We start from the raw sequence: 288,358 nt of genomic DNA on the forward strand, positions 1-288,358 counted from the left end.
GCAGAACAACTATGTTGGGCTTAACGCTATTTCCGAGCGCCCGAGCTGCCTGTCACAGAGTTATTGATCTGCAGACTTCAGGCTGGCCGCACATCATTTGCCCATTGAAAAAATCCAGCACGCTATCGGTACTCACCGTGTGCAGTCCTGGCTGCCAGCAGCGTTGACAGTGATGGAGCGGACGCCCCTGCTTAGTACAAAGCAGAGTCAACCCTAAATCAACGTCAGGACCAGCACCACGGGTAAACCCAGGTTCATGTTTACCATGGGTACACTCCCAGTCACTTTCCTTGCTTGACAAGAGATGAAACACTTAACGACGCCCACAAGTCATTGACTTCTGCATCACTCATCCACACCCCCCCCATGTAAATACCTGGTATCAAACACTGGCACCCAGACCGCAGCACGGGACTTCTTGAACTCCAGGTTACCCATCTGTGGAAAAATAATTCTGATTAAAAACCTAAACCGGAGCATTTCTCAGTTTTTGCTAGCATTGAGCCTGCTGTCCATCATGGGTCAGCACAGCGCCAGACCGCAGGCTGGGCTCCTTCATTCCCATGCAGTAATAAATACTGCGGATAAAACACAGCCCCGCAGCTCCCAGTTTAGAGGGCCAGGGCTGCGTGTGTTTAGTCCCCCGTGAGGGTCCGGCTCCCACCTTCCAGGGCGACACTCACAAGTTCAAACCACCGCGGGCTCTCGACAGTGAGTGCCAGCGCCGCTGTCCCCATCCCCGCTGCCGGGGCTCCCGCCGCCACAGGTGACATTCCCACGCGGCAGGAAAGGGCACAGGTAAAGGAAGGGGCAGTTTCTGCGTTTTTGGTGCATATTTTCCCGAGGCTCGAGGAGGAGAGCTTTACTTAAGCCATATTTACCCTTTTTAATTGGCTCATTTCTGACTGACTGCGCTTCTGCACTTCTGAAAAACGCACTGTCACCAAAGGCCGGTTTGCAGTTTTAAACCGCAGAATCGTTTGACAACGATGTTGTTTTTCATATGCGCTTCAGTCACTAAGGGCTCTTCAAAGCAGCGAAGGATTAACAGCAAAGTCAGGCGACAGAGCACCGTCCCCTCGTCCCTCTGCAAGGAGGCCCGCGCTGGAACGGCCTCCTCCGGAGAAAGGGCAGCAGAAACCCAGGGACTTCCCCAGCTCCCGCTGCTGCTCTTACCTTTACAGACACCGCTTTGCTGCTGACACACGAGGTACTTCAACACCAGCAGATTTCTCCAGCCCGTTACCGGCTGGCGGCATCGTTTAATTCAGCTCTGGCCGTGGCGCGCGTTCCCTGCAACGGCACGGAGGTGACGGTGAAATAACGGCTTCACCCCGCGCGCCGCTTCTGCACGTCCTCGGGTATTTGTTTGTTCTTGATGTCAAACATGTTGTGGGAAAACAAAACCAAACCATACGGCCTTGTTTAGAAGTCTCATCTCTAATTACATTTAATTACTACAGCTGTAAAATCGAGGGTGACTTCTATTAAATTTAATTGCTTCCCCCTGCAGATGGCAAAGGCGGACGGCCGCACCGCGTCTCCCGGGCACGGCGGCTGCTCGGCGAGGGACACTGAGTCACGGCGCCGGCGCGGGGCCTCTCGGCCAGCCGTGCTCAGAGGCAGGGCGCACGGCCACTGCCCCGCGGGGCGAGGGGAGGACCGGGCTGCGGGTCACAAACCCTTGCAGAGGGCACAAGAGCCTGCCCGGTGCCGCTGCCCGGCACGAAGCCGCAGAAACAAGGTGAGTTTTCAGCGTCCCGCCGTGCGACGAGTGGGAAACAGCACAGATGGAACAACCTGCACAGCACCCGCGGGGTGCCAGGGGCATCTAACGATGGGGTGCTGCTGCTCCCCAAAACCATCGCTCACAGGAGCGGCCCAGGCAGCCAGCGCTGGGACGGGCGCCCGCACGGCACCTCCCGGGCTCGGCTCGGGGTGAAGGCACCTGTGGGCCCCGGTCCTGCTGAATCCTCCCCGCACTGCCCCGCTGGTAGCCCAGCACGAGGCCTTCCTCTCCATCAGCTTCACTGCTGATACAGCAAATAAAATGAGAGAAAGCAAAGGAGGCATCGCATATCAGCCGTGCGTTCCCAAAAATATGATACACTGAGGTGGAGACAAGGTGCACTCGGTCTTGGGCGAGCAGGTCACAAAGGTCTCCACCCGCCTCCGATATCCCAACGCTCCAAACGCTCTTACCGACCCCAGGGCTCCTGCATGGCGGCATTGCTCGACACAAGCCGCGTTTGCTAATAAATGAGTTGGAATTTATAATAAACTTGATGGTGCCTAACTGATACGCCTAAAAAAAAAGCCAATTATCCGACACTCTCGGCTGTGATCCGAAAACAGATGTTTGAGTACATAAAACGATGTTGTGAGGTTTGGAATTGCAGATACAATTACAACCTTCATCTTTATTACTGCTCATAAGTGTTCAATGCGTCTCCATCCACATTTGAAACGCAGTTATTGCCGTTTTCCTCCGTCTCTCCCCAGCCAGGACTGACTCGCAGCGCTGTCACACTGGTGATTACTCTCCTCTGCTGATAAATACAAACAGAAATGTTTGTGGAACCTATTTAACATTCATCTTGCACAAATAACTTGTTTCTTCCCGTGTTTGCAGGAGTGTTGGCTCACCCAGAAACACAAAATTCTTTGGGGCAACGTCCCAGGGAAGGACGTCTCACTTCTAGGCTGCGAGGGAAGCAGAAAGCCGGCGCCAGGCCAGCAGCCCAGCAACGCCGAGAGACGAGGGTTAAATAAATGTGGGTCTTCATTTCCTTCTCTCTCTCTCTCTTTTTTTTTTTTTTCCAAATACTTTTTACAGTTTGCATTTTCAAGGTTTTCTTCACAGCAACACGAGCTGCTTCACGTCCTCAAAACAACCCATCATCACTTCATGTCATCACGTGCCTCCAGGCACCTGGATCTTCAGGAAAGCTAAGAATACTGCCAGTTCTGGGACAAGCCGCAAGAACTGATGCCACAGCCTTAGAGCACACGGTGAAAATATCACGAGCTCGAAGTGCTCCTCCTGGATCGAGGTCAGATGAGGAGAAATGCTTTTTCTCCAGCCCCAAAAGTGCAGGAATTTGACACAGAAGGAGCGGTGCAGGGAGAGCCGGGTGCTCAAACGCGGCATTACTGCCGTCTAACGAGCAGCTACGAGTTCTTCCCAGTAAAATCTGACTGCTCCTTGCTTTCCAGCAGAAAATTAGAAAATACATGGGTTGGATGCCCCCGGTGCATGAACCTCAAGTTTAGTTCAGCGGCTGCCTGCTGCACTGGAGCCTTGGAGCAGAACGAATGCGAAGCTCTGTTACGGCCAGCAGCTGCCCACCACTCCGGCAGCCGCACATCCCACCCAAGGGCTCGGAACCGGAAAGGCGGGGATGGGGAGAGACGCGGTGCGGTGCGTGCTGGGCCCTCATCCCGCAGCAGGGGAAGGAGACCTCCCCAGAGGCTCCGAAGACCCCGGGCTGCGGTTCCCAGGAGCCACTCTGGCTCCAATGCTGGCTTTGCGCAGCCGCTTCCGCTGCCGAGTGTGAGATGCGATTCTCAAACTGAAACCTGTTGCAACAAGGGGTTTGTCACCCGCAGCCCAGGTTTTGGAAATCCTCACTGTCCTGGTGCGGGGGTGAAAGCAGGACAGAACCAAACCTGGGCAGGGCTGAAAACGCGTCGGGGTGAGGGTGCCTGCTTCGCCCTGTTCAAAGGAATTTTAGATAAACAGCAGCAAACTGGGCTGTGCCAAACAGCTCTTAAAGTCAATAAAAGGAAAAAAAAAAAAAAAGAAAAGTAGAAGAAAAGCCTGAAATCAAAATAACCCATTAAGCAGGAATGCTCGCTGATTAAACTGCTGCTTCTTAATTTGATTTTGCAGAGTTAATCGCTCGCTGCGGTACGGCCAGGACAACACGACGCTTTCCAGTGAAACCCGCCTGCTGCCTCCACGGGTGTCCCCCCAGTTTGCCAATTGCACGGAACCGTGCCGACGGCCCGGACATGGACAGGGACGAGCGGAGAAAAGGGCGCGGGATAAATATTATGGCCGGAAAATGATCATCCGGACGGTTGAGGAGGAAATCTGGAAGACGTACCGGACGGCCTTGGAAAGCCCCGAATGGAAGGTGACCTGCTGAGGCCCCGCATCCGCCCGCACCGTGTGGCTTCAGGACCCGCATGGTCCCCACGCCACCCCCAGGGTCCCGGGGCAGCCCACGGGCGAGGAGCGATGGGCAAACCCGAAACGTCCCCGCTGTCACCCCGAGGGTGCTGGGCGAGCATCGCAGGCAGCAACCTGCGCCGCGAAGGCAGCGATCAAAACGCAGGCAATGCTGACCTCTTGTGGCAGCTCCTGCTCCTTGCCTTTTTTTTTTTTTTTTTTTCCTTCCTTTTTCCCCTCGTTCCTCCTTTTTCCTTTTTTTCCCTCCCCTCTTCCCCGCCTTTTTTCCCCTCTCCTCCTTCCTGGCTTTGCTTGCCAGTCCATACACCTCAGAGAATTTCCATGCTTCCTAAAAATAATTTAAAAAAAAAATTATTTATCCATAAGGCTCCCATGTAGCTTACCTTTTGGCTGATCAGTAAATAAACAGAGGGAAAATGAAGTCACGAGCTGGCCCTGCCAGCCAAGGTGCTCCCGACACAGCTCCTGCTCCCCTCGTCTTTTCCACCCGCAGCACCATCCCAGTGTGCAAAAATGAGGAATAAATAAATAAATAAATAATATTTTTTTATAAAAGAGTATTTTCAGCTGTGGTTCCGCCCTCCCTCCCCGCACACATCTTTACTGGTATTTCACAGGCACAGCAGCCCAAGGCCGGTGGCCTTTCTGCATCCGGCTTGGGCTCGCTCTGGTTCTCCTGGGTTCAACACGGGGCAACGGCGCTGGGGCCACAGCGCCGGGGGCAAAGCGGGGAGACCTGAGGCCCTGTCCCTGCGAGCAGAGCCTCCCTGCAGGTCCACATGGCCCTCGGTGACCCCGAGATGACTCCCCACATCGCATCCCAGTGAGGGCTCCAGGACCGAGCTGGGAAGGACGGAGGTGCAGATGAGGGGACACGGCAGACTCGGGATGGAGGGCAGGGTGGCAAGGGGCTGCAACAAGCAGCTACACAGGCGGGGAGGCTGAGGAGGGAGATGGACGAGCTGCTCGGGGATGTGGGACAGGGAGGAAGGATGCCGGGCCTGCTCTGACACTGGTTTTGGACAGGGAGCCACCACCGTGCCCACCACCTCCTCCCCACACAGCTGCGGGCTCTGACGCTACCGGGGCGCACGCACACCCAGGAGGGGCCAACGCTCACCACGAGGACAAAAATAATCACTGGGCGCCTGCTCCTCGCCGAGCCCAGGGTGAGCAACGCTCCCGCCGGCCTCTCCCCGGCCCCGCACCAACTGGGCTCTCGTCCGCCGCCGGCTGCCAGAAAAGATCTGCTCAAAACAATTAATATATGTAGATTGTTTATTGATTCCAACATATTAATAGATTGGATAATAAACAGTACTTTTAAACATTCTCTTAACCAAAAATATAACAAATATTTACAATCACTCAGTAAAAATACAAAAAGCATACAGAGGCACTGTCTTTCTAAAAGACATAAGTGTAAGAGGTATCAAAAAATAGGAGACAAACATTGCTTGTTACAGAATACTTTACAATCACTGACTTGTGCAGTACAATTGCTATTGGAATATCGTTACATCTGTGCAGTTTTGCCAATATGCTCACATATTTAGAATTTCATTAATACCAAGCTTAACTGCATTCCAGGTATATCAAAAATAAAGATAAAACAATGAGAAGCACAACAGAAGCGAAAGCTGGGTTGGGAATTCAAGGTAGATTGCCCTCTTTACAGCGGTCTAGAATATAATGTGTAAAGCCTTTCTAAAGAGAGCGTATCCCTTTTTTCTTCTGTTTTTGTGAAGGCAGTGGCAAGTTTAACCTTTAAAAAAAAAACCTAATTCTAATATTTTACGGAAACTTAAACGGCAGCTTCATATTCCCACTGTTGCCTGCGATGCAGTGACTCGGGAGGTGACGACAGAGAGGTTTTGTGAGACCCCTGATGCCACACAGGCTCCTTCTCAAGCGGCCTCGCGGGCAGCGCTGGGTGCTCTGCGGGCTCCGACCACCTCCCAGTGAAGCGTCGCTCACCTCAAACTCCTGATGCGAGTGAAGGCAAACCAAAGGGGCCAGGAAAGCGGCAGGCTGCCCGTTAGCAAACATCCCCCCGTTCCTGCACGCACACATCGCAAAACCGTGTACTGCAAACATCCGCGGACACGGCCTTTCCGTTATTCCGTGTATTTGGGAGATGAAACCAGTACGCAGAGGCTCAGTGACCTCATTTTTCCCTTTTTGCAGCACAAGAGGCCAATTAAAAGTTTACAAAACCACATTGCTTTGCCAGGAATTGCCCAGAAGGCTTGAGATTCAGAAAGCACAATGAAATACCGTATGGCTAAATCACAAATAGCTGAAACACATCACCACAGCAGAGCAAGCAATCCGAGGCCTGGCAGCGGAAGAACGTGACGTGAGGCATTTCGGTTGTTCGTTGAATCGGAGCCCGCGCCAGAGGAACACGGCGGAGGTACCGAGCCAGAGACCCGCGACCCAGAAGCCACCACTTCAATACAGCAGCGTACAACAGCACTAACCACCATCTTACTCCCGTTCGAATTACGGAAAAAAAGGGATAACGTCTCTTCAAATCCACACCAGACACACTACATTTGGCTATCGGCCCCGATCAATGTGATCGGTTGAAATAAAAAACAAATAAACAAAAACCCCAGCCAGGACGAGCGGAGGCAAGCCACACGGCACGAGGCAGGAGAAGCAGGAGTAGCTCATTCGTCCGTAGTTTCTGCAGAAATTATTTACACCGGCTGTGTTGGGTATGAGGAAAACGTGATCTGCAAGACTTTCTCCCACTCTGAGAAGCGGTCGGTGCCCTGCAGAACTGACGCTGTCCACGCGCAAACACCACGCTGCGACGGGTGATTTATTCAACTGCTCTTTCTGGCTGCCAGAGGAGAGCCCGGCCCCGCTCCCCAGACAGCATGATTGGGTTTTTGGGGAAAAAGGAAGTCACTTTCCTAACAGCCCCTCATCCCTTCTGCTTTTGTTCACCAGGCTGAAGTGAACCGCAGCTCAGCGCCCGAGGCCACGGGAACCGTACGAGTTCATTTACCTGGCACAACGCCGATGGTGTGATGGAACGCGAAGCCTGCTGCGCACTCCGCGCAGATGCTAACGAGCAACTACAGCTGACAGTGGGATTGCTGGGACTTGGCTTTACACCCCACAGAAGTTTAACAGTTCTATCACCAACATGACACGTGCTGAAAAGCATCACTCTGCCCTGCATTGCTCTGACGCTTACTTTAACCAGGACTCGTTAAGGCCTGTGCAGGTTCATTAGATTCATTAAGGCCTCGAAAAAGCAAAAAGCATTTTTTATTATATACCTCAACTGATTTTTTAATTTTTTTTTTCCAACCATTTGCTCCTCAGACACTTGAGCCAAAAATTAACACAGCCAACCAATGAATTATGAATTGGGCATCCCTTCCTCAGCATCGCTGCTCATTTACGCCTTCCCAATTCCAGCGGAATTCCAAAAATACCGAACCTGGCACCTCTACGAACGCCGGCACCGGCTGGCGCACACGCATTCACCCAGTAGCGCCAGTCCCAAGCTGCTGTGGGGAAAGCACACCAAAGGCCCTGGGTTGTTTTTGGTACTTGTGTCGTTTTCAGAAAATGCTGCGTTCACCTTGCACCCCCTGCACTCACACAGAAGAAAAAAACCAAAGCTCTTCACAACTATGGATATAGAAATCATTTCTGAGGCACTGTAAAAATGACAAACATCTTTTTTCTAGCTTAGGCTGTAAACATCACAACAAAGATTTACAAGTCAATGTTTAAATACATATTCACACATTCATGTCCAATTGGAACACGAGGATGGGGCACCGTGTGCTAGAAGAAAAAGAAACTGCAAGTATTTCCAGTTGTATCCCTCTGCACTCTGGCTGGCTACGCACAATCAAACGCGCCGTTTATTTGACCGTAGTCAAAGTAGAGGATCACGTGTTAATACTAGCTGGCTGTAGGTCAAAACTGTCCTTGACATCAACACCACCAGGATTTTTATCCAGGATTTAAAACAAAGCATTGAGATCATCTGTGTTTTCCAGGTGAACACAACAGGGTTTTTAACCCACCATAAAATGCATTTTGCTCTTACAGATAAGCATTGTGTCATTTAACAGTCAGTTTCACAAATTTGACTGTGAAATTAAGGTGATTTAGAATTTTTTTTATTTTTTTTTTTAACGATAACCTTTGCACCCAAATCCTGTGCAACCCTGGGAAAAGGCCAGAACGCATGGGATGATCTTAAAACCCACAACACAGGGTTTGGTTTTGGTTTCCAGCAACGCGTTTTGCATGCTGAACTCTGCAGGGCAAAACCTGGTTCAAGCTCCTTTGGAAAAGCTTCCAGCTCCCCTCAGAGCTCCGGCTTCCACACTTCAAACGCTTACGTAGGAGGGCAGGAGAGCCCCGACTATTGCCTTAGTTGGCTGGCAGCTAAAAAAATTTCCAGAAAGACTTCAAGGGCGGAGGGGTTTTGCAGCGTTCGGGTAGGAGGGGAGCGGCAGACGCGGGGCTGCCTGCCCGGCGCACGCCGCTCTGCAGGGCTTTGTGCTCTATTTCTGTTTAAGCTAAAACCACTCTAAAATCCATGTATTTCTGCACCTGATATGTCCCGGTTCTAGTTTTCTGTGTTTGTTCTGAGAGCCCGATAGTTTACGTGTAGCTAATTGACTATCACATTGACTAAACATTTCCATTAGCCAACCAGAGCACTCCCAACACAAATAAAGGAAATTACCATTAAAAAAAATTAAATTAATAAATTATTTTCAGATACTTCAGCAGTGTCCTTCGCTTTTGCTGACATTTTGATATATTTTTTTCTTTTAAAGTTCATAAAATAACACTCTTAGACTTATAATAGTCGTGTAGAAAATAACGGCAATGGAAAACTACCAAAGGATTACACGGTATCGTACAGAAGAACGCTTCCAAGATTCAAGTGGTGGTGACTACTGGTCCTCCCAAATTCCTGAAGCCTGGTCCATCTGCGGATACCAGTGTCGGCACCCGGGGAGTCAGTACGCTCCTTGAAAACTGGTTCCTATTTCGCGGGCAGAAATAGCTTTTAGGCGGTGGTAGAGTGAAGTAAGGTAGAGACGCGACCCAACCCGTTCTGTCTCGTCCGTGACGGAGGCAAACGAGCGGCTGAGGTTAGCAGCAGCAGGGTGTTAGCGATCGCTAACGGAATCGTGCGGTCCTTCTCCCACATCCCTTGCGTTGTGAAGTGGTTCACACACATAGCCCAATGGTTAGACTGCTGATACTTGCTCATCTTCTGCAAAACAAGGGAAAAAAAAAAGGTAATTATTCCACCAGTCCCCAGCCTGGGACACAGGGGTACAGAACAGCACCCAGTTATCTGGTTACAGAGCTTCTGTGAAGGCTTCACTACTTCATCATCATGTTTTCACTGGCTTCATTATTGACCACAACGTGTTCAGCATCATCGTTTAACAAACTGCCAAGTAGTCTGAGGTATTATAATACCATAAAGACATACTGCAAAACAGAAAACCCCAGATCCTCCAAAAATTATATTAGCATGCAGCTCCCAATATCCCAAAAGCTCCTGATTTGGGAGAAAAGCCAGGAAATTACTTTCCAGCATGCAGTGAGCATTGTATCCCAAATAAAATTAACCAGGCACTTTAAAAATAGTAAAACAGGTATATCTAAAGCTGCGTGGTTAAATTTAGTTCAGAAAAATTCAGATTAAAATGTTTGAAGCAATTACTTCCTTATTTTTACATCAAAACCATTTAATATCACAGCTGAATTAATGCTGGGCAACTTTACATTTTACCTTAAGTTTGAATTGCAATACTAATATATATGTTAAATACTGTTTACATATTTTAACGGGCCAAGACAGGATCATTTTGCACCAGAATTTGTTTTAATCTAAATCCATGTTCATTTTAAGCCAGGCTGAAATTGAAGGGAACGACCACAGCGTTCTAATAAAAACCATGAGTTCACAGCAAAGGGTGCAGAGAGATCACACCGGTGCACGGGCACTGAAAGCAAATCAGCAGAGAAACAATTCAGCAGAAATTCCCCTAACGTGAAGTTAGTTTTCACAAAATACGAGAGCAGTCTTTTTCAGAAAAGTCTCTTGCGTTTTGGTCACCTGAAACACACCACGCCCTGCAGCACTGGCTGTTGCTTCAAACACGGTCGTGAAGAATTTAACTGAGGAGACACTGTCAGGCCAAGGCGGGCTGGGAAGGCAGGTTTTGCTAAACGCACTTTTCAGAAGGACAGAAATTCACCGTTTTGTTCAACGGTTTCAAACCCAATCTCTGGTGAGCAATAAGGCAGCTTAATGCCAGCACATGAGAACACTCACGTGCAAATCCCAATGCCAAATGCTTGACCCAAGCCAGCATCCCAAAGCCATCCTAAACCAGCGGGACACCAGCTCACCAGCCCAGAGGCGCTGGCGCTTTGCTGGGTGTAATTTATAGCCTGACAATGTCCCTTAAAGTAATTGCCACTGAGAGAGAATAGATTTTAAACGAAAAAAAAATAGTATCTACATGCTTGTAAGTGCTCAGTTGTGCTTTGGGAGATCTCATATGTATATTTTTTAAAACATACATATTTATTAATATATATAGTAAAGCCTGTTTGGTGCCAACATGCTTTTTCTAGAGGGAAGGCATTCCTTTTTTTTTTTAAGTGTATATACGTGCATACATATATGCACGTGTATACAGCCATACAAACACATTTGTGTATTTCGAGATTAACCAAGCTGCAATCTCCAAGAATGACCAAGAGAAAGCCCAGACCATCGGAGTGAAGGAAACACCGCACAGACCAGATTCACACAGCAGTTCACTTCACATCTCCCGAGCCAGGTGTTGCACATACCATCCTCTTCACTATCTGCGTCAGTCATATCTGCTAGCTTGGGGCTGGACGGCTGCCGACTATGCCACTGAGGCATCTTCGATGAAATACAGGCCAGCGGTTCGCTACCGAGAGAAGCTGATGAAAGTCTAGAGAGGTCACCGTGCAGCATCTTTGACCTCTGCACTGCCACGCTATAGTCGGGAGGTTTGAGGTGCGGGTGGTGGGGCGATCCTTCCTTTATGTCGGCTAAAGAAATCCCCAGGTATCCCGGAGGGGTGGGCGGTGGCTCCCTATACCTATCGTCCTTCTTAGGTGAGGTGACACAGTACACTGGCACAGGAAACGAGCGATGGAAATGTTAAAGAAGAAAACAAAGGAAACAAAACGTTAAAAAATCATGAAATGTTACAATGGCAAAACAGAAACTGATAACAAAACGCAAATGCAGAAACACCGGTTATAACGACAGCAGTAGGTATTTATGCTTTCATTTATGTTTTCTATTTATTTTAAGAAGTCAGAGCAGCAAGAGAACCTGTGAACTCATTAGGCAAGAGGCCAACTGAGCGGAAGCAGGACTATACCCATCTCCACGTTCAGCCTGTAATCGCAGCGCTCATCAGCTCCTTACTCCCACGGCCCCGCTCCGCCGCGGGGTGCCAAGGAGCCCTGCGGCACGGACAGAGCCAGCACGGCACTGCTGCCGGCCGGCTCCGCTCCAGCTCTGTTACGGGCTGGGAAACCAAGACAAAAGAAACGAAGGCAACTAGCCCAGAGTTATTTTGCACAGCGTGCTAGCAATCGATAGCAAGAATTGTTGGTTGACTTCCAACGAATTTCACTTCATCACCCAAAAGAGAGGTCAGTGGCTTAGCAGAAATTCATGATAATAAAATATCACTGTACCAACTGATGTGATAAGATATTAAACCATCCTACCACCTAGGCTACAGGAAGAAAAACACTAAACTACTCCTACAAGGCAAACTGTATTCACTATTTCACTTTTCCGAATAGTAAATAACGGCTTGTCACACCCATACTTTTAATTTCTTTCTAGTTTTTGCTTTTGGGGTTTTTTTGGGGGGAGAGAGTGCATCTTTTTTTCTTTTAAACCTGTACTTTAAACTATGTTCTCTGTTTACAGTCAGAAATAACCAGGAACAGTCACGGAACCCAATGCCTTTGGAAACGCTGCATGGCACCTTCTGCAGTCACGGAGAGACTGCAATCAATAATATTTATTTGCAATGTCCGTGCCACGTAATTCACCTTCTACCTTCCTTCCCCCTTCATCGACAGTTCAGGTCACACAGGCTCTCAAACCAAACCCGAACATTTTTAAGCTCCCTCCCCTCCACCCACCCCCCGGTCTGGGGCTGATGCACATGTTAAAGTGGGCTTTTGCCATGTATGTGTTGCAACAGGAGAGTTTCAAAGCCAGGATAATTTTTAAAATCTATTACTTGAGTGAATTTGCATTCTTCCTGTGGATACATTTTAAACAGTGCATGTTCATTACAGTTTCACGTACTTCAGCAACTGTAATACTTTCTTATCTTACAGGAATGTGAAAGGATGAAAGTAAAGGAGTATTTCTTATCGTGCTGCGGACTCGTGAGACTCTGGGTGCTGGTATCAGGAACCAGAGCTGGTTCATACCCGATGGCTTTGGCTCATGCTCAGGCTTACAGGGAAATAAAGAAAACCGAATTCACATAGTCAGGGTTTTAGCAGATACACGGGGGTACAGGCAGAGATTTATACACTGATTTACAGGAATTATTTTCATTCCATTAGCATTTAACTTGGTCCCTATGAGAAAGCAGGGGAAGCAAAGGAGGCTTTCTTCTCTGTGAAGGGGTGGGGAAGGGCTGGGTCCTCTGAGCAAAGCCCTCCACCTTCGGTCTTTGGTGGTTTGCAGGAGGACGGACGAGCAGGGGTACATTCTCCTTTACAGGAGAAAGCTCCAGGCTTCCTAGAGCTCCTGTAATTACCGAAGTAGGAACAACGTGCCCTTTTGTAAAGTTCCAATTCGTAATCTTTTACAAATTCTATAAAAATAAAACATTCTAAGAGCATTTAATGTTCACGGCACTAAGCGTCCGTAATTTCTGTCACCCACCCACAGCCTCAGGAGCTCACCAAACCCTCCCACAAGGAACCCTCCTTCCCAAGCAGCCGGTGCGGCAAATTCTCGCTTTGTGAAGAAAACAGGGAAATTCCACACAGCGGTTAAGGGAAACGTAACTAAAGGGCAGCAATATAAATTTCAATGCCTACTACAGGTTAATTTAAAGGAAAAGCTTTTCCCTTTGGATGCACAGCAATGGCACGCCCCCGTTCCACACCCGCTCTGCTGGGGAAGCAAAGGTCGCAGCAAGAAGCGGTCGCTGTTGCAGAGGGTAGAGATGCGCGTTGAAGTTACGAAGCCATCGCATTTACGGATTCTGCCAAGGCCACATTCCGCCACTGGTATGCGGGCAGTGCCTTTCCAGCTCCACTTTTAAAGGTTTCAGGCAGGAAAGCTTGTGCCAATCCTTTCGGAGGACTACTCAACACCAGCGCTCATTAAGCAAACGAGCTTGAAAGGCTACAAGGGCAGGAGCGAGCTGTGAGCAAGCTTTCTGCAAGGCTCCACCATGCTGCCTTTCTTCTACAAAGCCGAGGAGAAGGAAGGCAATCCAAGACCTCCACCCTACATGCAGTGTTTATTCAGGCAATTACCTTTGATAACATAAATGCCTCTAGCAATTTAGGCAGTAATTAAACTGCATTTCAGCTGCACCCTTCACTTACAGCCTCAAAAGCTTTGCACTCTGTGTTTTATCCTGTTCCTCACCCAGTTCCTTTAGCTTTGGCTTCTAAACTCACTAGGACAGGGCAAGAACATCTTGCTTGGAAAAAACATGCATCTTTGAAAAGACATTTCAGAAGTTATTCTCCTTTCATACGTAGCCAAACTGCAGCTGTATAACCAAATAAATGGCAGTTTAACACAGCAAAGATAGGAAGGGAATTTGCTTTGCCCTTGAGCTTCCAGAGACTAAAGGCCTGTGGACGAAAGGAGCCCCAGCTCCAGAGAGGCGGAAGAGCCCTGTACCACTCCGCAGCCATGCTCTTCCCTCTCGGGTTCACAGAAAGTCTGTACTACATGGACTTCAAGAAGTCACAGTCATTGCTCCTGGCCAGAGGAACGTCTGCTGGTGAGTGTTTCCAAAATCTTCAAAAAAAAAAATAAAAAGGTCATAATACCGGCAGGAACTGCCTGACATTTCACGAAGACAGCTCTCCTGCAGACCCATACAGTGACTGGGAAGTGTGCTGGTTTATTAGTTCCATTTTCCTAATGGAAAAGAAGGTGGCTTGAAAACACACAGTCTGTGTAGCGTTCTGATTAAAACCACATGTAAAGCTGGATTTAACATGCCATCCAGCCCCCAGACCTGCTGATGTCATTTCTTAACAACTTAATATCAAAATGAAAAACAGATGTAGAAGTTTCCATAAGCTGTTGGCTTGGCTTACCTATCAGGCCTTTTTCCGTACTCGAAGTGACAGTTTTGTAAGTCGTATCAGCGCCCGGTTTAGAGTCCAAACCCTCCGTCTGCTCTGCCGTAGAGTTCTCCAGCCCCCTCCGCTTAATCGTCCCATAGTTTGTTTCGTAGGTGTCCGACAGCGAGCTGGAGGAGGCCCAGCTCTGCCGAGACTGATCGAGCTCCACGTTGGCTTTCGACTGCCTGTTGGTTTTGGAAAAGGCTTCAGAATACAAATAAGCCTCCTCAGAGTAACAGTTTGTGGGATCAACTTCAGCTATAGGTCCGTCCAGCTGGGTGTGGCGGTAAGAATTGAGGAGGTCCCAGCTCTTCTGGTTTGGGATGTTCTGGAAGTTGTCATGAGAACTACTTGAGCACGAAGTCCAGCTTCCCCGGCCGCTATCTGCTGCCTCCACCATGATGTGGTCATGGGAGATCTCCTCGCTGCTCATGGAGGACGTGAATGCCATGCCTCTGATGAGAGCAGGCCTCGTGATCGACCAGCTGTATTTGAAAACAACAAAAAGCAGGAAAAAAAGAGAAAGAAAAAAAAAAAGAAAGAAAAAACCAACAAACCTCATCAGCTTTTAAATTAAGAAGCCTTCCTCTATTGGCTACAGCAAGATAGTGCCTGATAGAAAGCAGAGGAGTAATTACCTCTCAGTTTCAGGCTACTGCTACCTTTTTCTTTGTGTTTATAAAACAACAATTTTAAATATTTAGAATAAAAACCCAACATCTTCAGTGGCAGCAACAAAGTTGTTTAGACAGAGTGGACGTAGTTGTATTTCAGTAACATTTGGAAATACTGTGGATAAACAACATTTGTGGAAATAATCTGGAATGACAAATTCCAAAAACTCCAGTACAAAATGCCTTTGTTTAAAGAAATGGCTGCTAAAGGCTCTAATCGCTGTCAAGACATAATTAAGGTGAAAAAAAAAAATAAAGCCAGGTTTGCATGGATTTAGAATACACAAAGTTGGGATTGGTAGAGATTATCCAAGTCTCTTCACTATTTCTGGTTATGTTAACAAACACACGGGCAGCACAACATCAACATTCACCACTGTCCCTCAGCAGTTCACTGACACGCTGTGAAATCGAGGAACATTCCTTAGATATGCACAAATGACTTCTTTTTCCTTGCTTTTCTGTCTTTTAAGTTCTAGTATTAAAGCTGCTTTCTTCCCTCCAAAATCCCCTGAAAATAAGGCATCAAGCCACAAGCCATGACCCACCTGCTTTGAACTTGCAAAGAGAGTAGCAAGTGGAGAGAGCAGCAGTGTCCTTGGTGCAACTCACTGTGCTTCAGCCACCTCTGAAGGTGGCTTTTCACAGCCCGTGCCACAGGAACGTGGTCGGACCGGGCATTTCCCTCAGTACACTGAGCCAGTTCTGGCTAAACATGTTCTCAGCATGTCTTATGCCTTTTAGAAAAGGGGATTGTTTTCCTTTATGAAGCGCATCTTTAAATTCCCATTTTAGCACAAGGAACTAAACCAAATCACTAATTTCTTAAGAGCTCCCATCTCTTTAGCAAAGCAGACACTACTAAGCTTTTTTACAGAGGAGAGAGCACCACAAGATACTGTTGTATGATAATCCGTTATAGAGTTCAATCATAAAAACCTTATACTGCTTTACAGATGAGCTGTAAAAGTTTGAAATGTAAGGAGCATCTCTCCTTGACTTGACTCCACATCTGAGGACAGAACATGCTACCTCAATTAGATTCCCACATATTAAGTCTGATGGATCAAGGCTTAACATCTGGTAAGACAAAGCAAAACATTCCAGTTCACTGTCTCATCTCAGGACAAGTTCTCACTGTGCTAAAGTAACAAGACCTCTTGTGTGGCAACTCTCAGGAAGACAGCTGCAGAAAGCTTCCAGTGCACCTAAGCAACAAATGAAAATAGTAAAAATCCTTTAAAAATCACATGACAGTATGTTAAGTGCTGACTCTGAGAGAACTGACAATATCCTGTTCTTGTTCTGCTGCCTCTCACTACTGCACTAACTTGTCAAGTGTCACCCTAGCTGTTAAGACATCGCAGTCCAGCCAAGAGATGTCCATCTGAACCCCACCGACGGGAATCAGCTGTTGGCTACTCAAGTCATACTTGGGAAAACAGGCTCTTCCCATACAGAGCAGCCAGTACTCCAGCTTCCAGCAACACCTTAATAACCACAGTAGAGCTCCTGTGTCCTGACCAAAGCTTCATCACCCCTTCTGCCACCAGGACACCAAGCCAAACCAAAACCAGTTGCGCCTTACCCGGGGCACGGCTGGCCGTAATCAGCCAGCGGCTGAGGATGCTCTTTTCTCTCTGCCCCCGCCGAATCCACCACAATGAGAGACTGGGACAAACTCCTCTCGTCCTGCAGCGCTGCCGACATCGAGTCCACTGAGCAGTTGCTGACGATGCTAGACCGGGATGAAATCTCGCTGTGACTGGAGTCCGAGAAGTTATCGGATTTAGTGGAAGGAATGAGGGCGTAGCCTAAAGGAGAGGAGAAGAGAATGTCTTGGTCAAAGAGCAATTCAAGTTTACGAGGTATGACAATGAAGCATTGACACACGCACTTCAGCAAGGACATTTGAAGGAAAACCCAATCAAACCTGGTTTGCATACAGTCACTCCACTGAAGTTTTTGGTGTACTAAACCTTTCAGCTTCTATCAGCATCCAGCACCACAGTTCATTAACGCAAGTCTCGTGACAGCAACAACCTACCTGCAACTCCACTACTCTCCAGACCAGAAGGTTAAACCTACATGAACAGGGTCACCAGCTGCAGCACAAATAGTGTGTGGACAGACCAGGTCTCTCCAATTTTGCAAGTGCTGAGTCCTCTCGTGCAAACGCAGTGCGTTTCCCACTATCCCTCTGCCCTGCTGCCGTGTGGGACTCAGAAAAGATTTTGGCAGTGGATGAGGAGATGCTGACTAAGGTAGGAGCCAGCTATTAGCACTCAGGGATTAGCCATATGGTCCATTTCAGTTTTATTATCTGTTCCAAGATTAACAGAGAAGGAAGCAAAAGTGGAAAATAAGTTTGGCAGGAGCTGGACCGGACACCAGCGTTGCTCCCGCAGAAGGGAAACAGCTGAAGACCTCACCAGTTTCAGAGCAAAATATATAATATGTTTGTTTATTTTTTTTCTGCTTGGCTTACTCTTACCCTCAAATAACTTATTTCAGACATAAATAATGTATATAGCCCCATATATCCGACACCTCCTCTCCCTAGTACCTGGAGCGTACATCAAAGAGACTGCTATACGGGGGACTTCCGTGGGCTCCGGCTGCACACAGCCTGTAGACACCTCTGCTGGTGTAGCTGAAGTGATTCCAGATGGGATACCTGTCCCCACACTGCATCAGAAAAAGGCCTTAGTGCAGACAATTTGCCTGAATAATTTATTTTTTTGACCTTAGAGAATGAGAGAAAGAACCGAAATAAACGGAACGTGGCAAAGTGCACCTGGGCTGGTCTGAGGGAAACTACACTGAGGTCCTTCAGGTTTAGTGACTGGTCTCCCTCCACACATGGCAACCCAGAAGCTGAACCACACATCTAACAGCATCATCTGAATGGTTCTTGAGCACTGACAGGCTTGGGGCCATGACCGCTTCCTTGGGGAGCTTGTTCCAGGGCTCGACCAGACCCTCAGCAACAGATTTTTTTTTTTTCCCTACTATCCCATCTGAACTTCCAGCTTTAGCCATTCCCAGGCCTATCACCGCACACTGTCCCGGGTGCAGAACCCAACACTTGTTCTTGTTGTATTTCACAGCTGGTGACTGCTCAGCACTCTCATCTTCCAAGATCTCTCTGTAAGGCCTCACGACCCTGGAAGGAATCAGCAGCTCCTCCTAATGTAGCACTGTCGGCAATCTTACTTGTGCACGCTCAACTCCCTGTGCCTAGGTCATCACAGAAACACCGAAGAGCACTGGCCTTAAAATTGAGGCCTGGGGAGCATCACTAGTGATCGGCCGCCAGCCCAATGGTACCCCACTGACTGCAGCTCCTTGGGACCGACCCTCAAGCCAACTGTCCGCCCATGGTATTGCGTACGTGCTGGACATCCTGTCCTGAAGGATACTGTGAAAAACTGCATCAAAAGCTTTGCTAAAATCCCCAAAACCCATATCTGCTGCCTTCCCTTGGCCTTTGAGGTGGGTAATCTTGGCTTCAAAGGATATTAAGTTAGTAAGGCATAACCTTCCCTTCATAGTTAGTAAGGCATGACCTTCCCTTCATGAACCCACGTTGGCTTTGATTCGTGACCGCATTTTCTGTCACATGTTTTTCAGTAACTCCCAGAATAACTTCTCCATCATTTTACCTGGCACTGAAGTGAGACTGATAGGCTTATAATCACCTAGATCTTCTTTCTTGCCTTCCTGGAAAACCAGAATAACGTTTGCTAGCTTCCAGGTGACTGGGACCTCCTCCAGAGTCCCAAGATCGTTGATAAATAACAGAGAGGCCTAGCAATAGCATCAGCTGACTCTTTCAGTGCCCTGGGATGAATCCCACCAGGCCCCCCAGACCTATGCACCTTCAGTTGCAGCAGTAAATTTAGGATGTTCAGATTCCGAGCTCTCTGAAGCATTCCTCTCTTTAGATAAGTCCATGCACCACCTTATGGGCAGACCAAGGTTCGTTCTCTTGTGCCGTCAGGCATCAGCAGGCATCTGTTAAATTGGTTTGGTTTCTTTTAAATAAAAAAATCCCAAAACATTTTGCCTCAAACAACTCTTTGGCCCACAGCTGTTGTTTGTTCCCCTAATCCGAGGGCAAAAGGTCTCTGATTAACGACTGTGGTGTTGTCTTGGATTTTTTAATTCTTTTTTTTTTTTTTCCTTTAAGTTTCCAGTGGGTTTCTCTATAGCAAATCCACTGCAGGTCAGGAAATACATCCCTCCCTTCACTAGAAGAAAACAGTCTACAATATGCCTTACATTATGTGCGTAAAATTACAAAACTAGAATCTTTATTTGAAAACACTGGAGCATCAACTGCTTCATGTATAGGTAAATGAGCATCTGTAAATTTGTCAAAATATGGTCTTTCTTTACAGGAGACTGTATTAATACACTGTTGACATAGTCCTCAGATAAACGGGTTTTTTTCCCAAATTCCTGCCAACCACTCAAATTCCTCGCCAGGAATTTACACCAGTGAGGTGAAAATGTGAAACGGCCAGGCAGTGTAAAAGCCATGCCAGCGATACACACGACTTGGAGAAGACTGATGCCAGTAAGTCTATAAACACACAGAGGTTACACTGGCATCTGGAGCCACTGGTATAGATGCCACTGAGCATACAGCTCACAATCCGAGAGATTTCACAGCTTAAGCTTGATTACTGCTGTAAGGTTTTAAGAGTAAATATGTGCATTAAATATCAATATTATCAAACTAAAGAACTGAACCTTCTGAATGAAAAAAAAAGTATTTAAGACCAGCATTTTTAAGATGAAATTTCAGTTCCTTTTCCTTTGACAATAATTAATACATCATATTCTTTACTTTGTCTAATGCACTCCTTAAAACGAATACAACTGTACTGCAGTAAGACGTGTTCTCACAGTGTATCTCAAGACTCAGACACTCTTCTTCAAGAGCTTCAAAGATCTGGAGAACAAAAGCCTCTTCATTAAAGAGACTAACGTTGTCCGAAAGCTGAGTCATTAAATAACAGCACATGTATACAAACAGGCTAAACGCAAGTCAAGAAGAGGCGACCAATGCAAATATACACCAACACTGGAAGTGAGCATTTGATTTACATCATATGAGGGACTATCTAGAGTCTAATTAAGACAATGAGGCAGAATTTACTGTTTCATTGGCATTTGCGAAACGCTAAGTAACAGAACTGCCACTGTACCTGCTCCTTGATTTTCTACACTTCACATTATTGTCTTCACTGCACTGTAATTGTGGTTAGCTATAAATAACTGACACAAATATCTGGAAGGGAAGCATATTAAACAGCTTAAACATGTAAACGAATAATGCTAAAATAACTTTGATAGAAATCAGTGTATCTGACACAAAGTGGGCATCAGAGTCTTTTTTTCTAAAAATACATCACACAGTCTTCCTTCTCTTTCTAGGCTTCATGCACAGGCAGTAAGATGACCACGGACTGCTGTTGCTATAGATACTTGCTGTACTCAGAGAATCACTGTCTGTCTCCTTTTGGTTTTCACTCCATTCTGAGGGTTCAATGTCCTCTGCTTTCCTCTTTACAGGAAAAGCTGCTCTTTCCCTGGAGAAGCTTCTTTCCCTAAGTCTCCTAAAGCGGGGTCCCTTCGTTTTCCTGTGCTCGTGCTCAGCTTCTGCTTTTTCACTCTCATCCTCTCTTTCTCCTTTTTCACTTATATCAGAACTGTCTCTTGCTTTGAAAATCATCCGAATTTTCTTTTGTAAATAAGCCCCACCTATTCCGTAGCTGCGCTGTCCACTGTTCTTGTTGCTGGCTTCACTGGCGAGTGACGAGGAAGAGCCAGAGAGATTCAGCTGACCGCAGTTATCCGACCTTTGGATGTTACCAACTACAACAAAGAAGACAGAGGCAGATCTTGAGAACTGACGAGATAAAACAGCAAAAATAATGTCCTGATTTTAAAACATTTTTTCTCCAATCCTATTTGCATATCACTTGGGTATAGCTCAAAAGAAGACGACATCTAAGATTAAGTGGAATGTGTTCGTGCCTAAAATTATGTCTTTCTGCTGTCTGTGAAGCATCTAATTTTAGTTCAATGAGCTGTCAGCGCTACACAAACAACAAGGTATGGACCACCTCCATCAAATCAGATCAGTGCTAAAAATATGCTGAAAGCAAGTTGAAATAATCCTGAAGAAACAAAATATTGTTTTCAAAGAACCAGATGAAAGTTAACAGAAATAACATGTTTATAAGCGATGCTCAAAAATCCCAGTGGAGCTAGGTTTGGCAACCAAAGTAATCAAGCTTCTTACACATATGCTGTGTTTAAGTAAAGTAAGTGGCATTCTCCTACAGGAAACAGTATCTCGTGAAGGCAGAAGTGGGCGGCCCAGCACGATCTCCCACTGAACAGGGTGAGAAGATGCAGTAAGTCACCATGCCATGCCATGCTAACCCAGTGGCTTCGGGCTGTCAGTGAGGCAAAAGCAGCACAGAAGGGAGGGAGGAACGCCTTACACCGTTCGACACTGACCACACTGGCTGACTACAGGGTGGTGTAAAGAGATTTCAAATGAATTCCCATCCAAGGTTGACTAATGATGAAGTGATGCAGGTCTTTTAAGACGAAGACATCAAAAATAAAGGGATTCTCAGGGCATCATGATAGACAGGGATGTATACAAAGCCCTGTGCACAAGAACAAAAAATACGAATAGCAATCTGATGATTTAGATGGATGCACTACTTTAGCAGCTATCAAAACCATCTGTTCTGGAGAACTATGACAGCACTTTATCTCCAGCTCCATCTAATCACCTGATATTCCAGCTACCTTAGGTAAAAACACAAGATGTCTCAACAGCCACAGTTTTTGTGCAACGCTGTAGTCTTAAAGAAATCCCCAGGTTTGCAAATCCCGCTCATATAATCGGCCACCTAAATCTGAACCGATACATTGGCGGGTGTCAGCAGTTAAGATCTATTGGGAATTCTGTCAGGAGCACTTCAGCAGTTTTAAAAAAAAAAATTCTCCCCCTTTTTAAACAGTAGGTGACTTTTACAGCCAAACCATACAAATACATTGAAAAACTATGTCTACTCATGGAAAGACATGATTCCTTCTTGACATGAACATTTTGAACTACTGCTTCTCTTACATGTCATTACCAATAAATCTTCCTGCCGCTGCCCATCCTGGTTTTAGTACAACACAGGGATAAGCTCCTGAGACAGATGCTGACACACACACTGAACATTCACGTACCTTTGCGTGGAGAGCCCTGAGGAGAAGCAGGTGGGCTGGAGTGCAAAGAAGATGCCATGGACATAGTGTCATCTGTTTGTTTCTTACTACTTCCTTCCTCAGTCAAGCTTAATGACTTCTGCGGGGAGCCTGTACCTACAAAAACAACAGAATCATTCACTGCATGTCATTCTTCTTTCAAGCTCGTGATACCTATTTAAACTACAAATACGCCCCATGTTGAACAACCACTGAAGCATTCAGCAAAGAGAGGAGCAGATGCAGATGAATTCTGCACCTGGAGGCAGTCTCCATTTCAAACTGAGATCAGATCAGCAGCGGCCACTGCTACTGCTGGTTGCTCCTCTGCAGTGTGTTGAAACACCCAGGTCGTTACTGGAACCAACACAACGGATACACTAGCGGTGGTTTTGGCAAAGGACTAAAAACTGTGTGATGTATAAAGCTCGGAGGGAACTCTTGCCCATGATGCTATGGGGACAGTGTCAAAAACTATTTGCATCATAGCCAACAAGTCAGGTCAAGATCTTCACAATCAGGAGTTCTCAGACCAGCGCTCAACGGCCACTACACACAACGTAGCAAGTTTAACAAAACCAGCGCACCGCTGTGCTTCGCAAACTGATGGGTTGGTATTTCTTGTTCGCTTGACCACCTTGCAGAGGACAGTGTGGAGGAGTTAATTTAGGTTCTTAATAGCTTATTAGATAAACACCAAACACTTTACACAGGGAAATTAAGAAACATCTCTCAGCAAAGCTTCTGGAACATAGCAAGTTGCATAGACTTTTAAGAGGAGACTCGCAATAAATGCTAACTGCAAACGCTATTTTACGATCTGCAATATACTGCTTTCTGAAGCCATTTTAATGGGTACTGATGCTCGATGCATCATTTCCTATCGCTCAGTAACTGCAACTAGTTTTATTTAATAACCCACAATTCTAGCGTTCAAATGATACAACAGTTAGGCAAACAGGTCAAAAGCATTTTAATACATAATACTGCTTTGCAACTAGCAAATTTAGAATCAGTTAAAATTGATGCTCGCTAGGAGCAACTAGTAACATAGATTGCTCCATTTGACAATTATGTTATCATAATGATGCTCCAGAGGTTAAAATATTAAATGTCTGATTCGTTTCAGTGATTTCACCTAAATATATTATACTTCATTTTGAAAAAAAAAAAAAACAAAAAAACCCCAAGCAATGTTGTTCTACTCCGTTTGTGCCATATCCCTTTAGAACGCAGAAATACACAGTAAAAGACTCAACACTGTACCTCTGATCTGTTCAAGAGCGGGATACTAAGATGACTTTAGTTAGAAGGTGTTCTTTAGTTCAAGAAGGAAAGATGTCTGTACACTTTTGAGCTACGCAGAAAATAAGCACTGTCACAGAAAGTGCTAAGTTACAAGTAATCAAACTAAAGCAAGAGCATATTTGGAGTCAGCACCTTACGACCAGCTGTTTTAGGAAGAGTTATTAAAAATTGTGCAAATGACTAAGTAAACGGCACACCCTCTTAAAATACAGTGATATGCTTCAGCTATTTCCAAGTGAATGAAGTAAACGAAGCATAACGGTATCTCATATAATGCACCCAGCTACAAACGGCTCCTCCTTCTCATTTACTTCACTTATAAAACTCTGCAGACAGGTGAACTGAAGATACTCACTGAATGTGACGTGGTCCTTTGTCAGCCCCTTTTTCCTACTGGGGTATAAATTCACCGTTGGAACCTGCAGAACTTGACTCATCCTGTTTTGTTGGTGCTGATGGGCTTTAGCGGTTTGGCCAATTGATCTCATGGGTACCGGAGACATTTCTGAGGATTTCGCTCCTCTTCTCTCACTTAAATTCTTTGTCACTGTTACGGAAAAACTACATATAAACATACTGCACTTTGAATCGCAGGATTATTACAGTCATTCTGAGTACAACCATCCAGACAAAGCAGCCATATACGAAGCAGATAAAACGTATTTGAAACCATTTCCATTCCAAACACACCGATTTCGTTACACTGAAGCGGCTGTTGTGTGAAACAGCATTACAAAACCCAAACTCTTTCAAGTGTCACAGAGGTACTTTATCAAAAGATAAAAAACATTATTTCTGCCAAGTCTGTATTTTAGATGTTTGTACCTAAGGTGCACAAGCATAACAGCATCTCCTTTAAGATCATGTAATGCCACCAAAGGAGAAGAAATGGTTTGCAGTTGGCACCAAACCTTTCACTAGGTGGCACAACTGATTAGGTATTAATAATACGCCACTCCATTGTGTATTTATTTGTATATCCACTTCACCTTCATTTTCCTTTTTTGAAGTTTAAGAAAAAAAAAAAATCTATGTGATTTATCTAGCTACATGGAGTAAAACAGTCAGTATATTTTACTTATTTTTAAAATATCTATGGCTGGCAGTGCATAAACAAGATTTACATGATTTATTTAGAACAACTGAAAAACAACCTCATAACAGTTATGTTTGTCTCCTGGGCATAGCGCGACCACCTGTTATGTTGTACATAGATCATCTACTGAGACTTCATCCTGACATGCTGTAATTTATTGTTCCAGGGGGTGTAGAGCACAAAAACCACAACGGCGCTGCCTCTAAGTAGCAGCATTCGGTGCTGTTACGCATCTGGCCGAACACAGCACAGGCAGAACAGCTCTACTAGCAACGTACGATGCTGGGAATATTTCTGCTCAGAGCTACCTGCGATTTCTGGCAACCTCAGGCACAAGGCCAGTGTGAATTTAACATTTTTAAAAACAAGAGTCAACTATGGTCACTTCCAAGATTCCTACATCAGTGCTATTTAAAAAGAAATGTTAAAAAGACTGCTAGGTTGCTAGCAAAGTTGCTACTCTTTTATTTCGAAACAAGCCTACCTTTCAAAAAAGTGAACACTTCTAAGGATCAAAATAAAATGCAATTATAATTTCTTGTTTATAAGTAAGAATTTGCTGAACTGTGTAAGGCAGCAGGCCAGATAACAGTTTGTTTAGTCAGACAGTTGTAAAGGATTTAAAATTACAAAAACTGTCCTGCTGCAGCCCTCAATTTTTGACTGTCAAGCCATGTCAGTCCCATCGGTCAATACTGACCTAACTTCTCCTTCTCAACAATCTTTGTTTATTCTAGGCTGTAATCCATTGCAGTTTCTATATTGATTTTGTCTCTCTTCATTTTCTTGCTGTTCATATGGTAAACGTTACTTTTATCCTTCCTAATTCGGTACAAGGACAGCAGGGCAAGAACAGAGCTAATGTGCTATTGAATTTCCATCGAGACTGATGAAATGACACACAGTTTAAGAACTAAAGGTCAAAACAGAAAATATCACTGAAGTTTTCTGAGCTCAACCAAGATCAGAAGATAAATGCTGGCTTGCTGAAACTGTCGGTACATGAATTGACAAACAAGCACTTACTGGAGTATTTTTCTTGAAGGGAGAAGAGAAAGACCTTAAATGAGTGTTTCTAGGGAAGGAACAAGATTTTTATAACTTTTAGAGATCACACCACTGTTCTAGATGACTGTACTTACGAGTGCTATATGCAGGCTCACACTGAAGTGACAATATTTGGATCTTTTCCTCGTCTGTCTCCACATTCAGGTTGGACAAGTACTGCTTCACCTTCCTCGCCATCTGGGCATCCTCATACAGCTTCTTGGCATTCAGAAGCGAGCTGCGTCGGGCACGTTTTTTGTGCGCTCCTCCCTGTACATCCAGCATGTTCGAGTTTGTGCTGCCCTGGCTCAGAGACCTATTAAAAAAAATTAAAAAAAAAAAAAAAGAGAGAGAGAGAAAAGCAGTAAACTGTTAGTTCTCAGCAGAAATGAGCAGCTACAGCAGCACAGGGCAAAGCAGATTAAATACCAATAATCTTCAGTTAGGGCTAGTGCATGCCGATGCAAATGAGTTAAAAAGATGAACAGCATTAAAACAACACTTGTCTTAAAATATTCCGGTAAATTGATAGCAGTAATTTGAGTCTAGGAAAGGATTGCACATGAAAGTGTGGAACTAGCAAGAATTGAGCCGCAATGCTGCATAAAGCACCCCTATAGCTCTGCTAATGAATCACAACAGTCTTCTGCAAAACCCACGCTATTTCAGCTGTAGATTTTAAGAGCGGACAAACTCGGTAACTTTGTTGGCTTAAGGAATTTGGTACCCACTGTATGCATCAGGCTTACAACAGAAACTTCTTGCAATGCAGGTAAGTACAAAAGTGGAAAACTGAGCTTCTGACAGTGCTTAAATAAGGGAAAAATTGTGTATAATGTGCAAAGTACATTTTATTATGGACTTCTTTCTCCAATTGAGTAAAAACATTCAAAGAAGACCAGGTCATTAAAAAAAAAAAAAAAGTATCCCAATAAAGGTCAGGAAGGCACTGACAATATACATATGTCCAGACTTGTACAGGAAAGACCACGCTTCTCAGTGCTCCTAATTTTGAGCTGCAAATTCTATCAGCAACTGAAGCAAAAATAAATAATCCCCAGAGCCTCAACATACATCAGCTACTCTCCCTGACAGCCACTGCTATTCACACTGAATCGGTGGCCAAACAACTGATCCTGGTCCAGTTCAGACAGACACATCACCTGGCCACACCAGTCCTAATCCATTTTTTAATAAATGGAGATCACAGTTTATGTTACATGTGAATTCCAATGGAAAGTGTCAATAAAGTTGTTTAAAGTTGCTTGTGTTTTTTTTTCTAAACATCCAGAGGAATAACTTCAATTTAAAATCCTAAATCATTCTTAAAGATGTTTATGAAGATGTTGGGTGCATTTAGAGAATCACAAGTAATAGAACAAATCTCCAGCACAGGAGAGCCATAACAGCTAAAAGAGTCAGAATCAAATGTACTGTTTGAGGAAGGCTACGGAATCGAGCACACTGAGCTTAAAAAATAAGAAATGGTGGGAAACAGCTGACTGCGATATTTTCAAAGATGTTAAATAAATAAATCCAAGAGAAAATACGAGCTTAAAAAATGGCAGAAATTTAAAACTTAAATAAATAATGCTATTACAGGCAAAGAGCAGCAAAAGGCACGATGGACTGTTCACATCTACGCAAACCAAGGGGGCACTGCTGTCTCCGATGGGTAACAATAAAGCCAATATCCACTATATCATGGAACAGCTAACTACATTATGGGATTTTTAACGATATAAATATTTTATCGCTTACGTACACACTGTTTATCTTTTAAGCCTGGACTTGACTTTTTAAGGCAACTGAATTCAATTTCCTTTAAAAGTAACTTTTCCTTCTTCACTTGTGCTCACAGTAATCCCAAGGGTTCAAAATGACGGTGGCTCCAGCCGGGTCCTAGGCGTTTCCCCCCGCGCCGCCGGCCGAGCTCTCCCCCACGCTGCCGATCTCGCACCAGGGACCAGCAGCCACACCTGCTCTCTCCATTTTGTCTAGCACAGGTCCTGGCGCTGTCCCCATCGCTGCCAGGGGGGTAAATCTGTTCTCAGCACAGAAGGGCCTAGCTACTTTGCTGTCAAACCGCGCTGCCACACCAGGCCTCCTCTGCGACTTGCAAATGGCGAGCAAAGCACCGCGCGCGCTCCTGCCTCCGTCCTCTGCACAAAATGGCGGTGCACTAACGTGGAGCTGCTTTAAACCACATACCCACGCTATGGCATACGCAGAGTTTCAAAGTGCAAAGGCACACAGGCTCAGGTACACAGTTTATGGCAAAAACACACATAAGAGCATGGCTACAACGCCATCTTAAATTCACTGCCGTAAGAAAGTGTCAGCCAGGAATTTCACTAGCCAATCTTATTACTGTCATTCGTAGTCGTTTCAATACCCAGTCCTTGCACAATCACAACTTCCAGAGAAATCAATGAGGATTTTAGTGAATGAAATTTGACATACCTTTTAAATATACACCAAAAATAAAATCGGTGAAGCCTGAACTTCAGAGAGGAAATAACTGTATCAGTATCACAACTCCTTACGTTTTAAAATGACTTAAATTTTTCTGTTACATGTTAAAAAGCAAGTTATTTATTTCCCCAAATAGTTTGCTTTCCAATATAACTGCACAGCAGGTTTTTTTATGTATAAAGCCAAAACTCAAAACAACTTATCTAGTACACAAAAGCAACTCAGAGTTCTTATAGCTGCAGTATAACGTTGACTGTAACCCCTTACTCCTGTTTTCCAAAAAATATGTCTTGCAGGGTTAATAAAATGCATGCTGTATTGCAGATGCATGCACTAAAGAGGAGGATGCAGTATGTTAAAGAGTTGCATAATCTTTATTTATCTTAGTTGCATTCATCTCTACACTTACCCCAAACTTCTCCACCTCTTCTTCCTGTAAGCAAGAGCCATATACATTGAAGCATGTATTTGAACGGAAAAGCACAGGAAAAAAATAAAACAGTTGAGAGTCAGGAAGAAAGATGTAGACAGGAAAGAACAGAAAAGAAAAAATTTCTCTACAGCAAAATTCTTCTCAAACAATAACACAATGTTTAATGGAATGCAGGGGCAGGACTTGCTCAAATACTTTAATATGGAAGCATATCTATCAGTTTTTTATTTATTTTTAAGTTTAACCTATGAATTTAAAAACCAAACTCGCATTAAATTTTCTTGTTAAGTATTTCCCGTAAGTCAAATTTATTTTCGATGGAGTGAGCAAAAACTGTTTAACTTATTCATGCTGCAGAAAGTGTGATTAAATTAATTTATTCTTTGCATTAAAATTGCAGTAAGTGTATGAGAAATCAACATCAGTAGTCAAGTTTATGATGTTGTTTTCTCTTGATTACTTGCTGGAAAACAAGCCAGTTGCCAAATATAAGCTGAAAAACTCGATGCTCTATATTAATTGGTAATGAACTTGCTAGCAAGTCTCATGTTACCGCTAACAAACATCTTTTCTTGTTCATTTTTAATCTTCTTCAAAAGCATTTATTGGTGCTTCATAACACAAACTGATAGATCAAACACCAGAGGCAATGAAAATGAATATGAATGATATGAAAACATGGAATTATTTTCTTTTAATCTTTGGCACTATCTCTAATATTAGATGCCTAAGCATTTTATGTCAGCGTGCGTATTTTTAATTATGGTCATTAAAATGTGTTCTGTAATTCTGAAAAATATACTAAAGGTAACTATTTACTATTAAATTCACTTAATGATTAGACTTAATTAGGTCTTAGAAAGCGCACAGGGCATTAGGGAAGTTTACTTATAGACTGATTTCATCTGTGAATGCCAAAGTTTCTGAAAAGCAATCATAACTTATTGATAAATAGCTTTATAACTACGTTAAAAAGGAAATTTTGCTAATTCAAATCCAATAGTATGAAGGTGAATCACCTCTTTGAAACAAATCCATCTTTAAACAACATTAACAAGGGATCTGTTATTTTTGTCTCAAACTTCGATCGGACCAATTTTAAACAAAATGGATGTGTTTCCTGACTGTCTGCCTTTAGAAGAAAAACCAGACGGGATTCATGATCATCTGTGAATCCCGACCACTGGAAGACCACAGGGAACCAAATCTCTGCACTCTCATATACGCTATGTATCCTTGCATACGCTATTTCCTTCCACTGCACAGATGGAACCGAATTCATAAAGACAATTCCAACTGACCTATCAGCTGGGGTTTAGTCAGGGCTTGCACAAAGCACACTTCACCCAAGAAATTGTCCATCGAGCTTCCTCCACACGCTGCTCACCCTGCTGCTGGGGATCTATGCCTAACAGGCGGTGCGGAAGGCTACACCGTCAGTTTGTGAGGTAGAACCCATGTGGTGGTTCAGCACAGGACATTACCTTGCCACCAACTCCCCACCTGAACGGCATCCTGAGGGGATTTTGTCTGGCACATAGTCTGGTAGGCAAACTAACGCAAGGAAAGGGCAACAAAACCCTTCTCGCACGGATCTGCAGGCGTCAGGACCCTGCACGGACATATCGGCGTCACTGGTGCTTTTAGCTCAGCCAGTGGGAAGCGAACAGATGCTGGAAATTATTTAGTTCCACTAAATATAATCTAGAGCTAATCAGCACCAGATTAGAAAGCATGGTGCTTTTACTCTGCATGATATTATGCATGAGGAAAAAAAAAGCCCACCACACTACAAATAAAACAAGAGAACACCCTTCACCTGCCTACAGCCTGAACATATCAAACATTATGTGGGTGGAGCAAGCTGTGTTCAGAACAAATGAAAAAGTATTTTGTTTGTTTTTAATATATTACCAGTGGGGTTTTGTTTTGAAGCAACATTTCAGGTTTATACAGCAGTGATTTAGGTGCTTTTTGCATCTATGTATTATTTCCCTCTTTAATATTATACCTCTCCGCAAACTCTACTGACACTACCATTTTATTTAGCAAAAATATGAATTATTAAAATTAGAACCTATCCTTATTTGCTCTTTAAAGACAACAAACTGGTTTAGTAGCCATTAAAAGCAGGTCTGGGAAGCACCGATTGTATTGCCATGATTTGATAACGATTGGGGTTGTGATGGTAGATGTCAATGGTAAGTTACACAATGAAATATTAACATACTGATGCAGACACAAACCCAGATCCCTACCCACTCCGAGACACCTTCAATCCTACTGTCTTTCTAAATTGCACACCTTTGTCTGAACATCACCGCCGGATCCATGTTTGCCGAGGTCATTCTGACAACTTGGCGAATCTCTTTGGCAATCATCCTGAGTTTCTCAAAGTTTACCAGGCCATCCACTTTCGAATCATTTCCTGCATAATTAAAACACACACAAAAAAAAAGAGAATAAGAAATATTTTTTTCATGGTCAACGTGTTTCTAAGTCCCTCACATTAGCCCTCCTCCCTGCACCTCCATCAGCAAAACTGCTTTAATCAAAATAACAAGAAAACGGGAAACTGGCAAAAAAAAAATTACAATCAAGCCCACTCAAACTACTGAGTATTGCTCTCGTTAATCTATTTCTAAAGTAACAGGCATTAGAAAGAAAAAGGAGTAAGTGAACTATGCCCAAATTCATTGGCACAGATATTAAAATAATATAAATACAGAACTGACATTCTGAAATTCATTCAAACAGTTCTGAAACATCCCAACCAAGAACTGGGCGTGCTTGGAAATGCTTAACCTTAACCAACTGGGAACAAAACTTTGTGTAAAAGGAAGAAAAATGGAAGTGTCTGAACAAAAACCATTGAAAATGCTGAAAGCAAGAGTAGGAGGTGTTATACCATCGTAGCTGCCTGAAAGCCACAACACGGAATGAAAACCTAGAAACATCGCAGCAACTAGTTTTTGTAAGAGAAATATATTTGGAGCAGCATAACTACCAGTCAGCACAGCCACCTACTCTTCCACCCTAAACCTCAGGACAGCTGAGGAAGATGAGGCATTGCTTTTAAAATATTTTTTAAAATATGCATTTAATTTTTAATTTTTGTCTAGAGCCTGTCTCTTCCTTTATGCGTTCAGAGTTGTATTTTATTTTACTCCTACAAAGGACAGATCAAATGCATCCTCCTGGTGGCAGCTTCTTTCAGACAGCTGTGGAACCACGGAGCGCTGAAGAAAGGGCTAACGCATATCCAGCGCTTAGTTTATTGTTTCTCTACGTTCGACGTTACCTTCATGCAGAAACGTGATATCCTTCTTGACAACAGGAAAAAGCGGAATAATTGGAGGCTGCATGCTCTGGCTGCTCAGGATGTTGCGGTATTTTGCCATGTTTCGAGATGGATCAAAAAGATCTTGAAGGTCCCGGAGGTGTTTTTCGTACTTGCTGGGTAACTTCTCCCAGGTGCCTCTGAGACGCGCTACTGGAGCTAGGTTTAACCCGCTGTAAGGCAGACACACTTCGTTAGCAGCTGTTAGCAGAATCGTTCCCTTTCCTAAGGAAGCAAAAGGGTTGGGGGGTTTGTTTTAAGGGTTAAAAATAGCTTCCACAAGGTTAACTGTAAAGCTGGGTGAAGGCCAGGCTGTTCGTCACAATAAACCTCTGCTGTTCACTCTGGTGAGCAAGCGAAAGGAGAACTGTAAAACGCACCACTGCTTCCCACTCACCAGGCACGAGTTTCAAGTCAGCCTGCCAAAACCCTCTCTGTAACACAGCACTGATGCCCATTTAACTTAAGAACCACTTCTCCCCTGTAAAAAGGTATATACCACAACAGGGACAAAAAGGGTGGAAAACCAGTGAGGTGAATACACGGCTACCACAGCGAGCGACAACTGTGCACAGCTCACGCCGAGCAAAAGCGGCAGGATTTAAGAGAAGTACATTTGGAGCACTTGTAAACGGGTACCAGACTGCGAATTAGAAGGAGCAGAGATGCTAAAGCTTGTAATATATTGGGCCCTCAATCACATTAAGTAAAAATATATCCAGAATTAGTTGGATACAACAGGGAAAAAAAAATTAAATATATCCATCCTCCTTATAAAGATTTGTCACCAACTTTGCTCAAGAAGTTTTGCTATGATTGCAAAGTCCTTGTAGAACTGGAAAGTTATATTCTCCAGCGTTCGTTAGTAAATCCAGAATCACACCATCACTGAATTTGCTATCCCAAGATTTTTTTTTCCCTCTCATTTTGAAAGTTTCAAAAACTTCCCTTGTATTTGTTTGTTTTTTTTTTTTTATTTTGTTTTTTTTAATACAGATTTCTCTCCACATTATTGTCAAACCACAAAAAAAAAAAGCCTTCTCTCACGTGAAAAATCAAACAGGGGCCACCACATAGCTCCTCTTTTACATGCTACATTAGGATGATAGCTTCTATTTCAGGAAACATAGTGCATCATATTGATACACAATGCAAGGCAATGCTAACAAAAGCATTCCTCTGGAAATAAAGGTAAAACTAAAGCTAATTTATTTGGTTGTTTTTTTTTTTTTTTAACCAGAGACCACTTCAGTCATGGCCTGATTAGACTTAACTGAGAAGTAGGAAGAGTCATTTCTCCACCTACAATAAACCATGAGAAATTAGGAAGCAGAATGTAGAAATCAGATCCAGTATCCACACGTGTATTCACCACGTAACGAGTAGCCACAGCCCCAGTGGCTGCCCAGCATCCTTGAAGGAAATTCATGAAATTTTTTAATATCTGACTAAACAGAAGCCAATACTATTTGATAAACTGGCTAGACATGGGAGAAAATGCTTTAAAATGGTATTTTCAAAAACAGTGCTGGTGCTGGGATGCAGCATGAATCCAGATCTTTGACTGATGAATCACAGTACCTTTTTTTTTTTTATTTCTTGAAGTAAAACCTGGGTATACCGTAATTGCAAATAAGGGAAACGCTGCACTCAAGCTGTTAAAGTAGCAGCATCTAGTATAAATCAGAAGAGAAAGTCTAAATGTGCAAATAAAGGGGAAAAAAGAGAAGCAAGCAGATGACAGGAAAGAATGAAAAGGAAAATTAAACTAAAACAAGACTGATTTGAGGAAGTTCTTACAATGAAAGGAAGAAATAAAGTAATCTCATCATGACTCAGTGCACACCGAAAATGTAACAATGACTGAAAAAAGGAGGGAAATTGGGTGCCAAAACCACAGAAAACGACAGCAGTGTCCAGGCAGCTTTCTGAAGTCCATCCATCAAACAGAGCTTTTGTCCAAATCTTCTCTTTCCCTGCCAGGCACCAGTTAAAGAAGAGACAGTCACATCAACCACCGCAGTAAGACTGCGCTTCCGAGGCTGAGGAAGGAAAAGACTGCAGCCACAATACAGCTCTCTGTACAGTCTGGCTTCTGAAAAGCTTGGCAATTCCCTTAACCCCACCCGGCAGCACCGGTAAGCTCTTCAGGATATACCTGTTTCTTTGCTTTCCGTTTAGATTAACAGAACTGCCCCTGACAGCACAAATCAGCTCTGAGAAACGGGAAGTATTTTACCTTATAACTGCAAACATGGAATTGAAGTTCTTGCACTCTCGACAGTGGAGGGCAATTTTAATGAAATGCTTAATAATCTTCATTCTTTTGAGTTGGTTGGGCTCTGCTAAAATTTCCATGGCAACCCAGAAGGTCTCTTGATTTATGACATCCTCAAACTGTTTCAGGTGAGCGTTCCCTGTTTTGGAGTCCAGCTTATAAAGGTCATCGATGTATTCTGTAGGCTCGATATTGCGAAATAATTCAAAGTCTCTCATGGAAAGCTGAGTGGCAACCTCAATGGTGCTCAGCTGCAGGAGGGAAATCTGGCTCTCTCTCAGTAGCTCTTGAGCATCCTCATCTGAGCATAAGGTCTCTGTCTCCATATTGTTTTTTAGATAATACCTAAAGAATAATTGAGGTACAATAACGCATTAGAGATGCTCTTCAGAGGGTTTGTGAACACAAAGACATTGAACTATACCAATCAACGTCGACACCACTGACACTGCAGGGCTGTTTATGCGAAAGTATCTCCGTGTTACTGCTGACAGCCCAGCGTGAGAGGCAAAGACAGAGGCAAGAAGGGACAGCATAACCTTGTACGTTAGCTAGTATCAAATCTCACCATTACTGAAAAAGAAAACAACTCAAAAGCTGTTTTAAGCTACCTCTTTGCTAATATTTTCTGTACTGTATTCTGTAATATGCTGTAGCTTTCACCTTCAGAAAAAGGTCAGTTAATTTTCCATTTGTAAATTCAGCAGTGAAATAACGTTTTAAGTACACGTTAGTCCTGAGAAATCTCTTGTTAATGTATTTCTCCATTTCTGACACAGATTCAGTGCGGGTTCTTACATAAATTTAGTGTGGCATACCAATATTTACATGAAGCACGCAGTATTCAGGAAATGAAAGTGTATCTGGAAAATTAATTTCCATGTTCCCAAGCAGATCCCTTTCAGATATACAAAAGTTTATTCCTTATAAATTCCCTCTGTTGCCTAGTAAAGACGACTGAAGAATTTTTTACTTAAAAACTTTCTTCCAGTATGGATCAGGTCATCAGATAAAACTGAAGCACTTAACATTTCAGAAACATTCGTAATAGTTTACATAAAAATGGAAGAATTTATCTCAGGTTAGTATCAGTTCATTGCAACATGACATCACTGAGAAAGAAATTAATTGTATGCTTTAATCCTGATGTAGATGTGGAAAGCGTCAGAACAAATATAACTTTTTAAGCGTAAGCCACTACATATGTTATCCTGATCTGCTAAATTTAGTTGTCATCGAGCAAGCTTGCTGTAGATTTGGGGAGGGGTTTTTTGGGGTGCAGAAGAGAAAGGTGAAACAAGAGGAGAGAGAGGTGAAGTTACTGACATTTACCTGCTTGTTCTTCTATAGATACCTGTCTATTGTAACTAAAACATCCCTCCCCAATGTTTCGTTCAGCTGTTTCAATCTTAAAAGGCAAATAAATCCAAACTGAAATCACAACAAGGGCCCATTTACCGTCCGTTGAGTTGAATCCTGTCGGCCAGTTTGGAGAACTGATCTGGGAGCCTCCGCTGCTTGATGACTCCCTCGGGGCTGACAGACACCTCGCAGAGGGAGTAGGTCTCCGGGGCTCCCGTCAGGTTGAACTCGTGGACAGCGTGACTCACCACCTCTTTTGCTGTAGTGTCTTTGCTGATGATAATGTAACAGCTCTGCTGATCCGCTTTGAAAACTCGTATTACTTGATCCGGAATATCTAAAATAACAGAAAAACACCTTTAACGTATGAACTTACTTGTCCCCTGAAAAGACACAAGGTCACTGACTGCCTCATTTGATAGCCAGAAAACAAAAAGCATCTAGCAAGGAAAAAAGAGCCATGCTGGACTATTCATTAAAATATTGAGGCATTTCCTTCAACTTTGACAGGAAAAAAAGAACTCTTCTCCTCTCTGCATTTTCACAACTCAATTACTTCATCATCCCACGACCACAATCAAAGAACAAGACATCTAGATATATTACTGAGCTGTACGCTGTCCTTCCCGGCGTGCCTCAAAACCTTTGGCAGCATCGTTCCTTCTTTGGCTCCTTTGTCCTTCCGAGCCAGAATCAACACGCGATCGAGCGCGCGTTGATGGGCTGCGGGCAGGAGGACGTGAAGAGGAAAGGAGATTTGGTTGCTCCCGTAAGTAGCTGCAAACTTTTACACCCCCTCTCTCACCCTGAAGGAACTAAGCTGCTGCCAGCAGTTAATCCTTTGGCGAGCGTACTTATTTATAGCACATTTATGTATCATAAATGCATTGGAGAACAGCTTTATCTGAGGCAGCCTACAGCAGGAAATAAATATCTAAAGAAACACATGTTTAATCTACAGCTTGATGACTGGAAATAATTCGCTCCATTAGTTATTACAGAAGGCTTGATTTTCAAAATAAAACTGATTGGGAAAAAAAAAAAAACCACAAAACTCTCAAGAGTCAGAGTGCACACTACTTTAACACTCAGGAAAGCAGTTCTCCCCCTCCCTAAACTCTGAAGACTAAAACTTGACACGTTTTCTGCAGGCTTGAGAAGGTGGGAGCCTCTCGCTGAGCCCTCAGCTTACCCGAAAACCACTTCTGAGGCAGACATGCCATTAACTCCCACATCAGAGTCCCAGGGAGGGAAGCGAAGGGCTGTTACTACAGCCACAGCCTCCAGAACAGCCCTGGCTCCCCTCCCCGGGTCTGACCAGCCAGTAATAACCTCAGCCCTAGGCGCCAAATCCGCGGACTGAGGTACGCGACCTGCCGCCCAAGGACTTAATGGTGTTATGGGGGCAAGCAGCAGGAACGTCAAGGCAAAAAGTAAGCAGGAAATTTATGAACCAGCATCAAAAGTTTCCACACACTGGAAAAAAGAAAGCCTCAACATCAGCTGTAAATAAACTGGAAGATGGGAGGAAACGGGGTGTTAAAAAAATCTGATTGAAAACCAGTTCTAACAGTTTCAGTATTATGACTGTCACATTACCAGAACAGTTTCATTAACAGTTGGGGAGCAGCTGAATTTGAAAAGCTCCATGCATTCATAGATGGGAGCAACAACAGGCCAAAAATAAATACTTAACCTAACAGCTCCCTCAAAAAATAAATCCTGTGTACTTACTTCAGAGTGAAAGAGGTGAAAATGACACAGACAATAATTTGGGACATGTCTACACTCATAAAAGTCATAATAAATCAACAGAAGAGGCAAACGCCTATACCTTGGTATCAGCATATCTAAAAATCAGAACACACACAAGGTGTAAAACCAAAAACTGAAGTGTAATTGGGGGCAGGTGGAGGCACAGGGGAAATCACCAAGCAACTAAAACTCGGTGTAACTTGCAATGGGTGAGGGAAATTTGTATTACAAGCACACGTCTCACTTCATGGGCTTTGCTTTCAAGCAGGTGAACATTAATAGAAGTTATTTTCTTATGCATTATTTAGCTTGCGTTGACAATACAAAACTCATTTCAAGTTTGCATGCATGTAATTTTAGTTAGAGTCCCACAGAAGAACAAACTAAACCTCAAACTAGGTTATCACCTAAAACTTCGGTTTCTGTAGAAGGGAAGTCAGCAACTTCATTCCTTTCAAGCAAGGCCACAGGGAAGCGAAGTAACCTGCCAAAGACTACTCAGAGCGCCGGCGGCAGAAACGGGAATAAAACGCAGGTCGCAGCCGCAGCACAGCACTGTGCCCGCAGAGAGAATCCATGGGTTTGGTTTATTTAAGGGGAGCTTGCAGGGCACAGGGCTATTAAGGCCCTAACAGTAACAACTATGTCAGCGCAACGTCTGAAAGGGTTAAGTTGGAACAGGCAAGCCATGCAATATTAAGGTCTACAGGATGCCGTACATCAGTATACTTACAGTAAAACCCAACAGCTGCGGGCAGGAAAAAGAGAAAAAAAAACTGTGTCAACACCAACTCAAGACTTCGATGTTTACAGCACTTATCAAGTGTACGCAGTACGCTGTCAGAAAGACTTTGGTTTTCTCTGCCATTCAAAAATGACAGCATATTCGTTACAGTAAATGTAAAGTAAAGGTAAGAAGGACTAATTATCAACATTTCATATTGTGTAGTAACTTGTATAGTATTAAATTAAGATTCTTAGAGAACGCGTGTGCAGCTCTCTCACAGACAGCAAGAACCTGGATTTGCAGCAAAAAGGGAACTTATTTGCTATGGATGTTAATGCACTTGACAGGACATTTGTGTACTTCCCTTTTAACGGGGAAATCTCCAAGTTTACATGAATGTAAGTCACAGCCGCAAGGCACCGTACAGAACATGTAATCATGCACAGGACTTGCACTTCAAATAGGGACACAAGATTCTGCCTTGGTATGTTCACAGGCAGCTGCATGTAACAAATGCCTCCTGCAGCCACCCCATAAACTGCATTCCTGCACTAACAGCAACGACAGTACAGACTACACATCTCAAAACATCTTGCAGATTTTCAGACATGCAGTTGAATATATGCAATGTCTGCAAAACATTAAACATCAGTACCACTATGTTGGCACCACAGAAGTCCTACTGTAGCCACAATACTGCTTGAAACACAAATATTCAAAGCTGGTGGATGGACAAGCCAAATCACCAGGAGTTCTGGTACTGGGAGGAGATGACAAAAGAGAAAGGTCCAGACAAGGACAACCTGCTTCCACCAGAGCTCTGGTAAACTCCAGTAAACCAAAGACTCTTGGAGGTGGCAAAATGCATTTCTTTGTAAAAACCAGCTAAGTGTCACATTACGAAAAGCAGGCAAGAGAGGTTCAGGCAGTTTGGATTTTCAGCTAATCTCCACTTTGGACGTGTTAGGGCCACCAGACAAAGAGGTAACTGCACTCGGCACGCTTGATGTTGGCGAAAGATTTAATTTCCCTCCTGACCCAGCTGCCTTGTAATCATCCCATAACTCAAGCTAATGCTGCTGTTTACCTGAAGGATTAGAGAAATCCAGAATGCTGGTTGTAGGCTGCAACAGGTCAGGGCTACTGGATGAGAGCGTCCCTGGAATAGGCATGATGGCCAGGCTGTGTCTGCACTGCCGAGTCCCCACGATGCTGTCGTCCTGCGACTGGCTCACGCTACCATCACTGCAACACAAGCTTGTTTCAGTTACGTGCGTTAACCTCCTTCTATTCATCTTGGGATGAATCAAACTAAGAAAAATAATGGCACTCAGATGTTTTAGTTACACACTGTAGACAGGCTTTCAAACCAAGGACAGAGGAAAAGCATATTTGAAAGCATTCACTGGGAGAGAAGAGGTATTTTGGTCTTGTTCTGCACTTATCGTTCAGATTTCCTGCAATTTTTTAAAAACATAAGCAACAAGGACATAATGACTGACGATACTAAGCAACTAAAATACCACAACTGAGGAAGGAACAATTACTTTTTGACCAGAAGAGTCTGACAAACCTGAACAGTTTTGGGGGCAAGATGCTGAAGCGAGTCTTGTCTAAGATTTTCCTGATCCTGTTTCTCCCACCAGATACAGTGTTTGCTTTCATTTTCTTGTTTCCTTTTTCACGGGGAAACATCTGTTCCACATCTCCAGGCATATCTGGGATTGAATAACGGTTGTTTTTCTTCTCTGCAATTTTTGGAATATGTGGAATTCCATTCTTCTCTTGTCCTATCCTGCAGAGCAGCTCCTTAAACACTGTAAGAGAAGATACCATCACTGTGATTCACCTTTGCACCTTAAACCTTCACCGTGAATTCTTCTTTCCCCTCAAACCTTTTGCTTCCCATATCCCTAAAGAAAAAGTGAACCAAAGAGTTACAAACCAGGCAACACATTGCATTTTAATTCTGATTCCAAGGTCTTTTCCCATTTACATTTTGATTACCCTGGCAGAAAGAGTAACCCCTAAATAAAAATAATATTTTATTTTATTTTCAACAAAAATGATAAAACATTCTGCGTGGCGGAGTTCTCTCAGCTACTTTGGAAATTAGCACGTATTACAACAAATTTAATAGACCTAGTCAATCGTTACTGGTAGAGAATAAGGAAACATCACATTCCCAGCATCAGCTCTATGTATTTATCGACTTTTTGATAATGGAATGTAGATGCTTCCTCAAGAATAAATGCAAGATAGACTGATATTTTCCAAAACTGCCTTTGTTTGTTTTTTTAGTAATACTACTGATCAGAAGCTGCATCAAATTTCCTACTGCATTTATCGAACTAAGCCAGCCTATCACCAATACTGACATCCCCCAAGATATTATTCCATGGAAAAGATGGTGTTTATGTTCCTAGTGTTTCTTCCCACATAGAAAAGGTGAAAACAAATTGCTCAAATTGATTTATCAATACAAATTATTGTTTTAAAGATCTCTCAAAAAATCCTTTTAAATCACTCAAGTCAGAAATTCAGTATTTTCTCTCAAAAACATGGTGACAGTGGGAGAATGCAGAACTGAACAGAGCAGATTTCTCAGATTGTCCTTAGATGCAAGGCAACCAGGACGTGCTGTACAGAAAGTGCCAGCCAAATTGTGTATTTCTATTACGTAATAAAATTGGCTACAAGCCTTCACAGTACAGATTTAAAGGTAAGAATAGGAATTGCTCATTGTCAGCACCGGGCACTCAGCATTCAATTAAAAAGACAGGACAATAAGCGTCACTCTTGAAGAAAGCTTGAAGACATGAATTCATTAAAATGTACCAGGGACATCACCCTGAAATGACACCAGCTAGAAAAGGAGATCAGAATCCACTCGTAGATGTACATTGCTTACATTTCTAATACAAATGAGTAATCTATCCCTGTCTCAGTTACAGTTATGCTTTAATCTGGGTGATTTCACATTAGTCTGGACCACCGGGTACTACAGCTGGTTTATGCTTTTTTGGAATTATACTAGTAAGCAACTGCTAGGATCTTGAAACTTTTTATCTGCAGAGTGATAAACAAAAAACAGTAACTGAGAAGAAAATCAATAGTGAAGAAGGACAGCTAACTGGAGAAAGAAAATGAGAAAAGGAAACCATCAGAAGGTCTCAGATACAAGCGCAGAGGAAGGAGCTATCCTTGCAGCCTCGCTCTTTCTGTAGCTATGGTTATTCTGTTGCCTGAACAGGATTATGGGCAAAGAACAGATGGTTTGACTGAGATTTTAAAGAGGTATTTATGTGTTTATATTCACATTGACAATTAAAAGCCAACATTTATATGTCATACTGCTTTTTATATCCTCTTTTCAATTTTAGGTATAAACGTAATTTATCCTATCGTTCTTACAAGCCATTATAAAAAGTTTTATGAAAGCCCAGTTTTACATTTTTGCTGTTTCTTGGCAGAAATATTTTGGCTGAGATCCCCTGGCTGCATTTCAGCCATATCGCGTGAAGGGACACTAAAGCCACTTAAACAGCCATCTGAGGATTTCTCAGGGAGGAAAGAGCTGGCTCTGCTGGCTTTGCGCCACTCAATGCGCAGCCCTTGGCACACAAGAACTTATCCCAGCAAACAGAGGCACAACGAGGGGACTTCTGCACAACTTCTCACTCCTAGAGAAAGTCAGGAAAAGGGTGGAATCTTATAGCACTTCTAGAGCCAAGCCAGAAAGACTGGAGTTTTTCTCCACATACACAAACATACATCATACATAAAGTCTACTCACCAAAAATGTTTGTTTTTACAGTAATGGAGAGATGAGTGTTGTTCCTTAAGATTTCCAGAGCTTTTACAAAGGTAATGTTCTCAAAATTCTGTCCATTTACCTCCATTATCTTTAAGAAGAAATATAAATGGAACTATTAGGAGAACGACTGTTTACGACAGAGTTGCAAATACAAAGGTGATAACGCAGGCACAGTGAGAACTTCCCAGAGGTTATCACCTTCATAGGAGTTGTAGCACGAAAACATTCCTTGCAAAGTAACTATTCTGATCATGTCAGTGAAGTTGCCTCTTCTAAACAAGCCAGGACCTCCCACTTCTACCTGCCAAACACTTTAACCAAATTCATCTTCTGTGATAACATAAAATTCTAGCAATTAGGAATTGCACCTGAATCAAAAATGGTGGATGATGAACCTCAGAACTGATGTTATGACCAAAGGCCAGATCTTCATCTGGTGCAAACTGGCATTGCCCCACCAGCCTCAGAGAACTGGGATGATTTACACTTGGCAGCAATCAATCCAACAAAACAATCTGATGGCTTCAACTTAACCATATCTCCAATCAGAAAGTTTCCTAAAATAACCACAATTTCATTTCTTTTCCCATTCTGTTTTTGAAATATGTAAATATTTTGAAAAAATCTTTAATGGAAACCCATTTAACACATGTAAGCTGAAGCTGACCTGTGGCATTCACAATAGAAAATCAGCCAATTGTTTGCTTTTAGCTTTTAGCAAACAATACGTTCTTTGTGTTGGCAACACTACAGTTGGCTGAACCTGGATTTTTTTTTAGTAAGAGATGGATATTTTAAGTTAACTTTATTCTTTCTACCTGATCACCACGCTTGAGTCCAGCTTCTGCTGCTTTACTGCCCATTTCCACAGTCTCTACAAAAATACCAAAACCCTTGTCGCTTCCTCCAAGGAGGCTGAAAAACAGCGGCGAATCTCTAGAAGGTTTTTGCAGGGTAATCTGTCTCCATTTTGCTTTGGCAGCACAGGCAATATTCAGCAATCTGAGATGTCCTTTCATTTTCTGCAACGCAGAAGACACAAAATGGAGTGTAATGCTTCTTTTACTAGAAACAGAAAAACAGTTGTGAAAAAAAGCAAGTGCCAGAAAAAGGACTTACGATGCCATGTATCCAAATCTTACAAAATAAACCTTGTCCTCTTTTGCAGTAATGCAAGACCACAGACACATATATACTATTTTATATGGGATTTATATCTAAATATGTATTTAAGAACAAATATGTCCATGTTAAACACTATCTATTAACTATTAGAGACTACAATGCGCTCGTCACTGTTAAGGCACTGGAAAAAGAAAACGCGTAGTATCAGAAAGCCTGACAGTCATTCTGTTCTGCTCCTACCGTATCTTCCAAGTTCTTTTCAAATTCTTCCAGAAATCGAGTCATAGCAGGATCTCCTTCAAAGTCATTAAAATGATTGTTCACCCACAGTAAGACCACCCTGGTAACCTGCAAATTATAAAAAAAAAAAAACTTTATAAACAAGTACCTCTTATTCTTCTCCTATAGGCTTTACTCTGTAAGTAAAGAATATAAGGACATGGCAGAATAACATATAACAGATTAGTACATCTGTTAGTAAACTGAAGCAGAAGACTTTACATTTGAAATAATCTCATTTCCTTTATTTGTGGAAACAAACGAAAAATAAAAAAACAAACATTTCTGTACCTAATTGGCTACATCACTCCGTACTTGCTTGTGCACAAATCCATCTTCGGGGAACTCCTCCTTACGCTGTTTATAAAACTTATCTTTTTAAAGCATCCTAATAATCTCCTTATAGTAAAGTTCCTACAACTTTCCTTAACATTGTGGTAATAAAAGGTTTTCTTTTAAGAACTTTTAGTTAAATCTTCAGGTTGCTTTTGTACATGTTACTACCACTGAGGATGAAGTCAGTCTGACAACTATTTTATCCATCCATGTGTTAATCTATAGCAGTTTCTCTTCTAAAAATAAACAACTTCCCCTTATTTGCTGAGACAGTTTTCTTTTACCTTCCTGCTCTTAAAAAACAGTAGTTGCCAAAATGGAAATAGTAAGAAGAGAAGCAGTAACCACAGCAAAACACCCCAGACAACTTCCTACGCAAAAAAAAAAAAAAAATTACAGTGTTTTGATAGTCTGTTGGGTTTCCTTCAGCTCAAAGCCAGAAAACATTAAACCGCTGGCTAAGGATTTTACTGCCGTAATTCTCAACAAATTGGACGTGGATACAAGCTCCAGCCGATGAACATTTTTCATGTTTATGTGCATACAGTTACACAGAGCTGAACCTCGTCCTATTTATGGAAGCGTTTTTATCCACTGCACCTGTCTGAGCACAGTTTGGTTTAAGTCCAGAGTTTGTAACAAGCTGCTTAAACACAACGTGCGCAACACACGGAAAAGCTCTACAGTAGAGAATTAGGGAAGACAAGCACAACGCTGTTGTAAAATGAAAGATGGCATGTCCAAGAGATCACAAACACAACTCCCCTGCATTTCTGGTGAAAAAAGGATTTCAGAGACTGGTATTTACATCTTTAATTTAAATAGAAAACAGTATTTTATCATTCTACAGAATAGAAGCAGTATCATACCTCATTGATGATAGTACACTATACACATACAACACACTGGAGAACTCTTTCTTGATACGAGGGGAAAAATAGTTGGCTTTGAAATAATTCATATAAAATAGCTGGAGCATAATCCTAGTTTATCAGCAACATAAAAGTTAATCAATTCGGAGACATTTGCACCAGAAATACCAATCTCAAACTCAGACCAACCTTATCCCTGAGGCTGTCCACTGTGAACCATTCCAGGAGTTTATTTCCAACTTCCAAGGGGCTTGTTAGAAATGTTCTGTAGGTTAAAAGGAAATCTTCGATGTAGGTTGGATCCACAATAGAATGTTCTTCTATTAAGTGCATGATGAGTCGCTCAGGTGTTGCCTTTAAAAATTAAACAGAAAAATAACTTATAATCTCTCGTCAGTACGTCTCTCTAGAGAGTACCTGAACAGTACACTCGTGAACAGTACACTCCCTTTTCAAATTTCAGTTATGGCAAACTCAGGTGAAAATGCACTAATGTGTTTAAATGAAATCTTCATGTTTCTCTCAGTCCAAGTGTTTTGCATCAGTAATACCTGGCTAAGACAATTAGTAACTTCCCATAACTTTATTTTTAATAAGCAGTTTAAGTTCCTCTTCCAGATTACAAAAACCAGCTCAATATGTAAGCATGCACAAAGAGTGCTCCCAGTACAAAACTCAATATATGTGCTGAAGATTTAACTGTATTAAAAGGGAGATGGAAGTAAATCTGTAAAAAAGCATAAATTCCTTCCAATCAATTTTTTTGAGATGAGACAGACAGAACTGAGCATGCATTCTAGATTCAAACAGAAATTGTATTTATTTACTAATAATTAAATGTTTAATGGATTAACAGAAACCATAGCAAGAAGTTCACCTTGATAACTATGTGTCCTTTTCTGGTTCCACTGCGATCCAGCTCTCTGTGCTCCTTTACCATAACAATTTCTCCTTCTTCCTCCACTTTATGCGTGTTTTTTTCCACATGGTTCAGAATCCTCCAGTAGTCTTGCTGGGCTATACACACAAACTGCCCCCAAACAACACGGGATTGTTAATAAATATCCCAAACATGACTGTATCCCTGTCTCTGGGCTGCTTTGACAAAATCACAATAGCACAGCATTTGACATCAACCCCACTCTGTTCTGCCCAATTATACGAGAGAGAAAGTTAGAAACAGAAGACAAAGAGAAGTGGTCATCATCTTACATCCCCAAAAGGTCGTGCGAATGGCCTAAACGTACAGAGGACAAAGCCCGTAAGAAGTGGAAAAGGATATTTTCTATTTATCTGTTCTGTGGACTAAGCTTACATTTCAGCACAAAGCAGAAGTTCCTGTTTCTCACATAACAGCAGCGTGAAACAAATCTCAGCTACTAAAGAGTGTACAACTAACCCATCATCAGCAGAGCCCTTGACCCATAAAACACCAATCTCTTCTCTTCTCCTTCTGGAATAAAGATCATGCCTAAGATGAGAGTAGTCTGTTTTCTTTTATTAGATGCTTAAAAATACAAAGTAGTTGTACAGAATTTTAATCTTACCTGGCAATCGTCTACTTTGGTTCTGACCACTCCATTCATGTACTGTTTGTCCAGAGAGGGAGTAATCCCAAAACTATTTCCCATACAGAGACTCTCTGTCTTCCCATCAGGATAGCTGATTTCCACCGTGCCATTTAAAATAACATACCAAGAATCGAGCTAGAGGAAGTACAAAATAGATTTTAAAAGTGAAGCTAATTCAACAACTTTTATAAGCTGCTCCAATGCTCTTATTTCAGACAGGCTTATTCTTGCAGCCTCCGGTTTGTGGTCACCACAATTCTGCAACATTTAATTCACTCAAACGTGCACTGTAAGGCAAGTATTAAAGATAACTGAAACAAGAATGCTTTCCAGCATTTCTCCTTCATTTCAGAACTAATTCAATAGGGAGGAATGCTGATGAATAGATCGCTTTTTTAATCGGTGGGCTGATTACTACAAGGTATTGATACCATTTATTGAGAAGGAACGCTCTTCCCCTAGGCACCCACTTGGTCGCTACCAGACAAGAGTCTGCCCAGTCCTCCTGGAGGGAGGACCTCCTACGGCCATTCCAGATGTCCTGATCCAAGTGCGGAGAGAGATTTTGGGACAGTGATTCAGAGCACTTACGTTGGGAGCCTGACCACTAATCTGACCATCTGTCTTCTCCCACTGAATGTGCATGGAAACTGCTCCTCATTTTGACATTTCTGTTATAATACCTACACAGCTGTGCAAGGACACCCCTCCACGTTAGTATTTTTTAGAACTACATTACACGAGAGTTATTTTAGTAATAGAAAGCATGCGTTCTTCTACACCACAAAGTCCTCCAGATTTAACGCTTACCTGGTAACAACGTCTCTACTTGCCTACACTGAGGTCTTGCACAAGGCAGTCATACACAGGTAGAATCTCCTAGAGGGGTAGGCTAAGGTTTGGGGGTTTTGGATATGTGTCACAGTGAGAGAAGTCTCTCACTTTCAGGTGTGGGAGAGGTTTGGCAATTGGAAATGGATTTTCCAGCCCTCCAGCCCCAGATGCCCTTGCTGACCTACTGCCGAGAGCACTCAAACTGTCCCGTAAGCAGTACCTTACCTCTTGGCCGTCTTCAAGTATGATGGCTCCTGCTTGCTCTACTACTTCAAATATCATCACTGAGCAAAGTTCTCTTCTTACAGACATAGTCATGTTCGCAAAGGCAGGGAGCTGATGCATAAATTCCAATAATTGCTCTGTTAGACAAAGAAAACATCGGTATGAAGAGTGCAAGGCCCAGGGGTTCCTCAGATACCTCACCCTCCACAGGTCTACTAAATCTCAGTTAAATTCATGGAGAGATTGCTCAGTGGTGTTCCAATCCCCGTTACTGCCTGTGGCTTGATGAGCCCGGTAAGCATTTTCTCATCAACAACTGGAACTCGGCTCTGCAGCCTGATCGTGCTCTGAGTGACTCTTACGGCAGTGGCCTGGCTAGAGTGTAAAAGCACTTCAGCTTCAAACACTTAGAGAAACTAAAAATACCCTTACAGTACGGTAATTATAAGCTTGATAGGAGCACGGAACAATTTTCCAGTGTTTAGAGAAATAATCTGCAGTATGGCATAATGCAAATTTTGCTATTAAACTAATGCCAATTTCTAGTTGAACATTACAGTAAATTATCTTCATCTTAAATGGTTTCCAGTTTACAATCACATAAATCTATACTGCAGTAACAGCATATGTTCTCTTTGACATTTAATAACAAATTCAATAGTTTGCAGGCACTCAAAATTACCTTGCTACCTACCCCTCCCTTGTATCAACACAATGACTGTAATACTCAGCATCCTAAGCATCTCAAAGATTGGTTTGTAAAATACTTAGTTTCTCAGAACAAACACTCTCTCAGACAGTAAGATGAGAAATTAAGAGTCTCAGCAGAGCAAAGTGATCTCTGGAAGGCATCATTCATAGTTATGAGGATGTACATTTAACATTAATTCACTAAACAGTTTTGAGATATGCTTCTCTTACAGATGCTACATCCCATACGTTTACATAAAGGTCTTTCCCCTCCCCCCCTCACCAATATCATCATCAGTTTTATCTGCAGGCTCTTTCTCAAGGCACTCTCGTACGACATCTCGCCCTAGAAGCGGATCTGAAGTTCTGTCAATGTCTTCATCCTCCTCCTCCTCTTCATCCTCAGAATCTACAGGTGCTTCTGGAAGGCCTGTTAAGTCAACGTCTCCCATCTCACTTTCTGTAGCCTATAAAGAAAACGTCCATCAGACAAACAGTTCCATGTCTTCATAATGATCTACGATATTACCTTAGGTAGCGCATACAACAAAAGAAATTCTGTGACCAACAATCCAAACTAGAAATTGTTAACAGCTCCCTTTCTCACCACTGAAAATGCCACGTTACACTGAAATCTGCGGCTACAGGACAGTGCAAATGTGGGCACAAAGCAACACCATGCTACAGGAATTATGAGCACAAGCTCTGAAAACAAAATTAACGTACTGGGATATTCGCTCTCTGTCTTTACTTATCCCTCTCCACCCCCAGTGAACTACAGGCAATAAAAGCCATCGATATTAACGGTGTGACACAGGGAAAAACAAAGCAGATGGGTTAAAATGAAAGGGATTTGATCTCATTTTTAATTTTGATATTCTAACACGGATTTTAGTCCTGGCATAGAGCAGGTATGTCAGGTGGAGCATATAAATTCCAGGGGTGGAGATAAGGATGACTGTTCTTTCTCCTATTTGCTGATTCTCATTTTATAGCATTTACCCTTTCTTGCAAATTCATGTAAACTAAATATTTTTTCCCAATTGGGGAGTCTGTACTATTAACAAAATAATGCCATCACTCAGTAATGCCACTGGTCGCCCAGTGCCTGCAGACACATTCCCAGTGTCATCAATAGATGGCAACGCAGACACCACACGGAGCAGACACAGGCAGCAAAGGTGAAGAGAACGCAGTGCTGGCCACAAAACGCAGAATCACACAGGAATCATCTGCAATAATTCCTTTACTGTAAAGTTTAAATGATGTAACTGCATGAAAATAACTTTCCAAACAGACGGAAGGCAAAAAAAAAAAAATGTCGTTTCAAATTTTCAATTTCTACAGAGTAGTTGCTCAATTATTTTTTTAAGTCAGCATGCAAATCATTTTTCTGTTCAAATTTAAAAATTTGAACAAAAAGATGCATCACTAAGAAGTATAAGGCAACTATATAGAGACTTGCAGAAAATGCAGTTAAAATGAATTTTATTTTTTAAATTAACACATTTACAATATTCCCTTTCACTTTAAAATAAATCCTTGAAATTTTACAAAAACACTGATGACAAACTAACACAACAAATACTCTACACGTTTGCAAAACCTCCAAAGCAAAGGACGGGGTTCTGACCAAGCTGACTTTGAACATCTCCACAACTTCTCTGGGCAATCTGTTCCAGTGCCTCACCACCCTCATCACAAAATTCCTTCCTCATATCCAAGTGAAATCTGCCCTTTTTTGGTTTAACACCGTTGCCCCTTGTCCTGCCACTACGGGCCCTGGCAAATGTCTTTCTCCTAAGCCCCGGTCAAGCACTGGAAGGCTGCAGTAAGGTCTCCCCAGAGCCTTATTCCCTTTTCTCTGGTCACTGGGGACTTGACCTGACTGCCGTGACTTTTCAAGAAGACTGAGAGCGCCTTAGCAACTACATCCGCCAACTCTCTCGGGACCCTGGGACGCATCTCGTTGGGTCCCATAGATTTGTGCGTGTCCCAGTTCCTCAGGTGGTCTCAAACCTGATCTTCTCTTACCATAGGAAGGATTTTGTTCCCCCACTTCCTGTCTTGAGGTTCCCTGCCTTCTCCACGTCACTAGTTCTCTTCGTCACTAGCCCTTCTTGTTTCTCTTCACACCCCTTGCCAAACCCAGCTCCAGCTGTGCCTTACTTTTCCTGAGCCCAACCCTACACATCCGGGCAGCGTCCCTATATTCCTCCCAGGATACACAGCCCTGGCTCCTCAGGACGCATGTCCTTCTTAGGCTGTAGTTTGACCAGGAGGTCCTCACTCAGCCATGCTAGCCTCCTGCCCTCCTTGCCTCGTAAGAAACATCACTCATGGCAAGTGATTCAATCGCCGCAGACTGCGCTGCCGCCGTCTTCCTACGCGCTCCATGTTGGTCGGCTAACGCAAGCCCCAGCACTTTGACAGCTGAGCAGCATTTCCTCCTTTTGCAGACAGAAAAATGCTGGGTTTCAAATATAATCTTGGCCCCTAGAGCTTGTCCTCATTTAATAATCAGCCAGTGAACCCAAGAAATAAGGCTTAAATGATTTAACATAAAGATTTCTTTCAGAGGAGGGTAACACCACACACAGGGTTAAAACTGTTTTACATGACATCACTTTACTGGCTTATGTGGCTCACATTAACAGTTCTGGAATCAAGCCCAAGCGCAAATTGTGCTTGGAGAGTCTCAGCAGCACGTGATCAGTACAGTGTTTTATTCAAGGACTTTTCTAGCATTTCTTCATCTAAATAGTCACAATTTATATCAACTCTTCCAGGCCGAGTAGAACAGACCACAGCACTAACTCCCACTTCGATAACCTATTCCCGCTACGCTAACCTCAAGCTAAGACAACACAACTGAGGCCACAGGTTCTCCAGAAAAGTGATTCTTCAAAAATTTTCATGGTATAACCTAGATAGGACGATAAATGAATCTTCTCTTTTCTTGACAAGTAAGTTATAATTTAATCGAGCTACAAAATAAGAGATGGCCTTCAAATGCGTTTCAAAGATGACGTGCAGCTGGTTGACAAAACGCTGGCAGGTCAGGCCATGCTGGAAGGAGCAGGAAGGATTTTGCTCATAAAGCTGTCTGCAGAAGGAGCTGCTCTTCCCAAGCACGATGCCCCAGCTGCTTCCATTATTAGATATCAAAATCATTCTTAACGGAAATATTTACGAACTACTAATTTACAAAACTAAACCAGAAGCTGCAATCCTCAAATCTTACACAAAGAGATTTTCATGATTGGGTCTACAGGGCAAGAACATCTCCTGAGAAGGCAACAGGAACAGACCAAAATGGTGTGTGTCACACAGATCATCTGGAAGGTTAACACCAGTCCACTGTCAAAACATTTGTTTACTATTTTTAAATCATACTGTTATTACTCTCTATATAGCACTGCAAACTCTGCCGATTAACGTGTTCCAGCTATGTTTGCCAAACGTTGATCATGGAGATGTCCTGCACACTGGCCTACACTTTGGAAGCCAAAGATCTAAGAACCAACCCTTGGAAAGCCTTGGTGGTGGTGACACGTATTCCACTGCAACGGGTGTCAGAAACACATCCTGACCCAAAAAAAAAAGTATCAAAGATTTCCTGTGCCTTAATAACTTCATATGAAAACGTATTTTAGTGCTTGTGACTCCTGATGCGGCCTGCTATTAAGAGCAAGTTTTTTTCCCCCTTCCCTCACGTCAATTCTGTCAGGGAAAAAACGTCCAAGTCTTTTTTCAGAATTGATAGAAAAGCCTTCAGTAAGGCCTGCACCCTGACGCATATTTTACAGATAATCCATTTTAATACCAAAACCTTAACCACTACTGGAATTAACGCTGGGCAATAACGTTGCTGCCCACAAACTGTATATACTGGAATAAATTAAAGTTATTTTAAAAAAAGAAAGAGTAGGAGAAACCTGAAGCACATCATGGACAGAACTGAAGAGAGATGAAAAAACAGATGCAAGTTTGTTGGGCACTATGAGAACAGCATTGCAAACGACTGATGCAGGCAGTTAATTCCTGCCAGGAGAAGCGAGGTGCTACCGCCCAGATCCAGAGGCACGATCCGGATTACCTGTGCTCCTCTGGCTGAAAGCCTGTCCCGTGAAAGGGCAAAGAAAGATGTTTTCACTCTGCAACAGTTGTTGAATTTTCTTTCCCTGAGGATATCTGTTAGAGGTCAAAGTAGCTATATTCGCTATGCACAACCACAGCTTCCCCTGCTTCCCTCTAAACACCACACCTCCAGCTGAGCATCCTGTCAGAAATGGGTTGAATGACAGAATTAAAAATTAAAATATCAACTTCAAGCAAATTAAAGAAGTTGTTTTAAAACTGTAGGAATCACTTTTTCCACCCCCTATATTTAAAAAAAAAAGAAGTCTTAAAAAAAAAAAAAAAAGTTGGACTTTGCAAAACATACATTTGGACATTTTACCACACAGAGACCGAAAGCTCCAACAGAGAGCAGTAACAGTCCAGCAGAAGGGAGAAAAATCTCTTCATCCATTTGTTTTCCCAAGTTCCTGCAATTAACGGAGGGTTTAATACAACACGCTCACAGCAGTGCTTAAGGCAGGACCCCTTTCTGCTGATCTCACCTCAGGCTTTACGTTCACCATTTCCTGTTCAACATCCTGTGCCAAGAAGCAGCTGACCAAGTAAAACCTCATTTCAACACATCGGTGGATACAGTGGACACAGATGAACGGAAACCCCCTCCAAGTCTTCACAAAAAAATTGTTTCATTCTTTGGTTCTACTATTCTAATCATATTTTTCTATTCTGGAATTACGTTTGCACTACTTACTGTAAAAACGAATGTTAAGACACCGTTAATTCAAAAGGTCATTTCAAGGCTACATTAATCAAAATTATTCAGAAATGCTCTTCCTCTGCTGACACTAATGGTACTCCTAGAGAGTCTGGCATGTAATAGATATGAAGCTGGCTGCAAAAGCAAAGCATCACTTGCCAAACACTTTATGAAAAGCTGTATTTTAATGTACCAAACATGCTTTCAGCTACTGAGCCAGGACATTATACCAAAAACGGAGGGTTACTGCGTATCAGAGATGCTCTGCCTTCATAATATCATGAGGAGTACTAGGGGAAGCAATTTTATTTTTCTTATAACTGGCTGACAACATTAAGAGAGTTCTACAAAACTGATTGTTAGAGCTGCTGCAGCAAAGCTGCTGCAGCACCCAGCATCTTCCGACAGGTTACTATTTGCACGTTATGCATACGAGGACACAATAGGAAAAATTCACTAAAAAAATTAAGGGGAAAAAAAAAAAAAAAAAAAACAACAGTGAGTTGGTTTGGAGGTCTTTTTCCCCTCATGGCACGCCTGTTGCACATCTTTTCTTCACCCACAGTTTATCAAAGGCTCGATTCCCCGGTGCCATCTTTCAGGACTAAGGACCCTGAAGCTACGATCACACGCTGCTGGAATACGATCGTTGAGGATCTCACATGAGACTGCCAGTGGTAACCTGCCCCAGGCATCACCCCAGCTGGCTGGAAACTCTCAGCAAAGTTTACTGACATCCGTGCTCTCTCAGGATGCAACCAGATGAGCTAACTTAGGAGATTCCTACCAGAAAGGTCCTCAGTCCTCAAAATGAACAGAAAACTTGCATTCTCACATTAACAAATTAATAACTCCTTAGGGTACAAAAACACATTTCATCACTGTTTATTTACTACAGTGCATATAAATCTGCTACTCCATTATTTCTTTTATTTACATAACTCTTATTTGTTCAGCAATTATGCTCTTTTGGCATTTTCTGAAGAGTAGACGTCAGGCATTTCAAATATGATTAACCACGCACACATGACAGAGTGTTCACTCACTACTAGAAGGATTTTTTCTTTATCAATAATATATTTTAAGTGCTTTTCACTTAGAGCAACCTCTCCAGACTACTCAGGTAGACAGGCAGGCAGCAGACAATGGTCAGAACTGTCCATCTGCATCCTGATACATGAGATGTTAAGTACAACACACAGATTAGTTCTGGTGACTCTTACCAAATAAATTCTGTTAACTCAGAGAATTTTACAAAAAAAAAAAAAAAAATTAAAAATGAAGATCAGAACAACATCTTCCAGCATTGCCTCTCAGAAATCGGAGAATTCACAGAGGATTTTGAAAAGACTCTCAGGGACGTGAGCCACTCCCGACCTGGCTGGCAGCAAGCAAATCTAAAGAATTTGTGAAGTAACAGATTAAACAGGATAAAAATGCAGGGAGACACTTAGAGTTCTAAAGGGATTTTTGCTTTTAATGCCTTATTTTTAAAGTTACCTAGCAATACTTCGCTGTAAGTAGACCTATCACTAATCTGTTGCCAGAACAGAAATAGCACCCAGACACTGCCCAAGGAGAGGGAACAGGTGTCTAAAGTCCAGTTACTCCTACAGCGTGCTCAACAGTTGCTATTTAATCAGTATTGTAGTCAAATTTCAACTTGAAAGGGGAAAAGCTGTAAAATTACTGATCAAAACAAACCCAGGATGAGCATCCTCATCAACCAGAACAAAACAACCCAGGAAACAGGTAACTTGGTAAGTAAATTTTCTGCCAACAAACGAAAGCTATCTCTGGACTTCAGACAACTTCTATTTTCAGAAAGCAGCACTAGAATTTCCACAGCCAGTCAGTGCAGCGAGCACACTTATGCTTTTGTTTGCAGAACAGAACATCTGTTAACACCAATAAATACAAATAATCAAGGAAGGTATTTGAAACACAAGAACGATTTCACGACATTTATTCTGTTTCAGAAAAAAGGAAAATGATCCCATAAATCACCCAGTGTGACTTTTAAAAGCCACAGCACACTTCTTGTGCATAAATATGTGAAAAGCAACAAAAAGAGCTTTACAAGAAGTTTGTTCCATTTACTTGTGGCTGTGGAGGTGGCAGGTCACACGAGCAACACAGGGACACGCAGAGGGCAAGCCTAGGATACAGGGCCACTGGTTTTGTTTGTGGAATGTTTAATATCAAGGAAGGAAAAATAAGAAAACAAACGCAATTCTACCTGGTAAATATCAGACAGGCTGCTGCTCCCAGAATCGCTGGCGATGCTACATCCCGACTGGCTGGAGGGGACATGCGTCACCTGAGGATGAGGATTGTCGGTAAGGTGCATCTTGGTGAGATCAGCTGGGAGCTGGAAAGGCAGGAAAAAGAAAGGAAAACAAGACATGTAAGTCTGATTTGAAGACAAAGTTAACCATAAAACTTTTGTTACACATTCGAATAGCCACCTGTAATGAGGTCCATTTTGAGAAAAAGCTAATTCAGACTAAGCTTGCGCAATCACAGACTTCCTATGACTGACAGAAAATGACGCACAGGTCTATAAAACACAGGTCCAGCCTCCTTGCAGCTGACTGCTGTACCCCAACAGGATTAAGCACGCAGAGGACAACAAACAAGACGATGCTGGCCAAACAGCCCACAGTCTTAAAAATCAGCTTATGCTGCAACCCAACACGAAGCTGGATTCCCGTTTATAAATTCAATTCACATCCTAGTTCAAGAATAACCTTCAGAAAACATCAAGACAGAACAAAAAGTAGCGTAATCTAAGCACAAGCTTTGGTCCATAAAATGCTTTGAATTTTCTTTAAGAAAATGAGTACGCAGAAAGTATTGGTGTATGTATGGACTACAGAACTTCTATAAACCTATCTGTGAATGAACACACGTACATAGATACACAAATTTTAGTGCGTGACTGGAGGCCACAAACATGTTCTTTCTACTGAAAAAAGGAAGAAGTCAGTCGTACACTTCCGAAGAATGGAAGCCACACGGAATGCTATAAAATAAGCAGCCCTTTAATTCAGCCACGCATTTCTCCGTCACATGTATTTCTACTAATTCTTTAAATTTACACTCAACTATATGGAAAGAACAGTGTAACACAAAATCTCAGAATCAAATTCCGTGATAAAATGATAAAATCTATCTACTTTTACCATTTATAAATGATAAGATTACATACTGTTCATTGAAAAAAAGTTCTGACACAGAAAAAGTCCAAACTACCCTGACAGCATCAAGCATCACGATCCAAATGGAAAGGTTTCTTCTGTAAAACAAGAAATTCCACACCGTCATGCCAGCCACTAGATACTCAGCCCTCCAAATGAGCATTGTACAAATGTGCATCCAACATCAACTTTGTAAATACCGACTAAACGTATTGATTATCAAAACTTGTGAGGAACGTGGGGGATGTTGTGCCACCTGTGATTCCCAGTGACATTCTCATCGACAACTGCTACCCAAACCCAACCATCCTACGGGCTCTTAAAACCAGTTCAGACCATTATTTGCAAAATAACTCTGGGAAATGAAAGACTGCAAAACTACTTTTCACTGTCCTAATATTTACATTATTCTAGTTTTGTTTATATTTTACTTTAGTATAAAATATCGTCTGTAAATTAATATCGACGTTTGCATGTGTGCACAAAAGGAGAAAGTTTGAGAAGCAGAAGATTGCTAAATTCTCACAAACTCCCATTCAAAACCCCTCCAAGCAGTACGTATAAAATAGTGAACCTGATCCAAACACAAAGGAAACGCAATGCTTTGAAGCCTATGTTTAGCCACCAAAAAGTTTTAGAGGTTGGGGGGGAAAATCTATTTTCAGGATTTGAGAACAGCAAAAAGGTCAAAGCACTCGGCTGACAAAATTCAACGCGGTGGCCAAAAGGTACGCTGGCTGCCAGCACATGCGGCACGAGCTTAGAGCTGACCTACAGAGACGTGACCTCTTCAACAACAACAAAGGATAGAAGTGAAGCGGGAAAGCTGAGCTTTAATCCTGGCCTGGAGCACTACCTGGTTACTTTTACAGTCCAGGTGAATCCTCCTACCGCACACGTTTTTGTGCCGCGTACAGAAAAGCGCTCTCCACCCACTAACGGACAGGAGGCAGAAAGCGGCCCGTTATCTCCCCCAAAGCCGCAGCGGTTTGGGCGTTAGGCCGACGACATTTCAAGGCTGCCGCCCAGGGTGCTGACGGAGAACAGACGGATGGATGGACGGATTGATGGAGGGATGGATGTCCACCCCTCTGCTGGAGCCTTCCGTGGGGCGACACCGCTCCTCTGCTCCCCGGAGCCCTGCACCTCTGCCGGCTCCTCTGCCAACAGCCCGCGTCGCCGGCGTCCGGGCAGAACGACAGAGGCACACACGAGCAAGGTCAGTGCGTCATCTCGGGGCAGATGACAGCCAGCAGCAGCCCAGTACTTGCTGGCAAATTTACCAGGCAGGGCTGCCGGCAGCCACTGGCGCGCTGGAGGTCAGCGTAACCGAAAAATCCAGAGTTTTAGTAAATTACGGAACAAATCAACCCACATAATTCATTACCCCCAGCTCGACAAGAGCACAGTTTTGCTGCAAACTCCTCAGCCTGTCCCCATCTCTACATCCTCCCTGTTCCAACAACCAGCTCAATTAGCGTTCAGCGTCAATTAGATTTCTTCCCGTCCATGAGCAAGTCCCACGCTGACTGTGATAACACAGACACAAGGAAATCTAATTTAAGCTCCCTGCCATCCAGATTCATCATGATTTTCAAGTTTTCAAAAGGGCTGCAGGAAAAGGATGAGCAGGCCCAGGAGCAGAACCGATTCTGCGGGGTCTCCTGAGAGGACAAGGGCAGATGTCCATTCTCTACCCAAAACTGGTGCTTTTGAAGCCCATTCTGGCTCACAGACAGCGACATACACAGACACACAGTGCCACATACAGATTTTCTTCCCTAATTCAGTTTAAATGTTGAGACGCTAGTGATGAAGGCTGTTCTACATGCCTAGGTTGAGAAGTCCTGCTGGAGCAAGACGCGGCTCTCAAAAGCAGTTGCGTCAGTACTTCGCATTTTCACAAACACCCGTCAGAGACCGACTGGGAACACCACCAGCCTTCCCGTTAATCACTGACAGCTGATCTTCACCCCCCGCCAGCACTCCCATTCACTTCCACCACCTCTAAAGCACGCGGGCATGGACGATGCCGCCGCTGGACTCTGCCATATGTCCTTGTAAAAGACATTTAACGCAGGTTAGACGCAAGGAAACACTGCGATATCTCTTCAAATCTGAGAGCGAGATAAGGTTTATTTGAGACAAGTGACCTTTAAAGTGCTGCTTGCCACTCTACTCAATCTCCCAAAATAAATCACAGCTTCTGCCTTTTGTGTGTCGTTTTTATTGCCCAAACTGATTGTTCTTTCCTTCAGAGCTCACTAAGCAGCGACACACGGACAGGGTGTTTCTGTAACACAGCGGGCACAGGAAGGACTTGCCGGATGCGGCTGCGAAGTTCCTCAGAGTGCTGTAACATTGTCCTAACTGCAGGTGAATTATGTTCTCTCATTATTTGACTCTGATGGTTTTTTTTTTTTTTTTGTGGAAGAGATTTAGACTGGGAAAAAAAAAAAAACCTTGAAAAATTATGTCTTAGGAAAGAAGTTCAAAATAGCAATGTTCACCCACGTCCACGTTCGAGGCTTTCCAACGCAGACATCTATACCCGCATCACCTTCTGGCCAGCTGTGTGTCCCAGCAGCCACAGATAGGAAACCCCAACATCCGTGAAATTCTGACAAACACTCAACACCGAAACAGGCCACTTACTCGCGACTTTAACCCACAACAATTACATTTTTTCACAGGAAGGGATAATCTGGAACTCGAACGTGAGTGCGTCCCAGCAGGCACAGCCAGTCCCTGCATCGGCGCCAGCACATCCTCGCGCCTGACCTTTCCCAGGAAAGCGAAATTTAGCACCAAACCCCCCGATGTGTCGTACTATGGCTCAGAGCCGTAACTGAAAGGAAGTCAAGAAAACAGAAGTTAAGTTCTGCACAGCCACCTACAGCTCTGCCCGCCCCGGCCAGGAAAATACACCGAAGAGATTACACCGAAAAACCTAATCAACACGGGAATTTCGAAAGAGATGTGGCAAACAGCAACAGGAGAACAGGAAAGAAAAAGCACTAAAGCCTTCGGAAGCTCGTCCTAAAGGTAGTGTCAGTTTGTCGTGCCACACAAACCCAGAAGCGGTCTGCGCGACCCACCCATTTCTGAGGGCGGCACACAGGGTCCACCCATCCCGCTCACCGGGACGCAGCCGAGGCCGGCACGTGGGCTGGGGAGAGGGCAGAGGACGTGAGGGCGCACGAGCCGGGTCCCAGCAACAGCTGACAAAAAGCAGCATGCACAAAATACTGAGCTCTACCCACAGCGGCCCTGAACACACCCACGGGGTGAAGGCTCCACCAGCCGCTACCGATTCCACCCAGTACTTCTGCTGTGAAACCAAGGAAACCCCCAAAACTCCAAAGGCACAACTAAAACAGAGAAACTCTCAAAACCTCTACACCCCCCAAATCCGCCCTTTCTCCTATTACACAATACAATGCTGAAACTCTCACATTAAAAAAAAAAAACCACTCCAGCACACACAAAGAGCAGTATACATAGGTGCTTTTTGTCCTACCTGGACAGAATGAACGCTCAAGCCTTGCACGTGTTGTAAAAGACAAATTACATCGAGAGAGTGATTTACAGCTTCGAACGGAGCGGCAGAGCTGGAGCGACAGAGCAGGAGGAGATAAAAATGCAGCAATGGGACGCTGTAAAAGCAACAAAGCATGTAAGAGAAGAATCTCCGCTCATATTTGTCCTTAGGCATCCTTGAAAAAAGGATGGTCCTTGGGAAGAGCGCGGAGAAACCAGCGGATGTCAAGGTCATGGATGAAACCCAAGGAGGTTGTGTGGGGGAGACAGAATCTGAATGAGCTGGGAGGAACCAGAAGAGGACACAGACCCTACAGCACCCACCGCCGCCCAAAGGGGTCTGCATGGCACCAGGGGACACGGCTGGGGCCACACGGACCCTTGCGCTGAACCAAAATAAACACTCTCTGGTTTGCTACAATTACCAGCTAGAAGTGGCTAAAGATGAAAGAACCACCAAAGAAGGGGTGAGGAGCAAGTAGTACTGCAAAAAAAGCTATAAACCTCAGTCATGAGCAACTTCTACTCTAAAAGCCAGTGAAGTTGTCAAATAAAGAAAAACTGTACATCCAGTATTCCAAAATTATGATTTCCTAACTAACCATTCAAAACATGCAAAGCATTTCAATAAATTATTTATTGTGAACAGTCTGAATAAAGAATTATGGAACAGCGTGCGGTGAGCCGAGAGCAGTAACTCGGGATCACACCCGAACGCGGCAGCTTTGGTGGGCTGAACCCCTCGCCCCAGCCCAGCTCTATCTCCCCGCTTTCCACAAGGTACACTTGCAAAGAGTTGTTTGGTTTTATTTTTTTTTTTTAACAGGCAATCAGGAGATCTTGGTCTAATACAGAATTCCCAACTCTGAAACTAGTCTGACACCAAGGGGAGCAGGGGCTGCAGGGGCATTACTGGTAGAGACAGAGATGCGATCATCTCACTCAGAGCTGGTCAGGACACGCCTGGAGTACTGTGTCCTGTTCTGGTCCCTCCAACTCAAAAAGGAGGTGGACAGAAACTCAAAAAGGAGGTGGACAGATGGAAGAGGGTCCAAAGGAGGGCCCTGAAGATGGTCAGAGGGCTGGAGAACCTGTTCCACGAGGAAAGACCGAAGGAGTTAGGTCTCACATCACAGTATTCCAGTACTCAAAGGGCAGCTAGAAAGAGGACGGAGGTTCTTCTTCACAAGGAGCCACATGGAAAAGAGAAGAAGGAACAGGTACAAGTTTCACCAGGAGAGGTTTCATCTTAATGTAAGGAAGAATGTTTTACCATGAGAACAATCAGTCACTGGAACAACCTCCCCAGGGTCACAGTAGAGCCCCCATCACCAGAAGCTTTCAAGATATGTGTGGGCAAGGTGCTAGATAATCCCACCTGGGCTCCCTTCCCAAAAAGGGCCACGTTGGTGCCAACACTGACAACTGACACTGCTGCACAGTTACCAACATCTCATGGGTTATTTGGCATTTGCTGCGTCTGATGAGTACTGGAAGTGAACCAACCAGCCAACAGCCAGCTCCTTCCCTCAGATGAAGGCAACCTTCAGTTTTATTACTTCACTACACTTTCATCACCAAAACCACTCCAAATTTACAGCGGGGCAATACTTTTCCTCCATAGCCACAAAACACTTTGCAACGATCACGCTGAACTTTCACACATCATTTTCAAGCTAGCCAAGTGCAGCAGACCAAACCACATCTCACTTGATCCCATCTGTATGCATCTTACTTTTCAAGAGATTCAGTTCGAGGTGTCTGGTAACCACAGACGCAGGCAAGACAACAAAAATTGCCATGCTACAGGGACACGTGCGGCTGAACACAGATTTCCCAACTAAAACTAATTTTCCAAATTAATACTAAATTCAGCTTTGCAGTAGTATTTCTATCTACACCTATGGCAACACATGCTATACAAGAAACGATCCGCCAACATTCTCCAAGTCTTAGGTCTGTGATTTTGAAGTTAACCCCAGTATAAGTTCCGATACGTGGTGTATCTCACAACCAACAGACCATTTCTCCAGGCCCGAGGAGAGTGCGTCTGCAGTGACATTCACTTCCTACGCAAACACCATTTACTCCCAGCACTGAAGTCACACAGAATACTTGGGAATTAAATTAAAAGCTAATTCTGGTGGAACAGATTTTTAAGATTGCACACGCCCTGTACAACAGAGCAAATTACCTGATCTTTGACGAGATGACCACCAATTAACTCTTTCGAGAAGCACACTAAAGATGACTGTTAGCCTGAGGACAGCTTTCCTTTACGTGCTCCCCAGGAAGATTTTATTAAAAATTAAGGCTATAAGAAAGTCACTGCAGAGTTTCTATAGACAGAACGGCAACCACAGAAGTCGTAAGTGAAGTTATCTTGTAGGAGGGCTAAACTGAAACATTTGGCTTTTCATTTCTTGCTCTTCTCTGGGCAGGGAAGCAGAACCTCTCCAGCAAGGGGCCGCACCCTCCATGCTGTGTTTCCTGTGTGACCGACTCCTGGATTTGCTGGTCTTTCCCCTGTAGAAAAGCCACATCTGTGCCTCTGCACCACCAGTTTTGAAAATAAATATCAGTATTTCCTGGTACAGTTTGGATACCCAAAAAATACATGCTGAAAAGGTATAGACAGCGTGAATTTGCAAAATAAGTCTCGACAGATGGACACAAGATCACAAATTATCTTTTTCTACACGTAAAAGAAGCTTCACCATCATGTTTCAACCTGCAGTAAATGGCAGGTTTATTGCAAACACTCCAAGCATCCTGCAGTGAGGGTGCTGACCAAAGGACCCATCATCAGAAACCAAATTACTAAAGGAAGCACAGTCTGCCCAGTTCTCCCAGTGCACAGTGTCCATTACAAATTCAAATTAACGGAAAGAAAATTGGCAATAAGGAAGCAGAAGTTTCTCCTCGTTCTTTATTTGATACTCCTTGATAGCAGAGTTTTTCATCATTTTCCCTCGTCCCCGTACGGATGCTTACAAGCGATCGATCTAGTCTGGACGCAGCAGGAGCGTCCGCCTCCCAGGGAACAGTCTGTCCTCTCACCGGCTGCATAAGCAAGTCTTCCGTCCTTGGTTTTACAGATTGTCAGTAACCTTATACCTTATTTGCTTTTCTGAAGTTCCCTGAAATGTTGCCAGCAAGAGTAATACTCAGAAACAACACAGGGTTTATGTCCATGAAACACTGAGGACGAGCACGGCACAGCCCCGCGTCTGCCGTGTCACCGCACGAACCGCCACCCCAACCATCTCACCGCTAAATCCAGCTCTCCACCTCCAAGCTTAACGAGCCCAATTTTAAGGCCCATATATATTTATTATTTTGTTTATTGCTTGAGGTTTTCCATTAGGAGGTTGGGTTTCCTACCCACTCCAGAGGCAGCAAGCGCCCTGACACGTTATACGATCTGTGGCCCCGGCCCTTCGGAGCACGGCCAGCCCGCGCAGCACAGCGCCCGCCCCGCTTCCAGGCGCCCAGCCTTCCTCTGGCACGGCAGCTGTCACAAGCCATTCCCAATTACTGTAAACACTTCACGGTCAAAGACTCTACCATGTTAAAAAGGCTCCAAAATCAGGATTTAACTTCCCTCGATCCCTATCAACTGTGGAGGAGCAGCTGATCCAACTACGCTGGATTTCCATTCAGACCGGCGCGTCAGTGGGTTCTCTGCCAGACCCCTCGCTGACTTCACGGTCCATGCTGTCCCAACCTTGCCTCCAACCTGAGCAAACTCCACATTCCAGCGCCGTACCTGCCAGCTGTTCCGGTCGTCTCCCTGTGTGCCTGCAATTCCAGCCAGTTGTGATTTTCACAAGATAACCAGTTTCTTTAATTAGTTCTATTTTTTTCTTTCTGTGACCTACTGAAACAAGAGTGGCAATGCTTACTCCGCTGACGTGCCGTCAGTCTCTCACCAAGCAAGCCTTTCTGTATACCAATTTTTGCTCTCATCCACTGCATTCATTCCAACTGAAAAAAAAAAAAAAAACAAAAAAAAAAAACACCACCTAAACCCTCTCACAGATATTTTCTTCTTGGCATCAGTAAGTAAATTATTTTAATCATCTCATATATCCTGCCAGTAAAATGATGAGAAACCACCAAAAAAAATCCTGGAGTTCTCTGAAGTTATTTTGCAGAATCGTTATCAGCCTTTCTCCTGAGGATTCATATACATTAACTCTGGGTTACGTTTGTCTTTTACTTAGGAGCTACAATTCTGCTCCAGTTTAAAATGTTTCAAATACACTTAGAGCTGTGTTAATGGGAGAGGAGAACGTTGCTCCTCGGAGACACGGAAAGAGGCCACTTAGGTACCCGCAGCGAGGGGACGAGGAGCCCAGCCGAATTTCCTATGCTGACATCAGCCCGCCGCTCACTCAACGCAGGCAAAAACATTTCCTCCGTAAAGACCACAGACATTCCACGAGCGGCACAAAAGATTTCTTCAGATTTTATAAAAGCAGCAATGATGCCTTTGTGTTTTCATTTTTAAAGCCAGCTGATGGACCAAAGAGTTGCCAACAGGTTCAGATAAAGTCCTGTAACCTTCGACATCACGCAAAGAAAAGCGGTGCCTACCACGCTGTACAAACATCAGATCGTTTTCCTTTTTAAAACATACAAAAGATGGGCTTGCTGACAATATTTACTTGAAAACTTGTTTCAATTCATTAGCTGCAGCGCATACTCCAGTTATTACCAGTACTACAGACATGAATCTCAAAGACATGAAGATCAAGATGATACCATTCATGACAGCCTTGCAGAGCCCTGAAAACTATCCTCGTAGCCTTCCCAAAATAACCTCAGGCTTACCCAGAAAAAAAAAAAAAAAAAAAAAAAAAAAAACCACCAAACTCAACAAACAAAAGAAAGAAGGAAAGGAAAAAACCTCACAACAAAAAACATCTAAAAGAATTAAAAATCCCCAGAGGCTGTTCTATGCCCGTGGCAGCTAAGAGCTTCTTGGTCTTCACGGTTCCTAGAGTGTGTAAAAAATAAAATCCTCTTAAGTATTACATTTCCTTAGTTACAACAAGGTGACACGAGGACAGAATTTCAAACTAAATTCTGGTGTTGCCTTAAACCACACACGTAATGCAATTTTAATTTGGTTTTCATATCTCTAAATTATAGATCACTGCCTTGCCTTAACTCACGAACACGCTTAGTGTCTGACACACAAACATCTCAGCTTTGGGGAAGAAGTGGGGACTTCAGCTGGGAAAATTCACCTGGGAAAAACACACCAGTACTGATGAGAGCTCAATAACACTGGGAATATCCAAAACAACACGTAAACATAAGTTTCATTTTTACAACCATCAACTAATACAAATCACCTCTTCTCTGCTCCATTCACAGTGTAATATTTTAAATGTCAAGAATCGTGGCGTTTTTCTCAAGAAAATGTAACAGGACTGTTCAAAAAAGACTTATTGACAAAAAGAAAAGCTTTACTGCTTGATCTCGCCACCGAAAACCAATAGATTACAGGGCTAAAGAGAGCCTTGTCTAAATAATTACAGTAGAAAAACTGTGAGAGCAGCTCGTCATGCTCTGGTTCTGTACGGAGCTGAAGTTTCAGAAGTCATTAGAACTCCGGCAGCCCAGCGTTTGAGGAGCTCTCATCCTGAGACAACACTGCAGGGCACACGGAATTCCAAATCCACACCGAGTTTCATCTTGGCTGAATAATTTATAAACTTTGTACACAGCGACTGGTAAAATACCGCAGTGATGATGGTCCCTCTTCACACATCCTCGGGCTGCTACAACCTGCCCTCACTGTAACGGCACGCACGTGACAATGACCATCGGCTCCAGGGACGCAGCTCGCAGGGATACGAGGGCGCGCGGAGCACAGCGTCGGCACGTCGATGCCACAAGCGCCACACAGCCACATACCACCTCGCAGCTAAGAGCTGCGTAATGAGGCCCTCAGATCCTGCATGTGCAAAAAAAAAAAAAAACAAAGGAGCGCCAATCTTCCATCTACGTTTTCCTTCTGTATTCATAAAGAAATGCATTCGTGGAAGTGAGAGGGCCAAAACAGGGTGGTCCTGAACCAGGCTGTAGCTGTAAGCAGAGCTGTAACAAAGCAGCTCTAAAACAAAGAAAGTCTAGGAGGAAATAAATGAACATAGGTGTTTATTTGCATATTACGAGCCAATTTCCGATAAAAACAATACGTCAGGAAAAGGGTTTTTTCTGTTGAAAAGTAGTACAGTGTGTACTTGCATTTAACCCCAACACACTGTACACTGGAGTATTTTCAAAATCCAAGCTTTCTAGACTGATTGGCCACGTAGCTCACATTAAACCATGTTTATCTTAAGAAACTAACAAGCAAAAAGTGCATTTAAAAAGCTTTACAGAAAGCATCCTGCAAGTTGTTATAGAAAACAGAGTTAAATTTTTAACTAAGTGCAAGGAAAATCACATCTGTCGGCCCAAGGCCTCACTCTCCACACACTCAGGGACTATAGCACTGCACAACCAAGAGGCCATGCTCCTACAAATCAAATAAGATGGAGAAACAAGGCAATCCTTCTGCGCAGGGGATGGAGTGGGAAAAGATCCAAAAATATGGAAAAGCAGAGCCCATAAATACTCTTGAGGAGCTCAAGAGAGAGCTGAACCACGCAAATCAAAGTTCCCAAGAGGGAAGAGGACCATCAGGAACCAGGAGAGCGGACGCGCAGGGAATCACCCGCTGTCCGTGCCTGCACACCACCTCGCACACACAGGTGGCAAGCAGTCGCAGGCCCTGCTCCGAGCGACAATGGGGAGCTCCGTGCCGTGGAAAGCTGGGCTGGAAGCTACAGGCATGGACAAAACGGCTGGAGGGAAGGGTCAGGCCAAGAGGAAGTGAGAGGCTGTCAAAATTGACTGAAAAAAGAAAGTCAAGGATCAGCTAAATCTGTTTGCACTGAAAACATCTAAAATTCATACTACCAGGCCCACATTCCATATAAACGCATTAGCAAAGACAAGGATGATATCGAATCAAATCAAGGACAAACTATCCAAGCTCTGGTTTTCTTCTGAGGAGCTGAAAATAACCTTTAATTGCATGAAGGTTTCAACTCAAGATCGTAGAGATCAAATGGTTGCCCCTTGGAACCAGAAGACGGTGTTACACTGATTTTAGTTACCGATAACTAAAACTTGCACCACGTCCCCATGAGACAACGGCAGAAATAAGAAGGGGACTGAAAAATGACTCCCAGGTCTTCTGCTCTAACCCAAACACAAACTTTTACAGAGCAAATCTATCTTGTTATTATGCTTAGCATTATTAGATTGTCTCTAAACAATAGAAAGAGAAGAACACAGAAGCCTAGAGAAAATAAATTACTGTCTATTATCGTAAAACAAGCTTAACATTCACCTGGGATCTTAAATGAAACTGTTTTCCTTCAGGAACAAATATTTTAGAAGCTTAGACGTTAATTCAAAAACCCTTATTTTCTATAAAAAGCACATTATCTCAAAAAGCATCCCTTTTTAAATACCCTCTATAGATACATTATCCAGTCACTTCGTATTTTCCCCATCAGACTCCCCTGCTACACAAACAGGGTAACTGTGTACGCGTTCCAGGCTTGGGAAATTGTTAGGATGTGCATAAAATTTCTATTACAGAAGAATTGTCTACATCTAAATGGTTACGTTTAGAGCTCTCTTTCACAGTGACTTCATAACGCATCCATGTTTAAGAGTCTAATGCCACAAAGCGCATCACAGACAATTTAACAGACACTGAGAAAGCTATGATCAGAATTACAGAGACGATCAGAATCTTGCTGAGATGCATTTAAAATATTTAAATTTTTTTGCCTTAAAATGTTGCACTGGTATCAGAGGAATTTAGTTTAATATCAGCTGAATGCCTCTTGTCCTCGCAAACACAACCCGTCTGTGGAAGCAGATCTCCACAAGACGGATGCAAAGTGCTCCACCTTCCTTCATCTTCCTCCAGAGCGGCAGTGGCTTGACAGCTGGGGCTGCTTTGATCACTGTTCTCCACACTCCTGGCTGCTCAGCACATTCACCGTGTTTGCTTAAGGATGCCTGCATCTATTCATCTCCTCTCCTAGAGGCCGTCATTCCAGAAAGCGTACGGTCCCCAGGGCAGAGACCACTTCTTGTGATGTGCTTCTGACAGGGGATTCTGCCCCCGTACCGGTACCTCCAGACACAACTGACAGAGAACAACCATCACCTTCCTGCCAAGGAGACGGAGATTTCTCTGGGATGCGTTTCCAAGTATCAGCACAGTCTTGAGCAATTTTGCTGACCTCTACAAAGGCCTGCAAGGAAGGGCTGGAAGGCTCGTACAGCTCTTCAGGGGCACTGCAGAAAGTCACCACGCTGGGTTCTCTCTCGCTGTTCATTCTCCTTTTAGCAGCTCTTTACGCAGGAAAATAGATTGCACTGATTACTTCACAGATGTCTACTCCATCCCTTTTACTTCTGGAAGCCAAAAGCAACAGAGCCTCTGGGAGATGAGGGGTGCGTGCATCGCAACGGTGTGGACACCCCTTAGAACATCTTCCAGGAGGAAGGGAGCTCGGAAGCTGGCTGCTCCTGCGGGGCACCCCACAGCCACACAAACCCCCTCGGGTCCAGGTTAACCCACAGAAGGAGTCCCTTTTACATTACCTTCAGGAAAGCTTACCTTTCTGATGAGTCACATGAAATATGACTTCATTCTGCTCTGATTCAGTAGATGTATCATCACACTGGCACACTCTGAACAGCTATAATTGCAACTGAGTCAACAGCCCATTTTCAGACTACTGTCCCACACCAGTTTCAAAGCAACTAGTTAAAAGCCTTTCTGGGACAGGTATCTACATAAATCAAGAAATTCTAAATTTTATCACTGAGAAAGTAAATGAAAAATCAGATGTTCACTGCTTTATGGCAAGAAATGGTTCTAGTTTCAAAACAGTATCATAAAATACTTGGACATTTTCAAGTTAAAAGTTAAAAACTTACATATTTAAAATTCTGACATCAGTTACTTTGATATAATATGTATTCTTATAAAACACCAGTCATAGCAAGAGATTTGTGGCAGAAAACTCAGATAAAAACAAAATGGAACAAACTCAGCTATAACTCAGTGTGTTTAGTCCTATGCACATTTCTCCTCAGAGTTGTAGAACATCATGAACAGATCAGTTTTAAAGTTTGTAGGAGTTTGCAGGAGTTTTGGGGGCTTTGTGGGGTTTGGCAGATGGGGGCTGCAGGGGCTGCTTCTTTTGTGGTTTTACAGATAAAGAACTTTTAGCTGTGGACTGGAATGCAAAACCAGTTAAGTGGTTTTCATCAGCCATTGTGGGGAGGGGAAGAAAAAGGAAAAGAAAAAACAAACCTCCCCCTCCTCAACATTTTACACCATTTCATTTATGAGCAGTAAGAGTGAATAAATGGCTTGGATGGTACGGCAGCAATCCGCTGGGTATCATCCACAGAGCTGACACAGGGGGCCAAAAGCCTTTACAGTTCTTTTATATTTCTGGTTTTGCTCCATCAAACCCTTATTTGAGCACAGGGTGGCTTCTCACTTTGTGGTTTCTCACTTTGGCCCAAACTCTTCAGAACAAGCAGTCTCAGCTGAGCACCGACATGACTAAGCATTCCCAGTTTTTAAGCAACATTGCACGCTCAGACCTCCTCATAAGGGTGGCGCAGGTAAACCCATTCTTTCATATTTAATGTCTACAGAACAGGAAGGGAAGAAAGCGAAGGAGTCTGCATGCACAGGATGACGATCCTGTGCCAGGCCGGCGTTTGGCGGCAGGAACGCTGAGGCGAGGGCCCGCAATCACCTGGCGGAGCCCGCGGAGCCCACCTGCGCTTCACGGCCACGAGCACCCGCAGCTCCGCTTCACCTGATGGCCGGGCGGCCTCAGCACGGGTGAAACCTCCAAAATTCAGCCACATGTACACCCAGATAGCTACACGTGGATTTTGGCAACTGCATTCGGGAACCCTGAAGCCCAGCGCTTTCGCCCCGTGCACCGTGAGCTCCCACTGACATTCTACCAGACACAAACGCAAGCGGGGAAACCCACCCTGCGCAGGACGCCGCACACCCAGCTGCGTTCCTCCCTTGCGTCTCTCCACACCGTGATGTCACCTAGACTCTAAACTTTTTGGGACTAAAGTCAAGAGGAAATTTCCTGCTCCAAAGTCAGTGCCGTATCTCACGACGCCACGAGCACAAGGGTTTTGCCCACTGCCTTCAAACCCTGCCGGCTTTCACATGCAAGACAGCTGCACAGCCTTTATTCTAGCCTGCATGAGCTGCAACATAAATACAAAACTGTAACAAATAATAATGAATATATGCCCAGTCTCAAGTTTACAAGGCAATTCCCACATCTTAGGTGACTACTTCTTGGCAGTGGCATTAATAAAATGCCAGCAACTTGGCTAATTTTCTGACTGAGCATACCAAACAGTAAGAGTCTAGTAAACAGTTTATTTTTTAATTCCTTTAAAGGCTTTTATCTCAATAGGTGGGTTTGCTAGAATGTTCCAGATTTCATTACCTCCTTTAAAAGAAACACCTTTCCCTTCCCACTTTCACAAAAATACTGCGTCTTCAGACACACAAAATAATTTATGTCCTTTAAAGCTAATTGTAATTACACAGTTCAGCTAAATAATTAACCAGTTCCACTATGCTGCACAAAGGACACAACCAGTACGGCTTCATGTAGCCTGAAAATCAGAACATCGGCGGGTTTATATACCAATATTTCCAAGTTAGCAGTATATGCAAGCAGGCATAAAAACGCTGCACTTCACTAATACTTGCTTCATATATTAATAGGCTAAAAAGCAAGCTTTACATGTTTCATAAGAAAATGGCATTTTTTATACTTCCTGATAATTTACAAGCTATTTGTGTACAAAGCAAATTCCAAGATGCCAAGGTCCCCCCTTCCCATTTAGCAGTGGTTCCTCAGGAACGGTCCCCGCACAGCCAGGAGCCCAGCATCTCCCCGAGCAGCGCTCCGGGTGTGAGAAGTGAACACTCCAACAGCAGCACGGCTGTCGACACATGTCAGAGAAACACAGCACAGAAAATTTTACTTACTTTGGAGGCCCAGGGTTGCAGGCAGTTGGCGTAACATCGAACAAGAAAAGCCATTTCTTAGGCTGGGGAAAAAGTTTCCTTTCTCAAATAAAAGCCACCGAAGGAAAATACGGAGTAAAATCCCTTCTGGATTCTCTTTAAAAATCATAAACCAAAGCAGCAAACATATGTGTATGCAACTTCTCAAGCTTGCATTTCACACTGAATTCGATTACAGCTTCCACTCTAGCTGAGTAGTTTTCAGTATTGCAGTGAGTTAGCAGCAGCAGCAGCAATTCCTACAAAAATGTTCCAGTTTCAGCAAGCACATAAATTCAGATCAAAATGTTTCCTAGCTTTTCAGATACAAATATCCATACGTTCCCCCAGGCAAGAGGCATGTACCCAAAAAGTGCTGCTAAATTTGAATTAATTCTGAAATGGATTAGAACTGCAGGTTCAAGCAGCAATACACTAAAAGGTGAGATATGAATTCTTCAAATTCCTTTTTTCCTCTTCACTAAAATGCATTTATGAGTGGCTTATCTTCGGGTCCACTTTTCAGAAACTTCACATTCATATTGTAGATGAAATTTTGCAAAGGTTCTTCAGCATCTCAGGCGATTCAGCAATCCCACACCCTGGATGTTAAAGTTTCTTCTTTATGCTCTTGTCCATCATAACTGCAAAAATTGAATTAGTGTCCGGATTGTCGCTCCAGGATATATGCTCTAACAGGTTTGCACCGTGGAATGTATTAAAAGCCTCTGCAATACAAACCCTTTTCTCTTTTGCGCCCCCCCCCTTTCCTTTTTTAATGCAGTTTACAACTCTGCAGTGTTGCTTAGTATTCTAATGCATCAGCCAGAGAGCACGGTTAATCCACGCCTAGCTTTTCCAATTAAAACATTTCTGTAATGCACAACAAACCGGTATGTCCATGGCTACAGCAAGACTGCCTGCTGGAGTCCTAATTCCTACTATCTCCGCTTGCTTCTCAGCAGCTCCCTCAGGAGAAGCTCCCATCGATTGGATGCTCCGCAGCAAGATGAAATATCTAATAAGGAGGAAAGAGAGTGGGAGGGGAAGCGAGCTAAAAGGATGACATCACCTGTATAGAAAGCCTTTAGAAACTGCATTAGATCAATTGGCTACTGTATCTGCAGATGCAGCCAGAGCATCTTTATTGACCTCACATAAACACACATAGCGGCACAGCAGCTGCTCAGCAAAACACCCCTGCTCCCAGCACATTTTATATCCTTTTATCATCTCTTAATGCACATACTGCAACTCGGAATATATTTTTCTTTTTTTTTTTTTCATTTTTTAAAAAATGAATTTCATGTAGCTATTAACACTTTCAACAGCATTTAGGTGGATCAGTTCTCATCTATGCATCATAATTTCGAAATAAGTAAAATAAATATCTGCATTTACATGCGTGCACACAGAGATACACCCATAATCAGTTCACAATAAAACCATTTCTGGTTTTATGTATGTATGTATGTCACACGAGTCAAAACATTTTCATCTCATCCTATAGACTAATTAGCAGATTTCTGTCTAGAATGAGTCGTGAATTTCTTATTGAAAGGTGATGTTTATAATCCTCATAATGTTAATGGTTTTGAAACCATGTTAAAAGTTTGGGTGGGTGGTTTTTGTTCCCCTCCCCTCAATCAAGGCCAGTTCTCTTTCTAACCGAAATTGCCTTAATTCTGTTTAGTTTCATAATTCCTTTCTGCAACTAAAACCTGCAATATTTGCAAGCAGCTTCGCATCTTGGATGGCAGCCCAGCCTGCTGGAGAGCTGCGCCGAGGAAGCACCTCCGAGATCCCACACCTCTGTGCCGGGGCTGCCGCGCCGCTGCCGATTCCTAGAAGGCAAACGACTTCTGCTACCGGGCAAGAAGGGAGGAAAGCATGGAAGAGAAAGGGAGGGGGGCAGAGGGTGCTGTCTCTGTTAAAGCCATTATTTAGTGCTCTGCATCATTTACTTCATCTGCAAGAAGGGGCACTCGCTGTTTCTGTGTTCCTCTCTTGGGATGGAATTTTCATCGCCATGTATGTCATTATTGCCAGTTTGCATCAGACTGGAGGGTAATTCTCCAAAACCAAACCAGCCCTTGATGGCCAGGCCTCCTGTACAGAAGAGGAGCTTCCAAGAGTGGCCTGGTGGCAGTGAGGGCCAAATATATACATTTACGTTTGTTCGCTTATTCTTCAATACCAAATTGGGCGGCTTGAGGCAATCCACAGAACACTTTTTCACCGGCTGTGCCAAAGGACACGTGGAAGGAGATTCTTACATTTGCAAGCCAAGCTGCACCCACAGGACGCCCCACCCCATCCCAGACCACAGGCCCCTTCCTCCAAAAGTTGAGTTCTCCCCAGCGTATAACCCAAGTTATGATGGGAGTTGTGCCTTAACTAAGAAAACCCCTCCCATAGGACCTTCCAAAATTGTCTTAAAAAAAAAAAAAAAAGGTATTGATGTCTGAATTTACTTAAGCTCTACCAGACAATGAAAATAAAAATAGATGCAATCAGGCTTCATAAATATTACTGGGTTTAATTTGTATTTAAACATAAAAGAAAAACTGAACTTCATTCCCGCCCTTGCAAAATTTACAAACTCAAAGTCTGTTTGGTTTTTAAAACCTGAAGGAATCTTAGATCACTACTTCAGATTTTTAAAGTGCACTACACCAGCTATACGAACAGCTGGCTCCTCTACTGCTCCTTCAACACCAAACAATAGCCCAGATACGTCAGCCTCACCTCACGTATGCCTGCACCGCATCCTTTCCAACAATTCGCTAAATTGTTATCAGAAGCATCTCAAACATCAAATATAACGCCACCCAGCCGTGAACATCCAAACACCGCCGTGGGGGGTTACCCGCATCCCAGTTATCACCAGCACAATTTCTACCAAGGAGAAACGAAAACCCACCCAGCTCAAGGAACCTCTCCCTGCCTGCACGCGCCCGCAGCGCGCTCCGTCCCAGCTAAGCGGGCAGATGCTCATCGCCCAGCCGCGCTTTAACCCCACCGCACTGGGCACAAAATCCAACCCGCTACAGATTCTGGCGCGGGTGCTGTATTTTACGGCTACTGTAAACAGAGCTCAATAATGGGAACAAAATTCTATTTCCTTCTAGTTTTGCCTTTAAGTGAAGATGACATCATCCCTCTGCCCGTCCCGCCAATGAGCGCAGCGGCGGTGGTCCCGGGGGGCTGCAGCCAGCTCTGCGCAGCCCTGCCCGCCCGCGCAGCCCCGGGCGGGGGGAAACCTGACCTAGTTCCACAGCCCAGCTTTTGGGGCATCCCCCCACCGATTTGTGGGGGTTTGGTGGGGTTTTTCTTAAATGCATGGATTTCTGCAGCCCCAGCGCCCTGCAGCACAAGGCTGTAAGTGTTTATAAATTGTGTGTTTAATGACAGGTCTCAAAATTAAAGCAACTTGGAGATGAAAAAAAAAAGAAATCTGATACAAAGGATGCTCCGTAGTGATTGTAGTGATCACAATCAAAATACTTGTGAAAAACTGCAGCATCGTGCAGAATCACGCAGAGTAAATCACCAGTCTCATCTTAAGCCAGATTGCCAGTTTTCAGAGAATCTTAAGAAAACACACTTTGATCTACAATCTCTGAATTAAAGGTGGTCTTTGTTTCTTAACACTGATTTCTCTCTGCGCTTGAAGTACCACTCCATACATTTCTATGCATCGCTCCCCTTATCCTCCCACAATGCGACCGGAATCCTCCCGACTGTTAAACAAACCTGCACGTTCTCATTGTCCACCAAGGGTAGGTCACCGAAAAATGGGAGGTTTTTAAAAGGATAGTGAGGCCTTCCATAATTTAAACGCATGTTTAGTTAGGCAGGATGAGAATCTGCTCTGTTCTAAGGACACCACAAATTGAAGTTCTGCAAAAGCAGGGAGCACGCGCAGCTGACAGCAGCAGGTCCCCGCCAAGCAGAGCTACTTGTTCCCCGATTAATCCAAGAAAGAAAAGCCCATTGTGCGGCGGCGGCGAGGACGAGCGCCGGTCTCAGAGCCACCACGGCACTGGCTGAAAAGGCAGAAGCCGCTGGTGTGGCAGCGAGCCGCGGGGCCTGGGTTCGAGCTGGCCGACTTCTGTCCTTTTGTCCTGAAACCAGGCGACCGCTGGCACGCCGTCCCCTGCCGCGTCCCCTCCAGCAGCGCTCGGCCGTGAGCGGGTACCCCGATTCGCTCCCCCCATTTTGAGTGCAGCAGCTAAGGTAGCATCGCCGCTCCCAGCCCAGGGTGGGGGCTGGGGAAGGAGAGCAGCTGCTGGGAAAGCAATCTGTCATCACACACAGCCGGGCAAAGATGTTCCAGGCTGAAATAATTCATCTTAATACAGTTTTGTGAGTGGGAATTGCCAAACACAGCGGCGTAACGGAGAAATATTTCAGCATTTAGGGCACCTGCATCAAGAGGTTATTTCAATGTATTTGAGTACTTCAGATGTTTTGGGAAAGGCAGGCGGTGGGGAGCGCAGGGTGCAGGAGGCAGAGCCAGTGGCAGCGCGAGCTGGATGCAGCCCCTGCTGCGCCGGCACGGCTCGCTGGAGCCAGCGTCACCGGCAGGCTGCTCCGATTTCTCCCCGCCATTTAACTTCAGCATCTTAAAAGAATCATTGCACTTTCATGGCAAGGTTGGGCCCTCTTTAGGGCTTCTCAGGAATTCCTGTTTAAAGGAGAAAAAACGAAATAAAAAAAAAAAAAATATATATATACACACAACTCTCCACCCTGTTCCTGACCCTTTTAGGAAGCGGAGGAGGGAAAGCAGCACCGCAAGCTCCCGTTCCCTTCAGGGTGACATTAAGTGGTGCAATCGCGTCCTCACGTACATGGCTTTCCACAGTAGCACTTACTAACAGGCTGCAGAAAAATCCTCCTGAAAGATCTGTAGGGCTCATAAGTAGTATGAAAACATGATCCATCCTAAGGGAAGGAGCGAGGGGGAGCGGGAGGGAGCGGGAGAGGGAGGGCAGAGACTGTCATCATCCCCGAAGTGATGTAAGCTTCTAAATATAGCACCAGCAACACAGAAGGAACAATAAAAAGGCACCACGGATTCAATCCCTCCATCGCTTTCGCACTACCCCAACCATCTTTTTTCAGTTGTTGTGTTAAGCACAGAAAGGTCATCTCGTATTTGCAGCGATCCAGATTTATATGGTTTATAATGCTTTCTTAAATATGTTTATAAATTACAGCGCTCTCCTGCAGATCTCTGTCTTCGACGCACACTCTCTGCAGAGCCGGGCAGCGGCATGATCAGCATCGCAAACAGGGATAACGCCAGCACGGGGGGAAGGGGGAAGCCCCCTCTGATACAGACTCAAATAAAAAGTTCATTTCTACAGTTTGAAGCAAGATTATTCAGACCACGCTCCTCCCTTCCTTCCTGACACCTCATTTCAGCAAGGGGTGGGGAAGTTTGGGAAGGTACGCAACTCAGAAATCCCTGGTGATGAGGCAGAGCGGATACCAACCCCAGAAGGGCTGGTTTGTGGGACTGGATCCCCCCAGAGATACCGAGAGGACAAAATCTCTAATATCCCACAGTAAAATTTCCCAAACATGTTTAGCATTTTGCTCACCAAAATGTTACTTTGGTCCAGTCTCAAAATTGAAATCACAGCCCAAACCCAACAGGGACCTGGACATGATTTCCTCAGCTGCCACCTCCGTGGGAACCCAGTCAGAGTTTCAGTGTCGGAAACCGCAAAGGCCGCCGACGTATATATTCACTGTCATCCCCAAAAAGTTGATATGAAAGCCAATACAAATACCACTCTTTCCTCCCTCCTTTATAAAAATCTGTATCTCAGATGCAGACTATTTAGAACATCAGGTACCAGCACACCTCTCAGGAAGAAGGCCTCTGATTAAATGACCTTGAGAATGATACATTAACTCCACAGACGAGGTTAAAAATCATTATAAATGCCACTTCCAATATTTCCTCTGTCACGTTTCTTGAGCATTAACACCAAACTGAAAGCCTGAAAGCAGAAAGAGGGGAGGGATCTGACTCCCTCTACCAAATTCAAGAATTTCTCTCTAACAAGGGTGATTTTGAACACAGCTCTCATTTGTTAGCGGCCAGAGCATCCAGCTTGAAGACTGTACACGACACAAGTATCATCTCAGGCGTAACATCTCATGAACATTTTTTTTTTCCCCCAGAGCAGGCCTGTACCTAGAGGCACCATGCTGCTTTTCTATGCACAGAGCCTACACCGACAGACTTCCTGGGCTCAGGCGTAACTCCACGCGCAGGAATCTCAGCCGGCCCTGGACCCGGGCTGGGACCAGCCAGGCTCGGTAACAGCGTGAAGAGGGGAGAAAGGGGTGGGTAAAGCACTAGCAAACGTGCTCCCGAGGGGTTACTAGGGGAGCGACCACAGCACAACGCACAGAGCCCAAAACCTGCCGTGTTGGGGAAGCAGCACAGACCCCAGAGCAGCTCTGCAGCGCTTCACCTTCAGGTGAAGCGATTTCCGAACTTCCTCATTTTCTGGTGTGATCCAGCCCTTATTGCCTTTAAAAATGGAAAGCTGACTATGCTCTTGGAAATTCGTCCTCAGCATCATTTGGGGTCCCTCCCTCCACCGAGAGCAAAAGCCCAGTTTTTCTCACCCGATTTGACAAACCGATCTCAACAGGGAGAGCAGCAGACGGGCCAGACGCCATACCTACACACCAAGCTTACAAAACCACAACTGTTAGCCAAATGCTGAAGGAAATAAAACCAAAATCATAAAGACAACACAAGCATCTAGTTTATTGTGGCTATATTACCTCAAACTAAAACTTAACCATGTAAGAACAGAAAACTTTAATACTCAGCGACAGAAGGCAACTCTGACTTGCAAGAACAAAGTAAGTAGCCCCTAGGAATTAAGCTACAATGTCGGTCTCATTTAGCTACAGACTTCATTTAATCAACTATTTCAAGTATTTCATCTGTCAAATACATCCCCATTAAGGAAGTTTCCACATATGAAAAACAAAATTACAAATGCTGTTAAATGTCATTAGATAGCAATCAGTTCTATGCCAAAACCAAAGATATTCTTCTAGCTATTCTCTGGTACAGACAGTGGTTTTCATGCCAAGTTTTTCAAGGAAAACAGGGCATCCAAATGCTTGCATTACGCACTGACATTTTCTGATGGTGATTTTAACTGAAAATTGCTCAGGATATTCCCAGTCCCTAACTAGGTCCAGAAGGTTTCCTAAGAACATGACAGAGTTGATGTGGATTTCCATATTCTAAATTAGACAACCATTTTAACTTGAGTACAAAGTTGAAGACAACACCATCACAGTCCTTTCAAGTCGTCCTTCAGTGTTATGCGACATTCAGCCCAACAACTCAAACTTCCAGCTCTTCAGGCTGAAATACAAGATGACCCTTGGCACGAGTACTTCTCTCAAAGACATGATAATCCTAAAGCTCAGGGAAAGGCTGAGTTGGCTACAAATGAGAATACAAGCAGGCTGCTACGCTTCAGTACAGCATATTGAACAGAAAGAGCCCAGATGGAAGACAGGAAATAAAAAACAGATCCACACACGCTACCATCTCCCTGCACACAGGCAACCAGCTTGCTGGCTACTACCGTCGGTTTTCTACAAGAAGCCACTCAATATGTCATTTGAAAAGACTGAAACAATCATGTTAAAAAGAAAGACCTGACAAAGAACTGCAAGACATATACAACAGGTTTTTGAGTCCCCAAAGAGACTGAAACGCCTTTCTCAGGTGCAGAGCACTGCTTTTTACTGTTAGCCACCTAAGTGACGTGAAACAATACGAGCCGTGGGCACGACTCTTGCACATCATTCTCGATCGAGTTTGCATAAGAGGCTGCTTATAAAGAATTAATGACTTTGGAACTGCCACCCAACCCCTGAGGGTCCATCAAAACAGAGATTAATTCTCTGAACATGCTACATAAAATATTTTCTCAGGTTTTTTCCAAGGAACTGAGTTAATTTCTACTGTGGCGTAAATTTGTCTGTGCGGTGAAAGGATGAGGAAGAAAGAGATAACCGATTACTGTGTGAGAGCACATTAATAATGACTCGAATTTTTGTTTCTTGTGCGTGTTAATTTGCAAAGTGTCCAGAATTTTTGAAAGGTTCTTCTGCCACAAGCTGCCACGGAGCAACGACAGGCACAGCAGTACATCCCTCACACAGCACTGCCAGCATCGGCTTAGGTCGAGGTCTGTGCAAGTTTCCGGTTCAATCCCAGCTAAAGGAGCGGGGAGGTTTCCCTGCAAAGGACGGGCTGTGCTCAGGCTCCATTTCCAAACGGTTGCAGGCTTCCTGGTGAAAGTGCTCGGTTGTAGAAAACACCCATGTGTCTGGACTGCAAGTAGGAAACAAGTGTAAAAAATATCTGAAAGTTTTTCTTGAATTATCACACAGACAAGCGCAGTTCTGCTTTCTGCTGAGCGAGGGGAGGGCAACACAAATCTGCTGCAGGGACGATATCGGGGCCAGGGGGCCGATCATCACCCCAGCTCTCACCAACACCTGAGCTGCTGTACAACTCATCTTGCTTGAGACAGAGAAAGGTTTAAAAAAGTCTTTGAGGCAAGAGAAGAATAGAAGAGCAGAAAATTATGGTGTAACCACTAGTAGGGAAAGCTTCTTCAGCTGCGTAAAAGGTGAAAGAGGAAGCCCTGAAGAAAGATGAGTTAGCAACCTTACAGCGTAGCTTTCCCTAACGCCAACTCCGCATCTCGTTCCAGGACCGAAGCTGTCAGCAGGAAGCAGTTTGTCAGTCCTGCAGGAGAAGGACGCCTCACGCCAACAGGGTGCCATGGTCCATCGCTGCAGACTCTCCCTTGCGCAACGAGAAGGGCGGTACAGCACTGCCAGCAGCCAGACTTGAGTAAATACAGGTGCTCGCTTAAAATAAATCCGCTCCAGTTTCAGTCTGATGTAGCTTCATTTGTGCATCGCTCTTAAACGCTGCTGAACAGCTGCACATCACCTCCAAACTGAGGTGGTTTCCACAATTCACAGTTTATATATAACCTGCTTGTGAGATCTTCAGGGAAACTCCTGCATGTAAGTTTTGAATAATTACAACCGCTTTCATTATGGATAAATTTGGGGTTACATGTTGCATGTGTTATTTTTTAAAAAATAAAATCTTAATCTGAAAAATACAGGTTTTAACAGAAGGGCAGTATTTTCTTATTTTTTTGCATCCAAGTCATTACTCTTTGTAATCTGCAGACACTCATTAACTGGTTTGGGAAGTCTATGGAAATTCCCAGGAAGAATTTTAACGCATGCCACACTTGGAGGATTGGTGTTTTATTAACGACCATCATAACCAGCAGCAGGCTTTCAAGGAGACCTTGACAGTACCACTGCTGACAAAACGAGCAGTACTCAAATAAAATATGGGCGAAGGTGCCAGTTTTCCCCTTCCTTCCAAAAGCCCAGGGATGCACCCCAGGACAACGGCGCCGGAGACCCCACCAGCCCCGGGTGCCGAGCACAGGGCACGGTGCCGGATGCCAGCGGGACCCAGCCGGAGGATGCTCCCAGCTCCACCGGCACCTCTGACATCATTAGTTAACATGGCCGCTAACACCTACGTCATTCCCAACCTCCTCCCCACCCCCAAAGACCAGTCTGGCAGTAATTTTCATTTCCAGAAAGCCGGGGGGCTCCAGCCACGCGCACTCCCCTCCCCATCTCAGCTTTCCGCACTGGGTGCCACAGCTGGACCCATGCTCCCAGCTCCGAATGCCGGCTCGCTGTAGGTGCAGGGCCACAGCAAACCCGAAATCACCTGCTCAGGAAGCGAACGCACTGCAGCCGCAGCTTCTTTTTGATCACAGAAGCGAAGAAAAACACTTGAAACGGCAGGAGCTCAGCTGAGCTGCAAACAAGCGGCTGCGCGGGCAGCCTTTGCGTAGGCCCCATCCTGCCCAGCCAGCCCGGCTGATGGCGGGTCCTGCACCCATCGCGGCTCCTGAGCGCCTATGCCCCGCGAGCTGGGATCCGACCCACGCCACGCAAAGTTTAAGACGGAGATTAAGACGGAAAAAATCTTCACGTTGCAAAAACAATGTCAGGGAGGAGGAACTTGTGTTATCTCTTCGCATCGCACAACACCTCCAGAAAGCTACCAACAACAAAAATTTCTGCACCCACTAAGTTCACAGCAAGACTCAGGGATTTCATCAGGACCCACATTTTCTTCTGATTCTTTACTTAATAAAGTGAAAATTCTGTCAAGCATTTTGAAAATGTGTCAAAAAGAGGAAGCGTGGATGTAAAAAAACACACAAAAAAGCAATGAGCTGCAAAGAGAATCTTCCTCCAGCTCAACAATAAGTGATTTTAGCCACTCACAGATCAGCCACGGCCTCGTTAAAATTAACCGATATTCCAGATAAACAGCATTAACCGATATTCCAGATAAACAGCTGCCAGCTGATGCTGCACCCACATTTAGCAACAAGCAGCTGGAGCAACGCTGTAAGGCGGTCTTAGGTTTTTTTAGAGCAATAAAAGGTACCATTCCAGCAAATCAACCTGGTGGTTAAAAATAGATTATAAAAGTCCCACAGTGTTTCAAAAAGGGAAAGGATTAGTGATGGTAAAGAACCTAATGGGTTTGATCCAGGATATTGAAATGCGACTGAACTTCCTACAATTGTGAGACACCCTACACTCACTCCAGCCTCTGACAGGATTACATTAAGTAATGATCAAAGAACAAGAAACTTGCCACTCAAGCAGTCTTCAGCAACAGACTTCTCTGAAGATAAACGCTTCTACAAGGCTCCGGGAAATTTTTTTACGTGATGCAAGTATTAAGATACTGTCTGCAAAACTTAATATTGTAATAAATCTTTTAAACCTCATCATCCTCTTACAAGAGTTTAAGTAAATTTGCATCTCTGAGAAAGGGGATTACTGCTTAAAGTTTGGTACAGATCTCTTCATTCTGTTCTGCAGTGAACTAACAATTGAAAAAACGCAAAACGTTGTCACAACTCCATGGAAACACACATTACATCATACACGCACTACTTCCAGAAATAGTCTTCATTTAAAAAAAAAAAAAAAAAAAAAAAATCAGAAAAAGGAAAACTGTCAGGAAATCTAGGTAGGTAATAAATGAGAAAAATCAAATTCAAATTCAAAGAGACTGGTGTTTATAGGTTTGAGCGTCATGTAGAAATTTGTATCAAACCGTTAAACCCCGTTTGCTTTTGATCACTGCAAGAAACATAAGCGCAAAACTTACTATCTCAGGTTCTATTATTCAATGGTGACGACAAATACTTGAACCATTTACTTTTCAATTACTTGATCCAAATCAAAACAGCAATTTAACTTCTATAAAGCCCCAAAACTACTGTTTTTCCTAAAAGTGTTAACATTTAAGAAGTCATCTGTTGCTAGCGCGGCTGCAGCTTTGTAAGCCCCTGCCGTATGGTCACACAAGTTTGGGCCATAGTTGAACAAAGACAATGACTATTACTTTTTTTCTTTTGTAATTAAGAAACACAGTTGCATTACTTATTTAGTTGAGAACTAGAAACGACTAAGTATTTATCTCAGTTGTGATAATGCCCCACTGCACGACCCGGGTTCCTCTCTGGATTTTTATCTACATTACAGACAGCAATATGCACAGAGTGCGCGTCTCCAAAGAGATACGCAACCAGACTAACAAATAAGATTGTAGAGAAGAGCAAGCATAATTAATACCAATGGCATATTTCTTTCTAAACCATTAAGTTTGAGCAAGAGTTTCCTCCAAATGACTCCAGCCCCTTTTCCCTCAGTCAGGATGTCAGTGTAAGGGGTGACCAAAAAAAAAAACAAACAAAAAAAAACCCAAAAAAAACAAAAACCCACAACACCCACCACACAACACAAACAACCCAACAACAACAAAAAAAACCCAAACTTTTATGCAGGAAATCAGTTGATCTACTTTTAACACTATTTCATTGAAGAAAATGAGAAAAAAAAAACCAAAGACAGTCACAATAATTTGAATGTCAACTATCCCAAAGATACACAGAGCTCCAAAAATAGTAACAATCATTTAAAATATTAAAGTATGCACATACAAATCTTTATTTCATGGCCAGTCACAGGGATTTCGACAGAATGAGTTCCAGCAATAACAAGCAGGAATCTCCACGTGAGAAGTAGATGCAAGCTCATGTCACAACCTAATGGCAATGTTATATAAAAACAAAGATTAGCCTTAATCACAAACACTAATCATAGCATATTTAATACGCAGAGACTTATATTTTAAGGAGTTAATGGAGATTGCATAGGTAATTCCCCTTAAAAACAAACATAAGAAATCTTCTACTTAACCGTGAAAGGAAAAATTCTGAGCTGCGATAAAGCAACAACAAATTTCAACACCGATAGGATCTAAGTTGTCTTTAGAAAGTTGGAAACTACCTGTGTCTGAGAGATCAGGCATTTAAAGGCTTAAATAGCATCACATTGAGTACTAACAGCACTGGAGCGCGGCTGAAGTCCTTGCAGTGGGGCTGGAAAGCACAGAGCCCCCCCGCGCAAGCGGGGCTCGCCCAGGGTCCGTCGGGCTACCTCCAGCGTCTGCCAAAGGGCCTCGAGCAGCAGCCCGGAGAGCGACACACAGCGCTGCTCCTTCATCAGCATCGTGCCCGAGGGGAAATCCGCTGGGGAGTTTGTAAACTGTTATCCCACTCCAGCCGAAACGTTACTGCAAGTTCTCATCAAATGAAAATTCCATTCCAAACCCCTCCTCCTTACCCTGCCCATTCTCACATGGGCTGCCACAAAGGGTTACACTTAAAAGTGTGTTTTTCAAGACCATTGGGAACCAATGGCCATCTATCACACAGGTAAGAGTTAAACCTAGGCACAGAACAAACCATACTGCAGAAAAAGTCATTATTTTCCCACATTATAATGGAATGTAGAAAAATACAGGCACCCAATTTTTATTTACTTGTCAAACAGGCAGCTGGTTATCGTGTTTTGATTCCTTAGTCATCTGCTGAGTTACAAATTACTTTTTGCTACACCAAGTACTGTGAGTATGACACTCTCCAATTAGGAGCTCAGTCTACAGAGCAAGGATTGGGATTTCAATTCAGGCTGCTGAAAACCCAACAGCTTGCAGATTTTCTGTCGGAGAGGTCGTTGTTTACTCCTTGCCACTTAGCACTCACTCATCCAGGAAAACACCTAGCAGCGTTAACAAGACTCTCATATATTCCTAATTAACTGGCATAAAAGCAGATTTAGGAATGTGCTGTTGATTTATGAAGTTTATAGCGTTTCCCACCAAATGCTGATCAAAATGTATGCATTCATAAATCTGAGGAAGTCACCAGATTTGCATTATGAACCTACACGCGCATGTGCTCTGTGTGGTTGGTAACATAAAAAAATAAATCAATATGAAGAAAAATCCTAACGAGGACATCACTTGTTGACTAACCACAATCCTGCGAGTGTACCGCACCAACTCCTTGATCAATAACTGAAAACCTCTGAATCGTTCAAGCAGTCGTACAGCCTGGTCCTTCATAGACCAAAGATGCCGGAGTCCCTTCTCCTGCCCCGCTCCAAGCAAGCTGCACAGGTAGCATCAGCATTGGCTGTTCCCAGGATTCTCTCTCTCTTAGCACTGAAGTCTGAGAATTATTTTCCATATGCTTATTCATTGTCACAGAAACACCAAAGAGACAGATTTTGTCATACACAGATTGGAATTTAATTACCAAGAAAGCCTTATGCATGACTGCCCGGAGCACGAAGATGCAACATCTCATTTCGTCAACAACTAAATCAGAAGACTTACTAATGATAAAATCCAACTGACATGACAGCTCTTGAAATAAGATGGCAGAGGATGTTGAACCTCTAGAAGCACATTCTCTTCCTGTCACCGCAACGAGAGCTCTTCTGTGTACAAGACAAACGCTAAAGCAACCTCTACTCACAGACATGCTAACGCTATGGAGAGTCTAAAATCACCACCTGCATCCAACATGCAAGGAAAGCAGCAGTTTATTCTGAAAGAGAGGAAATCTTTTAAGTTTATGTCTAACCACACACATCAGATATTTTCAAGTGTATCAACTAAGAGAAGCTTCATACCTTCAGAGGAGATGAAAAGGAAGATGGGGAAAAAAAACTTCATTTGTTTTTTTCCTTTCCTGTGCATGAAGACTACTCGAGGTTCATGTACCTCAACATTAGTACTGGTTTTTTAACCTTTGATTTTCAAAGTATCCAGAACAATTATTTTCTGTGACATAATTTGTCTACCTCACACGTATATTCTGCTACAAAGCAGGAAGTTTGTATGTGAAAAATAATGATAAAGAGAAACCTTCATAAAAGCACCGTGGCCTTGAAACCACAGCTGTACGTGCCTTCACACAGTGCAGCTATATAGTCTGTGATGTTATTTAAAACTAGCACAAGTTGCCGTTACTCTTTTTGATGCTTGAATTACCATTACACTATTTTTAAGCAAGTAAACATGACCAAGTACAGTGTTAGTACTGTATCAAACTGCACTCATGTTTGACCCAAACCACAGTTCAGATTTATTAAGGAGGAAAAAAAAAAACAAAACAAAAAAACCAACAATTCCTGTGTCTTACCAAAAGAACTCCAGATAAAACCAATAAAAAACCATTTCTCTGTCCAGTCAACATGTTAAGATTTATTTTTAGCACTCAACTGAAAATATCTAAATCAAAATACCTTTTTTCTAGCAAGCGCCTGAATCTTCACTTCCACCTATGGTGTTCAAATCCAAAGCAGAAATCCAACAGGAAAAAAGCGTTCTCAATGACAAACAGTATTTCATCTCCCCAGCATTTCTCAGTAAAACAAAACGCCAGCCAGCCGCGCAGACGGCACGATGCCACAAGATCGACCGAGCGAGAGCAGACTCACCGACAGGTAACTGCTGGAATCCACGTTGTCAGTGATGGTCTGACGCTCGCCCCTCTGGTTGATCTTCCGAAACCTCCGACGGGACTGCCTGAGCAGGACTTCTCTTTGCAGGATGTTCTCCTCATGGTCTTTGGAGTTCTCCACCTGAAACACATGTTCAGGCTCCTGGTTAAACATCCAGTTCTTCCATATCACCGAAAGCCGATGGAGCCGTATGAAGCTCATGAGGAAGGAGCAAACATAAGCTCGAAGCAGTTAAACCCTTCTTGAGAAAAGGACTGCAGACGTTTCGGAGAGCCGCGGCTGCGTGTCTCAGAACTACGTTATTATAATGAGCTGGAGGCCACAGTTTCCTTCCAGGAAACTGTTGTTTTAAAAAAAAAAAAAGTAGTAAAGGCACACATATCCTCCAAACAATGTCACTCACCAGAAGAAACCCTTCTGCACCCACACGTATCAGACAGCACGAGTTAGAGATGCTGCTTGGTTCAAGTGTATCTTAACACAGAAGTTACCACTTCTTGGAGGATTTACAAACTGGTAAAGGCGTTGAATTATATCCGATTTTTATTACTGTAATTTTTAAAAGTCTAACTTATTTCTAGTACCAGTCACAGCTGAACAACTTTAAATATTCCAGCTTTTTATAAACAGCTACTTCACCTATGTCACACTGACTTCTAATCACTTCCAGCAGATTATAAAGAAATAACTGGAAGTTGATTCATTACCTTGATGTTAAGTGTTATTTGTGACTAAATATTAAAAATTAGGTAAATTTATCTTGTTAGTAAAAGTCAACACGAAACCTTCTTATCTCACTAGTTACAATTCCTTTTTTCTATAAAAAGCAGTCTCATCCTTTCCTGTTTCCTTCTGATGTTTTGGAAAAACATCTCCCAGCAGGAAGCGGAAAAGACATGCATGCGAACTGGCTGCAGGCAGGCAAGAAGCTCCTCGACAACACATTTACTGTCCAGGAGCTTCCAGTGTCCTCAACGATCCCCCTCCTCAAAAATGTCACTTGAAAATCTTCAACGTAAGACTTTTGCACTGGAACAGGAGAACCACCTCTCTGTGGTCTTATGGAGCCCTCACTTCACATACTTGGGTAAGTTATCACAAAATTAAAATCCAAAAGGTATGAAGGAATGAAAATGAGAAAGACAGGAACAAGAAGTAACGAAACAATCTAAACCATCACAAAAGGAAGACCACATTTAATTTTCACATCGCCTTTTCCAAACAGCTAACTCTGTCTGAGGTCAGAGGAAGGTGCAAGCAGCTGGGTTTGCCTTGTTAGTTATTTTTAATTCCACAGAGAAAAATAAACACTGACAACATGGATAGTCAAAAAAGAGTGAACTTCACACCACAGCATTATCAAAAAAGAAAGCAGAAGAGCAGAGTTCCCCTAGCAAGTGACAACCACACTTTTCTCTAGAATTTTACTGTCTGTCTGCAAAGGCACGAGCCAACGAGCAAAGCTATCCGGTAGCAGCATTGCTGTAAGCACAATGGTGTAAGGATGTAAAAAAAAAAAAAAAAAAAAAAAAAAAAAAAAAAAAAAAAAAAAAAACCAAAAAAAAACCACGAAACAAGGCATGCAGGCAGACAAAAAAAAAAAAAATTCTAAAATATCCTTTTAAACAGGCCATTTAATATCACAAAAAAAAAAAAAAAAAAGACCCAGCACAAAATACAGATTTTTGGTCAGCAATGCTGCTGCTGCTCTCAAGAAGGCTGAAGCCTCAGAATGCTTCTGAAGTAAAGAAGTTCAGTTCTGTACAGAGTTACTCCAATAAACAACTGAAATAGTGATTTCATTTTTTAATTTTTGTACGTGTGATACAGTACATGAGCTCCTTGAATAAATGCATTTCCTTTTTTTTTTTCCTCTGCATTCCATCCTACAGGATCACAGAAACAAAAGCAAGGGCTGAGCTCCTCCACCATGACGGACTCCAGTGTAACCTGGATGCCGAGCGCCCGCTGAAGCGCCCGGACAACGACTCTTCCAATACTGATGACCCTTATTATTAAGAAGTCCCAAAATGAATAGGTATTTTTAAGACTAAAAGTAAAACAAACACTCACTTTAAGATGAAATTCTCTTTCTTCTACAACTCTACCTGAAAGCTAAGAAGTGAGCATAAATACGTTATTTGTTTACACAAAGGCAAGGCAACCCAACCAACTGCCTGTGGAAACGCAGAAACTGAGACCACCTGCTTCCTTCGGTTAATGCCACTGCTGACAACAACAAAACATCAGAAACCCAGGCAAGGCCGCCAGATCACACAGCTTCCAGTTTAGCACCATCAGTGTTTTGAGTCCAGCTGACCAGATTGTTGATGTTTATGATGTACGACAACGTACGCAAACGGGTTTGGCACGCTGCGCATCAACAGGACAGGCAGGCCAGGGCGCTCTCGCACCGCTCGTCACTCAGCCGTGCTTTCACCTGGTTAAAACTAGAATTTTCTGTTGGCAGAGAGCGTATTCAACCTCCTCACGCTCCCCTGAGCAGACGAACACTCCTACAAGAGGAGTGCAGCATCTCTGCAGATGCCGTGAGCTCGGCCCCGGCACAGGAGCGGAGGGAGGACCGCTTCCCATCGTGGCAGCAGGGACAACGTCCCACCGGGCTGCCAGGTGAGACAGAGACTGCTGACCCACGGACAACTTCACTTTTTTTTTTTTTCCCCCCAATATGTAACAAGAAGCCCAGAATAGCGTACTAGACTGGCTGGTTTCTAATCAAGGCTGTTACTTCATTAACCTTGAATACTGGCAGCAGCAGAAGGCTTCCATGCAGCCAGCTTCACGTGAACCACTGCGCTTGCTGCCACATGAAAATCGTGAGGATCTTAAGACTCCTCAACTTCATTCTGCAGTCCACGCGCCAGCAATGGTATATTTTCCACCTCCAGTATCGTGCAGCTCTTCTGAAATCTTACGCCTAGATCTGAAGAAGAAAATGAAAGCACCAAGGACCAACAGAAAGGACACTTCAGTGTGCTGAGACACGCTGCAATTCTGGGCCATTTTCTTGAGTGATAAATGGACCTATTATTAATTCAATAGATTGTTCCGCCTCCAAAAATATGAGCTACAGTGCCATTCACACACTGTTATCCTCATTAACTTAAGTTGACCACATTTTACGGCCTTCAAAATGGGTCAGTTCCCAAAGGATTCCCGCTATAAAACTGATTTACATTCTACAAAGAAAGAGGAAGAGAAAAAACAAAAAAAAAAACCAACCCCAAGTATCAGTCAGCAGCAGAGAACAGTGGTGTTTCTTCACCAACATTGAAGTATAATTCTTTTGCTTGAAGATAAATATTCATTATGTATTAAGCATGTATTCATTAGTATGTTGTAAATTTAAGAAAATAAAGTAGGATAAACTAGTAAGAATTAATCCTGGAAATGAAGCTCAAGTACACCTGGTGCCAGTGCAGATCATTAGCAAGGTGCATGCCACCCCACTGATGCTTTTTTCTCACCCCATCTGAAGTCCTAACTGACAGTTAATAGTACCTTTAGCTACCTTTACCTGTAAAACACGAACAAAATAATAATAAAGATAACTGGTTTGCATTTTAAATTCTCTAATTTTCCTACAGAAAAATATACTGAAGTTCCAGAAAAGTTCTGAGATCTTTCAAGCGTCTCTGTACTCTCAAAGGCATTTAACCACAACTACAGAAAATCCAAGAGGTTTACAACACTGAGGACGGCTGTCCAGGCTGTGCGTTTGTCCACAGGAACACCCAGCAGCCTTTGATGTTGCTGACACGGCCAATGCTGGCTTCTCAAAAGACTGTGATCTCAAAAAAACCTCATCAGTTTAGCTACTCGAGCTACGCGCACACAAACCACTCCAGCTTCTACATCAAATATTTCAATAAGGCCCTTTTCTGACCGCTAGCACACACAGGAGCTATTCTTTTATTTGCACCTTCTTGTGGCTTTTTTGTGTTTTTTTTTTTTTTGTTGAGTTTTTTTGTTTCACGTTGTTTTTACAAGAATGGTGACCAGGCCCTACAAGGATGTTGGTATTGCCCAAGAACTTCATGTTATCACATATTTTGCCCATGGAACACGTCATCTAAGCTTGCAAACGTGATTGCAGCCGGTGAGTCACCAGCGAGCCCTCCAAGCAAAGCTGCACGCTTCCCACGGGCGCCTCGGACCGCTCCTGCTGCGGGCGGCAGCTGCATCACCCTCTCGGGTTTTTGTAGGAAGCGGCACATCCAGCCTTCGAAGGTAAGAGTTGTGTAACTGGTTTGTTAGGGAAATTGGTCGAGACAGAGCAAATTCTTCTCTCTGTTAAACAGCTTGAAGGGTTACAGAGGTAGAAAAGGTCTACATACAATCGGGTGAGTGAGCGTCTGTCACTCTGTGCTACAAGATGCCAGGAGCGTTGAGGTGCAAGGCTCAGCGCAGCCCAGGCAGCGGATGTCCGTGCGCTCAGCACACCCAGTCCTCAGCAGCAGCAGTTAACAGACAAAAATGCAAAGCAGCAGTGGCAAAGCAGAGTGCCGGGGGCATTCACATGACATGGCTGCGCATCTCCTCACCCAAGAGGTCCCGTGGCATCTCTCAAGGCACAAATCTCTCCCCTAAAACTCCAGCTTTGAGAAGAAACTGGATAACTGGGAATACACAAATTAACTACTTCACTCCAGAAGACAGAGAGGCTTCTTGCACTCTTACCTGTGCTTCCTTCACGACAGGGCAGACTGTAGCTTAAAACATGTGCTGCAGCAAAGAGCGTATCACTGATGCTACCAAAGCCCGTGAGCAGAACCAGACTGACGCCGCACAGAAAGAACGGCACAGAGGACAGCAAGTGTTCTCGGTGCGGGACATCTGATGTCCACGGCTGTTAGTGTTCCATGAGAACAAATTTCTCAGGGAAGCTGAACACTCACATGCTCAATGAGTAAGAGATATCATCAAATATTGGTTTTAATACTACAGTGTCTAGATATGAGGAAGCCAAATCAAGCACAATTTTCTAAGCCTGCTTAACAGACGTGTGGCTTCTCGGAACAACGCACATTTTTGTTCCGGCCCCATTAGCAGCATCTCGTAAGATCAAAGTGGAAAAAGATCTTCCTGAGTCCCCAGCCACACTACCAGGGCACATCATCGGTCTGTGCTACGGAAAAGCAATCCTAATATTCCAGCTGCTGACAGTATGTGTGCGTCAACCTGGGAAGGACTGAGTTACAACCTGCAAGTACACGTGAACATGGCAACGTCAGTGTTCTGAAGAAACAGAAGGAAAGCCAGACATGGAAATGGTCAATGACAACTAAGCTGAAAAGCTTATCCTTCAAGCTTGGTTAAGCACTCTTACGTTCCTTCTCCTCTTCCCCAAAAGCCTTCACACTAGAACTGCAGAGGCCAGGAGTAAGAGAGCTTTTCCTAACAGACCCAGCACGGCTGGCACGGCCAGGAAAAAGCAATGAAATAGCGGGAGGGATGTAAAGAAAATACTCAAGATAGCAGTCTATCGTTGCCTGACCCAGGAACACTTAACTCAGCCGTAACCGGTAGGCTTTTGAAACTCAAGTAAGCATAATTTCAGAAAGAATGACCTAATCATCATCATTTACCCATCCAGATTAAATTTACATAGCTATTGCTGTTATGATAGCAGCCATAGGTATAATTGAAATCAAGGCCATTTTGCTGCAATTTCATAGAATACTTTACAATAAGCTTTCTGCTACAAACCAGAAAGAATTTGCTGAATCCAGCAATAGATTTAAATACATTTGAAAATCTGTCTTACCACAATCATTTCTGAAGGCTCCAATATGATACATTCGCATCCTCGTTTCCCTCCAGACTGCTTGCCAAAACTAGAGGGGGATGGAAAAAAAAAAGCAAACAAAAAAGAATGAGATGGACAGCCTATTTTACCTTTTCAGTGATAAAAACAATTGAGAACAGCACATGTTACAATATCCTTAAAAACAAAAAAGGACAACGAAAAATTGATGAAAACTACTGTGTGAAAAATTCTAACCAGATAGTACCATTACCATTATTTTTAATTTACTCAGCACCTCTCACATAGCCTGCTATGTAAAGCCTAAATATAAAGAATGTTCTTTTATAAAATCATTATTGCTTGCAGATACGCAAAACCACTCACAATGCAATTCAGAGTTGACAGGAAAAATATCAGTAAATGTTAATTAAGCATTAAGCAGGCCTTGTAAAAACAAATAGACAGAAATTCTAAAACCTCAGAAGTCCTTCTTTGCACACAGCATTTTCAATGAGAGTTCCCTCAACTCCATGTCACCCCTTCATCCCCCCAGCAAACGGGAGGACAGAGAATCTCTTCCCTAAAACTGAACCTCAACTTGCGACCTCTGTCTTTATGTTGCTTCTTGTACCATCCCAAGGAGCCTATCAGCACCATGGGTTCTGTTTAAGAAATAAAAAAAAAAATAAAAAAAACCACAAACGCAACAAAACACAATGGGCAGTGTAACACAGCAACTAAGGAAAGAAGCTAAAAGCAAAGCTACGTGCTTCAGGTGATCGACTTTCAAAGGAGACCACCAAAGAACAGGGGGGACTTCAGGGGCCGGCTCTGGAGAAGGTACCATGGCAAGCAGATCCAAGGACGCTGGAACCACCAGCAAAACGAGCTCGGCTAGCTCCTCCTGGGGGGTGTGGGGTGTGTTACAGACCAATAACCTCTTAAATCACTTACTCTACAACTGTAGTGGCACCTGGCATTGAACATCTCTGGCTTCACTTACTCAGCCTGTCCTCACTACAGACCTGTGAGCTCGGGTTAGGTACGCTCCACCCATCCCACTCAACCGAGCTCAAGTGAAAGCCATCCCATACAGACATCAAATTAGAACAAAACCGACTTGACTACCAGCACGGTGCCTGGATTAGCAGTTCAGTAGTTGTAGCTGCTGTTACAAACCCAGGCTGTCAAGAGCAATGCCCCTTCACCACATACCAGGAGGTGAAACAGCTACGACTCTGTTAACTCCAAGCAGAGAGTAACGTGTGAATTCGAAGGAGGCTAAGACAAGTGTGGAGACAAATCCTAAAAAAGTGGGTCAGCTCCATCTGCTTCACTACGGTTACGTTGGGAAGTACATCTGAAACTTCAGCCACACAAAACATCTTACGCGCGCGGTCAGCTCCGCAGCAAACACGGGCTGAAGCACCACCACTTCGTGCAAAACGTTTAGAAGGCTTGCGCTTATAAACTCCATATTAGAGGAGCATACAAAAAAATTCTGTAGGATACGGGCGTTTTCAGGAAAGGAACTTAAGCACTAAACTGTGAGCTTATGGAAGTGAAGCTTCAGATTATTCCAACACAGAAACTACCAGCGTAATCTGGTAGCAAATAACAAGTTTTAATTTTGCTAATGGTCTATTAAAGAAAAAAAAAAAAAAAAAAAAAAAAAAGGGGGGGGGGAGGGGGGATTTTAAATTACATGATTGCCATGGAGTCATAAAGGACAACTGAAGTTTTCTCACCCCATGCTGTAGCTGTAGCAGGCCAGAGAAGCACGGGTTTCACATAGAAAACTGGCATTTTCACACATTTATAGTAAGCAACTCATAGCTACAATTTTCATGCCTTCTTTCGTGCTTTTTCCACACAGCATGTGATCCAGGCATGACAGTCTTGCGTATGTGCAGTTCATCAAAAAGAACGGCCAAACTGCTCTCACCATTACAACCGAGCTAATTTAGTTCAGAAAATACAGAAATGGAGTTTTTCTTGTAAGATAATGCAAGCTTTGAGGCAAACTGAAATTCCGTCTTATTTCTCCACAAACCAGAAACCAAAGTGAAACCAACTTTGCCATGGTATTATATGCAATTGCAAAAAAAAAAAAAAAAAAAAAATTAAACAGTTCTAATGTTATTGCACACAATAGAAAACTAAAGACAAAAGATTTTTTCTTTTTCTTCCAAAGAAAATTCTAAAGGATTTATGTGGAACTGGAAGATTCCGTTTTTGCAGCTTTGTAACACAGAAATAATCATTACTGGGTTTATCACAAACCAGATTGCTGCCACTGCTACATCCCCAGTCGTCAGGAAAAAGCCCCATCTCCTGCTGAAGGTTGTTCCAGCTCAGGATCTTCACCGTGCAACAACAGTTTATCCAGCTCCTGGAGGCTGAGGGAGGGCTGTTTCCTTCTTGTTTTGTTTTACCTAAACACATCCGTGATGTTCAGCTACTGTCAAGCTCCCTTCTGCTTACACTGCAACATTTGCTAATTAAGTAATGGCAGCAAGCAGTAGTGCTGGGAAAACCACTGCTGGTAGCAAAGGTCAGGCTCGTGGCACAGCCCTTCTGCTCCGTCAGGCACTTCACACAACCCAACGCTCGGAAACAGATTGCATTCCAAAGACAAAACCCGCCCCTCCAATCCTGAAGAACAAACTGCTCATATTTACAAGTCAATACGTGAAGTTTAATTATTTCCTGGTGCGCGTGACGGGATGTCTTATCCACTAGACCACAAGAGAGCTCCTTCAAGAGGAGGAGGCATCCCATGGTTTTTCCCCAGCCATAACCATCACCATGTTAAAACCTGGTATTTTTAAAACATTCTTCCTAATAAACAGACCTGTCTTTTAGAAACATGGATTTTAACTCTCTTAATTACTTATTCCATGTTTTTCCCTAGAATTCACACGTGTAGCTTCTCCATCACTTAAGAGGTTTGCCAACATCAGTACATTTCACTAATCTCCCTGTTTTAATCAACGCTTCAGAACAGTGCTCATTCCTAATTGTCTTGTAAAATTATACAATGAAATGTTTAGAATAAACAGAGATTCAGCCCTGAAACCACGCACCAGGGAAGATTCTTTCTCCGGCAGTAACATCCACGAACGTTAATAACCGGCCACATCATTAGCAGATACGTAAGCAAAGACGCACGCGTATTTGTCCAACTGACAGAAGGTGGCCATGCACTACACTTGTCACAATTTATTTTTTTTTAAACTAAAGACCATTAATCAACAGTAAAATTCAACTATTTGGTTTATTGTCATGGAATTAGAGTCTTAACTAGTTCAGGTGAATACCGTAGGAAAAATTAAAAACAGCCAGAAGCAGAGCACGCGCGCATCCAAGGGAAAGAGAGAGAGGCGGCACCAGGAAGAGCAAGCAGCAGCGTAAGAGTCCCAGAGCCATCTAAATCTGCTTCCAAGTGATGGTTAATGTCTTTGTGGGGACTTCAGGTAATTAGCAGTTACTCACTTGAAAAAAACATAAATCCTTTTAAGCATTAAATTAATTAATAACAAGCACTGTGACAGTAAAAGAAGAGAATAATTACGTTCTGGAGTCACCTAGTCATGTCTAGTGTTAAACCTGCCATCTTCTAGTCAATAAATATTTACATTTTAAAAAGTAACAGTACAGTACTTACAGAAGTGTGAAAACACTTAATAAAAGATTAATTGATTAATTAATTGGAAATGGGAAAGGTTAAGCTGAAGAAAGCTTTAGAAACGAAGGAGACAAAATCCTGCCTGGAAGGACAAGAGCCAGCTTTTGTGTGGAGCACTCTTCCAAAGGAGAAGGAACATTTCTGTGACAACAAATCACTCTGAGAAGTCTTTAGTCAGCCATCGAAGACCCACCCAAACCTAAAACATGCTGCTTCTCCAAGAGGAGAGCTCTGAGAAGTACATTTATTCTGGAAGAGGTAGGGCAATCTTTTCTTTTGGAACTAATCCATCCATCCTCCTCACCACCAAGAACACGTGGTGGTGCTTGCAGGAGCTGTCGTTCCTTAGTCTCACTGGTACCCAGCTCGGCGTTTCAACAGACCGTCCCGCAAGCCCATGACCACGGAAGTCACTTCACGGAGCCAGGAGTGCTCTCTGGGGAGGTCCGATCCGACAAGCACATTTCGGCTGGCCACCAGCACCGCTGCTTACAAACCACCGCAGCAGCTTCTCCAACCGCAAACACATCCCTCAACGCCAAGTCCTCTTGATGTGTGTGGCAAGATACGGAAGAAAAGCGGGATACCTCGTTAAGGTACAGCACGTTACGTGCACTTCAGTGCTTTCAAGCAGAGAGTGGGAAAATAATCCAATGAGGAATTTAAACTAAGACAGTGTGAGAAAACATGGAACTAATGTAAACTAAGCTCTAGTTAAAATACAGTAAACACTACGTCAAAGGATGTACTATCAAAGGCATAATCATTAAAGTGTCAAATGATCCAACAATTAAAATTTTGCTTGATCTGCATATTTAATCACACGTTTTAACAGGCTCTTAAACTTAAGATCATTATTCTATAGCTTCCCACTGTTGGAAGCCCAGAAAAGTCAGTACTATAAACTATATCATGTTTTTATTTATAATTTTATTGTATGCTCTGGTCACTTAATATTCATCTGCTACATCTGCACCATTAATTTTCAGACGCTCACTCACTGGCTCACAACACTGTCATGGGAAAAAAAAAGTCTTCACATACCAAAGGCAGCTTTGTTTGCCCTTGATTTATGGATGCCTCATTTGCAAGAAACCTTGTTTTCCTCCTGATTCACTGCTATTCATAATTAAAAATGCTTGTGCAATTGCATCATGTGAGAAAGGAACGCGAGTCAAACTGGCGTGGTATCATACACCAACCACTACTGGGTGCTCCGGCCACGGGACCAGGCTGCAGCTACCGAAACGAGAAAACCCACAACAGCACGTAACGCGGCTCAGCGTCAGCTGCTCCGCTCGGCTCCTCTGCCCCTTTCCCACTGCATCCCCTGCTCCTACAGAGAGAACTCTCCGTGCCTGCAGAGCCCAACTCCAGAATCGTAGAAGCGCAAGCACCTGAGAATCTGCGTGCTTCCACTCGCACGGAGGATGGATCCAAACTATTCACGGGAGGGAGCCGCTGGGATTTGAGAGTACGCCAGTTTTCAAACTCATGCCTGCTCCCCAGAACACTGAAAGGTGTTAAAACTTCATTAAGGAGCTGTTATAACAAACCTTTCTTTTACAAAACAAACCACTCTAGAAAAGCTCCCAACATAACAGATTTTGAACACAACAAAGCAGATCTTTAAATAGGATGTACACAAACACTTCGAGCTTTCTAAACAAAAAATGTCTGAAAATGCTCAACAGCCAGCTGGTAAGCGACCCCGGGGTTTGTAATTTTTTTGCAGGTATTTTGTTCTTATGAATACACTTGTCTTTCAAACTGCCTGTCTGCCTGTCAGGCTGCTTTGAGGATGTCGTAGTTCAGCCCTGATCAGGACCAGACTATGCAGTCTCTCTCCAGAACAGAGGAACATAAAGATGAAGACAAATTGTACTTTTTCCCGCTGCAGAGAGAACGCCGTGACCCCAGTACCGGAAACCTGGCTGGGTTTCTCCAGTGCAAAACCATTTTGCATGCAAGTGCACAGCTTGGCCTGGAAGAGACAAGTTGCATCAGAAATGGACATGTCCTTTGTTTGGTTTTTTAACAGAAGAAAATGTTTTACCCCTCATTCTCCCTCTCCAAAAGCATGTCCCTTGTGCAAAGCAAACGCCCGGGATGCCTGCTGCGGAGTAGCTGCTGCTCAGACCCGCGGGAAATCCACCCGGTTACCACGGACGGTACTGCACAAGTGTACCGTGAATGGCTTGGAACAAACATCAGTATGATTAAACCCCAAATCCAAATAATCTAAAAATGGAATTCTACACTTAAATTCTTTGTCATTGGCTGGGCAGTCAGAAAGAGGGGAAACCTGCACAGCCGCATAATGCGGCCGTGCTGCCTGCGGGGAGGCAGAATCTGCCCTTCTGACATTGCAGTCGTGGCGGATGAGTCTAACAGACACAAATCCCCATGGAATAACTTGTTTCCTGAGTATCTGCCTGGAGGTCTTAATTTCTCTAGATTTTTCTCAGATTGACCATCATCTGAAATACTGGGCTGCCGGGTGGTCCCTTGTCTCCTCTCTGGAGCGCACAGCGAGGGTCAGCTCGGTACCGTCAGGAGCCCCACCGCGCTGCGAACCGCTGAGCAGCCCCTAACGCGCTCCATTTGCAAACCCGAGCAAGGAGATGTGGAAAAAAGCAACATGAGCGCAGATCAAAAGTTCCAGCAAAGGCAGGTGGGCAGGGTTTCTGTGATACTATATGCTGTGCAAGTCCTGAGCATTTCCAAGTAACTTAATTATAAAAATACTAGAACACTTAACTCCATCAGAAAATGGTTTAAAGGAAACCTGAAACCGTAAGATACACGGCTAAATGCATAATACTGATTTCGATTAATGCTCAGTCATCAAAAACCATTTTTGCATTAGCTCTCAACAACAACAACATTTAGCAGGTTTATCTCTTAAGCTTGCTGAAGGTTTTAATTGGGAACGATTCTGGAGGCTCCCTAACATGCTACCTGATTTGCGGGCTGCCAGCTCAAGACGTCTGTACTAATTACTTTATACCCTGAACACGATGATGCTTCCAGGCAGCCTGCATCTCACCTACACCTTTTGTGCAGCTTTGCGGCTACTCCAGACCATGGGACTAGACAGTCCGAATAAAACTATGTTTCGGATATCAACAAACTGCACATTAGTCTTTGCTTCCAATTCCACATCTCTTGGACTTTTTTAGTGCAGCCACTAAAAAACTATTTCTGTGGGGCGATCAGCATCCCGTGCAGTCTGTAAAACCTCCATGGGGCAGCTGTTGTAAGAAACTATGAACAGAACAAACGGAAATTCCTGGGGGACTATGGACAAGATTACTTGGTCACTTAGCTGTGACAGGTCTGAATACAGTCTCTCTTCATTATGCACTTTTTTGGCTCTCTTAGACGACTGTTCCATGTCAAAAAAGATGCACCGCGTGCTCTTAGCTTGCGACGTTCCCAGCCCTTCGCAACGGCAGCAGCTCCTGTAGAAGGAACTGCGCCTCGGGAGACCAGGACACACGGCCTCTCACCAGTGCGCTGCCTCTTCTCATCCACATTCCTTTTCCTCAGAGTATTCCCATCACAGCACCAGCACTGCCAGAAGACTTTCAATATGAACAACCATATCTGAATTAATTAGTTTTACAAAATACATTTATTGGTAGCGTTCCCAAGTTGTTAGCTTACTTACCGGCTCTCGGGCAACGCTACACGTTACAGCCGCCACTTACAGAAATACCCAGGGAACAGAGCACCTCATCCAGAGCCACAAACGCACCGCGTAACCACTGCTGCTTATCCAGCGGCGAGTATAAAATCTATCTGGTCTTGATAAGCACAGGGATGTGAGCCTCAAGCCGTCTTTTTGAAAGCAGAAAATCTACAACAGTTAGTTGCAAAGAGCTTTCAAGTGTGAAGCACACACACATCCACAGAGTATCGTCCTAAAAGCTCTGCCATTTTTACAGTCACACAAACAGTAAAAGATTTAAATCTCTTTTTTTTTTTTTTTTTTTTACTGGCAGGAGCTGGGAACACAGGAGCTCTCAGCCACTCATTTACTTTTTCAGTGAATGGTACAAATTCACAGGAGTTTGCAGAAAACAGCACTACAGGTTTTACAAGTAAAACTGATCTGGTTTTGGACGATATGCTCAAGGTATAAATGTATTTGAAAACAAAGTTATGTGCATCAGAATTTAAAGATTTCCAAAATACAAGAAATTTAAGTTGTGCATATTGCAAGTCTTTAATGCCGCATTCTCATTTACCAACATTAACAGTCCTGTAAAAGCACAGAATTTTCTGTGCTTCTGGTACTTCACACAGAACAGACTGAAGCACTACTAACAGTCACAGTAAGTTTCAAAATATATTAAAATATTGTTATTCACAAATATTAACTTAATGCATAACAAGCTAAAATAATTTCAACCCAAGCTGCTGTTCATAATGCAAAATTGGAGTTCTTTTTTCATTATGACAATTTTCTTGATTCAAGCATTTGAGTCTTCTCCTTTTACCCAGGAAGAGAAAGAGAAATGACTTGGAGTCATGGACATGTCTACAACTCTCGTGAAGAGGTACCAGAACACAACCATTTTGGACAAAGTGAGTGTTTCAGCCCAGAAATGCACTACCTGAACAGGACAGCAATACCAGTCTTCTCCACTTCTGAGATTTCGGAAGGGCTGTTCCTGAATTTCTTAGAAGGGCTCGGAAAAGAGAAGTGTTTGTTTTTAACAAGACTACATCTTCAATGTTTCAAGACTTTGTATTTTTCCCTTCAAGGTTCAATTCTCACAGCTGTAGGAGGCTGTCATCCACATAATCGGCTTCAGAAGTTCCTCCAGGCCCTTGATGTATTTTTCCTATGGCTAATCTTGCTGTGAGTAATCTCCTTCAAACATCCAGTTCACATGAATTATCTTGATTAACAAGCAAGATTAACACAAGAACTCTTTAACTTGCTGACATGATTTTCCTTCCGCAAAATCCGTCAATCCTTTTCTTTTGTTCCAGCCATCGCTTTAATGTCAGAGGCAATGCTTTTCCTACTCTGCCAAACCTATTGACAAATCCATTCTCCGGGCAATAGGGTAATCAAGGCTACGCCATCTTTGTACCTGGTATTTCTGACTGATCTGCTTCCTACCTTAAAAATTCTATGGTGCTTTTCTCATCATGATCATCAGCGTCAGAGTACTGACTAGATTTATCGTACCTGGATACAAAGTTTTACTCCTCCAATTTGTAAGCTGGTTTCTGAATTGCATACAAATGTATCCAAGTCGAACAAAAAGCCCTTCTCAAGCACAGTGAGCCACAGCTGACACCATTACTCTTTCAAATACTTACCGGAAGTCAATAAAGCAGTGACTGCCCACCTTCTTACGCTTCTGTGGGGCTATGCCTCTTTCAGGTCTGAATCTACAGAATATTTTATTTCAAAAAGAGCTGAAGAAGAAAATGAAGGTTTCCTTGAAGCTCTGTTGACTCTGAAACTACCAAATGGTAGAGAGTGGATGAAACAAGGCATGCAAAAGAAGGAGACCTTAACCAACACCTTAACGAGGTTCAGTTCGCAGTTGTCTGCTGAAGTCTCCTTCTCTCTGTCAAGGTGAGCACGGGGCAGATGACAGGCAATGGACGAGCGTTGTGATGATGAACCAGGAAACAGCCAGTGAATCATCATCACGTCTCAGTCCTATTTACGGAGGCTGCAAGTATCTCACTAACAATCAGTTGGAACAGCAGTTTCTCATATAATTATTAAACAAAAGTTGCTACACAGTTAGTTTACCAATTTTTTGAAGAGTGTTTGCCAAATAAAACAGATTAAAAACAACAGCTTTATAAGAAAAGAGGGCCTTAAAACCCCTCATTGCCCAGGAAACCAGCTTCCTCTCACTGAAACACACTGATATGCTGCTTCTCACATGTTATAAAAAACTGCTTTAGTATTCCCAGCAGAAGAAGCCTAGAACATACAGAAGTTCTGTCCATGTGAAGTGTTTGTCAGATGTTCCAGAGGACAAACATAACATTGAAATTACCGTGTCAACATTGCAAAGGGATAACTGGGGACTGGGGGGTGTTATGAAGTATACACAAGGGCTGCGTTTCAAACGAGAATCCATTTGCTATCTATTATCTCTGTTCTACAAAATGCCTCTGCCTACCCAGTTCTTCCAGAATGACAATTATTCAAACCTGGCTCTTGGCCTTTTCAAAGCACTAGGTGGTCTCCAGATTAAAGCCTCAATTCTCATCCTCAGCAGTTATCACCTTCCTCACATTAAGGACTGTATTTTGGTCCTCATCCATCTTCCCCCAGGACATCTCAAAGCCATCATCAGCCTCCTGCATCGCCTTTGTGCGGATGACGCTTGTCTCTAACCTGGCTCACCTCTGCTCTGTGCTGACACATTCACACCATACTCAGCAAACCAAACAGATAAGCTTTATCTGATGCCAGTGTCCGAGCCCAAAACTCTAACTGGCTGGAAGGATGTCTCCATTCCCTGCAGCAAACACTCCAAGCATGGTTTTCTTTTGAATTCCCTACACTGGCCTACCACTTTCCTGTTGTGGAAATAAAAACCACAGATAAATCAGTATTCCAAACAACGTACTCTTCCATAAAGGTTATTTCACTAATATTATACAGGTACAGGATCACATGCTCATTAGGAATAAAGAGCATGGCATCAAGCTCTTTACTGAAGATGAATTTTTTGAAAGGATAAATGTCCTTCATGTCCTCTTTTAAACTCATACAATTTTTTTTTCCATGACAGCAAATAATACTTCCAAAGGTGGTCAGTCATTATTTTCTAAATATACCACCACGCGGGGGAACGCCTTTTATTTGCTAAGGGGCAGCAGCACTTTTATTAATCTCATCAAAAACTGTCCAAACTGCATACCTAGGCACGTCTAATTTTTTATTTACTTTTTTTTTTATAACCACTCCTGCTTAGCCTATAAGTGCAGCCTGACTACAAATAAGTAACATGTAGCTTCAAGATACAGTGAAGTGAAGTCTGAGTGACGTACGGGTCAGGCAGTGCCAGAGTGCAGCAAGGCCCAGCTCAAGTCAAACACTACGCTTCAGTGAAAGCGTGTCACAACGCTCACCGTGCTTCAGCCATGAGATGCAGTCAGGCTCCTGTCATATGCTCTCTGCACTCAATGCTGCCAGCCCCTATTTTCTTGCTTCACATAAAAATCACAAACACCGTTAAATACAGCCTCTGACCAAGTGGTAGAACGGTGGAAGCTGTGTGATCTACAGTGGTATTTTTTAAGACGGGGAACTCTATATAAACCAATTACACAACAGGAATTATTCAAGGAGCCCCCAAGTTTATAAGAGAATTTATAGTTAGCTTGTTAACTTAAAGAGACAAATGAGATTTAAAAATTACCTTGTGCAGTATTTCATACAGAAATTTCAAGATGCAGGAAAAGTGAAAGGGAATTTAAATGAAATCAGAAAAATATTTCTTCCACTACCAAACTTTAGAAAAACAAAATAAAGAAAAAACTATTTTAAAGTTGTGAAAAATTTAAAGTAACATCAACATATAAGAAAGCACATAGCCTTACCTTAAATAATAACAACTTCACATACCTGCAAGGTGGTAAAAACATGGAATCCTTCATGAGCACAGATCCAGAAAGCAGTATATACCAGCATCTTGCAATAGTTTCTGAGCTGTAAGAAAAGAAAACCATTCATATCTACTTTCTTCTTACAGCAACTCAAAAATACATCATCCAAAATGTTACTGCAGTAAAATAGTGATCTACCACCCTATGAATTTGATGTGTGGACAGGAAACTCAAGAATGGTACCAGGAATGAACTTCTTTTAAAATGTCTTCATCCAGAATGTACCTTATACCTTAGAATTTGATATTTAATTCAATTTTTAAATTTCTTTTATTAAAATGAAAATTATTAATTTTCAGTAAAAACATTTATGTGCACTTCCATTGAAATGAAAACTGCAAATAGAGGAAAGTTTTTATTCCGTGCCAACGTTGATCAGCACGTCAACACGGACGATAATATTACACGGAGCTGTGAAGCCTTACGGATAAAATACGAGACCCAGACGTCTGACTCCTGCTCTGCATTCCTGCACCTCTCCATCTAATACACGAAAAGCTAAAATACTCATTCTAGCCATTTAAAGTAAAAAAGCAGAGCCAGAGTTCGAGCCCGGTCCCTCCTGAGGATGCTCCCACCCAGCAGCCGGTTCCCGGCAGAGCGGCCGGTGCCAGCTCCAGGGGAAGAGTGCCACCTACTGAGCTGTCACCACCGCTGCCGTCACACTACCAGCTTTTTAATTTTGTACTTCACCTTGCGAGCGCACAGGCACACACCTGTGCTGTCTGGGGAACCCGTGCCGGTGAGCGATGGGCACCCCTCAAATGTCAGCACCACGGCCCAGCCGCCTCCCGGCACAGCCTTTAACCGGGCTGGCAGCGCTGCAGCGGGATGAGGTCTCCTACTCACAACTACTGAAAACGCAAGGGATGCGTTACAGCACGCAAAACAGCGGGTTTGTTCGCACTGCTGCTGAACAACTCCAACAAGCAACACATACTCACCAGAAGAGAACTTGGTTGCCCTTGTACCTCTCGTAGCGGGCACTTGATGACATTATTCTGAGGGAGGAGGAGAAGTTTAATTTCAATTTTAATCCCCAAAGATTATAAACCGTTAATCACCACATTTCAGCAGAATTGCTTTAAGGCTCTACGACCTCAAATCCAACTATTTTTTTTGTTCTAAACAAAGGATGTGCTTAACCATAAAATTCAAATTATTACAGTGTTCTTCATTATCCAAAGAGATAACATACAGCATGTTCTCCAAGTGTTTAAATCACTCCCACACATTGGAATTACCCATAGCAACAGAACTGAAGGAGCTAAAATACTTCCAACGCACTTTTTGTGCTTTGTTGGCCTTCCATTTCACGTATTCTGAGATAATCTGAATGTCTGAAGCATTAAAAGGCTTTGTGATCTGGAGTTAACACAGGGCACCGTCTACACAGTCCTTTGTAGGCAAACGGGAGTAAGCTCTGCCTTCATTATTAGCTAAGCTAATTAGTGTAGATTCCATGCCATGTTATCGCAATGACTTCACTCAGCAACGGACTTGGCCAACGTTCTGCCACCTCAAAGTGCAGGTAGACAAAAGCTTTGCTCATCTCCACAGAGATACAGTCACAGATAGCAGCTGTGCTAAGCAACGTACTTTACCTTAGCTGATGTTCCCTGAAATGCGAGAGTATGTCCAGTCCATGAAGGAAAGAATAGATAGTATTTAAGTCCTAAAAAATAAAAAAATAGAGGAAAAAAATAAAGACATGAGCAACTTCATGCACAGCATCTAACCACTTCAGCACTATCTTTGCAGATTCTGCAATACGGCACACAGGCTTACAAGACATGAATTCGAGAGACAAAGCCCAAATTACAGAATCACAGAATCACAGAATTATTATCAAGATTGGAAAAGACCTAAAAGATCATCCAGTCCAACCATCACCAGTACTTCTCAGCTAAATCATATCCCTCAACACAACATCCAAACATTTATTGAACACCCCCATGGTCGGTGACTCCACCACCTCCCTGGGCAGTGCATTCCAGTGCCTGACTACCCTTTCCGAGAAGTAATATTTCCTAATGTCCAGCCTGAATCTCCCCTGGCACAGCTTGAAACCATTGCCTCTAGTTCTATCACTGTCTACACGAGAGAAAAGGCCGACCCCTAGCTCACTGCAACCTCCCTTCAGGAAGTTATAGAGAGCTATAAGGTCTCCCCTGAGCCTCCTCTTCTCCAGACTGAACAATCCCAGCTCCCTCAGCCGCTCCTCATAAGGCCTGTGCTCCAGACCCCTCACCAGCTTCGTAGCCCTCCTCTGAACGCGTTCCAGGGCCTCAATGTCTTTCTTGCAGTGAGGGGCCCAAAACTGAACACAGTACTCGAGGTGCGGCCTCACCAGTGCCGAGTACAGGGGGACAATTACCTCCCTGTTCCTGCTAGTAACGCTGTTTTTGATGCAGGCCAGGATGCCGTTGGCCTTCTTGGCCACCCGGGCACACTGTCGGCTCATGCTCAGCCGAGCATCAATCAGTACCCCCAGGTCCGTTTCCTCCACGCAGTCCTCCAGCCACTCCGCCCCAAGCCTACAGCGCTGCCTGGGGTTGTTGTGGCCGAAGTGCAGGACTCGGCATTTGGTCTTGTTGAACCTCATCCCATTGGCTTCAGCCCAGCTCTCCAGCCTATCCAGATCCCTCTGTAGGGCCTCGCTACCCCCAGGCAGATCCACACTCCCAGCCAATTTGGTGTCATCTGCAAACTTACTGAGGGTGCACTCAATGCCCTCATCCAGATCATCAGTAAAGATATTGAAGAGGACAGGCCCCAGCACCGACCCCTGGGGAACACCACTTGTGACCGGTAGCCAGCTGGATTTAACTCCATTCACCACCACTCTCTGAGCCCGGCCCTCCAGCCAGCTCCTTACCCAGCCAAGAGTGTACCCATCCAAGCCATGGGCTGCCAGCTTCTGCAGGAGAATACCGTGGGAGACAGTGTCAAAGGCTTTGCTGAAGTCTAGGCAGACCACATCAACAGCCTTTCCCTCATCCAGCAGATGGGTCACTTGATCATAAAAGGAGATCAGGTTGGTCAAACAGGACCTGCCCTTCATGAACCCATGCTGGCTAGGCCTGATCCCCTGGCCATCCCGCACATGCCGCATGGTCTCCCTCAAGACTATCTGTTCCATAACCTTCCCTGTAACCGAGGTCAGGCTAACAGGCCTGTAGTTCCCCGCATCCTCCTTACAACCTTTCTTGTAAATGGAAGTCACGTTGGCAATCCTCCAGTCTTCCGGGACCTCACCAGTCAACAAGGAGCGCTGATAGATGATGGAAAGCGGCTCGGCTATCACCTCCGCCAGTTCCCTCAGCACTCTTGGGTGGATCTCATCCGGCCCCATGGACTTGTGGCAGTCCAGTTGGAGTAGTAAGTCTCTGACCGTTTCTTCCAGAATCACAGGGGGGTTAGCGTGCTCCCCAGCCGAGACTACCAGGTCAGAGAGAGGAGTACCCTGAGGATAACTGGTCTGACCTTTAAAGACAGACGTAAAGAAGGCATTCAGAACCTCCGCCTTTTCCTTATCCTCAGTGGTCACATTCCCAGCCTCATCCAGCAAAGAGTGGATATTCTCCTTTGTCCTCCTCTTACTGTTAATGTATTTATAAAAGAGTTTCTTATTCCTTTTCACCCCAGTGGCCAGGTTAAATTCAAGCTGGGCTTTTGCCTTTTTGATTTCACCTCTACACATCCTAACGACTTCCTTGTATTCATTCTCAGTTGCCCATCCCTCCTTCCACAGGCGGTAGATTCTCTTTTTCTCCCGGAGCCTCAAGAATAGCTCCCTATTCATCCATGCCGGTCTTCTTCCCCGCCGGCTCATTTTGCGGCTCAGGGGGACCGCCTGCTCCTGCGCCCTTAAGACTCCCTTCTTGAAGAGCAACCAGCTCTCTTGGACCCCTTTGTTCGCTAAGACTGAATGCCAGGGGACTCCCCCTACTAGTCTCTTGAACAATTCAAAGTCTGCCCTCCAGAAGTCCAAGGTAGCAGTTTTACTATTCCCCCTCCAAGCTCCACCATGAATTGAGAAATTTATCATTTCATGGTCACTCTGTCCAAGGCAGCCCCCAACCTCCACATCTCCCACCAGACCTTCCCTGTTTGCGAACAGCAGGTCTAGCGGGGCAGTTCCTCTTGTGGGCTCTCTGACCAACTGCATTAGGAAGGCATCCTCTATGCACTCCAAAAACCTCCTAGACTGCTTCTTCTGTGCTGTGCTGTACTCCCAGCATATGTCAGGGAAGTTGAAGTCCCCCATGAGGACAAGGGCTGACGACCGTGCAGCTCGTGCCAGCTGCTTGTAGAATACCTCATCTGTCTCTTCATCCTGGTTTGGCGGTCTATAACAGACGCCCACCAGGATGTCTGCCTTGTCAGCCCTTCCTCTGATCCTTACCCATAGGGATTCAATGTTATCATCCCCAGTCACAATCTCAGTAGCAGAAAAGGATTCCCTAACGTAGAGAGCCACACCACCACCCCTCCTTCCTTGCCTGTCCCTCCTGAAGAGTTTGTAGCCATCCAAATTAGTAGATAGCTCAGGACACATGCAGACTTGAAGAACCCTGTCCACACTTAAGCTGTGGAAGTGAAAAGAGTGAAGTTCAGCCGACTCATAAATACTCACTTGAAAAAGATTTATTAAAAATATCTCTGAAAATATTATCTACGTTAACGGACACAGCAGCAAGCAGCACATGCAATAAGCCAGCTAGGACAGTCCTAGTCATCCAAGATCAAAGACTGTTGAAATCTTGTAACGTCTTTGTAAAGAGGAAATTTTGCAAAACTAGTTTGCTAATAGCAAAGAACCCTAGAAAAACCTAAACCACATAGTCTATCCGCTACGTGTGGCGCAGAGAACCACAGTACCTTTTCATAGGAAAAGTGTTATGTTTAGAGAGAAAAAGCCATTTCATGTCCACCTCAGACCGAGCTAGCAGCCCCGCTACCAACTCTGCTCCATCCTACTGCCTCTGTAACTCTGTACCCCAGTCCTTAACCAGAGGGTAACGGCACAAGCTACTCCAAAATACGCTTCCGCAAAGATGAAGACAGTGACGTTTTAGATTTGTCTCCCCGCTCTTGCTACCAAGACTCAGCATCACATCAGCGTCATCCATCAGCAACCACAGAAGCAAACAACAATCTTAAAAGATGAAGATTACTTCACTTTAAGAACTGGACTTTACATAGAAGCTGTAATTAGGATACGCAGCTGTTTAAACTTCTCACTACACAGGATCCTCTTCAGTCACAGAAATATCCATGCTGGTGGTGCAGACCACATGCCAGGGAAAGCTCACTGGGGCTATTCATCACTTCACTTACTGTCCTCAACAGGTGGGCTGTTCGCATTAAACTCACGCACAACAAAATCATTATATACCACGTGGCAGCCTCGCCAGCTCAGCCTTGGAAAATATGCTCCGCATTTTCAAGTGCTGCATTTACGCAGTGTTTACAAAAGATAAATCAATGTGAATGCCAGACTGAGAATTTACAATGGATTTACTTCAGAAAAGTTCTTTGGCTTAATAGTCAATGTTTGGAAATATAATGGATATGGACCGTTACACCAAATGAAAGGTCATACGTAATTGCAGGCCATGTAAAACCAATAAAACTGATTTTTTTTTTTTTTTTTTTAAATGTCACTACCAAAACCCATGGAAACTAAACAGAAGGCCTGAATGCTTAACACGCGTATTTATAAAGTGCCCATTTCACAGAGTCCACTCTCACTTGAATCCCCCAGCAGTGCATTGCCGCAGACCCCATTTTCTCAGCGAAGCACCCAAGCGCACCAGCTCTGGACGGGACTGCAAAGCTATCCCAAGCGCCGGGTACCCGGCGGCCGCGAGGTCACCCAGGGTAACCAGCTCCAGCACCGAGCTCGGCGCCTCTCCGAGCGGGGAGCTGCCTCCGCTCGCCTCCAGAAAACGTCAGGCACAGGAACACAGCAACAATATCCTTCAACCATATAGTGTCTTAGTAAAGACTTTATGGAAGAACTGAAATGAAACTCCCGTGTTCCACGTTCCTCCCGCCCCATGCGGAGGTCTGCCTGTCCCAGGCCAGAAGCGCTCAGCCGGGCAGGTGACGCAGGGACAAGCCGCGGATGCTCTGCTCCTGCGGAAGCGGGCTAGCAGCCAGCCGGGGGGAGTTAGTAGTTGGTGTTACACGTAAAGCTAAATATTTCAGTCTTCATAACGCACTGCGTCTGTATATGCTTTCCTACATTTTCCAGTGTTTTTCTACAGAAATGAGAACAGAATGTCTTTAAAGCACGTTTCAGATTAGCAGCCACACCAGTTACAACAGCCAACAAACACACACCGCAGTACTAAGGGCAGAGACCATTTTCAGATTCCCACTGTGGCAAGAAAGGGCTGTAAAAGGCCGGTGCCAAAGGGCAACAATCAACACTACAACAGCAGAACACAGAGTCTTTCCCAAGAAGATGATCCCCTTCCCTATAATCTCTTTGCACACTTCTTTCTGCCAAAACCCAACCAAAACACAATTACTGATGAAAAACAACTTCTCCACAGGGTCTGAACTACGCACCAAGGTCAAAATTATTTCATTGTGTAGTCTTTATTGTCAGAGCTTTTCATCAGCTGAAGTAATAGCTGAAACTAAAGCACGGTGTCTACCTTTAAATGGTATGCTCACACATGTTCTTCAGTCTTTCACAGAAAACTGCCTTGCCTAGGTTATTTAAGGAGAAATTATCTCACACTTTCTACCCAGCTAGCTAAAACTGCAGCTGCAGTGAGCCAAGGGAAGGAGGGGAACGGGAAAAAGTAGAGGGAAGCAGGCAGGAGTTGTTAACCTTGCTAGGAAGGAGATTTTTCTAGATGACAGAATCAAAATACGAACGCTGTGACTACAGTGACCCTGCACAAAGCTGCCAGGACGGCTCATTTTCTTTGCCTCCAGGTCTCATGGCACTGAGCTTGTGAGCAGAGGTGTTCTCAGCCGCTACCTCCCTTTAAAAAGTAGAGGATATCTGTTTCTTCCTTTTCTTCATGTGGAAGAACACACCGTATAAAATAGCGTGCATTTGAGCAGAAGTGCAGAAATCAAGGAACCGCTCTGCGGCTGGCACTGTTATCGCCAAACCCGGCCCTGGGGAAAGCACAGCCCAGCCCCGATACGCCAACAGCCCCAGCGCCATCCAGCAGCAGCTTTTATCATCCCCAATACACATCCTTCCGATGAAAAGCTTAACCAGCTGCTAAACCAAAGGCGGTGCAAAAACATGGAGATTTTAGTAACAATATAGTGTTATATAAATCATTTTTCTTTTATGGTAACGTCCCCATCCCAGTACACCATGAGTGAGCCACCTGGACCACTTCTCGTTTTCCCTGCCAGATGCTAGCACGCGTAACTTCCGCACGATGCCACAACTGTCAAATAAGGGAAAAGAAGCACCAGCAGCATCAACTGAAAACTCATCACATGAAAGCAAACCAGGTAACTCCTACCATCACTCATTTATCCCAAAACACTTATTTGAGAGTAATTTGCTACTTCCGATTTTTATGAGGATGGTGAAATATTAATCTCTTAGCTGCCAAGGTGGAACTTTTAAAAATAAAGAAATGAAAGCCAGCCAAAAAAGTCGTCATGAGAATATAAACAAACCTCAGCATTGCTGGGGAAGTGGTGATCATCCTTAGTTTTGTTATCAGCATCTTTTTTAAAACACAACCAAGATCGGGGAGCTTCCAAGCAAGTACCAGAGCGCAGAGGCACCCCGCGCTGCCAGCAGCAATCCTCCCCCTACAGCCACCGCTACCTCAGCGGCACGCCAAGCAACACAACCGCCTGCGTACCCTTCTATTAATCCAGGAAACTCGTTGAAGCACAGATTACTAGTGTCCTAAGGCTAAAGTGATTTACGCAGCTGCTTTTGAAGTTTGCTTTAACTTTTAACAATTTAATGTCCACCCTCAGTAAGGGGTTTATCCCTGTCTGTCACCTGAGCCCATGAGCCAGGTGTGTGAGTTTGTACAGATTCCTTCTGCTTTACCCTTTTCTCTCCAATCTCTCACCTTTAATCCAGAAAGCAACTTTCCAAAGCTTGGAATTATGGATCCAGTGGAACAAGGGTGGTCTTGGGAATGGAGTTCTGAACACAAAGTTTTCCAACCAACAACAACAAATCCAGCCAGTACAATGGTAATTCATGTCAACCACATCCACATGCTGTAAGTCTGCAAAAAGGTCCAGGACAAATTCCCCTGCAGCGTCAGAACCTGGTCAAAGCAGTGTGATGCTCTGGAACAAGGACGAAATGACTGCATCAAGAGCAGCTTTTACTCCTGATAAACATGAAATGAAAACCTGATGCTTTACTTGACATGACCCCAGCCAGGTGTTGCAGTAACACACAATTATTTTAAAACACTAAGCAGGAAATCTGTTCTAAGGAAAAATAGAGTAAGTTGTTCCAAAATGACCTCATCATTGCAAATTCTGAAAAATCTCACAAAGAGCCATCCTCAGCCAGAACCTCACGGGCTTGGACTTCATAGCTGCCCTAGATCCAGAGTGAACCTGAAATGAGGGGTCTCAAAGAACACAGACTAGCAGGTGTTACTCCGTCAGTCTGGAGTTTTGGACACAGAACGAGAGGAGAGCAGGAACTCGTACAGCCGCACCAGCACTTCCAAGCCACACGCAAGAAACAGCTGTGTCAGCAAGTTCCAGACAGATTGCTCTCACATGCAAACCTGTCCCAAAGAGCTCCGCAAAACCTGTCTCTCCATTCCACCCCAAACACATTAAATTCCTGTTGCAAGAGCAGATGCTTGGCTCACTGCAGGCTCCCCACACCCAACCCACGCCGGCTGCCAAGCCACCCAGGATTCTCCGGTTCACACACAGAACCTGCTCCTGGCGGAAGCGCAAAGGAGGGCCGGCGGGATTCTGCATTCCTGCTTTTTCCAAGGTAAGACAGGACAGTTGCCAGGATGCCTGTTTTATATGCTTCGGAGCAAACAAAAATGTTAGTACCTTCTAGAGATCCGTTACAGATTCAGCTGTGCTACAGATAATACACTTTAAAAGAAGCAGACACACATTTCTGCCTCCGAAACACCAGTCAAACCATATGGTAACAGCTTCCCAAATTCCACTGACACTCAGAAAGACCATCAGCAACAAAATCTCCCAGGGAAGGAAGGAAGCTGCCCAGCTGGAAGCTGCCACAGCCTCCCTATTTGTTTGTTACGGAGAGCTGCTTCCGCCTCTTCCACGCTTTGATCAGAGCGGGGAAACACGTGGGAAACAAGGCTGGAAACAAGCTGCAGCAGAATCCAGCACTCACTTGGTATCAACGAGGACTTTAACATGCTCCTGGACAGTGTTTTAAACTTCTCTGCATTAAATTCACTATTTGAAGTGCCTAGACTTCAGCAAAGCAAACAGAAGCAATTCTTGGAGGACAGAGAACAGGTTGTGTCAGCTGTAAACAGGAGGCTTCCCTCCCGCCTGCTCCCAGTGCTCGCCTCGCCGTCACTCAGCTGGCTCCTTATCCAGACTGAAGGTCTCTTTTATTAGGAATCCTGTCAGGCCCAATAAAGACTTTGTCACCCTTCGGGGGGCGCAGCAGAAGAGAGGAAATGTTACTCAGCACAGTTTATGGTTTTTGTTGCTTCCCTTCCTGTTACTTCATCGAAGGCTGGAATCCACGCCGTTTCCTTTATTCTCTCTTTAAGGCCAATTGTAAAAATAGTACTCCCAAATTCTTTCCTGATAGTGTCATACCAGAAATAAAAATACAGAGACATGCTTCAGTTCTCTGATCCACGTTTTACATACTGGGATATCTCCACAGCAGATTCCCAGCCCCAGTGACGCTGGTTCCAGGAGCCCCAGGCCAGGTGACACGCGCCTCAGCTGCCCCCGAACTTTGCAGGAGCAGCGGTCAGCCACGTTTCAATGTGCGGGGCAGGGCGTACGGTCCCTTGCCTAAAAGGAAGATGATGAGATGAGCCAGAAAGCAACTCTTCCATCTTAATTATTTACATACCTAGGGTAATAATTCCCTTTAAAGCATCCTCCTACTTAGTTAGGGGTCATTTAAATAACAATAATAATAATAATAATTAAAAAAATACTTAAATACAAGCACTGAGGTACTATTAGGGAGGAGAAAGGATGGATTAGTCAGTCAGATGAATGAAGACGTTCTCAAAGAACTTTAACAAACTATCTTGCAGAGAATGACACGGTTTAAGTAGCACTCACAAGGAATGAGGTGTCATCATGCCACATAAGAAATATCACCTCGCAAAAAGCCTAATTGAAGTACTGCTCATAAAACACACCAGCAAACTCCTGCATGATCTCAAATCACCACCTGAGACTGCACCCAGTAACATTTGTATAAAATAAACTGGTTCAGCCACTTCAGAGCCATCTTCTATTATTCAGCAAAAACTGCACATATTTCACAGAGACCTCCTCCATCTCTGGTAACAGGTGACAGCTTTCTGGCCTCAATCACCAGTCTACTCACTAGAGGCATTTTGAGCAACGCTGAGTTTTCCTAAGACCTTGCTAAAAATCACAATTCATCTATTAGTTTTGTAACACAGGGTCACTACACCTGACCCGTTGAACAGCTTCAAATGACCAATGCCTCGATTTTTTAGAATTATCACCTTTCATACGCCTACAGCCTCCTGGTGTGTTTGGCCATCAGACAGCTACGGACCACGTTACGACCACGGCACAGGACTCCAGCCTGAGCTCTGAACTTCACCTGCACCCGTATAGACCACAGATATTGGTTTTTGCAAATGAGGAGATGGCAGTCTAGTTATTACAGTACCTTTATATAGGAGAAGAGAGATTAAAAGGGACCTCGTTTCAGGCTTTTGTAAACCCAGGAAGCAGTTACAATTGACAGCAGCAGTTAATAACAGTATAGCCACAAATCGGAAACTAAAATCTGGCTTTTGTTTTTGCAGACTGTCAGAAGTAACACTTGCACACTTGGTTTTTGTTGGGTTTTTTGTTTTGTTTTTTTTTTTTTACTGCAGCAGTATCAAGTCTCTCAACGAGGCTAGTATAGTTCCCTTACATACTATTTCCTTACAACACGCACACAGGGCGACAGCACAGACTTACAAATTACAGCCCAGTCCTAGGAACAGAAGTAACCTCGATAAAATTTCAAACAGCCAGATCTTGTTTGAAAACAGAGGCCCTAAAACAATTACTACAGTTTATTTATAGACTGGAAGTACGTCCACGCAGCAGAATACTTTTGAAAACAAAAGCAGCAAAATATTCTACACGAAAATAAAACAGAAAGTTTCTCTACTCACCACTAGCTCCCACACCCAGTACAGATAAACACCTTCACCTAAGGACTCTGGACTATGTTGATACAAGACTTCGGTAGAAAGAAAAACATTGAAAGGAATGAGGGAGGGGAAATTTTATATTATTTTTACTGCTGTTTCATCACACTGAGTCAGCATTTCTGGAACTGTGACTTCACCAGAGAAAAAACTTCCTTTGGCAAAGCTGATTTTGCAGAGTGAAATACCAAGGGCCCTGAACTGGAGCGACGGGAACATCAAATGTCATTGCTTCAAAGCGAGCGGCTTACGGGGAGTTCTGTGTATCTGAAGCACAGTTCAGCCCTTATCACGGTTCAGAACAAAAGTACAGTTATGAAAAAGTATCTCCAAGTAAAACATTACCACAAAGTTTGCAGACACTCATTACTTAGTTTTAAAATATCTTTCAGACTTATATGCTGATAATAGAAAACCAAACGCAAGCTGCCTTGAAAACACTGAGCTCCTGGAGTTCAATAGGATGGGAAGCTCAGAATATCCAAAATCAACCTCAGCGCTTACATCTATCAAAGAGTGGAATTTTATACCAAATATTTTTCAGTAGGAGATCAAAGACCGTAAAAGCAGCCTCCTTACCCAGGCTCCTGAAGTCATCCAAAATCAACAAGCAAAACAGGCAATTTCAGGCTTCCAGTTCAATCAACGCTCTGCTAGTCGAGCAGCTGACTACTTGTCAAAATTAACAATCTCCCTCCTGGAGGACAAGCAGCCATGGAAGAGCAGTATTTCAGCTAAATCTTTTTTTTGTCCTAACTCCACAAACCTCAGCTTGCCTGATTCACAAAGAAACTCCCTGCTCTTTTAAGAAGACCAGGCAAGAAAGTACCAACATCTGACATTTCCTTTTAAGCAAAAAAAAAAAAAAAAGAATCGCAGTAAGAAAGGTCAGAACACAGAAATGTTAGGTAGATTGTTGTTGAATATTAAATTTGGTATGGAAACGTGGGGATGAGGAGAGGGGAGGTGGAGGATGAAATCCAAAGGTCAGTGCTATGCTTATCAGTAACACCAACTTTGGAGGAGGTCTGCACGCAACTTAGTCATGGCAAACGTCTGAGTTCGTTATGTCGAACTAGAGCTGTGTGAGCTGCTAATGCAAATTGGAAAGACTCGTTCTACTGCAATATAATCGTGTTAACTCTAATGAGCTCTCATTCTGAAAGATTAGCTCCAGGACAGGTGCCGCAGGAAGGGAGAGGGGCAATGCTGTCTACCCACACACAAACTGCTCCCGCGGACGCGGCAAGAAAGAGCGAGCCGCACACAGCGACGGGGCAGGAGACAGAACAGGCAGAGAGCTAGCTAACAGTAACACACACATGCAAGGCAGGAAGGTGTGCTAGCCTGAAAACCATTACTGCCTGCTTCCCCCTGCCAATTAACGCGCGAAGCAACTGCCGTTTCACGTTTAACACAAACGCCCTCCGTCGTAAGGGTTTCCTCGCACATCTCCATCACGCTTTGCCCAATGTGCCGTTGCAGCCGGCAAACGTGACCGAGGTCGCACAACGGCAGCTCGTGTTCAGCAGGTACCTCGAGCAGAGAAAGGCTAGCAGACAGAATAACACTTCACTGCAGTTTGTTTCCACTACTTCAGTCATCAGGTTCTGACACAAACGGCCAAGCATATTGTTACTTTTATAATGGCACATTTATGATTTTAAATATATATACTTCCGTATTTCTTTGTGAATTCAAGCAAGGATCATGTCTGTCAGAAAATTAAGTCCTGCTTAATCAATAACAGTGAAGACAAAGTGACATCTCTTATTAATACTGTAACTTAAGCCACCCACCCAGTGTCTAGGTAATGGAGAGGGATACAGCTCTGCAAACTGTCCCAGAATGTTTTGGTGCATCACTGCAATATTACAGCCACCACACTGCTTCCAGCTTCAATATTCTGTGTTTTCATTCAGTACTGACGACAGCGCACCAGCACATTAGGAAAAAAAAAAAAAAACCACATAAGAATGAGAAGATTGTAATTGGATAATAAGATATCACACAAAAGTAAAGTTCTCCTACAACCTTTTTCTATAAAACCACTGGAGGAAAAAAGAAAAAAAAAAAAAAAAAAAAAATCGAGCTTCAGCTATTATTCCCATAATAATGCCATTAAGAAGTATGAACGAATTATTGTAGAGGACAACAGTAGTATCTTCACCAGTAATTCCTCCCGCATCCTGGCGTTAGGGTACACCAAACATCAGCAAGCAGAGCAGTCCAGGAACATTACTGTCATTTACAGTAGGCTCTGTCCCTTACAGACACCGTAAGTTATCTCAATGCAGATACCCACAATGAAATTCTACTGCTGCCACAACCACGACAGCATCCTCTCACACGCAGACACAACCAGGCCTATGTACACGTGCATCCATATATTGGCAAACACACATACATCCCTCAGCAAACACTGAAGTGTCATCAGTAGCTCTCAGCATCTTTGCTTGCAGCAAAACAACAAGCCAGATTCACCCTGCTGCTACAGCTGAACGCAAACCACCACAGCAGAATTCTAAAAACTGACGCTGCTTTAAGATCTACTTTTGTATTTCTCAACAGGACCTGTGCCGTATACCACAAAGAAGCTTACGGATCCAAACTGAGGAGGTAGATTCTACGTGTGCATCTATATCTCTAGGTTAACAAGTTTCAAGTTGGAAATAAAACCAACATGAATACTAGAGGTACACACACCCGTGCACTTCCCTAGTAATTACAATTGATCCTTGATGCATAACGTTACAAAGGGAATAACTGTAATTTTGAAAATTAACAGCTTCAACATTAGGAGGAACAACAAGCAAGCGTACTGTCAGGGACCAAACCAACCACGATATTGTTACTCAGGAGTTTCTAGCTCCAGATCCTGCAGCCTACCCATCAGGCACCCAGCTTCCCAAAGTGCCATGAACTTCACGACTAACATCCATAGAACTACGAACAAGATGCAGAGCAACTGCCTTCTCCACCTCCGTACTAAACCAAGCCGGTACTAATGGATTACGCATGAAACATGGGCTTGGGTTGCAGTGTATGAGATGATATGGAAAGCTCTTCTCCTCCAGCCGGCCACTCCATCCTCAGAGAGACCAAAAACGTCAGTAGCCATAATTACGTTTGAATACAAACCCCAAACAAGCCAATGTCAACTTTCTCATTCCTGTGAAACCATGATCAACACCAATTTGTAATGCAACACGCCAGAGATTCCTCCAACACCTCACTCTTCCAGCGGTATTCAACCACAGCCTCTACGAAGGTATAATAAACCCACTTTTAAAGAAATCAGCACTTCATCTAAAAAGACAACTTCTGCTTTCAGAGAGCAAGACTACCATTATTCATTGAACACGGAAAAAAATCCCAGCCCTAAGACTAAATTTAATCTGAGTATCAAACTTAAGTTTATAAGCAGCAATGCAATGCATTAATTTAAGACTCAGACTTTTGACTCACCAGCTCACATTAAAGGAGAAGATCCGTACAAGGTGATGAAAGGCAAAGTCCGGACCCAGCAGCAGAATGCCGCAATCAAAGATTACGCCACCACCACCGCCGGACAGTCATGCTTGTGACTACAGACACGGAGAGCACACGTTCTGCATCCCAGCCCGCCCCCCAGGAGAAGCGCAGGGATCCGGTATTGCAGTTCAGACATTTTACACAATAATACTGAAAATTAAGACAGCTCTGCTGCGTGTTTTCTTGAAAAGCAGTGCATTTGGAGTGTGCCAGCCTCTTACTAGGTGCGCTCTGTACAAGTGTCAGGAGTGGAAGACCCGTTATCTAAAGCTTCTCACTCTATCATGTATCCATTCAGGACTGAGAGCTATACAATTAGTTCAGATAAAAATACATTTTAAAATGTTTGACTAGAGCTTGGGAAAAATCAAAGCAACATTACTGTTCGTGATAACAGACACTGAACTCCATGACCTCTAAATTCTACGTAGCCAGATTTGCTGGATTTGAGAGACTTGAACTCAGTGCAAGGGAAATTCCCAGCTTTTCTTAAAAACATCGTTGTGACCAACTCTGGTTATGCAGCATCTGTTACCTATAGGTCTGCTACACTCCACAATGCCCTTCTTTTAGCTAACGCATACAGGAGGGACAACAAAACAAAGCTCTTCTCTTGAGCTGTGAGCTCCACCCAAAAGTGCAACCCAGTGGCACAGGAGTCAGGCTGGCACGGTAGGTTAGCACAGGCACGCAAGCTGAGAGATCCTTCCCAAAGACCACACCAGCTGGGGTATGCCCCCACACTTCTGTACTAAGACTGCCCATCAGTTAAGAAGAACCAACACATTTTGAAGACTCCGCCAAGCAGCTTCTAAGTCACACATAATGGCATCAATGGAAGAGTTCACCAAAAGAAGCTTTACCATCCAACACAAATGGAAGCAACGGATGTGTCTGACAGGAGGTCAGCAGTCTAACAGGCTGCCAGTTTCCTTCCTACTTCAAATGGGAAACAGGAACAGAAACGCCTTCTGCAACAGCTGGAAAGACCACTTCTACTTAACCAAACTAACGCAGCCAACTGTAGGCTGGACACTGCTACCCAGAACCCTGAGAACACAGGGTGAAGTAAGATCAGATTTAAGTAGAATATCCTCCCTAGATAACCCACAAAATCTAGTGGCCATGGGCACGCACAACCCTCTGTGACAAGAGCATAAAAAACCTCCCAGAAACAACCGGCAACAGCAGAAGCGATCCTGTCACCTCTGAACGCTAAATGCGCCCTACAGTTCACAAAGGCAGACCTCCAGCTCTTTCAAATGCAAACTGTCAAGGTGAAAACCATTACAACAGCTCTAGAACCATCCCTTTGTAGGAATTCATATTTGGCCAAAAGGTCAAACTGTATGTGCCCGCAACACAACCCAACTCCACAAGAATTCCTTCCCTCCAGACCAACAGGACCAACATTTGAGGCTCATTATTACCCAGTCTTTGGAGGGCAGATGGATTAAATGTCAATGCTTTAATCAGGCACAAAAAGATCACAAAGAGAGAATCCCTTAAGGCAGTTCATTTTTGTTCTATTCTGCAAGAATTTGCTAGACTCTCTTAACATGCTAAAAGATAACCAACAATTAGCAGAGCTAAGGAACCTAAAGAAACCAGATGCAGAACGCTAAATAATTTGTGCGTGCTTCCCTGAACTAAGGGTATTTCCAAAATACTGTATTGAAATCATCAAAAGAGGAAGAAGGGTGTATCACAGTTTCACGAAACAAAGGAAAACCCTCTAGATTTTAAGCCCGAGGTCATTGGAACAAGATGATAACCTCGTTTTAGAAATAGCTTGTCTGGCAACACTAGCATGAGCAACGCTATTTTATGGCAACAGCAGGCCTCTTAAAAGAAAGGACATCTGAGCTCTGGACATCTTTTATAGATCTGTTCTCCAATGCGCTTCTCAATGAAAACTTACGTTTGCACGCGCTTGGAGAAGGGAGGAGAAACCCTGCAAACTGGAAGTCTATCCAGACCGCACGGTCCTCAAACATGCGGCTTCTTTGCCATTGACAAGACCACCACAAGCCACCTTTTAATGCCAAGAGACTTGTTTCCACCTGAGGACTGCCAGCTCTTGACACTCTCGTGATGGGAGGACAAGCACAGCCACGGGGCAAACACCAGCAGCACAGCAGGGGTGCTTGGACAACCGCCTAAAGGTATTTGGCTTCCTTCTTTCCGCTCCTCAGAAGCGGTGTCTGGGCACAAGCGAGCAATACCTGGGCACTTTCACCCCAGTTTCTCCTCCAACAGCATGCATGCAAGTTTGTGAAGACTAAGTGTTATTTTTTTATTCTTATCTGCACTATAAACTGACACCCCGTTCTCCTCACACAACGTGACACAAGAGCCACTTGTCAGTTTTGTCAAAATAAGGAAATCTCCTCTGTAAAGCTTATACAAAGTAAGTTTTGGTACATGACTTGAAGATGTTTTCTTTTAAAAATTCAAATTGTTTATGATTACTCTTATTCAGTACGGTATTTGGGGGCTTTAATGTCGTTTCTGTAAGGAATTTAACACCTACACGTCTTGACTGCTTGCCCTCCGCCCTCTGCAGTTTTGGAGAACAAAAGCAGAAATGTATTTTTCTTCCATTTGGCAACTTTTCTGAATGCCAAGTGTACTTGCAGTTCTCTCCCACCCCCTTCCACACCCTTTTCTCGCCCTTCTCCACTATTCCGATATCTCCAAGGAGTTCTTAGTGCAAGGTCAGGAACAAGGCACTGGGCTTGCCTTTTAGCTCCGATCAACAGTTTTGTAAAACACACTCTTACTACTCCAAGAAGTTCCTGAGATTCACTGTTTTAACTCAGATACCAGAGAAAATAAGTTTTTAAGAGAAATGTTACATTACATACTTAAATTTTAATTCACCAGTGAAAACGTTTAGTTAAATTACCACTCTGCATATGAAACCAAGCGCATGACCCCATGCATGGGGAAGGTACATCCCACAGGAAAGAAGTTCCACTAAAGAATTCCAGGACTCCATCATAATTTCTGGTTTCACTCTGAGAGCTGTCACAGCTGCCATTAAAATGAAAAACCAGTTTTTCAGGAACAGTAATTGGAAGTAAGGATAGGAAAAGTGATCTTGGAGCAACGACACTTCACACGCTGCCTGGAAGATCACGGGGAAACAGGTTCACGTGAAGCAGAAGTCTTACTACGTTCTTAAAAGAACCAAACTGAGCTTGATACTGGACAGTTACAGCCACCAGACTGCCTGGTCACCAGTTTGACCATAGCAGACTGGAGTATGAACAAGTCGACGCTGCAGCCACGATCTGCTCGCTGACGACCACTGCAGCACGTTCGCCAGCGTGAGAGATCCCCATGGCTGTTCTGCAGCATTAAGACTCTTCCCTGACAGCAATCTTCAGAAAATGGGAGTCATCTTTCAACCTCCTACAAGCTAAATTTACCACCAGCCTATCATCGCAGTTTAGAGAACTAGACCTTGAAATATTTGATCAATAATAACACATGACCCAGTGTGCAAAATCACATCTGTTGAGCCCTAAATACCACATTTACAGTGAAGATTATCAGAAAGCAAGCTCCTGTGATCTCTGTTCTTTAGTTACGGTTACTTTGGCCAGCAGTTTGAAAAAGATCCGTAAATACTATCTGTGTAAGCTTCCAGCACGCTCTGACAACCAGGCAGTGAAAACAGCGAGGTTCTGCTTTACAGGAACCTCCCAGATACAAAAGCCTTGTTGACAACTGTATTGTTCGGCCAGAAAACCCTAGAACCACCGAGTGCATCCCCTAAAGGCAGCTCCTTGGGGAGAGAGGGGAAAAAAAAAAAAAAAAAAAAGAAGTAAAAAGAACAGGAAGGACATCCCGACGTCTCCAAACACAACTGCCCCTTGTTGGAGATCAGGCTACAACACCGAACCTCTGAGGTGAAGGAAAGGAGTGAAAGGCACGAGACCTGGGGAAGGACTTTGTGCTCTGGCAATAGTTTCACAGAACTATCAGGAACTTGATGTATTCTGGAGATGCTGGATTAAATGTTCCTACCTACACCCACATCAGATTCTAAAATTCCTTTAACCAACAAACAGCACTGAACCAACAGGCACAGAGCTAACGAAATCAGAGCTAGAGTAGCTCTCTGTATTGGGACTGTAACGGAATGAGAAGCTTAAAAACAAAGCAAAAAAGCAATGAAAAACGATCAAATCACACCTGGTAACAGAGGTTTCAGAAAAAGCTGTTCCTACACATACCAGACTCTGGACACATGAAAGCATGACACAGAACACTGAAGGGCATTCCTTTTATATATAGAATGTAATTTCCTTTAAAATTCTTATATGTAGCTTCCCAAAAAGACACCTAAAATGATACACACAAGGTGTGCAGTAGACACGCGTACGTACACACACACAGAACAGTCACAGAACGCAAGCGACACTGACACACAAATTACAAAGCCAAAATGTTTTGTTACCGCTTTTGTTGTGGCCCTGCTTCCTTCTAATGAATCCCAGCAAGCAGGGGCAAGTACGATGAGGCAACAGCCTCCAAATTTTCTGTGTGAGTGCACACGAGAGACACACCATATGTTCACTACGCTTGATTAGGATGTTCAGATTAAACAATTCCACCAAGTTTTAGACACAAGAAGTGCTTGAAGTCACAGAGCAGGCAACTGTGCTCATCAGTTTCATCAATGTCCTCCCTCAAGCTCCGACTCGTAGCACTCTCAGCCAGACCAAACCGTGCTCTGTCCTCAGGTGAGCTGGACCGGCACTTTCAGACCGGAGCATGACGCGTTCCAAAAGGGCAGGACAATGCTTGGAGAGAGCCGTTCACTTGCATCCCGTAACAGAGCCACATTCCTGCTCACCACTTCATTTCCATGAATCGGAATTGGAAATTACCTCCAGCAGACAAACAAGGATGGAGAAACGGCTTTTCACCTCACCGTGTGTGACTTAGTGACTCACTGAGCACAAACCCTGAACTTTCTGCAAACAATGCCAACACACAGGAGCCATTGTCCACAGAGTTATTAACGCACTGTAATTTGGTTCTCTCTTTAATACATCCATGTTCTGTACAGCAGACTTTACACTACATGAAGGAATTTGCATTAGTCAGGACCCGAGAGCAGCAGCTGGGAATCGAAAACGAAGCGTCAAACTCAGCTGGTTCTGGCTGGCTACCGAGCAGAGCGAAACGGGCAGGAGAAAAGGGCCAGGGCAGCTGATTTACAACACCCCTTCCAGTTCTGTACACAACACCAAAAAGCATCGCTTGTCACAGAGGCAACACCTGTACCCTTCTGCTCGCACACGGCAAAGAGGCAAAGACACCCCAGAGCGCAGCGTGAGCGCAGGCAGAGGTTAAAGCCTGCCGGGACTCACACCAGCGGGTACCGGGATGTGTGGTTTGGAGAAGCGGGTCCGAGCGGCTGCCGCAAGCAAAAATCCCGGGCCCTGTCCGCGACGGAGAAAGCAGCTACGCAGTCCCAATGACTCTTCACAGGGGACGCATTTGCACCAAGGCAGTCACCGGGACGCTTCCAGGAGCGATGCCGACTACTGTACACCGCAACAACGGAAGCACCAGGTGTCTGCTGAACCAAGGAAAAAGCCTTCACTGCACCCCAGCTGGCAGGGAGATCAGAAACCACAAAGTCACAGCCACCAAAGAACTGTCAGCGTGCACCCAGGTTATCAGCACTGCCCTAGGTGATGAGCAACAAACGTCCTGTCTAACTTACTTTTCTGAGTTTTTATTACAAGCTTACTTTCTTTGGCATTTCACCCAGCCTGAAAGGCAAAAAAAGAAAATGGTTTTGGGGAGAGTTTTCTGTGGGTTTGGTTTTGAGTTTTTTTAATAGCTTTGGTTCATAATGCTCTTGCAAAAATAACTAATCAGGAGAATTCACACATCTGCTTCAGGGCACATTAAGAGTCACAGTGTTTTCCTGTTTCCATCCGAGTGTTTTTACTCCTTTCACTCCTGAACAATTTTTCTTTTCCAGGACCATCTCCAACATCTTTACCCACAATACAGGTTAATATGGACACGGACTCCAAAAACAAAAAAAGTCATCCGCCCAGCAACATTCAAGCTATTTTCTCTACTTGTTTAACATTCATTTTTTTAGCAAGGAAACTTTGTTACACAGACTCCTAAATTTAAGAAAAATCTATTTGTCAATGACACTTCAGTAAAGTCAGTACATGTACTCGGAGCTAAAACAGCGCCCTGAAACCCAATTTATTCAGTTGGAACCATGAATCTATATTTGACTGAACTTAACAGGCCTTAACTGTTAAGAAAGCTGGAAAAAATATTTATTTCTGTGAACCACTAGCGAAGTTTCCTTGCAGGTATTCCAGACAGAGAACAGCTGCAGAAGAGCCAAACCAGAAGCCTTCCTCTGCGAACACTGTACCTTGTCCAAGGCTCAACATATTTGTGTCTCAGAGATAAATAATCAAAAGACTAATAAAAGCAACACATTCAGTCTTGCTGCTGAAAGTGCAACAAAAACAAGCTCAAAAATCTGGTAGAAACAGAAAAAAACCTCCTAAGACAGACATTGGAGCTCTTATAGCTGAGTATTTACATATATTAGCATTTGGTTAAAAACTGGTAAACGCTCCAATATTGTATTTTGGTTCATCTGAAACAACAGATGGATTTTATTTTTTAAGTGCAACTAATTTAGAACTGATTTCAGCTTCAGAAAGTGTGTTGTACCTAAGGTTCCAACTAATGATTATCTGAATTATTTGGGTATGGGAACACACGCCAGGTTGTCGAGTACTCCTGGCTACGAAACAGGCACACCAACTGTACACAGCGCGTGCGGGGTTTGGGTCCACACGGCAATGAAAACTGCAGGAAAACAACCAAACACCACTGATTTTAAGTAAGACTTGTGAATTCAAAGTTTATCCTACGATCAGCCACAGATTATCAATACAGAAGGAGGTGAATTTTAATTACCCAGAAGATATTTGACCCTGCCCAGTCACAGGGAGGCGGACACCATATTTACCTGCGCTGGTTTCCCAGGGATGTTTGGTAAGACTGACCGACTACCAGCAAACATGCATCAACTGCTGTCCTTTTGGATTTTTGGAATAAAAGATTGAGACGCGTCTATGGAAGAACATAATTGTTGATCACCTCAGAAAACAAGGTGCAAACACAAAGTTCATGAAGGCAAATTATCAAGAAGCATTTTACTGAGGTAGTACAAGAGTTTGGATGCTTGGCTTTTTTATTACAGGAAAACCACAAGTCTAATTGAGATGAGGACTCGTGATACTACAGTGCATTAAGAAACAAAATAATAAGAGACAACTACCCACCCAAAGCACTTTTACAAGACAAAACAGGGGAAAGCGTAAGCACTAAAAACTTCCTAACTCACCAAGCTGGCAGCCGAAGAGACGCAGCTCTCCCAAAGCGCCGAGGCTTGTCGGACAATCCTCCGGGATTGTCAACACTGTATTTATCATGAGCTTAAATACATTCATTTAATGAGCAGCTTGGGGGAAAAAAAAAAAAAAAGTGGTTTTGTTTTACCTTCAACTGAGAGCTGTGTGGCAGGGAAGTGCAGGAGGAAGAGACAAAGCTTTATTACTTTCATTAAAAGTAATAAAGAACTTCAGGACCTGCTTCGTTAACAAAGCAGCTATATTCTGCTTGTGAATAAGACTCAAATAATCTTAAATTAAGGGCTGTCAGCCACCAGTATGATAACCACCGCCTACCTCCTCAGGTACTACTGTTCTGAACTTTGATTTCATTAGACAGCTATAAAAAGAAAAATCTTTACAACACATCTTACTTCCGGAGACTAATCTAGTATTTAAGCAAACCTCACAATTCCATGTCTTTCCTAGTGTTAGGGGCATGCTGACGGAGCACGAGGGCAGTGAGGCAGCGCATGGGACTAGGGTGCACGCACTCTCAAGTCCTTCTCTAAAGCTGCACTTACCGAGCATTTCTGCTAATAAACCCACCGATTTTTCTGCATTTGACTTCAGTCACACTGAACAAAAATAAAACTGTATCTGTCACCTTCACGAGACCACTTACAAAGTATTCATAATTATATCCAAGGTTTTATGTGCTGGCAAGTGTAAATAATAATTGTTGTCATATGAGCACAGACAGGCAATCTGCATAAAGGTACACAACGACCCAGCCAGGAATTTATTAGTAGTAAACAGCAGGCACGTCAGTACGCGTTCGCAGTCGCTCTGGTTATCACCCCGATAAGCAATACATCGGCTTTAAAGGTCTCTGTGTGTGCCTGGGAGCTGGCAAAGACCGGAGCCAGGCTCTGCAAGACGAGGGCTAAAAGTTAGGTAGCACTGGTCAGTCCATCCTCAATACACCGTTTCGGGAGGCCCTCTGCCTAAGATACCAAAGCGCAGAGGTGGAGAACAACCTCGAGTATTTTACACCAGGTGGCTGCTGGTCATCTTCAGTGTGAGCTCCAGAACTGTTACTCACACGACAAAGTCTTAGAAAGCATCGGCTATAAAAGAATCTACTACCACTAACAAAAAAAGGGGAATGAAAACGTACAGAGGTTAGGTAGTAGAAAATTACGGCAGGAGTAGGGTTTCCATCCCTGTTTTTGGAGGCCCACACACTAACAGTAAGGAATTTTTGCTAAATACAAACCAGCACCTGCAGCTTCATTTAATACAAATTTCTCTTCAGCTTTACGGTTAATTGCAAGCATCTAGATTTTTGTAGTGATTCTACCACTCTGGTTATGTTAAATGGCTTTCCAAAACCACCACCACTGTCATATTAACACTGCTAAAAGCTCACTGCAGACTACAGAAACAATGGATTTTAACAAATGCTAAGCCCCTGTTTCACCTACCGAGTTTACAGAAAATTATTAAAAGGATGAAAAAACCCACTTCAAAATACTGGTTATTTCTGGAAACAAGAAGCAGATGTTCTCCTCTGTTTGGCTCAGCTGTGCTACAGTACAAGAGTGCCTTTGTTATGCTGTCAGCAATAATTTATTTTATTTATTACAGCCATTTTATAATGCCCATCAATGAACTGTTTGTGCATGATTTAGATTCACGCAGATCTATTTCTCTATGTATAAAGCAGTCAAGAAGCATCATATACACGCTCCAAACAGCAGACCCCGTCATGACACAATTCTGCAAATTGGGTTTCTTTCTCTTTCCACTGTATTAATAAAAAGGGAACAGGAAGAGAAGGAGGAGTTAGTATTGTCAAATAAAGCTGAATTAACATTAACGGAGAATTACTGAAACAAGACAAAGTTAGGGAAATACAAGAGCCAAGAGTATAAAAATAAACTCTAACTCTTTGAAGTCCAATAAAGGCAAAGCTTTCTGAACCATGGAAAGGAAATACTGTCTAGAACAAAGTCGTGAAGAACTACAAAGGGACCATGTTGGGAAAAGGATCCATTAAAAAAGGAAGAGAGCGTGCTTACAGGAGGTGGGGAGAAGAAAGAGAAAAAAGGAATATAATCAGTTGCTATGCGGCCCTGTCAGCCACCGAGACCTTATCTGTGGTAGGCATTAAACCACTCCCCAAAAAACCAACATCACAGCCTTTGTGTGGATCTGATAAGGAATTCTGGGCCTCCAAAAATTAAACCTTTAATGAGAGAGCATACACAGCGGCATAAAGGTTCAACCTTCCGTCCTACTGCTTTGAGCCAATGATTTCCTTCCATTACGATATTCCCAAATTACTGATTTAATATCCCCACCTGTGACGCAAGGAAAAGGCAGGAGGGTGTGCGAGACAAAGCCACAACACTGCACAGAAGGACGTAAACCCCGCATTCCCAACCTGCGAGAACCAGGGGGTCTGCATGTATAAACACTCCCACATTTAACACACACAGCCATCAGCGTAAGCCTGGAAGACAAATGCAGGTATTAATATTTTAAGCAAGTGTATGAAACCCTACAGTTTAAAATTTAGGTATCATTTATCTTTTTTCAAGTAAGTGCCCAATTAGCGCAAAGGCTTCCTCTATCCGACAAGACACCGCGCACAGAAAAAGATGATTTGTTGGGATAATCTGCTATCAAAATCAGCATCTGAGAGAACCCTCGCAAATTCTGCACTTTGAGGCCGAACCTTAGAGACACCCAGATTTACATACAGCGTCAGGACACCGCCACAGCCAATCTGGGGAACAAATCCTATGTTTTACCAAAGCGGGACTCGCATCCCAGAGCAGCAACGTGCACGAGCATGAGCCCACAAGCAAACATGCTGAAAGCGTTCCCACAAGAAAGGCCAGCTCACATCACATATCTGTACAATTTTATGATGCACCGGGGCAGAGGGAAGAAAGGGAAAAAAAACCCAAAGAAAAAAATTTCAAAGGTTTCCCAGACTTGTGTAGTACCAAAGAAAGTTTCCAAATGGAGTAACAGAACAGCAATTACATAAAAACGTACACATCATTAAATGTTAGCTACAATCTTTAGGAGTTCATCAAAATAATCCCTCCCCGTCAAGCAAATTAAATATTATAACACATGAAGTATCTGAGCAACAACAACCAAAAAAAAAAAAAAAAATCAAGTGTGTACATGTCTAATATGCATAACTTATACACTTTAACAATTAGCAAACATTGGAATGTTACCACAAGACTGAAAACTTGCCCTAACAGAGATTTTCCAAACAAAAATATTTGTAGCATCAAGAATTAAAATTTTTACTTGAGTAAGCCGCCGAGGTAATTCCCCAAAATAAGTAAACTATAAAAATATTTTAGCATCTCCCTGCTTAGTTCCTTGGATCTTACAAACGAAAAGATTTCATCAAGAAGTCCTAAAAATCAAAATCACTGGGATAACCATACCACTCATAAGCAAAATATGACGTGTGGATTATTTATCTGTATTTTTCCCGACTGCTGCACAGATGATAGCTATGAAGCACCAGACCACACTGCTAATCAGTGCGGCCCCAACCCTGTAATTTGTAATACCCAGGTAACCTGCTCACATAAACTGCAGGGTCAGATGTGGAGAGCGGGCAGGAAGGGACTGAAGGCGATTGAAACTCATGCGGTCAAGCAGCTTTGGCTCATCATAAAATACCAACCACGGTTTGGGGAATTTTGGTGGGTTTCCCCTCCCCCCCCCCCGTATAAAAATGCAGTCAAAGTGCACGAGCAGCCCCACGCAGCTGATTTCACGTGGGAGGAGCGGATGATACCTTTCTACAGGAGTAGGAGGGGAGAAACGAAGCCACACTTTGTGTGTGCACAGCCGGATACTCCAAGGCAGGAGTCACCAGCTTGTACGCCCCGCGCAGGGAAACTGGGGTCTGACCCTAACGGCTGCGCTCAGCGGGTTTTGGCCTCCCTGACCTCAGTCTTGCAGCCTACAGAAGAAAGTTGACAAGTCAGGATGCTTGGCACAATTTAAAAAAAAAAAAAAAAAAAAAAAAATAAAAGTAAATATTACATTCCAATCGCTTCCTCTGGTTCCCCTCTCGCCCTATATCCATCTGTGATCACACCTCAGAGCCCACGCTTGGGAAATCTGGCAGAGCGCAGCCAATTTTTCGCTTTGTGGCTGAACAGGTAGCGTAGATCCAGAGAAGGGACCCCCACACGCACTGTGCTATGGAAACAGGGAAGAGCTTTTCTGGAAATCAGGTTAGTTTCTAGATGGATATAAACAAAAGCACCCCAAGAAGACCAAAGTGATTTGACTGTAATTATCCACTCAGCAACAGGCAGGAAGAACAGAGGACCCGATCCTGCCAAGTCTGAAGTACATGTTTAACTGCAATCACGAGTACGCTCGCTGTGCAGTGTCTCTAAACGCCTGCCAGAAAAGGGCCAGATTAACAAGAGAATTAAAATATTTTTTTAAATCATTTTAGAGGTGCTATTAGTTAGATTAGCAAAGACTAGATTTTTTTTTTTCCCCCCACAACTGAGATACCTCGGCAAATTCAAACCTGCACACAACCCTGATGGCAGTCTCAATGGGAATCCTCGCAGAACCACGTGAACCCACACGCATGGCCCACTGCAGCTGGGTAACTGACAGCTTAATGTTACAAGGTTAAGCAAAATATTTATTTAAAGGCAGTTTTAGCCAAAATAAAGTGACAAGCCTAAAGAATTCCATGACAACTGCTGGGAGGGAAAACTGGGGATGCCTAAAAAAAAAAAAAAAAAAAAAAAAAAAGAAAACAACAAAAAGCCCTGCACAGCTGTGAGACATCGGTATTGCAAGAAGCAGCATCGGGCCAGGCCAAATTACCTGCTCCCCAAAGTCAAACCCCCAACGAGCCAGCACGGTGTGCTGCTCATGAATGACACTTCTGTGATGAACCCAGCTGCTCAACACCGCAAACCACACTACCACGGAATTCTGCTAACTGAAGCCTAGAGCCGAAGAGAAAGAAAGAAAGGTCTGAAGCAAGAGGGGAGTGATAAAAATAAGCAAACAGAACAGAGAGCCTGCCTCATCATCAATTTAGGGAGCAGAGACACGAGGAGGAAAGTATCAGATACCCCAAGACAAGGAAACATTGGGACCAAACACGTGTATTTCACTCGCTCACAGCACTCGAAGGGGAGCTGGGCTCTCTGCCCGGCTAGGACGCTCTCTGGAGCGGCAGTTCTCCCCGAGCAGCCTTTCAGTAACCAGCTCATAAGGAAGAGCAGGCAGGACATTGTGCTCTCCATGAAGTATCAAGGGAGAACAGATGTTTCTCGGTCTCAAAGGGACAAACTTAAGAGCAATTCATTTCATACCACTGATTTTTCAGCATATTTAAGAAAAAAAAAAAAAAAACGACAGCAAGGGAAACAAATCAAAAAAGGCTAACTCCAATCAGCCTTCCAGTGAAATGCAAACGCTATCAAACACCTTTCATTATTAAATTAATGCTCCGTGGCAGTACCATTCCCAAAAATACCCGGCTGATTACAGACTGGCTTGTGGGGAAGGGCCAGAGGAGGCAGTTAATTGGAAAATGCGTTTTATTGTAGCTAACCAGCCTCGCACATTTCTACGCTCCCACTCACTGGAGAAACATCTCTTCATGGAGTCTGCGAAGCATAATTAGCTTGGTTTTGTTTAAATCTGCATCGCTGTACAGGTAAGCACAGTCTTTCAGCTCGCTAACTTTTCCCAGAAGTTTTGCATCCCTGAAATATGCGTAATTTTACTTTCCAGTGATGTGAGTCTTTTTTCCTCTTCCTACAGCTGGCCTGAAGTAGGTCAGAAAGCGCCTTCTGCCTACAGCCAGCGCGTTACTGGAGGTTTAAAACGCTGCTGGGCTGGAGAGGTCCAGCTTTGGAAAGCAGAAATAAATAAATAACCAAGCTCCACGCAGAAGTTGGCGAGCGCCAGCCTGGTCCCGCACTGCACGCACCCGCGCAGAGAGCCCGTCTACGGATTCACGCAATGGGAACAAAAAAAAAAAACAAAAAAAAAACAAAAAAAAAAAGAAATGAATTAAAAGTCCCAGCGGGGAAGGAGCTGCAGCGCCCTTACCTCCGGAGTCCTCTCCGAGGGTTTCTTTCGCAAAGCCTGTTTGATCCTGGGGTCCACAGGAGCGCTCATTCTATTGCTCTGCTCCTCCCGCTCCGTAACTCCTCGGGAACGGCTGGCGGCGGGGCGATGCCTCCAGGCGAAGCGGGAACACCGAATACGAGAAGACACAACGCCATCAGCCGAGCCTCCCGCCCGGGACACCCCCACCCGCCCGGCCCGGCCCGGCCTGGCCCCCACCGCGGAGCTCGGCCCCTCTCGGCGCGGCGGGGCGGGAACGTGACCCGAAACTTTCCGGAGGGGAGGCCGCGCCGCCTCGCACAGCCGCCGCGGGGCAAGCGGCGGGCCCGGGCGGGGAAGGGGAAGAAGAGAAGGGCGAGGCGGGGAGAGGGGAGCGGGGCGGGCAGGCCGCGGGCCGGGGCTGACTGCTCACCAGGCGGGCGGCTCCTCCGCGGCGCTCGGGGCGCCTCCGGCTGCCGGCTCAGCAGCGGAGCGCGGGGCAGGTGGCGCCGGCTCCCGCCGCCGCCGCCGCGTTCCCCCGGCGGCCGGTGCCGCTCCCCATCGCGCGGGCGCAGGCGGCGACGCGGCCCCGCCGTGAGGAGAAGTGCGGGCGGGCTGCCGCAAGTTACCGGCCGGAGCGGGACTCCCTTGCGCCCGCCCGCCGCGGACGCACAAAGCGAGACGGGCGGGTGAGGAGTTTCGCGACGCGGGGCCGGAGGCTCCTTCGCTTCGCCGCGCCCGCGGCCTGGCCCGCTCCTCCCCTCGGGCCGCCGGCAGTCACCACCGCCGTCCCAGCCCCCAGCCCCCGGCCCCCTTCACCCACCGCACATCGCCCCCCCAGCCAGAAAAGTGCGAGAGCGGGCTCTGCAACCCAGAGAATCAGCAAGAAGGGCGAGGGGCGGGGCGGGGGAAGGGCGGGGCCGCGGCGAGCTCCGCCCCCTGCTGGCAATAGAGTGGGGAGCGGGCGGGGTCAAAGAGCGGCGCGGAGGGAAGGCTCGCGAGGGTTGGGAGGGGCTCGCCGCATGCGCGCTGGGAGAGCGGGGAGGGCTGGGGTCCGCGGACATGGCGGTCCTGGCAGTGGGGGCCGGGCTCTCCTTTTCTGCCTTAATTGTATTTGGACATCAAGTGGGACGCACTTTTCCAATTAGAGTGTCCATGGGCAGAGATACTTTGGTCCTGACAACGTTAGCACGGTGTTTCTTCACCGTTCCTCATCTACTTCGCGTCCACTCCCACCTTTTCCTCACAATCCGTAGAATATTTGCCACTTCCAGTTCCTAAAACTCTTTAGCTCTGGGCCTGGCGCTGTGGGGTTTGGATTCCCCGGACACGTGATCCCATCCCTGCTTCACCCCCCGAGGCCTGGCAGGTGCGGGCGTTGGGCGCGAGGGTGGAAAGCCCGGCTTAACCAAACCTGGATCTCAGCCTTAAATAAAAAGCAGCTGCACGGCTCGGAAGTCTCGTGGGGTTTTTATGAAGTGGACCGGGGCTGGGTCCCAGGACCTGCATTGCCAGCGACGCCGGCCCCTCGGGGACAGTGGGCAGCAGCCGTCTACCAAACATGCCTTGGAAGATTTCCTTCCGTACACCAACTCCAGTTTTGTAAATCTATGAGATTGAAGCTATGCAGGCACACAACTTGTGTTTGTCCTTTTTATCTTTCTCTTTCCTTCCTAATAAACAAGAGTGGTTTTGTTGCTTCCCTTTCTCCGGCTATTCCTTCCCGTTCTCTTTACCACTTGCCCTTTATGGCACAATTGGCTTTGTTGTGCTGAAGGGCTTAATTGGCCGTTCTGAGTTGTTTTATAATATTCCTAGTGTTTCCTTCAAAGAAAAATCTGAGGAAATTTGACATTTCCTCAACCGTAGATATTTTAGTTCTGTGCCTAATATCCTTGCAGGCACAACAGCAGTGGGATGGACAGCCCAGGTCTTAAAAGCAACTGCTCTTAACGGCACAAAGCCGTTACGCTGCTGCCCCTACAGAGACAATGTGAGGTGCTCTCAAAAGTGACGAGTGGGTAAGGGCACAGTTTCAGTCCCGTAAAGTCTATCAAGACTAATATATTTTATTTTTGCATCATTTTGAACTTCCGTGGTAAAATTAACATTTCCAAATATCATGTCTATTATTTTTCCAAAGGTCAGAAGTTTGTACTAGTTATTTGGCAGAACATGTTATCCTTTCTCAACTTCAGTACATAAAATATTTTTTTCCAGTAGTGTGAGAATCTTCTGAGATTCCCTGCCAGGAACCCAAATCGAAAAGCTGGAGTTAAAAAGTTCTCCTAAGGAGGAGAACCAAGTAGAAAAGAACTGAAGCATGAATCCTTCCTTATTAAGAGATTTTTCTTTTCTTTTTTTTTTTTTTTCCCCTTCATACTTGCTTTTTTTTTTAACTGGAGATTTAATAGATTTAGTAGTGAAACAAGTACTTTTTATCTTTCCCAGCTCAGTTTATAGTTAAGTATCATGTAAAAAATTAGTCAATACTCCCCAAGTGCAGGCGGCTGGAAAAAAAAAAAGCTGAGTCTATTCTCATGGATCTGTAATAATATATAAATCCTAATCCATTTTTTTTTTTAGCAGATAACTCGTTCTCTCACCTATTTTAGCTGTTCAGCATTCCTGCAATCAAAATAACGCAGAAGTGGGTACTCAACATGGGAATAAAGTTAGTGGCCTAAGAACTCCTTTTTCTTTTGCACGTGAATTATCTGACTGATTTGTACACCAGCCAACAGACACGCGGTGAGCGGTGAGGCAGACAGAGGGACTCGATAGGAACCGAACCTGCTATTCCAATCTAAGTGCTTGGCTCAGCTGACCCGTGAAACGAGACTTTCCTCACTCCAAAAATACCTGAATTTGGGTAGGTAATGGCTCTAATAGCTGCAATTATTCCAGGGGCATTTAAGCTGTCAGGTTTATTTTCCCAAATATCTGGAGAACAATGGGAACAAGTGTCATGATCCTAGCTGCTGACTGATGTTACAGCCCGTGTCTCCACGTGGTAAGGCCTATGTAGTTAAACACAATTAAGAAGCTTTCAGAAGTGAGTAATTTCAGGGCTGGGATTAAAGGATGTGGCCAAGCAGGATGCCTATTGTCTGTGTGGAGGGGAAAATTTACTTCCTTTTTGTCTGGAATAAAGCATCATTACTTAACACGTAGTTTTATATTTATTGAAAAATAACAATATCTCTAGGCTTACATAGAAGAACCGAAGGTGTCTTGCTATTTATACAGATGAGTTACAGTCTCAGGAGATTAAATGTTTCTGCTTCAAACATCCGTGAATTTGAGACGATCAGCTGAATTCCGCAGTACATCTCCTCCTCCTGGTATGTTCCTTCAATTGTTCGGCTTCGCTGACACTCCCAGAGATGGCTTTTAATCTCATGCCTTTCACCACCGCGTGCGCAGTCCAGATTCGTCAGGGTAAAACTCAACTTCCTCACCTCTCCCAGTGGGAAGGATACACAATCGTCATACACCAAAATATTTTTACTTGTATTTTTATGTATTTATGTATTTCTTATTCCCGTGAGTTTTATTACAGCCTGGCAATTTCCTTCCTCTCATTCTCCAATACGGGTGTTTGGTTATTGGTTTTGATTTCTTAGCTTTTGAAAAAAAAATCCCCTTCAGAGATTCATTCACATCATTGGCAGCGACTGCTAGCTAAGTGTGCGGTTAACACACTGCAAGGAAGACACACAAACTCATTCTTTGCCTGACTAGAAGAAAACAAAATGTTCTGGGATCCCCCAGTGGGAAGAATCTCTTCAGGCTGTTTTGCCATATATGCCTATTCTGGTGATTAACTTCCCGAGTAGAACGTGTTTGTGATGGTTCAGTAAAAGTGTGTGAAATTGGGATACTTAGGAATTTTGTGCAGGTGCACCTTTTGCAGGAAAGTTACATTTTTTGCAAATGGCACAACACGGATCGGGTACCCACATAAGAACATGGATCTCCTGTCTAAAACAGCATTTTGCAGCTCAAACTTTCAATTTCTGAAATTATGTCCCAGAATATGTGAAATACCAGATTATTTTTGCGAAATCAAAAGCGAGAATGAAACGGTCGCTTTGTATTGCACCACTAGCTTTGCTCCTTCTGAGGCAAAGTTCCCCACTGTGCGTACTCCTAGAGCTTCAGTGCAAAGGATAACGGTAAACTGAGAAAGGAAGCGTGAGAATTGTCAGATCTGTATCTTTCTGCTGTGTCATAATAAAATGTTTAAAACTAAAACCTCTTTTCTTCTCTTTAACTCAAGGCTAGCCTGGTTTTCCTTCCACGTACAGATTTTTCCTGGAGGGTAGAACTAGAGAGCCATGTACACGTAAGCGATTACAGAGGTCAAACCCTTATTTTTCAGCTTTAATCAGCCAGACTGAAACAAATGGGAAGCCTAACAACTTTTAAATGCGGCATACAATGCGTTCTCTGCTTATGCTTTACCTTCAGCGGCGATTTTCCTTGCTTTTCTTGTTCCCTGTCACGCATCTTTGATGGTCTCCGAGGTGCTGAGTGCTGGTGTGAATGTACTGTGAATACAGCGAGCCCTGAGATTGAAAGGTCTTCAGACTGTATTAACGCGCAGAGAGAGGGGGTGACAAGACCCAGCTGCTCCCTGGAGCGGAGGGAACCAAGGCTCCGGCGTGGAAACATTAACCATTTCCTACGCCTTGGCTCCCCACGGAAGGGAACGTCTCCTCTTGAGCCGGGCCACTTTATGGGATGTCCACGGGAAAGGCTTCACGGAGGACAGGTAGAAATTCTGAAATAACGCATTTTTCGTGTTAGCAGCTGCGTAGCAGGTTAGGAACATTGCACCCAGGCCATCGTGTCGGGTAACACGTGCACCGGACCGCTTCTGGAGTGCCGGTTCCGGAGTTGGGAGCAATCTGCTAAAGCAAACAGTGAATGAGGTTATTTGCTATTCATTTACTAAAGTTTCTGTGAAAACAAAGACGTGCATTGATACGGACTCTCTGCAAGCTGCCAGTGAGGACAGTGAGAGCTATTTATATTGAAACGGCGCTGGCTGTCCCATGACGCTTACCCGTGTGTTCTCATCTACCTCATTTCCCCTCCGTGTCCGGATGTGAAAAGACACGTATCAAGACGGGCATTCCTCTCCCTTGCCGGCTGCCGAGACGCTCGAAAGGTGCGACTGAAGCGAGGAATGGAGGGCTGCCCGTCCCGCGCCTGCCACGCCGTCACCGAGCCCTGTTGAACAGGGGTGAGTGGGGTCGGGAGTGAAGGGACTCCTGCCAAGGCACCAGAGCATCCCAGGCACGGCGTCGGGTACAACATTCTCAGAAGTGTCTGATGAAACAGAATAAGAACTGACAAAAACATCCAAAATTGTTATAAAATACCAGCTAAAATAAAAACAGCTGGTTTGCTCAAAGCCAGAAGTTCTTGCCCCAAGCAGACGCACGCTCCGCAGTGGAGCAGCTCTTTCTGAAAGAGGCTTTTTTATCAAACGGTTTGTCTGTCTCCTGCCATTTTCTTTTTACTACACACAACCTACAGATACTTGATTCCAGCCCCAGCACTTTGCTGGCAGAAGCTGAAGGAGCATATGGAGCTGTCTAGATACTGGAGGTATCCAGCAACAGCGTACAGATGTCCAGGCTGGAGCTTGAAAAAAAATGAAAGCTGGGGGTGCGGGGGGAAACCTGCCCTGACAGGAGGCAATCTGGAGCCTAGTGACTGCCCCATTTGCATTTTCTTTGTGGTTATAACCAGGTTAAAACTGTAGCTGAAAGATTTTTATTCATTTGTCATAGGAAACCTCACGCCAAAAACCATTAGAGAGGGGAGGGTGGGGAAAAGAGAGGGCTGGGCGCAGATAAACACGGAGACTTTAAAAAAAAAAAACAACAAAAAAAAAAACAAAAAGAAAGAACACCCCACCAGTAATCTGGCAGCAGTAACCAATTCAACATACCTTATTGCAAATATTCAATGTCTCTCTCGTTAATTTTTGAGGTCCGCTTAAAGCTGCACAACTGTAAGTTGGAAGATGATTTCACAAACAGTGAGGATTTTGTGGCTCTGACCTGTTATAACCCAGCGAGAACATGCGCTGGTATTTGTATTTTTCTACCGAGTGGTTATTTTCCGAGGCAAAAAGCCAAGCGCTTGCATAACGCGGTGTTGCCCTTCTGTCTGTCTGTGACATTTGTGAGTGGACAACGCTCCGGCTGACGACGCTGAGCGTGCCTACAGAGAGGAGCCAGGTTAAATATGATAAAACTCAGAGTAAATACTCCAGTCCTACCCCGTTTCTAAGTAAATGGAGTAATTCTCTGAGCATGTGGAAAAATAATAAACAACCTCTCTGCTGCCAAATAACAGGCCAGGAGTCTAGACTTCTTCTGAACTGGCAGATGAAGGAATTGTGGATGAACGCCTGACGTGCTCGTTCCCTGCTGTCTGCAGTGGAATACACGCTGCTGATTTGTGAAACCCTCTGAGAACCGTTACAGCGTTGGAATCGCGAGCAGGCCTGCTGTTCTCCCCGTTTTCTGGCTGCCGGTGCCGGTGTCCGGGTACTTTGCGACCCTTGGCGTTGCTGTCGTAGCCGAGACTGGTGCAACAGTTCCGCCAGCACCATTTGCCCGGTGTGCCTGTGATTTGTGCATTTGTAGGAACACACCTGGCCGGCCGTTCGCGTTGCCGTGCGGTGCATAAGCTGTGATTTGATTACGAAGAGACGCCGCACGGTTTAGCAGAGTCCGTTCAGGCCTGGGAGCCAGGAATGCTCGGTGAACTCATTGCACAGCTATGTAGGCCAAAATTCCCTGTATCATCCTCTGGTTTTAGTCACATTTCGATGCTGTCGGTCTGATTTTTCTGACGCAGAGAGAATAAACAGCTCCCGCTGACATGAGTGAGTTCGCAAGTGCTCAGCTCCTCCACGCTGTCAAACTGGGTCCCCTGGCATTGAAGCACTCGGTGTCAGAGGCAGTGGCTTTTATCATCTGTCTTCACAGCCTGACATACGTCCTTATTATTCCCTGTGATCTGTTCTCCAGCTTTTAATAACCCTGCGGAGCTAATGAGACGTTTGGCTCCCCCACCCCGGCACGGCCGTGTGGATGAGACGCTATCGGGCTGCTGGCTGAAACCGCAGAGTCGCAGGCGTGCAGAATATCCAGAAAGTTCCTGTTTCCAGCCTGTCGGTTTTAGGCTTCAAATGCAGAAGCATACAGCGTGCTCACGTGGTGTCAGCAGCATAACAGAACAAGCTGTCTTCTGCAGACAAAATCCCGTCTATTTTTAGCTTTCAAAAGATCTGCAGATGACTCTTCTTCCACTCGGTGTGGTTTTCCTCCCTTCCTCCCCTCCTCGCAGGGGCCCCGGCTCAGTCCTGTCACAGAGGGGTTCTCTGTCACGGTGGACGTGGTGGCAGGGGGTGCTGGTCCAAGCGGTGTCCCAGAGCCGGTGGTGGCCTCTGCCCGCAGCCCAGGACCTCTCCTGCAGCGGGCAGCTGGGATGCTCCTGCTGACAGACCACCAGCCTCTTTGGCTGTCGTGCATCAAAAAGCCAAGGCATCCAGTGCCGCCGGCCGCCCTTCCTCAGGGCAGGGACAGGAGTGCAGACACGGGAGGAACGGCCTCACTAGGGCCCGAGCCGGAGCTGAAGGCACAGCACCAGCAAGAGCCAGCATGCAGAGCTCGAGTCCTCCTGGGAGACCCACTCACTTCTCCTTTTGGCGCACAGAACGGGGAAGGACCCTCGCTGCAAGCCCTGTCCTCCCACCCCGAGGGGCTGCAGTGTCTCCTCGGAGGGATTTCGCCCCAGAGAGGAGGGTAAGGCCGACACACAGCAGCTCCCGGAGCGCGTGCGGTGGGGGGCAGATGTCAGGAGACAGGGAAGCCTTACTCCATCCTGTGCTTTTCAAGTAAATTGGACCGGTTGGGTTTATAAATGTGAAACGCGCGACCATTCGCAGTCTGCCTTGAATGAAAGGAAGCTTTGTGTATGGAACGCAGGAAAAGTTTCCTTTACTATAGCTCGTAGAGAGCAAAGGAAATAAGAGCAGAACGGCAGCGAGATGAAGGTCAGATGATGGTATGAATCACCCGGTGATGCAAGTTATCGAGCGCGCGGCTCAGCGCACCGCCCAATAAAGCCAGGTGCCACCTAAGTACACAAACATCGCTGGCCTCCCATCACTTGCCCCGCGTGGCAGTCATTTCTCTTGCTCAGAGCAGATTGGGCTGCTGGTTTTTGGTTCTTTTACTGTGCTACAGTGAATTTAAAAATCAGGACAGGATCTATCAGGTGGGACAACGGTGATGATGGTGAGGCAGAAGCAATTTCTGTAGATTTTTAGCCATTTCATTCCACGTAGGTGGAAGTTGAGATGCAAACATTCCCCAGTCTGAAATACAGCGGAGGTGATGGAGGCTGCTGTCAGAGCTGTGTCTGGAAAGGCATTTGCAATTTCCTTTAGAAAGTGGAACACCATGAAATGCCTGCAGAGACCTGCCTGGCCTGTAGGAAGCACGCCGACTCCCAGAAACACCGTAACACCAAGAACAATCTTGTCCAGGAAATATTATTTTTAATAACTGCATATGAAATAACTGCGCAACGTGACCCAGCAAACTTGGACTTTTCTGGAACGCTGACTGGGGCTCAGTGTGTTTTGACGTGTGGCCGCCCTCGCTCCCCTCGATGCCGTGAGGAACGCTCCGTGCCCTCCCTGCATGCTGAAAGCCATGGGTGAGACCAGCAGAAGTCCCACCACCTGCATTTTTCACACTCTTTCAGTGACTAACATTTTCCTCAGAGCTTTGGCTAGCAGTCAGATTCTTTCCGTAGAAGTCTGCGTTGCATTTACACAGTTGGGTTTCATTGCTGTCTTCATCCAAGGGAAGATGGCCTTCGCAGCAGAAGTGTTTTCTTTTCTATAAACCATCACTGCCATTTAGTGACCTACTGATCGAGCCCATCTCCAGGAGGGTGCTACGCGTGTGCTGCGCTTTCTAAAGCAGGTACCGTGAGAAATGGAAACGGTTTGTGAGCCTGCAGGTAAGGAGACCTTGAGGTAGCAGGAACCACCTCAGAGGTTTGTCCAGTTGTGGTCTAAAAGAAGGATGCGCACGCAAACGGTGAAGAATCTGCACCCGCGAACCATTGGTAACGCGGCGGGCAAGGAGGGGGTTACGGCTCTGCTGTCTTCCTCACGGAGAGAGATAGCGAGACCGCCGCATGCTCCAGTAATGATGCTCAGCTGCCTCTCCAGTTGGCAGCCTGAACAGGAAATCGCCGAATCACAAATTAATTAGAAACGCTTAATGAGCCCTCATGCTTTGAGCGTGAGTGATGAAGGCGGAGGGCAGACACTGTGGATGGAAGGCATCGCCTCTGCGGTGCACGCTCTGAAAAAGAGGGAATGCACCCCACATTCCTGAGAGCGGGGACATATCCCGGGGGCTCCTGCCGAGCGCCGCCCGAGCCAGCGATTCCTTCGCAGACCGAAGCAGCTTCCCCGCCAGCGAGCCTGGGAAAAACCAGACAAGGATGCGACAGTCAACTGCAGCACATTTGAAAAGTTGTGTTTAGGTTAAGGATTATTCCCCCCTAAAAATGGGAGTCTGAGTGCTCCCCCCAGGGCAGCGGGGCTTCTCACGGGCCCGGGACAGGATTTCAGTCCTACATCAGTCCAGTCCTGCGGTTCTTCAAAACCTCTAGCTGTTGCCCTGGGAAGGGCCTGCCTTCCCCTAACCTATAATTTAAGAAATGGTTCGCAGATTTAAACCGTATTTTGAAAAATAAATTCGCCTCCAGGCTGATGGCTTTTACAGCCCCACCAGCTCCAGAGCAATGTCGTGTGGCACGGCAGGGATCAAGACCTTCATTTAAACTGTTGGAGCTGTACAAGAAAAACAAGCTCGGAGAATAAAGCGCACGATCGTTAATTATTGCAGCACAAGTAACACAGCTGTAATTATCTTGTTCGCCGAGAATGTCTCCCGCAAATTTTATCAGTCAGATTGCTAATACACGCAAACAGGAGCCCTCGTTCTTTCTGCTCTTTCAGTAGTGATCGAAATTAGACAAGATTTCTGGTTACAGCTGCTATTAATAAATCTACTCCTTGAAAATTTGGTAGTTAATTTCTTAGGATTCAGTGCACTCAATGCGCTATTGAAAAATATAATTGCTGGTGGCTGTAATTTTGAAGTAATTATAGAAGAATTGCTGAATGTCGTCTTTTCAAATGCATCGAAGTTCTCCAAAGCGAAAAGCATCTCCGGCAGGAAAAGCAAGCACACAAACCCGTTCACGCGCCCTTCCTGAGAGTCGCTGTTTATAAACGCCCTCGTAGCACAACGACCCTCCGCAGCCCCCACCCAGAGCCGCTGAACGCGGGCTCTGCTCCAGAGAGGTCGGTGCGGTCAAAGCACCGGTCCCAGGGTCCAGCGCCAGCGCTGGGAACCAGCCAAGCCGCCCGCTGCCATCGCCCCGTACGGGCTCGGGCTTTGCCTCTGTGCTTACTTCCTTTAGGAAGTGAGATGCTGAGTTCTCAAACGCTCTCACTCATCTTTTTCAGCCCGACCGCATGCACTTCCATGAGAAACACCGCTTTCATTTTCCGTGCTGCTCAAGGAAAACATTTGTTTTCCATTAACAGGCTGGGACAAACTCCACCTTCAGCTCTCCCGCCCGGCCCCAGCGATGCCACGAGCGACACGTGCGACTGTCCCGGAGCTGCGACTTCGGCCCATCCTGCTGAAGAAGGAAATGACGACGAGAACAGCCCTGCATCCCGCTTTCCGCAATGGCTCCGGCACGGCAGAGCCACGCGGAACGTCACCGCCGCTCCCTGCTCCTCCTCAGTGGTTTTCCTTAAAAAAAAACCAAACAAACTGGGTCGATCCCAGCAGATGCAGCAAAACTCACGCTAAGGAGTTAACGCGGAAGAAGCAGCGAGTTCCAGATTAAGCAGACGCTCTGGTTGCGGCGGTTAGAAACTGAACGGCAAGAGCAGCCAAAGACACAGCAGTCAGAGAAAGTTCCTCTCTCTCAGCGGTTTAGAAAGCCCAGGAAAATCTTGAAACAGAAAAATACCAGCATTGAACGGTGTCCGTATGGGCTTAGACCGAGTGGGCCCAGGGACGGCCCGGCCTCCGGCATCTGCGGCACCGCGGGGCTCCCCACGCGCCCGGGCTGTGACGGACGGCAGGGGAGCAGCTCCCTTTTGTTCTGGTTTTGTAATGGGGAAAAGATGAGGCAGGGCAGGACTGTTCCCTCCGGCCACCCCCACCCCCGGATAATAAAAGTGGAAGCCTTTTCTTGGTCTGTGACTTCATCTCTGAGAAGACACATCTACAGAACAACTGCTGCCGAAGGCGCCGGGGTGCGCGTCCTTACGGAAAGCAGCAGCAGACAAAGTCCAAAAGTGGGGAGTGAGGGGTGGATCACCCCAGAACCCCCCAGCACACGGACTGGGGCCCTCACCCTGGCCGGGGATGGGGCACAGGCAGAGCGGCTGCGTCACAGGAAACAGGAACCTGCTTATCTCCTGTGCCGCTGTTGAAATCCGGGACCAACCTTCGGCCCAAATACTTCCCTCGGGATGGCGCAATAAGGACCTGCTGCCTGGGCCGGGATGCCTCCCCGCTGCCGAACGGCGGCGCGGCTCCGTCCTGCTTCCCAGCGCTGCCCAGTTCCTTGCCCTCGCTGGTGTTCCAGCGCCCAAAGAGCTCCAGTTTGTGTTGCGAGGCTCCGGTACACACCTTTGGTGGAAATTTGGCCTTGAAACAACAGCGAGTGGCTGTGGCAGGACTGGAGCACCTGAACCCCAGCGTGAAGAAGCCGTGTGGCCAGCTCGCCCCACAAACCTCCGGGGCCGGTTCTTCAGCCCCGCGGGGCTCCCGTGGGTGCCGATGGGCCGGATCCTGCCGCAGAAGGTGCCCTGCCCGCAGAGCAGCCTTGCCGGGCATTGCTCAAACCGACAGTGCCTTTGAGCAACAAGTACCGGGCAGAGGAAGCGACTGGCGCCGGCGTTGGGCTGACGTGCGCTAACGTCAGGGCTCGGGAGGGACCCAGGTCGCCGCGCGGGGGCTCTGAGCGCGGTCAGGAGAGACGATCTCGTGGCAGAGGTGACCGTGCAGGTCCCACCTCTCCCGGCAGCGCGGGAGGTGCCGCTGGGTGCCTCACCGGAAAAACGCGTGTGATGTTCTTCAGATGGCCTTTCGCTCAGCAGTAACCTCTCAAACCACAGGCCCAGCTGCTGACCGTCATCCGTCTGTCTTTGCCCCTTTTTCTTCCGCGCGGTAGCCACCGGTGCTGGCGCGAAGAGCTCTCTGCACCCCGTTGCGGCCGGTTCCCGGGAGCGGGGCTGGAGGCAGGAGCTGGATTGGCGACTCCGCACCCTCGGAGCAGACAGCTTTGGCTCCAGCTGGGAGCAAACAGCTGGAACAGGCAGAGGGTTAGAAATCAAATTCTGCCACTGTGCAAATATTTTCAGTAATGAAAATAAACAAAGGCATGGGAGTGACTGGCTTCCTGCTGCTCTGTTCCTAAGAGAGGGGCTGAGGGAGCAGGGGATCTGCCCAAGGCCCACGCCGGTGACGGCTCACACGAAGCTGCTCGTTTCCAGAGCCCCACAACCCGTCCGGCCTCGCAGGACGGCCGGCAGACATTGCCGAGGCAGAAAAAGCTGCCCGGCCACGGTCCCCGGGGGAGGGCAGAGCCACAGCACCTCTCCCACAGGCTCCTCAGCCCATTCCCGTGGGATCTGCGACTCCGTGGGAAGCTACACGTTGGGACACCGAGGAACCAGGTTCTGCTCCAAAAGCCTGGGTGGATCTTCAACTGCCAAGGCTGAAGAGCACCGATTCCAGTGAAGCAGCATCCCCAGCGAGCACCAGCAACGCTTCTCAAAAGCCTGAGCTGCTTCCACCCCGTAGGCCCAGCACTGGGCCTGTGGTTACGCCGCGCTAAGGCGCGCAGAAAATAATCCCCTCCGCTTCCGCAGCCCCCCGGTAATCACGCAGGGATGAGATGCGGTGGTACCTGGATGCCTGTAGCTTGCTTCCCTGCCTTTGCCTGGGCAAAAGTGAATCGGCTTTCCCCTTTCTTTCAGGAAAATTAAGGGAATTACAGAAAAGGAGTAACAACACGTTGAAAACACTGGCTAGCAAATGCTGTATGCCGGTCTGGCTGGAGAGTTTAAAAGGAAACCAGTTCTGGGCATCAACATCAGCGTTTTCTGGGTGCTGCAGTGATTGTGCCGCTGAATTTGCTGCTAACATAATCGCTTGGCAAACGCACACGCAGACTCATGATCGCCGGCTTGCCTTGCGCACCCCCCGTCAGGAGGACGCCTCATGACCGTCTCCTCCATTTGGTACCGCGCTGCTGGGGACGGCAGCTGCCACCACACAGCCCGAGGGACTCACCCGTTCCCTGCGCGCAGGGAGGGCTCACGGCGGTGGCACAGGACCGGTTTAAACACCCGGGAGTCTGCTGGGACAGCTCCTGGAGATGGAAAACCCCCTGGTAACACGGACCTTTTTCCAAGACAGGACTTGGTGCAAGTGGAAATCCTAGGAAGCTCCGGTCTGGGTCTGCTCGCTCTGCGGCCCGCGGGATCCGCGGAGGCTCCTGCCCGGCAGCTGGGCTCTGCAGGACGCAGCCCCGTGCCGCTCACCTCTGCCCGTGGCCCAGCTCGGCCCCGGGCTGGTCCCGCACGTTGCACGCAGCGAGGGTACCCGGGGAAGGTGTGAAGAGACTCCGAATTAAATGGCTGCAGCACCCCCAAGCACTGGGGAGCACGCCCCAGAAGGGATGCGGGACAGGAGACGGACGGACGGCAAGCTTGCGATGGTTCCAGTTTATACACTCGCCATAAAAAATGGACACAAACTGTACCAGAAGTAAATTGACATACTGTATTTATTGCACAAATTTCCCCTAAAATTGGGAATGGTTATTATAATACAAGTGCACATCTTGGGAAATATATACAAAAACAGAAGAGATAACAAGTATGTACATTTTACCCAGCATTGTACACGTACCACCATCTAAATAATTTAGAGAAAGCAAAAAATTGTCATAAAACATCTATAATAACTAATAGGGAAAACATACGCAAGATGTAAAATCCTTTCTTTTAAATATTTTTTGTTCTTAGCAGCCCAGTGTTTGCCAATTGCAACAAAACCAAATTTCCTAATTTGCGTGCTAGTACACTTCGCTTTCAGCCGGAAAATTAAGACATGTTAATGGAGATTGGTAATAGTGGAAAAAAGAAATCAAACGTTAGTTTTCTAGTCACATAAAACAAATGGCGCTACACTTTGTGAAGGCTGATGTCATAGTCCTGGAAAAGCTCCCTCTTTGTATTATTTAACAGACAGACGTGCGTACCTCATTGTTCCCGTACCCTACAGATAACTCACGGAGCGACTCCCCATCGCGGGAGGGTCCGGGGGCGTTGTGACCACCACGGCAACACTGCTGGAGAGGCCGCACCGCGCCGAGAGCGGCGCTCGCCCCGGGGCTCTGCGGGCACCGGCGGGCGGGTGGCGAGGAAGCCGCACGCGTGGCCGCTGCGGCTGGGACTGACCAGATTACCGCGGCGTTTGCGGGTTGTGCTGGGCAGAGAGAGCAGAGAAGGACACGGCTGAGCAACCACCAAAATTTTCTCCTCCTCAGGTTAATTAATACTCATTTCAGCTGCGCAAGGCTCTTTCTGGAGAGTCCCAGCCGTTTCAAGCCATACCCACAATTCACCCAATAACGGTTCCACGGAGGGGAACGCAGCATTTTCCTGCGAGGATGCGTTCCGGCACGGCTCTGGGAGGCGCCAGGATCATGGCGCGGCGCTCCCCAGCTATTCGGGCACGGCCTGCGGACGGACCCGCGCAAGGCACCTCCCCGAGGCGAGGGCAGGAGCGCGTCCTCGGGGCTCCTCCGCCTGGGCCGCACCGCCGGCCCCCGGCAGCACTCAGACCGTCGGGTGACAACTGCAGATCTGCGGACAACGTTCAGAGCCGTAACTACTGGCTACGTAACGTATCGTAGCAAAGAGTTAACAATTCATGTTCTGAGCTCAAGCCTATGTCTCATTAAAAAGGTGCTGACGCCACTGGGCCCCTACGTTTCGTGCTCATTCCAAAAGCCAGATGGGATACAATTGGGTGGTGAAGAAAGGACATTTGGAGAACAGGGGAGAAACATCCTTAGGTCACATTAAACACAAGTTTCTTCCCTGCAGCAGTCAGCGTTTGATCTTATATACAAGAGAGTTTCAAATGACACTGCCCACGTGAAGGTTTGGTTTACGGACCAGCGCAGGCTCCGTCCTACACGGAACGGGGTGTGGGTGCCGTGTAGATCTCCCCTGCAACGGTCTCTTCTGCTACAGATTTTAAATATCACTGAAAAACCACGCTGGGTGAAATCCTGGCCCCGCAAAGGACAGGAGGAGAGTTTTGTCGTCGACAGCGGTGGGGCAAGGATCTCTCCTATTGTTTTCAAGTTTATCAAATGGTTAAAAAAGATTTGTATTTAAAAGAACTCCGCAAACAACAATAGCAGGCGTGCTGTCCTACTGAGGAGATGGTTACAGAACGACGTATTTAGAGAGCCGTTCACAGAGTTCAGCCACCAAGTGAACGCGTGTCTCCTACTGCGGTGGACAACCCGTGAATGTCACTATACTGCGCGTAATTAATGCAAACAGAGCCTAAAAATCAGCAACATTAATTGGCTGCTAGGACAAAAACGCAAAGAGAAGCCTCTAATGAAGAGTCCAGTTAAACTGAGGTAGTAGAGCCTTTGAAAACATAATCCACCTACCGCTGCGCATTCACACTGCTGGCACCAGCCCGGGGCCGCCAGCTGTCCATACGGCTGTGGGACGTACGACGGCAAACAGCGGTGGCTGAGCAGAGGAGAAGCGCTGAGAGTAAAATAAACATTTCCTGCTGGTAATCACACAAGTGAGTAGAAAAGGGATTAGAGTCATCTGCATCAAGGGTACACTTGTCAAAAAATACTTCCGATATCACTGTACTATGCTGTAATCAATGTTCATTTTTTGTAGAACGCTTTTAAAAAATATATCAATTAGTTACCTGAGCAATTAAGGGCAATAATCTATTCATTTTTTCCCAATGCTTTGGTACAATTATCTCTAGTTCATTATTTCAATAGCTGACTGACTGCTGTAAAAAAGAATACGATGTTGCCAGAACATTACAGACCATAAAAAAGTCGGAGGTAATAGTCACGTCGTTCTGGGGACTCCACGGGGCAATTTCAGCCAACGTTCTCTTTTTTTTTTTAAACATTGTGGAAGAAAAGCATCACCTAGTATAAAGCAACATTTAAACATTATAAACATTTAATACTGGTTACAGCATCCGGCCAAGAAAGAGAATCTCCATCGCTACGGCGTCTGTTGGCCTCTTCCTCCCTGTGCCCCCCTACGCCCCCCGCTACTCCCTCTCCCCAGGAGAAAAATCATAAATAAATTTTGGAGCTGAGTGTCATTAAGAAGCTTTTTACAAAACAAACCAACCCTCCCTACCCCTGTTCATCCTCTGGGACGTATCCAAAACTCAACTATGACATGAAAAAGTAGAAGTTGTTTACAAATCGTTGCAGCTTGGGAATTACAGACCCTCACGAGATCCTCAGCAGCAGGAGCCAGTCCGAAGGCAGCTGCTGCGTTCTCGTGGCGAGTTTAGAACTGGTGAGAGCGTCAGGTATTTCTCAAAGCAGCTCTTCCTCGCGTTCCCCGGTACAAATTACAGTTAGCCACTGCGGCGGAAACTGATAAAAAATGCAGATCTTTAGCTTTCGCTAAAATCTTCGCTTTTCTGTGGCTGAAATCTCCGGCTTACTCATTTTTCTTTTTTCCTTTCTTCCTCCTTTGTTACAAACGGCCAAGCAGAGACGAGAAGCCTCCGGCTGTCTGCAGAACGTGCAGTCATATATGGAGGTGCCGCAGCTCCACAAGCAGTTTGTTTTAGCTGCTTCCAAGAGAAAGGAGCCAGAACAAGTTGTCTTCCACTTCGTTTCCAGAGGGGAAAAAAGTCAACGTCTGTGGCCTCTGGCATTTTAAAGCAGAATCTGGGCAACGTAGGGAGAGTGAGTGCTTGCTACGGCTGCCAGCAAGGGGAGGTCGCTGGACTCGATCCTAGGAGGAAGCAGAGGAGTCACATTTAATCTCAGCCGTAACGAAGCGGGCTGCACACGTGCGTCAGTGACCACATTGCCTGCTCGGACCCAAGGGTTTACAATCGGGCCGGGAGCACGTACGGCGCCGAGGGGAAGGACGTTCCTCAAGGAAAACCGAAGCCCATTGCGGATCCCTCCCCACACAGCACTGCCAGCCGCGTTACACGCCCCAGCCCCCAGATTTGTTTCTAACAGCCCCTCCAGACGCGCCTGCTCGTGCCGATGAGCGACAGCTCTGCACTGCCAGCGCTGCCCTAGCTCCTACCTGCCTGGGTTTTTTTTTCTTTCCACAGAGCAAACAAACTGGTGGGAAAGCAGATGGAGGGAGGAAAACCAGTGGATTCCTTCCTACACTCGATGTAAAGGAAGCAACAGTTGGGGGACAAAGCTGAACCGCTTCTGCAGCTACCAAAGAAGCCCTGGCATCGAGCTGGAGCTCCCCCCGCTGCAGCTGCTGCCCATCTCCAGCTCCACACGCGCTCCCTCGGCCGTCCTCTGCATGAAACGCTGCTCAGAGCCTTCCGATAAACACCCCTCAAATAGCTTCTCTGCCTGCGCCCCGCGCCCACGGAGAGGCATTATGTGCCTCACGTGACACAGAGGGTGGTTTCTGCCATGTAGGGAAAGCCAACCTGGAGGAATCAGGTGCCCCACGTTGTTCAGGGATGACTGACCAACTAAGGAAGGAGTCTGACGAGCTCTGGAGTGCTGAGCACATTCCTGCCCGCAGGGAAGAGCGAAAGGCCGGGGGATCCTGGGGATCAAGCAATGGCTAAGGAGAAGCCTGCAGCCGTGGGTGATTTACGCCACGTTACGGTCCAGTCCCATTTAGGAATCCATTTCGCTGTGCTTAGGACAACCCCAGGCGGAGGATTGGGCACCGGGAAACCCAGGGCAGCACGGCTCGGAGGAAGTTTGAGATCGTACCCCAGCACCACGCCCAGCTCCTTGACGTGAACCCTCATCTGGCCCTTCAGATACTCCGACAGCATCTTGCTTTTGAAATAGAGCTCCTGCAGCCGATCTTCCAGGTGCATGACACACTAGAAAGCAAAGGGAGTGGCGTCAGGGAGGAGAGAACGCTGCGTCCAAACCCCACCCAGCCGCAGCGCGAGGCAGCACAGACCCCACGCGGCCACTGCCTCTCCGGGGCTGCGGCTGGGTGAATTATTAAGATATTCACTGGCAAGACTCTTGCTTTTGAGCAGAAGCCTCTGATTGCACGTTAAATGAGAATTAATGCGACAGCTGTCTTGATTACAGAGCAGTGTCTAAATGGACAGCTCAAACAGCTACATCGGGGGACGCACCAGCTGCTAAAATTGTGGCTACAAATAAATAAACTAGGCAGAACCTCGTTAACCTGTGCAGTGAAAAGATGCTTTAAAAACATCGCCCCCTCGATTGCCATTCATACTTACAAAGTTTGGAGACAAATTATGCTTGTAGAGCTGCAGAGTGGAATGAAGCAGGTTGGAGACGAGACTCGACACTAACACCTCTTTTCCCAGCTTATTGTCGATAACGCGCCTCTGGCTACTGGCCACTTGCACCGTCCACTTGTCTGTGTCTGCAATAATGCAGACGGCTTCTGCAATCGGCTCATCCAGAACAGGATGCTGCAAACACAAAACGAATCGCAGGACTCTTGAGAATGACAAACAACAACGGCCTTTGCACAAAATGTCGCCATCCTGGATGGCGGAGCTGGCGTCCCAGACACCGCTTCATCTAAAATACGGTAACATGTGCTACAGATTGCATTCCACCCACTAAAACCAGAGCTTTGCTGTAAGCAAGGCGCAGTCTTAGAAGGATACAGTCATTATTTTAAATTTTCTTCCAGGCTTGGAGGTGTGTGTCCCTGGCTGGTAATTGTATCTTTTGATACTTTACAGAAAGACTTCTGAAGAAGTATATTTTAAATCCCCTAAAACTGAAAGTACCAACCATCCAACTTGCTGTTCAACACAGCTGTGTGAGTGCAGTGGGTTTTGTTCCCAGTTGTCACTGGTTTCCCCGTACGGGAGGCCAGCAGAGGGAGTCAGGACCCCAGCCTGGGCCCGGCTCCTGCTCCTGCCGAGCAGGGTTCCACCTCCTCTCTGAAGCCATGGAGGTTTTGAAAAGGGAGGATCTGGAACCCCGCTGTCCTTCCCCAAGACATTTTCTGGGCTGGACTGTTAGGAAGCACCTCTTACGAAGAGTCCCACAGGGACTTCACACAGGGCTAGGGTGCAGTTAGTATTTTACTTGAAGAGTAGCATGTAAAATCGTTTGGTCCTTTCATGTAAAATCGTGCTTGGTCCTTTCATATCCTCTCAATCTTTGACTTCTGCAGTTTTAAGGAGATGCGCCGCTATGAGGTTTTATTTCAGATGCATCTGTTTCATAGCAGCGACCTCCCGCTGCTGCCTTTGTTGCCTGAAGTTCAATTTCACTTCACAAATGGCTTAAACATTTGGTGTAAAACACGGAGGCGTAAAGCAGCGCCTAGAACGGCTGCGCAGGGAGCGGGGCTCCCCGGCAGCGCTGGGCACGAGGGAAGGGGACAGGGTGCTGTCTGTGCAAGGCGTGATGCGCAGCGTTAACTCAAGAGCTGTGGAGAAAAGGACATTTTGGAGGCTCCCATGGGAGGGAGGAGACACCACTGCTCACCAGTCTGTTCGCAGACCTCTCCCCATTCCCTTGGGAATAAACCGGAGGGAAGCAGAATCACACTCCTCAGGGCCAGCCTGCTTGCCACTCCTTTCCTGGCGCCTATAAAAGGGGTGGGAAATCCCACAGCTCCCAGTCACGCACCGCTTCATCTAGGGAAAAGCTTCTGTGCAGAAGAGATGACTTCCAGCACACGCGAGAAGTGCGAGTCCCCATAGGACAGCTGTCTACACATTGGTTTCTCCTCTTCCGACAAAGCCGGCACTATTGGACACTTCTGACTACAATCCTAAAAAAGCAGTAATGTCCCCAAAACACCCAGCACTCCTGACGGCTTCACCGCCCCACGAGTAGCAGCACGTTGGTCAGCTGTGCACGGGAAGAGGAGGCAGCACGAATAGGGCACGAGCCCCTCAGCTGGCTTCAGCCAGAGTCGAAGTTTTTGTGCTCCAGATTTGCAGTGGAATAGCGTTTTTCAGACACATTAATTGAGAGAGGAGAAAAAAATTGGGACCTGGGACCGGAGAAACCTGAAGAGAGCTGCGACAGTAAATGTTTCCACTTCCAGCAGGTTTGTACATTCAAAAACATTTGCCTTTCCCTACTGTGACAAATAGGTTTACCAAGCAATAGCTTAATTACCTGCACAGCGTGAGACAAATCTGACACCAAACAGTGCCTCAGCTTTTCATCGCTTCCTATTCCTTGCAAAACAAAGTCAGGGACGTAAGATGAACAGTAGCCACCTAGTAAGGATCTTCCAAAATTGGCAATACTGGGCTGGACAGAGTTCACTTCGACTAATTTAGACCTGCAAGAAAGGCACATCAAAGAGATGGACAACAGCAAACAACAAATTCAGCTTGCAGAGAGTTGCATTTTCACATTTCTTGTATCTCTCCTAGCCTCCCTACAAGCACTTTTTAAAAAGCAGGAGTTTAAGTCAGCTTTTGCAGTCAGACCATTGTGGAAGAAAAGGATAGGAGCCAAGGCTGCAATGCAGAATTAGTGTTTTTTTCCAGACCACTGATCTCTCTCTATTTTTTTTTACAACCAGCAAGCTCAAGAGACACTTTTCCAACTACTGGTGCCAAGTTAGGCTACATTCCTCCAAACATGTGACATGAGAAGAGGCTGTATCTCTTTCAGTGTCTGTTCCTGCTGAACACTACTTACCCAGGGAAAGGAATCTCGTATTCCTCTGCCCAGTCTTCTTGCTCTGCTCCATAATAGTTTCCGCTTGGTCTAGTCAGATCATGACCTGTATCCTCACTTTCGCTGTCGCCCAGGGCGCTATCTGAACTCTCATTTCTTGGAATGTCCCAATCAATTCCCGGGGCGACTTTTTTCTCTACGTTTTCCCTGTCCCCATGGGGGACACGAACAGAGATTTTCTCTCTTTGGTCCTGCTCATTAAAGCAGTTTTTGTAGGTCTCCTGTCGAACAGAGTCCATAAATTTACAAAACTCGCTAGGTGGTTTGCTAGTCTTTGTACACAGCTTTTTAGAAAACTCTAAACTACTGCTGTGAGAAAGAAGGTCCGTTGCTGCTTGCCCTGGAATATCATCAATAGTCCGGGTTTCAATTGAACTGTCATCAGTGAAGTATTCATCAAACAGACTCATGCTCTCAGCGGTGTACGGGTTTGGGTTCCAGCTCTGATGCTCGCTAGCAACTTGAGGAAAGGGTTCAGCTGTCCCACAGTCTCTATTTTGGTCCTCGACAGTTTGTTTAGCTTCACAGTTCTGATCAGCAGACACTCCTTCCTCCGTTGCTGGCGGGCTGTGATGCCTAGCAATTTGTTCCGCTACTGCCTGACTTCTGAGTTCGATGTCTGAATCGGGTGACATGGAGTCACCAATGAGGAAAGTCACCTTTGTCTGAGCTTCGGCAGCACCGCAAGGAAACGCATCGCAGAAGAGCTTATCCGGCGGCTTCTTTTCCACAGCGATCCCAGGTGACCTTGTTACGCCGACCGCCTGGCTGCCTGATTCCAGCGAGTCTTCGTTCCTCCACGCGTTTGCTGTCGGCTCCAAACCAGACTCCATCGCCACACGTTTTTCTGGTGAAGCTGACCCTGTGCACACCACGGTCTCTACTTTTGTGTCCAGGCAGGGTCTCGGCTGCTTCACATCAACAGCATCTTCCTGGCAGTCGTCAGGAACAATGGTTCTGTTCTCATCCAAAGAAGTTTCCAGCTCTACCTTAGGAGTGCTTTGAGTGTCTTCTCTCTCTTGCTGTGAAACACTTTCTATGTTTTGTGCAAGGGAAATCGGACATTTGCAATATTTACAGCTGCAGTTAGGAGTTCTCGTTTCTTCAGACTCCGTCGGTAGCAAGTTGCCCCTGTTCTTGTGCACTGTGACAAGCACATACTCAGATTCTTCCACTTCTCCTTTCTCCAGCGTGGTAGTTATAACAGTTCCAGGCATGACAATAGCTTCATCTTCCCCATTTTCTAAAAGATGCGTCTCTTGAAGTTCAGAGCATCTGATGAAGTAAGTCAGGAAATAAAGCAATCTCTGTACCAGGTCATGCCTTTTGCCAACCACAACTGTTTTCGCTAGTCTCACAGGTGATCCAATAGCCCCATACAGGTCACCTAGAACAGGAAATAAAACAGACAGTTATTTTGCATCTTTAAAGTACATTTTTCTTCTAACAGACAATAGTTCTGGCCAGTTTTCAAAGGCCAGGTCTACAGCAGAAAAATACTAAAGCAGAAGAGTGAGGACAGCTATGCCAGTATTTTGTTTTCAATACAGAGAATCCCAAAGATGCTGTTGGTATCGTGTGTAAGGTGACACGCTGGTCAGGGAGACATCTGATCTCACATATTAGGGAGTATTCGCATCACCTAACTTCAGTGCCTAGCTTTGGAGGCTGCTCTCCTGGGCTCCTTATATAGCCACGCGAGAGAGGAGGCATCTGCTCCGAATTACCCTGTAGAGTCTGGAAACGGGCTGAACTTTTACCCACCAAGAGAAAGCTGTACCAAGCCAAGAACGAGGGCAAAAAGTGACAGTGGCGGGTGCACAGCTGAAGCCAACCTCCTTTTCCCTACGGGTTGGATGGGTTGTTTTGACTGTGCACCAGACTCACCCGGGGCGTATGTTGTTCCGGAGGTATCAGGGCGCTGCATGAATGCAGAGATGGGGGACAAGGGATCTAAGAGTCCTTGAAGGCCAACCTAACCCCAGCACATCCCTTGAGTCCCATGAGCTCTGAAATCAAGTCTTCTTGCCAAGCCCCTGGCCATTCCTGCCTACGCTAGAACAGGGCAACCGTGCAAAACTTTCCTTTCCCTTCCCTAAGCAAATTCCATGGGAGTTTCTGTGCAGAGCAGGACAATCTGACCAGGGAGACGGACGCTGATCTCCTCTTCTCTACTGTGCAATGAGAGGACAGTATGACTAGCTACCCAATGGACTAGGCTTCGAGACCTTACCCAGGGGGTGGCCCAGTCAGGATTTCCTGTACTGTGTCGCTCCTTTGCCTCTTGTATTGAGGGTATGTTCATTTCTCATCAAAAGATGGATTTCCTTGACTGGCTCTTTCCAGAACAAGGCTTATTGATAGCAGCATCCCAAAAAATAAAAATGTATTCTCCTTGTAGAGGGAGGACCAGAGGAGGACTAGAATCCTCTGTCATCACCAAGAGACCAACCTGCTGTAGATGACTCAAGAGGGCTTTACTTTTTGGTTCCATTTTATAATTGAAATGTCTTAAGAAATTACAGCACAGGTAAAAAAAATACAGTGATCACCTTTAAGCTTGAAATACACACTTTTGTCTCATTTTAAATTAAAAAAAAAAATTAACCTGAGTTGGAAACAAAAACCATCCATAAAAACCGTTGCGCGCACACCCATCGCTGTAAAGCTGTGGGATGGTTTAGGGATGTTTGCCACGTACCGAGCTGTGCCCACAGCGGGTTGTAGGGATGAGTTTTGGCCAGCATGTCCACGCTCTGGGAAGAATGCTTTTCCAGGAAGATTCTTATGGGCGGCTGGCCGTTTGGCATGACGGTGGGGACCCAGGCCAAGTGGTTAGTCAGGACCGCAGTCAGTAAAGCTGGTAAAAACCTGAAAGCAAAATGTTCACCATCGTTTTTTTTCCAGGTATACACTCAGGATGTTACAGTGACAGCAGGTCTGCAGTCTATATGGATCAAGGACTGAAGAAACAACCTCAAAGTCAAAGATGGCCCCTTCAGTCTGGGTTCTCTGGGGAGAGACAGGAGGGCTCTACCCTCCCTCCCACCCCTGCAGAGCTCCTTTTCAGAACACACATTTAAAACAAAATTAAACATTTTAGACTCGTGGCATCACAGTTCCTCTGTTTAGCAATAATTATGAGACTTCCTATTTTGCAAGTTTTATGTTGTAAAACATTGAAAAAAATTTTTAAAATATAATATTTAAATAAATTTTTATTTTATTTTTTATTTTAATAAATTAAATTTAAAATAAAATAGGTTTTAAACCAAGCAACTTTGTTTGCTGTAAGAAAACAGTGGCACTGTGCGGCCTCCGTACTCCAAGACGGAGATCCCAAACCCTTAAGCTCTCTGACTACTGATGAGAGGGAAGGCTACTGCTACCAAACCTGTGGAACAGCTAGGTGCTGGAGTCTTTCATCTAAACTGTATGCAATGGCTGCTCCTTTGCAAAAATAAAAACCCAAAAACTTCTATAATACCAGCAATACAGAAAGGTAGCGCAGCCGGAAAGCTGTGTCCTTACACCAGCAGAACCGTTTTCACTGGCTAAGCAAGTACGGCGAAAAACCTCTCTGAAAAACGTGAACTATGTGATTTATTGTCACAACGGAGCACGGTTCCTGCTCTGTGGGGGGAAGCCTTTCCCCCCCCAGTCCCCAGTCCTGGCAGGAGCAGCGAGCAGCAGCCTGGCCCAGGAGCCTCCCGCGTGCCGACAGATGGAGCTGGCGGCCGCCGCAGCGGCTCAGCGCCCAGGGAGGGAAACAGTCAGATGCCACCGAGCCTCAAAATAATGCGATCTGAACAGTTCACCAGCACCAGGAACCCTGCCGTCTGAGTTCAGCCTCATTTCCTCACTGCAGACAGCCACAGGAGGAAAGGAGATTTAAAACCCGTTTGAAAATGATACCTGGGTTGATTTCCCCCTTGCTTCCATGAGTGTAATTCTCACTGTATTTAAAATAAAGCAAGCAAACAAACCCAAACAAATGACCATTGGACTGTAATTAAGATGTACAGAGCTCAGAATGGCAGGGACCAAAGGGGCTAATCCCAGGAAAAAGCTTCCACTGCAGCAGGAACTGACTGTAAGGAACGACACTTGAACCCCTCCCAGCTCCCCCCAGTTCCTCCCATCGCGGTGAGGCAGGGGAAGGTGGGCCAGGCTGACCACCAACCACCACCCACTCATCTCGGGGAGAGAAAAAGTGACAAAGATGGTGGCAAAGGTGGAAGATGGTGAGCGGCAGCCCCTTCCCCACTCCGCAGGGAGCAGCTTCCCCGGAGCCAACAGCTGGTCTCTCAGTGCCGTTCCCACTCAAACTTCACATGTTTGTGCTCGTTTTAGGGCTCAAACGGAGCCAAACGCTTTTAAAACTTCCCCTATTCGTGCCCTGGGGAGAGAGGATGAAGTGTTGACAAAAGAGTAAATTTATCAGATTCTCCCAAGTTTATCAAGAAGGTTCTCTTTCTCAATTTCCAACCACCGCTCACGGCCTTGTCCTGAGGGCAGAGAGGCGAGCGCTAACGAAGCACACGATTTCTCTAGTGGCATTTCACAGAAGTCGGGTTTAAGAGCAATTTGCGGTCAGACAGTATTACAGGCAGGGCTCTTACTGAACGTCTAACCCTGCTCATCATATGATAACTGATTCTGAAAGGTAGATTAATGCATTTCATAAGGTACGTTCACCCCCTTCCAGACATACACACCCATCACGCGCTTCCTCCTATGGACATGTTTCAAAAGTTTAGCCTCTTCCAAGATCAGGGCATTGTGGGGAAGCAGGCATTTAATGAAATACTTTCTTATTTCTTTTTTATTTCTTTTTTTTTGTTCAATGGACAGTCTTTTGATTCTTTGATTTTCAAGATTTTAAAATCCAATTCAAAAAGGGGTGTGAAACAAAAAGGCATAAACATGTGTGTGATTTAAAAACTAAAATCCACCATACTGGTTTTTAGAAGCATTTTCCATCAAGAACGTGAATTCCTTCATGAAGCGATGGCAAAGCTGGTTCTTTTCTGGCGTCCCCGACATCATGGTAAGCCAGACAGGCTCCCCAATCCGTGGCATGGTGTAGAGATTGCAGATAGTCGTTCTAGAAAACAAAACCAAAAATCCAGGAGACTAAACAAAATAAGAAAAGGCAGAGATCCCTACTCAAAGAATTTACTGCTGTAAATTCCAGCTGTCATTTCTATCAGAAACAAATTTTCTCTCATCAGCCATTATCCAAACCATGCTGCTCACTGATTCCCAGCACAGCAACGCTCACTGCCCAAAGTCAAGAGCTGCCCCATTCCAAACAGAGAAGAAACGAACAGGGTTCTTGTTGCTGTTATCCGCCTGCTTTCTCTCCATTTCGTTCAGAACACGTAAATCCTCCATAGCTCTCCTTGATTGACCACCGAGGCAAGTTTCTGGGTATCTGACTTCCAAAAATACCTGAACTTCCTCCTTGCTTTAAAAATTGGTGTGTCTCCAGGCCAAACCCACCCAAGCGGGGATGTGGAGAGCTGAGGACCAGGTTACTCCTACAGCTTTAAATATAACGTACGAGAGTCAGAGTTACCCCGCGGGCTCAGGGATTACGCACCTACCCACATCCTTTTTGACTCTACAGAGGACAGTCAGTGTACGATTAAAACTCTGGCTCTGCTCGGCTAAAATCCCTCAGATTACTGTTAAACTCCTCTAAAATCTAACCAAATTAGAGTTTTGTTTTAAGTACAATGCCTATGTTACGATGCTATGGGAACCTGTATTTTCATCGCAGCAAAAACAGCCTGAAAAAAACCAAACCAACAAAGGAAATGACTGATCGGTTCAGGTTTCTCCCCACCTCATGCACTACTTTTCCCAGAAGAGATATTTCTGTTTTACAAGACAAAAGATTCCCATTATCCCCGATTTATGAAGATCTTCTCTGGATACGTTGGTCTAAACATTTATAGGCGCTTGCAGAAATAAGGCAACGGCTGTGCGCATCAGGCAGGCACACGCGCTCCAGCAGCGGCTGCCAGATCTTGCGTGGTCTGAAGCGCAGCTCGCGAGGGCACGAGAGCCCAGCCCGTCAGCAGCAGCGCGGCGCGCGACGGCGCCCGTACGAGGGGCGCTGGGGGAGGAAGGAGTTCTTCCCCGGTTATTGAGCAGAGAAGAAATCAGCTGTGGGTGACAAGACGCCCAGAGTAGCTCCCCAAAGGTGGCCGTGCACCCTGCCGAAGTCACAGCAACTGCTCCAGCAGAAAGAGGGCGAGAGGGGCAGTGCCATTTTCTGCTTTATTTTTTCTACCGGTTTTCAGGAAATACAAAATGCCATCCTGTGTGCTCACCGTACCAGCCCAGTCTTTCTCAAAGGGGAGACGTTCAGACACTCCACCGCCACGGGCAGAACGGGAAAGCCAGAAAACAGTCAACGGGCTGGAGAGGGGGCAAGGCAAGTTACCCCAGCGTTTACCAGAGCCAGGGCACTGGGAGGGCTGGCTGCGTACTGGGGGGGCAGAGCAGCCTCGGGGCTGTCTGCGTTACCCTCGGCCACCGGTCCTCTCAGGGCGGGGGGAAGCACAGACCGGTTACAGGCCCGGGCACAACGGCCCTGCCAGGTTAGACACGAGCGGGGCACGCAGCCCGGTGACACCGGGGGGGAACTGGAGGGTCCCCAGCAGTGCAGCGCTTCGGGGGCTCCGGGATTTCATGCCTCAGCAGCAGGGAGCTGGGACCAGAGGTGGGATGATGAAGGGCAAGCTCTGCTCACAGCCTGTGAACTGGAACGGACGTTAAAGAGGCTCCAAGAAAGGGAGAAACCCCAAAAGCCCAGGGACTCCAAAGCTCGCTGAGTTTCAAAGCTGAAAACAAGTATTGAGGCTCGCAGCCCCCAGATACAGCTGACCTTAAAAGCTGAAGATAAATCACAGAACTTAACATAAAACACAGCTTAATTCTCCTTCGTATGCAAACTAACCCAAGCCAAAAAAAAAAAAAAAAAAAAAAAAAAAGAAACGACTTCTACACTAAACCCAACATATTAAAATATTTGTTTTCGTTGAAAAGATAGACTGAGTCTTGTGATTTGTTATTTACTATTCTGGTAACCCTGGCTGCATCTGCAACTGATAGTGTTTCCTCCGAGAGCGATCAGATTGCCCTGGCCGGCAGCCAGCAGGCATGTGACTGCGGCGCGGGGAGCCCTCCGTGCCAGCGCCGCCAGCGCCGCACCGAAACCAAGGGCAAGGATTAAACCGCTCTGCAAGCACGGAGGAAAACGCTCTCCCAGCCATTTGCTAAAGAACAAAACAAAACAAAACAAAATTAAAAAAAAAAAAACAGCAAGAAACAAAAAAAATCAAAACACTACAGGGAAGTTAAATAAAAACCATTAAAAATCAAATTGACCCCTCTTGACCATCAGCAGCAAGCAGCCCCCTCCCCTCCGCCCGCCACCCCCCACGCACACCAGCATGGCACAGCGGCATGCGAGGGCAAGTTTACTTAATGAGAGACTCTTCTTTTGAGGGGTCCGGTACATTTAAACTGGTTTATACCTGGAAATGCTTCTGGGAGGCTGAACTCCAGCCTGGAGCTTAAGGGTGCCTCGGCAGCAGCGATGGGTGCAGAGGGCACGGGGCTGGGGGAGCTCAGGAAACACCTTCGTGTATAACAGTGGCCCGAAACCAGAGCACAGCCCAGCCGAACGAAAAAGAAGACCTGAGCAAAACCTCTCCCGCAACCCCCGCCCCGGGTTCGTGGGCGGCGCGGGCGCAGGTGGCAGCCAGGCGAGCGGCCCCGCTGCTTGCAGACACGATGGCGCTGGCGGTGCCGCGGCAGCCGCCCTCCGCACGGCGCGGCACGGCCACGCTGTGCTGCTTCCTGCCTCACCCTCACCCAAACACACCCGCAAACCTCCCCGGCCTTTGTCCTGGATTTTAGCACCGGCCCAAGACATCTTGCCCTGGCGCTGCACAAACTAAACTAGACCGATGGCTCCTCGCACAAGAGCATCCCTCTGCAGCCCCCTTCACGGAATGGTTTGGGTTGGAAGGGACCTTACAGACCATCTCATTCCACCCCCCTGCCCTGGGCAGGGACACCACCAGACCAGGTCACTCACAGCCCCGTCCAGCCTGGCCTTGAGCACTGACAGGGACGGGGCACCCACAGCTTCTCTGGGCAACCTGGCCCAGCGCCTCACCGCCCTCACAGGGAAGAATTTCTTCCTTTTATCTCATCTAAACCTACCCTCTTTCGGTTTAAAGCCATTGCCACTTGTCCTGTCACTACATGCCCTTATTGAAAGTCCCTCCCCATCTTCCCTGTAGCCCCTTTAGGCACTGGGAGCCACTCTCAGGTCTCCCCAGAGCCTCCTCTTCTCCAGGCGGAACAGCCCCAGCTCTCACAGCCTGTGCTCACAGGAGAGGTGCTCCAGCCCTCCGATCATCTTCGTGGCCTCCTCTGGACCCGCTCCAACTGGTCCACATCCTTCTGCTCCAGAGCTGGACGCAGCGCTGCAGGGGGGTCTCACCAGAGCGGGGCAGAGGGGAAGGATCCCGTCCCTCAACCTGCCGGCCACGCTGCTGGGGATGCAGCCCAGGGTTTTCTGAGCTGCCAGTGCCCATTGCCAGCTCATGTTGAGCTTCTCGTCCACCATCACCCCCAAGTCCTTCTCCTCAGGGCTGCTCTCCATCCATTCTCTTCCCAGCCTGGATTTGTGCCTGGGATTGCCCCGACCTACGTGCAGGACCTTGTACTTGGCCTGGTTGAACTTCATGAGGTTTCCCCAGGCTCACCCCTGGATGGCATCCCTCCCCTCCAGCATGTCTACTGCACCACACAGTGTGGCGTCGTCAGTGAACTTGCTGAGGGTACGCTCTACCCCACTGTCGCTAACAAAGATGTAGAACAGGGTCGATCCCAGTACCGACCCCTGAGGAACACCACTCGTCACCCATCTCCACTTGGACATCGAGCCACCAACCACAACTCTTTGAGTGCAGCCATCCAGCCAAGTCCTTATCCACCGCGTGGTCTATCCATCAAATCCATGTTTCCCTAAGGGAAACGCTTCCAGCCCTCAGCACCATGCTGCGAGAGCTGCTCTGCCATTTAAGAGCTGCAGTGGTGAAGGCCAGCATCTCTTTAGGGATTATTTCAAAAAAGAAAACACATCAGTGGCTTGTAAAACTTACTGAACACACATTTGCTCCCTATCCTCATTCCCTCCTTCCATAGACGATTTTTCCTTAACAAGGAAAAAGAAATGAAGGCAGTAATTGCTGCAATGAGTGCAGGAGCGGGGCTCCCCCACGCAGGGAGCCCATGCGAATCCCGCGCCCGTGCTGGCACAGGGGCCGGCCCACACCGTTGAGCAAAATGCACTGCTCAGTTCACAGCAGCTTAAGCCGCTTAAAAATTATTGGCATAAACCAGGATCGAATTTGGCTGCCAGAAAGCAGAGGAGAGGTGTTTCCCTCGGCCTTGTGTTCAGGGTTTCCTCGCCAGCCTGATATTTGCCGCACAGGTAGCAGCCAGACGCATGATCTGTGTCATTGACGCGCTGCACTGGCCTCGGGATGCGGAGTCGGAATGTTTATGCAAGTACAGTGGCTTATTTCCTAAGTCATGTGTCTGCACAGCTGACATCTGAAGAGAGTTCCAAGCCCCTAAGTCAAGTGTTAATAGCAAAATCCATCAGCGCTTTAGAAAATTAAAAATTGCTGCAAAGTGAATAACGATGCAAGGGTCGGCCTGGAGCTGGGCACCGAACTGAAGGCAAATTTATCAATAGCATCTATTTGCAGCCTAGGCCTTTCAGAGAAGGCAGCTTCCCTGGATGAGACAACAAGCGCAAAGGAAGGGCTCTGTTTTGCTGCCTTCTTTTCTCCCCCTCAACCCCCAGTACCGGCAGGTAGATGCCTCCAAATGCCCGGCTGCCCTCGCAGCCAGCTCCTGACAATAACCCTGCTCGCGGGCTGCCCCACAACAGTGCCCCTTCCCCGCAGAGGGGCTGCCCTCAATCACTGCCCCTTCCCCGCAGAGGGGCTGCCCTCAATCACTGCCCCTTCCCCGCAGAGGGGCTGCCCTCAATCACTGCCCCTTCCCCGCAGAGGGGCTGCCCTCAATCACTGCCCCTTCCCCGCAGAGGGGCTGCCCCTCAATCACTGCCCCTTCCCCGCAGAGGGGCTGCCCCTCAATCACTGCCCCTTCCCTGCAGAGCGGGGTTCTGGGTGTCCGCGGCTGCGGTAACGACCCTCACGCTCTCTCCTCCCTTCTCTCGTCAGCACGGCAGCGCGCAGCCGGTCCCCCACGCCCCAGTGATCTGAGGTTATTCTCATCACTGGAGGAGTGCACATCAGCTACACTTGAGAACCTCTGAAAGTCTCAGTTTTAAAAGAAAAAAAAAAAAAAACAAAAAAACAGACAGACTGCAATGAGTTAAACCAGCAGAGGATTACGTTTTAGAAACACCAGCCCACTGAAGTCAGCACCCTTCTTTCCTCCAGCAGAATTTGCTACGAGGGCAGGAATCGACGCAAGGCTCAGGTTCACCAAAGGACTTGGGCTCCGGCTTCCCCGTGACTGCGGCAGGAAAGCAGACGCCTGGAGAGATAACAGCGGCCTAGATGGGTCTGCTGAACCTGCGCCAAAGCATCTCTGCATCCAGCCTTCAGTACTCAAATGTGTCTTTTTTTTCTTACTGGACACATACCGCATGGTTTTGAAAAGCAAGTGGCTCTGGCACATCACAGAAACGCTTTTCTTCGTGGCAGGATGCCCTGCCACCCCGAGACACCGCAGAGGCACGGGGACCTCGCCTGCTGGCAGGACCAGCCCAGGCCGGGGGCACCAGCTAACGTGCGCCTCCCAATGCGCTCGCTGACAAAACGCGCCATCGCCGAAGTCTGCTGCCCCCGGAAATTCATTTCTATGAAATTAAACTGGACTTGATTTACCTCGTCACACTATTAAAGAGTAATATTTATATCACCATGGAAACCGCTGCATAAAACTGGTAGTTAGACACAGGCGTCCAGTGCTGGTTACGCAACAGCCCTGTCATGTGAACCATCACGTCTCACAGCAGCGCAGGAGGGTGCCAATCCTCCCGCGTCTGGCGGGACATTATTTTCTTCCTCAGCCCGACAAGAGCGACCTTTCTCGTCCCATCCCAGCTCAGCACCACCGAGCTTCCCTCCAAGGAGGAAAAAGCGCGCAAGGGGGATCTGGCTTGTGTTTTCAGGGTTATTTTTGCTGCGCTGAATTTGGGATATGCGCCCCTCCCCAGCACTCTGGAACTGTTTAACTTGGAAGGACAAAGGAGAACGAGCAAAGTCCGCTGAGTCTATCTTGGGGGGGAATGTTCTGGGGAAACAGCTGGGGAGGGGGTGTTATCAGGGGGTGGGAATGCAGAGCAATGGCTCTGGGTGGGACTGGGGAGGAGAGGCAGAGCAGAGCTGGGGGAGCAGAGGAACCTCCACCGTGGCTGCGCAGAGTTGCCGAACTTGTCTCGGGCCCCTGGGCAGGATCAGCAGCTCCCAGCAGTCACGAGCTCCCTCTGCTCCCTCTCTTGGCACCGCTTACCCCATCCACCTCTCACCGCAGGCCCACGTGCTTGCTCTTCCCCGATTCCTGTCCCTACCAAACACATCCCTCTGCCCTTCCTCACAACTGCCTGGAGGTGAGCTTCTAGAAAATAAAAAAAAAGTGAAATACACTGTGCCTTCATCCTGCAACACCGTGGCATTCAGGTTGGAAGGGGAACTGTAGAAAAATGAGTGAGCCCTGAGGATCCGTCGCTGTTCAGTACAATCCATCCCGATGTCAGGATTGTCTTTTTACAACATCAGAGCACTGCCTTCTACAATGTCTTTAAGAAGTAGCTCTAAACTGGTTGTAAAAGGAAGCATCCTGCCACTCCCATCTGAGAGAAGATGAATCACTTGAAACAGATGGATTTCATCTTAATTCCCTCCCCATGACTTCAGCTATGGAAAGAAAATACAGCTAAATGCCAGGGATGTGCTTATCTGCGTTACTCTGTGTGTTAACTGTTGAACAGAGACGCTCTGCAGGTACTGATAGCAAGAGATTACAGTACTGCATTTTACTGTGTGAAAAAGATAGTCCTCCTCCTTCGTAGCTGGTTATCTGAAACGCCTTTGGAGCAGAATTTAGAGGAGGGTAAAGGTCTCTGCTTTGCTCACACATCAGGAAAATATACACTAGAGGAGGATTTCCCTAACAGGGCTTTGCAATTCTTTCCCCCCTCTCAACGGGCCATAAAAGACAATTTAAGAGGCTGCTGAGAACTTCATTACCACCTGAAGCACAGAAAACCTTGATCATCCGTGTCCTGTTCGCACCAAGCCCTGATGGATATACACACTCGGCAAAATCTAAAAACACAAACAGATTATCATGGCTTCCTACCACCACTACCTTTCTTGCACTTACTTTTGCAGAAGTCTTTAGGCATTATAAGTTATTGATCCTGCACTAAGGAGATCCTTCTAAAACAGACTTGAGTGCTTTTGAAGAAACAGATACAAAAGAGAGGGGACAAACTGCTCACCTGAATTCATTAAGGGCATCAACAATCCTGTTGTATGCCAGGCTCCGCTGACTGGCATCAGCTGATCTACGACTCATTTTCATAGCCTTGAAAACAATCATTAAACAGATAAGTTACACATAGCCACAGAAGCACAGAAAATGGAAAACAAAGTCATGTGTTTGACTTTATCTTTCATGCCACTAGTCATGCAAATAACATTTTTGAAGTGATAAAATGATGGTACAGGTGCCAACTTTCATATCTGAGGAAAGACAGGTGAGGCACATGCATTTGCAGCCTCTGCTTCTTCTGTGCTTTTCATCATTCAAGGCATAAAAGGGGTCAAAGTTTTCACTGCAGTGGCAAAGTAACCACTAAGTATTTCCTAGAAGAGAGATTTGAAGCAAATCTAACTGCACATTTGAAACTTTGATCTTTGAAAATCTCCTACGATCAGAATCAGGGGGTAAAATAAAGGGAAAGAAAAAAAGCTTGATATTTATTTACAGCCTGAAACAGCCCAGAGATCGGTTCTGACCCTGCGACCCACGAGCCTCAGATACAGCTGAAACAGGGAGGCAGAGGTGGCCTTAAAAGCACCTTTCCCCCGGCTGCTCCGGGGCTGGCTGGGAGCGTACACAGCCCAGTGAGCGTTCCAGCTGCCAGCAGTCCCCGCAGCGTCACGCAGCAGTGCTCGGTCCTCGCCCCGCGTTGTGCTTTTGCTAGCCACACGAAACATCAAAAAGACGTTGTGAAGCAGAGCTCTTCTCTGGTGCAACTCCAATACCCAACAGCAAGTCGATTCCACTTTTGTAAACTAGTAACAGGAGTTAGAAACTAAATGTGACTGAGCTGGGGGGAACACGCAGCAGTACAAGTGCAAGAATCAAAGCAGGCTGTGTTTACCTGTTCTATTGCGCTCTTCAGTTTGTTCATGTGACTCTCGAAAAGAGGAAAGTGTGAGAAGAAGAACTCATTAAATTTGTTGTTTTCATCTTCATCTCTGGAGAGTGAAAAAATAACTCCAATCGCTATCTTCTTCTTCCTAATAATTCCTGGGCTGGGACCAGAGCTGTCATCTGACAAGTTAAAGCTTTCATCCATGGACCTTGAAGCACGAAAAAACAGAAAGTTAATGTAATCCACTGCTGAAAGTTGTACCTTGGTTTCCTGTGTAACTCAATTCTTGAACATTTAACTTCATATAAACACCATTTGTTTGCATGTGTTGTCAAATCATCACCTTTGATAACATCCACTCTGCAGTTTTTTACAAGCAACCGTTAATTGATCCTGCAATCACAAGAGCTGGAACCAGATTCCAAGTGTTTGTGGGATGAGATTATGGTACTCTAGTTCTCTCCCATCTCTGCCAAGAATTCGTGTTTTGAGTGGGATTTTAGGGCTTCTCATCCTCAAAAGCACAGCCCACAGGTTTACATTTTGCTGAAGGCTTTCTAGTGAGTGTAAAATAATTAATGCCATGAAGAAAACAGATACTAAAAAAGATCAGGCGTAGAAGTGCAGCCTGACTTCCACCTCTGTAAACATCCCACAGAAAGCAACAGCAAGAGCAGACGTACATATGCAAGAGCAGAACCAAGCTGACAAGGGTGGAAAATTTATGGGCAGCAACCAGCATTTTCATTCCCCGCTCACCATCGAGGGAAGACCCCATTCTCCAAGCTGGTAGTCTGACTGCGACGCCAACGCCGCTGGTAACTGCTAGCACAGCTTTTGTTAAACGAAGAGCCCGGAGATGGAAACGGAGTGATGAGCAGACTGCTAAGAGATGCTGCAATAACAAGAGGAATAAATAAAAAATCTCTCCAGAAGAAAGAGCATTTGGAAAATAATAGCAGCAACTAAATGAAGCTCCTCAAGATAAACTTGTGTTGCTTCTCAAGTGCTTTCTCTTTTGCTTATCTATGTTTCTTATCTAAAAATAACCAGTTTATAATAACATCACAAGATATACGAGCACTGCAAGGGCGGGACAGTCCTGCAGCTTTACACGATAGGCAACGTACAGGCTGCACCTTGCTCATCAGCTCTGCGTATCAGGTAATAAATTCTTTGTGGAAAGGAGTAACGTTAATCACATCCTTTAAAAGGCTTTTAGCCCTAACCTTAAGTGCCCAATATCCTGAATTTGCGGGGAGAAGAGGGGTGCTGCGGAGGCGAATTCATGTTTTAACATCACCATCCTCCTGAATTTGGAAAGGAGATGACAAGAAGTATCGTTCAGAAACGCTGCAGACTCCTTTCAGCATTTCATTTGGCTTGCTTCTTTGCAGCATGCCTTAATAAATGGCACTGCTGTTCAGATTACCTCTGTGAGGTTCCTAACGCAGTACCCTTGGCACCCACAACACTTGTACGTGCACATACCGGTACGCATTAATGCTTACATAGAACAGAACAATCACATTTCAGCACAGGGAAAACTATCTGATGATGTCTAGACATCTCAGTGGCAACTATTACTGAATATTTTTGGCATCTACAGGGTTAACAGGTAGAAATGACATTACCAGATCTCGCTATACCGCTGTCTCTGTCCTCATTCTGCTCCCTCCCAGGCATATCCATAGGGTTGCTGTGAACTGTAAAAGAAGGAATACCAATTAGCAGGGGAATATACAGTTCCTTTCTTGTTTGCAGATCTCCATGTAATTAATGAAACAAAAACATGCTCATTAATTCAGATCAACAGCACTGCACAAGGCCATCACCAAGAAAGGCTGCTTAGCTGAACAAGCCAAAACACTTATCTGAAAAGCTTGTATGTGTTTTTCTGAAGTCCATACATTTATTTTAGCACAAACTAAACCCAGTACACTCTGTTTCTTTACACAGATATTCTTCAATGAAATTTTAATGTGCCAAAAGGATGTTGGTCACAGTGGTAGTACTCAGTGTACAGACAAAAAAAACAACACCAAAACCCAATAGAAACACAACTTCATTCATACACCAGCTTTCTCTGGTATTATATATACAATTTTAGAAGGATTTTACAATGCTGTCTTGAAGAAAATAAATACTTTCAAACCGTGAGCAGTGTGTTGGTTGTTCAACTAAGCCAAAAGCTGTCCAGATTCACAGTCTGCGTATACACGAGATCAAAAGTGTCTCAGGCTCAACAGCCTTTAAATGCAATCTATTTTACAAACGTGTGTGTGAAATAAAAGCTACTCAGCCATGGAAATAAGACCCAGCCACTGAAAGCAAGAAATGCCAGTTTGAAATGATCCTAGCTTAGCTTTAGTTTTTACAGTTTGGTTGAAATAAATCCAGATCGAAACAGCTTGACACTATTGTCAAGTATTATTTTCAGAAATAATGGATTTCCAGAAATCCACCATTAAATATATAATTTTTCAAAACAAAACAATCAACCATCCCCAAAGAGGAGTATTAAAATGCCTGCTGTCCTCGGGGGATTTAAAAGACGCATCCAAAAAGGTAAGGGAGCAGGTGTCACCGTCCCTTTTGTATTTAAAAAAAAAAATAAAATAAATTTCTTATTTCCAGGGCTAAACTACAACTCCACACAGTGTTGCCACATCAGCTAGACTAGGCACACAGCACACGGCACGCTGCAAACCTGCAAAGAAAGAGGCGCTCCGGATGAGGCGGAGCGGACCTTGCTCTGAGAACGCCCGCCTAGGGCTGCAAAGCTGGGAAAGACCTACACGGCAAAACGTAAAATACACATGAAAGAAGGAGGTTAGTAAAGCAGACCAGTCGGCAGGGAGGGGGCCGGGGCAAGGAGAAGATCAAAGCCGACATAAATGCAGACCAAGGTAGGCAGGAGAACAGCTCTTACGTGTACCGAGAACGTTGATTCAAGGATACAGCTTACAGTTAAACTATACAGTAGAGTTAAAATAATAAAATAATACACACAGTTTTAACTGTCTCCCATACAAGGACGGGGTTTCTCTCCAAGGGCTCTTTTTTTTTTCCCCCCCTTTTTTTTTTTAGTGGAAAAATGATTAATTTATGCAGGCTCAAAGCCTCACTTGATCACAAACAGGAGATTCATCGGGGAGCACAATGTTTGATTTAACACCCACGCTGGTGGGGTGGCCGAGGAGCACGGCTGCTGAGGATGAGAGGGAGGAAGGGGAGAAGGCAGGCAGAGATTCGCCTGAGTAGAACCAACGGAAAATTACAAGCTGAAGTAGTTGTTCTGAGAACAGTCAGTACGTCAGTTTAGCAAAATATTCTTATAGAAAATAAATGTTAGCAGTCTCAGTAGTTCATTTTAAAAGTAATACTGGCTTGTGGATATACCAGGGAAAGAGTGTATTTACTGTGCAGAGAGCCAGGAAAAATGCATGGGTATTTTTAACGCATTAATTGCCAGGCCCTCTCTTAAATTTGAAGCTACTGCTCACTCCAAGTTTTCTGACAATATAAAATACCAAGGGTGCACCTCAACAAAGCTCCCTTCCATTCTCTCAGGCCTTTACTTACTAAAGGATGGGACACAAAAAAAAAAAAAAAAAGCAGCTTGGAAGTGGTTCCCAACCAAACCACATCGACCCTTCTCCTGTCGCAGTCTTTGCTGTGAACAGTTGTCAGAAACGCTGCAGTTACAGATTAACTTCTTCACCTGCTTCACCCAAGGTTCCCTCTGCGCCGAAACGGGAACTGTAAACAAACAGTGTCGAACCGACTGAAAACTGCAGCGCAGTTACAGAGAAAGGCTCAGCATCCTCTCCTAGAAGGCATCTCGGCCCGTCTTGTCGCACGCCCTCGCGCCGAGGTGCCTACGCCTCCTGGTCCACTCTCGGGGCCGCAATCCTTTCTGCTCGCCCTCGCTACGGAGCCGGACACAGCTGACCGCGTGGCACTGGCTACACCTACATCACACGGAGTCCACGCCTAACAGCTGCATTATGTGAATGTGAACCTGCGGTTGGGATCATGCTGGTGAGACAGAAAACTTTTGCCAAATCCACAAAATCCTAAAAGGAGATGAAGCGAGTTCCTCCCTCTTACACTAGGCACCTCATTCATTCATACACTGTGAAAAATTACAGTTGAAGTCTGAAAGGAATACAGAATATTAAGAGAAATGCATCTTTTCCACTTTCCTGACTTAGTAAATTCAGGAAGCATTTCATAGATAGTAGCTTCTTACAGTTTTAATCGGTTTTGCTTATAAATGGACTATTCCAAATGCTTTTAGTGAGCTGTACAGCTTTTGAACCTGAAAAGCATGTTAGCCCATGCTTAGGTGTGGTCTTATCAAAGTCAGCGTGAAGGAGAGAAGTAAAGACACCCAACAAGAATTAGGGCCATGTCAAAGCCAGAAACCCAGTTACAGTAACAAAACAATCAGATTCACTCCGTAGTCCCAATCCTAAAAAAGTGTATTTCATGTACAGCAATATTCTGGAAAGCAAATGTAAAAAGCAGCCCCTTACTCCACCTACCACAACAGAAAGCCAACAGTCTAAGCCAAGGGAAAGGGATGTGCTGAAGAGCTCATCAGGCCGCTACACCGGACAACCAAGCCCTAAGGTACAGTATTTCACCATCAGCTCTACTGTTCCCACCAGGAAAAGCCAAGAGCTTCCCCTCGTTCTGTAACCGAATGTCGACGGAGCCTTCACCCACAGCCCTTCCACCAAGGCTGAGAACCCAAGATGCCAGGTGGTTTTTCAAGACTGCTTGGCTTCCATGGTCAGAGAGAGAGAGAGAAAGAGGACCGAACAAAAAGACATTCTGTCTACTTGGATCAAAAACTCCAGCGCAGCTGTGCAAGGTTAACGTAGAGTAGTACGAAACACGGGGCCGCACGTGCTCGGGTGGCCAGAGTACAGAGCAGAATGAAAATTATTAACGAGAATAAAACTGGAGAACTGAGGCAGGCAGAATCTGTCCTGCCTGATCTGAGACTGACTGCTTAGAAAGTGCTACAGACTGTTATTTTCCAATGTTTTCTGTATTTGAACTTAAGTGTATCTAAATATTTCTATTACGTATTTTATATACACGTATACAGCTGTATATATTGAACCACTGCTAATTCCTTGAACTGTTCAAATTATTCTCCTCCAAACTCCACTACATTAATTTTCTGTTATGTCTTTAGCTTTTTTTTTTAAAAAAAAAAAAAGAATTGATTCTATTTAGAAGATTTTTATATTCTAGAATCTCTGATTACTCAGTTAAAGATACCAGGAAATAAAATCTGTTTGTAATTACCTATATTCCCAAGAAGTCCATTCATAATTGTACTGTGGTCAGGCTTTAATGTATTGCTGTCTTGATTAATGAACTCAAGACTGTCCTGCAACCTGTAACAAACATAAAACACACAACAAAAGCAGTGATTTGCATTTCAGTAGAATATAGCATTACTTCATTACAGCCTGAGTGGAACGGACAAGATAAGAACGCAAGTTTCCACTAGAAGAAGCTTTCATAGCCTAAGTGACGTTCTCAGGTGGGTCAGCTAATACACAGAAAACTAAATATTGAACCCTCTGAAGCCAGGTGTTTTTGTAACACCTTTTTCTTCATCTTGGACTGAATTCCCCAGCTCCAGAGTTCTGTCCTCATCCCTTCTCCTTTGGTGCTTGCAGGTACTTTTGTACCTTACAACGCTGGGCTTCACCACGCTGGCATTAAAGGAATGGTTCTTTCATTCACTTAAAGCAAACTGAGGTGAAGACAACCGCAAGAGAAGGGCGAGGACACTAGTGACAGGATGTAACAGATCAGGGAACAAGGAGTTGTTTTTCTAGGAAAGAATCTGGAGGGTCCAAAAAAAGTCTTCTGCGGTCTTACAGTCACCTGCTTACATGCAATAGATACAATTTGTAACGGACTCACGTATTCAGACTTCCGTAGATGCTGCTTCCAGTGCGAGCTGTGAAAACCTTGCTGAGCATGAGCTGGGGAGGTGAGCTAGAGGACAGAAAGGAAGAAGTCAGTCAGAAACACAGTGCCAAGACAGGCTTTGCTTTCCATTTCACAACCCTCAGATTTTATAGACCAAAACACAGCCTTTTGTGTCAAAAGTGACATCAGAATAACTTTAAAGTAAACCCAGAAATTCCTTTTACTCTGCACTTGTGGCATTCACTTAATCAGATATTAGCACTAAGGAGTAAGTCTTCTGAAAAGACCAGCAGTAAAAAATGAATCTTACCGGATCTGGTGAATTTTCAGCGTGGAGCCCTTGTAGCTCATGGCCACAGAGCCAAACATCATCTCTCCAAGCATGTTAGCATCTGAGGAACACCGAGAACCCTGCAAAAAACCCCACCAACATTTGTTTTTAAGCACTTTAGGAGCATACTTCTATCAAGGCAGCATACAACAAAGGAAAATATTCTTTATGTAAAGATAAACATGTAAAATATCTTGCTGTACACTGGTGAACACACTAAGGTGAACAGTTCAATGAAGATAATGCTGGCATAGAAAGTGATCTCCACATTGGCTGTGAGCTACACCACTAAAATCACCCAGCAAACCTAACCTATCTACAGGGGTGAGGGGAAGCAGGTTCCAACGGCGCCGACGCAGGGGACTAAAAAGTTTTAACGTTAAGCCTAAAGCTTGTGTCTGCTTGACAAGAAGAATCACAGAGTTCACTGGAGATCTTATCCAGAGTGTGCACTGGAGCCAAGCTGGACCAGTGCTTTCTGGACAAAGACTGATCCACAACTTATCCACGGATGGTATTTTGTATTTGCTGCACCTTTCCCTGGTGCTCCTGTGACGGTACCACCAAAGAGCTGCAGCATCACCATGCCAGGCTTAAGTTGTGCAATTCCTGCTCGGCTGGTGAGAGCTTGCTGTGAGGCACGCTGGCTAAATACAACGGAGGAACGTCACCATGCCGCATCACAGGCTAGATCAAAGACTGCAAACGAACACCTGAAATTAAAAAGTTCCTCAGGGCAATCAACTGGAGGTGACTGCTCAGCTGACATTATCTTATTTGTGTACTTTCAATGACTGAGATTGCTGTCTCTGTATCCAGGGCTGTTTCGTCTCTAGGCTAGCAGAATGCAACCGAGGGCAGGGTGTCCACACCACGGATTCCCACCGGGAGTAAGGAGCCACACAAAGGTGACCACTGGATGTTTCTGCTCACGCTAGCGCGCAGAACAAGGGCAGGAAGAAGGAAATGCCAATCAGCCAGAACGCAACCCACTTACGACACTTTTCAATTTTTAGCTCTTCTCAAGCGCTCTCAATTAAGACTATGGTACTTTAACAGACAGACTGTTAACCTCTGAAATCTCTACCAGTGCAAGAGAGACAGGGGATGACTAAAAGTAGCAACCACAGCTATAAAAATGAGGATGCAATCGCAAGGTTTGTTCGGGTTCGTATGACAGGGCAGAATGTGATCAGCAGCTGGGTCTCAGAGAGGTCTCCACCTTGACCCCGCAGGATACCACGCTGCCCAGGGGCACAGCAGGCACCAATAGAAAAACTAAAATCAGCCAGTATGACCCAGCAGCTCCAAGGAAATCCTAGCATAGATGGTAACGGCTCTAGGAAATGACAGGTCTGCCCGCATCACGACATCTTGAAGTAGGAACACTGCAAACTACCACAGCCAAATGTTAGGAAAGTTATTTTTATATCTGTTGCAGGTCTCCATCTGAATAAATGTCAAGCCCTTGACGGTTGGTTTTGGTTTCAACCTTCTGCTGTTGTGACAATCTAATTCTAAAGCTGAAGAAAAATACTTAAAGAGAAAATATTGATTTTCATTGTCAAGGAACCAAATTAAAAAAAGCAAGTGAAAATCAGCTGCTTTCAAATTTAATTATAGGGGTTTCCCTTTCCTCTGAAAGACAGAGACAAGCAATGCTGAAGGCAAAGAGTGTGATAAGAGGCACCCATGGCCTGTTTCAGTCTGGCTTTTCATCTACACTTAATGACACCGATTTTACCATGCATAACAGAAGATGCACATATTGCATGCATTTAATATGGCCACACCGCCACAGCTCAGCTCTTTGGGCCCCTAATGCGGCAAAATAAAGGTCACTCAAGACCAAAGTAGAGTGCAATGAACTGAGGAAAGGGGTTAAATATTAAAATCTCAAACAAAAAATAGCCAAGGTGCATCTGGCAAAAAGGGCACAACCTCCGGCACTGACAGCTTGGACACAAACCAGTTCCCGAGGTCGTATTTACGAGCTGTCATAAAAACTGACCGTAAAATACCCACGAGTGTATGTTATTGCACATTAGCATACTAGAGGCAATAAAATTTGCATGATTTGGAAATTACTTTTCTGAATATAATATTTACAGCATTTAATATTCCACTTACTGTACCTATTGTCCTATCAATAACTAAGAACATATGTAAATAAAAAATGCAGTACAGAAATAAATGTCTAACGTTGTGATCAACAAAACAAAGACTTTCGCTCCCAACTACACCGCGAGCAGGTACAGAGGTACCACCACTGCGCAAGTAACTGTGGGCAAGCTTGGAACCACATCCAGCTTCATCTTGATGGATTCTCGTCACGTTTGCGAGGGATCTGGATGGGACACCGTTAAAAACATGGAAGCCTGGAAGAAAACCCGGTATTCCACCTTGCAGCTGAAGTTGCTCATATGTAGTCAACGTGTATTGAAACAAGGAAACATAAAGAACTGTTTTAAAAGTCCTATGGCATTGTATTATTTGGACTCCCACTTCAGAGCTTTACAAAAAAAACCAACCAACCAAACAAAACCTTATAATACTGCAAATACATTGAGTAACTTCTGAGGGTAGCAGACAGAGCAGGGAGAAGATAGGAAACACCAGGCTGGCGGGTGTCTGGACACACTTACTCTGGCTTTTCTGCGCACACCGTACAAACGTTGTTGTGTGCTGAAGAACTCCGGTGTTTACAGCTCCCTGCTCGCTTGCTGGGGAAGCCCGGAAGGAGCACGGGGAAGACAGCAGGCAGCTTAAAACAAACATGCTGTGGAAGGCCAGCTTAAGCTGAACGTTTCTCACACGCTTTCTGAGCCAGTCACACAGCCAGTGTGCAGCCCTGTAAGATTTTGACTACGCGTGAGGAACCAGGGACTTAAAAGGGAAAACTTTCCACAGCTTTAAAATACACTGTCATGCCAACCACTACCATTCATTTCCTTTAGTAACACTGGCCATTGTTTGCACAGAGCCTGCCCGTAGGACAGACAATTTCTGGATAGCGGGGGCATCATTTTTCTTGCTCACACAATGCACCAAGGAGGTTATTTTGTGCTGGAAGGAAGCTGCTGACAGAAACGTCTCTTCCTTTCGTAACCGCAGCTAAATGCCCTTCCAGGAAGGGAGGATGGAAAACAGCTCTTCAGCCACCTCACTAAAGCTGTGGAAAAGAGTGCGATGAGAAGGAGAAAACAAGAATATGCAGCGCGCCAAATATAGCCAGAGTTAACATGACAGTGGGAGAGCTGGCCCCGAAAGGTTCTTCATTTATATCTACGGCAGATGAAGCCATCAGTAGTACTGTACTTCAGAACAGATTGTGGAGACAGCAGCTTCCCTCAAACACACAATTACTTCATTACAAAGAGTGGAAGGGCTTAGTTCTATTTTCGGGTGGCTTAATATAAAACACTTGTGATCCATGGAAGGAGAGATGACAGAAATATATCCGTGTCAGATGACTCTGGCTGCTCTCCTGGCCAAAATCTCTTATGTAAAACGTAACTCAAGCACACTGAATCCCTTGTTATAAAGCTGTTACACGGACTGTCCCCACGGATAGCACGTTTCTCTGTTACTTCCCTGGCATTTAGCAATAAAGTTAAATAAACTACCTCATCCGCACCAAGATAAGAGATTTGTGCCCAGTCTGATCGTACCGAATGGGTGTTATCATCTGGCAGAAACTGCTGCCATTCAAGACACATCCCCAGAGAACCAGCTGGTTGGTTTTAGACTTGTTCAAACCCAAAGCTACAGAACTAAACACTACTGAGTCAGGACCAACATCTGGTTTTGACTGAAAACTGCTCTCCACTGGGACTCTCTAATTTCAGGCATTTTACAACATTCGGTACCTCACCTGCCGTTAGTACCCAACACAGGTCATGGGGGGAGGAAAAAAAAAGAAAAAAAAAAAAAAAGGCAGAGTGACTCACCTGGTATTTTGGGCATTGTTCTTTTGGATCAGAGAACGAGGAGGATGAATTGATTGAACTATCCAAGGAAGAAGAGCTGTCTCCTCCAGGCTTCAGTTGGCAACATTTCCCAAAAACTCTCACCTGAGCGTCGCTGCAGAGTTTCTGAAATACAGACAACATACATGCCACGCTGAGACCCACGACCTGGAATCCCTGTTGAGCAGCACTGCACTTACCTGTTCAGTGCATTTAACAGCAAAAAGGCTCATGCCCAAGAAAAGCAGTTTAACAGAATATTTATCAGCATCTCTTGCAGGCTGGCTTAGGAAAGAAAGCTGAGCTGATTATTTCCAATGAGCCAGGAGCTGACAGGTCGCTCCAACTCCATTCTCCTAAGCAGCCATCCATCCCTGAAGCTTTACAAATGACTTTTTTAGACCCAGGATTAGGAGAAAGGTTGGTACCAAAGCGCTCAAAGGAAGGATGGCAACAACAGGCTCCACCTATCTTCATCTGGCTCCCTGTGCCCACTGGAGCAGAGGTGACACAGAGGTGACACGATGCCGGCCAGATCACGACATACAGGAAAACACAGATTGGGAATAATCAAGCAAGAAGACCACAGAACTCCAGATTCACGTTACAAGGATAAGCGAAGAGAAAATACACTCTTTTCATAGACCTCTCCCTAGCTGTGTCCAAGTTCTCTCATCTTTTTAAAGAGTGGCACAGAGGTGACATGCTTTTCTCATTTTCAGTATGAGCGAATTGCGAGGCTGAAAACGGACAAAGCAGCAAAACACAGTCAGTTGTTACAGAGAAGCAAGAGGAGTTTCACAAAACGACGGAGAAATGGTCCAAGGGGTGATTTCTGATAGAGATTCAGAGAGAAAACAGCAAAAAAAAAAAAAAAAAAAAAAAAAAGGGAGGTGAGAGGGCTCAGATGGAGCTGGATCTGGCATACAGGATGGGTAGGACCTGTGTCTACCCTACACACGCAGCATTATCAGTGGCTGGCCCTGGAGATGCTCCCCGACTGCGTTGCTCGCTATCGATACACACTGGTGACTCCCCCCACGGACCTCAGCGTCCCAGGCAGGACCAGCAGCCGTGTCAGTCACTGCTACTTACACCAGCGTTAGGCAACCCTCTCCGCCTCAGGATCCCAACGTACTTTTCATATACATCACACTTCAGACCACTCACGTCAGCTTGACATTATTTACATTTGCTAGCGGGCAGCACCAGCAGACAGAAATAGTCTCCACTGCTCAAAATTAGCTACAAACTCCGCCCTAAGACTTCCTTAATTAACGTTTCCTATACAATCACCAAGGCCGGTAAGAGCCAGCTGGAAGCAAAGACGTCTGGCAGCAAGGTTCAGGGGACAGATGGAAATACAGAAGTGCCATTACGAGTCACAGCTTCATCTCTGGACTCGCAGGTCCATGACAAGCTCCCCCTTCATTCAAAATCCTAAGCACGTCTTAATCTTTAGTAGCTACGAAAAAAAGGAACGGTGTGAAATACCCAGTGCGTAGCGTGTTCACTTCATGACTGCTCATCAGCAGTAACTGTACAAAAAGACGACTGCTTACTGCTGGTGGAGGGATTTTGATGAGGGACAAGATGAGAATCCCATGCCTCTGTCCTACGCTGTGCAGGTTACTACTACTTCCCCCCCCCCGCTAAATCTCACCCACAGTTAGAGAGAGGTGACTCACTTGGCCCTAACTGTGGGTGAGATTTAGCAAACCAGCAGAAAACACCGGGGATTACTGAGCTGCTCCCACAGCAAGCCTGAAGGAAAAATGTGCAGCCAAACGAGTAATTCTGTGGCAGACGGCAAGGAAGCACTCGCTAGCTGCCGCGTGCTGTGCTTTACTGTCACACAGCCTCCCGTAGTAGTATCCTCTCGTTACAACATCGCGGCGAGTACGTTGAATTCACGCAAGCCGTGGATGTGCTAACTGCCGGGATCTGCGGCTCGAGCACAGTACACAATGGCTGGACCATGTGAACGCTCATCATATGACTTCAGCAGGAACTCGTGAACTAGAATTGCATTTTATCTCTGACACAAACAACAATGTCCTGGGCTAGGCAAGCATCATGTGATAAAACCACATAAAATCCACAGGGTTACAGAAGCTTTTGCAGGCAAACCACATTTCAGCTTGCATTTTCCATCAGATGTTGAAAGTTCCTTCTAAAAAGTTACAATTCTAACTCAGCTTCCTCGGGGCTGCAAAGCCAGTAAATGCATTTCTACAGGTGAAAAACATTTCTGTGCATTAAAATAATAGCCCAAGTTTGCAAATCACTTACTTTTAAACCGTTTCTTCTCATTATCACTGCATTTTTCTGCACAGCAGCCTTCCCCAGATCCACTGGGGAGTCTGGTACCTCGAAGGAACAGCTGCCTGATTTAAACAGCAAACCAGGAAAATAGCTGTTTGGTCGTTGCAGGGCAGTTTAACGAACCAGGACTCTTGCAAGGAGTCTGTAAAGGAGGTCAGGATCTTTCAGAGACCACTTTTCAGAACCCTGTGAACAGTAAATCCCTCCTCAAGTGCAGATCACTAAAAAATTTTGGTGTTTGCTCTTCTATAAACTTAGCATGTGCTTAAGAATAACCTGTTGGACAACGAGATCAGCACCCCTCTCCTCTGCAGTTTCTGAGTCCAAATGTCAATGATATTTTAGATGCTATGAATCTCAAGATATTATGCATCAACGGTGTGGGATTACTTGCATTTCGATATAATATTCAAAGATATTCAAGCCAGCTTTCACAAAATAAAAAGGTAACCCGATTATTTAAGAACTGCACATGGGAAGGTTTCAAAACTGTGGACTTTCTTTCCAAACAGACATAGCTGCAACAGATCAGATCCCTAGGCCAAGTGCTGCTGGAGTTCTCCGAAATGCCGGCTTTTGCTGGAGAGCAGAACATCTGCTGGAAGGATGCCGCGGGCAGCTGCCGCTCCTGGCTGCCACGCCGCTCTCCCCGCTGCGGTCACGCTCTTTGTTCCTCCTCTGCCAGCTCGCTGCAGATACCGCCCAGCTCCGAAGACTTCCTGGCAGCCGCAGCTCTTACATTAGAGGTCATCGTCTGCCGAGAGTCCTGGAGACCTATCAGGCAGTACTGAAGATAACTTAAAGTGTCTTTATAGTACGACAGGGTACAAAGGAGTTTTCTTCTACAGTTCTGCTTCTGAAATCTCTTTTCTCCACCTCTATCAGCAAAGACCTTTAACTCTTTGCCACAAGGCCTACAAATTCCTCAGCCAGTGGAAAAAACACGCCCAGTGCTGTGCGCAGGAGGAGGAATCTCTGCTGGGCACGTTTTGGTTTGGGGATAATAAGAAAGCTGAAAGGAGCCTGGCGTGCTGAACTAAATCCAGACTGTGTGCGTGTGTGTTAGGGCTGTGAGTGACAGAAGGGAAGAGAAATGCCATCGTATGCTTTCCTCTTTTCCACCTCTCTGCAACAGCAGGCGCTCAGATACCACTGCGACGGAGAAATCCGTATTTCCACGCAAAGCTGCCGCTCTTCAAGAGCTCTGTGCCTTGTTTCCGAAACAGGTTTTTCGGCAAAGCTGAAAACTTATTCCAAAGTAGATAAACTCTTTTGCTTTATTAACATGCGATGGTCTGAACGTGTAATTAAATGTATGCATCCACCCAGGACACAAGGGTAACCTGACCAGGCATTCACTCCTTCCCTTCAAGTGCTGCTGAAAAAATCCAGGTCTCTTTCTCAAAATGCAGCTGCCAAGTGCTGCGTTCTCCCTTTATTTCCAGAGTTACCAAGTTCCTCTCTTACTCAGCGCTCAGTGAAAGAAGTAAAGGCAACTCTATGCTCCCCCACTCCACTCATATTCTCCCATTTCTGTTTGGAGAGAATAAGCAGAGCTAAGAAGGTGGGACTTGCTCCCCGTGCTTACAGCTTCACCCGCCCGCCCAGCCTGGCTCGCTGGAAATGCATCCGCCCAGCGCCAGAGACCCGAGGCTCCATTTCACACATCTCACCTAAAAGCAAACGGCTCACTATCCAGTTACTAATCCCTCAGAGCAATTTGCTGTTCAACATTTATCCAGGGCTGAGGTATATTAGAACATGGGGCTAATCCAGGCTTGTTTAGAACAGCATGCCATTTTTCTACCTTGGGAAAAATATGGCATTTGCAGTGAGAGAAATTGCCGCAGTAGGAGATCGAGTATCACAGGATCTTTCAGGTAAATTATCCCAGAGATAAAGACAACAGGTTACATGGCAGAAGCGAGCTTTTCGCTTCCCAAATCCAAGTCCACTGTTGCACCTCCAGATCTCAAATTCTGTACCCCGGGCCACACTTTCTGTTTCATTTCTTAAAAACACGAAACAAACCCTGCTTCTGAAAATCCTCTTCTGCCTCTGGGTGCTGGGAACAAGCCACCGCCCTTCTCCGATTCCTTGTCTTTCCCCCTTCCCAGCCAAAGCACCCAAACTCTAGATCCCTGCTCAGCACCCTGCACACCGTGGCTCTTGCTTTCTTTCCTCCCTCCTCTTCCTCATGGTCCCATACCACCTCTTCTTCCTCTCTGGACTCCATGCCTTCTCCTAGGCTGAGCTTTAGACTCAGGAAATCTTTTCGCTTCTTACATGTCCAGGTTCGCCTGAGTGCAGTGTCAAGGGGTCAGGAACACAGAGCCAAGGCTGAACGCTCAGCGCTGGCCTCTGCACCTCGAAAAGGAGAAGGAGCTGCTCATCGTGTTCGAGCTGAAATTCAAACCAGGCCCGCTGTCACAGCTCTTGGAGGAGTATACCTGTGCTCACCCACGGCTCCTGGCTTGCGAACTGGGCACAACCCAGCGGGGCGGACGCGTGCGGGACCTCGCGCAGCCACGAGGCACCACGCAGGGAGGGCTGGTGGTACGCGCGAGTGGGGCACAGATGGGGAGGTGTTAAAAGGAGCAGACAAGCGCAGAAATCAGTCTACCAGTAGAAACCAGTCATAGTTCGTAACGCTATCACCTGCAAGTCATACCATCTCATGAGAAAGGATACACTTATTAGTATGAGGAACAAACTCTGAAGTAACTCTGTAGAGGAGACATGGGTCAAACCCACCAGCCTGCCCGGAGAAGTACTCTGACACCCCAAACCCAAGGGACGTGGATGCCTGGGTGTGGACCGAGGCTGTTTAGCAAAGGCGGCAGTAACGTCCTCCTCTGGTGTCACACGCTGCCCTGGTGTACTCCATATGCAAACGCCTGGCCTGACACATCTGCTCATGACCTAGCGTCAAGAGGGCTGGAAAGGGCAGGCACACTTCTGGGATACCCTGGCAGAACTGAAGACAGGGGAGTTACCCAGTTTTCTGATGCTCGTGAAGCAGCAGCCTTTCTGCCCCGCTCACCGAGCCTGGCTGATCAACAGCCCAGCCCCTGGAACGCCGGGGAAGAACCTCTCCTGCTTAGCACCAAAAAAGGTATAGGACTCACAAAGGGGATCTCTCTGCCTGCCCCGTGCCAAGTGCCCGCAGCTGCCCGAGGCGGATCTCTGCCCGGCCCGGGTGGAAAGGCCTGGCACAGCCTTCAGCCAACATTCCCGCTGCAGGGGCCGAGTCACCAGACTGCTTCTCGGCTTCGCTCGCCAAGTTTAACTCTAGCGAGACTCGAGGAAAACACCAGTTCTCCTGGGCAATTCAAATACCTTAAAGGCAGTGCTGCAAAGTCTCAGCTGCCTTCTGCCTGCCTCCGTGCAACAAGCCCTCCCAAAATTCTTGTTTACCTAATATTTAGCTTTTTTGAAGACATGAAGAGGCTGATTCCAATGAAAACATAAAATTCTAATCTGTGTTATAGTCAATTTTCCTCACAGACAATATGAACCTAGCAATGCTTTAATAATTAGAGCCCAGCTTGGTGTGAGCACAAACTCTGCAGTTTTCACTCGTCACAAAATCAGAGCCTACTGCTTTATTTCTTGAAACATCCGTGTCTGGAAAAGTTCGCTCTGATGCTCCTGACATTTTATGAGCATACCATCCCTTACAGAATTCAAATGACTGAGCCACGTTCAACCTCGGTCCACGGCACAGAACTCTTGACATACGCACAGATTAGAGATATAAAACAGACCAAAGCATACCGCACCTTGCTACAGGCATACAACTCTTACATTATAATTGCTTTCAAGTAGACAATTTTGTTAGACGTCTCAGAGGCAACAGAAAATGGGAACCGAAGAGCACAGCAACATAAAGCAAACTGAAACCTTCTCGGTTCTCCACGTTAGACTGGTTAGACTTCCACCAAACAGTCTGGCCACTGCTAGGCGCTCTCACCAACCCCCTCCCCAGTGCCATTTGTAAATCCCGAGGTACAAAACACGGCAGGAAATGGGGAGGGGGGCAGAGATGCAGAAAAGCGCTGGCTTTTGCGAGGCGATTAACAGATAGCCTTTCAGAAGGGAGAGTGCCCAGCCCACACACGTCTTGCTGCAAAAGGGCAGCAGGGCCTTGGAATGTGCTTAGAGCCAAGATCTGGCTTTGTATAGGCAGGGTGTGTCTTTATTAATGAAAATCACGATAAAGAGCAAGAAAAATAAACAATGCTATTCCTTGAAAATGGCCAGGACGTACTGCTAACCGCGCAAGCCTCTCCGAAGCTCGCAGCAAGCGGAGCCCAGGACTCTTCAGCACATTTTCATCCACATGCAGTTTCTGCTGTTGCAAAGTTTGGTTTCACGGGGTAAGTTTTGCCAGACGTAACGTTATCTGAGTGCTACAGAAGGCAGATACCATGGCAAACAAATGTTTCAATATATTCTCTTTCAAAGTCTCCCAATACCACAAAATAGAAGAAATATCAGGTTACTAGAGGCGAGCACCGGGCGTTTCAAGCACCCTCGGAACAGTCTTCCCCCACTGGTCTCACATACTCATTTCATAGAGACGGTGAATACAACTGCCTATTTCCCTCCCCTCTTAGCAAAGAAAAATAAAGGAGAGACTAATATGGAACCATATCAGCTTCATTAGCAGCTCTTTGTTCTCTCCCTGATGAGCTGCCACAGTCACCAGCGGTTGTTTTCTGGAACAAACCAAAGCTGTGAAGTTTCGCACAGATCTATCTTGAAGAGGTTTTAGGCTTTCAAGAAATCAATTGAGAACTGGCAAGAGTATTTATACTGTACAATGTCTTTTTTATTAATGAAGTAATATTTTATAATTAAGTAACAGTAATAAGCAAAGCCAGCAATTCATACCAATAAACCACTTTAAAGATCGCTTGTCTTTGAAAACCTGTTTTCCTGGCAAGAGCATGTAGAAGAACAAGAACTTACAAACTGTAAAGCCATTCTAACAAGTTCAAATGAAAAAGAAAAAAATGCATTTCGTTCAACAGCTGTGAAATTTGCTTTACCTCACTAATTCTCAGTAAGAACTAGGAAACTGGGATGTTGATTGGTGGCTACAAATGTGCTAGAGTAAGCACTGCAGAAGCCTGCTGAGACACAAACTATCTCCCAGAGGTTAGGACGTGTAGATGGAGAAAGCTCAGCACCAGGATGGGAAGCACCAGGCTGTCAGCATTCAACAATAAGCCAAAAAGTTTACAAAGCTGGATGAAGGATCATCTGGCTGCACTCCAATACCCCAGATGAAAACCAGGCCTGGGGGGTAACGTTATTTTGCGTACTCCCGCTTACAGAACTTAGTAGGTCCTACGGGTAAAAGCAACAGTTCACACACTGCTTTCTGCTGGCAGGGCTTAAAATAGTTTGCAACTGTTTTAAAGATGGTAAAAAGGAAGTTCAGAGCAGCAAAGTTGTCCAACCTCACACAACCACTCACAATAGCACTGTGACAGAAATTAATCTTGTGGCCAGAGCCCTAAGAAGGAAGTATCCTCACCTGACCGTACCCATTACGGTTTCAATTCATAGATTATCACGCAGACCACACCAAAAGAAAAAAACAGAGGAAAAGTTTTCAAGTAACTTTGTGTGAAAAAAACCGTCAGCAAAGCATTGACACGACGACTGGCGAAAGGTAACCACACAGGACACCAGAGCACACAGGACTGGGAGGACGATCTGATTAAGGATGCAGATCCCACCATGGCATAACAGCACACCCATAAATACCAGTTTATGCCCCAGCCCCCCAGGACCGCCTGCTGCAGTCCCAGGAAGGAATCCTCCTCTGAAAGAGCAGAAAGCAGACGAGCCCCAGAACAGAGAGATCACCATAGTAGAGCTGTTAAGAGCGAAATCATTGAAGCCTGAACAATTTGCAACTTACCAGGCATTTAAATATAGCTGCGCACATAACCGACGTTTAAATGTTGAAGTGAATAAAACAGAACATTTATGATTTATCAATCTTGCAATTTTAAAAAATATAGACTATAACCATGCAAAGTAATAAAACACTCACCGACACCGAAACATCCTCGATTTTTCTCTTAGCGCTGGAGTCAAATAAGACATTGCGTCCTCTTCTTTCGCAGTCCTGATAGACAATCAGTCGGATCTGACTCGGGTCAAACTCCGGCAAGGGCCAGCTTTAATTAAAGAATAAAAGAGCAGAAGGATCAATTACCACAACTCTTTATTACACTGTTTTTTCTACATTATCTGTACATCCAACTTTACTGAATGATAAAATCCAGCAAACGCAACGCCATTTCATCAACTCTTTGATCCTGTAGCCAGAACCATGCCTTTGGTTTTTTCTTCCCCTACACTTGCCAAATTACACCAGTCTGCTACAACATACACCGTGACGCGTGCAGCACTACTAGCTCTGGCTTGAAAGCGTTCGCAGTTCCAAAGCAGAAAGAAAAGAGGTCTAGGTTCACACCGGCCTCTCCCTTCAGTAACGCACTTCTGCGTTCGCAGTCATGGGGTTTCGGCCTCACGGGTTGGCAAAGTGCTGAACTCCACAGCTAAAAAAATGCAAAGTCCCTTGCCTGCCCTTCTTCAGGTCTCACACACGCTGTAGTAACATACGTGTATGGAACTAAGGGCGGCATTACGAACTACAACGCTCTTACCAACGTATGGGGTTTGGTGCTGGGGAACAGAGCGCCACGTGTAGCCTGGTCCTGACTCCTCAGGCCCTCCCTGCGTTCAGACTTAGGAGTAATCTCCACTTAAGCCACTGTGATTCAAGGCCATGCTGCTGCACGGGTCAGCAGAACACACACACGCTGCAGCCCTCTCCTCACACACCTATTCCCAAACTGGTTCTGCAGTCGGTAACCAGGAACGGAGCTTTCCCCAGCCTCTGCCTCCCCTCGTGCCGCTGACTCCAGAGGAGCTCTGTGAAGGGAGAACTTGCAGGGTTCAGGCTCGACTACCATCGCATAATCTCACCTTCAAGGGTGGCTTGTCTTAAATTTCCATTTTAAAAAGCCAACCCAGCAAGCACTGTTGCCCATGGCCTTGGGAATCCATTTGCACCCATACCTCCTCAGTTCTTGGAAAATAGGAAACAAGACACCTGCTCTATCCATGAAACCAACAGGAATCATCTTTCAGTCAGTTACGAGCCACTTCCTAGATCAAGTGAAATCCTATCTTCCTTATCCTTGGCTTTCAGGATAGCTTGAAACCCCAAGAAGTAAGAAACGAGGCCCTGAAACTTTCCAGCCATTATGAAGGACACAGGCTCCCAGTTCACACGAAGCAGCTCTACATTTATTTCAGCAAAAAGACCCCCATTAATGGCAATATGGATTAAAGTAAAGCTGGCATGCTAGGCTCCGAGACCATTGTAAATTTTCCCTTTCCTCTGCCTTTCTATTCACCAACCACAAGATTTCCTTCTCTGCGCCCACGCTTCATGTGATCACCACGCTAATGATGATTTGTAACCCCACAACTTCTACCATAGGTCACGGCAGAGAATCAATTTGGTCACCAAAGCTGTGCTTGCCCATCACCAAAGCCACGGTTGCCCACCAGAAGTTTTTAAGACTGTTCAAAATAAATACACTGGCTTTACAACGAGCGTAGTCCCAGCTTGGAGAAGCTGAGCCCCACGAGATACAGTTACAAGGTCTCCTGAGAGAGGAAATCCATTTCCTAATCTGCTCAACCCCATCATTTAGCAACAGGAGAGAAAAACAGAAGCTGCAGAGAAGATCATGTGCCACAAATGTCAAAAGCAACTTATTACAAGAAAAAAGCTTGAGCAATTTGAAACTGAAATAACTCGGTGTCTAGATTTGGGGGCAAGGAGCCACGCACCCTCTCTGTTGGGACACCTGAAGCCACGCGTTGTCCGCAGAGGGACGTGCCTACAGGAAGAGCAGACTGAGCAAATTCGGAACCAAAACCACGCGCTGCGACAAACGCAGAGCAGAGCTGACATTTACCGGGGGCTCTGCTCATGAGCCTCGTCCTGCATTTCAGAAAACGTAAGAAAACAAAATCCCAATCGTTTGCTGCGTATTTGGAATGTTAACACCCGAGAGGCTCCAAGGCACGAGAGCTGGGACGGCTGTAAGACCCTGACCACGGCTGGAGGTGCGAGGGCAAGTGAGAGCGCTGGACAAACTGGCTTCCTAGAGGAACCACCTCCTTATATTGAAGTGAGATCAGTGGAAGTCTGAAAACTCATTTTGTCTCCAGATAGGCCACTGTGGTTCCTATAAAGAAACAACGTGTGACAATAACAGCAAACTGCCTGCCAAAAAGGTACTATCGCTTGCTCCACCCTTGCGACGCATCTGAATTTCCTTCACACTCAGACAAAAGCATCTCTTCCATTACCTACTACTTCTGATATTTGACTTTGAAATTACTGGCAAAGAAGGGCAGTGGCTGTTCCAGATCTTAGGAAAGTCTACTTATAAAAAGCTCCAAGAGCAGATTACACACTAAGAAGAGAGAAAGCTAAATATAAAACCCTTGCTGTATTCGGAAACACAGTTGATGGAGGTAACAAGAGCTTGTTTACTTCTCAGCTTCTTCACATGACATTTCAACTTTCCCCAGACAAGCACCGAGCAGATATCGCCCACCGTAATTTGTGATCGTTCCAAATAAGCGTTATCTCTGTTACATAACACAGTCCTTAAGCACATTTCAGCCTTGCAAAAACATTCCCTGGCAATAGCGGGCCGCTTCCCAAACCAGAAGAAACTTTAAGAGAGCTGGGGAAAGTTCATTTCGACAGACAGTAAACAGAGGCTGCCTGCACCCCTGCCTCCTCCCGGCGAGGCACGTTTTTCTGGGGGAGTGGGACACGGAGTCGCTCTGCTGTTATTGGCAGCTTCAAAGTGCTGTTCAGCTCGATATCTGGATAGATTATCCCCAGAAACGTACCAATTCCTACATGCAATGCACAGGGTATGTTCCCAAAACCAATACAACAGGGCAGTACCCCAGCGCTGCTCCTCAGGCGGATGAAAACTGACCTAGATCTTCTGAATGGAATTAGTTCTGCTTATAAATGGAAAGTGACTTTGACATTTAGCTGATGTTTTCTTGAGATTCTTAGAGGAAAACCAGGAGACGTAGAATCAAACGTTCTAGTAATGTTCACGAAAGGTCAGCCTCCACCTCCCACGCTGTTCTGGAAGTGACGGTTGTCTCAACAAGGACTTTTTCCTGCGTGACCTATCTACCACTTTCCCGTCTTTCCCTGAAACTGATCATATTTACAGAAGAAAAATCCCCAAACAAACCCAGAACAAACAAACAAATGTAAAAACCACCACCAAGAAAAGACCAACAATCGTTTCCCCAGTGGAAGCATTTGTGACTTTGCCACACAGTCGGTGCTGCGAGTTCACACGTGGTGCAAGAGGAGAAACGGCGACAAACAAATTATTTCTGAGTCGGACGCCAGGCCCGTGGCGATCTCCACTGCACCACCAGCAATTCCTCTACAGTGAGATGTTCAGAAATACCTACGTGAACCAAATGGGGCAGAAGTTGCTGACGGACAAAGGCTGCGTGGGATGCTGCAGGAGCAAATCACACAAACCTGAGCTCAGGCCGTCGCCAACGGGTGGAGGCTGGAAGGCACCTCCGGAGGTCACCTGCCCAGCTGCTAATGCAAGCGCACCAACAAAGGGAAGGAACTAGCTGGGCCAGAAAGGCAAACTTCCACAAGAATAACGATGAAATTATTAGAAACTAATAGTAATGAAATCAAGGTCTGAAAAATTGTATTTTACTGCACATTCACACCTAAGCCCTACTATCGTTCAGCTCTTCTCTCTCTCACCCGTTTTGTTTTCCTGCCTTTTCCACGCTCCGTCACCAGCAGCGTTATTTGCAGTTTGCACAGATCCATTACACGCTTCCCGACATCTCCACTGCAAGGCGCACGGCAATCCGGAACTCCAGAGTCTCTCCAAGGATGGATTTTCTCACCTATCTAATTCCTGGAGTCCATTACCACCACAGACATTTCTCCGCAAGAGGCAACGGAATGGCTTTAAAGCGGCATTCTTACACCCTCTGCAAGTTTTAATAGATGACACGACAGATACGGAAATCCTTCGTTACCACTCCAGCAATTAAAATACAAGATTTTCCCCTGTAATTGACAGCACAGACGTTCCTTCCTCCTTGTTTCCACTACAACACAAACAGCACTTGCTCACTACGTTACGGGTTTGGTTTAACACCATTTTCCCCCTGCCTGAGACTTCACTTGTAAAACAATTCCATACTAACACAGCTTAGGTAGGATCCAATTACTTTTTAATAACTAACACAGATATTTCATAAGTCTTAAAGAAAAGCAGTTGAAGCAAACTGATGAGGATGTCAAGCAGGTAGGAATTGTAAAAGATTTTGCCAAAAAGTAAAGTTACTCAAAACCAGAATGTGACTAATTGTTGAAGACGTAAGTTGAGACTATCAGTCAAACTATTGTTTTCCTACACCATGTTACCCATAGCTATAAAAACTGCCTGGTGATGAATCACTTCCAACTATTTTTAAATGCATCTACGCAAACGATATTTATAGTTTATGCTAGCTTATCTGTTCTGCGTGTTTTTCATGCTAGCACCTTTTTAAAAGGCTGGCAGGAACAGCCAGGGCAGAGCAGACGGCAGGTCCACCTTGCCCCGTGCCCTCCCCGCGGGGCTCCGCACGGAAGGAAACGTCTTGCTTTGCTCCCGTGAAGACGAACATCAGAACAGAGGCGTAGAGATGTCCAGGGTTTATCTCCAACTTCTGCAGATGACCCTCTTCACGTCCTGCTGTCGTTACGGTGGTGCTTAGACCTCAGCCAGCTTCTACACAGGCGTTGGACAGAGCCTGTCCCTGACGTGAAGAGCTTACGTTATAAACACGAGACCACCCCGCTGGGTGCGTTGGGCTATTTCAGATGCAGATTTTCTCCACGGAGATGCACGTTCACATGAAGTGCGCTCACCTGTACATCCACAGCCCAGGGCTATTCAGGCTCCCGCGGTTGCTTTGTTACAGGGAAGGGCGACCAGAAGCGGAGGGAAAACGGTCCGTGCCCAGTCCAACCACCTTATCACACACCTCTCACTCTGACATGCCTTCCCAACAAGGGGTTCCCTTCTCCTGCCTAAATTCCTCTGCACATTTCTATTAGCTGTTACTGATTATTTTTTTCTTTCAGCTTTGAGAAGATACAACAACAGTTGAGTACACAGGACACACAGGGAGGGTACTGTACATATTTTAACACCTCCTTACTGCAATTCAACAATTCACTTATTATCTGACCACTACTGTCCAAAGGCAGCTGTGCAGAACCTTCTGAAAGAGCACAACTAATTTGGAAGCAATGAGAACAGCAACGTACAGCACGTTAAGGATGCTTCCCGCTTCAGAAGACAATCCATCACCTTTTTATAAAGAGGCACGGGCGAGTTATTTATTTTTTTAATAATAACACCTGAAACGCAAAAGAACTTTGTCAAGTTTCACATGGCACGGATGATCCAGGCCGCACTGCCAGTTTGCAAAGCTGGCGTTTTCAGTGAGAGATTTCATTTAAACGCTGGTGCCATTAACATGGCCAGAAGGCTGCGAGCAGGAGGAAGATCCCTAAACCAGAGAAACCACGGGACCTACGCTTAGAAAACGTTTTGCAAGATAATTGTCTTTACAAGAGCTGAGGTCACTTCAGGGCTGTGTGACTGCTGTGGTGAACGCCCGCTGATTCTGCAGAGAAAACCCGCATTTGTAACTCGACCAAGGCCACGGAGGGAGCCCGTGACGATCGATTGCGAAGGAGTTTACCCCGCGCTCCGGGCGACGCCGCTCTCTGTCACTCTGACCTCAGCCGGGCTTTCGCAAAGGCCGCGGGACCTGGACTCTGGGGAGCCTGGAAGGACCGACGGACGGTGGATCATCTCGGGGACAACCACCCACTGCGGGTGACAGCTTGCAGCGCGTACGTTCTTCAAATTTAGCACAAGGAAATAACTTTTCTTTTTTTAAAAAAAAAACCAACTTAAAAAACCCAAGTGATCCCCTTGCCATTTCTGGAAGGAGGGCGACGTGTCCACAGGCGCTGTGGCACCGCAGAGGTCAGCTCCACGCTACCTCTATAAATCTGTCTCGTTCAGTTACCCGCTTAGCAATCCTCACCTTGAATAGCTGCACGACGTGAGCTCCAGGAAACTTCTGCTGCTTACCCTGAGCACACATTGTGCGCTAGGCACACGTGCAGTCAGCCAGCGATTTCACGCTCGGTCTAACAAACCTGGACCTACACTTCAGCTGGCTCCCAGGGTCCTCGGCTCCGTTCAGTTCTTTAACTGTATATGAGGCTGACTTCAGTTTGTTTTCATTTTTTTTTCTCTCTTCTACCAAGTCACTTGGCTCTCATTAAGGTACCTAATTTATACTCCGAAGTCTAATGCCAGAGCCAGATGCCTTTCCACAAGCAAAAATTCGTAATATTTACAGGTTAGGTGCAGTCTAGTCAACACATTAATCATAATCTGGAGTGTGATATTGAAAATAAGTAGGTTGGAAGGATTTGTTAAAAGATGTATAGCACGTTGAGTAACTTTGCCATTTACACAGGTTCAGAATTCATGATTAGTCCCAAAAATATTCTACGAAATTACGAATACTATTTTATGCACGTCCTTCCAAAAAGTACCTGTTCAGCTTTTAGCTGATTTAAGCACATACACGCTTGCAAACATGTGCACGTCCACGCACACAGGCTCTCTGCTCTTTGGAAATACCTGTTTTAATAAAAACCACACACACACAAGACCCAGTTCCTTCCAGTTAAATGCACGAGCGCTGAACACAATGTTTGACATTATTCAGGCAGACTGCACCTCCCTTTGCAAAACTAAACCGGGAATTTATTTAGGGAATAGAATACCTTAGTGTCATTTACGCATGCTATTATGAGAAAAATCATTAAAAAAATTTAATCTCTAAAGGTTTCATATCTCTGGAAAAGAAGCACTTTAATCACAATGAAAATATTAAGCTGATAATAAAATAATCTCAAGAACTGTGCAGTGACCATACCTGGGAAGCATCTTTGTCCGCCGAGCAGTTCCACTTTCCAAAATCCCTCTAAACTCCCGTTGTGCCCGGCTGCCAACCCAGGTTAATAATAGCAATGAGCCATATTCATCCAAAACCACAAGACTGTCAGGTGACATATCAAGAGGGCTGAATTTAACTCAAACAAAAGACTCTCCATGCTGCATCCTAGCAACAGGATCACACAAACCACCTTAAAGAGAGCGGCTGGCCGAAGCGCAGTACGGGGGTCTGCACCGGGCTGTGTTCGCACTGCCCCGCGGTTTCGTAACCCAAATCCTGCCCCTCCATTCTGGTGCACAGCCCGGGATTTCAGCGCAAGCAAATCTCGCCCGTCTTCCCCGCGCCTTTGTCTCTTCCAGCGTATCGCTGCCGAGGAGACGGATCTAATTCATCGGGAAGCTAAGCGCTGCTTTGGCAGGCGCCGGAGCGTACATGTCGGACCCATCGATCCTCCTCCTCCTCCTCTCGCGGACGCGATCGGAGTTGAGTCTCACGACCCAAGTGCCCTGGCAACTGTGGCTGCCATCCTGCACCTCCACCAGCCGCGACCGTGGGGAATTCAGCCTGCTTGGACGAGAAGAGGAGGGAGAGGGGGGGGGAGGCAGAGAGCGACGCGGCCTCCTTCCAGATTGCACCCCCAGCCTTCACATTCCTGGGAGCGACGGGATGCTTGTGCCGGAGCCCGGGAGCGCGGAGGCAGCGGGGCGGTGGGAAAGCGGGCGCTGACAGCCATCATGTGACCCAGCTGTCAGCCCAGGCCACCTGCAGCCGCCATCCGCCGCCAATCCCAGCGCCGCCAACGACCCCTGCGCGCCAGCCCACCCTGGAAAGAGAGGCCTTCAGGTGTCTCACTGCACGGGGTCTGGTGTGCAGGCGTGCTGGGGAAGGGGGAAGAGGAGCCGACAGCCACCGACGCCGGCTGCCTGCCTCCGCACGGCCGGTTCTCCGTTGGGTTTGCAGGCTCAGGAAAACCAGCCCCGTTCCGCGTGTCGCGGCGGCACCCGCGCCCCCTTCCCATCGGCTCCTATACGGACAAAGAAAGCACTGTACGCCCTGTCAGGGCTCGGTAATATCACAAGTGAAGCATCAGGAACGTGCAAGGCAACTGGATGGCAACATCTAGGGATTTTTAGGGGGAGGGGGGAAAGAAATCCTCACCAACCTGCTAGCTGTAAACAAGGTTTCACCGTTGCTCTTGTAGTAACCCAGGCCACGCTAGGAAGGCTGCCCGGTACATCACAAAAGCAAAGAGCTATTTAAAGAACTTTTTTTTTCCTCTAAATTGTCGGGGAGGAGCGAGAGAGATGGACGGGGAGGTGAAGAAGGAATCAGGCATCCAAAAAAGCAATGCACATTAAAAGCTATCGAGTACTGTCACAGGCATTTCCAGGGTGAATCATTCATACTGTTAATTTTGCATTATCTTTGGACGGAGATAAAGAAAGATATAAAGGCAGGAGAGCACAGCATCATAGCTCCTACTTCACTTTTTTTCAGTGTCTGAAAACCTACAGGCTTCGCCAATATTTCAAACACAAAGGCAGCAAAGATTAATTTATCGTCAGCATCTCCTGTTCTGCTGCATCTCACAACACACATCGCAGGGCTCGATGTCACAGAGCGGGTGAGCTGGGCTCTGGTGCCAGGACCCAGCAACCCCAGCACGCCCGGATGATGCTTTGCCATCCAAGACGGATGCCACCAGAGAACACTGGAGCTCCCTGGAACACTACGTATCTCCTGGATTAAGTTCAGGGAGAAATCCTTAATCTATTGACACAACAGCAGTTTTGCTGCTCACTTACAGGAACGTAATATATTTATGTCTGGTGTTGGGCAAGTGTTTTGACACAAATGCAGTAAAACCAAGAGATAGGTCCTTACTCTGTTCCACATCCAAACCCACTATCTTTTGTGACCACAAATGTTTTATAGGAAATTCCTCATTTAGAAACGAGGAGCTGAGGTCCTGCCCCACACAGATGTAGGTTACAGACGCAGCTTTTCATACGTGACAAGCACCAGGGAACTCAACGGAATTACTCACATGAGCAAAATTGGGCGTGTGCTGTTTACAGGACCTATGCCTTCAAACCAAATCTTGCCTTTAGAGCTTAAAACGCCAAGCCTTGGGAGTTGTAAGCAGTGACATTTGACCCCCGCTACCTTCTCGATCCAGCGAAAGGAACGTGCTGTGCAGAGGAACTTTCTTTACCTGTGTGGCAAAAGCATTGCTCTCTAAAGGTTACTGATGTCAAAAGTGACCTTTTTTTCTTCGACATGCGATGGTGAGAAGTTCAGTGCAATGTATTATGTAAACATTTATTTACAGGAGTAACATCTCAGGTTTCCATTTTACCTCGGGGTAACCCGATGCGTATTAAAGACAAGTGCTTTGAAAGCAGACCCAGCCTCCATCCAACAACTGACCAGGAAAAATGTTGGAAGGAATTTCCCGTCAGATAGAGACAGACCCAAAGTGTACGGAGAGTAAACAGCGCTTTAGCCAGACCAGTGAATATTTACTGCTTGAGGAAGGACTTCAGATAATCAGTGTTGGCTCAGACACACTGTGACCATTCCCACATCCAAGAAAACACTCGGGCCTCTGAGATTAAATGTGCACCATCCTCTTCTCTAGGTGTATATCCAGGCACAGGGAACATCTGATTCTGAATGTCTGAGGACGGTTCTGGTCACACCGGTATGTACCGATGGTATTTCAACCCCGGGTCCAAGCCTGCGCTCACATCCAAACCTACTGCCTGCCAAGCGCAGAGGCAGAGCCACGCTCCGAGAAGGTGCCTGATGCAAACCCCCCATGCGCAGGGATGGGGGACACGGGGCAGCGCCAGGACCCTGAGCCACGCCGCTCCGCTGACAGCGGCTCACAGTGCAAGGGGGCACAGCACAGCCCCCAAAACGGGCCACTGGTAAGTAACAAACCCTACAATTACAATATCAGCTGTATTCGAGATATGGCGACTTGTTTTCACCCATGCGTTGAAAGTTTTATGGGGTTTGCATCAGGCCTACTGCATCTGTCATGAAAGAGTGTCTCCAGAAAGGCAGATGTGTTTTCTTGCCAGTTCCAAAGAGTCCCTCAGTTACCAGCCAGGCAGTATCTGGCTCTGGCAGGGCAAGTGATACTCTCCTCCTCTTTGAAACGGTGCGGGCGCGTGTAAGTTTGAACTTGGAAAACAAAACTTTGACTGTTATCTAGCTTCAGAAAAACACTGAGTGATCAGAATCTCCCGCCTTAGCCCACCACCTTCCAGAGAGAAGGGAGGGCGGTTCAGCATCTGTGCGCATCCACCCGACGGCAGACGGGAACGGCACGGGTGCGGGTGTGCGGCCACGCTGAAGAGCCTGGAGGATGGAGCAGGTCCCACCCAAGGGGCTCTGCGCGGACCCCGCTGCCAGACCGGGGCTGGGGTTCATTCTTAAGCACACACTAGCCAAAGCAAAAATCCTCAAAACGAAAGAGCACCAAAAAAGTGACTTTCTTCATTTTATCCAAAAGCAATTCTGAGAACATTTAGAGCTAGTGGAAAGGCTCCTATGCACCTTTTGGGTATAAATCATCTGATTCTAAACTGAGGAGACAACAGTCTGTTCCAACCACAAGCAAAAAAAGTAATTAAATGATTCATTTTTGTTCTCCACTGCCTTAACGAGCTTTTTTAGCCTTTCTCCTGAAAGAAGGCTTCCCTCACAGATGTTGTAAACGCACACAACAGAGAGCCAGTAAGCAAGCCAAGAAATGCTGATTGCTTAGCAATGCGCAAAGGTAGGAGCTGGAAGCCATGCTAGACAAAAAGAGAGAAAACCAATTAGGATTTTATTTGAAATGTGACTGGAAATACTTGGATACCATTTCTCTACAAAATACTTGCCTTAGTAGGATTACCACTGAGCTAGACTTCAAAAAAAAGTGCTTTCTGTGCATTTTTGTATCCCTGGGGGGGAAAAAAAAAAAAAAATAAATCCACTGAGTTCCTCAGTGCTGGAGGGAAGAGTGCACTGCGCACGCCATAGACTGCACGCACAAACACAAGCCCAGCCAAAGGCCAGCCAGAGCCAAAACGATGAGGAAGATCCCCGCAAACAGCGCGCGGGCTTTTCCAAACCTGGGCTCCTTTTTCTTTATAGGAAGTCAGATTTGTAAATAGTGAAAAAGAGTGTTTTTTTTTTCATCTGCCATACAAACAAAAAAAACAATATACCAACAGAGAACCACTGTTTACAAACTCTCCACGCCAGGATTCCCGCTGGCAGCAAGGGGTCTCACGATGGAACAAGCTGGCTCCGCGGGCGGGTAAAGGAGCATCAGCACAAACACAAATCAGGCCGGGAGCGTTCCTGGCGCCCGCGGCACGGAACATTACCTTTCTTTAAAGAACGTGGATGCTGAGACCTCGGCGGATTGACTGTCCCTCCACTGCTGTCATTTTTCAAGTCATGCTAAAAGATGCTTAAAATAAAACTGACTATCAATATACAAATCTGCAGCATGGGTAAGCTACTGGGGCATTGGTGTTTGTTTTGTATCGCATTTCCAATTGCAATCTGTTATAAATAAGACGCCAAACAAACCTCCGTAACACCGACTGGTACCGCGAGACAAGAGGGCATTTTCCCCCTGCCGAACAGTGACTTCATTGTGCGCGCGCGGCTGCGCCCAGCAGAATCATCTTTTGCTGTGCCTATTAAAAATAAAAAGTGTAAATAGTTCAGTGTTGTGTGCGTTTAATGGAAAGTCGGAAAGAAAAAGAGCTCCAATACAAATTGCTTTTGCTGCACATCAACAGTTGGTGGAAATACAGAATTTTCTGAAGTCACGCAGATTAGCTGGTGTAGCAGAGGAGGGCTGCGTGGGGGAAGCCTTTTTTTTCCCCCCCTTTATGTTGTGTTATTCTGGAGATGTCGAGATGGATTCTTCAGTCCTTAAATCCACACAGAAAACTAACTCCTGCTTTCCACCCCCTCTCCAAAACGCGAACGCCAACACGACACGGGGTGACACGCAGCCCGACACACGGGAGTTTCCAGCAGACAATAAAGCGAACTTTGCCCGTGAAAGCCAGCGTCGGTGTTCCATCCGAGCTGCCACTGACGAGAATTACTAATACGATAAAAAAAGTGAGTGTTTCACAGTGCTAGACAGAACAAAAACAAGCTCACAGGCTGAGATGCATCAGCTGCAGAGCCCACTGCTTAGGTAACTCACTGGTGAATCACTGCCTTCTGCTGCGCAGAGCACGGATATTAACAGCCGATACAAGGAAGAGAAAGGAAGGTGTATTAGAGTCAAGGCTGACTTCATGAAAATGAAGATATCTTCAAGGGATCACCACAGCTCCACTAGTGCAGTCAATTCTACTGTCAATAATAAACCCTTCACGACTTCTGATGCAACCGGAGTACTTGGGCTGGGGAATCCTAACATTTTCATTTTTAACAGACAAACATTGAATTCCCTGTATTTATCTTCAGCTTTAAGGCTTTCCTTTTCATCCTCTTCCCACCAACTGTAAGGACTACAGCAGTTTTCTTTTCTTCTTTTTTTTTTTTTACACAAGCAAAAATGAGATTCTCAATACACTACTTCAGGAGATACGGAAAATAAAAAAGCTGCACGGTGCGTAAACAAATTGCTAGTGTACTCTAGCTACGCCTGACCCGCCGTGTGATTTTTGCACCAACACCAAGCAAACACATCTAAATAAGCCACTTTATCAGAGGGATAGATCAAGAAATAAATAACTTTTTAGAAGCTAAAAGACTAGAATGCAAGCAGCTGCATTTTTTATGTCCCGCTTCGTAACCCGCGAGCTGTGCCGGGGTGGGCGATGCTGTGCCCGGGGTCGCGGGAGGCAGCTGAGCACCCCAAACCCACCGGCCCCGCGGCGGGCGGGCCAGGATGACCTCTGGTGGATATCTGCAGCCCGGGGATGCTGCACCCGCACCATCACCAAGGGCACAGCGGTGATAAAACCGCCCGCTACAGACCCGGACCATTTGCTGCGCAGCCCGCGCGCTACCTGGGAGCCCACCGCCGTCTCAGGGTGGAGGTAGCCACCCGCTTACACTGATTAAAACATCCTGCAATACTTGTTTCGTGAGTTTTATAAGGGGGGGAAAAAAAAAAAAAAATATTGCCTTGCTGGTGGAAGTCCTGCAGCGCGAGCAGGCGGCGTGGGGATCTGAGCATGCCTTGGCTGGGGGCCACGTCCATGCCACGGATTAAGGTGGCCGCACTCGTGACCCAGTGATAACTGAGAGCCCAATACATCTCCGCACAAGTATTTGCCACTCAGAGGTGGAAAGCAATTGTTATGGACCCTCCACGACACGTCGCGAGCACAAGAATTCCAACTAATGTTAAAAATACCAAAATCCCCCCAGACCACTCCAAAGAGCTTGCTGGACTTCCCTGCCCAGCACGCACATTCCCAGTTAAATTACCAGGAGCGTCAAACGCACAAGGACTACAACTTCCAGCTTTCGGCTAAGTCATCCCCAGCACAAACTGCAATCATTCCAGTTTCTAACGATTTTGTCTGGTACTTCCCAAGTCTTCGCTTTCCTCTACCCCAGGTCTCGTTTATCAGCACACACAGCATCGCTGCAGCCGAGGTTTACATGATCTATTTTCCCCTTGGGGAGAGGGGGGAAGAAATAAAGCAAAGCTGCAGCTGTTCAGGGTTCCTTGGAGAAGGAGGAAGACAGATGCAAGTAGTTATTCTGCAAAGATCCACAGCCATCAGTGCCTGAGCAGCATTTTACTCTGTCCCTCATGTGACTGTTTAATTAGGTGTTGATTCACTCAGTCATGAGACACAGAAACAGGGCTGCAAGCCCTCGCGTCAAAGAAAAAGCAGTGCCTGTTCTGCCAGTTTCTGTATTAGCAAAGCACAAAGGGGACATCCCGTTCTGAGAAGCAAAACTCATGTTTCCTTGCCCAAGAGCCAAACATCAAATCACTTCAACCTTTCCGTGGGGGGGGGCGGGGAAAGACAGATGAATTATTTCAGAGCAAGATGCCTGTGAACTCCCCCGTCAGAGCGGAGAGCAGCGCGAGCTCCTGGCCGAGCCCTGCGAGCAGGGTGTGCCCTTCCATCTGGTAATCCAGGTCCAGGCTGCCTCGGGATATCGGGCTCTCAGCTGGGGTTGGTTTGTTTGTTTGCTTTTGGGAAAAAAAAAGGAAAAAAAAGAAAAAAAAATACAAGCTGTTTTGCTATGGCTTTATTCCTGAACTTCTTCGCCTTTATTACCAAAAGTTTTTCTGTTATGGGGTCCGGTTGCCATAGCAACAGGCTTTTAAAAATATCCAAGAGACGTTCAGCACATGGTAAACCAATTTCACGAAGTGTGTACACTTGTAACAGGAAAAGCTGGCGGACAGATATTGAAATGCACTCCGTCCAGCCGAGGCTTGACGCAGGGATAATCCCAAAACGCTGCTTTCCGTCGAAAGCCTGGTGTTGTGGAGGACGGCAGCGAACTTAAGCTTGTTTTGTTACCAGGCCGTTTATAAAGACAGTCACATAAAAGTAACAGACAATGATCATTTTCCCAACAAAAGCGACATTTAAACCAGTGTGTCACTAAAATGCATTAAGTGCCAAAAGCTTTCTTCCTGAAGAATACTACCTTCAACCTTTGATTTGTAGCATTTTAAACCTCGTGTGTTTGTAGTCTTACCCTCATCTGTGTAGATTTTCCTCCAAAAAAAAAAATTAGACTCTGGATCAGCAACTTATTTAAAACACATGCCTAATGCTAAGCACATGAGCGGTTGCGTTGGGAGCAGTGAAACGACTCACATACTTCAAGTAAAGCACATGGCTTAAGCAGAGTGCTGACTCAGTCCTATTCCCCCTCAGATTTCACCAAAAGCCCGTCTCGGTTACACGGGAACAACTGCGAACTGGAGGCAGAGGATGGTGTACAAACACGTAGAACAAATCAGTATCCGTGGAAGGAAATCCCAGCCTGCCCTGTCTGTATGTGACGCTCATCGACGCCGATATCCCGAGCGCTAATGACGGGTATTCCCCGCGAATCAGCGCGCCTCACACCGCTGGGTTTGTCCCTTGCCATACCAGCATCCTCCAACACCTTGAGAAGTCCGATGCGACGCTTGGCCCAGTTCTGCAGCCTTTCCGCACGCAGCTCCGCGCCATGGAGCCTTTCACCAAACCCCTTCATTAGTAAACCCCCAGAACTACTGACCAGGATAGGTCACTGCACTTCCAGACCTCTGCCAGGCGCTGAACCAGACACAACGAGCAACACTTTCACAGGTCTGCCAAAGACCATCAATGAATATCCAGGTGGACTGGAGCTACCCTACAGCTGCTCTTCAGGAGAGAAGACTTTCCTAACTCGGTTCCAATGCGTGGACTGAACATCCCTCCCTTACTGGCTCTACAAGTTCAACGGGTCCCTACTTAATCTGCGGAAGGGACGGGATCTTGATTTGCGTAGATATTGCCAGGGCCCCAAGACTGCTGTGAGGAGCCTAGGCTGCTCAGCTCTCCAAGGCAAGAGTCATGCTGCTGGATTGCTTTCCAAATTAAGCATGCAAAGGTGACCTGAAACTATTTCAGGTAGATCTATATGGAGCAGACACTGAAGGCATTGCTTGACTTCACCTTTATGTAACTCATAAGGACACGAGGACAAAGAAAAACCAGATGCTTCAATGAGCCAAATGGCCATACAACTTAATTTAGTACCGGCAAAAAAACCCCCAGACTGCCAGAATAACACAACGGCCTGACGCCTAACACACACACGCGCTAAAACTGAGAGGCCCTGAACACTTTGGTTCTCCGACGCAGCAGAGCACTTCAGCACGCTTTTAGCTGTCTGCCAGCTATTGGTCCCTCTGATTGCAAAGGAGCCGCTCCATCTTTAAACCAAGCCTAACAAAGCGCTCTCTTGGGTTCGCAGTAAAGCGCTTTGCTCACTCAGCTCTCTGCTCTCACGTTTTCTGCTGTTCCTTTCGGTTTTCAAGGTCTCGGTACATGCTCACCGTCTCGGGTTTCTAAGAATGGCAGGAACGGAAAATAGAGGGTAGGACTGGCCACTGCCTCGTGATTATTAAACAAAATAAGCTTTTCAACACCGCTGTCTATCTAGAGGGATTTTCCACTGCAGAACAGCTGAACTGGTCAAGTCTTAGTGAAAACTCAGGACAGATACATGCAAGCTCTGAGCATGTGTTGAACACAGCCCCTGCGTGTCCACAGAGCTTCTCTTACTGTTAAAATCCCGGCGCACGATAAAGGAATTGCAGGTTCAGCTCGGCATGCCCTCCCTGGGTATCAGCACAGACTCGCTGCAGACACACACCTTCTTTATCGCAGGACTGAGCTGGAACACACACTCCAAACCAGCTCTGCCTCCAGCTCACAGAATCAACAGGAACCTCGACAAAACCAACATTGTTCCACTGGGAGAGGTTGTACTTAATCAAGAGATAGATATATAGAGAGAGATATTTAGTGTGTGTTCAATAAACCCCTTTTTGCTGCTGGTGATGGATGCGATGAGAATGCAGCTCCGGGCACTCCCAGCCGACACCGCTTGCCCACAGACGTGGCTGGGGCCACTCCTGTCTGCCAGAGGGACCCTCCTGGGGCTGCAGCAGGACCAGCCGACTCCCAGCTAGCTCCAGGGAGCTCAGCATCAGCTCCTGCATCTCCTGCAGCTCATGCACCACAGTCTACGGTGAACAACAACAAAACCACATCAATTTTTTCCTCTCATTCCTGTGGAGCGGCAGGCTTAGCTTTGCTTTCTCTTTTCTCTCCCTGTTCAGTCCATCCACACGAGCGTCTGCGAGATGTGGGAACTCGAAGAAGCCCAGTGCAGCGGGCATCCCGCTGTGAACCAGTAACAGCACCGCATGAAGCTGTTTATTCTGCTGCATCAACAGGAAAGAAGAGCTCACGTGCTGGACAGCAATAGCTGCCAGTGCCACCAGGACATTTTGGACTGGGCTGTTTTGCTGGTTGGGTTTTTTTGTGGGTTTCTTTATTTTTTCTCCTGGAAAGGAGCTGTTGGCAAAGTAATCTCTCCCTTGGCTCTCTGTTTCCCTTTCCCCTTCTCATGCTAGCGCGCGTCACTTGAAGTGACACAGCAGTAACCCCAAACAGGATGCACCCCACTGCTTGTGGCAGGAGGAGGAGGAGGGGATGGCACAGCACCCAGGGAACACCTTCGGAAAGGAGAGCAGCACTGCAGGTCTCAGCCAGGACAAAACCAAGAAGAGAACAGAAAAATGGAAGGGAAAGTGAGCTGGGCTTTAACTCCTTTCCTTCTCTCTGTGCGCGTGCGTATGTGTAAATACCGGTTTCCAAAGCAGAGCACCAAACAGGGACAACGATGGTGAGGGAGAACACGACAAGGCTCAGGGAGCAGGAAGCAGAAAGAATCGTGTAAAATGTACGTGCTAAATCACAGCAGCACCATCCAACTGCTTCCCACCACACCTGCACACCTATCTTTGCAGCTTTCCAAATGCAGGGCAACTCCAAAACGCTGCCACTCCATACTCACTACACTCACTTCGCACCCAGCATTTCCAGCCTGACTTTTATTTTTTGTGCTTCGCAGCTGTCACTGTTCACGTCACACCTTCCAAATACCAGCCCACTGCAGCCCTCTCCCCTCCGCTTCAGACCTGGACCACCACCAGCCCTGACCCCCTAAATCCTAACACTAAAGTCTTAGAACTCAGCTAAGAATGCTGGATGAGACCACGGCAATGGTGGACGAGAAGCTCAACGTGAGCTGGCAACGGGCGCTGGCAGCCCAGAAAGCCAACGGCACCCTGGGCTGCATCCCCAGCAGCGTGGGCAGCAGGGCGAGGGACGGGATCCTTCCCCTCTGCCCCGCTCTGGTGAGACCCCCCTGCAGCGCTGCGTCCAGCTCTGGAGCCCCCAACATCAGAAGGACGTGGAGCTGCTGGAGAGGGTCCAGAGGAGGCCACGCAGATGCTGAGAGGGCTGGAGCAGCTCTGCTGTGAGGCCAGGCTGGGAGAGCTGGGGCTGTTCAGCCTGGAGAAGAGGAGGCTCTGGGGAGACCTCAGAGCGGCCTTCCAGTGCCCCACTTCCAAATGGGGAAAAAAAAAAAAAACCAAAAAAAACCCAAACCAAACAAACCAAAAACAAAACCAAAAACTCAACTAAACAGAAAACCTAATACCTAGTGTCTTGCTTTCTGACCCCAACGTGAAAAAAAAAGTCTCACACAACACACAAGCAAGCAGTTCTGTGAGCATTCTTCAGTTCAAAAAGAAAATCTGATGACACATTTTAAAACAGATACACTTTCAGACTAACCAAAATAATTCATTTGAAGATAACTGCACATAAGAGACGATGAAAAAAATCACTAAAATACAAAGCAAGCAAATTAAATCAGCCTTAGAGCAAAGTGGTATTTTAGCTTATCTGAAAAAGAAAGTTTGATAAACATTTCTGTTTATATAGAGATATAATTCTGTTACAGTCTCCTAATAATTTATTTTAAGTTACTTTATTTTTTTTTATTCTATACTTTTTAATTATGTCTGTTTTGGGAAAAAAAGAGGTCACGAGTTCGTGACTAACATCTCTCGTATAATTAGAAAATGCACGTAGTTAAGAAACCAACATGCTCGTTTTCACAGCTTCTTAGCCCTCCATGCCGTCAGTAGAACAATTTCCTACTAAGAAAGAGTAATTTCCAGTAACTCACGGCAGCTGAAGTATGTTTAAGTGCTGAAAAAAAAACCCACCACCTTTTTCTGTCTATTTAAGTTCTATGTCAGAGTTTGGTCTGCCTTTAAATAGAAACCCAGCTCTGTAAGCCAATTCACGGTCCTAGCGTTTGAGGCATTCCTTTAACGCTGTCTTTGGGGGCAATGCTGTTATTTTTTCCTGTAGGAACAAGAAAATTCTGGCAGACGTCTTCCTTAGCAGATTCTCAGATGTTCTGATGGTGTCATTCAACCAGAACAAGCTTCCGAGAAGGAGAGCGCGCTCGCCCCGCGTTTCGCAGTCTGTTTCCCCCACGCTTTGATACCTGTCCCCATTTCCCCTTCACACCTGAACCCACACCATTTTTCTACCAATTTCTGGTATCAAGATTCACGAAAAGGAGTAAACAAACCGTTCAGCCAACGCTCTGAGAACGCTGTTCTCAGATTCTCCACCACACACAACTGAAGTTGGTCAAAAGGTTCAGAAATTACTATGAGGGGAGCGCGAGACTGAGCAAAGCACGGCGCACGCCACCATTTCCGTAGGTACCAAGGCTGAAATCAAAAACAGACAGCGTGTGGCAAAGCAACTGCTCCTAGGGGTGATGCTCAAACAGACAAAATACTCTCTCTCAAAGTGGAAAACGACACAGGAACTGGGGTGAAGATACTGCTCTGGCTTAAGCAGGCACAATGCCAGGACCTTAAGCCAGGCCTGAGCTGAGCTCAAAGTTTCTTCATTTATCAACTAAAACAGATGGCAGAGAACTGTAATTTGGCTCCCATTTCTTTCCAGTCATACACCACACAAACTGAAAGGCTAGAGGGTTTGTGGTGCTGTTAGAAGTTTTGTTTTGTTGACATTTTGGCTGGAGCAAGTGAAAGACATCTGAAGAGTCTGCTAATGAGGCACACACAGATCTGGAGAAATATCAAACACCATGAACGCACAGGGCATGAACGGTACCCACACTATAGGAAAGACAATTGTTTCTGTGATGCATTTTACTAATTTTAGGCCAAAAATCACTGCTGCTGATGTTGTGGAAACATCCAGGAGAAACAGAGCAGGATCAGTGGGGTGTGACGGATCATTTCCACGCTTCAGGATCGCAGCTTTCGGCAACGGCTGCCTCCAGGCCCGCACTCACGTCGACCAGGGAGCATTGCTGGGTTGTTCACTTGTTCAGGCAGAACTGACAGGGAGCGTCTACAGCCCAGCTTGGTGGTACTAAGCATCACCGGCACCACTGCAAAGAGTCCCTCACCTGGACAAAATGGGGAGGTCTTTCAAGGCCACAGCGTCAAAAGACAGCTAACACATCAAAGCTGGAGGACATCCGGATAACACCCCAAAAGCATTAGGCAAGACTGAAATACAGAGCTTTTTACACGTAGTCAGACTGCCTAAGTCCAAAAGCCTAAATCACTTGATAAGGGCTATGAAATCACGTTTTCAGAAAAGGCAGGAATTGTTGCACCAATACATTGCACTCGGGGACGCATGCCACGTGCAGGGACTGTCCGTATCCTCCGCGCAGGTTGTGCAGTATTTCGTGCTGCAATGCACATGTTTGAACAAGTTTCTCTGCAGCGCATTGTGTTGTGAATAACAGTATCTACAGAAGCTACCGGTTTCAGAAAATAAAGAGGTCGTACTTCTTACGCAAACGTGCGGAATTACCTCAATTAAAAGCTTCAGTTGAGCACTAAGTCACAGCACAACCCATTGTTGCAAAAATAAATAAATCCTTTTTGAGACAAAGACTACATCATACCTGTTCACACTTCTGCGGCACAGAACACATTTGGGCATGTATTTTTAGAAATACGTGATTAATCCTGCAGAGAGAACAGCCCCTTCTGAATGTAATCGCTATGGTCACATTCCTGAGGCGCAGCACAATCACATGTGTTATGCTGTGCAAACGAGTTTTTTCAAAGGAATATTTCCCATATATGAATTCTGTTACGACTCGGTGTAAGGTGGAGCAGCTGGTGCACTAGCAAGTAATTTACAGCTGATTAAAATTACTTTTAATGCGCATAATTTTTTTTTTTTTCCTCCAGCAGATCTTTTATAGATGAAGGATCTCTATCTATACCACAAATGCAAAATTTTTCAAGTCCTCGGAGACAAATTCTGCGACCAGCTGATTCTGGAAGCCCAGCACAACCACACCGAGGATTCGCTGGTGCAGGCGAGCTCTGCATTTTTTCCTACCGTTACTCACAAACATGTGATCTTGCAGACATTCTGCTCCAGATGTAGCAACAGGAGGGAACTCGGCCTCTGAGCATGAAACCACCCTGTGCGTTACTTTCCACTCATAAAACGTGCTTCTAAAGTGGTCACCTCCAGCATCCAGCCAAAATTACAACACAAGTTTCAAGCTCCAAGTCACGCTGGACCAGTTTATTCCAGAAGAGAAGCCTGAATTCATCCAAGCTGTCACCACGAGCATTTGCTAACTCGGAGGCGTACACGCAGCAAAGGATAAACCCCTCGGAAAACACAAAGGCAATTCATCAGTCAGAGGAGCTGATCGTCCCGAGAGAGCGAGTTTTACATCATGAGACACGTAAATACACCTTCCGTCACCAGAAAACAAACGATGACATTATTTCCGAAAAGGAGATCCCACAGTGGACAACAGGTCCGTATGCCCCATGCTCTTGGCACATCTTCAAACCCCTGTGACCCCACCTGGAGAAGGAGGGGAAAAAAAACAGTACCCTTCAGTTTGCAGGAACACCTCTTAGAACACTCGCCAGCGTAAGCCAAGCGTTAAGCAGCAGTTTTACTCCAGCATACCTGCACATACATTTTCAGACACACAGAAACCACGGCGAGAATTCAACATCTTCCTCCCACAGCGGAGATGACGGGCCAGCTCACAGAACAAGCGTGGGAGCAGGGTCTGTCTCAGCCCCGTTGGGTCAAACCCATGGGGAAGAGGACAGCAGACATTCATGTCTTCCAGAAGGAAAACTGCCACACTCACCTGTCTGGCACGTGCTATCGGAAATCAAAGAAAAACTCAAAGTAAAATCAAATGATTCAGCTGATCAGCTGGCAAGATCCAAACGAGTACCTGAAGGCCTAACCCGCGGTGATCCTCGTGGTACAAAGGCACCGCGTGATTCACTCACTCCAGCCTCTCCTCAAAAGGATTTCTAACTTAGCGGAAGGAGTTGAAAAGCTGGAAGAGGAACCAAGAAAGTGACAGTTCCAAAGGCAGCTCAGTGAGGCAAGAGACCGCAGGCCATCCTCAGACGAGCCGTGCCATGCCATAGGGAGGAAGCGAAGTTGCAGGGTGGGAGGAAGCAGAACGCACGCTGACGGCACCGACCTCATGATGTCCACTAAGTGCAGTGCAACCTTGTGATGCCAAGTCCTCAACTCACCGGAAGATCCCAACCACCATGGGAGATGCCAGTATGAAAGGCAGGACGACTGGTGTCCTCATACAAGTTAATTCCTTTGGATCTGACAGTAACACAAGTAAATAACAACCACCAGCTGGACCGCTAGCCCTCTGATTTGCAGCTCCTTCAGGCTCTGTACAGACCCAGCTTGCACCATCGCCTTATGCAGAGCCAGCATCTAATTTTCAACGACATGCCGGATCTTCTAGCAGCAACACATGCCCACCTGGAGAAGCACTTGGAGACCTACAGACGGAGGGCTCGGAGAGTGGCTCCTTCAGCAGAAATTGTCAAAACCTTCTGTGCTCCAGAGGTGCTTACCGGAACCTATTAATGGGTACGTCTCTGCTTCCAAGATGAGAGTTGACTTGGAGCACTGGAAGGTCCACAGAAGCTCAGATGACAAGGAATGCAAAACAGGATTTGGCAAAAAGTACTTTAGGAAATAGCAATATATTTCAAAATACAAGCCAAAGTCATCACGGTGATAGAGAAAACTGCACATAAATCAAAGTGCAATAGTTATTAAAACTTGCTACACTCAAGCTAATGAATGCAACCAAAAAGCCAAAAACTCTTCCAGATATTACAGAAGATACAGATTTTTTTAAATAAAAAGTAAGACTTAAGGGACATTAAATGGCAGAAGTGAGCTTAATAAAAACACAAGAGCATTTCAAATGTTTAAGAATTTGAATAGTCTGAAAAAATTATGGGACAAAAGCTTTCTAAACTCACCTGCTAACTGGAGAAGATGAAAAGCTGGCGCTATTACAAAGCGAAGCCCAGCTAAAGCTCTTTTTGAAGACAGACTTTGAGGTGGTGAAACTCCAGGAGTTTTACAACTGCTGGTGAAAGACTTGCAGAATGCCAGAAGCGAACCAACATCAAGATGCAGTAGCTCATTACCAGCAGGTTTTGGTCGGACTGGCTTGACGCATTGACAGCGTCGCTGAGGGACAGCTTTAGAAAGCCTTGCGCAGCGCTGTCAGGACAACAAATTCGCTAGCTGTGTTGCTCACAGGGCTTGGTAAGAGCTTTGCTTCCTGGGCTCAGCCAGGCTGAGCACAAAGCTGCTGATAGAAAAGCCTAGCCTGGGTGGAGCAGGGTATCTTGTTTGCTGTGGAAGGTTAACTCAATAAGAGTTCTGACACTGTTTTTGTCCGCTCAGTTGTTTCAGCGCTCTCTCAGACCTGATGATACGACAGAGTCCAGACTGCTGGCTCTGGACTCCTTCGGCATCTCCCAAATCCATACCTTAAAAACGGAAAGCAACGGGGCAATCTGTGGCGGTTACCCCTGCTCTGAGCGCAGGAGGAACAAATACAAACCAGTCCCTGTAACAATACCACATCATTTACGTCACCGCCTTCAGAAATAATGTGAAAACTTAACAAGAAGTTTTGTGGGTAAAACTTTGACTGGAAACTCAATGTAAAGACAACTTTCATGTTCCTCCTTCACCTTACTCCAGCCTCTGCTTTAAAAAGTCCCCAGCTACACGTCGTGAGATGTCTCCAAGTCTCTGCAGTTTATTTCAAGAAATTAGCTCCCGGTTCAAGAAGCAATTACGCCTTTGTAAGAAAGCATATAGAATTTTTACTGTGCAAGAACAATAGCTCTGCACAGGAACTGGCTCTTGAAGCATCTTTGTATCACGCTACCCATTTCCAACTCCAGGTTTATTGCAATTCCCTTGATGAATCCCGCTGCCAAAAATTATGTGAAAGGAAACAAATCTCAGGATAGCATTTAAGTCACTGCCACGGAGAACTGAAAGCATCTGGGCTGACGGGGGATACTTGCCTAGACAGATTTCAGGAAATACGATTTTGAAGCCAGCCTTAGGCCTTTCATATCTCAGGAACCTGGCAATCTATTCCCTCAATAAAGGAGCAGCACGTATTACAGAAAGACCCCGAGAACACACATTTCCAGGATGACTGAAAATGGCCTTGTCCATAAATAAAAAAAATAAAAAAGAACATTTAAACTTATTTATTCCTGTACCTTCCCACTTGGAAAACTGCGCTTGTCCTCAGAAATAGTCAGATAACCAAAGCAAACCCCAAAGGAGGAATGTGCCCAAAGACACTCCACGCCGCTGGTAAGCCTCGAAACTGGAAGGGGTTCTGTCAAGCTTGAACAATTACTGCACAGCTGTACCTCTGCAACAGGTGCTTTAACAAGAGCAAAACAGAGTTTGCAAACATCGGTGGAATGCCCCTCGGGGTTAGATGGTTCTTTAGAGCTCTCTCGATTTAAAAAAAAAAAAAAAAACCAGACACTGAACTTTTATTGAGCTGTAGTGTAAAAAGAACTCCTAATAAATAAACCCTCTATCCCCCAGCTAGGTGGGAAGGATGTCTAGAGATACAAGGGAGCAAGTATTTGAACTTTATACATGAGATGGAAAGAAACACTGAGCTTCCCTCCTACATACAGCCCCCAGACGTACCAGTCCCGTAATTCAGCGTTACAGGACCCTCCCTCCCCCTCTGCAATAGGTTCATAGAGCTCCAAGCCCAGTTACTGTCTCAGCAGCACCGCTGCAGCCCTGACAGCTGTATTTACCATTGGAACGCTGCACACACTTCGTAACAACAAAGGCAGAAAGCCGAGACCTCTCGGTGATTTCCTGGGCTTTGGGCTCATCCTGCTGAGCCCATTCTGAAGAACAAAAAAAACTTGTTGAATTATCAGTGGTTTAGCAGTTCCTTCTTCTCCAGAGCACTGAAGCAGACCCCTAGCAAGCCAGAAAATAAATAACAGCTCGAAATGTGAATCTGTGGCAGTCGGTAACGTATGTGCACAGTGGAATACTTCGTGCGCCCATATAATATTTAGCATAAACTTGTGGCTTCTGCTTAGTTTAAGGAAGTTGTTGTACGATTGTTTCCACTTTACTGGGGAAATTGATCAGAAAATTCTGGCAGAGGGTTCATTTAATTGCTGTTTAAAAGTGTACATACATTTCAGACATACAGCACGCAACTCATGTGAACGGCTTTACGCGTTTTTACAACAGGAATACTTTGATTCTAAAATTGTAGAAAACAACATACCTGAAATTTCATTTTCCTAATAGCTGGAAGAGCCTGGGCTGAGCTGAGCTCTCCTGTCACCAGCAGCCGCCAGTGCCAGATGCTACAGTACGGCCAAGAGCTCCTATTTATAGTCAAGTTACCCTCGGGGAAAATCCACTCACGTGAGTATTATTTGCAGTAGACAGCGGGTGCTCTATACCTTGGAACTCAAGGGTTTGTCTCTTCTCTAGAATACTTGCAGGTGTTTCTGTGTTTCTTGTAAACAGATTTTCCTGTCAAAATTTTGAATGTTCTTGTTCACCATGTGAACGACGAGCTGCACTGAGAGATTTCAGCCCAGGGGCCAAGCCTGTCAACCGCCCTCGGTTAAACTGAAGGGCTAAAATACTAACATGTAGTGCATCTATTGTGATTTACTAAGGCTTCTTCTGTAAAATATTAAACTGCTTATCTATATACGTATAAAAAGGGCAAACTGGTACTTTACAGTTGCTAACTTACTGGTCACATCACTAGAAATGTTAACCTCTCCTGCACCTGAAGGATTTTACAGTTTGGCTAGAACCAGACTCAAAGTTTCACACACTCACAGCACAGAAAGAGATTCTGGGCAGGACAAAAGGAAAAAACAAACAAACAAACAAAAAAAAAACCCCAAACAAGCAAACAACTAAACAAAATACATTTCCCCTGAAAAGTATTCATAATTTTATTTTTGAAACAGTGTAAGCTCAGATTAAGTAGAATTCATGTGCTGGTAAATGATCACAATAAGCCTGATGGAAATGCAAATTACAATCATAGTCAAAGAAAGGATGAGCATCAAAATCAGCCTTAAATGCTTTGCTATACTGATGCCATTGCCAGAATAGTTGGGCTCCTCTCTCTAAGTATCTATTATTCACAAAATACATTAAGAGTATTTCTGTATTTTTAAGGGTTGTTCTACACAGTCTCCTCAGTAAGAGGACCAAGCTTTCAATGTGAAGAGTCAGAAAAAACAGCTCTCATATCTGTAAAGTGTTCTGTTATCTAGAATATAAACAGATAATAAGATATCAATCCATAAACATAACCTTGCCCCACTGAAACTGATGAGGCTGTTGCCTTCAGTTTTACGGGAACCAGGGACAACCTAAAAATTCAGAGCACCCGTTTCCAGTTTCTGAAGATCCAGCTGTAGTAAGTCGCAGTCTTTATTTTGTGTATCACCCCAAAGTGTCACCGGTACCTGGTAAGACCGTACATAGTGAGGATTCACTAAAAACTTATCCCCATTTGGAAAATGAAAGCAGCCAGCAGGCAACATGCATTGTATCAGTCTTCAAAAAATAATGTTTGCCTCTCCCAAGTAAGAGCTGGGTCTCCCACCCCCCGAGCCTTGGTCAGAAGAGCCATCAGCTTCCTCCTGGGATTTTATACCACGGGTCCACCAAAAAAAACCCAACTGCAAATTCACTAGTTACCAGCTGACAGTTCACATCACAAAGTGAAACAGCACTACACAAACGGAGGAGGGAAGAGCAGACAGTGTGACCTGTCTTTTTTAAGTTTCACGTCCAGGTTGGCACAGAACGATGCAGGGGAAGAGGGAAGCAGAGGCCTTGCTGAGTACTCACTCCTTTCAACACAGGCAGGATCCCCACGTTTCTGCCCCAGGGTCCGCACCGCAGCTGCTGAATTAACCCTCAGTCTCTGGACAAATCCATCCCTAGCAAATGTCTTAACGGGGGAAGAGGCAAGGCAACCACACAGAGCAGTCCCAGTGCCCCTTCCCCACCAACGGGCCTGATCCCAGCATCAAGCTGATACAGAAAACAAAACATTTTAATGATGTGTCATCTTATCTCTTTTAAAAATCATTTAAAAAAGGAACCACTGTAAAGAGCAGAGAGGTGTGAGCGGCTGGGATCAGTGTCTTTCAGAGGAGCATGCCAGCAGTTAAAGCACCGGACTTCAGGTGCAGTTCAGGAGCGTGCCCTGACTCTGTGAGGACACAAAAAGACCCACCAATATTCTGTGAAAACTGTGACACTTAAATCCCTGCAAACGCACTATTAACCACCCGAATTGCATCACGGCAGTTAGAAGGAATATCCCATCACACAAAATCAAGCCCATCAGCCCGGGATCTCCCTTTACAGAGCAACCCAAGGGCTGATCATTTGTAGGTAATAAATTTCAAGGCAGCGGGTGGGAGGAGAGCTTTACCACACTGTTAGAAGCGTCTCAGGCAGCGCATAACCCTCGCTAATGAAGCACACTGTATTTGCATCCAAGCTGCAAACTCCACGCTTTAAAACGATTTTGCAGGTTACCTCTTCGCTACGCCAGCCAGCACCGGGGCTTCCCAGCGCAATCGTTACCCGCTGCTGGAACAGCCACAACACCGACCCGCTTCCAAGCCAAGCACCCCCCGAGGAGGCCCTGGGCAGCTCCTAGGCCTCTCCCCGCACCCGGTCCCCACGCAGGACCGCGAACCGGAGCTGCCACCCCCAGGGCAGGGTCCCCCCGAGGGGGGCTGCCGTTCCCGCCTCCCCGTGTTGCGCTTGGCACCGCTCGGCGGATCCAGTTTTGTTGCGGTTAGAGCATGACAAATTTCACGAGAAACCCTACACCTCTCTTGGCAGCGGCCAAAACTTCACGTTTTCACCCCTTCCTTTCCTTTCCTCCACCTTTCTGAGGTCGCTTCCCGGGGGATCGCCCGCCCGCCTCAAGCGGAATGGCGCCTTCCCCCCCCCCCCCCCCCCGCCTTCCCCGGCCTGCAGCATCCCCGGGAGCGAGCGCGGGGGGCCGGGGCCCCACACCCGCCCCGGGAAGCCGCCGCCGATCGCCACCGGACGAAACCGACAGCAAGGCGGCGACCGGCAGACCTGGGGCTGAGCCCCGCTCCGCTGCGAGGGGGCCGCCCTGAGGGGAGGCGGCCGTGAGGAGGCGGCGGAGAAGAGGGGGGGACTCCCGCCCAGAGCCCGCCGGAGGGGCCCGGGCCGGGGGCAGCTCAGCGCGCGCGGGGCTCCCGCCTTGAGGCGGGGGCCGGATGCCGGGGGCAGCGGTACGAGCGAGGATGAAGGGAGGGGGAGAGCAGCGACGAGCGGCCCCCGCTGCAGCACGGGCGGCGGCGGCCGAGCGGGAAGGGGGCCGCCGCCCGCGCTCCTCCGAGGCGGAGCGGGCGGCGGGGAACTCGTCGCAGAAGTTCGGGGGGCAGGGGAGGAGGGCGGCCCCGTCCCGGTTACCTGAAGACGCAGTCGTCCCTGGCGTCCCTGGCCGGAGAGATCAGCCCGTGCTTCTTGTTGAAGAGCTTCTGGAAGAGGGTGGGCGGCATCTTGGGGCGCCGGCGCTGGCCCCCGCCGCCGAGGCGCTGGGCTCCGCGCAGCGCCGTCCCCTCGCCGCGTCTAGTTCCGCCCGCCCGACTCCATTCGGTGTCACAGTCATATGACGGACATTAGTCACCGGGGAGCGGAGGGGCGGGCCGGGGCGGGCCCCTGAGCGGGGCGGGCCCCTGAGCGGCGGGCGGCGGCGGGAGGAGCCGCAGCCGGAGCCCCGGGGTTGCGGGGGACGCGCCGGGTCCCCGCCGGGCCCGGGTCTCTGGCGGGACCGAGGCGTTTCCCGCATAGGCCGGGCAGCGCGGGGCGGTGGTAAGGCGCCGCGGTTTTGTTTTTCCTTCTTCAGACAGAAGCAGCAGAAAGAGGTCAAGAGCGAGGCATCACATTGTTCAGTTGCTGTCGCCAGCGCTATAAGGACTCTGCGGGGGACAGCAGAGACAGATGACTGCTTTTACCCCAAACCCAGGAAACCCAGCTCCCGCCCCCTTTCCTCCTCCCCCGCACACGCCGCGATTCTCCCCCAGCAGTAACAGACATAGCACAGCTCGGATGCACGCAGCTCAAACCCTGCATGGAAGGTGGTGCACGTGTATTTGCGTGCAGAGGAAGCCATCATTACAAATAAAACATCCCTCTTCAAAACAGTATTTAGGACATAACAGCCAGTAGGTAAATCCAGAACAAATATATAAGCAAAGGAAAAAAAAAAAAGTGTGATAAACGTCATGAAAACAAAAGGATCCGTGGATTTTTGCAAAACTCTTTATTCGTAACTGTTGAAATGAAATGGAAACACTGGTTACAGTTAACAGTCTCCTTCAACGTCTTGCTGTTCAGATACAACAGTACGAGAAAGTTTAATTAAGGACTGGCAAACCTGACTCATCTGCTTTCCCCAGAAAATGGAATTAAACTAAAACAGTGTATGATGTCAGATTAAATGAGGCAGATTATTTTTAAGAGGCATAATTTAGTGCACGTGTAACATACCTATATAACGATTCCTCACAACCAGGCATCTGTAGGAACTGTTTTCCATCTACTAGAATCTGAAGATAATTCTAACAGAAAATAGGAATTAATGTTTAGATACATCTTGTCCCTTGTTCTGTATGGAAGATACCTGCCTGCCATAGATTTACAGGTGACCAATCTTTAAATCCGTTCACCACGTGAAAACCTCCTAGCTTCAAGATGGGCATGTAAATACAGAGAAAATATGCAAAGAGAACACTATGAATTTTGGCCAGGATATACAAACTCAGCTTTCAGTAGTTTCACAATTTACAGTAATGAAGATTTAGCTAATCTTAAGTGCACTGCAATTCAAGCTGATGGAGTCCTTTTAAAAGTAACTATTAACCTGTTCCAAAACTCCTACATTTATAGCAAGCGATTCTGATAGGCCTGATTGACATTCCTTAACTGAGGGAGTAGAGGATGGACAGTAAGAGAAAAGGGGATAAATACAAGTTTAATAATCCATTTTCCTGTAAAAACCTCCCTGTAGGCAAATCTTCATGTCTACACAAAGAATGTGAATTTAAATGTATGCGTCCATTCAGCACGCGTTGCTGTGAGCCCCAAACCTCTCCTTTCTGTGTGCAGAGACCATGAACCAAACCAGAAGCATTTGCATGCGAGGTCTTTACCCTCCAACAGCTAGCACGCGTACCCCTACAGCACGGTGCAAGATGCAAACATCTTTCATCGTCTCCGAGCGCTTTAAGTCAGTGTCTCCTAGAAGTACACTTCAGATAACAAGAAGAACTGAACAGCATTAATGAAAAACCTCTTACAGATTTATGTACAATGCACTGACTGAACACGCATCCGCGATGCACAGTTCCTACTGATAAAGTATTATCAGGGTCCCTGCATGGACTGACGCACTGTAAGCGATTCCATTCAAGCCACTGAGACTTCATCATGTCTAGGATGTGACAGAGCAGCCCTATTGACACTGAACAGATCTCTCTCCTGAATCACTGCACAAATAAGCTCTTCTGTGCTACCCGTTAACTGGCTGTGACCCATAACCTTTATCCGCTAATATGGAAGCGCCGGTTTCCACTGTGAATGGCATTGATGTAGTCGTTCTTCAGTTTAAAACCAAAACATGGGAAAATGCCTTCCCTTTGCGAAAAGCAGAACAACAGCAGATATTGTTCCTGCCTCAAAAAGAATAAAATTTCCTTCCCTGGGGCAGAGAGCTAGCCTGGTAATTAATCATACTTTCTCTAAGAGTCAGACAAAAGATGAAAACCAGAAGCAGCACTTTCGTAACTGAAGGGAAGGACAAGAAAGATCATGGTTCACGATATTTCTGTTCTCCTCACATACAGCCTCATCACATCAAGAAAAATAAAAACAAAACTTGGCAATATTCAGGCTGCCACAGCCAACCCCACAGTTACATGCCATATTTTCTTCTCTTGTACTCTCCAATGAGTTTGTCAGTGTTAGTCTGCTTCTTGTATAGAAACTAAAGTGGTTTGGGGCAAAATAAGTGTTTTTTCCTAGGACTCCTAAGAATACCCTTACAGTAGACACCTCTCTTATTCTGGACCATCCTTTACTTGAACGACCACCAGAATTGCAACTTACTATGTAGATAACTTTCAGTTTTGCTTAAAGCAATATCAAGGAGCTCACTTCTGTCTCCTAGGGGCTCTAGATTCTTGCATAATTACCAGTGGCTCAGTATTTGCAAGAACAAGGATATTGATAATTAGAAGCATACCCAAGAGGAGTCCAAGGAGTTACTGGCAGAACTCATTCTACTCATGCTTAAAGGAAAAATAACTTAAAGGCATAATTTTTAACCTTGGGCTGTAGAGTGTGTTTATACAATACTTGTTCATAGACTAATCTAGCAGCATTTATTTGTGCTGCCTTCTACCCCAGAGCAATGGGAAGAGGCTCAGGGTCTGAACTTTCACAGGTATTTTCAAATGTAGTCAAACTAATTAAAGTTGTGGATTTTATATGTCTTCTTTTTTGGAAATATGGAACTATTTTCCAGAGCATGAATATTCTGGGTGACATTACTGAGGAACAAACTCAGACTTCAAGAGGTTTGCAAAACCATACTATTATTTTAAAACACTGAAAAACTTCCTTTATGTCTACAAAGAAATCTGAGTAAGGGGTGCTGTAGTGAGAACACTGTAGGGATCCAAACTACTTTAGCCTGGAGTGAAAGCACGTGGAGGAAAGACTGCTCTTGTCAGTGTTTTCTGCGGCATTCAGCACACTGCTGAAGAACAAAATTTATGGATTAACAATCCACAAGCTGAACTGGAAGCACTGGGAGTCCAACCTACTTGCCAGGCAGCGTGAGCAGTAACCTGAAAATTCAGAATGCCAATGTCCAGCTCTTGAGACAGTTCAGCTATAAAAGGTTTTCCGCACCCATGTGTTCATGTAAGGCACCTACTTCCTCTCCACAAGTCTGAAGCCACTAGGAGAAATGATGACTGAGGTGATACTACAAAATAATCGAGATGAAATAGGAAGGACTCTGAGATGACAGTGGATGTGCCTAGAATGGTGACAGTGCTGATCATAAAAAGTTAGCTTGCAGTGATGATAGGGTGAAGATGACCTATATTCATGTTTAGAAATCAATTTACAGCAGAACAAAGTCCTGTACCTCCAAAGTTCTGCAGACCCAAGCATTCAAGTAGTTTAATGGTAGCCTACTGTTGACTTCCGAGTACATGAACGCTTTCCATCCTAATTTTCAGGACACGCAGCTGCCTTTACAAACAGTGTTAACAGTTCTTAACTCAAGTAGCGGTCACATCTGTAGATGCTAATGCTACTACAGAAATCTAGAAATCCTGGCGCAGCAAGAGCCAAAATGACTCCATTAATGCAACTTGGTCTGCAAAGTTGAGTTAAACTTCTTAAAAAATCTAAATGAATGCTTACAGAACAATACTCAGAACAAGATCTAGTTGCTTGTACAAAGAATGTAATATTAAAGTACTTGAGTAAAGAATTTACAAGCTTACTGCAAAATATTATACTAAATTTCAAACAATGTATATGGCAAAATAAATACAGCCATTAATTACAGGTTAGTAGTTCTGTTTCACCTCCCTGCCACAGCAGCAAGACAGTTACTTCTTCTGTTCACTCCTGCTGAAACCCAGAAATCTCATCTGCGTTTACAGTAGATCCAATTTTTGGTACTCGTAATAGTATCTGGGGAAAAAAGTGGTAAGTTAAATACGATCAGTAAAGTGGCACATTCTCAAGTGTAAGAGAAGGCTCATTGATCTGACAAGCTGTTTAGATGTTCAATAGATAGCTATGCTATCAACTGTTTGGAGGAACCTGAATCTTGTAGGTCAATTGCCAGCGAGAAGAGAACAACGGCGTATGTACAGTCCTAATGAAAAAGAGCATCATTTAAAAGACGCCTTGAGGAGAAATGAAGACATCCAGCATTAAAAAAAACAAAACAAAACAACTCACCACTACCTTTAGGCAGTCTAATTCCCGATTCCCACACTCCTCTAGAAAAGCAGTAACGAAAACTTTTGTTCTGACAACACCGCTTGCTGGTTTCTGAGATCCACTTGCCTACCAAGTACAACCTATGTTCTGTATTACCACAATTTTTCTTTGATCTGTACAGAGCATCAGGTGATTGTCATTAATACAGACACACTTAAAAGCACTTCCCTGCATTCTAGATGCTTTGTGTAACTCATCTGCAATAAAGTCAGAGAGTATTTGGACCTAAGAGACTGCAGTTCCATTGAAAATTTGTTTATATTCAGTATTTTTGAAAGCTATTACCCACATGCAGTATCTTTGTATTAAACTAAAACAGCATAAATGACAAATACAACTTGCAGAAAACTAGCAAACATTGCCTGTAAAGAACTGCTTTAAACTTAGGAAGACATATGCCATCCAGTGGCACACTGAGAAACTTCACGAGTGATCTGAAAGAGGGGACTTTCCCTCTATGGTGATGAGATAAGTTTTGTACACAGTTCTCATTTTTGTTTAACAAAAATCTCGGAAGTGAAGAAAGAAGCTTCCCCTACGTTAAGGGTCTCAAGAGAAGAGAAATATTTAGAGAGCAACTGATAATCTTTAAAGGAAAACATACCCTGTTCCTTGAACTAGTTTGACGGGGGGAAAATACTGGATGCTAAAGAGCTCAGTTTAGCTGAGCAAGATATAAAACACAGCAATGGCTAAAAGCTGAAGTCAGACACACTAACACTGGAAATAAGGCACAGGATAATCATTTACTAAGCAAGCTGGTATCTTTTCTAGGGAGTCTCCCCATCAGCAGTGAAGCTCAAAGTTGTGTTTCGGAGTAACTTGAAGAGGTGCAGATATTCCCAGAGTTACCCAGTAGCACCTTCTGGCCTTACTGACCGAGCCTATGAAATGGCTAGATTGAATTAATTCCTGTGCTAGAGATCCTTGCAGGAGAAAACATTACTGTAGTTTGTTAGTGACGTACTGTTGACAAGAACACTGTTAAGTCAGAAATCTGAAGTTTTCAGTGTGTTTTACTCTTTAGCCTTGTGATTTCTCCAAATATTCAGACTTAAAAAAAAAAACCAAACAAACCAAACCCTTGAAACACCCAAACAGCCAGTTACCATCAGCACAGTGAACCAATTCTATATTCTGTTACCTTCAGGCATTCTTTTGGGAATGCAGAAATCTTTTGGCAGTTTAATTGGAATTTGGTGAAGCCTGGAATCCCTCTGGGGTGGTGAAGTTCTGACAATGGAGCAGATTTCTTGTCTGACACACAGAGGCTGAAAAGATCAATGACATTTCATTCACATAACTATTTTCCATTGAAGAAATATTTTTCTAGCTTTCTTCTACAGAAATCAGAGATGACATGCAGATTTCAAGGCATGTCATTAGAAAACATTTAAGGCTACTTATGTACACTTAATATGCTATCAGAAAGGGTGACGGAAAGTGTCAAAGCTTAAACATTCTCTCCAGCTGTCTGTAATACTGTAGGGCTTAAATATATACTACATTACATACTAGCGTGCCCAAATTGGATTTAAAGAGTGCAATAAAATTAGAACCTGAAAAAATATTCTTTTCTTCTGGACTTTGAGGAATAATTTCTTTTTCTGAGCTCAGAGATGCAGGAACAATTTCTTCTGAATTTACATATGGCCCTGTGGTATTCAGGAATAGGTCTTCCCCAGGTGAAGCCTTGCACACTGGTGACAAGCTAAGCTACAGCTCCGTCAAAATACAAAACATACAGCAATAACTGCCCAATTAAACAACAGACAACAATTCAAATTGGCTAACACTTGTTGGCTCATGCAAAAGATGTTCTATTGCTTCAAAAAGATGAGTTAGGACTCCCAATGATTCCTGTCTTCAGCTTCCAACAGGACCCTGATGTTCTCTATTTGTTAATCTAGTATCCATAAACTCAAATATGCTTGCAGCAATATATTGAGTTTCACTCTAGGAAAGCCCAGTATATTTTCCTGACAAATAATCTGGTGCAAAATTAAGCAGTCTTTCTGTTGTAACAGTTTCTTTTTTTCTAAAAAATTGTACAGTTTGCTGATTTGGTTGGGAGCTGCGGCATGAAAGCGACAGAGACGTCACTTTGTTCCTGCAGAGAGGAATGGCAGCACTGTAATACCTTTACTGACAAAGAATTCAAACTGGCATTTAAGGATCAAGTTTGCATCAAAGGGGTAATGCAAGGAAGGCTACTAGGTGCTGCTTCCACATTAGAACATGATGTAAAAATACAGAACAGATACCTAGGGGTTTTGTTGTAGTTTTTTAACTGCCCAGCTAATCGCACAACAAACTGCATGTTAAATTCAATTTGTATTGTAGCCTAAGCATAGCCAGAATTGGACTGTGCCATGAAGAACGATTTGTTTTGTTTCAATCATTAAAAAAAAACCTATCAGGATATACACTCACATCTAGCTCTGCAGGCTGAGCACAACCGGAACTTTTATTTCCCTCCGCAATCAGCATGGTGGAACTCATTGGCTGAACAAAAACAGAAGAATTCAGTATCAGTTTCCAGTTCTTTGCTATTTATTATTAGTCCTACAGTATTCCCCTAGTACACAATACTATTTATAACAATGCCATTTAGAATTAATGATCATTCTTAGGGTTTAACTACTGAATTCCTGTCATTCCCTTTCTTTTGGTCTTATGCTTTCCAAAATGAAGACAAAGAATCAGTTTACTGCAGCACTGAACACACACATTTCAGGTCCCCTTCACAACTAGGGAACAAAGAACTTCCTACCACTTCTCATATTTAATTTTAAATGTTGCCATGATTCAAAACTCTCACTTCAATTTTATGCCTTTGATAGAGGGGCACAACAGGAATACTTACCACCACAGCATCTGTCTGTTTGGATGGCAGTTCTTCTGCTGTCAGCCCCACCGATTTGGCTGACGTGTTTCCTGGGGCATCAAGCTGACTGAATGACGACGTACCTTCTTGTAATGTATTAGATTTTTTTTCTTTTTTCTTACACTTCAGCCTTTTGGGTTTAGCAGTTGGATTGTCAGGCTAATGGGCGAAACAATTACATTTTGTGTTACAAAGCAAATCTCTATAGCTTGGTAAGCACTAACAAAGAGTCTCACTGTCATACTTGAGCTCTACACAATCTCTCTGAAAAACAGCGAGCTTAGGGGGCACCAATGACTACTGCTGCCATCCAGAGGCAGAGGCAAGCTACACCTTCACGCTCTGCCATTGTCCACAGGCACTCCTTTCAAGGGAGCTACTACACTTCTAGGTGGAGTCTTCCACCTATACAAGGAAGGAGCAAGTCATCTATGTAACAACCTGTCTGATTTATTAAGGATCTTTCACCTTTCTTTCCGGTCCTAACGGTGAAGAACAGCGCATACCAGTTTTTAGGTCTGGAGTTCTCTCTCTTGCAGCTGTAATTTTACAAACTTTTTTTCCTGCGATAAATTTCCAACAAATTAATTAACTTTGAGAAAAAGACCACAGCTACTCTCCAACCCACATCTTACAGGCTGGTTTTCAAAGAGGGATCATTCCAAAGCCACCCATATAAACACACTTCCTCCCTTCAATATAATCCTCATCATCTTCTCCCCACCAACAGGGCTGCTCTACTCCTCTCCCTTTCCTTGAGGAAACAAGGTTGCTTATTAATCTTACGTTCACCTGGCTATTTACTGCTAGATGCATATACTGTGGGAGCAGAGGAATTGCATAATCACAGCAGTGTTTGCCAGTGGCAAGTTCTGCTGCTATTACAGTCCAAATTAAGCAGGGGAAAATTACGCGGTACCTGGGCCATAGCCAGGACTGCATCACGTACCAGTGGGTACGTGAGGGACTCCCAACAGTATTTGTGAAGCTGACACGAACAAAGTTCAAGTAAGGAACATGACACAAACAGTTCTGTTCCTGGATAAGTTAAGTAAGAAATGCTAATTTTCACTGAGCATCACAGGTGATTAAATAGGAAAATGCAGGGTTTGGGTTTTTTTTTTTTGTTCTTCTGCTAACATGTTAATTAGGACCAAGACTTATTTACAGGGAAAGTTTTCAATTCACACTTTTCCTTGTAGACACAACTGAGCTTAGCCTGTGCCAGGGAAACACATGACCCAGTAGAACCCTGGTTCTGATATTCTGCCATCATTTAAACTTCGGTAAAATACGCCATTGTCTCACAGCTAGTACAGCTGCTTCAGGTCATGTTTTACCTGAAGCCAGAGTAGTTGAAACACTTAATGCTGCAGAACTGTAACTGCAATCTGACGGTCTCTTCCTAGAAGAGAGGGGAAAAAAAGTCAACAACTGTTACGGAGTTATTTCATCACACTACAGTTATTTGTTTAGCATCAATTCACACAGCTGATTCTGAAGATACTTGCAGTTTGAGACCTACAGAAGACATACAAGGACATATTTAAGGAGAATGCAGGGGAAAATTAGGTTCACAAGAAAATTCAGATTGAATTGCATAGAGATCTGTAACACAGTAAGATTGGTATAAATTAGTTAGGAATGGAAATGTAAGCCTGGCAACAACAGCACAAGGGTTAAAAGAAAGGATACTGTTCCTAAAAAAACCACTCATGTTACTCAGATTTCTATGTCAGGACCTGAAAGCGGCACTGTGACAAGGCCAAGTATAGAAGACCCTTCGCAGTGATAAAACCACCGCACAGATGACTCGTCAACAGAAAACCTGCCACCCCAACAACAGGAGGGCAGCAATAGCGTCGCAGCCTATCCCTTTCCGCATTCTGGTAGGCATGTGTTCCAAGTAAGAAAAAAAAACTGACAGTGGGCAGCAGCATGGCCCAAAATTTACGAAGGCTGAAGTCAGCAAGACTCTGAAGCAAAGAAGTCCCCCATAACAGCCAATGGTTTCTAAAAAACATAAAAGATCACCCCAAAACCCGATTTTGTCCTGGGCAAGCACAGAACCCCAGAGATTTAATGAGGTCTCAACAACAGGTGCCCCTCATACCCTGTACTGCACAGGCAATCCTGGCCAGACCACCATCTTCCTGCCTGTGGCTGACTGAAATCTGACAGAATAAGTGCAATTGGAGAAAAGCAATTTATGTAGAGGTTCTGTAAATAAATGTCACCTTCCCCTTCCATAAAATCTCCACTGAGTTTTCTTACATTGATTTCTCTGCAGCTGCAAGACCAAAGCAAAAGTCTGTAAGGCAAACTCTTACCTGACTTAATGCACCAGTTTCACAGTTAGTGAGGACACGGGTAGCTGAAACTCAGCAGAAGCGTTTGCAGGTTCAGAGGCTTACTCATACTGGCCTTTCTTTTAAATATCATTCAAAAGAGAAAAAACTAAACATTTAGGTGAATCAAAGAGTCTGCTCTGCAGATTACCTTCTAGTGTATTGGTCTTGAAAATCCTCTGGTACAGGTTCTAAAAAACATAAAAGCTAAACTTTAAAAGAAAAAGCTAAGCAGACCAGAAAATGTTTTCATGCACTCTAAATTACAAAGCAAAATCTTAGAAGCAAACACAGACCACTACATGAAGCTGTTCCTCATTATGCAGACATGCCTTAACTGAAATGACCATTACATGTTTTATACAGGTTCCTGGTGCTAGAGTTAAATTTGCTTAAGTATATATTCTGCAGGATTGTAGAAAAGAATTACCTAATATTGATGAAAGATTTGAGATCTGTGGCATCTTATCTATGGTCACTGCTTTGCTGGAGTCCAGGAGGGTAGAGTTCTTGTACTTGCCGGAATTCTCCGAGTAAAAATTACTTCTTTCTGGAAATAAAAGACATAAGTGCAAGCTTCTTACACTGAAATTCACTGAGTTATTAAATTGATGAGCAAACTGAAAGCAATCACTTTTGCAAGACAGGAACTTTAAAGCAAAGTGAAAGCACTGTCTTGGCTCAAATAGCCACAGAAAAGTTTGGGAGGAATTTGACTCAAAGCAGATTTGTTGGTCATCCCAAATAAAGAGCTTGTGTCAGCAGTGGATACTTCAAGTTTACAGTATGATTCCAATTACAGCAGGACCTGATTCACACGGGACTGGAGGACCAGATATACAGACCCCATGTTAAGGAGAGCTGGCTTATAGCAAATATCTGACCTAGTGAGTCACATCAAGAGAGGCTACTGGTCTTTCTGTTGTAGATAGTCCCTCCACATTTTCCAGAAGTCTCACCTGAACCATCATCTCTGAATGTTTCAGGAGATGGGAAACTGTTCAGGCTGTCACTAGCACCTGTGTTATAATCTGCAGTTGAATCTACATCTAAACACTCTAGGAGAAAGGTCGAAACACCTGTGGGAAGAGTCATTCCTGTACCTAGAGAAAGAGACAAAAAAAGGTGGCTACAAGAAAAAAAAAAATCACCTTGTACAAACCACTAGGATTTCCTTATTTAAGTTTCATTCTGAATATTGTCAAGTCAGTATCTTATACTGATACATAGTAGAGGGAAAGAAACAAATTAAAAAAGGGCAGCCTGAAGCCCAATTTACACTGCCAGGAACTAACAAAAGACCCCTTCCTTGCCCAAGGCTCACTAGAAATATTTGAAGAATTTAGCCTCCGATAAGGTAATTCTTAGGCAGGTTTGTTTTCAGAAAGACAAACTATTGAGGCACAAGCTTTTAAAGACACAGGTTTGAGTAAACTGAACAACTAATTCTGTCGATGATAAAACCATGATAAGCTCATGAGGTTCTCAACAGGCTGGAGCAAGACTGTCCCAGGGCTCATAGGTCTCCCATCCTGTTTGTGCTGCCTACAGTCAATTCACGTGAACCAAGCCTCATGCTAGAATAAGAGGCAGAAGTCCAGTCAGCGGTCTCAAAAACCTTTACTTTCTAGTATCACACAGTCAGAACCAGTATAAGAACAGCACACCAGTACTTTTACAGAAATATAATTAAAACTATATAATGAATTTTATATTTAGTTTTATGCAGATATAAAGTATATTTAATAATATAACGTATCGTCATTATACTCACTTGAAGTCATTTCAGCATTTTTCAAACTTTCTTTACTTTCCAAGCTGATCATCAGGGATTCCTAAAATTAAATGACCAATACAAACAACCTGAGAAAACGGGATGTAGACAGAGAAATGCAGTTCAATGTATTCCTACATTAGCAGACACGCAGAAACTTATTGTCTGTCACCACTCAAACTCGCCGTTCACGGTGTCATTTGTACCAGGGTTTTGCATGCATCATTAACAAGTCTGCAATCTGACCTGGCGGACTCTAAATAAGAGCTAGCATTTAAAACAAACAAACAAAAAGTTTTACACCAGCATCACTTGAGCCCTTCACTGTAGCAGATTTCAGATCAAACACTTCTGGTGAACTATTTGCTTGCCTTTGCAGTATTAACTGTCCTGTAACACTTCTGCTCAGTCATCTCAAAATACTTTGCTCCGCTGTTCTAGCATGAGGAAAAGCACAACAGCAACTTGCTAAAGGTCTGTGTCTGAACTGGAAGCGAGAAATTCTCAGGAATCACACTCTTAATGAGATCTCTTCCACACAACACAATTGCTACCGCCTTTCCTTGTTAAGGATAATTAGTACTGATGTTTTCCCATGCTACCAGTAGCTCCAACAGCTTTTATTCTGGCCAAAGACGTACAAAAATGTCACCAAAATACAGGACTAAGTTCAGCCTGAAAAAAAAGATGTGCGCGCACACACACACACACACGTAACTCGCAGGAAATACTACTAGATCAGAAAAAATATTTAACAATATGACATTTCTTTGATTTATCCTCCATAAATTACTAGTAGATAAAGAGCAAGACAGCATTCTCACCTTCAGCGGTACAGTGCTTTCTTCTATTTTCTCTTCATTTTTTTCCACATCTGTTGCTTCTTTGACATTCACTTGATCACTGCAGTTGAAGAACAGAGCTAAGCTGAGCTATGCTGTTCTAGAAGAAGGCAACAAAAACTACAAAATGTCTTTATGAGGTGCCAACAAACAGTCTGACAAATACCACTTTACTGAGAATTCAGACTTGGTACCTCCAAGAGACATCTCATGCAGGAAAAACGATATAAATGATTAGCTAGTGTTAATAATGGTGTATTTGAACGATTTCTACAGACCTTTCGGTGCACAAATGGCTTGCTTTGGTGACTTCAAGATTCTCTTTAATTTTTGGTAGAGTTTTTGCACGGGACTTTCCCTTTGGGCCTAGAGAACGATAAGTATTTAGTTCAATAATTTTAGTTTTAATATTAGAATTCAGATTATTATTTTTATTAGGGCACGTTCAGCTGTTCTCCATCCATGCCCATAACAATTTTTGACTTTCTTCTCACAGACACTGTAAAGTCTGAATTTGCTTTATTGTTTTTACCGAAGCTTTTTTTTGGCAGTGTATTAACAAGTCCAAAAAATTGCAGACTTCAAGAAATACTTCAAGTGTTTTAGAAACCTGTTGATTAAAAGCAGAAAAAAAAAAACCAAAACAAAAAAAACAACCCCACCTTGGAAGTTACCTTTACCCAGGTTCAAACTAGTTTGAGTCTAAATCAATTTTAAATTGAGTTTTCTAGAAGTATCACAAGAATTTCTACATGAACTGGTCCTCACTGTATATAATCCCAAAGGCCACGATGACACAATTACTTATGGATCAGCAAATTTCAGAGCCATAATTTCTTATCCTAAAACCAATTTTTAAGTTGTTCAGCTTCGTGTTTTATTTTCTGCTGCCAGGAACGAGAAACAGCCAAGCTTTCTAGAGTTACACTTTTATGACAGCAAGCTAAGAGAGCATCCATCCCCACACTAAGAAATGGGTCTGAAGTACTGCATTCCCCCAGCACTGCACAGAGCCCTTGAGCTGCAGCTCCCCGGGAGTTCAGGACAGGACAATCTATGAGCAGGACTCATGCCTTTCCCTCTTTCTTGCAAGCATATCTAAGCATGAAAAGCAAGGCTGCTACTTGCACTCAGTCAGGTATGCACACAGCCACGACAGCATGAGCTAGCAGAGCAGGATCAAGATAGAAACTAACATTCATTGTACCCAACAGTAATTTAAGTCTTACAATTAAATTACCAGGATCAGCGTGGGACCAAGACACCCCCCACTGACCTTCCCTCTTTCCTTTAGCAAGTTACATCATCACCGTCAGGCTTTCCTTGAATCCCAAAGCTTCCCCTTAGACTATGTTTCTTTCCTTTAAGGTCTCCAACTCCTAACGTGAGATCTGCTGAATCGCATTCAACAGCGAGGCTGCTCCTTTTGAGGAACAACTTTAAGCCATTTTTAAAATTACCATCTCAAAAGTGGGCAAAGGTTTTGTTGTGCCGTTTCTAAAGGAAATTATTAGCTGGAGGATGGGGGAAAGGTACCTTAAAAAAAAAGGAAAAATAAAATACTTTTTTATTACGAACTAACAGCTAAAACAGAGGAAACGGTCCTGTTTCCAGATCAGCTGCCTGCTTTCTTCGCGGGTAACAACAAACCGCTTCCCAGCCCCACACGGGAGCAGCTCGGCCGGACACAAAGGGCCAGAAGCCCAGCGGTGCACGGCTCGGGGGGGTGGGCACCGAAGCCACGCAACATTTCGTATATCGCTATTGTTAAGAACCTTCCCCGCAGGGTGGCTGAACCTGACCGGCATCCTCACCCGCTCCTCGAATGGCCGTGAAACACAAGTACCGGACACCACAGGACCCGCTCCCCACCCCGGCACCCCCGGCCCTGGCCCAGCCGCCTCCCCGCCGGTGCGACTCGGCCTCCCGGCCCTGCCCGGCCCCCGAGGGGCGGCGGGAGGAAAAGCACTTACAGCCGCGCTCCGGCCCGCGGGAGGCCGCGCTCCCGAAGAGGCGCCGGCGGCACCGCTGGGAAACGCCGGCCTTGCCGCCGGCTCTGCCCGGGGGAGAGGCCACCCCCGGTAACGGGGACAAGCGGCGCTGCTTCTGCGGTGCCCTTCTGCCCCGGGAAGCGCTCTGCCAGCGGTACGGCTCCATTCCGGGCCGCGGGGGCTCAGCGACCCCTGAGAGGCGGGCGGAAGCAGGCACCGGCCGGGCTCAGCGTACAGCGACCGCGTCCAGCCCGCCGCCCCCTCATGCAGCGCCAACCGCCCACCCCACGCCTCCAGCCCGCATGCGCGGCGGCACCCGGGGGCGGCAGCAGGCGGCGCCCCCGCCCAGCGGGGTTCCCGCGGCGGGGCCTGGCCAGGCTCAAGAATCGGGGGAGCTGTGCTTTCTTGGGCGCTTTGTAGCAGGCGTCTGGCCTGAGGAGTTTTACGCTGAACAAGTGGAAATTAATGTTGAGCCAAGCACCAGCCACCGGTTTCTGACGCAAAATTAAAGTCTGTCGTAACCCTGCCTGGCCCTGCTGCTGGCCTTGCAGGGGGGTACTGGGTGCTGCTCCTCCCTGTCACAGGTTTTGGTCAATATTAATACACTGATTTGGGTGTAAAATACTACATCTCACTATCAAAATTGCATAAATTACATTCCTTTTATTGATCAGCTTAAGTTTATAGAGCAGAGGAATCTCACTGCTTCATTAACATTAAAAATTTGAGACATTTCATTGTCATTACCGGATTTCCGAGTGAAGGGCGAGATGCAAGCGCACACAAAAACCGCAATAAAGACTGAATGCTTTTAAACTTTATTGTTTTAGACATATCGTCTGAAAAAATACTATGCATTCCCAATTGTCAATTCATATTAAACAAGCATGTACATTTGGTTATATTATTATTGATTTAAAATTAAAAAAAAAAAGGAAACCATTACAGAAAGACCGCTGCATCTTTAAAGAGCTTTGCAACATTTTTTTTTCATAGAAGACTGCTAAAATCAATCTCAGATTCCAATATTCCTTTGGTCATTATTTTATTATATATATATTTTTTTTTTTTTTTACAACACATTAAGTATAGGCACGTATTCTGAACGATTTCATACCAATTGTGAGGACAGAGTGCTGGAGCAACAACTGATTTTATAAAAGAGCTTTTATTGTTTGTCAGTCCACGAGAAAATCTTATGAGCAGTTTTGAGAAATGTGACAATTTAATTCTTTACAAAAGTTTCCATAGATGAATTTTTCATATACATGCTAATATACGAAAAAAACCCTTTAATTACAGTTAAGATTTTTTTTACACAAATGTATGTTATATTTTAACCCCTTCACTTTCCATTGAAAATAGAATAGGCAACACTTACGAAAATGCCTCATTTGTTCACTGCTTGTACTTTGCTAAATATATAACAAAAAGCTGAAATGAAGTGAGGGCTTAAAGGGGCTCTAGATGCCTCAGAAAACATTTTATTTTGGAACAATTCCAGGGATCTAAAACTTTTTTCCCTCCCAGACTACAAGCATCCAGATTTCTCCTCAGCTTCATCATTTAAGAGGAGTAAAGGTGGTGTAGAAACCATTGAATGTGCAAAGTACTGAAGAATGTTAACTCCAAGGAAAAACAAAGATCTAACTCTAGTATTTATTTTTTTTTTCCCACAGACAAAACAAAAGTGAGCTAAAGATACAAAAAGTACGCAGATAGAATTGCCTCTAAATAAAATGCTTTTCCAAATTTCCTGTAAGGCATCAAGAGGTCTTTAAGTAATCCGTTACCATGCAAAAATAGTATATTCTTTCCCAGTTTACATTCATCTTGTAGCAGCTTATTTACATATAGATCACCAGTTTGTGCTTGTAAAACATGGAAAAAAAAACTATAGTTAATTCGTTTCATTCCAGAAGATTTAGTCAGATTATTTTCTGTTATATGCAAGAATTTCATATTCATGGCAAAAATGACACTGGACTTTACAGATGCTTATATATACTTACTAACAGTGATAATAGATTGCAAAATAGTACTTTTATGAATAAAGAACTCGCCATCTCTCTCACCTGATGTGTATCAACCATTTTAACCTGCAAATGTATCTCTCAGGACAAAATAATGCTGAGTATTTCCTGCCAACATGGGGTTAAGACTGCCTGATATGCTTTCTGCTCACACTTGTGCGTGTCTTTGACCTTTTCTGTGGCAGAGCGGTATTTTCTCTGTGCAATATGTTGAGCAAAGATCATACAAAACACATATTATCTTCCTGGAAAAAAAATGTATTTTATTCTGTTTTTTATATACGAGCACTGGAGACAGTCTTCCAGTGGTTTCACAGGCATAGCACCAGGCCCAGGAAGAACCTCCCGTATTTAACATGTCCGAGTGGGCTTGCTGTATTTTTTCATGACGGTGATTAGTTAAAATCAGTCATCCTGAAGCCATCAAGAACAGGGCTCTTTACAGAGAAGGGTAACCTGCATTGCCACTTATGCAATGGCACTTGAGTCTCAACTCTTTCAATAAGATGAATATTAGAAATTAATGTTGTAATTGGTTATCTCGAGGAAAAAAAAAAAATCTAACTGGTTCTTGGACAGGCCTGGGGATTTTTCCTTGGTGGTCACAGAAAGTATTTCAGTTTAAGAAAGCTAAGTGCAAAATAAATATTCCTGGAATTTGAAGAGAAGCATATTTGTGCCTAGCTCATGCGTTACGCATGCGTTCTTTTCAAGTTTTAATCTCTTAGAACATTGTTATGATTACGGCGAGAGAGAGTGACCTGCAGAGGAAAATCTGATTACACAAGAAAGTACGAAAGACAGCTTTTAGTTTATTTATGCAGCTTTTCACAAGTCCTGAAAGTATTTCATACTTGTGCAACAACACAATTTCTCCCAAATTTTGCATTATGCTAGTGTGGCCAAGTCTGTGTTTTTCCTTATTCTTTTGGTGTTCATATCTTTGGCTGTAGTGCATCTGACATTTTGCATCAAATACCAAAAGAAGAATACAGATACATTTTTCAGCATTATATACATTAAAATAACAGCCATCTAAGCTGTAAATAAACTCATGTTGGGATATTCTGTACTTATACAAAGTCAGAGTCTAGTTGCCTAGAAAAGTCTGGTAAGCTGAAATCATCTTAGGAAAAAAAACTAAATTAAATTCATGTGGTAGAAAAAGGTCAGTGGAAAATAGCTTTTCTGTACTTATTTAGATGACTCTATATTTTAAAATTTTAAAAGTGTGTTGCATTAAAACAGACAGGAAATTGTACTGAATCTAATTCTTCATTGCTATGAAGCATGCGTATGTAATGACTGTCTTTTGGCTGATACAAAAAGGAGATGAGCTAGACTCTGCGGAGATTAAAACCCTTTGTGACTTGACCTAAAAAGCCAGATTTTATACAGTAATTCCTATCCTCTGTAGACGTGGCAGACACAAATTCCCCAGGGCTGCCGTTGCTGTGTACATTGGTGAAAAATTCATGTACCATACCACCAGATTACATTAGCAGTATTTCTTATTTGCTTTGGACTGATATGAGTCATTGCGCTGGAATCAAATGAGGAATCAGGCACAAAAAGGGATTCAGACAAATCCTTCCACGTTTGATAAATCAAATCGCTATGCTCTGTTTGAGTGATTACGTTAGCTGATACAGTTTCCTTTGTATCATTTAGTTCTGAAATTACCGCAATAAATCAGTCTTCCTGAAACACTAACTCATTAATCCAATTCATTTCATTTTAAAGCATGCAGTGGAATTTCAAAGGGAAAATAAGAGATCATTTAGATTAAAAATTTTAACTTTTAGCTTCAGAAGTCTACAGTGGATTCCAGTTTAAGAGAGAAAATAAGTGTGCTTTCACCATCCTAGCAAAGAAGATCTAGCAGGCACTGCTCCATGCTAGTATGCACTGGTGCAACAAAGAGCATTAAAATACACACATATATTTAGGACCCTGTTTAGCAGAAGGAAGCCACCGACAATCCAAGTACTCAAGCAACTTGATGTTACAGTTTTCTCATTGTTTTGTACCGTGTTTTATATCAGGAGAGAGCTCTAGAGTCTGTTCCGGCTCCACATGGGACTTGTTCCCTTTCTAAGGGCTGCAGCTGGTTGTGAAATCAAATGTTTTGCCCAGAGAACTTGCGATTTATTCCAGAGACGCCACTGGAAGCGATGACAGTGGGAACTGAGGCTTCCAGATGTCTGAACATAGTGATGTTTTCCTAGCAGGCCTTTCTGCAACCAGGTCCAACGTTTTATAGAACCGTGACACCCAGCTAGCAGAGCCGTTCGCCCATCCCTGCGGGCCTTCTGGAGCAGCATCTCTTCCTCCGGCACGGCCAGCCGAAGGGCGTGCTCCACCGCTGCGGCTCAGGCTGGCTGTTCTCCCAAACCAGTTTGTTTCGCTTAAACCCCTTTCAGAATCGCAGCTGGTACCTTGTGCGCCATTTCTGTAGCACTGCTTCTGAAGTGGAGTTAGTCCAACGGGATTACGTGGTATTAGCAGCATGTGAAGTAATAAATTAGGGACCGGGAGCAAATGGGTTAACGTGAACCCCCAGAGAAAGCCGCCACAGAGCCAGCGATGCTTTTGCAACCTTCACCCTTTGAGCAGTTCGGATGTCCACAAGCGGGCTGAGCTGAAGGAGGCCCGAATGCAAACCCAGCATGCCATGTATGAATTGAGTTCGGATGAGAAAGAAATGGAGGGGATTCTATCCTATCGCTTCCTAACCTGTTCGTGTAATTTCAAGGTACTATTAATCTGTTAGATGTAACATACTAATAGGTCTATTAAGTACAAATAGTGGGCGATTTGTTCCTATTTCTATTCTGGCTGTTAGCTAGGTCGTTAATGATTAAATCAAATTGATGTAATTTATGTCCTGGAAAATACAAAAACTATCACTTAATATATAAACCAATATCCAGCTTGAAGTTCCAGATCAGGGAAAATAGACTTTCACCATCAATCACCGATTGTTTGAGGTAGACCACATTATTGAATTATCCACAATTTTAGTTTCTATTGTATTAGGTTATATACAATCAAATGTCAAGAGACATATCTGAAAATTTCCATATTTTAATTAGAAATGTTTGTAGTTATTAATAAGGTAAGTTTCCATAATATTCTTGGTCATAGATTGACATTTCTGTGTATTTTGTGGCGATTTAGCGTAACTCTTAGTGTGTACATAAAGTAAAAAATACATTGTATCACTTCTGATGGAAAAAAAGAAGGAAAACTGTGGTTAGTGGTGAAATCCTAGAACATTGCAAGGCTCAATGTAAGATTCAGATGCTTATCCATTTCAGCTGTGTCACTCTGGCTCTGTACTTTTGAGTGTTATTCTAATATTGCTACGAAGTCCATTATCCGAAGATTCTTCCATCATTTCAGATGGAGATGCTTGAATATAGCTCTTCTATTTGTTTTTTGAAGTAATCTCTTAGTTCTGGTCTCTTAGCCTTTAACGTTGGTGTCAACAAACCGTTTTGTACCGAGAACATATCAGAGTGAATGTGAATGGCTTTGACCTAAAATTAAAAAAAAAAAAAAAAAAAAAAAAAAAAAAGATATTTATAGCAAAAATTACAGGCATCGCACGCAATAACATCTCACGCCAGCCTTGCTGCCGTTACCCCGGCTGTGCCTGTGACTTCCGCCGAGCCCCCAGGATTTTCCTCACCTGCCCAAGTTTTCCAAGGTGACACTAAAACCCTCCACCACCCCTCCCTGCTCTCCTGGTTGCTCTCCCGTGTCCGCGCTGGCCCGACAGCCAGCCAGCGCAGAAGGGAGCTCTCCAGGAGAAGGAGCGCGTAAACCCCTTTCCCTGTGAAATCGGGACCGAAGCGCAGCAAGGCGCTAATTTGGTCTTGCAAAATTATCACGAAGCTTTGCAGGCACACAGAATGTACACCATGGTCATGTTTAAAGAAGAGGAATCGATGGTGGTTTACTAGCTAATTAAAAATGATATAAAATCATTCAGCCTAGGCAAATAGGATTTTACAAGGCTGCCCTTGTTAGCGGCGGTGTCTCCGAGCACAGCAGGGAGCCTGGCAGCACAGATGGGAGTGAGCTTTTCCTTCCAGTGCGTTTATGGGAGTGCTGGTGTGGGAGAAAGCAGAAAACTGCTGCGTGACTGGTCATAGTCCACTGATTGCAGACAAAATTCCCCAGCCATCTGCTGCTTTCACGATTCCCCAAACCAGACTGTGTTGCATTTTGGGAGACTGGCAGTTGCAAGAATACAGACTGAGGATCAATTTTTAAATTCCCACTAGGTAAGTGATTCATTTTTCCCCTATAAGCATCATGGTCCAGTTCCTCCCCCAGTGACATCCTTCACAAAATCGGTGTTTGTGCTGTCAGAGCTTCCCCCACTGGCTTTCAGCGCCCGGCCCCTGGAAGCTGTTGGTCAGAGAAGCCAGAGCTGGCATCTCCAAGGCAGAGCTCCGCACCCAGACCTCTGGCGTGGCAGGCAAGGACGGAGATGGGACAGGGTGGCTCCCCCATGTAGAGAGGTCCCGTCCCCCAAGAGCATCCCCCTCTAATATCTGGCTCAAAGTTAGCTTTTAAGATTACATATTGCAACAGAGGTGTTCATTTATAAGCCCTTTAGTTTTGAAATGTGAAATTTCTTCTTAACTTTGAGAAAGATGGCAAGGCTTTCCTCGCTACTTTATCATTTATTTATTGCAAACTGCTGGTAGAACAGACTACTGGAGGAGATTTCAGACTGTGAAGACTATGGCAGAAGCACACCAGACTTACACCACCAACAATTATGTGCATTCTAAACCATGCTTTATATTGAATTTCATTTTTAAATTTATTTCTTTTTACTATCATTTCATTTGCATATGTAACTGAGAAATGAAGAATAACAAGTTTATGTTTAATAGTGCTTCTGCTGCACTCAGATATGGTGAATTACTCATTAGAATTACCACCCACAAACAGTCTAAACAAAAGCAAAAAGGTCCTTGCTAATTATATACCATGAATAAGATGTTCATTATTTTAACAGAAATAAACATTTGACATTTTAATATGTGGTGGATTTTTTTTTTACTGTGCTTTTAATGTTATGTAGTCCATCACTGATTTCAGATCTCCCCTTCTGAAGTGTTTGTAGCTCTCTTGCAGAAATATTTACACAAGCACCAGAAAAGAATTAGTGCACAGGCTGAAAATAAACGAACCCGCAGCATTTCCTAGGTCAGGTGTAAGAAGGGTAATTAGTGACCCAGTTTCCTAACAGTGCTTTCGGTGACAGAAGAATCAGAGTCCTGCAGACACTTATCCTGACCCCTGGTTGTCACACTGGAGATAATCCATGGCCCTGGATTAGATTTTTACCTCTGCACTCAAATCTTTAACTAAATTTAATTCAAATTTCAGGCGTGAGTGGAAGGCAGAATCACAGCATATGTATTTTTCAAAGGAACTACAGCTTGCCAGCAATAAAGCTCGCTCTCAGAAAACATTGCATGCAGCTGCAGCGAGGATAGGTAGTAACAGAACAAATGCTGACAAATCCCCAACGCCATACAAACGGACAAGTTGCCTGTCTGACCACACTGAACAACATAGTCATTGTTTCTTGTTACCTGCTCGAAGGAATGAAGTCCACTCTCCTTACCTAACCGCACCATGTCTTCCATTATTGCTTGCTGCAGTTCCTGGGTTAAAACACATAAATTCCTCCTGAAATAGCAGAGCCAACCTTACATGCAATTATGTCATCGTTTATCAAGAAAACACGTTTCTCAGTAAAGTTCAAGTGCCTTATCGTTAATAAGTTATTAGGAAATATTCTATTAAAGAGAGGTATAAACATTAAATGTAAGTGTGGTGATGGTAACTCTTTCCTCAGTGTGAAGTGTAAGGTTGTGTTTTCAAACATACATGGCATAGATGCTCAACCCTTCAACCATTTGCCAGATTTAGACGCAGAATTACTTCCCACAGACGCCAGTGGGATGACTCAGTGGCATCAGTGTTCGTTGGTGCGATGCAACTCAGTCACTCAGTATTACACAGTGTGTGTAAATAAGGCTGGGATCCTTATTTAAGACATCTAAACAGATACGACCTCTCCTACTGCCGAACTGTTGTTCTCTGCAAGACAGACCCTTGGTCCCCCCGTGCCGGAGCTCGCAGAGCTCTGTACCATCAGTCAGCACACATCACTGTATCCGGGGCAACCTTGCTTAATTTTCAGCGAAGAAATAATTCTTGTCACCGAGATCATTGTTAAGGGACACCTACTCTAACTAGGTTATGCTACAGTAAAGAAATGTCTGTACTGCAGATAGACAGAGACACAAACCTTATTTTTACAGAGTTCTGCGTATGTTCCATCAAACCCTCTTTTCTTTGCCCAGCCAGGCATCACTTCGGAGTCAGGCACCACAATTCCCACCAGAAAGGCCTGTAGGTGAAGGGGAAGAAGAGTTGCAGGGAAAAGCTGAACAATATTTAAGGCCCAATACTGAATATGTAAGCTGGTTGAATTCGCTATGTGTTCATCACTTCGTGTTTAATTATGTCAATAATTCGCTAACATGTCATAGTGAAGTATATTTTTGTGTCTGTGCCTTTTCCTCAGGTGAAAAGGTTCTCTGTGACTGTTCCTGCATTTGCCAACAATTTTAACACCTTCAGTTTGGTTTGTGTTGTGCTTGGACATTAATCAAATCGCTTAAATTTTTCACAGGCGCAAGTCAGAGCTGAGCATAGCTCATATCACACAAACTCCAGTGCCAAGGCAAGCCTCATGTTTGTGACCACTGAACGCAGAGGGATAAATTGCAGTGGTTTCAGAAGCTGTACATGGTTGTAGAGATATGTGAATAAACGCAACGAGATTCGTTAAAATGGGCAGGCAGTGGTCACGGAGCAGCGGTGGCTTTGCCTTCCTCGGGCTTACCGCAGGCTGCGTGGCAAAGGAAAGCTTTAGAGACCCAAAGGGTGACACTGAAACAAATTTAAAGGCTTGATCTTTGGTCAGAACATCCTCCAAGCTGCTTAGGGTCACACCAGCAGCTCAGCTCCCGCGCGGCTGCCGGCCAGCTCCAGAACAGGAGGGAGACATCGGGGTGAAAAGATGGCGTGATCCTCTCACTTCCCCCTTGTTCCTGCCCAGCTCTCTGTCTTCTATTTACAAAGAATAAACTAATATTTTCTGAAAACTTATTTTTTACCTGCAGGCTGTCTCCATGGACGTAGATCTGGGCAACAGGGTCACTGCGGATATAGATATTCTCTATCTTCTCCGGTGCAATATATTCTCCCTGAGCAAGTTTAAATATATGCTTTTTCCGATCAATAATTTTAAGAGTCCCGTTCTGTTAGGAGAAAGAAGTGAGAGTTCCCAGAGAAGTTATTTAACCACAGAGACTCAGTAAGCTGTCTGCTTTTAACAGGGCTCTTTAAATTGCCAGCAAATGCTTCACTGACATATCGAGCTTATTCTGCAAAATATCTGACATATCGAGCTTATTCTGCACTTAATCTCGTGGAAAGACAGATCTGCTTGGAAATTTAAGTTCAGTACTTGAAAATGTACATGGGATAATACAACTGGCATGAGAACTAAGCATCTGATCAGAACGCACAGGTAACCATTTCCCGATGTCTCCTGTGTGAAGCCAGCCCTCCTGGTCCAGCGCTTCAGTTGTCTTCTCGTCGTCTTTCAGGTAACCTTTGAAAACGTTTGGTCCTTTCACACATATCTGCAAAACAGCCAGAGGTCCTGAGAAATTATTTTATTATTCTGCTGTAAATACTAACAAGCTAAATAGTAATTTACTAAAATTGAAATATTTTAAAGGTTGACTTAATGACTATGCTCCACAAAACCAAAATATATTCTGTTATGAAATTATCGATGGATTTTTTTCTATGGAAAAACTAATGGACATATGACATAGGGAATGCAAAACTGATTTGTTTGACATTGGTTTGCATTCAGCTTGCAGTTAAAAAAAAAGTTCTTTCAATAAGTTTAATTTCTGTGCAGTATAGATATATCAGCAATGTAGAAATCACGGCAATTCAGCTCTTCTTAGCTGAACTAATTAATTCAGTCTTAGCTTTTAAAGTAGGCATGGCATTGGCTGGAAGTACTGCCACAGCCCCTTTTTAATTAAAGCTTTTTGCTGCTCTACCGCTGAATTGACATTTTCCCGATTGTAATACACAACACATCAGCAACCATGCACCTTACAAAAGTAAAATGCTTCTATAACTACACATCTTCTTAATACAGTGTTAATGAGTGAGAACTTGATAGGAAAATGTGATTTGCTACCTCTCCTTCTCCTTTGGAAGCAAAATAATTCAGCTCTTCCACATCCTTCAATCTGATTAAGTTACAGGGCAAAGGGGCTCCTACATGACCTGGAAATCAAAGTTATCAAGTCACTTGTCATCTCTCCTATAACCAATAATTAGCATTTTATTATTAGTTGCTCACATAGTTGTCGATGTACTGCATGTTCTTGCAGGAGCTGGGCCTATTTCCTCATTTTAAGGTTTTGAACTATTGAAACTAAATATCCAAACCTCTCATTTGAATATAAACCCTATTTTCAAACATGGCAAAATGCGGAGCGTGTCTCCCTTACTTGTAAGAGTCCAAACCCTTTTGAAAACTCATCTCCTTATAAAAGCTCTGGACTCTCGTTGTTTTAATCGCCTGGGAATACCAACCGCAGTGACGTTACGCTGAACGCTTTTCCCCTCATCTCTTTACAAAGATGAAGCGAGGGCAACGACAAGCACTGCTAGAGCACTGCGGTGTGCAAACCAGTCCTGTTTCCCCCAGAAATGGCCAGTATGAAAGATGGACTGGAAAGAGGAGTCCCAGCTCTGTGTCACAGCACACGCTGTAGCTCTCCCGAGCCAAAGTCTCATTTTGCAAAGGCTCCCAGATGGAAGTGCGTCGAGGATGTGGCGCTGGTGGGCAGCGAGCCCCGGGACGCACCGGCATCTGCAAGGGGCTGGGTTTGGTTTGAAGAAAACCAAACAGATGGCCAGTTGTGCTGGGAGAAGAAAGCGTGTGCTCTGCTCCAGCCACGGAAAATCTGGGTTGGAGGGAAGGAAATCTTTAACTGGCCAGACCTGTTAATATCCGATATCCGGGTTTCCAACTAGTATTTATTTGAATGGGTATGATACCTTTTCAAAACATGTTTATAAACATTAATGGATTATTTTAAGAAGAAGTTAAGCTGCAGTACTTGTACGTATTATCTGAATCTTGCTTAGTGCTAATTTTTACCTGATTTTGTGAAGATACTAAAGTTTTAATAGCCTGAAATACACAAAGTATTGAGTAGTGGTGGATCTGTATTCGAAGCCTGGGTTTGCTCACCAAGTACATATTAACCTTTTCTTTGTTCCAGCATTTCAATCTAACAAATGTTCTTTTAAATTCAGCTCCAGTGCTGTAGAGAGGACTCACAGCATCGGGAATGCAGAGATGAGAGTATCGCAAATAACAGCTCAAGGAACGATTCCATATCTCCCCAGGCAAACATGCCCAGCATCTGATCCCTGTGGATTTATTCTGGACTAGCAATACTTTCAAGAACATTACATTTGCTGAAGATTATTCACATGGTGGTGAATGTTGCACAACACCCCGTGATGTTACAGTGCAGAATTCTCAAAAGAAACATGCATTTCTTTTCTTTCTGGAAATGGTGGAAGAAAATCATTACCTGATGTCCAGTCACCCGGCGTCGTAAAGGTGCATCCCGCTGTGCATTCTGTTTGGCCATAACCTTCATAAACCTGGCAGAGAAACAGGTCTCTCTGAAACAGCACAGATGATTTCACTACTCCAGAATAAAACTGTAGGAATTGCATTGAGGGGCACAGTCCTGTGAGCTAATCCTGCCAGCTGCAACGCACAGGCGCACATTTAACGCAGGGACACTTCTCCTGGTTCCTCCTGTACACCCAGTTTTATCTACACGACTATGAATTGCCACGGCTCCGTAGAGCTGAAAATAGTGAGAAGACAAATTCAGCACTTAGCTTTTGAGTCAAGAAGGATGTTACTAGAAAAAGATATTTTTGTGGGACATTTTGAAAATACACCTTTTAATTTTTTTTTTCACCTAATTTTAGGCTCTTGAATGAGGCCTTTTAGTTGCCCTGGGCTTCCTAGTCAAAGAGAAATAACGCAGTGGAGGTCCAAAGTGGTTTAAATTGCCATCAGAGGATTATTTTTCTCCATTTATATATAGAGTAAAGCTCTTGTAACAAAGCTCCTGGCACATGCGTAAGCACATTTAATTGCACATACTCAATTAAGTGCTGAGAGATGGGTGGGATGAATCTCTGCTTTTTTTTTTTTTTTTGGCAGCTGCTCACAGCAAAGTCAGCATTTGCCTGCTGCTCCCTGCCCAGGGCCACGGGCCGTTCCCCCTCCAGCCCCACAGCTGCGGGGACACCAGGGCGCTGGGTCTGCCCGAGCCCCGCAGCTGCCGGTGGATCCATCCTGGTAAAGCCGTCCTGAATGCACCCCTGAGGTCCTAACCCACCTCCTGCCTTCAGCGCAGCGTGTTTCCTAGCGAAGGGCAAAGGAACAGCCGCAAGCAGCCGCGCGAGCCCACCTGACATCCAAGTGCCGCACGGAGGAAGCCCAGGACGGTCGGAGAGGCGGGGGCAGCGCCTGTGACTATCATGCGAACGCACCCGCCGAGACTTGCCTGTTCGATAGCAGGAGAGGACAAAAGAAAGCGTCACAGGTTATCACAGATGGCAAAACCGGCAGCATCGTCAGTATTGTGTACAGACAAAATATATCTATACACATTGCACAAAATGGTCCCAGTTCTGCCCTCTCTAGAATAGATGCAGCTGTGCTATGGAAATAAAAACTGGCACTGAATCGTTCCTTAGGGATAAGAAGCCAGCTAAATCTTAAAAGCAATAACTGTGTCCCTCATCGATAGAAATAACGTCCAAGAAACAACTCTTCCTCCATCAGATCCACGCGACATACGGAGCGAGCGCCCTACGTCTCTCGGAGGACCAGGGCAGCCATGTCCCTGCTGCACCCTTTCAGGAAAGCAGCCTTGGCCTGGGGGAGCACATCTGCCTCGGGGGAACTGTTGGGAAAAATCCAGACTTTTCCCTTCTCCAGTTTTCCTTGCTTGTTTGCACCTCGTTGTTTTTAATGAATTGGCTCTCAAGCCATCTAAAATAAGGCTGTCCCTTTTCTAAGGCAGATGACCTTCAAATACTTGTGGAGGGTACTACATCAATTCCTGTGTCACATTTTACTGCTTTTTTTTTTCTCCCCTTCACTTCCTTTTTCTTATTCCAAAAGTAAAAAGGAAACCCAGCACAAAAGAAAACAACTCCTGGTTGAGCCTGCCAGTCTCGCCAGATCCTGAATCAATATGCAGCCGGGCTTGCCTCATGTCTGCGCCCCCGTCCGCGTCGCGTGAACCCTGCTCCCAGTGCACGCTGAGGACAACTAATCCGCAGATGAAAAGTACAGTCAGTTTCTTTAGTTAAAAATAAAGTGGCGTCTCTCCAGATAAGTTATCCAATTAAAAAATGAAGTAATCAGAGCCTCCTGGAGTAGCACGGCGCCTGGAAAATCTGGTTTAAAGCCAATTTCATTATTTTTTTTCCTGAGATGTGTGGCACTCAGCAGAGCATTCTGATTTCCTTCCCCTGCTGTTAAATTGTTATTTACTTGTGCATTTTTCTCTACACCCTTATTCTTGTTTTCCTAGGAAAAACAACAGTTTGAATATCCCCAATTGAAACCTGACCCTAAATCCAATCGTGTCTATGGAGAATTTGCAGAGCACTTTGGAGCGACGCCTCTTTGATCCTACTCCTCTTTTCCTGACCACCTTCCTGAATTCCATCCCCACTGGCAGGAGACAGGAGTGGGTTTGATGCAGTCCTCTCGCCAGCCTGTTGCTGGGTGTGCGCGAGGAGAAACCATTTATTTCTCCATGGGGCACGGGCAGAGCCCGCAGCAGGTGCCCAGTCCCTGCAAGGCAGAGCGCCTGAAATACCAAAGGAGGTGAGAGCAGTCCTCGTGTCGGGCAGGAGGCAACGATCCTGCTTCTGGGCAGCTTCAGCTGGCAGAGGACAAGGGCGTCTGTCAGCTGGGAAGACCAGGCACTGTGCCGGTGCTGCTTTCTTGGTGCTGCTGAAGGAGGGATGTGGCAAAAGCTGTCGTAGGCTGCCTCGCATTTCCCCCTTCCTTTCTGGAAAACTATCCCTAATGGAAGTGGAATTTTGGCCTCTTACACATGGCGTTTAAAAATGAATACATAAATAAAAATAAATGTGGCAAAAGTTCACGTAGAAGTTAATGGAAAAAACAAACTGTGCTCCTTTTCCTTTTTCTATTCAATTTTTCAGTCTGTTGTTTGCTGGTGAGTAGCAATTGCTCACAGCTCATCATCAGGCAAGCGGACCGCACTGACTTTAAGGAAAACCAGTCATTGCTAGAAGAAATGATGGTTCTTTGACGTTAGACTCACTTCTTAAATTCCTCACCTGTATTTTATTGAAGAAAAGTTTATCCCACAAGCTGTCATTTCTAATAATCCCGTTTCGAACTTCTGCCTTTTTCCGTTTTGCAGCGAATTCCAGAACCCAGCGCTTGAGGGACGTGTCTGCCTGGCTGAAGATCTGCGGCAGTGCGGGGCGGCGGGCAGCGCGACACCCGAGAGAAAGAAAACATCAACAGCTGTTCTTACAATTACAGCGGCGCGGTTCTGCCAGTGCCAGGCAGGGCACACTGACATCGGCAGTACAGTTAAATAAGACTACGCGGGCTGTGCTTACCTGAGCTTAAACACACACCAGCATCAACTACATATCTACATCCCTCTCACGGGGCACCAGAACCCCCGATCCAACAGTCCTGACCTTGGGGAAAAATTAAATCAGTAGCTTGTGCTTAAGCTCATCTTTAGAGGATAAGTCTGCTGAGGAATAAATATTCCCAGCTGGTCAAACAGATTTAACATGATGACCAGGCATGTCTGTCTTAAGTACCTCTCAAGACCATCTCTCAGTTTTAAAGATTTCTGGATCCAAAGGCCAACCTCACATTTACACTGCAGTTCCTGATTTTGAGCTGCCAATGCCACCAGAAAGAGAGATTCAAGTTCCAAAACTGGTTGAAGAGCACAAAAAGTCCTGCTGCATTCCAGTTTGACTGGTGTTTCTCTGATGAAAAAAAATCCCTCGTCTCTGGAAGTGTCACTAGTGACCTCAGTGAGAGCAGAGGGAGAGGCTAACTTTATTATTACAAAAAGAACAAAATTAAACTCACCTTATCGTACATCCTGTTTAACAGCCGCGGCACGACAGGGAAGATGGTTGGACGCAATGCTTTCATGTCATCGGATAAGAGACGAATATCTCCTTGAAAGAACCCGATTCGCCCTCCGTGGCAATACACGACAGACTGATGGGAAGAAAAAGGAACACATGTAACCACTTCGCTTTGAATTCCCATGGAAGAGCATCCCGCCCAAACACAGAAGTGCCTTTCCTGAAATTCTGCTCTCAGTGAGGCAAAACAGGGCTTTAGAAATTTATGGAAATGTAACCATAAGTTTTGCACTGAATAGAAATAGGTGGATAGCTCTGGGCACTTTTCAGTACTGGCAATTCAGCATCCACCAAATTTGCCCCTGTTTCTGGAAGAAGGAGGAACCAAAGCTTTTAGAAGGGATTTCTCCTTCATCCCCTGCATACGGGGATGGAGAAGTCCGAGTTATGGTCAGATTCTGGATCTGAACTTCTCCTCTGAAGCCCAGACCTACGACAGCAGCTCACAGCACAAGGACCTACTGTGAATAAAGAAATGCATATTAAGGAACATTGCAAAACGTACTGAGCGGCAGCCGATTTTTAGATGTTAATACTTTAGTTTTGTTTAAATACAATATAGACTATGTTAGCAATACAGTGCCTGATCCTGTATCCCAGAAATAGAAGCCCACTTCATAAAAGGTGCTTGACTTGTATGGAAACTACCGATCCAGAAGTTTTGTACTCGGAATGGAAACTTCAATCAGGCCGGAAGGGAGCTGGGTGTGCGGATGGGGCAGGGCAGGCTGCCTGAAGCCGCAGCTCTGGTAGGCAGCAGTGCTGCAGAGGGCTAGTCACTGACTTGGTAAAACTGGCATTTTGTCACCAGAGAGCATTTCGAGACCAGCATCGCTCCTCTGCTTCTAGAGCACAAGCGGGACACGTCCTCAGCAAAGCGCCCGTGACGCCAGGAGCTGAGCCCAGCCTCCCTGAGCCCGGACCAGTCCGCTGGCTTTTCTGAGCTCTCCAATGTATCTGTTCAATTTTAACTGTAAGTTCCAGGAACTAATAATGTTGGCTAAAACTAGAGAAGTTGACACAGTGCTTGTTCAGAAAAAAAAATTGAAAATTATTTTTTAGCCTGTTTGAAAAAAAAAAAAAATCTTTATATTCATGAGCTTTTTTTAGCAGAGAGGATAAAGGTGAACATCCTTTGGAGGCCTTTCCCTTTCAATATGGCAACATCCTGTCAAATGAGGTTATCCCAAATATTTCTAATTCTTTTTTTTTTTCCCCCACATCAGATGACTTTTTAATAATTATATCCTTGTTTGCTGGCAAAGCAGTTTGCCTGAATAGAGGTGGCATACTGTCCAACTTGCCTTTTAAAAGTAGACTGGGCTGTAATTTTCCAAATCACTCATGGAATTTCACTTCCAATTTCCACATTTTTAACAGGGCAGAATATATTATTTCTGGCACAGTTGTTACTGAGAAGTGGGAGGCTTATCTGACTCAAAAACTGTGCTTTTAGCCTGAAACAGTCCTCCCTGAGAAAGCACAGAGCTGCAGCTGAATCCACATCCAGTTTCCACATGTTGGATCAGTTTTTAGTTCTCAGGCCAGGAGAACCGATGTGATCGTCTCATCTGACTTGCCTACCACACCAATTGTCACCTGTCTTTTCAGAAAGAGATGCGAGAAGGCAGTTGTGTGGGCTGGCACCAGTTAGCCCTTCTATTTGCCATTATTTCCAGGGGCTGCTGGCTCCCAGTTAATGCCCACCGCACGCTGCCCAGCCAGCAGGATCACGTGTGTCACACCACGGTCTCAGTTTCCTCTTTTTCAGTGTCTGCGAGTTTTTTGCAGACCTGGTTATTTATGCAATAAATGGATTTTAGCTGATGTAGAAAACAGCATGAAATAATTTTCACTCCTAGGATACCTGACCCTAGAGTGCTCTGAATGCTTTGAAAAGCTGCCCCCAAAATCGTGCGGGTGGCAGTTTGTGCTTTTTGACGAAGGGCCGTTTTCCAATCTCAGAGCCACCAGCATGAGCTGGAGAGCCTGGGAAGCTGTCCTGGGATGGCTCTGGACTCATGGCCACGTCACTGAGAGCAGAGGCCAGGCTTTGGTGTTACAGAATCATCGAATCCCAGGATGGTTTGGGTAGGAAAGGACCATTCAAGGCCACCCAGTCCGACCCCCCTGCAAGGAGCAGGGACATCTCCAACCGGATCATGTTGCTCAGAGCCCCGGCCAACCTGGCCTGGAATGTTTCCAGGGATGGGGCACCCACCACCTCTCTGGGCAACCTGGGACAGTGTCCCACCACCCTCAGCGTAAAAAAAAAAAATTTCCTAATATCTAATATCTAATTTGAGTCTACCTCCCTCTATTTTAGAGCCATTACCCCTCATCCTGTCACAACAGGCTCTGCTGAAGAGTTTCTCCCCAGCTTTCCTGTAGCCCCATTAGGCACTGGAAGGCCGCTCTAAGGTCTCCCCGGAGCACGTGGGTCTCCCTTATGCACGTGGCACTTCTGGAGTACAAGCTTTTTTTTAGTGTTACAAGATATCGCCGATTATTTAGTATTTTATTCATTTTAATTTCTTTTGGCGTGGAAAAAAAGACAATTTCCACTGACACCAGGACCTTACCTGTACCATTCTCTCAAACATGTGTGCTAAAGGCAAATAGGAAATGTGTACATCCTCACAAGTAGGAGACCACTGACTCTGGAAGAAAACACAAGGAGCCCCACGAGGCCTCGTCAGTTCAGGCAGGTTTCTTACCTGTATAACTCTTTCAAACATGTGAGCCAGAGGCAGGAAGGAGATGAGCACATCGTCCTGTCTCGGAAAGATCACTTTCTGCAGGTGAAGGGCATGGGAGACAGAAAGGAAAGAAACACTGACAGGAAGACAACAAGAAAGTCATAAAACAATAAAAAGAAAAATGGCACCAGAGGAGCAAAAGGGTAAAGATCATCGAGAGAGGAAGGGAGCAGCGTACGAAGTGAAGCGTTAAGCCACAGCGCCAATGAAGCTCAGTTAGCAGGAGGAGTGAAGAGCACGGAGATGTACACAGAGGGCAACGAAGAGGTCTCTCCAGGGCAGAAGGCCTATCGTCTTCACACAGCCCACGCTGGAAACGGAGGCTCACCCTGGCAGAGAACCCAATTTTTATGCATCGCTTTCTACCAAGAGGTGCCGGGACCGCGCTTTGCGCTCTCGGCTGCGTGCAGACCTGCAGGGTCCTGGCCAGACCTGGAGGAGCCTCCTGGAAAGCAGCGGGGCTCTGCAGGAGCATCAGTTATCCCCACTGCACAGAGCCCATCGGAGATCCACAGCGTTACTGGAGTCACAGCTATAGATTTTTTTTTTCTTTTCCTTTGGTTAATCATTGATTTGAATCAAAATATGTTGGAAAAAGTAATGATTTTTTTTTTCAGCTGCAAAAATTAATTACTTCTCTGTTAGTGTTTCTCGTAATTTTAAGTGATTAAAATGTGATTTTAAGGGCATTACCACCACCCCGCAGACAGGTGCAGTGAGGAAAAAGAAGGCTTAACAAATTACGTGAAAAATAAAAGTGATCAAAGTCTTCAGTTTGCCAAGGTTTTGATTCTGTCTTGCAGGCTGGAATAAACAAACACCCCGAGAGCCTTACCTGATCCACGCCCCAGAAGAAAAGCAGCCTTTCCACCTGCATTTCCAAGGGCAAGGCTTGCCATAGTATTATGGATTAGAAAAACCAAGAGCTTGATTACCCAATAACTTGCACCAAGGCCAGCAGTGAGCGGGAAATGGGGATAAACTCCATTTGCTCACAGTATTAGCAGTTATACCCACTTCGCATCTCCACTGCTGTGATGGAATCGATAGCCCAGGACCTGAGACACGCCGCTGGATGGAGGCACAGGAGTTTCTCCCTTGGGGAATACTTTATTGAAGTTAAATCTGGGCAAGTCAGATTTGGGTGTGCCCTCCCAACCATTACCTAATGAGGTCAAACATGACTGACCATGCGGGTATTTTCAGTATCGCTTTTCATATTATTTTATGTGTCAGTCTGAATTAAGCCATTAGGGCCTGCAGATCTGTTTATTTATACATTTTTTCAGATTGGCCTCATTTTCTGCAAGCACAGTAACATAAAACCACTAGCATCACTAGCCACGCTGCCTTTTTTTTTTTTTAAACTGCTTTAAGTGCCCAAAGGATAAATGATTTGGTTTTAAATCGGACCAAAATGGTGACATTGAATAGTGTTTCACAGTTGGCACAGTTGTCCTGTTAAAGGTAAAAATGAAAACAGCTTCCTGGCATTTCAGAACATCCATATGGTAAAGCTATAGGTTCACTTCAGAAATGTCCCATTTATAAAAATCACTGACCTAAGCAAAACTGGCATAAGAGTGTGTAAACAGCAAATCTACAGCACTTCTCAGCTGTAGGTGTTTTTATTTTATTAACTGACACTACTTCCAAGTATTTCGTCCGTTGCTTGATCTCATTACTGTGGCTCGACACTGCCCTGATTGTGTGGGTCGGCTACGGGCGCTTACACCCTCACCAACACCACTCTGGTGAGTGCAGCTGTCGAATTTACAACCACTTACACCAGACTGACGTCGCAATCTAATACCTCCGAGATTAATCCGAGTCCCATCGCCACCAGCGATCACTAAATCCATTTCTGTGGGCCAGCCCTGGAAGCTGCCGTGTTCCCTCAGCTCCCTCTAAATTCATTCTCTTCCAAAATAAATGTTCCTGCCCTTCGAAACTCAGACATTTCTATGCATCAGCTTTCATCTGTGCATCTCGCTGCCCTTGAAGCCAACAAAAGCTCCGTGCCGCGAAGCCCGAGGGCTCGCTGCAGTATTTCATACTGCAAATTACTGGAGTCACAACCCTGCACATACTTGGACACAGGAGTTCCGTGGGATTTCTCCCATCACGTGTCCAGGTTTCTTTACAACAGTGATCTGGAAATCTCAGGAAGTTCAAAGATTAAGATGATAAAACTGCAGTATTTTCAGCACCAACGATAAAACCAGCAAGGGATGTAAGGTAACAAACTGTCCATCCTGTGTACAGATCACTACTTTATAGAATTGCCTGCTTACTAGAAAAAAAAAAATAGATTCGTTATATTTGTTAGGTACAAGCTGTACAAAATCCTTAATACGTTGTGCTAAAGCAATTCTGCTTCCTATGTTTTTTCTGAACACAAGTTTATGCGTTGCATGAAACATATTTATACAGGTTCTTTGCCAGTGGTGTGCTTTTTTAAAATATGTGTAACAGAAACTGAGATATACTTTAATATCAATGAAATTAACCATTCTTGTGAAAAACATATATGCTTTTATAAATATATATATATATACACACACACTTTATATGCAGAGAGCTTTCAAATAAATGAGGACATTGTGGGAGCCCAATGGGACGCAAAGAGCACAAGCAGACCCTGTGCTCGTTTTCAAGCACCAGTTGCAACTGTACAGGGCTTGTTTGCTCTCCTAGCTCTTCAAAAGAAGTTAACTAATTGATTTACAGGAGCTAACATCGCTCCCCAGCAGCACTTTGTGCCCTGCAGAGCCAGGGAGCCGCTGCTGGCAAGGGGATTTAATGCCCTCCAGCGCTGTAAGCTCAGACTTGCTCCCATTTCCATGGATTTTTCCCTCTGAGCAAGAGGAATTTCACCTCTTATCTGCAGGAGCACGTTCCCAGCCCGTGCCGGGACACAGCTTAACTCACGCGCTCTGCACACAGCAACGTTTTTGAGATCAGAGTATTCACCTCCGTCACTTTCAGAAAGCCTGAAAAATCAGCAACCACGTTCCCGTGAGTCAGCATAGCACCTTTGGGGTTTCCTGAAAAGAGACAGAGAGAGATTTTAAAAGATGAGCCGGTGGGTAAATTCCAAAACCTTAACAAAAACCAAAATAGGAACTGGTTAAAATACTAAGTTCTCTCTTTGAATTTTAAAACTTAGGTCATTTTCAGAGTCATTTCTGTGCAGTAACATGCACCAAAAGCACTGACTGCAGTACTCAAACAGAACAGGTAATGCATGGTAAATAAAAGGCTACAAGACGACTGCAATTAAGGGAAGTCATTAATATTGTCAGCAGCAGAGCAGAGGGGTCCTGGAGACAAGGAGCTGGCCAAGCCCCAACGCGTCACCCCGGTGCCTGGCCCCGCGCTTGCAGCATTTCACCGCCGCCGTGCCAGCAGCTCCACTCCGCCCGTTTTTGCGTTTTCGCCCTCTTTCCTCTTCAACTGAGAACCCCCCTTCGCATCATAACCCAATTTCTGGATTTGCTATCTGTTTGTTCACCAAAATACGGTGAACGCGCAGGTTGAAAGCTCTGAGCACACAAAGTGGGGCCAAGGGTCCCGTTCAAAACACCCTGCAGCATTGGCACGTGGGACTTGGCACGTCCTCGTGTCACAGCACTGTCCCTCTTCATCATCCTCAGAGGGTTTATTTCCTAAAAGAAGGTGTAGCTCAGCTGAAATAAAGATTACAGAGCCAGCCTCTCTCTCTAGCGTGTTTTTAAGCAGATTGTTTTAATTCGATCACACCACTGCAGCGTAGCCATGCAGACGCAGATCGGAGGAGCTTTGCCGGCTGGTACCCTGCGTGGCCCCGGCACAGCGGGCACATGGATGCCCCGGGAGCTTTGCAATGCTGCTACAGCTGACAATGGATGCAACAGCCTCACAAAATTGTATGCCAGCCAGAATTTTATTCATTCTGGCTTCCTCAGATTTGGAAGGGGCAATGGTGTTCTGCGAATTGGTTTCAGCACAGGAAAATACACTTAATCCTCTCCGCTGCAGAGCAGCGTGCAGGCTGCGTCGGCAGCCCTTCGGCGCGGGCTGAGCCACGGTGCTGAGCCCTGAGCCCTGACAGCTTCACTGGCATCATTTCTGCCCAGCCTCTCAAACAATTAAATAAAGGCCCAAACAAAAGCCGTAATTATTGCACGTGTTTATTGCACCAGAGCAGGACATTTTGCACACAGGGTATTTCAGTGAAAACCCGAATCTGGTGTTCCAAGTGCCTTTGAGCACTCCAGTCCCAAATGCTTGCAGATGAACACACTGCACAGGAGCTGGTTTGGTCTCACACGCATTTGTCCCCTGCCGAAGCTCCGTGGTGAAGCTAGGGCTGTCGTCTTTGCCCATCACAACTGCTCCCGTCCTAATGCGTTGTACGGACAGGCTCGCGGGCACCAGTCGCCTTTCGTTTCGTATTTTCATAGCTGGGGGCTCACGTGGATCCAGACCTCAAGAAAAATCCCATGCACCACTGTCAGTTGTAAATCTACGCCAACCACCCAGAAATTGCTGGTGTTATTTCAGTTGTCTCTAGCCAAATCTGCGTGCTCAGCCCCTGCAGTTCTACAAGCCGCCGCGCTCCCGCAGGGTTGCGCAGGTTTCTCTGCATCAGCAGCCCACGTGCCGGTGGAGAGGATGTGCTCAGTACTGGTTTGGAAACACAAAACCGCACCCTCCAGCTATACCAGCGGCAGATCCGGCTCCTGCACCTCGACGCAGCTCTTCAGACTTTTTTTTGGAAGATTTCTCAGATGCTTTGAGACCTCAGACTCATTTACTTATTCCACCTCTGAGGGGTTTTTTTAATGCACATTCAGTACCTCTGCTCAGATCACCATACATGCCTGGACGCGGTGTAAACATCCTGGCTCCTTCCCCGCATCCCGCCCACAGCAGGTTCAGCATCGCAGCCAGGCTGCGGCGTTAAGGGTGCCCGAGCAGCAGCGCTGGAGCCAGGACAGCCTTCATCCAGAGGAATCCAGGACAAACCACGCTGCTCACCTTCTTCAGTTCTTCTGTTTGAAGAGTTAACCCAGCAGAGCAGGTGCTCCTTGCTACAAGCTGTTTCCTAGAATGACTGCTTTGAGAGGAATAGGTTGGCAGTGATACTGCTTTTCTTCTTAAAACAACAACAAAAAAAACCACCCAAAACCAAAACAAAACAAAAAAACCAACAAAAAACCAACCAAAAAAAAAAACCAAAAAGAAAATCCATGCCAGACCTGTAACACTGCTCCTAAGTTTGAATTTACTCGTAAAGACACACCCTGTGTGTCCTGTTAGGGAGTGGGTGGCTGCCATGCCGGTCAGTTAACAGCCCAGGTATGGCAGCTTCTCCTTATCTTGGTGCCAGGCTGCTGTGACCATTCTCGTAGGCAACAGAAGGACCCTTTCCACATCGCTAAATGGCTCTTTCAAGTGGCAGCTTCAGCACTAACTCGGTGGTGGGATCCATCAGCATTTTGGGATGCAAGTGCTTTCCTTCCCCGAGGAGCCTCCGGCAGGCAGGGATGTGCGCTGGCAGGCTGTGAGGAACTGCTGGGAAGTGATTTTTATCCAATAGGTTCCAGGTGGATCTTTGAGGAAATGACAGTTTGCTTCTCTGGAGTAGCCAGCATGAAGAATTGTATCCTGATGGTCTGGGGACATCTGCGTGCCTTTGGCCCATTTGAGAGCTGATGGTTTCTTGGTACAACAACAAAAGTTGGTGTTGTTGTCCGAGCTCAGCAGCCTCAGTCTCTTCCTTCAGCCTGTGGAGGCACTTGGACATCTGAGCCTATCAAAGAAAAGCACACATTAAAGTCCACTGCTGGGTTTTTTATAAACAGCTAAAACTGTTTGCAATTCTACAATTTCCAAGTAACAGACTCTATAGCGAAGATTGGTTTCATACCACACAAAAATATTTAGAGCCCTTCAGAACTGAAAAAGCACTTGCGAACATATCCGTTGTAGGAAAATTCTGAATCTGGTCATTAAAAATACCCCAACGTGGGCTACACAAACAGCCGAGCCTTTGACATCAGAGCACAGCGTGGAAAGCAGACCAGTGTTGATGCAACCCCTGGAAAAGCCTGAGGGTGATGTGCAAAGCCCCCCAGCAGCAGAGGATGGGCTGGTGGCTCACAATGCACCACTCAGAGTTCAGTTTGCAGGTGATGTGCAGAATTTGAAATCTCTGCTTTGGGTGGGAGAAAGCGAATGAGCTCCCTGGTTGTCCTATTTCTGTAACTTCAGGCACGTTCCTAAGAAAAGCACCAAGTCCGAAACTGTCCCGTGACTGCATTTGCACATTAAAAAAGCCCCAAAACACCAAACCCCCCTCTATTCAGAATTTCTTATTTAGAAATAAAAATATCAATAAAAATGTGACTTGAAAAAATAATTGCTCTGCACTTTAAAGTCCACACAATCAAGTTGTGCCCCACGGTATCTGTAGGCTCGTCTCCTTTGGTTTCCTACCATTCCCACTCGTGCCCGGCCACTTTGCGCTGGCACAGCCGGCGCTGGCGCCGTGCTCGGCTGAGACGTCCCCATCCTGCGCTGGGCTCAGCCTTTTCCTTTTAGGAATTCCCGCTGCTGAGACAGCGCGGAGTCACAGGCTGCTTTCACGCAGTGCACTGCCTTGGGTGCTCTGAAGTGCACAGGTCTCAAAACTAAGAGCGATGCATGAAGGTAAAAAAAAAACAAAAACAAAAACAAAAAAAAAAACCAAAGCCCTTCAACATATTTTGAGTTTGTGCTTGGAACTGGTAAAGTAGTTGCCTACCTGATCTGCAGTACAAGTCTTCTCTGTGAGGAGGAAGATGAAGATGTCCCCTCTTGCTCAGCCTGTTCTGCAGGCGTTGTGCTCTGCAGGCTGAGCAGCACAAGCAGCTCCCTTCTCGGAGGGCAGCTTGGTGTCAAGTGGCATCTTCCAACCCAAACCACTCTACGATTCTATGATCTTCTGCTTGCCTGGGTGAGTGGAAGCCGAATCGGGATGGTGGAGGGTCAGACCAAGCCTTGAGCAATCCTGAGAGCACAGGTGAGCCTGGAAGAGCCGCTGCAGCGGCCCGGGGAGCAGGGTCCTTCCCTGCAGGTCAGTATAAAGGCGGTTTCCCAAGCAATCACGCCTTGTGCATCTGCGCTGTCCGCCCGTCTGTTTGCTGTACAGCATTTTGGTAGATGTTATGGAAATTGAGTTCTCCAGAGCAGGAAATTCCCGCAAGCTGTACGAAAACCAGGGTCTGGAGAGAGAAGAAAGCGCTGCTCCTGCTAGGAAGAGGCAGGAAAACGATGCTGCTTAACCTCTCTACAAAAAAGGCGCCAGCGGCGTGCGAGCACCGGCAGCGCAGGCTGCCCAGGCTTGTCCCGGAGCCCGCCCCAGCACACCGAGCCCCAGGGCCAGCCCGAAGAGATGGGCCACGCGCGAGCAAGCTGGGCCACGCCGCGGAGGAGGGACGCTGGCGGGGCTGGGGACATGGGTGTTCTTGGGACAGAGAATGGAAAGCTGTGGAACCTGCCTTTTTTTTTTTTTTTTAAAAAACATCTGCAGAAGATAAATACTAATCAATCAAGCATTTCATAACTGCACTGCAAAACAGGAGGCAGAACATGGGCAGATTTCCAGACAACTGCCAAAGTGTGCGCCAGGGAATTCCAGTGAAACAAAGATATCATTATTTTTGATTTGCAATCTACAGAAAGGTATGTACATATATATTCTTAAATATTAAAAATGCATAGAAGTATCATTGCCGTATCAGTATAATAGCATGTCTGCACATATTGAGGTGGTATTAATAATTCATTTTATAATCTATTCTAATATTTTGAGATTAAAATGCCTATTCTTTTACCTGTAGTGCCACTAGTAAAACAAACGATTGATAGATCTTCTGGTCGAGGAGGCTAGAAATACACATATAAGGAAAAAAAAAAAAAATCAGATCAATCAAATGAAGAAGAGTCAATGGTAGACTGCTGTCATTGTATAAACTTAAAGATCAAATGATTGTAGTTCAGCTCTGCCATAAAAAGCTTTCATTCCCCTTGGCAAACGTAAAAGACCATCATAAAACTCTCTTTTGTCAGGTCTCTTCAGTTGATGCAGACTCTATTCCTCCCTTCTGTTTGGCTCCAGCTGCACTAAGGGCATGCTTTAGTGTAAGAAAACCTGGACGGAACATTTGTGTCTTGCAGTTCATATTTTCAACGACACCATCTATACCTGTAGGTGTGTGGGAAAACTTGAGATAATTTACTGATTTCCAGATAAATTCTGGAAACGTGTGGTGATCCACAGCAGGGGACCACTTTCTGAGGCTGCCGATTACTCCTGTTCCAGCAGCATCTGTGTTCTCAGCACCACTGCACCCGTGTGCCGTTCTGGGTGACAAATAAGCAGCCTCAAAGTCGGAGGCTGCTGTTGAAAGTTTTGCTCAAGTATGAGCAGCCAGTGAAAAATACCAATGCAATTTTCCAAAAATATCTGGAGAAATACTGCCAAGTAGTGTCTCTGAGCTACAGGAACCCCACTGGAAAGCCAAGGGTGCAAACGCGTTCTCCCAGCGCCAACTGGGATGAGTAGTGGAATTAGTGTGGCTTAATAACGGCGTTTAATTACTGTCCCAGTAACATGTTCAGCAAGGATGAACTATCTCAGTTAAGCGTCCCGGGCACTACAAAGCAAATACGGCACATATCCAGCGGATGGCATCAACCGTCCCGGGGCTCCTCCACTGCCTGGACCTGGGGAGGGTCACAGGGCATTGCCCCTACAGACACACACCTTCCTTCCACCCAGAGCAAACTCTTCACTTTTGTCAGTGAAGTAAGCGTAACACAGCCAGCTGCAGCTCTAAGCGGGGAAAGCAGCACGCCAACACTCACCACAGGCACGTGGCGGCTCTCACGGCCACAGTCCTGAAAGAGAAAAAAGTAACAAAAATTATTTTCACTCTGATTCCCAGTGGTGTAACCCGCTCGCTAATGATCTGCAAACCACTCAGGCAGAGCGTGAGCTAGAGCAGAAGAGTTTGTGGCTGACACATCTTTTCTGTCCAAAGTTTCTTGCATCAACTGCAATGCCGTCCTTGGATCTCAAGTGCTGCTTGGGCTGGCTGAGCTGGATCCAGGCTGCTTCAGAGAACTGTAAGGTTGTAGGCTTACATGTAGGAGGACAGCGTCTCGAACAGCAGCCCCCCTTTCCAGGCTTAGTTAGCAGCTGATATTTGAGCAGGAAGGAATGAAATGTTGGCTCCTGCCAGCGAGGAATAACACTTGAGAGGCAACCACACTGAGCCGTGCGTCAATCTTACCAGCCACAACTGCTCTGCTGTGCTCTCCAGACACCGAACGTGCCACGCAGTTCACAAGCCCCTGTATATTTTACTCTCTTTTTACAGAAACGACAAAAAACAATAAAAAGAGCAGGAGAGCAAACTTACTTCCACCTCCTGCATGGTCTGGATGCGAACACCGCAGCGTCTCCCTCTCTCCATCAGCTCCTTCTCAAACGGGTCCATCAGGATGATGGAGCTCAGACCCGGCGTTTCTCTCCTCTCCACGTGGTCCAGGAGTATTCTGGCTTTTTCAGGTTTGTCACAAATGACCGTGGAAATGTCAGCTGGAAGAAAAGCAGCCAAACGAGTTGTTTACAGGAAATCTTTCTGAATGCAAGCCTGGCTGCTGGCTCATCGCTAACATTATCTCAGGTCTGATATTTGCTTCAGGCTACCATCAGGAACATAACATACATTTCTCTTTGAAAATCACTGCCTTTAGCTAACCTAAATCAATGCCCAAGCTGTAACTGACATCTACAATTATTCTGGGATTCAGTTCAAAAACTAAAATTGCTCGCCACGTGGGCTAAAAAATCCAGGAGGCAAAACACGAAGCAGCACAGGAGTGGGTGGCCGTGGAGTAATTCCCGCTGTCAGGGTGGCCCCATCTATGGCTGTGCATGACTGGGTACATGGGAAACGCAGCAGAGGCGGCCCTAACCCAGCACGGGGACACATTGCTCCCCAGAAACCTCTCAAGACACTCAACAAGTAAAATCACCCATCTTTTGGAAAGCAGAAGAAAATAAACCATTCTGAGCAACAAAACCTGTTTCTGAGAGGATTACATAATTTTTTTTTTTTTTTTACCTGTGTTGACGATGTAACGAATGGCTCCAGGACCTAAGGTGTCGTAGAGGGGAACCACCACCATGGAGTAGGTGTAGCAAGCCAGCTCTGAAATGATCCACTGCAGGAGGACATCAAAGCATGAAGGTGAGAAGGGGACCGTGGAAGCCGATTTAACACGCTTCAGAACAAGCTTCAAGTATAAAAGAAGCTGACAAGTCAGGAACATTATTAATACAGCATAGAGTGGAACTTAAAACCTCACCTCTGGACGATTTTGAGCAAAGACCCCAATGAACTGCTCTGTGGATGGCTTGCAGCCCTGCTGAAGCAGCCCTGAACCCAGAGCTTCTGCTCTTTCAGCCACCTGGAATTTGGAAAGAAAAAAAATTACATTAAAAAGAGTAATATAAGCACCACCAAACTAAGCAAGACTTAGCTTATTCAGGGAGGCTCTCAAATTATTGTATTTGCTGTCTAAAAGCCCAGTTTTTATGTTATGACCAGCCATTAGGAGTTGACTAGCAGTTGGCCTCTGGTTGGCAACACCCATGGCTTGGGGCGTGTCCATGCCAATGTCAAGAGCGGGCTAACGGCGCTGAGCCAGGCCCCCAAGGCCGAGCTGACTGCACAACGCCGGGATGCATTAGCCACCTCCCCGCCCAGCGCACACGCGTTGCTGATGGGTGCATCGCTACCCCCGGGCAGGGGAAGAGGACTCTGCGAGGGTGTCCTCTGCAGCTCACCTCCTTGTACGACAGCCACTGGTAGGGCTGCTTGGGCTTCCTGAACCCCAGGCAGGGGCCGTTTTCTGGAAGACAGAAGCAGAGATGACGGAGTTATGGGGGCAGTGCCAGGAGTTAATGCGCAGCCCACGCTGCGGGGATGCAGCAGAGCCCCCAAAGAGTAAATCCATTGTTATCGGGGTCGGCTCATGCTCCTGGGGCAGAGCTCACGGCAAGCCCGCTCAAATTAAACACAGGAGTGCGGCCAACAGGTGACTGGCCGCTGGGATCCCCCGAAGAGTCGCTTCCATCCTCCTCCCTGAGCTGCAGTTCCCCTCAAACAGCCTCGTTAAGAGACTTCTCCGAAGGCAGCGTGAGCGCTAGCGTCTGACGAGGGCTTTCATCCCCGACACCGGCTCCCGCTGCTTTCGCTGCCTTTTGATTCAAACACTTCAAAGTGAAAACTGCCATTTTCAGTGCAGCCTACTCCAGAGGAGGGTAAGACAATACGCAGCACTGCGTGACAGGAGGAGCGTTTGAGAAGTTTAATTAATTTGCTAACTGTACTCAGCTGCACCAGATCCATCCCTCCACACACCTACTGAGTTATTTATGTCCCCCTGTCCTGCGGGGTGGAATATTTGCAATTCCAGAGGCTGTGGAGGTACCAAAAATAATCTGCCAATGAAATTGGTGTGTTCAGCAAGGTGGGACATCGTAAGCGGACACAGAAATAGTTATGCTAGAGCAGGGAAGAGCCATTGTGACTTTTTGGAGCGGGAAATGATGTCTCACAAATGTGTGGGAGCTCTTTGATGGTACCATCGATCGTGGGGTAAGGGCGATGGGCTGATGCACCACACTCGGCTTTCCTCAGGGCTTTTGCAGAGTCCCTTACCCCGTCCTGTTGTGGAATAAAAGGTAAGCTGGACACGTTACTGATGAAAAGGCAGCGACAAGCAGAAATAAGAGTCAGCATTTGCAGTGGAGAAAGAGGTCTGTTGGATTCCACAGTTCTATGCTCAGATCAGCCCCGTTTTATGCATTTGTAAATGTTCTAGAAATGAATAATACATGATGATATGATATGATTTGCTGATGCTGCAAAATTCAGGACATTAAGCTGTCTGCCAGTGGTGGCAAAAAAGATCTCGTGGTACCAAGAGATTGCACAGTAAAATTCAATTACATCAAGGGCAAAATAACGCACGTTGCAAATAATAACCCTAACTATAAACCCCACGCTCCAAAAAGCGGGACCTCCACTTTCCTTGGCATCCACTCCTTGGACCTCCCACTCTCTGGATCTCCCACTTCCCTGGCCTCTGCCCCTCAGGCCTCCCACTCTATTTGGGCCTCCACCTCTGGGTCTCCCTTCACCTTGTTTCCACTGTATTGGCCTCCACTCTCTGGGCTCCCCGTTCTCCAAGATGTCCGCTTGCTGGGCCTCCCACACCACGCTGTGCTCCTCTCAATTGCTTTCTCCCTCCTGCACCTTTTCAGAACCCCCACTCTTTGAGCTGCTACACTCATGTGACCTTCTTCACTTTTGTGGATTCCCACACGTTTTGGGCCTCTTCGCTTCTTCAACCACCCACACATTTTCATCCTCCCACACCCTCAATGGGCCTCCCATGCCTTTTCATCACCCCACAATATTTTAGCCTCATAGAGTCTCTTGACCTCTCACAGACGTTTGGCCTCACACTCCCTGGCCCCTACAGTCCTTGGCCCTCCTACAGGTTTGGGGAGTCGATGCTCCTTGGGTCTTTATCAATGGGCCTCCCACACCTATGTTGGCCTCCCAGGCCTCCCCGTCACCGTGTTCTCACCGGAGATGCTGAATCCCCTCCTGAAGACCTCGTACATGGTCCTGGCATCATCGTAGTAGTGCGTCAGCAGCTGTGGGCTGTCCCCAATCACCGACCGGCGTGCCCCAGCCAGGCCCTGCGTGACATGATGTGACACAACGTGACACAGCCGTTGGCACCGCTTGATGGGCGGGAAACGCAGAGCCATAAAGCAGAACGCTCCCCAAGTGCTGGAGAGACCTCTGCAGCCACCACCGTGTTCCTGCCCCAGAACCAAAAGGGATGGGAGAGATGGGACGTCCACTTCAGCACCCCAGTAACATGGAGAAACACCTGCCCAGAGAGGAGCACTGGACCCAGCTCGTTGTCACAGGAGATGGCTGATGCTGCCCAAGGAGATTTGAGGAGGAATTCTAACTCCGCAAGTAACAGAGTGGGGATGTGCAGGCGGGAGCGACTGCTCTGGGCTCCACCATGGGCACCGAGAGTGACCAAGCTGGGACCGAGCCGTGAGTCGGAAGAAAGTCTCACCAAAGCCCTAACCACAGGGGAAAACTGTCTTGGAAAATGCGAATTCCTCCCACCCTTTAAAAAAGTCGTTGGAATTACAGACAATAACGTTTTAGAGGGGACATCACAAAAGGCTTTAAAAATTCTCGTCACACTTTCAGACACTAATTTAAGTGGAAACAATTTCCAGAAATATTCCTGCTCTTTAAAACGGAGCAGCTTCATTAATCTTTAAAACCTTTTGCAAGCATGAGAATTAATAACTCCTCAGCCTCTGAGCACAGATTTGGGTCTGCTTTTTCTTGTTATGACCAAGTTTGCAGCAGCAAACGGGCATGCACAAGAGGCGCCAGCGATTTGATCGTATCAACCGCTGCCTTTCAGTGGCTTCCCCCATGCAACCGCAGCTCCTGGAGTTTTCGGTCATGGATGGTTAAGTAAAGCTAAGACCAAAATGTTACTGAAAAGCTAAGAGAATGAATTCATGGATTGTATTCTAGTTTTCCAGTTTACAGAAAAAAAGGAGAATTAAGTAGCGAAGTGATCCCTGGCCTACACCGCTGATTTCAGGGTGAGATTGGGGAGCCCTCAAAACCAGCAGCAGCACCTCCTGGTGACCCTGCGGTGTCCCTCCCAGGCACGCGGACCTGGGGTGAACCCCAGCCTCTCCGTCCGGCGCGCCCCTGGCCTCACCTCGACTTCCTCCGACTGCATCCGCAGGTCGCACGGCGGCTTCACGGCCCTGGGCCGGCTGGCAAACCAGTAGGCAACGACGGCCGCGAAGGCACCGATGCCCACCAGCGCCGTGGCGGGCAGGTTGCGGAAAAACTGGCTGAGGTCGTCGAACTCGGGGAGCCGCAGGCTCCGCAGGATCTCCTGAGCCTGCATCTTCTCCACGAGCGAAACGGCAAACTCTGCAAGAGCCAGAAACAGGCGGTCAGGTCACGCCGCGGGTCTCCGCATGGCTCGGGAAGGGGAGAACACGCTTTCGCTTGTTGGCTCTGCTGACTCGAGGGGCTGCCAACCAACAAAAGCCTTAGCTTGAGATGAACAGCTTCTCTGGAAAGGGTACGAGAAAGGAGGAAACATCCCTGGAAGGGGGAGCGGGAGCAGACCGAAAGGACAACCGAGCACAAATGTACGTTCAGCGATGCAGCTGCGGTTATTCGCAGCAGACAGACGCCGTGATGAGCTCTGGGATCTGGCTACAACGCTACCCGCAGGGCTGCCAGGAGCTTGCTCTGCCCTCCCCGAGCAGCACGGTGCCCGCGGCTCACGTGGAGCGGGGCACGGCCAGCGCGCCTGGCAGACACGCTCCCAAACCCCACTCCTGCCTTTCCGCCAGCTTCACATTCTCAACTTCAAGCTCCTTAAGATTTCCATCAGGGAAAATGATAGGTGACTCCAGCCACAGAGAGTTTTGTTTCATCACTTTAACGGCTCCTGGAAGAAACGAGAGGTGACTGCAGAGCGGGGATAAGGCAGCGGGGGGTATCAGGCTGAGAGCACGGGGTCCCCACCCTGCAGCCGCGCCGGACGCGATGCCTCGGGGTGCCCCGTGCCGGAGATGGCCGGCTCCCGGGCGGGAGAAGTGCCGGGGCGTTCTGCGCCGGGCCGTCCCGCAGGGCGGGGTGCAGAGCGTGCAAGCAGCATTTTAAATAACTGGTATTTGCAGTAACGGCCCGGTATCAGCTCCCTGCCAGGGAGTCTCCGATAACGGCCAGCCCTGCCAGGGACAAGCCAAGCAGATGTCCCAGAAGAGGGGATCCGAACAGTTAAGGTTTCCTGTTAAGCCCCACAGCTCTATTTATTACTTCACCAGCAGTCAGCATCTTAAAGAAAAACAAGCTTTTTCTGCCACAGGAGCCCAGGCAGCCCCTTTCCCCTCGCCCTGGGGCCCCGCTCCAGCCCACAGAGCTCCCAAGTGATGAACGGGGGGACTTCGCTCCCACGGGGGGGCCAGCACTGCTGCACGATGGCACTGCTGATGTTAACACAAACTGGCTGTTTTTCCTCCTGGGAACAGTGTCTGGGTGACAGGGAAGGTCAGGACTGCCCTCCCGCAGCCTTTTCCCATATTTATGCCGGAGCAGGCCAGCCTGCAAGCGGGGGCACTCCTGGCACAAGGTTTTTAAGTTTGCACAAGCCAAAAAAAAAAAATCCACACAGCGAACATTTAATCTCACCCGTTGTTGGGCTACACCAAGGCGAGTGGCAGCAGGGAGCAGTGGTAGTGGGACAGATCCCATCTTCGGGGCCATCTCCCTCCCGTGGTCTCTAGTCCAGCCATCCAGCATCCCGCAGCCACCGCTGCTCCCAAGAGCGTTCCCGACTGTGCAAACCCTCAGGGACCACAACCAGCCCCTCTGGGACCACAACCAGCCCCTCCAAGAACGGTTGCAGTGATGACAGCATCCCAGTGATGTTACTGGGCAATACCCACCCGTGGGGTAATTTTCTCCAGAGCTTTGAGCCTCCTTCCAGAAATCTCCCCATCCGATAAAATATTGGTGGCGTGGCTGCAGTGACGTAAGGATGAACGAAGATGGAACGCTGATTTCTCCACATCAGGCCACGAAAAGCAGCTTGCCAAACACACCTTTACAAGCGAACTACCAAAGGTGGGAGAGCTCAGCGAGGCAGCTAGTCATTTACCGATGAATTCGCTTTTTGCGCCAAAGCATTCCAGCCAGTCCCACTGGAAACCATCTGCTCCCAGAAACACAGCCTGTCCCACCACAGGTAGCCACCCAGTTTGCCACGGTTGCTGGTTACACTGAAACTATTTCTATTATAGACTTTGCATCCCTCTGACATGTGTCTGGTATTGCTTATGTCAGTACCTGGATTTTGAAAAATTTGCTCTAAGGACATCAAAAGCGCACTTTTAATCTGACAAAAAAAAAGATATGGTGCTTTAATACAGAATTAAGAATCACTTATAGCTGCTGGGAGGTATTTGGCTGGAGCAAAGGGACTGGCACAGTGCTCTCTGGGTTTTCAGGGAGCACGTTGCCCTTACGGGGCGCTGGCGGGGCCGTCGAGTGCCACGCGCAGGGTGCGGTTGGCAGCGTCTGCCTCTGCGGTGAGGTGAACAGCGCTGCCGCGGCCAAAGTTACACAAGACTTACAGGGAAACAGCTCGTTCCATCTGCGCCCAGAGATAAATCAGAACGTTCATCTCAACCAAACGCCCGCGGTACATTTCTTACTTCTGACCGCTTGTGTCACATTCTGCTGCCCTCTCCTAAATCCCTGCTTGGGCCATTATTTCCCACTGACCCAAAGGTTTTGCCGTGCAGCAGACCATACCCCTGGAACAGGTGCCCAAATCCTCCATTCACAGCCACATCAGCTGCATTAAATAAATACTTATGACAGGAAGACAGAAATCCACTTTTCCCTGCTCAAGGGAAGCAGGTGGTGAGGGAGGTCATGGTGAACTTAGAGATCCCTGTGACCACAAACTGTGCAAAAGGATTTTGAGATCCTTTATGATTCAAAAATAAAAAACAAAAACACAACACGTAAGTACTCCTTGTACGTGGCTCATTTTAACTACACTGCGGGGCATCTCAGAGCATGCCACAGCAATGGAAATGTCAGCAATGGGAAATAATATTAGAAAAATACACTTGAAAGCAGAAATCCACCTAGTTTTCTGCCCAAATGCAACAAGCGTGCTGGGGTCCCTGGGAGAGCTAAGCAGAAGTGCTTGCAGGGTGAGGAGAAGGTTCACAGAGTCACCTGCTTATGTTTTCCCACTTTCACTGAATAATCGGAGTTCGATGATGACAAACATACACATTACGAACAAGATCCTGTTCTCAGGAGTGAGCTGACCCAGGCGGGGGAAGTTCCCAGCACCTCTGAATCCTCTCATTCAACCTGAGACCTGCAGCTCCAGTCAGCGACCCCCATTTCTGATCACATTCGATTTTTGCACCACAAAGCTCATCCGGCTTGGCTTTTGCAACACTTAATCTTGATTTTTGCATCCTAACGTGACTGGTGATGAGCCCGTACTTGATCTGCTCGGGGCAGCGAACCTGCCTTGGGAAGGTGCCCAGGAAAGGGGTCCAGGTGTGTTTCGGAGGAACAGCGCGGTCCAGACAGAGGAGAAACGAGGAGAAACACCCCAGCACCCTGCGAAAACAGGGCTCAGGGCTGCCCGGACCACAGCCTGCTCCAACGACTCAAGCCGAGCAGGCGAGTGCCTCACCATCACGCGCTCTCTGTTAAATATATTTCTCATGTGATCAGGAAAAGAAATAATAACAATAACAATAAAAACGAGCCAGCACGGTTGGGCTGGGTTTCCCATCAGCAAGGCAGCGTCATGCCCCAGAGCGCACCGCGAGCGGCCGCTGCTGTCACCGCGGTCTCAGGAGCAGCAGCAGCACGCCCTCCGCATCCCTTCTCCGGCGGTTTTGTCCCATTTCTGGTACCCGCGGTGAATCCGCTGCCCTACTGCGGTGCGTGTTCCCCACAAGCAAGCAGCCCTGGGCGCAAGCGAGGGAGCGGGGCACAGCATCCATGCACGTGGAAATGCTGATGTTTCTATTTATTCCAAACGAGACTTCACATTACCACTGGATTCCTACAGTAATTCCATGGCAGAGAAATGAGAAACAAATATGCAAGGGGGCATGGAAGAAAGCAGTTTTGAGAAAGCAAGAAGCACTGGTCCATTACCAGGAGGAAACAGCCATGGGTGAGAGCTGGGGCTGTTCAGCCTGGAGAAGAGGAGGCTCTGGGGAGACCTTAGAGGGGCCTTCCAGTGCCTAAAGGGGGCTGCAGGAAAGGTGGGGAGAAACTCTTCAGCAGGGCCTGGTGCGATAGGATGAGTGGTAATGGCTTCAAAATAGAGGGAGGTAGGTTCAGACTGGAGATAAGGAAAAATTTTTTACACTGAGGGTGGTAGAACACTGGCCCAGGTTGCCCAGAGAGGCGGTGGATGCCCCATCCCTGGAAACATTCCAGGCCAGGCTGGACGGGGCTCTGAGCAACCTGATCTGGTTGGAGATGTCCCTGCTCCTTGCAGGGGGGTTGGACTAGATGGCCTTTGAAGGTCCCTTCCAACCCAAACCATTCTGGGATTTGATGATTCCATTCTAAGTTGGCAGGCACTGCCTGAACCTCCCACGCCCAGGCTTTGGGTGACCAGGGCCTCTGCAGCTGGTCTTTGGGCTTCAACCAGCCTTTGTCAACAGGCCATCACCACAGGGACAACGCTTATTTATTTATTTGTTAGTTACAAATGGCACTACTGTGCGATTTGCTTTTGATCTTTTCCTGCTGGAAGTGACTCTGTAACTCCAGTGCAGTCAATGGGAGTTTTAGTGACACAAACCAGTGTGGGAACAGCCTCAGACTACTGGTGTATGCAGAATGCAATTAAAATTCTACCCGTCCCGGGCAGCCATGCAGGCACATCCTTCCTCCCGTTATGTCAGAGCCCAGGCGCCTGCTTGGGAAGGAGGAAAACTTCTGAGACGCCTTTATCTGCCTGCCCACCAAGCGCTCACAGCGCGGTCGGGAAGAGGCGGGTGGTTCGTTTTATGTCAGAAACTGGGCAAAGCAGCTAGTTACTACCCCTATATCAAGTGGGGGGGAAAAAAAAAAAAAAAAAAAGGGCTATTTACATTTGACTTTATAGCATAAACCAAAACCAAATGAGCAGCTTTTCACTACGTCGGAGAGAATTAACTGTTTGCAACGGAGAAGTACAAAACGCAGCAGCGGACAGGCGATGGCTCAGATCCCGCAGACCCACAGCGAGCTGCTGCGAGAGGAACAGCCCCGGCACGCACCGCAGAGCCGTGTCCCTGGCTACGGCACCGGCTGCTCGCTCACGTCACCGAGGAAATAGATTTTACAGGATCTAAAACATCTCAGCGCAGAGAGGCGGATTTAGAGGGATTTCACTCAAGTGAAACAGTCTGAGCTTTCTCAACCCTTGAAGCTGTGTTTTCTCACATTCAGCACCGCAGACCCCAGACTCTGAGATTTGTGGTTGCTTTCCTGAAACGGGGTCAGTGGCAGAACATTTACACAAGAAAGCACCCAACAAAACTTGGGCCACTGTCCCTCACCTTCCCCAGCAGAAGGAAAACATGCTCGCATCTGCGCAAGGTTCAGATGACTTTGAGATGAGGGTTCAAGCCATCTTGTGAGAGTCTCCATGCACAGAGCGTAAGGGAGCACCAGAATCCACAGGGACACATAAAACGGGCAGGTGCTAGTGAGGCTGCACCCCTGGAACCCATCTGCCAATTCAAACGGAAGCTACCGCAACGATTAACGCATTTATGAAAATGCGCGTGCAGAGGCTGCTGTCACTGCACGGGCACGGGGCGTTTGGGGATTTTGGGTATCGCTTGCAGAGTGCAATTGGGTTTTTGTTTGTTGGGGGTTTTTTTAAAACTTTTTCCAAGTTTCATGCAAGCGCGCAGTGGAACAGCAATCCTGGGAGGAGCGCGGTCGTTAAACGTAGCTCAGGTACCCTGACTTCCTGACTTGGCCAGGGCAGCAGCTCTCAGGACACCCAGGCTATGAATTCCCAGTCCCCGGTGTCACTAAAACCGGAGATGATGCCAAGGCAGCCTCCCCATGCACCTCTGCACATTTTGCTTGTATGGGCACAGAAAATGAGGAGCTGGAGGAACCTTCGGTTCCCAGCCAAAGGCCGGTCGGGTTGTGGTCTGGCTCGGCCGAGGAGGGGTGACGCCGGCCATCCGGCACCAGACTGGTCTCACACTTGCATGGACAGAGATGCAAAAGATTTTATGAGAACAAATGATCTGATGAGATCTCCAGGCACAAAAACTGAAGTTTGGTCTTTGCTGTGCTTCAGCCACAATGCAATACCCGGGTTATTCCGAACCTGTAGATTTTTTCTCATTTGTTTTAATTAAAGAGAAAAAAATTAGGAAGCTTGGGGCACTCGGCCCCCTTTCTGTTTTCAGCTAGTCTGACACTGGGTCACTGTTATTCTCCGTTTTCATAGTTTCAAACACTACAGCGTTCATGGAAATGGCGATGCCACACCTCACAGCAGGCACAGAACCAGCTGAACGGTGTCGATCAGAGGCAATGCCACGATATACTTATTGATCGTTACAGAGAGCTTCCGAAAACCTTGCAGGAGAATTGCTCTGCCGTGAGACAGAAGCCAGACAACGGGCGAGTCTGACAAACTGTTCGAGAAAGAGTAAAGGGGATGATAAACATGAAGGGAAAACAGGGGCACCGAAAGTATCAGGAACTATGAAAGAATCAATATGCAGAAATCCAGTAAGCAGCCCCAAAAGAAAGCACAGCACAAGTGATACTTGGCTCTCATACTTCTGCACAACTCCTAGCCGCTTCCCGCCCCACACGTGTAATTCTTACACAAACCCATCACCACAACAGCGACCCGAAACACATCGCTGCCGCACCTGCCTCCCCCCGAGAGCAGCGCGGGCACCGGCCACCCCGCGGCCCTGCCCGTTGCGTACGCAGGGACCCTGCTACTCTGCAACCATTAATCAGCTGTGGCTGCTCGGGATTCAGCAATTATTGGGATTATTCGCCAAGCCGAGGCTAATACTATTTAAAACTTCCGTAAGCTTTTCCTCCTGCGAAGCGACACGTTTCACTGTGGCCCTTTTCCCCATTGACTGTCTCTCACTTTCAGTCAGATCACACTAAAGCAAACTCCCACGGCTGATTTTTGGGACAGCGTATTTGCATCAAAACTGTGTTTTCCATAAATAAATAAAATAAAATAAATGCCCCTACTCACCAAAACCCGACCAAAACAAACTCTTGCAGATGCTTAATTGTACCCACTGTGAGTGAAATAATTGACTCCCAAGTTCAACAATATATAAGCCACAATTACTGTGTTTTACTTAGATTACACAATTCTTTGCAGGGTCAAATAATAATTATTTAATTTAAGAATCAAAGCAAAGGCATTACTCCTCATTTACTATGGTTCCATTATAACTCAGTCAGTCATAACTGGCAGGGGAGGGAGGGGAGAAAAAGAAACCAGTTCAGAGATCAAATTGCTTTTTTCGGATTATTACCGGGGCTCAGGCAACATAAGGAGTGAGAGGCGACGGATGCAGAACACGGGTTTGCTCTGGGACATTTATTTGCACGGGCAGTGAACAAGGGAGGAAAGGCACACAAACCTCCGAGGCTGTGGCGTCTCTCTGGGGAGCGGATACTGGAGAAGCACCCAGCGAGCAAGGAAAGTAGTAAAAGCAAGGTTATAGTTTCTGTATTTTAGTTTTACTAATAAAAACATCCTTCTCCCTTTCCTTTGGGAATCAGGCCCGCCCAATCTGTTAAACTGGCCGTTTGCCAGCAAGACTATTAAAGAACGAGGTTTCAATGGCACATAAGCCTCTTTAGCCCCAATTGCTTCCGTGCCGGCGGAGCTGGCCGGGGGCTCGGTGCACCCCGAACCGGGCGCCTGGGGCGTGGGACTGGACCGTCCCCACACCACTGCCTCCCCGCTCACCCCCTCCGTGCCAGCCCTCCCCGGTCAGCGAGGCAGGGTCATCCGCCGTGGAAAAAGGCTTTCCAGCCAGGTCAAGCCTCCCTGATCTGCTGGAGAGGAATAAGGCAAACAAACTTGACGGCGAGGAAGTCGGCAACGCTTTGGCGTGACCTCTGGTTGCTGTGCGGAGCCGGGAGCGGGCAGGGAGGAATGAAAGGGGTTCAGGGGTATAAACTCGGGTGGTGATGTGAGCTGGACCTTTTCTAACTGGCAGGCAGTTTCACTCCAGGTGCAGAAAAATTGTCTCAGAGAGAAGGCTGCCAAAGGATTGCATACCATTGTATATACATACATACACACATACAATTATATATCTGCATATGGGGGTGTATATGCTTGTGTATGTGTGCATGTCAAATACATACATAAAAATAAAAAAAAATAAAATTTCCCCCTGCTCTGCATGACCAGCGATCATGCCATTAGCATTATTGCAGAGACATCTCCCACTCCTGAGAAAAAATCCTTCTCACCAAATATCCGGTGCATGACTGGCACAGGCTCCTCCTCATCCCGACCACAGCACCCAGGGACCGAGCTGGCGGCAGAGCCCAGAGCCCAGGGACCCGCCGGCCCCCCGGCCTCCTCCACCCCAACGCCAAAGGCGAGGCGCAGACAAAGAACGGGAATCTCCCGAGCAACCCAGAGCAGCGGCGCTGGCCTCTGCTCCCTCCTGCTCCGCGCTGCCGAGAAATGCATCAGCAAGGAAACACATTTGCAAGACACAAGATCTTTGCAAGCGTCCGCTAAAAAAGGAAAAACGCTAACAAGGAGCTCAATGTCCTGAAAGTCCAATTTTACAGAAAGAGCAGAGTAATCACACGTAAACAGAGGTATTTAAAGTATCTAAAATATCTACAGCATACCGGCCCCTTGCCAGGAGAAATTATTCAATAAATAATTCAGTGGCTGCGCAGAGATCTTACTTTACACACTTGAAATGCTTCAGAGAGCAAAATCCACCACCAAGTTGGCTGGAGATGCCCCGTGCTCGCAGCCGCGCAGGGGCCGCGTCGCCGGCTCATCCCTCTGCGTCGGGTCCATTGGTTCAGCCGATGCTACCAAACCCCCACGGAAAGCTTCGTCCTCTGGTCTCGCACCTCCTCGCCACGCTCAGCACAGCTCACTGATGTGAACCGACCTAAAAATACCCCTTGCAGCCCAGGGCGGATTGGCACAGCAGTACTCTGATGCCACCGTGACTCATGCGCACAGGAAAGCTGAGGCCGGGATCCTGGTCCAAATCTGTCACTCGTCGGAATAACCAAGTGTTAGGAAGCCTGCACAAGTATTTTGAGTTTCCTACCAGAAGGGAAAAACTCAACAGCTCACAGGCTCTGAAGTCTACCACCTGCCTAATGCACGGTGACGAGAAAGCTCCTCTCACTGCTGAGATGTCCTTAAAACGGTCCCCAGCGTCAGCATGTGATGAACCAGTCACAAGGTTTCATAGACCAGGCTAAAAAAACCTCAGCCTGTGGTTGCAGAGGATGAAGCTCAGATGGCAAAACCCACACGGGATATTTCTGCGCCCGCCGTCCCTCCAATCACATCCCTCTCATACCCGCTGTGCGCTTGCCCGGAGCGGGCTCAGGTGATTCCCCCCCAGCCAGAAGAAAAAGCAAAGCCCCAGAGCCACGTGGTTTTCTGGCTCGTTGGTCCTCTTCCTGCAGCTCTATCGGGGCCGCTCACACAGCTGTGCCCAAAACCAGCTCAGGGGCTGCAAAGTTTCATCCTGGGGAAACCACAGCCTGGTCCTTCCCTGCCCGCATCTGCCTGCCTCCTCGGCTCGGCGAGTGCCAGCAGCCCGTCGAGGTGACTGCAGCGGGAGAGAATTTGCCCCTCAGCCTTATGGCAAAGTTTGCAGGTGGCAGCGAATCCTCGGCATGTCCCAGCACCGCGCCCGGCAGGCATCCCGAAAGCGGGGCTGTTTGCTGCCGCCGCGTTGCCAGCGCTGGGGTTCTGTTCTGGAAGCTGCTTCCAGAGCATCTGCAAAGCCTCCCCCCCTCTTCCCAGAGGCACCTGTGATCATTTGTAAATCTCAGTTCTTGCAAAGAAGAGGGATTTTTAGTTCATTTTAATTTTTCTTTGTGGGTTTGGGTGGTTTTTTGGGTTGGTTTTTTTTTTTTTTTTTGAGTGATGTTGATGGTTGATTGCCCCATATACTATATGGTTCTTGAATGCTGTGTGACAGGCAGCGATCAAACAGCTTAAATAATTGCACAAAAAATAGTTATCTGGGGCAGAGTACAAAGAGAAGCACTGAATGGAGAGGGAAAATGCAGCTGCACCCACAACAGTTGGTTTTGCAGAAGATGCTCTGAAAAGAGCTTGCGAGCTTGTTGCCAGGCAAAGTTTTGACATTTGCCTTCAAGTGTTGATTGGGTTTAAACAAACCTTAGTCTCAGAGAACAGTTTGAGTTGGAAGGGACCTTAAAGCCCACCCAGCCCAACCTCCCTGCAAGGAGCAGGGACATCTCCAACCAGATCAGATCGCTCAGAGCCCCGGCCAACCTGGCCTGGAATGCTTCCAGGGATGGGGCATCCACCGCCTCTCTGGGCAACCTGGGCCAGGGTTCCACCACCTTCACAGTGAGGAATTTCTTCCTTCATACTGTCTGTAGAGGTTGTGGTCCAGCTGAGAACCCCAGTAACCTGAAGTTTTTGCAGCAGTGGTGGTGCTGGTCATCGCAGAGGTGCAGGGACTACCAGCCAGAGGTGGCAGGGCAGGAAGGGGTGTCCAGCCTGGCTCTCCGTGGCCATCCACACCCTGCCCTTGGCTGCGTCCGCACAGCCAGTAAGTGTGAGACCGGACACCAGAAGGCAGGAGCTGGCCCTGCCTGCTCTCCCGCTGTGTGCACACACTGCGCCAGGCCTGAGGTCTGCTTGCCGCTTGCACAGTGAGATAGAATCACAGAATTATTTAGGTTGAAAAGAGCTTTAAGATCATCGAGCCCAACCGTTAACCCAACAGTGCCAAGTCCATCACCAAACCACGTCCCTAAGCACCACATCCACGCGTGTTTTGAACACCCCAGGGGTGGTGACTCCACCACCTCCATGGCCAGCCTGTGCCAATGCTCAATAACGCTTTCGGTGAAGAAATATCTCCCAATATCCAATCTAAACCTCCCCTGGTGCAACCCGAGGCCCCTTTCATCTCATAGCCTGGATGGGGTGACCCAAACCCACAGCACTGTGGGATGGGGCCGTGGGGATCCCCCCCACCGGTGCCTTACGTCCACCCTGGGGTGCAGGGCTGTTGGCTGGAGTGGGCAGCTGAGCCAGCACAAAACTAACTGTCCTGCAGAAAGAATGGAAAAAACGGTTTGTTTCCAACCAAATCTGCACCTGGGGTGACCATTCGGCATTGTCAGCACCGGTGCCATGAGGTGCACGCAGGCAGAGAGGGCAGCCGGAGCCCTTGGCAGCAGCCCAGCTCAGGGCGGCTTCGTTTAACCCTAAACTGCAGTGTGTGGTCGCGGGGATCGGTCACGGGGGCCACCCTGGCCACGGGTGGTGGGAGCCCCGACGCCGCAGGAGCTGGCCACAGCCGAGGCCCTGCTGCCGCTCCCGCTCCCACCCCGCCTTTCCCAGGCATCAGCACCGGGGGGACCGCTCCAGCAGCAAAGCTTTTTGGGTTCCTTGCCGCTGTTTATTTTAGCGGCAGTACCAAGATACAACGGTTTCTGAGTAACGCTCTGAGCGCTCTGTGCAGCCGCTGCTGTACATTCAGGCGAGTCTGGCAGGAATGCATCACCCAAAATGACACAAAAACCTAAACAAGCTTACAGCAGAATACCTTCCGTAACACTTAAGAGCCGACGCGACGGCACGCTCAGAGGGTAGGAAAGGCCAGGAACATTTTGTGCACCGCTTCCCAGCCATGCGCTAGCCTGCATTGTTTCGTTGACAGCTCAGACTGGACCCAAACTCTTTACTCGGTCAAATTTCAATTTCGTGTTGCCTTTCTCTAATACCAACAGTTATGCAGAAAGTGTTTTCAGCAGGGCTAAGCGGGCCAAGCTGCGGCTGGCATTCCCTCCAGCCACGGGGCTCCTGGAAATCAGGGCCTTTGCCGTCCACGGGACGCTGCCCGCGCAGCTCCACACCGCGGGATTTCACCTGCCGCTGCAGAAGACGTAGACTGAGGCTGAGACCTGCTAGCTTGTGCCGTGTAATAACTGAGCACGGTCTTTCTCACAAGGAGCAATTCTCTTTAAGCCAATGTTACAGCTTGAAGAGCTCCAAAACTTACCGACCGGCCACTGCGGTAAAAGCAGAGCCATACGAACAAACGGAAAGAAAGGCCCAGTGCCAGTCACGCATCGCGTGCGCGCCCATGGAGAAGGCGTTACGACCGCCACGCTGGAATCCGAAACCAGAAAATGACGTTGGAAACAAGAGCTTAAGAAAAAGTAACAGTAGTGTCATGATCTAACTATAATTAATACAGTTGTATCCCTCACTTAGAGTAAGCCATCTATAATTAGGTCGGGTTAATTACCCATCAAGTGCCCTGCAAGTCACGGTGCTTCTCTGAAGGACCCTGTCTGCGCGGAGGGGAAGGGGCGAGGGGACCCCGCGGTCTGAGTACACCTGGAGAGAGGGGGGTTTTCTCCAGACCCCGTGTGCAGACAACGTGCCCGCACGCATCAAGCCCGGGCTCCATCCCAAAACAAAACAGCAGCCCAACAAGGCTCTGAAAGTTGCTTGGGGCTCGTTTGGCAACCTTGCGGTGTGACAAGGGGCAAGAAAACAAAGGTTAAGAAAGGTACGTCCTGCGCCAAAAGACCTGAGGGAAAGCAACTCCCTCCTCTCGCTGTCGTTGAGGGACGGGCAGCGGGACCGGCAGCATCGCCAGCCATGCCCTCTGCCTGCCCGGGTCCCGCGCCAGCAGCCTACGGTCATCACCGAAACACCGTGCCCACAAACGGCCAGAGCTCCTCAAAATAATCTCCGTGGGTTTTCTACGCGCAGTAATATCACCGTGCTTTTAAAGGAACATAACTTTTAGTTTCTCTCTTGCAGGTCAAGCCAGTAAGAACAGACCAATCATTGCAGAAACGGTCACCGCACATGTTAGGTATTGCTCTCACTGTGCTGGAAAACTGTAAATAATCACATTGGGTAATGGCAATGTCCATCACAAAGAGCCTACCTTGAAGTCAGAGTGGTTGCAACTCGTTAACAGAAACCCTAGAAACCCGCAGAGTGTCAACCACAATGAAATGAGTTTGCTGGTCTCTACAGACCTCCTGCTATGGGAAACAAGCCCTGCTGCTTGGGGCCAGGAGTTTTCATAGAATCCCAGGATGGTTTGGGTGGGAAGGGACCGTTAAAGCCCACCCAGTCCAACCCCCCTGCAAGGAGCAGGGACATCTCCAACCGGATCAGGTTGCTCAGAGCCCCGGCCAACCTGGCCTGGAATGTTTCCAGGGATGGGGCATCCACCGCCCCTCTGGGCAACCCGGGCCAGTGTCCCACCGCCCTCAGCGTAAAAAATTTTTCCTTATCTCCAGTCTGAACCTACCTCCCTCTATTTTGAAGCCATTACTCCTCATCCTATCCCAACAGGCCCTACTTAAGAGTCTCTCCCCACCTTTCCTGCAGCCCCCTTTGGGCACTGGGAGCCGCTCTCAGGTCTCCTTGGAGCCTCCTCTTCTCCAGGCTGAGCAGCCCCAGCTCTCAGCCTGTGCTCACAGCGGAGCTGCTCCAGCCCCCTGACCATCTCCGTGCCCTCCACTGGACCCGCTCCAACAGCTCCACGTTGGTCCAAAACTCCCTTTGCGGGAAATGATGCCCAAACGGGCGAGCCCCCGCAGCCAGCCTCGGCACCCGAGGTCCACGGTGGGTGGCCGGGGTGACCCCCGGAGGTGCCGCGGGGGGGTCCCGAGCCCCGGAGCTGGGAGCAGCGGCCGCCACGGCCGTTCCTGCGGCGGGGGCCCACGCGGGGCCGGGCTCCCGCACCCCTGGGATCTCCAGCCAGAGACGGACTAGAGCTTCCTCCCACCCCCCCCCCCCCGAAAACTGTTAGAAATATCTGAAATAACACGAAAGCGCCAGAGCCGTTGTGTTTCACCCCGCACTGGGGTCCTCCCGCATCGCAACACCGAGAAACGCAGCCGGGACCCCCCTTTCCCCTCTCCGTGGGGGTTCTCTGCGTGCAGAGGGGTCTCCTAACCCGCCCTTTTTTTTTTTTTTTTTTTTTGGGGGGGGGGCGTGTGTTTTGCTCGGAGCCCAACCGCCGCACAGCCACTGCTCCGACCCGGCCTCTTCACCGCGATTTCAAGAATAACAATTAAAAAAAAATAAAATAGAAACAAAGGGGCGGATTTACCAGCTGCAGGGGAAGCCGGCTCCCCTCCTCTCCCGGCCGCAGTCAGCTCATGGCTGGGTCTCCGCTCCGGCCCCGCTCCCCCGCCCGCGGAGGCTCGGCACGGCTCAGCCCGGATTAGCGCGGCGCGGCCCCGCTGTAACCCTTGCGGCCCCGTCCCGCCCGGCAAAACTCGCCCCTTCTGCCTCTTGCCCGGCTTCGGCACACTGGAAACCTTCGGGCTCCTCACAGAGCGTTGGGATGGAAAACTGCTTGGAATGAAAGGCAGCACCTTTTTTTTTTTTCCCCCCCTCTTCGGGAAAAATCATCATCACATGAGATTTGTGACACCGAGGAAGTCTGCCTTGCCGGCTGTTAAATCAGAAACTTCATAGCTCGAGCAGAATGAACATAAATCATCTGGATCAATGAACTAGTAAGAGAATAACTGTTGCCAATATCACCCTCACATTGCTACGCATACTAAAAGCAGAGAAAAAAAAAAAAAAAAAAAGGCATTTGAGCCAAAACCAGTTTTTGTTATTTTACGCTGATAATAACAAAGGGAAAACTTTACCACTCATTTGTGGTGGTAAAAATATTAATATTTCAGGTTTGAGAGGTCTGGCCAAGAGGTTCATCCTAACAAAAAGGACACTGCTTCCAACCAAAAGCCAACAGTCTCTGATTGCCTCCAGCTCCCCGCTTCGGAGCTAAGATAACCTCCGCCACTCCTCTGCGCCCCACCAGGACCCTCTCACCACACTGCCACCTTATTTGCTGTTATATTCTGTTATTTACTGTTATTTACATTATTCCTTCTCAGAACTGTGGCAGTTAGCAAGGCGTGAGGAGTCCATCCCCCCCACGGCTGGATATCTGCCTTTCTTAACATAGAAATTATAATTTTCCTTACCTCTTTCTCTTTTTTTTTCTCCTGAAACCCTATTCAGGCTGGATCTCCGCAATCACTTGGCAGAGCGGAAGGGAAGATGCTGTGTGAACACTGTTATCAGAGTTAATAAAGTTTCTGCCCAACCTGTCCTAAGTTGTACTGGCGTTACTAAGCACCTGGAGTGCACAATGGAGAATTCTCACAGGATGTTTAACACTCATGTACAAAGAGGGACGGATATTTAATGAGATTTCAGGCAAGCTTGTCAACCACCGCTCATTTGGCTCAGCTGTGGGTGCTCTGCAATCAGGCTTCATTCATGAGTTTGCCAGAGCAGGGCAGGGAGTGCTGGCCCAAATGGTCTGTGGGTGTAAACCAGCATCATAGTGCTGGCTTAGCGGGGCCTCAACAATGTTCACCAGCTCAGATTCCTGCCCCTTTGTTCCTTACAAGCTGCACCTTGACAGAAACTTTGCAGTCAGGGAAATATCTCAGGTGCGCGGGCGGCCCAGGCCTGACTGGGCGCTTGGGTGGCTGCAGCCCATGGATAGAGCGCAGGGGTGTTGGTGGTGGGGTGCTCCAGAGGGGATGCAGGAACACTGATTTTAAATAAATGCTGGATTAAATCCAAGTTACTGTGCTATTTTATTTCTAAGAGCTCATTTCAAGCTCCTGTGGTAGGGGATGCTCTTTCGTGCCTCTGTGGAGATGACAGTAGATGAAATGCCCTCAGCATCAGTAGAGGGCTTCAGAAAAACAAGTGTTTCAGGACAGCTTCAGACCCTTCTACCTCCCCAGTAAATACTCTGGGCAGTTATTCCCTCGTTACACATGCACACACGCAGCATAAGGACTCACTAGCTGGAAGCACCATCGGAGAAATAGGAGAGAACAGATGGAGGAAACGGGATTTAGGCTTTCTGCCTCAAGGGAAGATGGACATCGGCATGCTCTCAATAACCCACAGAATAAAGCTTCCCCAGTGCCCCAGCATTTTCTGCCAGGTGGTTTGCAGCGCAAAGTAACCAGGCGGGTGTTTTGTGGGAGGACAACCTCCTTTTTCAGACGCGCAGCCAGGAAAAGCACGCGGCCCGCCATAAAGGGGGTTTTGCTCTAGAAGCCTTTGGCACCGGAGCTCAGACGGGTCAGGTGTGTGCTCCATCCTGCAGCCGCCTTAGCGGTGCTCTGAGAACGCTAGGCTGAGCCCGGAGGTGCTGAGCACCCGAGACCTGGCCGAGGCAAGGGGAGATACAAAGAGAGAGTAACCTATTGAATTCCTCTATGCTTTTATGTTTTATCAAAATGAATGAGAAACACGGATTAAGGTTGAATTTTAAGCAGTGATGCCTATAGCCGGGAGGACGCAGAGCCGTTGGAGCAGCCACTCAAGGCTGTACCACCTGGAAACCATGGCGGGCTCAGAGCTGGCCTGTGAGCTCCTGGGCTTCCATCGCTCCATGGCCCAGAGTCCCACAAACACTTTGGAATTCTGAGGATAACTCAATAAGAAGGGCTATTTCATTTTTTCGGGATGTTCCCATAACCCAGGGCAGTAGCTTCAGTTACTGAACAGAAATCTGCCAACGGCGTCTCTACATTCCTTAATGCCCATCCATCGAAAATCCCGCCGCGACTAGAAATAAAACCCAGCCACTAATGAAAATAATGGAAGTCGTGTAAAAGATGGGGGAACTTTACTCCCTTGTGTTTCTCTTCAGCAGTCTTTTTTTTTTTTCTGTGTCTTTTGGTCAGATGTTACGCCTGCGCTGATTACACAGCATGTATTTTTGACCACTTACAAGGAGCGGCAGGAAGGAAGCGTACTGTATGAATAGAGGATTAATGCACTAATTAGGAACGCTCACGTGAGGCTACCGGAGAAGCGTTCTGCCTCCTCTCCCTCTAGCCCTCCATTTCCTTACACCACAAGGCTGCCAAGGGAACAAAAATAAACCCGGATGATGAGGACGATTTTATTGCTTACGCATATCTTCCCAGCCCTCAGCCTCGAACCGGTTCACAAGCACCCAGAAGCACGCTCTCCGTCCTGCAGCGGCGGGCGCAGCGAGGTGCAGGGGTCGCATCCCGCCCCGGGCTGAGGGGCTCCCTTCCGCATCCCGGCACCCAGCAGCCCCGGACCCCAACCACAGCCCCCCGCCAGCGGCGGTGCTGCCAGCCAGGGCCTGGCACTGCGCCGGAAAACCAGGGAAAAGGGGGGATTGGCATCGCCTCACGGAAGGTTTTTGAGAAATCTGGGGTTGGGCTGTGATTTGAGATGCCCTTAAATACCCGAAGTTAAATACTTCACTGAAACTTGCTTTTCTCCTGACAGTAATAACAAGGGCTTACATTGTTTGAATGTTTTCAAACACTTTGTGTTTGTGTTGCAGGATCTTTGCTGTTTGTTTGGGTTTGGTGGGTTTTTTTTTTGTTTTGTTAACTTAGGAAGCAATTAGGTTATTTGTATTTTTGTTTCTAGTCAGTTCCACCTTCTCATTTTCGCACCCTGCAGCACATTTCTGTGCCGGGCACTGCTGTAACTTGTTTTTGCTCTGTTTTCACAGACATTTTCGCATCCTCATGAAAGCATTTGTCCATGCTAAATTTCGCAAGCTCTCCCCAAACCTGTCTCTGGCTGCACATAAGGGAATTTTCAGTTCAGAGGCACTGGCCCCTTTCCTCTGCCTCCTCGCTGTCAGGCTTTTCCCCATCTCCATCTTCCCTTTCCCTCAGCCCTTATCCCCTTTTCTGGATATTCTCAGACACTGGAGCCAAGTTTCAAAGAGTGAAGGAGGCGGAGGCCCTCAGACAGCCCATTCTCCAGTCTCAGTGACCCAGAGCTTTTGCCTTTTCAAATGTATTTAACCAAACCAAGTGAATAGAGGAGATGCAAATGCCTTTTCCGAAAGGAAACACAGCCCTGAATTGTTGTTGGCAGGTCAGAGCATCACACCACCCTCGGCAGCCTCTCAGCTGCGGGGATTTGCCTGGCTGGGGGGAGCCGGCCGGCATTAAAAAGAAAAAAAAAAACAAAACAAAACCAAGAACAAAAAAAAACCCCAAAACCCAAAAACCCAACCAAAACCAAATACAAAAACCCCAGACCCCAGCCCTTTTCAGGCAGAATAAAACCAGGGCTGGGTCAGAGGGAGGAGGCAGTGGGGATCGCTCCCCCGGCTCCTCTGGCAGGCTGGGGACACGGGGGTGCCGGGGCGGGGGTGCCTGTCCCGGGATGGTCTCGGCTGGGCCGCTTGGAGGGGTTACTGAATTTAGTGGAAGAAAAAATAATTCTAAATGAGGTCATCTGGCATTACAGAGAATGGCTTTACCTAAAACTGAAATATTGGAAATACGAAGTAAAATGCATTTAACATTTCAAGAAGGAATCTAATATATTTGTCTTTTTTCTCCACCATCAGAAAGAATCTTGAAATAAGCTCTAGATAATGTTCTTTCTGCTTTTTATAATTAAATACTGGTCTCTGCAGGAAATACATTTAAATCTGCATCATTCACATCTTTTCTAATTTCAGTGCAAGTTTGGCTTAGATCACTTCCAGTTCATTTATATCAACAAAATAATTATTCACTCTTTTCCTAGATGCTTTTTCAAATGAAATAAAAAGTTTAATTAAATCAGCTTAGCGTTGTCAGTGCTGGTTCCTGTGCTGACCAGCTCATGCTTGCCGTTGGAGGAAAAAAAAAAAAAACAAACCAACAAAACGAAAAAGAATCCCAGCTTAGCAAACACCTCGGGCTCTCGGCTGGGACACCCCGGTGATCCCAGCGATGTCTGCAAGGCTCCTTGAGCCGATTTGAGGGATTTAGTGGCCCTGGGAAAGGAGTTCCAGTGGCGGAGGGGAGCGCGGCTCTTACCCTCGCTGTGTGGAGACGCTCGCCCATCCTTCCCCGCGGAGGCTGCTGCTGGGCCCCCAGCTCTCCCCAAGCACCATCAGCAGCCCAGGCGCTTGGGGGCAACTCAGCCTCCGTTTCTCGATGGCTGGTGTGAGAAGGAAGGGTCACCTTGGTCCCTTTTCTCCTTGGCTGGAAAAAGATGCAGAGGCTTGGCCTGCCTAGCCGGGAAAGGAAGGCTGCGCAGCTTCCCGTCTGACAGCAGAGCTGGTGGTGGCCCACAGCGGTGCCCTCCACACCCAGCCACCCGCTGCCAGCGGAACCCCAGCCTTCCCAAAGGCAAAAGCTGCCAGGCTGAGGAGGGGACCCGGCCCCGGGAGCAGGCAGGATGGGGCAGAGAGCTGCCACGTGGGCAACTGCCTCAGAGAGGCGGCTGGGCTGCGGGTCGGGACAGAAACAGCAGGTGAAAACCAAAACAGCTCGTCTGAGACATCACGCTGGCATCCAAACAAGCGGGATCTAGCTTAGTCATAAGCAAATCCGAGATGAAACTTGGAAAATTTTGGAGCAAAAGTTTCAAGAACAACGTTCCAAAATGAAAGTGTGCTCACAGCAGGGAGGGTGCCAAGGTGGCACACCACACCAGGTCCCTGCCACCCCAGCCTTTACGCTTCTGGACCCAAAGATACATCTCAGAGATGAAGGCTGGGCAGTGACTGTGATCAGGCTGATACAGCCCTGAAGGCAACGACCCTTCATCTGTGGTCAAAGCTCAGCCCTGATGGAGCATCAGGGTGTCCATTCCCAGGTGTGGGACTGGTGTCACCAAAACAATCAGCAGCAAGAGCTATGAAGGCTCTCTCGGAGTTTGGCCACCAGAAGATGGGCTTATAGATGGAGCTGCAGGTAACCACCTCTGCTGTAGGCTCCAACAGATAAAAGACCCTTAGAATCGTAGAATCTTTAAGGTTGGAAGAGACCTCCAAGATCATAAAGTCCAACCATCAACCTAACACTCCCATGCCCACTAAACCATGTCCTGAAGTGCCACGTCTACACATTCTCTGAACACCTCCAGGGATGGTGACTCCACCACTTCCCTGGGCAGCCTGTTCAGTGCCTGACCACTCTGTCAGTAACAAAGCATTTCCAAATATCCAACCTAAACATCCCCTGCCGCAACTTGAGGCCGTTTCCTCCTGTCCTGTCACAAGTTGTTTGGGAGAAGAGACCAACACCCACCTCCCTACAGCCTCCTTTCAGGCAGTTGTAGAGAGCAATGAGGGCTCCCCTCAGCCTCCTCGTCTCTGGACTAAACAATCCCAGTTCCCTCAGCCACTGCCCGTAAGACTTGTGCTCCAGACCCCTCACCAGCTTCGTTTCCTTTCTCTGGGGTTGTTATTTTTCTGAGTCGCCCAGCATCTGACTGTTCATGCCCTGCTCCCATTGGACAGGAACCACTGTACCCTGGGCCACCTGAGACTGTTGACCTCAGCGAGCAAAGCCACATAACAAACTCCAGGTATCTCCAGAACCCATCGGCCTCACTGAGGCCAACCCCTCTGACACTGATTTTGCAGCAATGGAGTGGAAACTGCTCGCTGTAGCTCACACGTGGTCTGAGATCGTATCTACAGCACAGCAGCCGCGTGTTGAGCAAATGGAAATGTGAGCTGCAGCCTTGCAACACCGTAGCACACAGGTCTAAATATAGAATCTTCTCCTCCCTTAATTGGGGGTTTCCTAATGAGGTGGTGATTTCCACTGAATGATACTTTTTTTTTTTTGAGAAGTGACACTTTCTTTCTGTGGTGCAAAGGTAAATGACTTGGACAAGGCGGTTGGATTTATCTTTCCACATTTTTGAGAACGGCATACCACACAGCACGGAAGACGGAAAAGCCCCTCGTGTGACTAACGGGAGCTTCTGGGACAGCAAGTGGAATGCGTGGGGTTTGTGGGAGAATCACCGCGGGGTCTTGCCGAAGCGTGCTGCAAACTCGGCCCACGCCAGGCAGGGGATGCATCTTCAGCCATACTTCTCCAAAGAGTCTGCTACGCATCGTACCTCCACCACTGCCTGTGACAGCCCAGGCTGGGTAAGCAGCGGGTGAAGCAGGGCTGAAGCAGAGCGCATGGGGACCAGCTCTGGGATGGCCCGGGGGCTGAGCCACCCCTGCGGCTTCAAAACTCTTCCAGGCTAAAAATCCCCGCTCGTCTCAGCGCCTTACCCTTTCTCACCACCAGCCACCAAGTTTTCTACAGTGCAGCCTCCAGCAGAATGGTAAAATATTTATAATTTTATCTACTTACAGAGCATGAAGAAGCAGAACCAGGCAGAGCCTCTGGCCTCTCCCCTCCCTCGGCCCTGCCACCGGTCACCCTGAAGGCTCCGTGACAATGTTTACGGTGGAAGGAGGATTTGACACAGCAGATGACTTGTCATCAATAAGCGCTGATAGCACGCTACAGCGATCGATCCGAACCCAGCAAAACATTTACCCGTGTCACGCTGTATGGTATCAATGCTACGTTCCTCGGAGTCTCCCAAAAACGATTTGCAGAGACACTGAATCAGCGCGTCCGGGGAGAAAAGCCGCTGGAGATCCAGGCGCGGCTCACAGCCAACTGCAGGAAAGCACAGGGAGGAGCAGGAGGGCTCCCGCTGGGGTTTCATGGATTTTACAGATGTGTTTTGAGCATATTTATCCCTATTTAAAGCCATGTGCTCTCCAGCACACCTTCCTCCACTGCCCTTGACTGGTTTCCAGGGTAAGAGGGCATCTGCGTTCATGAGCACTGTAAGCCCTCCAGTTCAGAGGAGGAGGAGAGAGGCTGGAGCAGTTTGGATACCGGTACTTTCTCCAGAGAGGATGAGGCTGGGGAGCTGCAGGAACAGAGCCACACAAGGGCCCCTCCTCAGAGCCACCCGCGGGGACGGGTGGGACCGCAGCACCGAGGACCGGCAGGGCTGGGCACAGTAGCACGAGAGACAAATAGCAGCAATGGAAAAAACCTCGTTACTTGTATTGATCCACCACCAAAGAACACATGCAGAGCACTTAAAAATAATAAAAAACTATTAATAGATGTTCTTCTTCCCTGTTCACTTCTGATCAGAAGGAGGGTGATTAAGCCAATCATTTTGTTTGGGTCTGTGTGAAGAAACGGTCTAGCCAAGCCAAGAGCAGAGCTGCCCAGGTGCCTGTGCATCTGTCAGAGGGGAATGCCTGTGCTGTGCTTCCTACCGCCGCTTCTGCATCTCGCCCAGGCTTGCTCTAGTTAGCCACAAGCGGCTCAGGTGCTGCTTGCAACTCTGCAGCAATAAAGAAGGGAAAATACCGATACTTCTCTCAAAGAGCTCTCCGAAATGTCATAAGGAGGAAAGATATAAACCCTGTGGTGCTCTGCAGCATTTGGTGACATCAAAACAATGGCAATTATCCTCTCAGTGATGTAATGTCATATTTCTGTGTTCCTGGCTTGCTCCCAGGTCAGCTTTCCTACTTCTGTGGGTATTCAGTTAATTCGGTTTGCCATCTGTCTTCAAAGCTTTTCTCTTCTTTTCATTGCCTGGGTATATCTGTAATGTCTGTAGCAGTGTGGAGACAAGAATCAAATAAATGTCTAGATTAGTGCAGAGCGGCAGAGAAAAATTGCTATGGGCTGTCTTTCCCTGCAAGCAAGCCAGGAAATTCAAATACGTGCACTCTTTCCTTTTGATGCTATCAGGAACGGTTCAAATGGAGCCGTAATAGAGGGAGGGAGGGAGAAAAAAAGCAACTGAATGCACCTCATCAACCAACACGGGCTGTGCAGCCTCGGGCCTCCGCCCCGTGGCACACACAGAGCGCAGCAGGAAACGGTTCTTATCCAGAGACCTGGATTTCAGGGCATCAGCCGGGGCTCCTGTGTCGTAGCGCAAGAGCTGGGTTTGGAAGTGGGACTGTAGATGCCTACTGGCACAGCGGGTGAGCCTCCCGCTTCCTCTGCAAACACGCCGCAAAGTATTTGGAGATCCATCAGTGCCAGCAGGGAGAAGGGACACTGCGACGGCAGAATCCCCATCTTCTGCTTCCAGCAGCTGGCAGGAGTCAGGGGAGCAAACCCTCCTCTTCCTCACCGTGAGACGGGACTGCCAGGGTGGGCGAGTGGCTCGGGGTCGCAGTCACATCAGATGAGGGGGGACAAGCTGAGCCGAGGAGTCACTGGGATTTCCTGGTTTTACGTAACTGGAGAGGAGCAAGGGGTGAACTGTAACCTCACACCAGCCCAATGTGCAAATCCCCAGGGGCACCCGTTGTTGGGTCAGTTTTATTTCACTGTCCCATTCTGTGCATCCGTTGGACCATCCAAGTCCACACATTAGGAAATAATTAGTTTTGCCTTTCTCTGACTTGTGCCGTTATTTCATTGAGACTAGCGTTGCAGACCTGTCCTCAACCAGTGAAAACCCTTGGGACGATGCCAGAAATTCATTTACAACAAACAAGAGTGCTGCACTGGGCTGGAGCGGCCAAGGAGCCCCTTGTTCAGTAAATCAGCGGTGTCCCATGGGATGGGGCCACCAGAAAAACAAGACTGTGCACGAGACCAGCAGCCGCAGGCACACGGCCGGGCAAGTTAGGCTGAAGTCGCAGAGAACACTGAAACCAAGTGAGTGCCGTGAGTCAGAGCCACTCGAACAGACACGCACGCTCCGGGATACTGAACACGCAAGGGAGCTGCATTTGGATGCAGTAGGGTAAGCATGGAGATGGAAGGCATGGGGATCAGTGCCGTGGGGTGGATGTGGAGCCCAGAGAGCTGGAGCTCGCCCAGGAGACCCCTTCCCAGTGGGCCCAGTTCTCCTCCTGTTGTCATAAACAAGCCTGGAGCACCCGTAACACAGCTCAGAGCAGCCCCGGGGCCTCGGGGCCCAAAATACTGCAACAAACACTGGCCTGTAGCTGCCCAGCCAAGTCTCGCTTTCTGATTCACCAACGCAATTCCCTCAGGGCCGTATTTGTGCTGGATGAGTTTTGCTCCAGTTCAAAAGCAGCTGTTCCAAGCTGCTGATAGAAGCAGCTGTACGCCCACTGACTTTAACAGGAGCCACCAGGATATTTTCAGAGACAAAATTCATGCCCATGGTATTACGTTCCCATTTTTTTTTTTCAGTGTGAAATATCCCTTTTCATAATCAAAACCAGCAAGGAGATATGAACATGTATAATTATGATTTGTTTTCCAGTCTTGTCACCCCCCCCCCCCCCCCATTTACCTAATGACACAAAGATGCTGTCTTAAAATCATTTTCCCCTTTTACTTCTTCCTCTGGGAAGTCTGCCTGCCTAGAGGAAAGCTGTTTGGCAGATAAAGGGGGAAACAGCACAGACCCTGAACGTTAATCTTTCCTTACAAAAGACATTTCACACAGATTCAAAGGACTCGATTTTTACTCGGTGCAGCAAATCATTTCAAGCTGCACCTTTCCGTGACCCTCCTATTTCCAACCCACAATTTTCTGGTCCAGACCCATGCTGAATCGTTTCCACCTGCCCAGGAAACAATGGGAATCACAGTCGCCCCCATCCAAGGGCTGCGTTGCACAAGCACGCACACGAGTCCAGAAGCGCTGCCCTATTGCCCATACCCGCTACAAATAAAGATTTGTCGAGGACGGACCGACCGAGCAGACCAGCAAGACCATTTAAGAGAAATTATGTAATGCATTTTCCGCTGAGCCTTCAGCATCGCGCTGCCGTAGCAGCTCATTGTGCTGACTTCGGAATCACACACAGCGGAATATCACATTTCCATCTTCGCTATGAAACGTGTGCTCCCGCCTGCCTTTTCCCCTCAGATCTCCCTTTATCCCAGGCTGGGGGAGCGGGATAAGCAGGAAGCAGGATACCGGGGGTCCGAGCCCCCCGAACATGCTACCGGGAACGGCGAGGCGATGGGGACGAACCCCCACGGCCGAGGTAGTTTTGGGGGGCAGCACTCACCCAGCAGCAGCCAGCCGGAGCCCGCGGAGCCCAGGAGCGGGGCCAGCATCCCTGCGGCACGGCCCGCTCCGTGCAGCCACGCACTGCGGCGCGCACCCTGTGCGCTCCCCCGGCATAGGGCGGTATTTTTAGCAACTCTCCTCCTCCTCTCCCCATCTTGCCGAGCGCTCCCTAATAAAAGGGGGAGGAGGGAGATGCTGGTGGCGGGTGATGGGCAGGCAGGCGCTCCCCCTCGGAGCAGCCAGAGCATCGGCAGCAGGGGAAGGGGAGAAACTTTGCTCCTTCATGGGGGTTATTTTTCACCTTCCCCCAATGGAATTGCCACTGGGCAGTTGCACAAGAACGATCCTAAAACCCCCGATAGTCAGGGATGCTGAAACACCCACCGCTCCATTGGCAGAGCCTGCGAGCCAGATTAGCATCACTTCTGAATGTCTTAACATCTTTCAATACAGCCAATGGCTGCTTTACAAAAAAAAGGAGACAAATGTGTGTGATACTAAATACCTGGGGGGAACAGCAGATTTGTCATCTTAGCGATATCATCTTTCCCTGAAAAAAAAACCCAAACGGTTGCAGAGAATTAATCACTGAGCTCCAGGGTACGAGGAGGGCTTTGCAGAAAAAGGCTTTACAAGGGTTATACCAAACCAGTCTTGAGCTCACATCTTGCGTCCCTCCAGCAATCCCAGTGCCAGTGGGGTGGACAGGACAGGAGTGGCAAGAGGTAGAAGACACAGCATCATTCCGCCCCCCCAGCCTTTTGGCTGACTAACATGGCAGATCTGCAGAGCAGGCAGAACTGCCGGCTCAAAGCTGTGATATGCAGCTGTAACTCTTCATGAGCATGGACTAAGATAGACCAAAAAAATTCCCTGCCTGGTCCCAGAATGAGCACTAGTTCAGGTATGATTACAGCTGGGCATGTGTTTCCTTTTGGTTTTCTTAGAGGTGAGAATGAAGTTGATGTAAATTAAGAATTTCCATTTCATGGCAAGCATTTTTCAAAATGTAGTTTCCTTCTGAATCACTATGAGAAGGACTTCAAAAAATTTCCTGTGTACAGAGGACCAGCAGCTGACTAAAACTGATGTCACTTGTGTTGCTGTCACCACTGCCCACTCCTGAAAGCTGCTAGAAAATTGGCACATCCATTTTACTCGAGGGCTATTGGGCTTCCAAGATGCATGGACTCAAAGCAGAAAACCATAATCAAGGTTGCTAACAAGTGAGCTGGGAACCAAAGACAACCGTATCTGGCTCCTCAGACTACGGTTCTCGTTGTAAGCGCCTCTACAGCCTGCAGGACTGCGACTTCAGCTACACCTGGTGTTGTAAAATCAAATAAACCAGCAATAAAATAGGACTTGGCAAAATCATCTCTGCTGCCATCTGTTTTATTAGAGTACATTACATTAGAGTAAAATAGATTCTAGATTAAATACTGCATGATCTATTTTACTTCAGAGCTTCTGTCTAGCCTATTCCTATAACCTTCTTTCTCTCTTGGTAAGGAAGAAGTTTCTACCCCACATTTTACACCTTCCTCCTTGCAGCAAGTTTTGTGCTGGAAGGCAGTTAGCACATCTCATCCTCTGCAGGCTGCCCAGATCCTACAGTCCCTGTGTCTAAGAAAGCCCAGACTTCTCCCTGAACCACCAGTGACATTTGCTGAGCCCTGCTTCAGGGCTCCTGAAAACCTCCATTAGCTAGAAATTACAATACTGAAGCTCATTGATGGGGCAAATTAAGTTGTCCTAGTGATGTGGGATCTCTTGGTCTTTCAGGAGATAGATCCTTTTAAACAATACTTCTTTAGGGAAGCTGAGGGGCCAGTAGAAACTGGTTGAAGTGAACCAGCTCCCCAAACTCCACTAGACAAATTTACAGCAAACAGATTCGCACATACTGTTGCACAACGCATCCTGAAAACACCTTTCCTCCATCTAACCTAGGAGGAGCAAAGATCATTGACACAACAATATACCCCCTGGACCTCCATGCCATTGCTTTGTGGAGCCTCAAGGTGTCTGCAGAGAGCAGCTCTCCTGACCTCACCATCTCCTGCAGCAGCTCCTCCAATCTCTACGCAGATTAAAAAAAGACAAGTGACATCCTGTGTTTCACCACAAACTTCCTGCCTCTCTGTGAAGCCCTCATGAACCTTTTTCTAATTCTTGACTTTAAAACCTTTGGTAGCTTCTTCCTTCTCCTTGGCCCAGCTGGTTATCAAAAGGTCCAGCTGTTCTGTTTTCTCAAGTTGTTAAAATCTCAACAGCAGCCAGTTTAAGTGCTCCCACTGAATTAAGTGTTCTTATTCTGTGTCTGTCATCTGGGATGACAGTAATGGAGATCTTGTCTTTGGAGGTGTCACGGTGACAGACATCTGTCATGATGATACTGAAATTTTCCAGAGTAAGAAACTTCCTGGAATCTGATGAGCCACAGATGTGCCCCACATTGCTACTCCTCAACAGAGCTGTCTCTCCTGCAGGACGTACCTTCAGCCATGAAGAGGTTTAAGTCACTACCACAGGCCAACAATGATCTTCCTAACAGCCAGAGCAGAGGACAACCTCAGAAAAGACTGGTCAAGGAATCTGAGCTTACATCCCTCCCTAAATGGTGTGAAGTTTTCCAGTTCCCCCTAAAATCTGTTATGCCAGAAGATCCCTCTGCTCTGTGTTCCGTCACAGCCTGGGCTGGGTTACAGAGAACATGCGCTATACCACATCCCTGAAAATAAGAAAATCCAGAGTGGCTCCTACTTGTTCTCACCATTCAGTGCAATAACATCAGTCTAGCAGAGAAAAAAAATGTCAGTTTCTTATTTCTTGCTTGAATACGTTTATGTGTCTATCCAACAGTGCAATGTCATCTGTTTTCCCCGAGTAACACTAATTAAAAAACCTTAGAAAGTGTTCCATTCTGTTAAACCTTTTAAAAAAGTTACACAATATATTTTAAGCTGCAACTTGTCTGGTTTTTATTTCAGGTTTTCCAGCATCTCCTCGCTCCCAGCCAGTTGGTAAATGGTTACTATGGCAACACTTCATGCAGAGTGACTCAGCACTCCCCACATTCCAGTAGCAGATCTGTCTGCCCTTCTGGTTTCTTGCGGTGATACCCTTGCCCTCTCTGTATCATTTCATGCAGAATTATGATTTTAAGATCATTCTTCCCTTGTGTAATTCAGCATTTATTGAGGCAATCAATGCAAGAATCTGCTAAGTAAAGATCACACCAATTCAGGATGCTATTTTTGCTTTCTTTTTGTGTTGATCTCAGACTGTTTCTGTCATCTCGCATTGTTTCTTTGAAGCTTTATATTACCCATTGTCAAGTGAGCTAGTCTAATATCAAACCACAACATGCTCAGCTCCAAAGTGTCCCAGTCCAGTTAACTGTGAGCAGAAATTCCCCCTTCCCTTCATATTTGTTCAAAGCTCCTTGCTGTCTGTTCCTGGGCAGGAATTCTACTTTTTTTTTGTTTATCTTGCTTTGAATGTTGTATTTACACTTTAATTTTTCTCCTTTATCCTTTCTTTGTCTTTGGAGGTGAACTGGTCAACCAGTTCTCATTATTACTAGCAGCACTGCTGGTTGGGTGCTTTTGGGAGAGAAGCTGTGTGCCTTTTTATCTGTACCTAAAGCAAATTGTGAAGAA

General features: G+C 46.0%; 4 protein-coding genes and 1 long non-coding RNA gene across 20 annotated transcripts; all 5 read right to left on the minus strand.

Annotated features, from left to right (window-relative positions):
* Positions 1-7,835: 7,835 nt before the first annotated feature.
* RAPGEF6 (Rap guanine nucleotide exchange factor 6) lies at positions 7,836-132,263 on the minus strand. 6 transcript variants are annotated; one of them, XM_086758502.1, is made up of 32 exons: positions 131,908-132,263; positions 131,478-131,607; positions 104,608-104,678; positions 103,948-104,004; positions 102,963-103,046; positions 91,675-91,744; positions 85,863-86,006; positions 55,213-55,344; positions 48,417-48,600; positions 47,444-47,580; positions 46,361-46,519; positions 45,691-45,843; positions 45,003-45,167; positions 43,567-43,674; positions 43,020-43,223; positions 42,181-42,289; positions 39,958-40,201; positions 39,472-39,629; positions 38,391-38,405; positions 35,999-36,239; positions 34,502-34,885; positions 32,224-32,435; positions 31,227-31,350; positions 28,899-28,922; positions 26,110-26,330; positions 24,227-24,418; positions 22,546-22,680; positions 21,049-21,162; positions 16,865-17,090; positions 14,576-15,087; positions 11,066-11,377; positions 7,836-9,464 (listed from the first exon to the last, which is right to left on the minus strand). In XM_086758502.1, the coding sequence occupies exons 2-32, from the start codon at positions 131,544-131,546 to the stop codon at positions 9,439-9,441; spliced, it is 4,986 nt and encodes a 1,661-aa protein (XP_086614628.1). In that variant the 5' UTR covers positions 131,547-131,607; positions 131,908-132,263; the 3' UTR covers positions 7,836-9,438. The 6 variants fall into 6 exon arrangements, with proteins under 6 accessions (XP_086614628.1, XP_086614629.1, XP_086614630.1 ...); XM_086758503.1 differs by lacking the exon at positions 38,391-38,405; XM_086758504.1 differs by lacking the exon at positions 28,899-28,922.
* A 2,374-nt stretch (positions 132,264-134,637) lies between these two features.
* Positions 134,638-136,394, minus strand: LOC147599011 (uncharacterized). The gene is made up of 2 exons (XR_015260124.1): positions 135,942-136,394; positions 134,638-134,935 (listed from the first exon to the last, which is right to left on the minus strand). It is a non-coding gene; the product is annotated as an uncharacterized LOC147599011 (long non-coding RNA).
* An 8,997-nt stretch (positions 136,395-145,391) lies between these two features.
* Positions 145,392-213,408, minus strand: FNIP1 (folliculin interacting protein 1). Of its 3 annotated transcripts, none has more exons than XM_086759175.1 (18): positions 213,246-213,408; positions 184,691-184,817; positions 176,278-176,421; positions 172,307-172,407; positions 171,988-172,062; positions 171,358-171,449; positions 168,743-168,826; positions 167,667-167,738; positions 166,792-166,927; positions 166,039-166,240; positions 165,151-165,236; positions 157,537-157,683; positions 155,278-155,447; positions 152,538-153,963; positions 152,004-152,172; positions 150,128-150,325; positions 149,634-149,749; positions 145,392-148,665 (listed from the first exon to the last, which is right to left on the minus strand). In XM_086759175.1, the coding sequence occupies exons 1-18, from the start codon at positions 213,332-213,334 to the stop codon at positions 148,587-148,589; spliced, it is 3,513 nt and encodes a 1,170-aa protein (XP_086615301.1). In that variant the 5' UTR covers positions 213,335-213,408; the 3' UTR covers positions 145,392-148,586. The 3 variants fall into 3 exon arrangements, with proteins under 3 accessions (XP_086615301.1, XP_086615300.1, XP_086615302.1); XM_086759174.1 differs by lacking the exon at positions 213,246-213,408 and adding an exon at positions 191,758-192,368; XM_086759176.1 differs by lacking the exons at positions 168,743-168,826; positions 213,246-213,408 and adding an exon at positions 191,758-192,367.
* Positions 213,409-217,133: 3,725 nt separating this feature from the next.
* MEIKIN (meiotic kinetochore factor) lies at positions 217,134-227,972 on the minus strand. Its single transcript, XM_086759007.1, has 13 exons — positions 227,687-227,972; positions 225,992-226,079; positions 225,696-225,774; positions 224,872-224,932; positions 224,057-224,200; positions 223,528-223,647; positions 223,249-223,288; positions 222,090-222,154; positions 221,218-221,312; positions 220,729-220,908; positions 220,296-220,367; positions 219,007-219,133; positions 217,134-217,547 (listed from the first exon to the last, which is right to left on the minus strand). Exons 1-13 carry the CDS (start codon positions 227,868-227,870, stop codon positions 217,501-217,503), a joined length of 1,302 nt encoding a protein of 433 aa, XP_086615133.1. The 5' UTR covers positions 227,871-227,972; the 3' UTR covers positions 217,134-217,500.
* A 538-nt stretch (positions 227,973-228,510) lies between these two features.
* Positions 228,511-284,766, minus strand: ACSL6 (acyl-CoA synthetase long chain family member 6). Of its 9 annotated transcripts, none has more exons than XM_086758800.1 (21): positions 284,692-284,766; positions 259,776-259,996; positions 258,594-258,708; positions 256,783-256,847; positions 256,302-256,403; positions 256,058-256,157; positions 255,350-255,528; positions 254,793-254,825; positions 253,760-253,811; positions 248,871-248,944; positions 245,721-245,798; positions 243,077-243,211; positions 242,293-242,427; positions 240,378-240,473; positions 239,478-239,550; positions 238,064-238,152; positions 237,369-237,485; positions 236,955-237,098; positions 236,081-236,182; positions 235,359-235,430; positions 228,511-233,279 (listed from the first exon to the last, which is right to left on the minus strand). In XM_086758800.1, exons 1-21 carry the CDS (start codon positions 284,738-284,740, stop codon positions 233,139-233,141), a joined length of 2,172 nt encoding a protein of 723 aa, XP_086614926.1. In that variant the 5' UTR covers positions 284,741-284,766; the 3' UTR covers positions 228,511-233,138. The 9 variants fall into 9 exon arrangements, with proteins under 9 accessions (XP_086614926.1, XP_086614927.1, XP_086614919.1 ...); XM_086758801.1 differs by lacking the exon at positions 245,721-245,798 and adding an exon at positions 245,856-245,933; XM_086758793.1 differs by having other exon boundaries at positions 245,721-245,933.
* Between the last annotated feature and the right edge of the window lie 3,592 nt (positions 284,767-288,358).

The sequence above is a fragment of the Chlamydotis macqueenii genome, chromosome 14 (assembly GCF_036417535.1).
Source record: "Chlamydotis macqueenii isolate bChlMac1 chromosome 14, bChlMac1.mat, whole genome shotgun sequence".
Taxonomy (NCBI): Eukaryota; Metazoa; Chordata; class Aves; order Otidiformes; family Otididae; genus Chlamydotis; species Chlamydotis macqueenii.

Bases quoted from the DNA above. Each gene is read 5' to 3' on its own strand.
- RAPGEF6 (XM_086758502.1), bottom strand. From the start codon at position 131,546: ATGAGCGCTCCTGTGGACCCCAGGATCAAACAGGCTTTGCGAAAGAAA. The intron at 104,679-131,477 runs GTAAGGGCGCTG...TTTATTTTTTAG, and splicing joins CCTCGGAGAGGACTCCGGAG to GACTTAAATACTATCTATTC. The intron at 43,675-45,002 runs GTTGGTCTGAGT...TATAATTTGCAG, and splicing joins TGGACAGCCTCAGGGATAAG to GTTACCAGGGTGGTCTTACT.
- FNIP1 (XM_086759174.1), bottom strand. From the start codon at position 191,894: ATGTCACCTGACAGTCTTGTGGTTTTGGATGAATATGGCTCATTGCTA. The intron at 184,818-191,757 runs GTATGGTCACTG...CTTTAATTAAAG, and splicing joins CGGACAAAGATGCTTCCCAG to CTGGCCCTTGCCGGAGTTTG. The intron at 153,964-155,277 runs GTACGTGGCAAA...TTCCTGTTCTAG, and splicing joins CCCGCTGTGGGCACAGCTCG to GTGACCTGTATGGGGCTATT.
- MEIKIN (XM_086759007.1), bottom strand. From the start codon at position 227,870: ATGGAGCCGTACCGCTGGCAGAGCGCTTCCCGGGGCAGAAGGGCACCG. The intron at 224,933-225,695 runs GTGAGAATGCTG...ATTTAATTTTAG, and splicing joins AAAGCACTGTACCGCTGAAG to GAATCCCTGATGATCAGCTT. The intron at 219,134-220,295 runs GTGAGTGTATAT...TGATCTTTTCAG, and splicing joins CTCAGCCTGCAGAGCTAGAT to CCTCTGTGTGTCAGACAAGA.
- ACSL6 (XM_086758793.1), bottom strand. From the start codon at position 284,740: ATGCTGGCCCCGCTCCTGGGCTCCGCGGGCTCCGGCTGGCTGCTGCTG. The intron at 237,486-238,063 runs GTAGCAAATCAC...GCTGTTTTGCAG, and splicing joins CTTCCAAAGGAGAAGGAGAG to ATATGTGTGAAAGGACCAAA. The intron at 235,431-236,080 runs GTTTGTGTCTCT...GTTTTAACCCAG, and splicing joins CAGAACTCTGTAAAAATAAG to GAACTGCAGCAAGCAATAAT.